The 288358-nt window shown below is 37.9% G+C and overlaps 1 protein-coding gene across 1 annotated transcript; it reads right to left on the bottom strand.

The window, feature by feature from the left end:
- Positions 1 to 102141: 102141 nt before the first annotated feature.
- On the bottom strand, positions 102142 to 282624 carry C3H8orf34 (chromosome 3 C8orf34 homolog). The gene is made up of 14 exons (XM_075024344.1): positions 282394 to 282624; positions 249682 to 249829; positions 248568 to 248699; positions 239714 to 239842; positions 226294 to 226322; positions 219136 to 219305; positions 214653 to 214819; positions 162681 to 162816; positions 141386 to 141471; positions 136265 to 136338; positions 125734 to 125848; positions 120582 to 121084; positions 115264 to 115357; positions 102142 to 102709 (listed from the first exon to the last, which is right to left on the bottom strand). The coding sequence occupies exons 1-14, from the start codon at positions 282460 to 282462 to the stop codon at positions 102705 to 102707; spliced, it is 1857 nt and encodes a 618-aa protein (XP_074880445.1). The 5' UTR covers positions 282463 to 282624; the 3' UTR covers positions 102142 to 102704.
- Positions 282625 to 288358: the final 5734 nt, after the last annotated feature.

Raw genomic sequence — 288358 nt, 5'->3', positions numbered from 1 at the left:
GTCTTATCACTCTATGGTTCCTTGTCTCAGACAAAATGAAGGACATTAGCGGTCCAATAAAACAAATATTCTTTCAGTTAACACTACATCTGCTCAGATCCTATCTGCACAAGAGAGAAGTTGGTCATGATGAATTTTGCCAGTGATTTTTCTCACTGTATATCTCCCCAAATATTCAACAGTGCTTTTCAACAGTTCTAGAAAATCCTGTGTAGCAGTGGAAGAAGTGAGAATAGTGTCTCCAAGCTGGCTTTCACTTTGGAAAAAAGAATAGGATTCTTTTTTCCAGGAGGGAAAACTGTACAGGTTCCTGAGGAAATTAAACAAGTTTTCCAGAAAATATGGATACTAATTTATCTCAGGATTTCCCATAACTCTCCAAAAGATGCCTAAATTACCTCAGAATTACCTAGACAAAATCTCTCAGAAGGCTTTGCTCTAGGAGGCTGTAGTTTGCACTGTAGAGGAGTTATCTAAAAGGCAGATCTCACAACACAGAAAAGCACAAAGGCAACAAAACAGCAGCACAGCTATACTGAACAAAGTGCATTAACTCCTGGTGCTTTCACTGAAGCAACTCCTGTGCCTTGGTTAAAGCAGACCTTTATTCTAGAAGAGACATAACTATAATATAAACAAATGACTGCAATCCCCTATTCAGCTGGCCTCATATGTTGTAAGATTTTTGTTGTTTCTGCTTTAAGCAGATTGAAATACAGCTTTGTCATGTCTATATGCCTAACGCACTACATTCTCTTATGGTCCCAGATATCCTAGCCTATACTACTCTATTAATTATGGAGCACTCATTTTACATGTAAGTCCTGCACTAGAGTGGCTGTAAAGAGAACTAGCAGAATGATCCTACTAGAGTCTCTTTTCTACAAAATTACATCATCTAACCTGACTGGTCTGGCTCCCACATAATTACAGTTTTCACAGCTCAAGCCAGGAGAGCAAGGCAATGGCATTTTTAATGCTTGCAGTCCTCTGGTTTATGAGTTAAGGTAGGTGGCCAGGTGCTATTTCGTAGGCTCATCTGTCAGTCTAGTGCTGTTATTTGCAATACTGTGAGACTAAAAGAAAATGTTGTGAGCACTTCTTCATGCTGGAAATATAAATGTTTTCTTTTCTGGAAAAGGCTGCTGCCTAGTGTAACAGGAAGTGATCCAATATTTCATGTAATTGCTAAGAAGTCTGAATTTAACTTAGGTAGTCAGCATCTCATGACATTGACTCCTTCATTGGCAGTATTTGACAGTGTGGTAGAAAAGAAGAGGAAGAGAATAATAACTCACTTCAATCACTTCTCATTATGTTAAAAGACAAGTTGGCAATGGAGCAGCAAAGCTCTTTGAATGAAGGGGTAAGGACTGAGGAGAAATTTGGCATGAAGATGATCTATTTTGAAGATCTAGGATCAAATGCCATTTTATTGCCACTGTCGTGGTTTAACCCCAGCCAGCAACTAAGCACCACACAGCCGCTCACTCACTCTCCCCCCACCCAGTGGGATGGGGGAGAAAATCTGGAAAAGAAGTAAAACTCGTGGGTTGAGAAAAGCAACGGTTTAATAGAACAGAAAAAGAAGAAACTAATAATGATAACACTAATAAAGTGACAACAGCAATAATAAAAGGATTGGAATGTACAAATGATGCACAGTGCAATTGCTCACCACCTGCCGATTGACACCCAGCTAGTTCCCAAACGGCGATTCCCTGCCCCCATTTCCCAGTTCCTAAACTAGATGGGACATCCCATGGTATGGAATACCCCGTTGGCCAGTTTGGGTCAGCTGCCTTGGCTCTGTCCTGTGCCAACTTCTTGTGCCCCTCCAGCTTTCTCGCTGGTTGGGCTTGAGAAGCTGAAAAATCCTTGACTTTAGTCTAAACACTACTTAGCAACAACTGAAAACATCAGTGTTATCAACATTCTTCGCATACTGAACTCAAAAGATAGCACTGTACCAGCTACTAGGAAGACAGTTAACTCTATCCCAGCTGAAACCAGGACAGCCACATAATCTCCGACTATATGATGACAGACACCAAGATGGAGAGCTAAATCACAAGCATCATGCAGTGGAGAAGTTAGAATCACATTCTTAACACTTGAAGATATAAAAGAATATACAAAACAGAAAAGAGAATCAATGATCTTTCCATTATATAAGTCGTACCTTCCACATGCATGCAAGGGCAAAGTGCTAGCCACAGAAGTCACGTGGTCACTTAGGTAGGGTGTAGGCTCCAGTTGCACAAAAATTATTTGGAAAAAGTAACCAAATAAGAAAAAAAATCAGTAAACACTTAGCTTTTGTCCTGAAAGTTCTCCTGTTTTAAGTCTTTGAATTCAGGCTCCCACAAAAACAGTGTGGGGTTTGTTGGTTTTTTTTTTTCATGTTGAACAAGAATGTGCCTCTTTCCCAGCTGATCTCCTCTGTAGTCCAAAGAGGCAGCTTCTTTCCTGGTGGAGTCTCATCCACATTCCCCAACTTCCAGGTGTTCAGCCAAGTGTCACTTTCAGGTTTCCCTTCTGAATGCTTTCACCGCTAGGCTATTAGACAAACTGTGTGTGGAAGACTGGTCTTTTCTCCTTCTCTCCTAACTGTGTGTTGAAGACTTAACTACATGCCAGCCTACCAAGAAGGGGGCCCTGTCCTAGACAGTGACTGGATGGAATCATATGATATGCAAGATTTAATGACATGGAAATTTAACCATGTTCTTATGTCCATAGAGGCACTTCCTGCAAGCTAGCTCTAAGTAGCTCCACAATGAGGAATCAAATCCTCTCCAGTGCTGTGAAGTGTCCTTTGAAGGTAATTCATTTTGCCTCGAGAAGATGCATGCTGCCTGGGCACCTAACACAAACTCTCTAAACCACCTCAATGGGACCTGTTGCACTTCTTTTGGTGTTAATATTCTTATGTTTGAGACCAGCACAATTTGTTCAGATCTTGCCCAAACAAATGCCAAGCCACATCCAGCAGAGGGCAATGAATAGTACATAAATGAACGAGCAAACGAGACATCCATCACTGATGGGCTTAAGTGTGCTCACCACTGTTTAGTCATGATTCCCTAGCCCATTGCAAGGAAAGTATGAAATGTATGTTTGAGGTCTATTATGAAATCAGGCAATATAACTGTCCACAGTAAGAATTCTTATGCACTATTTAGTTGGCTGTGATACAGAAAAGATTATGGGAACTTGGTAGAATTCTGGGATACATAACCAGCTTTTGGACAAATGCCTTTTTGTAGGGAGAAATTCTAATTATAGTATGCACATGCCTAAAGACAGAACAATGTTTCTCTTTAAAACACTTAAAGCATAGACAATCAATCTACGAAGTTTCTGATCAGATGCATGCAATTGGCCAAAATGTATATGGACATTTCTAAAAATGCATAACACAGCTCCAGCTGAAAATAACAGTGATATTTGTATGCAAAGGTGTCTTGAGAACCCAGTAAAATGAGATATTGACACAAGTGAAGAGCTCTTAAGAAAATCAGTAAGAGACAAATGGGACTTAATAGTCAGGACAGCGAGGAAACACTGAAATAAAGCAGAAACCTCATAAATTGCGACAGTGGCATTCCACAGAAAAGAAAGTGAAATTACCAGCCAATGCATGTCTTTAAAAGTCAAATATTACTTTCAAAGTAAAGGAAGAAAGAAATCTATCTCCCAAAATTACATCGTTTAATATTCTCTGCTTTTGAATGAAGAGGAGAGGCACTAAATTTTTAAGAAAACTGGTTGTCCAAAAAATAGTTTAGGTAGAAAGCAAGTAAGTTGAGACAGCTGTTCAGACAAAATACAAAGTTTCATTCTCTGTGAATCATAGCCCCTGGTTTCTTTATGGTTTTCATGAGTGTGAGCAAAATTAACTACAGTCATCACTAGGTAACAGTTGTGTCTACCTAAAGTAAGCAAAATAATTTTTTTTTCAACAGCTCTGATGTAAACAATGTTGATACAAGTGTGAACCCAGATCTTCCACCTCAGGAGTACCTCAAATTCTACTTTTCCACACAGGAGAACCTCCATCTTCTTACTTGCTATATAATATATGCTTTAGGGAAAAGTCTAGACTTATGGTATGCTGTAACTTTTCAAATCACAGCACTTTGGATATTGTGGAGAAATAGTCAGCTCAGAAGAAAATGCCACCTTTTGGCTTTGTTTTCAACCAATTGTACTTTCAGCTTTGACTGACAAAGCTTTACAATATAAGCAGTTCACAGAATGTCTAGGTATTTTAAAGAATTTCACAAGTTTTCTCCAAATTAGATGACCCCAAAAGTGATCACACACAGTTCAGTCAGCTTCCTAAACCAGCCTGAAATGAAGGTGTGGTCATCACATCTGAGAATCTGATTAACTTAAAACAGAAGAATTGCAAGATCCTTAATGGATTTTTTCCCTTTGTTTAAAAGAACATTTTGAATTTATTGTTTTACTCAATATATACATTCCTCTCTATCCTGAAAAGAGATCAGCCCAGGAAAGAGTATTAAGAAGGCAAGGCAATACAGTTCTAAATCTTTTCAGTGTTATTGCAGTACCTTCTCATAACCAAGCTGAAATTGCAGTATTTCTTGCATGCATATATGGGCACGGTTGATAAGTTCTACTTTTTATAATGACTAGGGCTTGGCAAACCAAGCTAGATAATCTTTAAATGTGAAATGCAAAAAAAAATAACTAAGTGGCCAGACTCAGTCAAAGACTTCTGAGCTGGTCTTACAGGTAACAAGCAAGTTATTTGGAGACGTAATTACTCTTGGCACATTGTATCAGTAGACACATCAGGATCTGCTAAGCTGCTTTAGACATCATAGGACTTCATTGCCATATTATTGCCATATTCTTACTGGTGAAGACCTGGTGACCTGGCAATCAACAACAGAAAGCTAGACAGAAAGCAGGTATCATTTTCTGGCAGACTCTAACCATGTAACCAGCAATAAATGGATCCCATATGGTCTTCATCAGCAGAAAATATGCCATTTGCTTTACTTGGCTGCATTTTGTTGCCTTATTTTAGGTAGAGAGATATGAGGGATCTTGACAGCTTCACAGGAACCTCATGATGTTCAAGAACAGTATAAGCATTATATAGATGATTTTTATATATAGATGATTTTTCCGCTCTGTTCAGGACTTGAGAGACTGCATTTGGAGTATTGTGTCCAGTTCTGAGCTCCTAATACAAGACTGGAGTGAGTCCAATGGAAGGCCACCAGATAGTTAGGCACCTGCAGAATACAGCATATAGGGAGAGTCTTGCAAAGAGAAGGCTAAGGTCTTGCAGGACTTCAGTGACCTCATGGGAAGCTGGAGAAAAAACAGAGCCAGACTCTGCTTCTAGGTACACCGTGATAGGATGAAAGGCCACAGGTACAAGACACAGCAATGAAAATCCCGATTCAGTATCAGGGAAAGAAAATTTAAACCATGAGAGTACCCCATGATTAGAATGGGGTTCCCAAGATGCCCAGAGAGATTGTGGAATCTCCAGCCTTGGAGATATTCAAGACTGAACAAGACATGACTGTCAGCAAACTGGAATAAGCTGGCCCTTCAGTCTGCCTGCTGTAATTATGTAATGACTAAACTATATGCTTACAAGATTGAGGGGTGGGAGTAATTTAATCAAACAGGAACACAAGGAAGCTGCAAAACACCAGAAATGGTTTAGTGAGCTGTGCTGGTGATGCTGGTGCTAGGAAAGACTAGCACTAATTGCCAGCTGCGGGAGCCACCAACTATTTCACAAACTTGTTCTAAAGTTCCATTTGAAATATATGTAAGGTAGCACTGAATAATAAGTGAATCAAAACCTAAACCCCTGTGTTTCATATCACCTGACTGATGCTCACTGAGTTTAGACATCAACCATCAAGCAGTTCATTGCCGCACTTTTGTTGTATCAAAGTAAGCTTACTAATGCACAGCAACTCTTTTCAGAGAATGCCCCTCCCCTTCATGTGCACCAATTGCCCATGAGCTGCTTACAATTTTGAGGATTTTTTCTTCATTATTCAAAATTATTCATTCCAAAATTTCAGCAAACAAGCAGTGGTCTGTAGTTTGTGAATGAGCTGTTTGTTGCCAGTATGCAGCATGGACTTCATCCAAAGACTATTGAAGTTGATGGAAAATCTCTCACTGACTTAAAATAGGCTTTGGATTGGCCCTGTTTGAGTCATAGTATTCGTTTTGATTGGAATTATAGGTCACATGGCATTTTTCTCCAATATTCAGTGTTTCTGCCAACTTGCTAGACAATAAGAGCATTTGTCCGAATTTTGACACAAAGAAAATACAGAACAGTCATTAATACAACCAGAATGAATTTGTTTAAAAACCTCAACTATTCATGGAAAAGAAAATGGTAGTATCTGCCCAGGTATAGTTCTTTTGGATTAAATGGAGGAGAGTTTCATGTTATTAGGAGATTAACATTTACAGAAAAGTGTATCCATGGTATTTTTGTGCTGAATAAGTCTGTGTGTGTGTGTGTGTGTGTGTTCCCTCCCTTACTGCTTTAAAAAATGTTTATGGACTAACATTGTGAATTAACATGGATAGTGCTTATTTTGATAAGGATCAAAAAAATTGGAGGATTTTTCCTTCCATTTTGGTCAATAAAAAGAAGTCTTTCAGACTCAGTAGGTAAAAAGATTTAGTATATCTCTTCAGATTACTAGACCTGAACATGTTATACAAATAAACTTGGTGGTTGGTAAACATAAGGCACCCCAAATATAGGCTGCAATTCCTTAAGTATGTAAATATTATATGCTTCTTTTCTCTTTTAGCTCCTCACATAAAAAACCTGCAGCTTACATACTCAGCTAAGTAAATCACACAATAGATCATGTCTTTTTCTCTGTTTTCTGATGACTGAACACACAGCTTAAGTCCAACTGCACAACATCAGGTATTTCTACAAAAAAAAAGAAAAAGAAATTAAGAATTCACACCAACTAAATATTGCATGTTTTGTTTATACTGAAAAGCAATGCTTAAATAACTTACTATAAAACATACTATATAATTGTCTGGGAAGACCTCACTTTCTTGAAGGGAGCTTCAGAAAAATTCAGGGATTCAGAATGCTTGGGAACTGGGCTTCCTTATGAAGAATTTAAGTCCAAATTCGCAAAAGGCAGACACCTGAAGTTGGTGGTAGGCAACAGTTATATGCCTGTTTCCTAAAGTATTATACTGAAATCCATCAATAATCTCCAGTGTGTTAAAAGGCTGCAGGCAGGAGTGGTTTTGACATAAAGTTTCTTAAGTGCCTCAGCTTTTGCTTCAGTGCATGCTTCAGCAATTTTCATACTGGAGGGCAGAGCACCTGCGTTTCTTACTCCCATGAAATCCTGATTTGGTGTTGTTCCTCCTGCCTACCTACTGCAAAAGTTCCATTTGAGCTTATGTCTGTATAATTAAGAGCTGCCTACAAGCGTTTATTCCTACCTCTTCTTTCACATGAACACTAGCAGCAAGCCAGTTCTGGGAAATGATCTGGCTGAAAACTTAAACAAAGACTTTAAGTTTGGGATGGATCAATTCCCAGAACCAACTCACATAGTCACTTTCCTGAGAACCAGTTCAGGCATGAAAGAAGAGACAGCATGCATCTCTCAGGGGGACTCACAGGGGGACACAGAGGATGGTGAGACCACAACATCACCAGATTAAACCAGTTTGTGCTGCTAAGGAAGTGCAGGTAAGAATAGAGAGCTGAGTTTTCATTGTATAATTATGAAGACAAGATTGATGCGTATTAAAAAAAACCATAAAAGTGAAAACAGTCAGTCAGAAGAGGAGACAGTGGCTGCAGTGGAAGAGTGGCTTCCTCAGCTCAGAGGGGTTCAGATCTACAGGTCTCATTCAAGAGAGTACGTTTGGCCAGAAACTGCCATGGTGGGTGTGTGGAGGGGGGAACCATTTTCTCTTTGTGTGCTGAAAAAAAAGAAAAGAAGGACCATAGCATTCTTGTCCCAGTGAAACCTACCTGTGAGAGAGAAGGTTTCAGCTCTGCCTATGCCAGTAAGCTAACCTGTACCAGGGACCATTCCCGAGCACCGGTGCTGGAGTGTCCACACTGTTGCACTGTCAGAGCATGCTCTGGGATGGTTTTGGCACCAGCCAATTTGCTCTCCCCAAACAGATCCTGGACATGGTTTGGGAGTTAATGTGTGCCAGGAACAATTCCCACAAGACAGTTTGGATGTGGCTACCCCATTTTGGAGGGTAAGAGTGTTTAGTAGTATGAATATGGGCCATTATTGTGCCATTTGTTCTCTGTGCCAGCAAATGGTTCCAGGCACATGTAATTTCCCAGAATAGACACTGCCTGTGGCTTTTATTTCTGTTCCATGAAATGTTTGTGCATTTTATTCAATTGTTGTTTATTGCAAAATAAACATTAAGAAATCCTTGAAGTGTGGATCAGAACTAAAGCCTTCTCGCTATCAGTCAAGTGCCAAATGAAAAATCCAAATTTTCTCTCTTTCCAGGCCCTATGAAACTTATGTTTCTTTCTGTATACAGATACAGAAAATAAGACCCAACTTAGGAGACAAAATATTTTATAGAGAAATCTGGGTTTGAATTTGAGGTATCTGTCTGTAACTGGTTCCCAGTGAAGTCTTGAGAACTGTAATCAGGTTAAAATCTGCTAGTTCAATAACTGACCTTTCTTCAAATAGACAGGCTTGGAAAAGATCTTGCGACTTGAGCAAGTGCCCTCCTTCAGCATGCCCGAGTGCTTCCACCTCCCAGGTGGAAACTAGAGCTGGCAAGACCAAAGAGTGGAGGCCAGAAACCAGGTGAAGCCAGGTGAGCAGGGAAGGTCCCACCACACTTTCAGGACAGCTCTTTGACTTCAACTACTTGTACACCCATCCTAAAACCATCCCGCAAGAGCAGATTCCCAGAGAAGGATTCCAGTTGTCAGTGTGGCTGCCACGTGCCTAAACTTTAGATGTGTGCCATACAGCTGCACTGCACCAGTATTCCTCTACAGAGCTGACCTTGAGTTTCTGGAGAGACTTCATCCCAGTTAGCTATTCTGTCAGCTCCATGAATCTCCCAGCACCATCAGACAAATACACAATATATTCTATCCTTCCTAAATTAATAAAATAATATAAATTTCTCAGTTTTTTTAAAGTACATTTTCATGCTTTACTGATATTTGTTAAAACCAAGGTCCTTTCAGGTATTTATTTACACAGCATCTCACCTACCAGATGTTCTCTGTTGAGTCACTAAGGACACATTCATCTTCATGTGCTTCTAAACTTCTCTTATGATTCATGCTGCATTTCAATCCAGCCCAATTTTTTTTTTCCCTGAAATATAAACATTCCCTTAGGTGCCCCAGTTCATGTAATTTCAATATAACCATATAAATTGCAATAAACCATATGCTGCACAATTATAGAATAAATAGCCCATTGTAAAAGTGAACTGCCAAAAAAAATTTAAATTCTATTTTAAAAAGTTTTTCTACAAATGTAAACATATTCCAGGTTCTATAATTGGTCAATTTTTCTTTAGTATTTTTCAAGCTAGGAAATTTTTAATCTGCAGATGTCTTTTTCAAAAGAGAGAAAGAGAGAGAAAGAGAGAAGAAGGAAGGAAGGAAGGAAGGAAGGAAGGAAGGAAGGAAGGAAGGAAGGAAGGAAGGAAGGACAGAAAAAATGAAGGAAGGAAGGAAGGAAGAAAGAAATGAAGGAAGGAAGGAAGAAAGAAATGAAGGAAGGAAGGAAGGAGGGAAGGAAGGAAGGAAGGAAGGAAGGAAGGAAGGAAGGAAGGAAGGAAGGAAGGAAGAAGGTTGGTTTAATAGCCTGCTGGGTCCCCAAGTTCCCCAAAACTAAGTTCTTTTAAAGACACTTTTTTTCATGAGTACAGCACAGTTTATCTTTGAACTAACTGCACTGTATTTTCTTTCCACACCAATAATAGATGTCGTACACCTCAAAAAACAAGCTTAAAGGTTTATCTGCTTCTAGCTATATAAAACCAATTTTCATATATGTCCTTTCACCTCAACTTGATCTCTAAATACACACAAAAATTATAATAAGCCTGGTTTTCATAGCAGAAGTGATACAGAATGATGGGATATTTTACAGTGGACAAAAGCCTAGTATTGGAGAAGGATCTCCGTCTTAAATAACTCATGGTTTCTTACGACAAGAGAGTATGTATCTTTATTGCTTGTTCTTTGCATCTGGGATTTTTGGTCAAACATGCTGATTTTCTGGCTCATGAATGTCAGAGCAGAATTTGAAAACACAGGGGAGCAGTTACACCCAGTATTTTTGCCTCTCTGTCTCTCCACTTTCTCCCTAGCTCTTCCACTTGAGTGGCCTAAGACAATGATGCACTTAGAGAGGCTACCTCTCCCTGTTCCAGGTAGGAGGCAGGTGCACTCTTCAGGAGAGTCCTGGCACAATTAAGTGCTAAACCCACAGTACCCCAGCCTTTTAGATGGATGGAGGCTATTCCTGTTGCTACCTGGCAAGATGAACTGCTTGTCCCTGGTCACACTCTGAGCAGGAGATGGCAGCAGAGGCAGCTTGAAGGAACTGGGGTGGAAGGAGAATATAGCAGTTGAAGAGGGCTACCCAGCTACCCAAATATTTCACAATGACTTGGTGAAGTGCTGTTACTTAGCTGTGTAATTTTCTGATTACTCAGGACTATCAAAAAGATGCGGCACATTCATTTGCCTTTTTGTGAATAGGCAACACATGAAAATCCATCCCAAGTAAATCCTAGAAAGTGAGAAAAGCAAGGTGTCTCCCTAGAGAAAGCAGTAAATCATGTCAATTAACGGTAAAGGGACCAAAACTGTAGGAGCTATATTGCTCATGTTGCTCGCACATCTGTATGCAGCCATTCTTATGTCCTTCAGAGATAACCTGCAAATAAAAGTTATACTTTTGAATTCAAAAAGTGGGATTTATCTGGCTGAGAGAAAGCAAAAGCAAGATTCAACCAACTGCAACAAGACAAGGGACTCCAAGGCTGAATAAAGCAGTGGGGAGTGATCAGTACATGGAATAGCATCTAATAGCACCTCTTCAATATTTCTACTGAGTCTTGTCTGAGGGAGAGACACATGCAGCATTCCAACTACATTTTTGATAGATATTGCAAAATAAATTAAGTGAGAAAACTTAGCACATGAATTCACATTCCATTTAGACCTCCTAATTAAACACTTTCTAAATTAATGCTAGGGTAAGACATTTGACTGTTGGAAAAGCCCTGATAACTGAACTGGCACTAAAGCTCTTCATTCAGGTGTCTGAAGTTAGGTTGTTCATTCCCTTAAAGCTTCATCAAGGTCATGTAGAAACTATGAATAATACCAAATTAAATGCCCTAAGTCTTAAGATCCATTTAATTTAAAATACTTCTCAGATGGGCATAACAATTTGTTATAGTCTCTGAGCAGGGGGTGATGTAGAATAAAAAAGTGAACCAGTGCCACAGCAACTGGTAAAGCTGTTGACAGAAGAAAGGTGCTGGTGAGCTCATCTGACAAGGTGACCTGACCACTCACGTAAACAATCTCTGGTGCAGATTTGTTTGTCAGCCACACTTATCTTTAATAACCTCTTATTGCCCATGTGGTCTACAGAAACAGTCTAATTGGTGTGAGCTATTAATTTAACAGCATGCCAGCCTCCAGCTCATTGGAACCATTGCTACCTGTCATCAAGAAGAAGTGCAACTCTGAAAACACCTTGCAGGTCGACAAACTTTTAACAACCCACACTTACTCCAGTTATTTGTTGCTTACATGTCATCACGTTAACTTGGTGCTTAACCTCTCACCTTCTTCAAGCAGATCTACACTGGGAGGACTTGTCACTTAGACAATACTCTAGTGGGAAGCTTTGCACCTTTGAAAAATGAAGAATACATGGGCAGTAGAGAAGAATTAAACTTCTTAGTTTGTAGGAATTAGATGAAGATGGAGGGATTGAGGAACTAGATATAGAAATGTCACACTGAAACTTTAGTACCGCTATCTAGGCCACTTCACAAAGGATGCCCTAGCACAACGTATAAGGCTGTTTCAGGGGGCCCAAGGAATTGCTGTATTAAAAAAACAAATGACACCACCACCCCCAAATTACTAAAGTTTGGAATGACTGTCTGAAATCATAATTTCTTTGGTAAAATAAGAAAGAATTGCTTTAACGATGGGTCTTTTTTACACGTGTTTTACTTAAAGTGTTGGTTTGGACTATGTGAAACTTAGCAAAATTTAAGGATAGTTTTATTTACTTTTAATGGTACTAATGGTTATCATAAACATGTACATTTTTTAATGGAGCACTAACTCCCGAATAGAAAGTTCACAAGTGAAAGGCAGAAATATTGACACTTTTACATCTATCTGTTAGTGTCTGAGTACCTCAGACATCAGTAACATCTGGTAACTGCAGCCTCAGGGGTTAATGCAATAAACAGGCAAGAAAAATGGACTATGTCATTCTTTGAAACTCTTACATCACACTTGACTCGCAGCCAAAGGATTTTAGTGCTTGCCATTATTATTTTATTGACACATCAAATCACTTCAATTTATAGTTGCACAACCCTGTATATTCACATTCATGTTTTTAATACACAGTGGAATTCTTCTGACTGACAATCTGTGAAGTGAATAAGAATGCTGCTTACGGCATACATACTGCCCCATACATATTGCTAGCAAGTAAAATGGGAAAAGGACTGATGCCTTCATTTTCTTAGGAAGACGCAGAAACCAGAAATATCTCCTTCTGACTTTTATATTTGAATACTGTCTCTTCTTTATTTAGCAGAACTGTGGCACAATATACACATTCAGTAGAAAATCAGTCCTTTCTAATGGTAGTTTTCCACTCCGAAGTATGCTAGTTTACAGTTGAGAGATTATTTGTCAGATAAGAAATAACAAAGGGATGAATATAGCCATAAGCTGAGTTGGAGGAGAGAAACGCAGAGTGATGATACAGTTTTGGTTTATTGCACTAGTTATAAGAAAGAGAAAACATCAGATGATGCCAACTTCTCCTCCCAGCTACCTGCCAATGGAAACCGGTACCTAAAAATTAAAATCCTGGAGCACTTTTTCCAGCAGTTTTATGAGTTATGATCTCAAAGATGATCAATAAATACAGTGTTTTTTCACAATCCTAATTAAAAAAAGAGTAATTCAGGATTTACTATTTCTACTAGATCAGATTTAACATTTTCATGAAATCAACTTGCATTGGATTCTAATGCTCTTCTCAGACTGGATTACTGCAATTTCCTAGGTGGGGTGGGTCAGTAACATTAGAGAGGATACAATATCCATAATTTTCACAAACTTCCTCTTAATTTAGGTAAGTGTTGCTGTTCAGATGACAGAAGAGGTGCTGTGTTACCTGACATTAAGTGCTGGACTCAGTGGGAAGTCTTGGAGTGTTGCAATAAGCATGTCACTTTAAGAGATTAGAGACATTTTTTCTGCCTTCATTATCCCTTTCCTTTCTTCTTTCTTTTCCTTTTTAAATAGGGCTTATAATTCAGATCTTTGAAAGTCATCATTAGCTTAAGAAAGTTACAACATGGTATTTGAAATGGCACGATCCTTCCTAAATTTTAAAGAAGAAAACACCTCTTCAGTGCAGCAATAGTTTCCTCTGTCCTGGAATCACTGCTTGTTAACATGAACTCTATTCTAAGAAGAGGGTTTCTGAAAAAGTGAATTACTGTTGAAGCGCCAGTCACATAACTGCAGAAGTGCTTCTTGTGCTTGGGCTAGGAAGGGGATGTAGTATTCCAAGGAGTCCAGCCTGTAAGAGAGAAAAGGTATTTGAAGTACCTCTAAGGAAACAAAGAGCTACAGTAAGAAAGTAAGAGGAAGCTGTATCAAAACTGAGTGTTCCAGGTCAAATCAACAAAGCACAATAATTTTCTCAAGAATGAACCAGTGTACAACCCTGCCCCAAAACATCTAATTTAAAAATTCCACAATAAAAATTCAACATGTGGGGCAAGCATAAAATACTTCTGTACTAATTTCCTAATAAAAAAATCTGTTTCTTGTCACCAGGAAGAAAAACAGGCAAGCTGCGGTCTCTTTTATGCATTTTCCACACAGTTTTTCTCAAACTCACCTACATGCTGGGAAGCTGCAGACACATGTGGAGATGTATGTTTCTCTCATAGCAGTCCCACAATAAATCAGTGTTATCCCAAAATGTTCTGATACAACTTTAGATGAAAGAGCTTAGGACAAAGCTCTGGATTGCAGTGAAGGGCGTCCAGGAGCAAACACAAAAAGAAGAGGTGAAAGTTCAGGATTTCTCATCATACAATAGGAACATAGGAGTGACCAGGTTGGAAGGGACCTCAAGAGGTCTTCAGTTCAACCTCCTGCTCAAAGCAGGGTCAACACTGAATTCAGACCAGGTTGCTCTAGCTGGGACTAGAAAACCTCCATGGACAGAAATACCACGACCTCCCCAGGCAGCATGTTTCAATGGCTGTTCATCCTCATAGTGAAAAATTATTTCTGTTTATCCATCTAGAATCTACCCCATTTCTATTTATGAGCATTGCCTCTCATTTTCCCACCTTGTGTCGCTGGTGAAGGGCCTGGCTTTATCTTTCTGATGACATCCTTGTAGGTCCCAAAGCTGTCTCTTCTCCAGGCTGAACAAGCCCAGGACTCTCAGCCTCTCATCATAGGGCACATGATCCAGCCTCCTGGGAGTCCTCTGCTGAACCTACTGTAGGTTTTTGGTATCTTTCCTGTAACCAGGGAACCCAAAACTGGACCCAGCATGCAACATGCAGTCTCACAAGTGCTGGATAAAGCAGAATAATCACTTCCCTTCAGGCTATGCTCCTGATTAATATAGCCCAATGTGCCTTCACCACCTGAACCCAAGCTTTCTCAGCATTCAAACACTGAAAATTAGTTAAAACCTTCTTTATTTCTATTGCACTGCAACCACAGGTCCTAGTCAGGATCAAGCATCATTTTGCTACCTGCTGTTACTACTGTTGCAGCAGAGATACTCCCTACTACTGATACCATACAACATTATTTCAACAAAGATGTGTCAAATAAATGTAATGAAAGTAGGGAAAGTGGGGAGAATAGAGAAGAGTAATGGTAACAAGACTGTGTTAACACACAAATCAATCTGCCAGTCTTTGTCATTCCAAAGGACCTGATAATAGTCAGCATTGCCCAAATGCCATATTACCTAGCCACAAACACTTGCTTTCTTTCTGGAAGGTATCACATCACAAGTTAGAGGAGTGATGATCTATATGGTGAAAGACAATTGGAAAATACATGGTGAAACTTGTGGGAAAAAAAAAAGAAAAAAAAGAAAAGAGAAAATAAATGTTGAAGGCTGCATTAAAAATGAAGGAGGAGATTCATTTAGGTGTATTAGGAAGAGGAAAGTTGTGAAAACAAGACAGTTACAATTTTCATTCTAGCTGTCTGTATGTGGGGACAACTGAAGACAAGGATTTGAGGAAGCTGAAATGGCTACAGAAATTGCGTAACATGAAAACAACTTACGTATGAGAAGATGAAAGAAGAGGGAGCTGCTATAATTGTGAAAAGACGCAGTAAGGTCCAGGCCAGGATAGTTAACAATGCAGACAACACAAAGGTCGACTTTGGAGCACTGTGGAATTCTGCTTAGAAACTTGCATGAAGGGATGGGTCCAATTAACTGCTTGGAGTGACAAAGCAAGATAGAAGAAACAGCAATGCCTACAGCATCAACAGAGACGTCAGCCTTGGCTGTTCCTAAGGTGAGATTAAGATGCAAGCTACAAGCTTGTAAATGAAGGCAACTTGGTTGTTTAAAAGCAATACAAAACAAGTGACTTGAGCCAGCTCAAGTTTTAGGCTTCAGGTTTCTCTCCCCTTGCATTTACTACCCTCTGTCAGCTTTGCTGAGGAAGATCAGCCATGATTAATATTTCCCAGTAGAAGAAATTTATAAGCCTCTAACTGTAAAAGTATAGGGTGAATTCAATACCTAAATTTTATAGCTTTCTGTATAATTGTTTTATTGTTGAAATATAACCAGCATTTTCAGTTAGCTAGCAGTTCACTTATCAATTAATTCTTAGTTTCCTTTCCTCCCAGAGAATGAAACCCTGCAGAAAATATGTACCCTGTTCTATAGTGGTGATAGGATTCCTTATTTTGTATCTGTCTACACAGGACACTGATAAGGATGGGTAGAAAGAAAAATTCTGCCTGTAAACTAACAGTGACCCAAAATATCACCAAAGGATATGTTTTGGTCAGGTCAGTTACTAATTTGCATTAGTAAATTGGGACAAACTGCATGACAGATTGCTATACACAGTCAACCTGCCTTTGAGTGCTTCTGCTATATATTCTTAAGCAGAGCAGCAGTACTTCTCCAGATGAGCACCAGCACTGCCTGCGCTCAGCAGATAGTAATTCCCCATTTGTCACTAGTTCGAACACTGCTTTAAATGTGTCATGGGCAGTTATCTGGTCATCTCTTTAAATTGGTTGAAACAAGTCTGTGCTCTAGCTTATTTTGAATGTTTATTATTACTGCAGGCGTAGCAGAGGATGTTTGTATTCTCAGCATCTGGTCTTGTGAGTTTGATAAGGAAATGTATACTTCTCTTCACATTCAGGTGAGAGGAGTAATCAATACCAACCAGCAGAAGGACCAGCAGCAAGATTACCCAGGCTTGTTTGTTGGCAGGAAGAGCGCCAGATGCAACCCTGATACAGACCGAAGCAGGGAGGGCAGGAAAGGTTATTTTTAAGGTCTATGGGTAATTCCACTGCCTCTGTGTTAAGAATTGCACCTAACACAGTGATATTAAGTTCTGATTTGTGCATTGTGCCTGATGTTGTGCATAAATAACAAGAAAAGTTGACTTATTAGAAAGAAATTTGGCAATGGGAACATTCTCACATGGTCTGTTAGACTTTCCAATAGATCTGTGCCTGGTCTAGGGGGCTTTGACAGGTTTGAAAATTCAGAGGCGTCTGAGACAAATATTAAGTTAGCAAGAAATTGGCCTTCATACCATAAGAAAGCATTCTCACATAGCCTCTTTTCCATCTAAAGGTATCAGAGTGCTTAACAGGGCTTCAGAGAAGCATAGTGAGTATTGTTCCATTGTGATGGCAGGGTACTGAGGCAAAGTCTAAATAGCTCAGGACAGGGCACACAGCCAGATGGGGACACAGGCTATACAGGACACCAGAGGCTCAGATCTCAACTTTTCTGCTTTGGTTCTTAAGTGAACTGGTCTAAACAGTTGTTTGTTAGCTGCAAAATAAATCCTCTGGACTTTAAGCATCCTCACTTCCCCCTAGAAAGTCTGCGTATTTAGTCAGTGTAAACTGCCTGTGCTAAATTTGGAGGTGTTCAACATCCCACGCGGCTGTGAATCTTTCCACTGACTGAAGCTAGAAATGGAAAAAAAAGACATATATCTCTGCACATGACCAGTCTGAATGAAGTTGTTCGTAGCAGAAGAAAAGCTGTTTCAGCTGCTACCACTCTATCATTCTAGCAGATATATCAGTCATTTCAGGTACATTTCCTGCTCCATTTTCCAAGTAAAAAGAGAAAACACAACCAGTCATTTCCACAGCTTTTGCCCATGATCAGGCTAACAGTGATGAACAGGATTTGGCCACGCCGAATGGATAAAGTCATGAAGTAATTCCTCAAGGCGCTTTTTAACTTGAGTTAATTTTTAAGTGCTATCAAAAAGGGTCCTAGAAATTTGGGGTCAAATTTAATGAAAGGAAGACATATCTCCCTGCCCCCAACAATTTGGTAGTATTTTTTTAAAGGTGCCAACTTTTGCACTTGAGTTAACATCTCCTAATGGCCTGTTGGGTAACTTGTCTGTGAACGGCTGTTTGATTTGTGGTACTGTTCTGCAGAAGATCACTCCCTCAGTTGCTTTGCTGATCCCCTGCTCTTCTTCATCTTACTTCTTTCTGGTCTGGTGAATGTTAATTTGTAACTTTTTGAGGGCCCTGCCTAACCAAGCAGGGCTTGTGAGTGCCACTCAGTCCTTGGTGTCCCCACCGGCATGAAACATGATGTGAAGAGCTGCAAAGGGACTTTTCACTTACCCTCTGCCTTCTTCCCAAAAGCTTTCAAAATTTGTGTTATATACAAAAAATTATTTAAACAACTTCAGTGATGTATTTCAGAGTCTGAATACAGATTACTCTCTTTTGACATATATCAAAGTAAAAGTGATATACTTGGGCTGTTATAAAAACTTTAATCAGTACGCTATAACAGTAACGCAGGTGGCTGTATACCATCCATGACACAGTATTATTTAAGAAAATAAACAGTCTTCATCCTGTAGCATTCGCTACATATCAAGGTGCCACGCTTAGATCACTGGTCGGCCCGGACCAGGGAAAGAGACAGATAACACACACAGTGTGAGCACCAACTTCCGCCTTTTATTGCGCAGTTAATTCCTTTTATATTAACAAGGGGAGGCGGGATTACAGGTACATCACAAGGCTGCGACTAACCCTCTAACTTTCCGTGACATCGCGAGATCTTCCGAATGCCGAACACTACATCATCCCTTACAACCTTTCAAAATATTCGTATCTTGCTTTTGTACTACATTTTAAATTCAAACTGTGTTCCTTTCATTTGTATTTCTTCCATTTTGGCCTTCAGATTAAGAACACCATTAGAAAAAAATCAAATGTATGGGGTAGTGTTTTAATTTTGTTATGGTCAAGAGTAATTCCGTCTGATTATATCTGATTCATCCCCCACTGAAAGATGTAAATCCTTCACTGGCACAGCATTGGCCTCTGTGATAAAATAGGTCACTGTATTTTGAGTCCTGAGATCACCTACCAGCCTGATAGGAACAACTTAAAAAAGGTTAAAAAGGTCATGTGCTTGCATTCAGTAACATCAAACTTGATAAAGTGCTGCACTGTGACTGTATAAACAATAAAGATACATATTTTCCTCAATATACAATGGACCCACATGTGAATAATGGAGGCACTTATGCTGTCCAGAGTGTGAATAATGAGGGCACTTATCCCATCCGCAGAGCACCGCTTCACTGCTGCGCTCCCATCTGGGAACCCTGCGCCTTGAATCGGTGCATACATCACAGGTCTGCCCTCGGCACCCGGCCAGCCCCTAATCATACAGGCACTTCGCATTGTTATCCGACAACATCACACCCTGTCAGCCAGGCCAGGGATATGATGTACAGGTGCTTGAACAGCAGTGGGATGGATCAGTGCTGAGCAAGCCAAGACAGTCGTGGGGAGGTGGTGTTTGAAATATGCAAACATATTTTCTGCATTTGATTTCCCACAGTTTAGTTCTCTCATGAGTTTTTGGCTCTGGAGACATAAAATATGAAAGACAATGGCTTGAAACCCCTGTTTCTTATACCCGGACTGAATAAAACAGTCAGGTTTACTTGATTGCTTTGCTCACTAGTTGTTTCATACATCCAGTCCTGCAAAAATTTCGTGACTCTAGCAGAGTATGTGTGTGATAAATGGTCACATATTTTGCTCTGCCCTAAGCAGAGCACCATGGCGGCTGCATAGCCATTTTAAAGCTTTCCAGGGCCTTCCAGCTACAGTAAAAGTGAGCTGGAGTTCTCCAGTGCTTAAAGGAGTTTGCATTTATTGTTTGTGGTACAGAATCAAGCACCCTGCTTATCATTTTTAACTTCTCTTTTTCTGATCCATCAACACTTACCACAGTTGCACTATGAGAACAAAAGTAGCCATTGAAACAAAGTACAAACCTACGACCTGCTGAGTTCCCAGGATTTTTAGGGTTTTGGTTCTCTATGAAGTCCACTTTCATCTGATGACTAAGAGGTAGGACTGATATGGGAGTTCTGCAGCCTGTGTTTCTGAGCTCACCTTAAAAATAAAAGTTTAAAAAATTCACCAAATTACTATTATTATTATTATTATTATTGTTATTATTATTGTTATTGTTATTATTATTGTTAAGAAGTCCTAGCAGAATTAATTTTTTAAAGTTCTGATGATTCTAGGGAGAAAGTTCTGGGCCTGATTGCTGGTTGTACTTGCCTTGGATCTCCACTATCAAGAGTTACTATGAACTTACACAAGAAAAAGGGAGTAGCACAAGGAATTTCCAACTCCACAGCAAAGCATTTAGTATAATAAAACAACTGTGTGAACAATTTCAAATACAGAAGGAGGTCAGAAAATATTTGGCTTTTTACCAGTTCCATTTGTAAGTGCAAGCAAAACTGATGATATTTCGACTTCTTACAGTCAAACTTTTTGCCGTTGTTAACAGTTTTGTGTGCCCAACATTAATCCTTTCTACTAGGCGGTAAAGCAACCTCATCAGATTCAGAATAAGATCAGATCCAAGGAAAATTCTAACACACACAGCCCCATCCCCTATTCTAGTAGCTCTTGTCCTGATCTTTGTGATAGACTGAAACTGAACAATGAGATTAAGCAGTGAAACAGAGTAGATGCAGACCTTCACTTGCCTCCCTATTGAACAACTATGATTTCATTGTAGCTTGAAAAATCACATTTCATATCTGTTAAAAAAGTTACCCTATATAAGAAAGGTAGTACCTTACTCTTGCATATATATTTTAAGATTAAAGTCCACAAAATTATGTTAAGTGTTAAGCACTTTTAGAAGTCTATATGTAGCTATAGAATTTGCCTTCAAAATGGAAAACTGAAACAAGCAGAGTAGGTATCCAAGATAGGTATCTAACCTGCTGGAATACCCTGTGCATTAGGTACCTCTGTTCTCACCACTGAGAACAGAAGAGTCCAGATGGCTATCTTGGAAAAGACAAGTCAGTTTTAAACTGCTTAAGTTAAAGTCAAAGTGTTGATTCCATCCTTGGAGTGAAAATGCACAGTGAAAATGCCTACTGATTTTAATACTGCTAAGAGTTCATCCTACCTACTGTCTTAAATGCAAGAAAAGGTAAAAGCTAACCCCGAATAAGAAGAGCAAATGATTTGTAATAGGATTTATGTGCTACAGCCTTTTGGCCCCTTACAGTGCACAGGAGAGGTGGCAGGAAAGCCATCACAACCATTTTTATTTTTCCTTCAGTTGGCTGCAAGTCATCAATCAGGTTTGTAGGGACACATTCTCAAAGGCTGGTTTGTTGGATCCACCTGCCAAACCTCACCCAGGTTTGTTCAGATTGTGATTTTATGCGGATGGAGTTGCACAATTCCCCATCTGTGCATCCTCATAACAAAATGCTTCGTCCTGTTTCTTTGAATGCTGAGTCCGCAAAGGGATCTAAGCAGAGAAGCTGCTGACCATGTCTTGGAAGCCTTCACTAAGATCCAGTGCCTGAATATGTGGCAGGAATTTTAGTGGTGCTTACTTAGGCAAACAAGGTATTTTGTATATCATCCAGTCACCACTAAGTATATAGCTGTCCAAATACATGCACAGTAACATTTGCAATAAATGTGGAGTGCATTTAATATTTATAGCTTTTGGGTGCTAAAATGAAAACCCCACTGAAAAAACATTATCCTAAGGGATACATTTTTCATCCTACATGCAAAACATTCACTTCAGAAAACTAAATTATTATCTCTAGAGCCTGTTTTTGTTGTTTTTCCCTGCCATATGTTGTGGCTGAAATCAGTCACAGCCATAAGAACTTAGAGACTGCAGTAGTATTTGGATTGTATTACTCAAATAATATGTCAATGACTACAAACTGGGTTTTAAAGCATGATGGAGAAGAATGCACTTATGCATGCACCATTTCCCAAATCAAGGACACATGCAAAGTCCTGCATCTGGGATGGAATAACAGCATGCAACTGTAAAGACTTGGCATTGATGCAAGAGAAAGCTTTGAAGACAAGGAACTAGGGGTCTTGGTGAACAAGACCCAGCAGTATACCTCTGCAGGGATGAGGACAGTCACTTCCCAGGCTGCATTAGCAAGAGTATACTCTTGCTAGCAGGTCAAGAGGACCATTTGTTCTTCTATATTCAGCACTTGTGAGACCCCATTTGGAGTAATGCCTCCAGTTTGGGGTTCCCTAGTACAAGAAAGACACTGACAAACTGGACCAAGTCCAGTGGAGGGTCACCAAGACGATAAGGGGGCTGGAGCATATGGTCTATGAAAAGGAACTGACAGAAGGGGGGCTGTTCAATCTGAAGAGGAGAAAGCTAGAGGTAGGAATATTGCTGTCACCTTCAACTACCTTCCAAGTGGTTACAGAGAAGATAGTGCCAGAGACACACAGTGATGTTACAAGAGCCAACAGACACAAGCTGCAGCAAGGGAAAACCAGCAGGTTGCCTAAGAAAGGCTGTCAAATCTCCATCCTTGGAGATTTTCAAAACTTTGCAGGCTAAGCCCTGAGCAACCTTGTCTAACTGTGAAGCTGTGACCTCCAGAGGTCTCAAAATGATTCTGCTTTCACCCATACCTTTGCCCCTCCACACCCTAAAGGAAAAAAAAAAACCAACCAGGAACTTTAGTTCATCAGCTCTATACCCTCTTCTTGTAGAGGAAAGTATGTCAATTCAGGCACATTATAGCACTGGAAAAACATTCTTGATCACAACCCTTCCATGGAGTATGGAGATGCTAATGTTTCCATGGCACAAAAGAAAAGATAAAAGAGAAGCTAGGTGACATGGCGACACTGCCACTTACTGCAGTTGATGGGAAACTTACAATGAAAGGGATTTATTCCGAAAAACATAGTCATCAAAATACTTTGTGATACTAGGCCAGTCAGGCAAACTTTTGATGAAAAATGAGTTCTATTAGAAACTTTGTCTAAATTCTTGCCAGCTCACCTCCTGGGCTCCCAGCGTTTCCCTGTCTGCAACAGGAGCACTCCTTATGCTACAGGTGTCCCAGTGGATGGGCAGATCTGGGAACCCTGCTCCAAGCCCCACAGCTGAGCATGGCTGAATGTCCTCCTAGGCCACCTTGCACCCAAGAATGCTGTGGGAAACAAGGCTAAGTCAACAGCCCAAACTCAGCATTGTTTCAGCTTCACAGAGCAAAATGTTCCCACTGGAAATAGGAAAAAAAATCCCTATGCATTCTGCCTAAATAATCATTACTACATAGTTCTTCATTAAAAGGACTTCCAACTTTGTATCAGCTGTCTTTGTCTTCAGACATGAGTTCATATGCATTTACTGTGTGTGTAGTTCCAGGCTTTGAGCATCTCAGCAGCCAGCTGTATGTGAGAAGGCTGTGAATTACATTGCACATTAATACAGACTGGTATGTCTCCATCCTTTTACTTGTGAAATTTTCCTTTTTTGTGGGAAACCTTTTAAGTGACACAATAAGCATCATGATTGGCTTACACAGTTCAGCAATTGCCAGGAAGGGCAAGGGAAAGAAAAGAAAATTAAGATTAACCTTAACATTTCCAGGATTCAAAGCTGCAATCATATTGGGCACAAAGACCAATGCCTTTACTTAGGATCTGAAGTGAAACTTGACAGTCCTTCAGTCTGTTTAACCTTACTTGTCAATAGCATTGCTTTCACATTAAATTTCTCTGTTATTGAAAGATTACCTTTCAGATTGAGGACATCCACAAGTAAATGAAAGATGTCTTCCTTTGCTTTGTGAAATCATTCCTTTGTCTTTATGGACTACAGCCAAGGACTGTTTGTGATAGAGATGATTAATGCAGAAATCAAGTCTGATGTGAAAAGCCCTGGGAACAATTACTTTATCTTTCAGCTTTTACTTTCAGTTGCATCAGGAAAGCCATACACGTATTTCCTTCCATGGGAAGCAAAGTCCATAAATTGTTATAGTCAATTCCTTACTGCTGGGAATCTTAGATGGACAACCTCTCATAGTATCATCTAGTTCATTACTCAGAGCTTTCAGCTGACTAGGATTATAATGCCTCAAAAAAGCCCAACTATGATCTTTTTCTTTCCTTGAGTATCATTCAGTTTAAAATGGATGACCACCATTGTGGTAAGAATTTCTGTTTCACTGTACTAGAACAGTGCTTTTACTCCTCATTGTATGCCTTTGGAGAATGCTCTATTACTTTGCTCTTGCAGCTCCTTACACTGAAAGCAATAACTGTTGTAGTCATTTATTATTAACGATGATAAAAGCTTTATTCTCCTCATGACAGGTAAAAAAAGGTTGCACTTGTTCATGACTTTGTCTGTGTTTCTTTAGCTTCATGGTTCCAAGGAGAATGGGTCTTTGGAATCTCAATCTTTAGGTCAAAGCACAGTTTGTAGGTCTGCTAAAACAAATAATAATTAGCAAATCATTCCTCTGCTATCACTCCTGGCTACAAAAAGCTTCTGGAAACAGACTGGAAGAACCATGTATCAGGATATTAAAGAGTCTGATTTCCTTTTTCTGATCCCACATTAAAATCCAAAACTTTAAGCCAAGCACAATATCTTTTTTTTGCAAAGGACATTCATTAACTCTGCTAGCAAATCAGCAGTTTCTTTCCAACTGCTATCTACCGACAGGACATTGCCTGCTATTTGAGTAGCCTTAGTCTTTTGAGAGTGGACTGGTAAATCTGAACTTCTAAAACCTAATTGCTGCTGGGGTAATTTAAGGTAACCCTTCAAACTTCTACTCTTCCTTCTTACCACAAAGATTCCACTTGAGGCTGTGTTAATCTCTGACCTCGCCTTTGGGAGGAAAGTAATACTTGTTTCTTATAATAGGTCATAATAGCAATATTAAAAGGAATGGTTCAATGTGCTTTATTAGGAAACTCAGAATAAGATTTAATGTATTATTTATGGATCTGACTAATTGAGTAGGTTTGTACAAAGAAATTAATCTGGTACTTAACAACTGCATTAAAAACTAAACCACACAAAATCAAACACAGGCGGCTCCATTTTCATTGCATATTTGCATACAAGCAATACATGTCATTAAGTAGAAAGGCTGAGGCTCGTCCACAGTTTTAAACTTACACTACTGTGGTGTTCCTGACTGCAGGTTTGCCAGCAATGCAGAAGACGTCTAAGAAATGGGATTTATGCCTGCCTGGCTCTTGAGCCTGTTATGCCACTCAGTTATAAGAGCTGCAGTGCTTATGCCTCTTCAGGAATTAATGGGTAAGAAAGCAATGGCAGTAGAGCTGAAAGAAAAAAGTAAACTGTGTCTTTCCTAAGGATACCACTAAATGTGAATAATTGCAGCTCTAATACTTAATTAGTCATAAAGAAGCCCATCTACCATTGACAAAATATTGGTGCACTGTCTTTCATGCCTTTGCCATTATAGAAGAGAAAGGACTTGTTAATATGAATTTTCTCAAAGCCTTGTAGAAGCAGTTTTAGACATACTTGCAGATTCCCTCTCATTGCTACCTTTTTGACAAATACTTTATTATACTAAAACTCCAGTACATATTGGATTTACATGATGCTGACTATCTAAGTTCTTTCACTCTGTTTCCTAAACATTAATTAATGCACTACTAGAAGCTAGTGAAGGGTCCGCCATTAGCTAACAGAAGATAGTTTACGTGGAACAACTTGCTTTGAATTCTTCCTGGATATTATCCTTCCAGAAATTACGATGTTGACAGAACATCCTGAACAAAAAAGGGAAAATAACTTACGAATAATACTTTTTTCAAATACACTTTAAAACCTCAGTTTCCACTTGACTCATGTTTGCAACATGCCTTTTCAGATGTTTAGTTCGCACAAATATTTTAACAAACCAGTTCATTGGGAGGAATACTTCTTTAAGATGGCTTTCAAGAAAGTTTTAAAAATTATAGAAAGAACCAAATGAAGTGGGAAGCACTACCTGTTTCATTCCAGTCTCAATTAAAAGCATTTAGTATTTACTCTTTTCAATGAAAAGGAAATATTCTATGCTGCAAGTCCAGTACAATCACTGAATCCTCAGATTTCGATTGAGTTTCTTGATAAGCAAGCTATACAGCAGATGAGATTCTATTTGCAAAAACTTGGAGCCACAAATGAAGAATGAGGAACACTTTGTTCTGTTCAAGAATAAAATGTGAACAAGAAGGGAACAAATTCTGAGTTTCAAGTGACCCTTTTCCCAGTGATAAACACACCACAGTTTTAAAAGTTATCATCAGAGAATGACAAACTTTCTGAAGACAATTATTTTCTCTGCATAATCATAGTTTTATTTTCTGATACAAGGTCAGGACTGTTCCATTAGAAATCTGTGCCAAACTAATGTGCTGATTTTGCATATTAAGCAGCATTAAAAACAGCTGATGTTTTAGTGCAGAAGTTAGCTCTGTGTGTAAAATCCACACTAAATTAATACGAAATTATTTTCAGTGAGTAGATGTCTGATATTCATTGTCTTTATTAACTTCTACTGTACCTGGGCACTATATAGTGCCAATAAAGTTACTGAAATTGAATTAACTTCATCTTTTCATGGTACATTATCCCTTTGATGACTTTAGATCATGGTTTGATTTAATGCTCCTGGTGATCAGAGACTAAAAGTTAAAGAACGCCATATGTGATCAGAGCTGAGGAAGACCTTAGGAGGGACTTTTGTTAACAAAACAAAAGCTTTGTCATTTCAATCCATCCTAAATAAATAAATAAATAAAAAGAAATTCTGGAGAAAGACATTTTTTCCATTGTACCTTGGGACGGCACCCAAGAACTAACATTTGCTTAGTGGATTATTAATTTTTCAGAAAAAATCTCACTTCTATTTCCCTGTGCTTCCATATTTCCAGTGGAGTTGCATTCAAGAAAAAAAAATGCAGATCACTGAGGCAAAATACAAGTGAAACATTTGCCATAGTTTTGCATCTCACCTATGAAAATCTCCTGTCACTACTGAGGAAAGGTGGAGTAGAGGAGGCTCTGAGCTCTTAGTCCTTTAGCTTCAGGAAAACTGTGGCTTTGGTTTTGGTTTTGGTTTTTTTTTAAACTGGTTTCGTTAAGTGAATATTTCTACTCCCATTCTACCCCCCAAAAAATTTATTTATGGCATTACAACCTAAGAGAGGGAATCAAAAGCCAGCAATTCTTCCTCTCTGTGGTCTAAAATGTTTCCTTCTGGCAAAAATTTTCTTTCTTAAAAAGGCTACAAAAATTAATTGTAATAACTTTTAATGTGATTTAGCATGTGGTACAGCCCTTTCTGCCTTCAGCATCTTATATGATTTCTTACTGTGGAAAAACATCAGTACTGTACAATACAGGACAAAGCCTTATTTTCAACTCTTTGGAGTCATATTTGAGGGAAGAAGATACACAACAGATGGTCAATAGGAGAAAATTCATATTGAAGACTTTTGAAAAACAGAAAATTCATTTAAATGCTTAATTACAGATTTAAGATAGGAGGATGAATTAAGCTTGCACTACAGGACAATTTAATTTGTAAAAATTATGTTAGACGAAGCATATGACCTAAGTTGCAGGGATCCAGTGGGAAGGTGATGTTTGTTGATTATACATGGGGTTTGACTCTCTAAAGCTTTAAAGAGTTACAGATTTTTACCTTTTCCTTTCTTGCATGACAGGAGACTATAAACTCATGTAGGTTACTTCTGTTTTTAAGAAGTTTTAGTTTAAATATTTAACTAAGTACTAGTTACTGAGCAGTAAGAAACACATAAAAAACCTGCAGATTTTAATGTGTGCCAAATGTGGCATATGGTATGCAATTAAATAAAATAGTTGCTTAACATTTACAGTTTTAAGGACACTTAAAATTTTATTACTCTACAGATTTTTTTCCTTAGGCAGGGAGGGGCGGAGGAATTCAGTCAAATCCAACTTTCTACTAACCAGCTACTTTGCTAGAAAGCCTCTTGTTCCCTTTGAACTGTACTGGGAAAAAATCATGCAATGCCTATATTTATGAACTAATCTTCCAGCTATTGAAATTCTGGGAGGCATAGAGAAACAGGGGACAAGTATACTTCAGTTAAAAGAGACTGGATGGAGAAGGTGAAATTCTAGCCTTGCTGGCCATGGCTATGCTAGTTTGCGCTGCTGATTGCCAGAAGAGTCCTTGTCATGACTTTGGCCTGGGCCAAGTAGTCCTCTCCCACACGACCTCTGTGCAGGGCTCAGGAGGTGGCATGGAGCTAGTCCCAGGAGGCAACGTGAATGCAGCAGTGCAGAAAAGAGACCCAAGCATTTTTTATTCACTGGTACAGTCAAAGCTACTGAAGTCAGTGATTAAATTCCCACTAAGTTCAGGGTAGCCAGCATTTTATCCAGAACTTTTTGTTTCTAAGGAGCAAATCTACATGATAAAGCTCATTAGTCTTCATAGATTAACACTTTCGGTCTGGTCTGCGTAAACTACGGTATTCACTGTATCTGTTTCCTTACAGGCCACAGAAAGACATTATAAACCGCTGCTTTATTTACTGTCTCAGAACTCCAGAAACTTCGGTAAAAAAATTCAGTTTTAAGCCCTAAAATAGCATAGTGAATTGTTGTTGTTTGGTTTTAATTTTTTTTTTTTTTTTTAAAGAAAGTGTTCTACCTTAGAATAGAATTATTTTTAATGACATGTCAGGAATCATATTTTGAAATGTTTGTCAGCTTTTTAAAATGTGCTATTGAATCTTATTAAGCTGTCAAAAGTATGACTAATATGTTAACAAGTAACATGATCTTGCTGTAAATCAGTATTTCAGAGTAACAGATCTCAGAGCCAGGAGAAGAGGGAAGAAAAACAATTGTTTGCAAACTTTTTGCTCTGACATATTGTCCTCTCTGCCTCCACAGTACACTGCATCTCACTGTTCTAAGAGGCATTTAAATGCTTTACAGGCGGTGTAATCTGACCTGGGAAGCTGGACACAGAAGCAAGTGGGGATGGGAAGAATGGAGAAAGTACTTCCAAGGTAGCACTTTTGGTTTTCCGGCAATTTCAACCAAGAGTCAACATATGCTGTAGGAAGCAGTGTGATTCACAAAAGAGTCATTCAATCAAAACCCAATGTGTTCTTAATAGATTTGACTGAAGACTTTCAGTAAACCCTGACATTAAGTTAAATTATATCAGGAAGGATGAACTTGTATCAAGATTAAAGCTTTCACCTTCAAACATCCAGAGGTACTCATTGCTGGAAGGGACACAGGAGTGTATTCTTTGACTACAGACAGAATCACAGTTGAATTTTTGTCTAAATTAGGAAAAGAACTCTTGGGTTTAGTTTCATTAGGAGTGAAATTGCTTGTCAGATATATTAAGATAGAATACGGAGTCATACTTACATATGTTATTTTCATCGATCAAGTGACCTATCTTCCATTTGCTCATGCATTCCCAATGGGAAAGAAAACTGACATCTGGAACAGTTTTCAAACTATTTGATGTAACCATTTTCAAAAGAAAACTGGCTGAATAAAATAATTATTGAATCAATTGAAATTGGAGTTTATTAGTAACAGCTGACTCTTGTATTTCTGGCTTAGCTGAAAGCAGTTCTGTGATCCCTGCTACCTAATGATTTTCAATGGATGCTGTAAACACAAAACATGAATTATTTGTAAACAGCACGGCCTTTGCTGTTTTGAATATGTAAATAGTTTTTCTACTAACAGGTCTGCTAAAGGTTAGCCTACTTGCTAAGTTGTTTTATTTCCCTGTACCCTGCCAGGATGTTTTATAGGGAGTAAGCGCAACTGGCAATTATGACAGCACCTAGACTGAGTGGGTCACAGCATGGACCACGGCTTGGCTGGGACAAGGGTGGCAGTCACTGCAGAGTCCTTCTAGCCAGAGCTCTGGATTTTGTTTCTTCAGAAACCCTGGCGTGGACTGGTGTACGGTAGTGTCTCACCAAGGACTCAGGAGCCTGGAAGGCCGCCTCATCCAGCCATTTAGACGCAGGCACCACTATTCCCTTAACTTACAGGGCTGCTGTTAAACAGAGGCATGAAAGACTTGAGTTGTTCAGAGGCTACAGGGAGAGGAGCCAGGTAAGAATCAAAAGGGAAGAAGTACATGTTAGGCAGGAAACACTGTACCGTTTTGAAGGAATTTTCATCATTTGCTACTCCTACTGTTCAAAGCACTTTATGCAATTTATTTAAAAAAACCAGAAAAATAATAATCCTGAACTACCTCATGTGAAGAGTCTGCAAATTATTGCTTGAGATTTCCTCAAATGGACCTCCCAGAGGTACATGGAAATTATAGACAGTACCAGTTCCTTCCTCTAGCCAACCTATTCATCACATACTCAGCCAAGCACATCAGGGTAATTTGGGGTCTTGGCTACATAAAGGAAAATGAAGCTGGATGCTTCATATAAATGAGTCAGTTTTTCCCCCTACTGACTATGTGACTGTCTCAGAAAGCCCTGATCGTGGTCAGTTAACTCTGCAAAGTATCTTGCGTGCTTGAATGCCTATTTACCTTTCAAACACTGGGCCAATATCATGAAACCAGATGGAAATTCTTTGAAAATTGAGTACAGGATGGAGTTACTCCAAAGCCAGTGCCTGATGAGATAGGAGTTCAGGAAAAAGAGAACCAATTGGATTACATTTTTCCAAATTTGGTATGCCTCACACAATTAGTTCAATATTTCATCTTATCACCATATACATAGTCTTTATATTTTCTAACTTTTATTAATTAGAAGCAAACAACTAACTTGTCAGCCCACTAGTATAAAAACCTAACATTTTACATTGCCTACTACTTCTTACATGAAGTTAATTCTTCACGCTTACGCCATTATCAAAATACAACAACATACAATGTTCTGCTTGGAAAAAATAAGTATCAATACATGATAATCATGGTATCTCCTTTCCTTAATTTATACTCTATAATGTTTTATATTTTCTGATCAACTTGTATTTCCCAAAACTTTTTAATGAGGGAATGTTTAACTAGTATAATTTACTATATTAGCATTTCACTAACATTATATAATTGTGGACACATATTTATTCTTTCTTTTGATATTCCTTACAGCATTTTTATGGTATTAAGATCTGTACAAAAGTATCAGCTGTGGCATTAGGTAAACCTCTCTTCTGGTTTTCGTTTAGGCTGTTGTGTTCATTTCTGTGTTTCTAACACAAACCAAAGATAGCTGAAATATGAGATATGTGTTTTTCAAGATATAAATCTAGTGTTATGTGAAATCACTAGATTAATAGCTATTCTAGTAGATGCACTATCAGGCAAAAGAAACTTGCCTATTGCTAACAGGCAATGGTCTTTCAGAACATATAAGCAAGTGCTTGGTTTTATGCACTGAAGACAACAAAACAAGGAGCAAGCCTAAAATAAAGCTCATGGCAGTACTATGATCCTTCTACCTGAAGAAGTTTGAAACATGAACTGCAGGTATGTGCAATAGGCATTAGGGACCGTATATGGAGATTACCTTCATGTATATTAGTATGATTCTCACATTACTGCTGTACATAGGAAAGGTAAAAGGCACAATGGCCAGCTGTGCTAAGAAAAGTGGATTGAATAGAAAAACCACATGTCACTAAGCAATATATTAAATCAGTGCTGCCATTCTGTAGCACAATTCAGAGCTGAGCTCTAGTTATAGGTATTCCAAACTGACTTTTACAGGACCTAATACAGGCCTTTAGCCTACCTAGTCCGCAGCTGGTCTTTGTGAATACGTTCCTCCTTATTCATTAAAGTAATACATTTCCCAGATCATCTTCCAACTTTATCAGCATTGTTGGTTCTAGGCACTGAAGTGCATTTGTGGCCATCTCCAATGGACTTCCCTTTGCTTCTGAAGTAGATATATAACATGTACTGATGATGTGTGTCTGAAGCCTGCAACTTTCTTGTGACTTTTGGCAACAGTACTAGTGTTCAAACATTATAAATCTGTGTGCTAGACTTTACGGAACAGAACACTCAAAAATGATCACAGTAACATGGGCCAATTTCAGCTATGGTTTTGATTAAAAGTTTGATAGAAACCTCAGAAAAATGACAACATGCTTCCATAGATAAGCTCTGCAACATTTATATTCCACTTCACTGCACTGGGTTGATTCAGAGTGTATTTGCTTTGCCTGGCCACCGTTTAAGTGCTCAATAAAGTTACATTCTATTATTAAGTCCTGACTCTTTTTCCCTAGATTAATGGGGTTTGGTTGTCCAGAGAGATGAAGTCTTTTGAAGAGGATGAAATATACCAAACTGAGTAACATTGCAGATACTGGGCTTTTGCCCTTTTATGGTATAAAGAATGCCAAAAAAGAAAGTGCTTTCCAGATCAGTGGTCTAAGATTTTTTCATTCTTTGTGCAATTTCTCATGAGCCTTCAGGAAAAATCAGAGCATTTTTCCTAATGAAGATTGTTAAATGTGCCTTTCATAAATGCCCATGAAGTAGACTTGACACTGTAACTTGACCCAGTAATGAAAATTAAAGGCTAGCTTAGAGTGTTCTGTGATGACAAAGAGCTGAACAAATTCAATTTTCCTTACCCTATCATTTAGCAAATTTTGTGATTTCTAAATGATTAAATAATTTTATGTATTCATTCTGTACTAGTTAACTGATCACATATTATTAACAAACTTTGAGTCAAACATGCAAGACCTAGCTATTTATCTATATCACCACTGTAGCAGGATTCTGAGCAGTACATTGCATATTAAATAGCTTGAGAGCAGACTACTTAAATGCCCAATTTTTACTTGCTACTATTACATGACTATCTCAGTGTCACCTGAACATATTAGAAATGGTAGAATAGCAACATTATACCCAAGGCTTCATCACCGCATGCTCCTTGCTTATATATTTATCATTTACCCATCTGAAATCATGATAGAGTCAATACTCCCATTGCACATTCAGCCAGACATTGGCCATTATGCTTTTCTTTCTTTCTTTAACAAGAGGAATTGCACATAAATATAAACCAGACACTACTGCAGAAGTACTGGCAGAACAGCAAATATGACTCCATATTTGGAGAAACTCTCAATAAGGAAAAATACATGTTGGCAATATTGTTTGATCTACATTTTAAGTGTGGGCTTGAGGATATACAGGCAGTGTAAACATAACTATCGTGCAGGAATGTTCTCAGAAATAAATCTGTAGGTCATGTCCTATTCCCTCTCTCAATATTCTGGTCAAATACTGGACATTTTCAGAAGACAGAGTACATGCACAATAAATACCTCCCCAAAGGCTAAAAGAACTAAGGTTAAATATTTCAGGTACACATATCTACAAAATGAAAGTACTAGGAAGAAAATATTTGTCACTCTTGCATGAGACACCATGAGGAAGCCTTCGGTGCCCACCTACTAGTCAGAGGACTGAACAGTCACAGGTTGATACTAAAGAGGATTATGAGGACATCCTACTCACAGAGCAACTAGCATACACTATATCCTGTATCATTGCCATAGCAGCTTGTTTTCAACAGAAGGAGCATTTGCAACCAGCTATAGATACTGTACAGTATGGCGGGTGCTTGGTAAGCATAGTGCACATCTCACAGTCCAAACTATTAAAGGAATGACCTCTCCTTCTTCCACCTTGACCTTCCACCTCATTCCTACATCTATCCTAGCCCTATCTGCAGTAAGAAAAATATACCTCTTCTAGTTTCATGTTGCAGTCTTCCTACATCCCAAGGAATTGGTACTTACAGCCTGTCTCACTGAATGAAATACCAAAATTTCCAATTACTTCAATGAAGCTGGGACTTTTCTCCTTGGAGTAGATCCTCAGTTGCAAGTAAGTCTCAATTCACTTCCACGTAACCAGTCTACCAACCAAGGATCTTTCCTGACATGTCTTTCCAGCAAAAGAAAACTGTCACTGTCCCATGTTAACTGTGCCTGCTGGGTCTTGAATTGCAGCAGTATGGCAAAGGGAAGGCTAACTGAAATCACCCACCCACTTTTCCTACCATTATAGAATTCAGCACTAAGTTCACCCATTTGCAGAACATGATCCTTTCCAGTCTCTTTTGGCTTTTCAACTGGAGGCACAGTTCTGCAGAGACGGAGAGTTTGGGCATGCTGAGGGAGTTTGCAGCTCAGAGCTGGCAGAGGGGCAAACACCTAGTTCATTTGCAGTAAAGTGGGGGGCTGTGCTACTGAGGTGAGATAGAAAAGGTGCTATCACCAGTAGCTAGCAGTTTTAAGATCAAGCCGTCATGTAAAAAAGTCCACAGAAGGGTAGGAGCAGCATTGCAAATTGAATTTTGAGGTCAGAAGGATCCTGCAGGCTGTGCAATGGGGTCGCTGTGAGAGGCTCCACGGGCCAGAGAGCGTACAGATTCCAGGCCAAACACCTTCACTTGTATACATCCATACATCTGTGCTGCTTCAATGCTGGGACATGCTATACAGCAATGAATTTCCTTCAGGGTGGGACGAGGATCTCATTGACAGAAATCTGTAGCAAAAGCCAGCAACATTTCTCTGTCTCCTTGCCTTGTTGTTGTGTCCTGAGAGCTAGGCTGAAAGCACGAAGAACTGAAAGCTGCTTTGTCTAGGGGGAAAGACACTGCACAAGAAGAGGCAGTGTTTCTCCACACTCTTTCGTCAATATGGTTACTTGTTTTAACTGTCCTTTCCTCTTTACCCTTGGCTTTAGCACTGCAGACTGTAGGAAGGAGATATTCACAGCTCAGCCCTTGGACCCTTGCCAGAGTGTTTCACTGGATAATTTATTCTAGTTCAGATCCTCCCACTACATGTGTTTATGCTGTTTGGGGGCCAGCAAATTTGATCCTCAGCAGTCATCGCTTTTGCCAGGTTACCTTTCCCCTGGGGGTTTGCCTCCAACAAATACAGGCCTGCTGAAGTGTACTCTATCCCTACAAAAGGGATCAGTGTTTCTTCTGCACATCAGAGTTAGAGCCGTTCACATCAGCTCTAGCTCCTGTTGGCATGGCCTCTCTCCCAGAAGCTGCAGGCAGCTATGTCCATGGTCCATCTTCATACAGACATTTCCACGTGGAGCAGATGACACAATGATATTTATATGGTCCCTGTTTTATCATTCTGCAGGGAAAAATATACCAGTCCAGAAAGAATACATTCATATGGATCCTGATCCAAAAAAATATACATATTTTGGGGGCCATCAGAAGAAGTTTGATATCCTGGGGTTTCTGAAAGCTCTCCTCTGAGCAGCATGGGGTGATCTTGGTGAGAGCTTTTCCAGAGCCCAGGCACAATGATGTGAGTCTCAGTGATGGTAAACACTTTGGTTCAAATTCCCCGTGGCCTAATATGTCATATTTCCTTCTGAATGACATGAGACTTGTGTGTTCATGTTTCTAATCCCCTAATCAAATCTCATTCTGTTTGTCTGGATCATATCATAACATTTTGGTCTACAACAAACACACTTCTCAGTAACAGTAAACTTCAGACACATTTGTGGGGCCCCAGACTAGCTGAAGAATTGCTCTACAGTTACAGCAAATGGCCTTGTACCTGTGTTTGTTTCTGTGGAAAGGTTTAACAAGGTGGATTGAAAATATTATTGGAGAATGTGGGCTGTAATGATTTTTACCTGGTGGGGAGTTATTCATCTGAATGTTGTTTTATCATTTCAAATGTTACTTGTGGGAAGGGAATGTGACAGCTCTCCAAAAGCTACATTATGTCAGCTGCCATGCTCTATAAACAGATTACACACACCTTATATAAACAAACTGTGGTTAGCTAATTATCCTGAACAAAAATACACACACAGAGAAGAAAATTCATTTCAAAATGATTAATTATATAAATTTTACTTTCACTTCAGCAACATATTTCCAATATCCCCATGTGTAGCTACAGCTTAATAAAAGTCCCTATAAGATTACCACCATTTAGTTGGTTTCACAAGTTCAGACTGTTGTATAGAATCATGCCATGTTGTGAATTCAGTACTAACCACATTGTAAACTATGACCTAACTTGGCAGAGAGGATGTATATAATGTAAATAGATATTATGACAGGTGTATCAGCTAGTGCCAACAATCAACTTTTTAAAAAATATATAGTATCAAATGGTCATGGCCATAAATAATCTGGAAAAATTGTAAATGGCTTATTAAAATATTCAGGAAAAATGTTTTATTCACAGGTTCATTTCTCATTGCCCATATCATCAGTTAACAAATTAGAAGTGAAATGCTAAGTCAGGCCAATGCATTTTTCTCCTTTTTTCCAGAAGTTATGTGTAGTGCATGCTAATAGATTCTTGGGGGGGGAAGCTTAAGAGCCTTTTGTCAAATAAGTGTTCAATGAAAAACAGCACATCTCTGCCTTGTATATGTCTTCTGTTTATGAAAAACTTAAGTTTTCAAAATCTTTTGATAGCATGAAGGTTGAAGTAAATATCACACTAAGAAAAAAAAAAAAAAAAAAAAAAGACATCCAAGTAAGATGGTAGAATTTTCTCCAAAAACAAGTTCAAAACGTGATTGACTGGACAGCAAAATATTTCCAAGTTAGGAAGGACAAGGATGCTCAAAGGAAGAGATTAACTAGCAAAGTTAATGATTTTAAATATATATACTTCCCAATGCTAACATACAGCACTAAATACAGCAAACAACTTAACTGATGTTGATATAGCCTATGAATGGTTCCCATATGTGGTTCCCTACTATGTGTATACTGGGTAGTATATTTATTCCAGTGGTAAATAAAATCTTAATTCAGCAACCCAGTGGTTTACCGATAGGGCATGTGTGGATATCCAGCTTTTAAGAAAAACATTCTTAGTGGTATTCATAGCCACATTACAAAACCCCGCAGACAGAAAGTCCCTCATGAATTTCCATTGGAATTCCAGCTTAATATGGAACTCATGGGATATAATAAGGATTTGATTTTGTGACGTCTAAGGCAAAGCACTGGTTATGAACTGCTAGAACTTTTGCAAATAAGTACAGAATTGACATCTCCAGCATATTCTCCAATATATTAGCAGCACATACTGGTCAGACACTCCACAAATTTAGTGTAGTATCATGTGTTAAAGCTAATTGTAGCAAGAAAAATGTCAACATAGCACACTAAGATCTTATTTTATTCCAGTTATAGTTACTAAACAATGTTCCATTCCTACCTCTACCTCAATTCTCACGAAAGCGTTACGCAGGAGAACTGAGGCACTAACTGTAATTATGAGGTAGTGGAGATATTATCAGTTCTAAGAGATTTTTCATATTGTTATACAAGAAAGTTTTTACAAATACGTAAGAAAACATAGGGCAATTAAACTAGAACATTTCCTTTGACTTCCAAAGTCATACTTAATTTAGCAAACCTCTTGAAAAAGAAGAGAAACTCATAAAAGAAAATATGTTACAAAAAAAATCTAAGGTTGCAACAATTAAGAGAAGCCAATGATGAGATTGCCCATGTAGCTGTAAGCTAGTATCCTTCTGCAAGTACATTCAAGAGGCTGTGAAATTAAATGCTGTAATATACTATTTTTTCTTCAGGGCTTCTGTCCAACTGACTGAGCAGAGTAGACCATTACCCAGGACTAATTTGAATATAGGTACCTATTGCTCGCAAGAACTCTGCTTGCTGCAGAAATAGAAAGAAACACAAGGCATGGTATAATACAATGTTGTGAAAGAAAGATTGTGCTCATGGTAAGTTACATCTGTGCCCTCTGAACAACTAGATTCAACCTGTCTTGAAGGTCCCAGCTGTTGCTCAGCAAGGTGTGTTATTCACATTTATCACAGCTGTTCACTTGGTGGAAGCTGCTTATTGCTTTGTGTTCAAGTTATGAGCCTTGAACTGGGTATCCAAAATAAATGGACTACTTTTAAAAAAAAAATCCACCTTAAAATTTTAATAAAATTAATCTTTTATCTCACAGGAATGGGAAAAAAAGAGTTTGTTTTTTTTTAAAGTGCTTTAAAAAGAAAACCCTAAGTAAGTGATGAGTCTTACAGAAAACTCCATGAAATTACTAGTGTGGTTCATATAGCAAGGTAGTACACAGCAAGGCTAGGAGAAACACAGAGAAGAAAAGATTAAGTAGTTGCTCATTAAGTAAGTACTGTCTGCACTGAATGAGGCAGGGATCTTGCAGGAAAGAAGTACGTGATCTCAGAAGTTACAGATAATCTAAAAGCAAATCACTGGAGGATTAAATTAATTTTGGAAAATAAACAAACAAACACACACACTTAGTTCTGGTATTTTCTAGCTTACAACTGCATGAGTTTGCTCCCAAAGGCAATCTCCTGTATGTGATTTACCCACTGCAGGCAGGGATGGCTGTTAAATCTGCAAAAGAAAAAAAAATCTTTCCTGTGAATTCTTAAAAGGCATATTGTCAGGGTAAGAATTCCTCAGTCCACAGCATGAACTGTCTGAGCTGCAGCTGGTAATAGTAGTGGGTTGTCAGTTGTTATGTACACCAGACAGAGGGGACAAAACCTGAAGTTTGGTCAAGAAGTGGCTGAGAGATCTGCTGTCAGAAGAGGGACAGGGAGAATGGGGAACCCCAGGTACTTCCCAGCAAGTGGGCAAGTACCCTGGATGTGACAGGCCTTTTTTGCCTACTGTTCCCAAACCTGCACCAGCTTTCACTCCTTGTTCCACACTTGTCTCCATATGGATTTCTCTTTTATTCCTACTTTAGCTGACTAGATACTCATTCTCCCACCTCATCCAAGACTTTCAATGGCTGCTCAAGTGGTTTCCCAACAAAGAAGACTTCCAGAGGGTGCGAACACACAATAAAATGGAGGGTTCAGATCTTATCATTTTGTCCACAGCAGTTGATACAATAAAGTGAGTTTTGGGTCTAACCCCAGATGTACCGGAGATCCCTGTTTCTCCTTTCCTTTGCCCCTAGTTGTGGACCCCACAATAATTCCAGGCAGCAGTCACAAGGCTCCCATACTCCAGTTACCCCCACCAGCTGCTCCCCAGCCCCTTGCTGCCTGAGGGCAAGGTTAACATGACGTGTGTAGGGCTGAAAGGTACCTGAAGCAATCTGCTGTCTTGCTGAAGAGGATCAAAAGAGAGGACTATGAGAAGTGAGGAAAAAATACATGTGTGATATGAGCTTGGGAGGCAGATGAAAAAGGGCTGATATGCAGCTGAAATTACATAGAGAATGGGTTTGGGGCTTCAGTAGAAGAATAGGAGAGGTAGGTGGTGGGTGTGTGGTTCAGGATGTGTGACAGAAGGGCAGGGGACATAAGGATGATGATAGAGCAGTGGGCTGATGGTACAGCAAGTTACCCGTAAACTTTACTTGGAGTCTTGCCCCTATTTGGGTGAATAAATGCCTTCATGTTAATACATACTTCAACACAAAGACAAACACTAACCAATAACTTGCCAGTAGAGATACTAAATAATACACTGATTGTCATCAGTTACTCCAGCAAGGCAGGCAGAGAAGAGAATATTGTGCCCTGCTTCTCTGTGGAGAGAGGAAGGCAGAGAGGCGAAGCTCTGCTGTGGGACAATTTCAACTCAGGCATGCCTGAACTCCCAACATACTCCACTGTGCTTCTGCTTTTCATTTAGCATATGGTATGTACAGGGGGTTTCCAACCAAACCATTTCATTAGGCTCTGATCATGCATTATCAAGCCAAGCCAATCTACCAGCTGCACCATGTAGCATGCCAGTCCTTTCCAGAAGAAAGGAAAGAAAAGGGTTGAAATGGCTTTCTGTGAAAGATAGATACTACTTTGTGTTGTCTCAGCATGCTGTATGTTGGTCTTGTCCTGCAACCATTTCTCACCTTGCTACTACGTATACACACAGCAATAATATTTAAGTCTATTTAAGTTTATTCATCCTTGGTTTTTAAGTACAGAGAAGACCAATTTAATCAACGAATATGACCTCCTGCCTAACAGGCCATATTAAATCCTACATCTAGTCATGTGTTCACATTTCTAAATGTTTTGCCTTACTAAAGCACACTTCCCTTCTCCAGCTGTTAAATTTCTACTGTAGACCTATAGTGTGACTTGCAATGTTATCCAGGAGTTGTTTAAGGGTTAAACTACAACCTTTTCTTCTCCATAAAACCAAGGAAATCTCTAAGCAACTGACAAAAATCTTCTTAGGAATTGTTATGTTCAGCAGCAACAGCTGAAAGCATTTAGTTTATGAGCCAGTATTCATCTTCAAAGACTTCATTCTGCCCAGAAAAGAAAGAACAAGAGATCAATTAAGATCTCATCCAGCGTGCTAGTAACAGTGGGAAACATACCTCACACAAGTCATATAATCTTGGAATACATCCTAAGCAAACCAAAGTCTGATTTTCACTTTCTTACCTTTCATAGTCTGTACAGATGCTGCTTCAGCCTGAGATGACCAATTTTGGGAAATGTGAACAAAAAGAACTTTTGGAAGCTCAGCTCTGAGAAAGAAAATTATACGCAAGGTACCAGGTTCGTCGTTATTTAGCACACATTATCCAGGTGATAGATGACCAGTCTTTTTATTTAGTGTGATGTCATTCCCATGTAAAATCTGTAGTGTATGGAGCAGGAAAACTGCATGTGGTACAGTTCCCTATTTAATCCTCAAAGCAACTCCATCAAGCTGTCATTTTTATATTAAACATGGAATTAATTATAAGATTATGAGATTTCATAGCAAGGGTTATAAAACTACTGTTTATTCATCTGAAAATGTTTAATTAGGTTTATTTATAACAGCTTTTCATATTTTGTTTAGAATATTCCATTATGTTCCATGAAGAAATACAGCTCCCTTAGACATGGGCCTAAGCATAAGTCTGAGAGCCGCGCTTGAATTTTCCTGAAGATGAAAGTTTCTCAGATCTCAAGCCAGCTTGGCTCTCTACAAAGGTACAGATGAAGACTCTTACAGTGGTGAGAATTTCCTCTAACTTCTAAAAAGAGAGTTGGTGTAAGCTCCTCGATAATTTTAATGGTAGTCGGGAGCTGGTTTTCTGCATGGAGAGTAATGGGAGCAGCCTTTCATCCCACTGGTTTTCTATGTCAAATGGAGAACATTTGCAAAGGTGGATCGTATTTTTGGGGGGTCCATTTTATGGCCACTGTAAATTCTCTGTTCCAAGGTCTTGAGACCAAAAGGACTGATGTAAGAAAACGTATAGCTTGTAACAAGGATCCTTATAAATCTTAGCTGCACACAAAAGAGCAAAGAAAATAGACAGTGAACAGACTTTAAGACCAGGGGAATAAAAGAAAGTTTATTTAGAGGAGACTCACTAGCAGACTGGTTTGACCTGAATGACGTTTGCAATCTGTAAAGAGGCTGTGTTATGTGAGGTGAATACAGAATAATATTCCTCAAGGGGGAGAGAATGCTTTGTAGGACTGTCTTGTGACTCTAAAAGTACCACTTACTGTGGACTAAGAATTACAGCACTGAATTACAATTTCAGAAGTGCCTACAATGAGTGAAAGTAAACTGCCCAATCGAGCAGAATTCACTAACATGCATATCGGGTAAATTATGCTTGTTTGCAGATTATTTTATTATTTTAAAGTAGTAAATAAGAGAACCTTTGCCCTGTCTGGTTCCCTGTGAGAGCATTCACATGCTTTTGTTCGAACACAGCTAGGGAAAAAGAGGCAAAAGTGGCTGGACGAGACTCTTTTTCAACCCTAGTATACTCAGTGGGTCCCATCAGCTCAAAATATAGCTCCGGCTACCGCAATAATCTCATTTTGAATCCAGCCTTTGATTTTTCTTTTATAGCAATGATTCAGACACAACATAGTTAATAAGCAGCACAAATGTCTCCGTACCATTTTCAGGTATATTCTTCCACAGATTTTAGGAGAGACATACCTACGGATCTATACTTGAAAGGGTTTTTAGAATATTCTTCACAGTTCTCACATTGCAAGCCAGATCCTTTGCAGTAATTCAGTTCAGACAAACTGGAAAGCGGCATCTCACAATGTCCTCTTGTGGAATAAAGTTATGAGCTCATTTTGAAGGAAAAAAAAAAAAATTAAGCAAAGGGATGGTTTGAACTACATTAGTTAACAGAAAGTTAACTCCAGAGCCACTGATTCTGCAAGTGCAGTTAGAGCTAAGTTTGGTCATAGAGTCAGAAAAGTGGTTAACTGTTTCCAGCTGGACTTAGAAAACAAGGTCACCTTCAAAAGAAACTTTTACTATGAAACTTTTGAAAGAAGTGACACCTGTACTTCTCATTTTAGCAATTCTTCTGTAAGAGTCCACCATTGCATCTTATTTCTGAATGTAAGTGCATACAAAATTGTATTTCTGCTTTGTTACAACATGTTTACCCAAAGCCATGAAGGTTTCGGGGAATTACGGATGTGAAAGACCCACTCAGTGCAGGTGTGTTACAGTCATGCCATTTCTTTATAGTAGTGTAATTCATCTCATTTAAGACACAGAAATGAAGACAAAAACCACAGGCACTGGTGTGCTACATTTCAGTATCCTGTGTATAATCACTACAGGAAGAACATCTGCGTAGTTTACAAAATCTTCATCTTTTTTATCCATTCTAAACTTCCTGAGTGTAATTTTATTAAATATCAACAACTCCCAAAGAATTTTTTCCCTGACCCTATACAACCCTTTTTCTTCCCCAGAAAGCAGATTGATATGAAACCCTACTTGCATATACAGCTTCAAAAGCCACCAGGCATTTCAGCATGTGGGATGGGTTGATGCTGTTGGCAGGAAACACTTCATTCTTACTGTAAATTGTAGACAAAGGCAACAGCACCTTGAAATGGACCAGCTGTTAATATTTGTGACAGCTATTTGTATGGTATTTCACTACTACATGGTGGGGACAGACTCAAATTACTCACTTGAACAATTTGGTATGTAGATAATGAGAAACGGTGGTTGGATAAAGTAATACGGTAGTGCCAAGAATAAGCATTATAATATGTCAGCAGCTTTTTATTGAATTAAAACATGATTTTCTAGGTACCAAGCACAGTGCAGTTTCAGTGCTACTACTTTACACGTTCTCTGAGAGCTTTTCATCTCAAAAGTTCTAAAAAAACAAAATGTAAGTGAGATACAGAATATTCTTACCTCTGGGGTGAAACTGAGCAGCTGTTTAACATCACATACAACAGCACAGTTTAGGATAGCAGTTGCTAATGTGGGAAAACATACCCAGATGTTGACTCCTTGTCATTTTAGGATCACATCTTGCTTAGATATTCATGCTCAGAAGACTGAACTCTTTCATGCCTTTGAAAATTCTCTTTTCCCCTCAAATTCAAATATGAGAGGAAACCATTATTTTTTTCCACATATAAAAGCAAGATGTATATATGGCTTTACTGACATTTCTCAAAGACCCTGGCCTCAAGGCTTTGCTTTCTTGGACTTCAGTACTGTGGTGACATATGCATGAACACTTGCATCTCAAAAGGCATTGGAAAAGGGGAGGAGAAAGGACTTACTGCCTTTACTTCCAGACAAGACTCATGGAAAATCAGAAAAGGTCCTCACAAGGGTCACATAGACAATCTTAAGGACCGGCAGCTAATTTTGACAGCCACATTAAAGGTTGTCTCAAGACCAGAAGCTGATTTTCCAGGTTAAAGCAATCCCAAATCCCCAGACTGTTATCTGACTTAAGTCCTTTGCAATTTTATTTTTATGTTCTTTTATGCACAAAGCTATATATAGAAGGAAGTCCAACACACCTGCCCAAGACTAATGTGTTCCAATGGGTGCCATAAGTGAAGGATTCAGAGCAACAAAATGCTCCCAAGCGCTCTGCCTAACTCAGAAGTTCAAAACCTACTGGTTTATATATATATAAAAATGTATATATATATATGCACGTAAAATATATTTTATATGTTGACCCAGTCACCATGCACACAGCTAGCAACAAGGTCACGAGAGCGCTGTGCTTAAGTGCTACTCTAGACTAGGCAGTAGCTGGCTTGGTCCTTACCAAAAACCAGTTCATTCAGACTGCCCAAAGATGATCTTCAGCTCACGCTGAAGCACTATGCTTGATTTGAGATTTTCCACAGGGGACCAAATCAGAGCTCAGTGCATGCCTCTAATATAGTTAGGCAGTGACTGGTTTGTTGAATGTAAGTCTGTCCATGGGCACACAGTGAAGCTGGTCCCTGACTGACTAGGTAAATACAGCTTGGATATGCCCTCAGTTTTCAGCTGGAACCACACAGAATAAATATGACCACAAGGTAACCTTAAAAGAAAGAATTTTTCTCTCTGTTACAAAGTTGTGCAAGTACTGTTATTTAACTTTACTGGGGAAGGGGTGGTGGAGAATTTATTTCAATGTCTAATTTAGACATCCATTTTTGACACATACCACATACTTTTGATATTGTTCCACACTTCTCCAAAGCCCAAACACTAAAAGTTCAGTTTTAGCCAGTTCCAGCTAATCTCCTGTCCACAGGTTACATTAGCAAGGCAACAATGCGTCAATTGATAATGACTTACCAGCACAGTCCCAGAACAGATGTTACAAGGAGATCACCCGTCAGGCATGGCTTTGGGAGTTTCCAGTCAGGGAACATAACAGAAGACTGATCCCATGAGCCTGAGAAACAGATGATTATTAATGGGACTTATAATGACAAAGTTTTTGGCTCAGTCCTGTAAAGTTCAAGGGCTGAAACAAACCTGGAAGAAGTTCACTACAAGGACTGCCAGGAGGACAGCTGCTTAGGGAAAAAGAAAAAAGCAGCATCCCACACTTCATAGTGGAAATGGGTGGAGTGCAGTCAATAGACAAAGTGCAGACACAAAATGAACCGAAAACCCTGCTGCTAAGTAACTGTGAAGTTTCGATACAAAGGTGATTCCGAAGCTCTAAACAAGACAAAATGTCTTAGAAAAAAGTGGCTGCAGGAACCAAACGGATATGGTGTCCCTAACAAAGTCCCCCCAAAATAATGCTTTTGTTTATGGTAATGGTTTAAATCAGAGCCTTCATGACGATATTTTAACCAAAGTTAACTAATACAGTTAACTACAGATGCAGACCATATGGAAAGCAAAGTAACCAAAGCTTTCAATGCAAAGGGGCGTGTCTAACCTGTCCTATTCAGGCAGATGGAAATGTGTTCAGCAAGACAAGAAGTGACAAAACTTTTCTGAAGAATAATTTTTTGAGTGACACATCAATGATTTTATATTCAACACAGAAACATCTAAAAAACAACAGCAAAAGCAAAGAGCTGACTAAACAGAATTAAAAATAGTTAACAATACCAGAGCAAATCCTTCAGGTAACCTGGGAGAGAACACTATGATCCAAAGAATCTTATCTCTGTTCTTCCTAAACTAGCAGGAAGATTGAAAGGAGGATAACAGGGTTAGAAGGAGGATATCAAATCTTTTTGCTTCATCACCTCTCCAGGAAAGAGCAAAGAAAATGGTTAGAGATTAGAAAACACAAAGACAGAAAAATAGTTTGCTGGCAAAGAGGGGAAAGATCATAGCATTCTTCAATTACATGAAAAGCTCTTGTCAAGAAGAAGAAAATCATCTGTTCTACTTGCTCGCGGTGGAAAGAACAAGTAGTGACAGCATCAAAGGTTAAATATTAAGAGCGAGCTTTGGAATAGATTTTCTGGGAAGGTCATGGAATTTCTATCACTGGAAAAGGTTAGACAAACATCTCTCAGGAAAAAAGATAGGTATAGTTGATCTTAGTGTAGGGACTTCATGACCTCTTGAGGTCTTTTCCAGGACTATTTTCTGTGATTTGACAACTTAAGCAGTGATGACAAACTTTACAGACTTTGCTTTGAACTCTTCAGATGTCATTAAGATTATCCAGACTGTTTATTCTAACAATTACTCATTATACAGCTAAGGAAGGCAAAGTCTGCAGGAAGAGATGACATCCTTTATTTTTCCAACTACATCAGTTTAAAAAGATAGTATTTGGGGCACATGTGCCTTTATGAGAATAGCAGGCAGGAAAGCAACACATTCCCATTGTTTAAAAGGACTGAGATGCTAGTTGGAGAAGAACAGGTGTACTTTGCATTAGTTTTTAATACGAGGTCATGATACTACATCATTCTCACAGAAACAGTAAAAGTTAACATGCTGAAGCATCGTATTTAACACCAGAAACAAATTCTAGTCTAGTTAGCATCTTCACTATTCCAGTTAAAACTGTACATTTACCTCTACAGTTGCTGTATTTCATGCTGAGAGGGACGGTGTAAGGCTTCAAAGGATAAAGTTTGCTGACGTAAGCTAAATTATGATTTTTTTTGCTAACGTTAAAAGGCAAATAAGATAATGGTCAAGTGGGGGTAATGGAGTAGGCAAGTATCATCCTTACTATGTGGTCAAGGACTCTAAAGACATGAAGAGATAAGCACCAGCCTAGCCTGATCACATGGTTGCTGATCATCCTTCTCATATGTGCGCTTGGTTGTGACAAATACTCATTGCCTGTGCATCCATCAAGAAGAGAACAGCAAGGTCTCACCTGCAAGAACAGTTCTTCCTTCCTATCTAAGCCCCCACCTGAGGCTGTCAATGGAAGGGAGAAAACAAAGACTGGGAGGGTTTGTTCATTAAACTATCTTTAGCCTTTCTTCTGGAAAAAGAAGGTCATTACAGGAATGTGCAATGCAGAAAAATTAATTCTAGGCAATTTTTACAGGTGATTACAAATAACCTTTCTTCTTACCAGAAGTGTAACCACTTCAGTTATAAGACAGACAACAGTGCTATTACATGGCACCATACCTCCCACTTCACTCAAAATAAAACTAGATGCCAACAACATAAGCTGATGCATGTAGCCTTCTTTACAAGTCTTGTGTTTCCTTCACATTATTCCCTATGAAATAATCAGACCTGCTCTTCAGCCTAGTCCTGTACTTTCTGTTTACTTCTATAATGTCCAATGAAAAAAATTCAGGAGACCTTGTTAGAAACTGTATTCTACAAACTTTACATATCTATTGAGGCTGAATTTCCTAGAATAAGCCGATATCCTCCTAGAATAAGCTTTCAAGAGATTTTCTTCCTTTCAGGAAAACTTCTATTCTATTCTATTCTATTCTATTCTATTCTATCCCATTCCATTCCATTCCATTCCATTCCATTCCATTTCCATGCCTTTAACCTAATTTTGGAAAAGTTTCTATCCCTCAGTTTTGTATGGCCTTTATCGCCTTGGTATGTACATACCACGTAACTTTAGAAATATGACATCAGGCAATATCTATACTAGTAGACACTAATTACATTACATCATTGCAGGCCAGTCTATTAGATCAAAATTTAACTAGCCTTTTTCCTCCATTGCAAATCCCATGAAAGAGCTGATATTGCTGTTGAAATCCCTTTTATATGCAAATCAACAAGGCTGTCTAAGACACAAACAAATATAATTTGAGTTGTTAGCTATAGCCTAGAGACTCTGCTTGCAACATTTGGACAAACAGAAGCAGAGGCTTCTCCCTGGTGATCTTCTCTTTTACACAGATCAAAGACTTTCTAGCCTTTTATGGGAGCCAGTTTAGGAATTAAAAGATGACTTGGCCTTATTCAAACATCAGACTTCCATAATAATTAGAATGGAATTAGAAAGCCTTAACAAAGCCTGTGGTTTAGAATTTGCACTTCTCCTTTAAGCTTAGTATCAAATAATATTTTCAATGTTAACTATGTTAAATAAAACAGCCTCTCTGCTAGCTTATAAAAAATTGCAGACATCTTAGCTGTACAAAGTCTCTAGGGTGTTTATCTGTTTGAAGGAACTAGGCCCTTACTTCCAGATGGATCGAGTTCAGCACTTACTAAAATCAAGCCAGTTTATAGAACAGAAATGACATCCTTAATTATTATCCAAGTATTTTTATCTATTGCTTGTAAATATGTGAGGTCAGCTGTACCTTTTTAAGAAAATAAACACATGAAAAAAATTCAAAGTGACTGCGCATGTGAAAAAACTTCCAACTAAGCAGGCAAAGTCATTTTTGGAAGGAAAGCTGCAAAAGTTCTCAAAAGGTGTTCCTGTGTAAAATGGCTGTGTATTAACATGCTACAGCAGCAACTGGCTCTTTATGAATGTCTCAAAGACAGCAGTGGACTTTGACACCCCCTTAACCCTTTTGTAGTAAACTACAACTTCAACTCATCATCCTGAGCACTTGTACTGCAACAGACAGAAGCAGAAAGTGCAGAACAAGCCCTTCAACACCAGCACGAAGCATGATATGCCAGGAAAAGAATAACACCGCAGAGCCCAACTCGTCTGCAACTCTGAACTCAGATTGACTCTGCATGCTCCCAAATCAGAAATGGGCTTTCCAGCTTCTGAAAGCAGAACAGTCTTCTGAGCCTCTAGCACCCAATTCATTTTTGGTTATACTATTTAAAACAACATCTGCTTACCAGGCATGATTGACTGAAGGAAAATAACCACACGTTTGTTAAACAAAATAAGAACTAATTATTGAGATAAGGTGCCACTACATGGCAGTATGTCACTACTGGAAAAAAATGCTCAAGTTATTCTGTCCAGAAGCTATATAATAGGAGGTTTTTTCCTTTTCTTTTTCCTCTTTAGCATCATATTAAAAACATCCTATTAATTTAAACTTTTTCAGGGAAAAATGAAAAGACTGAAGGTTTTCTTTGGCTAATTTGTTTATTGGTCATGCACAGTAAATAAGGTTCACATTTCTGTAGTTTCTACTTAATAGGGAGAAAGGCTTAATAAAATTTGAACAGATAGGAAATATATTAATATTGCAACAGCATCTATCTTAATGATTTCTGATAATTTCCAATCATTTCCTGATTTTGAGAAGCAATTTCAACAAATAATGTCTATTAATGTCTATACCTAGCCAAATATTACCGTACATTTATCACTTTATTTCTTTCATATTTCATCAAGTATCAGTAAGTCCAGTATATTTTTTGCCAGAAGCTTGTTATAAAATATCCTTATTTATTACACACCATATCTCTGCCTACTAAATAAACTTATAAAAGCTCTGAGAGAAGAGAGGAAGATAGAAGAAGATCAGAAGAAAGAACAATATTCTTTTAATCTCTGTGGACTCTTTGTAATGTCAGTTACCAATAGATGTCCTATTGCAACTGGCATGTGACTCGTTCCAAATATAGATCAGCAAAGCACCATGCACAGTAGAGGGAAAAAAAAAAACCCAAACCTGGCATCAATCCTCTAAGAAGGTATTCCCAACCAAGCCAAAAGCCTGGTTTATAAAGCCCACAGGGACGATCATCCATTTAGCCATCTGCAGACCAAACCACAGAATGTCCTTTCTTCCTAAAAAGCAAAATTCATGTAAAGTCAGATGTGCAGGGAAAACAAAATCTTCTGTTCCCAAAAGCTTATGCAAACAGAAAGAATTTGTGGGTTCCACATCCCATGAATTTTTTGTTCTGCTGCATTTTTATCTGCTGGAAAAAATGAACACAGGACTATGTTACCAACTGGTAGTTCACAGAATTTCTTCAGAGAGCAATGCAGTAAGGTACCATTGTAGTGTTTGCTGTGTTTCAAATGAGCATTTCAGGAAGGAAAACGAATAGTGTAAATGATAGATAAAGAGCTTTGCCTTCACCCAGTCAAAAGTCTATGGTTGATATATACACACAGTGTAAAACTTCATAAATCCAAGACTGTCTGAGACAAAACAGGCGGGTGAATTACCACAAAGAAAGCAGAGTGAGAGCCACAGGCTTGGCTGCTTTTTTGTGCTCTAAAAAGCTCTTCTGGAGGCCGAGCACCCCAAACCTTGGGGTCCTGGACAGCAACTCGCTCAACAGACTTCTTCTCTTGGGAAATACAAAAGGGCAAGCTCATCCCTAAGTTCAGCTGGGACTATGAAATAGAAAGCCTATGCATAGAAAAACAGAGCTAGAAGGGATCTCAGAAAGTTGTGTAGGGAATTCCTCATTCCTGTGCAGGACCCATTATGTCATGCCAATCGAGGCAAAATCCAGAGTGTGTCTTTTCCTGTGGGGAACAGTACTCTAGGAAGCACAGGGGACAGCTGCAATATGCACCATCGATGGTATTTTTTATCAATGACTCTGGTGCTTCGTGGGTGGAAATGTGCTGCCATGGCAGCAAGGGCTGAACACAACAACAGGCAGGAATTAAGCTGAATTAAAGAAAAATACCCAGTTGTTAGGTCCATTTTTATAATGTAGAATAATATCATTTAGTCTGCTGGAAGCAAAGGAGGCCAAATCACTTTCCAGCACTCCCTCTCCCACAAAAACTTATCACTTATTTTGCTGCTGATGACTACCAGTCCCTTCCCTCTTCTCTCTAATGCTCTTTTGCAGTGTTCCTTCCTGTGATTTAGATACATTAGACGTGCAAGCATGAATAAGTACCTCACTTTTCTATCATGCTGTGTAAGTACAACACATTTAAACTAATAAATGTTCATTCTTCAATTTTTTTAATAGTTTTATTACTGATAATGGGGGTTTCTGTACTTATTCATTATATTTGCCAAGGCCTTTCTTTAGGAATTGATTTTGAGTTTATATTCCAGTGTGCTCTGATTTAATATTAACGTGTAATTCTAAGCCACTTTTGTCTTGCTTTACTGGATTAATTTAATATCTTTTTAAAGACACAGCTCTATATGACATCATTACACTGCCAGATTTATAACAGCCAATGAAGTCACTATTATAGCCTGTCATAATTTTCCTCTTTCACCAATGGTCTAATATGCCATTAGCCTTGTTTCTCAATTATGAATCTAGCTTCTGGACAGGTAACCTTTACCTAGAATACAATATTTAACTCACAATAATGGTAAGAATTACTTTACAGTGACATTTTGATTAATAAACCATATATCAGTATTACCAAATTTCAGTAAATTTCAGATGCAGTGAATATGAGAAACAGTATTAAAATTTAAGGGTTAATATGGAAAATGTTGCAATGTTTCTGAAAGAACTATAGTTCTTTCTAATTTTTTAATCCTAGTTACAAATCTTGTTATTTGTCCTGCTTGTACCTATTTGTATCAAGGAAAGAAATTTCCTTGTATAAGGACATGCATATGAAATTACATTCAGTATTACATGAAAAATACCTATTGCATTTTGTGTTTTCTGTTCCTTCTACCCCTGTTAATGAATGATTCTATATGTTTGTGCTCCTTGTACTAAGTCTAACATCACTAGTACAGAGAGCAGGTGTGAAATTCATAACTTTCTGTAAAAACACTAATTTTGGCAGTTCAAACATTTTCAGCTGTAAGCTGTACCTTGGGCAGGCTGTACCTTTATGTCTGCATGCTTGCTCTCTACTCAGTCATGTTTTCTCCTTTGGTTTCTCTCAGTTTCAGGGTCCCTTGGATGACAAGGAGGGCCATATGCCTCTTCTTTCTGTCCCAATGTAGTGTTTGAGGCTCAAAGTATTTATTCTCATTTTTTAACATTTAGACGTGTGTGTGTGTGTGTGTGTGTGTGTGTGTGTTGAATGGTGCCATGGCTTTGATTTATCACAAAAAGGTACTTAGTAGATCAGTAGCTGGCCATGGCCATCAGATAGGACTAGGTTTTCTCTAAGAAGAAGATTCTTTATTGCAACAAAACCTAACAACCCATGTATCTCTTTACACAGTTAATTTGCATAGATATACCTCAATTGGTTCTAAAATTAACTTCAGATCAACAGTCATAACTTTGGTGCCCTGGGCTAGTACGGCTGCAAGAGATAGATTTATGTTATCATAGTTGTAAAACATTTTTGTAAATGAGGGAAAATAGCTTATTGACAACCTAATCATATGAACAGTACTGCTGTTCCAAACTTCAGATGTGTTTAAGAAATAAATACTTGTGTGTGGTCTTCCTTCCCCTTCCCTCCCCTTCCCTCCTCAGCAATGATTCTATTTCTCTGGAGACAGAAAAAGGAAAATCCTGGAAACATGGTGACCTGGAGAAATAGCAAGTCAGAGAAAGAGCAGAAAGAAGGAGGAAAAACACAACAGACAAATCAAACTGAGTACTAATCTTCAGACAAGTTTCCCTGGATTTTACGACATCTGTTATACTATTATGCACATTTTTCATTTACCAAACCTCCATTCTGATGATTCAACTATCATATCTATGCATTTAACTCCTCAAAATTCATTGCAGAGGAATGAGAAATAATGATGTAGAAGCTGCTCTTTTCATAGCATCCAAAGTATTTATGAGCATAATTTTGCTCCAGAATCATCACTGAACTCTTCTGTTTCCCACGGGGCAAACAGTTCCCCCCATACATTTTTAACCGTCAATGTGAAGAAGAAATAATAGTTTTGATTTTTGCATTTAAACTTTTCTATCCGGGATTCAATTTACAAAATGCCACCATATATAAATTTGTCTTCTTACTTACCTTTCAAAAAAAAAAAAAATAGAAGGGGGATGAAAAATAATTTAAAACCCCCTAACCATTCCTAAAACAAAAGTTGAGTATCAGTCATTTGTTTAACTATATTTTGCATTAAAGGATCAAATGTCCCTACCCATAACAACTAAAGACAATGAAAAAATACAAACATGAGCTTTGTCCTTTGTTGCAGGGTCAGGAGATACAATCACTCACTTAAACTATTAAATGTAATGCATACAGGCATAGGGAGATGAAAAGTGCCAGTTTAAATTAGCTTGACCTGTAGTGTTGACTCCTGGACAGATGGCATAATATACCCTGACTTCATTGCTGAGGCATTAGAAGTACACAGCAAGAGCCCATTGTGATATTAAGAAAAAGCTCAGAAGCAAACTCAGACGGAGAACCAAAAACCTGCTGGCCCCCTGTGAGGCTCTTGGCTTCCTTTTGCCAGACCTATTAGAATATAGAATGAAGTCGTCTCAGTTTTAGCTAAAGCAATGCAGTGCTCAGGCAATGAACACTCATTTTCCACTTTGCTGTCTACAGAGCAGAATTTAGGAAGAGATTCAGAGTCCTAAAGACCAGGCTGAGAAAGGGCAAACCAGTCAAAGTCAATGTATTCTTTCCAGGAGAAGGAAAAGCTAACTATACCCGAACCTCACTCTTTGACAAATCTGGCAATCCTTTTAAGGAGGAGTGTACAGGCATAAAAATTAGGTAGATCTGTAAATCCGCATATAGTATTTCTCATGAGACGGCAAGAGTCATCTAAAGAATTCTTTCTCCCCATAAATCTTTCTCCTGTTAGCAGAAACTGGAGGATCTTCCACACACACACACACTCCAACCCACACATAATTTTTTAGTAGATTTTAAATTAAAAGAGAAACAAAGTGCTTATCCAACTTCCCTTTTGCATTCATTCTTGAAATTGGGAGGGATGTCTCTGAAGTGAATAGATAATTCACTGTCTAGCATCCTGAGAAACAGAAGCAGGGATATAGAGTGCAGAGCGCTAACAAAATAGCTGGGTATATAAAAACAAAGAGCTAAAGGCTAATGGCATCTCAGCGAGTGAAAGGCAGTTAGGAAAGGAAAGCAATTAGCCATTTTTACAATGCATGAAAGTTGGCATCAGGAAAATGGTTGGCTCCAAATATCAATGATTTACATCCATCTGTTTCTTCACCAGCACAGGTTTGCAGCTATGCACTTTGGGAATTTAGATTTTATGGGCTGTAAGTGGAAAGGACACATCACAATACGAGTGCCCAGCATTCATCAAAAAGGGTCACCCACAGCTCTAAAGGTCATCTGGGTTCTGTTTTGTTATCTGGTCCCTTTATAAAACTAGAGAAAATAATATCCCTGAAATCTCCTCATGCTTCCCTCTCCTGCAAAAGCAGAAAGCATAACAAAGGGCAAAGAAATTTAAGAAAAGAGATGATGACATTGGATGAGCCTTGCACAGGAAGGAGTTGTGGGATGCTCTGTATGCCATGTTTGCATCACTTTGAATAGTCCTGCCCAAGTTTCTTATTCTCTTCAGTCATTTTTATGTACTGAGATAATCCTACAGAAAGCCAGATAGTGATTTATTCCATAAAATGTATCCGATTCAAATTGTTCCTGCCAGTGACCACACTTTCCATTTTGTTTTGGGGCCATAGGATAATCTTGTTCTTTTCTCTCACCCTCCAAAGTCTTTATTATTTTACAGACCATAAACTTGGGGAAGCTCTCATTTTAAAGGAAGAAAAGAATCCAAAAACAGGAAAACAATTTCTTACCTACGGATCAGCTTAACATGAAATTACAATGATTCAGCCTCAAAGCCTGGCAGCAATCTGTAGCTTTCAATACGGGCTTCACTACATTTTGCAGCTTCTCCAGGCTTTTGCCACTTAAAATTGTGTCCCACCTTTGTTACATGGCTTGCAGAAAGTCTGCATAGCAAGAAATCAAGTATAAAGTGTGGTTTATTTTCAGCACAGAGCATCTCTTAAATTGTGAATTATTTCTTCGAAATTTTCAGTGCATAACAAGAGAATGATTTGTGTTCCCATGTCGGTTTTTTCTAAACAGTTAGTCTAATAAAAGACATTTAATCCTATAGATACTGCCTTGCCTAAAATTAGGCATCTGAGTAAGAAATTTGAATTTAGCCTTTGCCTAGCTAAGGCATTCTGGCACCTGCTTTATTAACTTAAAACACCCTCTTAAATTTAAACATATTTAAGCACCAGCACCAAAAGTGTTGGGCAGTTTCCATCAATCTCTGAAGAAAAGGAAAAAACAACACACATTTATCTCCCTGACTAAATTTAATTATGCATATTAAAAATGTTGGCTTTTATGACTAATGGAAAGTCAAAATACTTTCTCGGTGTATTATTTTAAAGGGTTTGCAACGCAGTGGAGCTTTCTGAGGAATAACAACACTGTGCATATATACCCTGCTTCTTATTTATACCCTGATAGCACCGAGGCGGTGGATAATGGCTCCACTGTTGCCATTGCTGTACAGAGAAAACTTTTGCAGCAACCTTTGCCAAATGTACAGTTTGGTCTAATATCAAGCTGGAGCTGAAGGTCTAATCAGAGAGCACTCAGAGCAAGTGAGGGAATATTAAAAGCTCCCTGGCAGTTCAGAGCAAAGAGAGGCCTCTAACTAGGGCAGATCTCCATTCCTGGCTGTCAGAAGGCTGAGTTGTAACATGAGCTGGGCTCCATTTGCTTTTCCATTTATATAAAAACCTTTTTGTTTCTTTTGTTATAAACTTAGACCTCCAGAATAAAGCCTGGAGGAAGGGGGGAGGGGGAGGAACACTTGCTGCCTGAAAGATGTAGTTTGTTGTTCGACCACCTTATGCAGCATACAGCTCCCAGCTATCTGCCGAGCTTGCAGCAGCCCCACTATGCCAGCTATAATCTTTAAAAAAATAAAGTACTTGTCCACATCCAGAGAATCCAACCCAATCCCCAGTCCCCCAAGGACTCTACACTGCAGAGGGAAGACTAAAGCACACCAGGAACGAAGAGCAAGCAAAATTGTTTCCTTTCACAATACTTACAGAGTAAGTTAGTCTTTAGGAGACATTTTAAGATGGGAAGACCTTGGCAAATCAAGACTTTGAAAGCAGCTCATGGCAGAGAGGAAGAAATCGATACAATGGGAATAGGGGAAGCATATTAAGAAAGCTCTGCATTTGGCATTACTGACAGCAAAGGGAGCAAACCTTGGACAGAAGAAGATAAAGCTGGGAGAGACTACAGGAAGCTGTCTCCAGAGGTATCTGCCAAGCACACTAAGGGGAAGCGGCTTGGTAATAAACAGGAACAATGTATTGATCATGCAAGGACAGCATATATTGCCACCTTGGTACCCTTCAAAGAGGTTAGAACAAGAATAATAATAAGTAGTAGTACATTACAAGAGTTATTGTGGAAGATGATGAGTGAAAGCACAAATATAAGCGTTCTAGTTTTCCGCAAGAGGAGACGTATTTACCTCTTAGTCATGCAGGGAGGAAGCAACACAAGCTGTGTGGACGTACTGGTGAAGGGAACTATAAAGAAATTGAAAGACTTTACTCAGCTGAAACTTGTGAGTAGTAACAAACTACAGCAACTATGCTCTTCATAAAACCAGTTTTCATCATTGCTTTTATGAAGAACCTTATCACTGCTCCCATTCACAGAATAAGGAAAAATGATGTATAGCTAAGTGATACAAATCACCCAAAGCTGCCGAGGGTGGCAGTACAGGGGCGAGAACTGAAGCACGGTGCTTGGCAAACCCCAGAGCATTTCACCCATGAAGCTGCATTCCCGCTGAAGCCAAACACAGCGCTGGCTAAAGGTAATGCAGAGAGGAAACTCTTTTGCAATGAGCAATGTGGGATGCATGAGGAGAGAAAATGAACCTCCAGGTGAGACCTTCCTCTACTCCGCTGCATTGAGCAAGTCGAGTGCTATATACAGTGACTAAAAAAAATTAATTCTCCCACCAAATGTAAATTAAAGTATTCGTTAGCTATTCAGTTACTCTTGTTGGTTTTTCTCAGGCCTGTAAAGACAACAAAACCTGAAAAGAGAGGGAGTTGCAGTAAATAACCAATTACTAAATCACTATTTAGGGCTGTACTTGGTTTACTATGCTAAATTTATATTGAAAGAATGACAGATGGATCTCAAAAAAGAGCAACCCCAATTTGGAAAGCAGTGATATGATTACTTCTCTGTGTTTTGTATGAATTCTGTAACTTAAGCCGCTAAAATGAAAAACCTGCTCAGAAAGACATGAAAAGTAGTGTAAACACATATATGTACATTGAGAAAGCTAGTGAAAATACGAAGGTGAACACAAAGGAAGAGCCCTGCTGCTCGGAACCTGAAAACTGCGTGGCATCTCCTACCACAGTCTGCAAGCCCCCAGTGCCTATGGAAAATATAAGGGCTGAATGCTCATAAGGTTGGGAAGAACTTGATATGGTCTATAAATTGGATGATACATCTGCCATGCCTTGCTCCACATGAACCTCTCCGCTTCCCCCACCATTGGAGCAGAAAGATCTGGGGCTGCGGGGCTGCAATGTTCTGAGGTGAAAGGAAAACAATGGGAGAAACTGATTTCTTTTTCTTCCCCCCTATGAATCCCACAGGGGCCCAGAAACCACATTTTATATCAGATTTTGAGGGCTGAGTTCTCAGCCAGTGTTCTGTAAAGCATGCTTTTTCATGTTATAAAACCAGAAAAAGCCAACAGCTTTACCATTTTAAATTCTATTCTGATAAAACAGGCATATTTCAATTTTCCCCTCAGTTCCCTAGTTTTTAGTTTGGTGGTTGGTTTTTTTTTTTTTTAGTTGTTTCAAAGCCTATAGTGGCAAGTTTGACATTTGGCCAAGTTTCGGTATGAAATTTTATAGCTGAGATAATATAAACTTCTGTAAAATGAAGTAGCAAAATGCTGCCAATTAGTTTTAACAATAACTGGAAAGGGGAATATTGCTTCTGAAATAAGCCCCTTTCCTCTACTTGTTATTAAGAAGTGCTGAAAGAGATTACTTTTTTATAGGTGTTATTTATTTTCTGCTTCTCATTGCTATTGATTTATAAACATATAAATAACATATAAAATGTATCTAAGTATGTAATAGCACAGATATATGCACAGTACAGTCTCAGAGTCCACTGCCATACTGCTTTTCAGTAGCACAATTCGATTCATTTAATTGACTTATTCCTGATTTATAAGCCACAGAAGTAGAGCAGAATCTGATCCACAGAGCAATAGGATCTTTCTCTGTAAAATTTGGTTTTAAATGTTAAATAGTCAGTGCCGCAATGATCAAAAGATGCCACAACAGTAGCAGCATCTCTGTTATTCTGAAATTTTCTTGCTTGTAAACTTCAGACAAAACCTCTTTTTGTTTGTTGATGTGAGCATTTTAACAGGAAACAGGAGTTCAGCCACTAAAAAGCACTTTTTTTCCGACACAAATTTCACCATTGTGCTGTGATTGACAGCCATCCCAATGTCTATAAACAACCTACAAGCCTCCCAAATTGACCATTCAGTTCCTGCATCCAACATTTAAACACTGAGCAGTTTTTGCGCTCAATAAAATTCCTTTTCATTTCACCCTGGGTTGCCATGTCTCTTCAAACAGAGACAGAAAAGCAGTGCTCTGTGTCAGACAGATTTTAATTTTCAGTCCTCATCCATTCGTACAATGTAGACACAAGCAAACAAACCCTACCCAAAGCCTAGCAACCCACAGTTTAAACAGTCAATGCGTATGAGCTACGGGATGAAGGCCTGGACCTGTTCACACATGAATAAAGAAGATTAAGATTTTCTTTCAAAGACATGAAGCCTTTTTGACAGCCTGTGTCAACAGCGCTGTCTGCCTCTCAATGTGAAACAGTCTTCTATCACAGGTTCCCACAGGGAGGTCTTGCTTATTAGCATGCTTTACACTTCCATTCCTTGTCAGTATTTAATTTAAGAATAAGGGTGCAAAGTTTTGCAAACTCTTACTTACCCACAATGAAAGGATAACTTACTGGAGAAGCTGAAAGGAAATACCAGCTAACATGAACACCTACAGGGTACACTTTTAAAAGAGGATAACCTAGAAGGAAAAAAAAGCAGTGGATACAGTCGTGTTCTCTATTCGCCACTGTGGGAATATACCAGTAAATTTGTAATCACAGAATATCTTTCTTAGCAGGTTACTTTTGTAGAATAGCCTACAGCTATTCTAAGTGTCGGCCTACATTCTAAGTGTAACACACGTGCTGCTGTACAGGGTAATATTTCAGCTAAAATTTTGGACATATAAACAAAAAAATCCCCATCTGAGCAGCAACAATAATACTGACTGGGTTCATATAGAAGTACAAGACTGGAAGGGATCTCCAAAGTCATCAGACTGAGTCCACTGCTATCACAGACAATATGACATATAATCCTTCTCAAAAAGTGACCAAGCGCTCTTCTAAAACAACACTGTGCACAACAAAAGGCCAAAACCATGGTTTTCATTGAAGAGAAAGATTATTCCTGGCTGAAACAATTCAGATTCCATTTTTCTGAATGAATGACAGCACCAAGTCACCATTACATACTGATGGAATTGTATTGTTTAAAATCAAAATATTCCAAGACTCCAATCTTGCAAACACATTTAGGGAGCTATTTAGATAAAGAAGTGAGTGGTGCCAGTGAAGGTAATTGCATCATGCAGATGTAAAGCACATGCAGCTTTCAGGATTACAGTTTGAATTTCTGGAGCTAAAAGTAATAGGAAAAAAACATACCTCCTTCAATATTGGTATAACTTTTGTTTTCAGGAACAAACAAAAATGTTGAGTGCTGTATTAGCTCACAGCTTGGGTAAGACTACAGATTAGTTATCAATTGATTACCTAGTTTAACATTAAGAATTTATTTTGAAATTATCACATGAGAAAGTTACAATGTTCAGGGCAAAAAACTATTTCAACAGGGAACTGATTATGTCTCAGTGAAGTAAGTGGGAAAAGCTCCAAATTTATCACAATATTGGAGTTAAAATGACACGATTAAATGAGAACAGTCCTGAAAGCCAAGTCATAATCCGTATCATGGGAAGTAAGATCTCAGGCAGGAAACTTATAATGATTTTTTTCCAAAATTGCTAAGATTTTTCTTGAGGTTCAAAATACTTTGCATCTGTATTTTTAGGGAATTGTTTTTTAAATTGTGCAGCTGAAATAAAAGGAAATGAATGTTTCATGGCTCTAATGTAAAATTCAACGTAAGATACAGAAAAGAGCCGAATGACCTTGTAACTAGAAATAAACAGCTGAGACAAGGAAGGATAACTAGGATTACATGGATCAACATTTAATGCATCAAAAATCTTCCTTTAAAGCTACGTACTGTACACAGTAATGATTCACAGTCTTTCACAAGTATCTGCTTAGCAGATGCTTTTTAACAGTATTCCTGATTTCTTCCCTGCTGTCTGAAAATCATAACTGAGTGTGTGAAAGCTAATACAATTACACCAAAGACAGATACACTTCCTTTTATCCTGGTTTAGTACATCCCAAAGAAATATTCTAGGCTTTAATTAGTTATTTTTAAAGCAGTACACTTTGAGTTTTACAATTTGATTCTAGCCAACATTTATTTCTGTCAAGCAAGTATGTGACTTAGTGCACTACAGTTAGAATTCATAACATATTTAGTTACATTCTCAAAGCTACATATTTGTTTAACAGAAATAAATGTCATTTCAAATTTTAATTTGCTCAAGTTAAATTTGTCTAGACATCTAGAGAAAAATTACATAGGTCAAAGCACAAAGATAAATAAGTAAAGAAGATGTACAAATACAGTATGTGTGCAAGAGTCTGGATTTTATTCTCTCCAATGTCAGTTATTTATAGGTATTAATTTTGAGAAGGAACACTAGGTTCTAGCAACAGTTAGTGGCAGGCCTATAAATAAAGCATCATTTCCACTATAAAAGCAGAAAAACCCCAACAAATAAAATTCTTGATTTTTATTTTCTGATCAGTTCTTTAAAGTTATAACATAAAAAATGAAAGCATACTTCCATGCCTTTGCATCTTTTTCTTTTTTTTTTTCCCCACAAATTAATTTATTCACTGTCTCTCAGGGTCTCAGGACACAGTCTTTTGTTTTGCTTTGTTTTATTTGAGACAGATGCATTACTTGGAATCAAACACACATTTTAGGTTTAGATGTACAGTGCGTATTATTTGCAAGAAACACTCTCAAAGCAGTTTGGGGACCCCTGCGTAATTTCACTCACAGGCAGGCACTCATCAGAGCAACTACATTTGTTAAAAAAAAGAAAAAAAGTACTAAAAAAACCCTTGAATTATTGTCAGTTTTTGAAAAAAGGAAAATTTAGTGATATCTTTGTGTTAATTTTCATCACCAAACAAGCTGCATAACAAAGTTCATCAGCAGAGAAATTTCACAAAGCCTTGTGAAGTCTCCTTTCAACATGGCTGCCATCTCCCCTCATTCTTTCCCCGTTGACCTCAGTGGGCCGTGATTTTGCAAATGGTATTTCTGACCCTTTGTTCTTAATGTGATTCTCTTGTCTCCATCTCCTAACCAGTTAGGAGGTCATCCTTCTCCCTGGGGGTATTTGGCTTTACTGTCATGGAGCACAATGGGAAATAGCCACCCTTCAGGCAATTCTCAACATGTTTCTCTGAAGCATGAGATTTCAGGGAACAGTAGTGGTGTTACTTCACAACTTTCAGTTACAGCCTGCAGGAGTAGGCAGGAAAGAGGAAGAAACTTGTTTTAAGTGTGTGCCTGAGTGACAGAAGGGAAAATTAAGGAATATGTGTCAGGGGATGGGGAGTTGAGAGAGATGGGGCAAAGGCTGACAGCTGGGAGGGGAAGGAAGTAGGGGTGTTGCTTAACCATGAGCAGCTACTCCCACTCATTTTATCCGGGGTATCTTTGGAAGATACTAGTATAACATGTAGGCAGAACTGGTGGGTGCCAAAGGCAAGAGTTAGCAAAATTTGTGTGTCACTGAAACATTCTGGGAGTTTCAGAGGTTTATCAGAGAGAAATCCAAGCCCTGGTCATGTGGCAGGGGTGTGCAGCCATGCTCCAGCTCTCAAACTCAGAGGCAGCGCCCTTGCACAGATATGCCCTTACCAGCAGTTTACACAGACATGCCAGGCTGTCCCACAGACACTGAAATTCCACAATCATAATCCACCTGTTACTGTATGGCACGTATGGGATGAAATTAGGGTGAATTAGATGTTCTAATTTTGTCCTCCTGTAACTTAGGATTTGTAAAGCGAATGGCTCACATGGCTTACAGGGTTTCTTCCTTTTCCTTTATTCCACATGTGGTACAACCATGCATGGTCGGGGGGGGGGGGGGGGGGGAAGACACATTCTGATTAAGGCTTTGGTTTTTCTTAATGATTTATCAAAATAGTGAAGTGTTTAAACTGAAAACCAAAATCACTTATTTTGAGATGCTATTGCAGTACCTCACATCTTTTTTTCATTCACTGAGTCACCTGCTCAGGCCACCACTTCCACTGGAGTTCCGTAAGTTCCTCCCTTGGTACATAGTCTCTGAGATTGTAACACCCCTTCACAGCTTCTAAGGAAATTTTGGGTTGGGCACTGAAATATTTCTGTTCTCCCAAATGGCATCTTATAGGCAATCACCAGGTTTCAGAGCTGGGAAGTCATCAAGGTGATCAGGATTCATGCCCCTCAGAGCTAGTGCTCCTGACACCCACAGTTCATAAACAATATTTCACTGTTCATTCTCAGTCAATATTTTCAAAGGTAGTTTCAGAAGCAATCATATTCCAAACATAATTGAAACTACCCTATGGTTCTAGGATGTGTCCCAGCATCAGTGATGAATTGCATGGCACCTCCAGAATGCCCAGCTACAGGAACACGATACATAATATGAGGCTGCTCTGTTCAATTTATTATCACATCACAATCCTCAAACCTTACTTGGTGGCATTGGGAGCATGCCCCTTCTTATCTTACTCAGGCCTGCTCAGAATGTGACCGTGGTCCAAAGGGTTAGATGATCTAGCTGGTATGTCAGGTAAGCAAGTGGACAAGGATCAGTCAGGTTGAAATTAAGAAAGAGAAGCTCTCCGCCCTCACTACTCTAAGGCTGGTTGACCATACTTGTGAGGGACAGTAAATTCCTTCTGAAGATTTCGGTACAGTAATGAACAGCCTTTCCTTTGCCATGCAGCAAAATTGGAAGAAGGCAAGGGACCTGGGAGGGCAGTACAGGGTGAGAACCATCGGTTGAAGAAAGGGAGAGCAAGGACTTTTTATGCCAGCTTTGTCCATGGAGCCACGGCCAGAGGACACTAGGTAGTGGTTCACTTTTCAAGCCTCCCATCCTAGGTCCTGAATCTCACTCAAGAAAGGGAAGAAGTAGGTGCAGGGACTGGGGCTCTGGGCATGCAAACATTGAAGAACCTCTATCACCCAAGAAGAAATGCTGATGATACCTAACAAATGGTGGTACCTGCAGAAGAACAATTTTGTAGAACGAATTTGTATGTTAGACCCAATTCAGTGTTGGGCCTTAATCCATAATATTTCAAAATTCTATGGCAGGTTATGTTCTGTGATCAAGCAGATTCCCAGTTGTCCCAGTACATATTACCCTCACCACAAAGGCAAACAAGGCAAAAAGCAGTTACCTAATAGTGTGTTTGACATTCATTCAGTTTACTCATCTTGCTCCTAATCCTAAAATACTCAGCTTTAAAACAGGGTATTTTGCAGATTTTTACAACTTTATAACATCTGCACCAAATATTGCGGGAATGCTTTAACCCAAGTTCCAAAATTATACATGATTTAATAAGAGAGTTGTTTATATTGGTTAAACAACAGTCAGCTATTGAAAACAGATTCATGGAGGATGAACAGCTCTAGTATGTGAATTGTTTAGGTTTATTGCATTGTCCTTAAGTACATTTAAATATAAGTTATTAAATTAGTTTACTAAGCTAGCTTAGCCTTACAAACCTATGTTTGGGGAGTCTATATAGCATCTGATGGCACAATGCTAAGCCACCTATTATCAAATTCAGATTAACCTGTTTGAAGAGTAACTGATAAACAGGAACAACATTAACTGGAAATGTTAAACAGTTATTAATGTGTTTATCTGAGAAGTTTTCCTGTCTGTAAATACAATTATTTTTGCATTGCCAGTGATGATGATTGACTGGGTTGGGTTTAAAACTTTCGTAACTATGGCTCCACTTAACACAAGTGATGATATGTTTATGCTAAATTTTGCAGTGCAGCCAAGACTTGGTCGGTTTAGTACCAGAAAAGTTACTTAAGGTCCCAAAAGAAGTGCAGTGTGATGTGTCTTTGTGAAATAATTTATTTTCATGGGTCCTGCTCCATGTAAACTGTTTTCTTTGCAATTTCAATGTAGTTTTAAAAAGCCATAGTAAAATGCACTTCCTGCTCCAGCGTGCCAACAATCTAAAATATCAGAAATACATTGGATAAAACATGCAAACAGAAGATGGGACTAGCTAATATCAAGGTATCAACAATTAGTGACTTTTCTACATACTGTTCTTTTGCATGCAGTTTTCTGCAAGTAGATGACCTATAGACTAGTGAGCACGTAGACCGTCTTTACAAAGCATTGCCAGCAGATGAAAAATAAGGGGGGGGGGAAGAGGAAAGAAAATTATGTACAGCCATTAGCAAGGCATCTCTCACTTAGAGAATATGTAAGAAGGCAGATGTCATGCATTTGCTAAAGTATATTTCCACCTGTTCTCTATTCCCTATCCTCACATCCTCACACACTGCTCTGCATTCCTTCACCAGGGCAAAGGAGAGCTTAGCTGTGTTAACATCAGGGTTGGGAATTTCCCTCCAGTGTTCATTTTTCTGTGAGACAACATATTCTTTTCTCTTTCGGCAACACTTGGCTCACTAATGGGAGAATGTGACAAAATTTGGGTAAGAAGGCATCCAAGGTTTATAGCCCATAGAGCCAAGTCTTCCCTCTGCTCTCTGCCAGCCTCCTAGCAGATGTTATTCTGCAGGTAGTGCCAGGGTCCAACTGCTGCTCCTGTTAGAAAAAGCCATTCAACTCACCTGCTGGAGACAGGAGCTTTGCTGTAACGACTTCTGCAGCCAGCTCATTTACTCTAACTAGAACAATCCAATCTCTCTCCCTGGGTTAAAGGACCCAGGACCGTAGCAGGCACAGATGCCTTACTGGATAATTGAAACCTGAACATGGCTAGACAGAAATTGCAGCCACCTGGTTTGCACACAGACGCAGCTTTTCTCCTGCCAGGGAGGCAGGCTTAATGCAGGCTTCTGAGAAAACATCATTTCATGAAGTGCCAAATAGCCAGCGGTGGCACACTTCCTTCTTTGTTCTCTGCAATACAAAGCCAATGGTCGGATTTCTGCCTTTCCAGAGGCAAGGTTAATTGTCTCTCAGTGAATCCATAGAGCAGCAACAAAACAATGTGTTAAGAAGAGATACCAGACAAGGTAAGAGGAAAGGGAAGCACACTGGTGCTTCTTCCCCTGCAGCCATCAGCAGGCATGGAGATTTGAGCAGTTCTCTCCCAGAACAACACTGAAGCATATGTGGCATGGCCGCAACAAGCCACATAAGTGGTGAACCAAGGCTGACCCATGCCCATTAACATCATAAAAATAGACTAATTACAAGTAATCAGGTCCCAGATTAGTATCACTAAAATCTTTGGCACTACCACTTACCACAGCTCCTTCAACACCATGCACAAGTTCTTGTTTAATACTGACTCACGCAAAAGTGTATCTTAGATTCAAGCGATAACACAAACCCTTCTCCACAGTTGTGAGGTGCATTCTCTCCCGGTTCCAACAAGACCTTATCATAAATTATCAGATAGGACGGGATCACAGCACAACTGAGGACAGTCATGAGAAACCTGAAGTTGTTTGGTAGGTTTAGTAGAATAGCAACGGAACACAGATGAAGAATACAGTAACACAAATCATAAAGCCTTATTGTCAGTACTGGAAAAATCAACTTTTATGTGACTAGCCGCACCTTTAACAAAACATTAACTTTTTCCACAAGTGAAATATTGGGTGATTTGGTTGTTGGGAGTGGGCTGAGGTCTGATATGCCTGGTTAGTCTTTGGTGGGTAATTCATTTGGATCCTGAACACCTAAACCAGATGTTTGTATTTAATAGGTCAGTGAGTCTCATAAGCAAGTCATTATTTAATAGTAGAATTGGGTATTTCAACATCTTTCCTTTTCCACTACCAAGCAGACATAGTGTCACACATACATACTTTTATCACTTGTGTGCAGCATACTGTAGGCATTTAATAGCTTTAAGAGTTGTATGTAGAAGACTGATGTAATTTTTTGCAGTTTATGGGAGCTCTAACTTCAGGTTTATAGGATACAAAGGTTTAAGTATTCTATATCTGGGGCAGATTCGGAGGTGAAGCAAAAAAAGAAAGTCATGTTTGGAATATAATACAAGTGTGACACAGTCAGTACCACAACAGTCATCTGTTAAGTCCTCCTCCTGACTAATTTGAATCATGGTTGTATTCATTAAATTGCATTCACCAGCTAGATACTCTACTGAGCTGTCAGCCTTTCCTTAATGTGAATCTGGAGTGAGTTTATTGGGGTAAGTCTGAGTTCCAGGTCTTTTTCTTCGAATGTTCATTTTCTTCACTGAATTATTTTGGATTTAGTCCAGTGTAACAGGGTAGGGTTTGGCCTGTCGTCATTTCAAAGTTTCCAGCATTTTCAGACATTGGATTTTAAGTGAACCTGTGATATCCATAATTTATGAAGAAATATATTTACCAACTGAATTCAAATCTGTATACAAACACGTAGAAAACAGTCAAGAAGTGTAAATTTGAAGCTTATCAAATATATCTTGCCTCTCTTTCTCCATTCTAGAAGCTGCCAACTCATGTTAAATAAAGCAGAGTTTCCAAAAGTGGCAGGGCAGAATTTGGCTCCAAAACTGCCACAAAGAAAAAATAATCGCTTTCTTAATACCAGATTTCTTTATGTCTAAATGTTATATGTTAAAATGAAATTTTGAATAGTGTCTTTATTCAGAAAGATATCTCTGTATACTCCAGAATTTTAGACTAGGATAACCTCCTGAAATGACATTTAAAAATGGGTTTTAAAATAAAGGAATCATCCATTAATATGAAAGAACAGACCCTTTTAGATACATAATTTAATTAAAATAGATATTTAAATCTAGTAATATAACTGCAGTAGATAAACATTGTCACATAGTATCAATACATAGTTAAATGTTGAAACAAACACAAAAGTAAGTATGGAATAAATCCACTGGAATCCCCAAGTTCACCGCATGTTAAACACTAGTGGTAACAATGCCTAATTGCCTGATTTTTTTCCCCAGTAAAATTCTATTTTGAATTGCTCAGAACTGTGCCATATTTCAGTTGTTCATGCTGAAGTATGTCCTGCTGTTTGCTTACTTCAGGCTGAGTTCTTCTAGAGAGTGTCATCTTAAATGGCTCACCCATTTCCAGGAATAGCGATAAGATTAAAATTTGCTGTCCATGTAAAAATTCTTCCAGCTGCCTCATGAGGGAAGTCTAGTATCCTTGCCACTTGGAGCAGGGGCATGAATCTGCTCAGTAGGTTTCTCCCTACAAAAATCTGTGGCAATTAAAAAGTTGATGGAGACAGCTCTGGAAAGCACATTGCTACGTGCTCAGCACAGTCAGCTAGAGCCTGGCAGCTAAATTCTCCAAATATCCTCTGGGCCTTGAGCGTGCCTCATCCCCACACAGCTCCTGTGTGCTGGCTGAGGGGCAGAGCTGACAATCCTCCTGGTTCTAGCCCATCTCTTGCACCATATTATGTTTTTCTTAAAATGTCAACTTCTGAAGTCCTGCTGAGCTTCAGAGAATCTCAGCTGCCAATATTTTTCTAAAGAAGGTTTCCAGCGCTCACTATTACAATGAAAAGCCTGAAAACACGGTGTGAGCACATGCTGAAGTCTCAAAAAAAGATTTGAAAATAAACTCAACAATGAAAAACTCTAATAAAAAAAACAACAAAAGTTTTTTGGTTTGTTTTTTTTTTACACAGTCTTATGACTGTGAAGGCAGTTCCATGATTTGTTGTGGTCTGCCTCCTGATTTTTTAAATGCTTGCGGCTGAGAATACTGGAAATATGCATGTCTTTCCATGGGAGAAGAGCTGCAAGGGCTGGGGTAGTCTTGTCGTGCAGTTAGCGCAGAACTGAAGACAGAAAACCAGTTCCTATCCAGCAGGCATGCCATTCACATTGGCGTCCTGGTAATAAAGGAAGAAACAACCTGATCCAAGGGGAAATAGAGACAAGGAACCAAAAGGCATGTTTTGAGAGAGGTCAGAACCAGAAGCAGGGAGTCTGGACTGAAGCAGAAGGGAGCAGAAGAGGGCTGGGAAGCAGAAATGAACATGTCTATAGCCAGTGGTGAAATTGCTCCCTTCAGAAACTTGGGAAGAAAAGCAGCAGTCCTGAGTCCCTCTGTAGTGCAATGAAACCCACTGCTGTGTAAACCATGACTAAAATTTGTGGCTGCACGCTAGGTAATAGCCTACTGCTGCAACCATGGACAACTTGGATGCCTGAGATCTTTGCTGAGTTCTGAAGTTTCCCATCTTCTTGCTGGCCCTGCCGTAGTGGACAGACGTTCCTTCCCCTGCTCCTTCCCTTAGTTTGCTGTGTTGTCCTGGTTTTGGCTGGGATAGAGTTAATTTTGTTCTTACAGTACAGTGTTTTTTGGATTTAGTGTGAGAATAATGTTGATAACACATTGATGTTTTAGTTGTTGCTAAGTAGTGCTTATCTGAAGTTAAGGATTTTTCAGTTTCCCATGCTCTGCTAGCAAGCAGGTGTACAAGAAGCTGGGAGGGACCGTGGCCAGGACAGCTGACCCGAACTAGCCAAAGGGATATTCCATACCATAGAATGTCATGCTCAGTATATAAACTGGGGGGAATTGGCCAGGAGGGGCAGATTGCTGCTCAGGCATCGGTTAGCGGGTGGTGGGTGAGCAATTGCATTGTGCATCACTTGGTTTTTTCTTGGGTTTTCTTTTTATTTTTTTAATTTTTAAATTTTATTATATTCTTTTTTATTGCTACTATTATTATATTTTATTATTATTATGGGTAGTATTAAATTTTATTTTACTTTAGTTATTAAATCATTCTTATCTCAACCCACAAGTTTTACTTTTTTTTTCCGATTTTCCTCCCCATCCCACTGGTGGGGAGGGAGTGAGTGAGTGGCTGCGTGGTGCCTAGTTACTGGCTGGGCTTAAACCATGACGTGTTTAAAATACAGACAAAATAGAACCCAGAAAAACAAAGAATACCCTCCAAAAGTGAAAAACATCAGAATTAAGGTTATTACAAATCAACTCTTTGTACATGTTCATTACTGCAGTCTCTAATGACCCTATTGCCCATTTCTTCCATAGCCTCCTTCATGTGATTATGGAACAGACAACAGCCGCTACATGGCTGGCTATTCTATACTTTTTCTCACATTAATGTATTAAATACAGGATAAGTATTTATTCCTGGTCTTCGAGTTCAGTCCTAATGTTAGTACTATTATAATGCTTCACAAATAAGTATGATTTTCCTGAAGCAGTTCTCTTTCCATTTCTTACAGCTGGTGCTGGGATTGGCAGTAGGCAGCTGTGAGAAAGTTAATTAAAAGCATTTGATCACCATCGTATGAGGAACTTTGTGGCAGAAAGAGAGATAAGGGCCAGTTCAATACTGGAGTGCTTTTCAACTTCTTGTAGTACTAATATTGTCCTTTCTCTTCTTGAAAGCCTCTGTTTTATTCACTGACACCTTTCAGCTTCTGTAAAAATATATCAAGTGTTCCCACAAGCAGACTCATGCAATAAATCAGGTGACCAAGGCTCTGTAGATGCAGGGCTAGCTCCTGCTCTTGGGATTTCTTTTTGCAGGTTATGTTGGCACCGTGACTTCTGGCTCTGAGCCCAGCCGCGCAGAGAGACGTGTGCCTCCCACCTCCCCTTCCCAGAAGGATGTCATCGAGGCGACCCCGCGAGGTCCAAGCATCTGGCCATATGGAAGAACAGGGATTGACTGGGTGGAAATAGTCCAGCCAGAGCTGGAGTAACAGTTGGACTTGCCCTCATGTATGCTACGTTCTCGGCACTTAATAGGTACTGCAATTATCATGTAATTAAAGAACACCATAACACGTACAAGTAGGTTGAATTAATATTACTTAGGCAGCTTTAACCCCAGCAATTTTTAACTTCTGAGTGCTTGACTTGCAATCTTAGCATTCCTGTAGTGTAGTTTGCTGGATGTAACAGTCTCTACATATCTGACAATATGTTTCATGCCTCATTTGCCAGAAATGTTATGAGCTTTGAGTCAACACATTAAGAGCATGTCTCTGTTTTCAGTGGCAAAAGGCCAACTTTTAACTTCACTTATTTGCCACTGGCTAAACTGTGTCATTTCCTAAACATTTCTTAATTTTTAAAATAAACGTCTAACCAGTATTGCAATATACTAAAGCATACTGTTCAAATGACTGTAAAGGAGAATAGAAATATGTAGGTAAAGCATTATATATGGGATAACTAGACGTTTCTACTTCATTTTCACTTTGACAGCATAGGGTGAAAATTTTTGTATATATTCCTCTGTGTTTCAATTTAAACGTTCTTTTGGGTTTGGCCCTATTTTGCTTTGAGCAGGATTCTGTTTAATTGGCTTTACAGTTTTGTATTTATGATATACAGTGTTACAGACTAAAACAGTAGTGCAAACTACAAGGTAGCTTGGGTGTTCCTAGAAATATAGATAATATGGATTAACAAGATTTGGCTGTGCTTAATAAAACATTTGGCTAAGGACAGATCATAATGTTAAGAAATCAGATGATTTTACTTTTTCTCCAGAATAGTGGATTAAAAAGACTCCGGCACTGTTCTTCAGCAGTGGCTATTGTCTACATTCCCTATGTATGATACAGCTGTTCACTTGTAGAAAATCTCCTTATTTTTAGGAGAAAAGCTCCTCTAATGTATTACAAATTTTGTGAATTCTCTGCAATATTGAGGGTTTGTTGACACCAGTGTGCATTTGCTCACAACAGTACGGTCTCTGGTTGATAGATCCAGTTACGGTAAAGTTAACCTCTCTAGAGGAACTGGGGACAGAATAATAATTAAATGTAATCTGTCATCAGACTGTAAACGTAAATCAGATTGTAAATCTAATCTGTAAACAAAATTTGTTTGGAATAGTGAGGAAAATGTTATTGTTAAACATGAACCAGATTTACACTGAGGGTTTTAGTATTCACCTTAGTGTTACACGTTCAAGAAATGGACTTTTTCTTCTTCATGACTGAAGGACTTTGATTACTCAGGTATTGCCATCATCACCTGAGCAGTCTTCATACCCTGAAGTCAGCCCCAATAAAAAAACAGGTCTGTTTGACCTTCTCCAAGCTGACCTTTTAATTAATTTTAATACTTTTAGATTAATTCTTAATTAAGTATTCAATTAATTTAATAATCTTAAGTCATCACAAATATGAATAGCTTTAAGGGAGGTCCATTTCTGCTGTAAAAAAAAAAAAAAAAAAAAGCCCCACCACTCTACAGCTAAGGAATATACAGCTATTCAGTCATCTTTTGTTTTCAGCATAGTAGGTAGCTACTGAATATTAAGGCATCAATAAAAGTGTCCAAGACAGCAAATAATCATAATAAGTGATGTCAGCAATTCTTCATGACCTTCCAATTTTATAGCCTTTTATTTGAAATACATTAATAAAAGAACCCATAAATCAAGTCCTGGATTGTAATTAACATGTTCCTATATTGAAAAGTCCATTCTGTGTTTCCATTGAAATTTCCATTTCATCTGTTTAAATATCCATTGCATTAATTCAGACATAAACCTAATGTTTCCATGCTATGAAAGAGAGACAATTCACTTTAAATATCCATTACAAGTATTTTTAGATTCTATTTAAAGCCCCAAGGAAATGTATATGATATGCACTTGAACACCAAATTAACTCATTAAGATAAGCACAATTTTGTTAGTGTTAAATCAATTTCTAGTAAAAGGCTGCTTTTTTGTGCTGATAATTTATGGAAAGATTTGACTGTTATAGCTCCCAGCAAATCCTTACTAGCATGCCTATAATCTTACTATGCTGAAAGTATTACAGATAGTAAAAAAAGATGCTTAGGCATCATTTTTAGAGAATGTACTGTACCCTAAGGCATTGTGGAATCTTCATCCTCCAGAATATCATTTTTCACTTTAGGGAACTTCCAAAACAGTACACGAAGTGGGCTCTCTCTTGACTTTTGCTAGTGCTCTCTTGTCACAGTGTAATGTGAACTTTTCACTCAGAGGAAAAAAGGGGTAACAGAGAGATTAACCAGGGAAAAGACTCCATTAAAAGGGGGGGAGGGGGTTTAGGAACTGTATCACAATTCATTCCATTAACTTGGACAATCCCAATTCTGTAGTGGTTCACACCAAATACAGAGTGAATGCTTTCTGAAATAGGTACCAGATAAGATTTTTTACTTAAATTTTACAGGCCATGTTCTCAATGGCTATAAATCAGTGTCACTCCATTTGCACAAACCTGCAGTTCCACTGCGGTATAAAACTATTTAAGTCCGAATTATCGTGGTCCAGGCTTCGTCCCCACTCCTGTCCCTGTCCAGTCATCCTCGCCACAGCAGTTTGGCTGAGAAATGGCAGAGCGAGCTGCCATAGGTAGCTGACTTGCTGAAAACCACCCCAAACCTTTGATGGGGAAACTCCCTGAACTAGTCCTTTGTGCAGGCATTTGGGCAGCTCAGTGTGGCCTAAGACGGAGGAAATACCGGCTTAGCAGGGGCAGCCTGGACTTCAATCAGCTCAAGCCACTGCAGGACTGCACCTTTGACATATGTATGTCACTGAAACTTACTTGCTGGCAAGCCTAAATTGTGTTGGTTTTAGTGAAATGAATCTTGCCACCATAAGAATGGGGCAGTTTTCCAGGTAAGAGATTGTCAAAGAACATACGATTTGTCTGTAAAACACTGAGATCATGGTAGCTTGAGACACGGACTGATCAGGGCAGATAGATGCAACAGATCCTTTCAATGAAATTACATTTGATAACAGAAAACCATAACTCCAGCTTCAAGATTCCCTGATAGAAGTTAAAAAAAACCCAACCCAAACACCCCCCCCCCCCCCAAACCGTATCACAGACTTGTTCGCTGCACAGATGTGCAGCAGACATGTGGGCTAGTTGCTGAGGCTGCAGTTACAGCCTGCTTTGTAGTAGGAGCATGAGGAACACGATGTGTGGCTGCATCTGCCCTGGGGAGTCATGCTGCCCACCGGCAGCGGATCTGGAGAGCGAAACGCCCGGTGCTGAGGACCGGACTCCCAAACTGTCTGCATTCGGGGGGACGGGGATTGGTTCAGAGGAGCTGTAGTCTGGCCATGTGGAACAAATGCCAGTGGGTGGTGGGAGTGCGTTAGTTCAGCTCCTGGAGTGCATTTTCTGGCTTGGCTTAGCTCAGGAGGCAGCCTGTCTGTGGGCTGGGAGAGCACTCCGCGACGCGGGCTGAGGGCGAGCGGGGATGAGTCTCCTCGGGAGTGCTCGCTCGCCTGGTCCGAGCTAAAATGCTCGTAAAGATACACCCGTATATGTGTACGGATGCCCGCTGTGATGGAGTAGATGACCCTTGCTGGAAAGAGAGAGTCCATCAAGGAAACTGGTGGAAGTTGTATGTGTGGAATAAGTTATAGTGTATCTTAATTATTATGCCTTCACTTTTAGATAGGAGGCAAAGTTCACCTTTGATACCTGTAATTGCTTTTGTTAATGGTGTTTTTTCTTCATGGCCAAATGTTATATGAAGCCTTATATATCCTCTGGTTTATTTCAGGCATTTTGCCTGAGTAAAGACTTTAGGATCAGGCTTATAGATTCTAAATTCTTAAGGCCCTTTGGGAGACATAAATCATGACTGCATATAACTTGGCTGATTTAAGTGAAAGAAAATACATGTAAGAATGTGTACTTGTTAGAAAAATATGTTTAAAGATATATTGAAAAATCAAGTCCTGTTGCACTGATGTCATCTACAAAGGTGGGACACTGCCTGTGAGGTACTTCAATGTTTTGTGGGTTCCTATAAAACTTGGCCAAGGAGCAAAGGCATTTCAGTTTAACAAGCTAATAAATAGTTTTGAATAACCCACCTTGTGTCTCATAACATTTGGAATTAAAACATAAAGTAAAGCCAAGGAGGATAGAAAATAAAGAAACGCAAGGCTGCCCTCTGCCTCTTACACTGGAAGGGATAGTGACGGAAACGGTTGCTTTTTGATGGATGTGTTCCATTGGCTTTTCTGTTTTCCACCCCCTGCCTCAGTAAATGGGGCAGTATATTGTATTACATAAAATTAAAAGATATTCTGACTCAAAGTGAAGATTTAGGAAACAAGAAAGTGCTGTGCAGAACATTTTTCAGGGAGTTACAAGATATCCACAGGTATGCCAAGACATTCAAACATCGCAAGAGGAAATCATACTCTGTCTTGAGATCTAGCCTAGAATTGATAGAGTTGATTTGCATTTAACATTCTGTCCAGGGCTGGCCCTTTTCTAGGATTTTTTTAATGTTCTTTTGGGATTGCAAGAAAGTCACTTTGGTGTCAGCATTACAGCATCCCCAACTGACAGATAACCTGTCAACACTGTTGTGATCCAACCAGAGATTTCTAAAGTAGGAGAGGAAGTGAAAGAGGAGGAGAAAGGCCACTTTCATGTAGGATGAAGACATTTTAGTGGACAGATACTGCATTTTACTGCTGACAGTTGGTATGAAATTCAATAAAGTGATTTAGCCATAGAACAAAGATAAGTGAAAGGAGCATTATCTCCAAAATTTTTATTGTTGGTAAAAGTTACACCTTTATGATTGATAAACCAGTGTCTAAGCTGACAAGTTTTGGCTTTTAGCCTGTACTTGAGAGACAATGTTTATTTGTAGCAGGTGTCTAGAGTAGGAGGAATAAGAGAAGTAGGTGATGAGGATAATTCAATGGTAGCCCTAATTATACTGCAATTGCTTTGATCTTTAATGACTTGTTTTAGCTACTTTGGATGGGAATCCTTAGGCTTCTGCACGTGGAATACCAGAAATAAATTAAAAAGAGTAAATTTTAAATATTAATTTTATACATGAAGTATCATGCCATGGATAACATCTGCTTTTTAGCTTCAAAAGGCACAAGACTGAATCCACACATAGAATTTCAACCAGTTTTTGTAGTTCATATAAGAGCACATGAGCACTATGTGACCACTGTGGGGCCATTATACAGATTGAACCTACAAATCTTTAGGTGTCTGCCATCTTTAGTAATACCTGAGTGCCCCAATTTAAGGTAGGGAGTTAAACATCTAGCAAATGAGAATCACATGGGTAACATTTGGAAAATAATTACAATAAGTACGCTGATGGAAATCATCCAAGAAAAGCTTTGGCGAAATGAGCTCTGAAGTACATTTCATCTATGTTTACATTTTTAACACTAAAATACAAAGTTTATATTGTTTCCCTTTAGTCCACCTGGGAAACAAGGGATATTTCTCTTCTATGTTTCCAAAAAAACAAAAATAAGATTGGAAATAAATGTTTAACCACTAGCTTAAGGGCATATTTTCATCTTGTTTGGAGCAATAATTTTTAATAGCATTAATAAGAGGCATACATACTGGGAGAATAAATCCACCTGGGCTTGTGTGTCAGAGGTAGGTGAGCTGAACTGTGCATGTGTCTTTGTCTATGTGGAATTGATCCAAGCTCGCTTTGTATCTGATATGCACAAGGACCTCAGTCACAGTCTTTGCTTTCACTTTGCCAGTTAGTCCCTGCACAAATAATTAAGGATTTCTGTTACTTGACTATATAGTACTTCAGGAATATGTAATATCCATTTATTAACCTTTGCAGATTAATTTTCACAGTGGAAAACACAGAAAAACCGTGCCAAAGCCTGTCTATGTTAATATATTAAAAACACAAAGCTCAGAAGAGTATGAGGGCTAAGATGAAGGTGCTATTATTTGTATTTATTTCTCTATTAGAGAAGCACACACAACTTTCAAACAAGGATAAGGGCCTTATTGTAGTAAGGTCTGCACATAGTCCCAGACTTTCCCCTGGAGAGACCTCTAGGCCTTCCTTGTGCCCCAGCCACTCACTAGTACCTTCCAGTGACTCAGGCTGTGCAAGCACCACCCAGTCAGCTTCCCTTCTGCTGTCCAAATAAATATCAATAAAGTTAGGGGTACAACGGGCAACTTCAGCAAGTGAAATAAGGTAAGGCAGCTCCTTAGCCAGAATAAACCGAGATGGACCATAAACATGACTTGAAAGCCTGTTTAGCTGATGAGTTTAGAAGAACAGTCAATTTTTTGACTGATATCTTGCTTAGTAAAGAGCACTGCAGCAGAGCAGCAGCAATTTAAACAGAATAGATGGATGCCTGACTGGAGTTTTCCTGTGAATGCATCAATGCACATAAGAGGCAGCAGATGATGGCTACTGAGGCTGGCAAGGCTGGTTTAGCCAAGACAGAGGTCAGATACGGGATAACCCAGCGGAGGGTGACACAACTGCAGGTAGGCAGTTGTGTCCACCCCAGGAGTCATTTGATGTATCGACACAAAGTGGAAGGAGAGGAGATTGACAGACTGGAAAGAGGATCCTAGAGGTGGTATTTTGAGATTAACCACCTGAAACAGATTAAACAGACTTTATTTTGTGACCTACGCAGGTATAATTTACACCTACAAGAGGTAAAACAACTAAGATACATCCAGACATGGTTTTTAATTGCATGTACTACTAAAGTCACTGTGATTTAAAACATCAGAAGGAGCTGTGCTGAGGTTAGCAAGCACAGACCAAGAGGTAACGGCACAGATTACATCATTCAAATAAATTAAAAGGAAAATAAACAGAAGTAACTTCATGTTGTGAATCAATAGTCCACCCTTGAGCATTTCACCACAAACATTAAGTCAAAATTAGCAAAACAATTACAGTAGAGTCTTCACAAAAGGGACACAATTTTATTCCACAAGAGTAATCATCTTGTAACAAACACTTGACTTCCGAATACAATTAAAAAACTTCTCAAAGGTGTCCTCCCCTTTAATTCCATAGATCTTGCCATGGCAGATCACACAAACACACTGAAGTGCAAAACATTCAGAAAAGGGTCTGGAAAGTTCACTCATAAAACCTAGAATCAAATATAATCGCAATGGCTTAAGGCTGTCAGAGCAGGCAAACTTTCTCCAGTGTCAGCAGTGGGAAAACCGTATTACATGTAAATTAAACATATGATTTGCAAACTGATAGCAGCTGATTAGACTCTTAGCCCTCAAGCTTAGATTGGTTTCAGCTCTGCATGTATTCAAAGTACCGAATTGTCAATTAAAGAATCTGTTCCTAACCTTCATGGCTCAATGTTCTGGAGAGAAACATCAGTCTATGTGCTTCCCTACTTCCAAAGTCTCCCAGTACAAACCTGAGGCTTCACCCTTTCATTTTACAGGGTCTCTGGGACATGAAGTGGCAGGACTGGCTGTTTGCACAGGAAAGGGGAAAAGGGTCTCATGACTCCTCCAGAAAATAGGACTTTTACTAAGATAAAGGAAATTTTATATTTCTTGTTTTCAGATAGAAAAATTCACTGGCAAAGGCTTGTTCATAGCAGGGGTTCCTGTAAAAGTGGGTCCACACCACTGGTAGAAACCAGCATGCAGATTCCCGTCTTTAATCTAGCTTTCTGGATGCTCTGTGAAAAGTTTTGGCAAAGCTTAATAATAATAGCAAGCTGAGGATCCTGGGCTACCCACATGGACTATAACCACATTTCTAGTTGGCTTGTGAGTGTGTCCTGAAAACATCTGGAATTTATGGGACTTCACTGTACCAACAGCCTCACTAAACAGCAAATCCAGCCACACCAAGAGCTGTGCTGAACCCTTCTCACTGGTTTGCCTACTCACAGGACCACTCTAAAGAGACATCCAAAAGACCATTTTAAAAAAATTTGTTCTACGTTGTGCTCCAGCGTGCCTTATATTTTCCTCTGTCATGTTGCGTGCTTACCTTGCGAAGCAGCTAGCATCTTCCCTCAAGGCTGTCATGTATGTTCTTTCTCAAACTTTTTAAAGCTTTCCCTTTTGTTGCAACTGATCTGGAATGTTTGGCCAACGCTAGAAGCTCATCTTGGAGGATGTGGTGTACTGTAAGGGTTTTTAAAAGAAATTTAAGATTATGTCAGTGCTGATGATAAATATCAGCATGAGGGACATACATGAAATTAACTCTCTCTACTGTCGTCATCCTCTGGGACAATAAGGGGACACCAAGGTCATACCTCTCAAATAATTCACAGCTTTTTGGCACTTTTTGAAGTGATCTATTACTCAGTAAATTGCTTTTCTTCCACTATCGATTTTGAGCAACAGACATTTTGTGGAATCTTTCCCGTATTTCAGGAAAGGAGCTTCATTTCATCTTCACACTGTGAGTGTGTCATAAGAATCTCTGTGACAGCAAAACCAGATAGACTCACACTCTGTGAGATAAACTCTATGTTTAAAAGCCCTTTGAAACAGATTTCTATCATAAACAAACTGCTCCCAATGGGCTGAATTTCACATGTACATACATAATGTTACAAAAAGGAAAAGAAAAACCCCACAAGCTCTCTTATTGACTGATGGCTACACTTTTTATTTACTCCATGCACAGTTTATAGGAAAGTCAACAGGAATGAAAATATGGTTTTAAGTTGCCAATTGCTAATTTGATTCCGTGCTTAAAAGCAAGTCACAATCTCCTTTATAAATTAAAAGCATCACAGATAATTCATCTAACACACTTGCCAAGCTTTTTCTTTCTGTCAGTTTAGATACAGTATTAAAAATCAACTTGAAATAATAGAATAGTTTATGAAATGCAGCTACTGTCTGTTCTACATTTTTATTTTTAAGTAAACTTGTGCCAAAAGGAAAGCTCACATAGAGCCAGAAAGTCTGTATTGAATCCTTTACTACCCCCCAAAAATGCACCGAAGAGAAATTAAGTTCTGAACTTTCACTAATCTCTAATAGGGCTCCCTATAAGAAGAAGTTTATTGTTCATGGGCCAACACTAGAAATGTGATTAATTTCAATTTGTGAAATATGCTTTGATCGTAATTATTACATATTTGAATGAATCATTAAAAAAACCCCACCCTCATTTGAGATGGGATTTCAAGTAGACTGTTCTACAGTAAGGTGTAAGTGGGGTGCAGTGGTTGGAGAGAAGAGGGAGGCAATAGGTAACTGGCAAAACAGGATGGCGTGACTTTGCATGCACTAACATTGATTGCAATAAATCTTTTCTACTTCAAATCAGACATTCCAGTGCTCTATCACTGATCAAATTCAGATCTCAAAAGGCTGTAGCCAGAAAGCCTGGTTTCAATCCACCATTGGAATGGGGGCATGGGTGAAGGGAGGGAAAAATGAGCTAAACTGAAGATGATGAGATCAGCTTTTAAAGTGCAACACAGTGTATTTTAATTGTGGTTTAAAATATATAAATGCATAAATTCAGGATGTCAACTGTCACGTTCAGAGAGACAATATGAGGTTATTCCAATCCTGGTTAGTGAAAGTGAAACTCTAGCTGAGTAACATAAGAGAAAAATAGGGGTTTGGAATCAAATTATATTAAAAAAAGAAAGAGGTGATTGATTCAAATTATACTCTGAGAAAACTCAGAAAATACCAAACAAATCCAGTCTTCAGACTGTTCCTCTCAGAGTCCAAAACAAGCAGAGGCTACAAAACCAGCGAAGCTGCAGCAAATTGCGATTGATTCAGCGCTGGCATGTTGGCAGTGTACAGATGCTGAGTGCGGGTGGGCATGACTTTGTCCGTAGGGCATTCAGAGGGCATGCTGAATTATAGTGCTGTCTTGGGACTGGTGGTATAGTAGTGATTGTCCAAGATACATAATCAATTTTAACAAGATGTTTACTATGTAAACATTATTAGATTAACCATTACATATCTGAGTTTAACGGTCAGGTGCTTCAAGGAGATCATGAGGGCTAGATTACAAAACTAATGTAAATTAAGGTGGTCCAAAATAATACACCTTTGATGATTTCAGTGTTAATGAGTTCGGGCTAGCATTCAGATCCTAAATTAGGTTGGAACTGAAAGTGCTGACAAAGATTTAACCTATATCTCCTATCGTCTGTTAGCCTCCATTAACCACTTCAAAGGACTGAGACTTGGAAAAAGAAAAAAGATCTCCAAAAGCCTCTACCAGCCCGAGAAACCATCGTTCTGAGACCAACGTTATCACGACCAGCAGACTCCAACAAGTATACAATAACTACCCTCTTAAAACTAAAATTGTAAAACCATTAAAAAGTGATGAGATGTTGTTTAACTCATTTTGTTTGGAGATCTTTAAGTACTTGTGATTGTAATTAATGACAGTTTCATACAGTGGCAGATTAAGGCCAAGTCCCATTTAGTAGCTGCAAATGCTCCATAGTAACAGCAACTTAAATAACCGTTGTCAGAGCACCGGGTTTACTGTTATTTACTCTCCTCCTTAGAGTGCATGCTTCCCAGTTCAGGCATTGTTGTGAGGCACAAGCAAACTTCACAACTGCTTTCTGCTCTCCCTCCTGTCCCAGCTCCTGAGTCTGGAAGAGGGATGCTCTCCTAGCCAGCACATTGCAGAATAATGGCAGCAACAAGGCTAAGGAGAGCGAGACTTGGAGCCTTCAGTTTTTTAGAAAAAGAGAGGTTGTTTCCGTAATATAATGTAGTAAGAAGTGAGGAGGAAGGAGGGGAAAGATAGGAAATTAGTAGGAAAAAAGGAACTTCTGAGGTTTGAGCATTGCAGCCAAAAGGCTGTTTGCCTTGATGGCCAGGGCAGGTATTTTGCAAGACCCTGACATTTTGCTCAACCCAGGTCTCATTTGGTTTTTAGTTTGTGTGTGAGCCTTTATCACTCACAGAAGTCTTCCTGTTGCTAACCACAGACTAAGTCAGGAGAGATTTTCAAGACCGTACAGAGAATCTGTATGAAAACATTTAGAAATCGTGGCAAAGAAGGCAGGGTATAGGATAGAGAGGGAAAACCAAAACTCAGAATAAACCAAGCAGAAGTGTACTGCTCACTACTTGGAAAATTATATAAAAAGAACAGTTTACAAAGGCATAGATCTAAGTCACTGCCATAAATGCAATGTTTGAAGGGGGTTGTACCACTGTGATGGGTACAGCTTCAAGTCTCAAGCAGAAAAGACCCTGGTTCTAGCATTACTTAGGAAAAATACAGTGTCCAGCACACATTAAGTCTTGCAAATAATACAGCAGTCCATCATAACTGGCACATATTTCTGAGGATGTTGAGTGGAAAGAAGTTTAAAATACGATAGCTGAATGCCATTTCTACCTGAACACAGCTCAGCTTTTTAGGAAAATTGCTTTTAAATGTATATGTTGTCAATATCTGTCTTGGTTTCAGCTGGGATGGAGTTAATTGTCTTCCTAGTAGCTGGTATAGTGCTATGTTTTTGAGTTTGGTGTGAGAAGAATGTTGATAACACTGGTGTTTTCAGTTGTTGCTAAGTAGTGTTTAGACTTTAGTCAAGGATTTTTCAGCTTCTCATGCCCAGCCAACAAGAAGGCTGGAGGGGCACAAGAGGTTGGGAGGGGACACAGCCAGGGCAGCTGACCCAAACTGGGCAAAAGGGTATTCCATACCATGTGACGTCACTTCCAGTATATAAACTGGGGGGACTTGGCCAGGGTGGGGATTGCTGCTTGGGAACTAACTGGGCGTCAGTTGGCGGGTGGTGAGCAATTGCATTGTGCATCACTTGTATATTCCAATCCTTTTATTATTACTATTGTCATTTTATTAGTGTTATCATTATCATTATTAGTTTCTTCTTTTCTGTTCTATTAAACCGTTCTTATCTCAGCCCATGAATTTTACTTCTTTTCCTGATTCCCTCCCCCATCCCACTGGGTGGGGGGGAAATGAGTGAGCGGCTGCGTGGTGCTTAGTTGCTGGCGGGGGTTAAACCATGACAATATCAAATTAAACAGAGCTACAACAACTACAGCCCTTTCCAGCACATTACTAAATCAAAGGACATTGCTCTAAAAGTGGCAAATGAGATTTGAGGTGTCTAATTGTTACAAAAGTATAATTTTATTAGCTCAGTTATACCCAATATGTAATACAGTTACATCAAAGCAATTAGCTCCATTTACATGCCCTTTCTGACTGATGTGATTTGTGATAGGCTTCCCATACATACAGTGCTATATACAATAAGTAATTAATAAAAGTAATTTAAATTGATACGTAGAGTGGAACCCCCCTGAAACTGAACAGATGTCTTAGATATACATAACAAATAAGGGAATCAACCATCATACAAATGGAGATTACTTCTATCCCAGAAATCATAAAACAGTTCTGAGGAACAACTATTTTGGGGTTTGGAACAGACCCGCCTGTGCCCCATAATGAAGCAAATGACACAAGACCACTTTCCTCCCAGCTACGTAGGCTGAATATCTGTACTATCACAAATCCAAGGAGTAGAGCATAAATATTTCCAGAAAATGCACTTAGTCCAAATATGCTTCCTAATGATGCTTATTTCTTCCTGTTTATGAAAGCACTGTATTTTTTACGTAGGAGGATAAATTAAAATAGCTCCACTGCTTTCCCCTTTTTGGACTACCCAGTCTTAGCAATGAATTTTAAACAGAAGACTTGGTAGGATATTTCTTTGTCAGGGAGCGAGTGGAAAGAAGGAAAATTTCTTCTGCAGCTATATCGGAGCTACAATACCAGGCTTGAAGCAGCCATGTGTTCACATGTAGGTGACCTGGTTATATAAAGAAATTGGTCATTATTCAACAATCCAACGCAACATTTTTTATTCCTTTTGTGATAGCAGTCACATTTTACAGCAAAATAAAGGCCTCCCCCTGAAACTAATTTAATGGGAAGATCTGGGCATTGAACCCAGGCAAAGCTCCATCCAGGCAACTGGACCCCTGACCTACCCATGTACAATAACCAGAAGGATGTTTTCAGCATAGTTCAACCTTCACAGCACAACTGGCAACTACTGAGCCTGCTCACCAACAAAACTCTGCATGCTATAGGGCCAGTAGCCTGTAATTAAATTGTAATATGAAAAGAGACATTTAACTTTTGCTGTGTCTGAAGCTCTGCCATAGGTTTTGTGGCTGACTTATGAGACAATTATGTAACTTACTGATTACATAATACACACTATATCATATGGGGTAAATACAAGCAGGACCACCAGGCACAAAATGGGTCATTTAATTAAAAAAAAAAAAAAAAAGAAAGAAAAGAGGCCCATTCAGCTCTTCGAGAGAGCATTAGTGAGTCCCTCCAGAAGTTTTACTTTCAAGCTGAATATCCTGATGGCTGGAGACAGCTCCTTGCAATGCCAATCAGTGTGTGCAGAGCCAGGCTTAAAACCCATCCCTGCATTGCATTTTTCCCACCTGTCTAACCACTTTGGTAGCTTTCTGCATCATTTTCTAGATAGTTGTTCCTAAGTAAGATTGTGCACGCACAGGTACAGAGCAATGTTACGTGATGCATGGCACAGGAGGTGCAATGTTGCACTGGACTGAATAATAGCTCTGTAGTCTTTACTGGAAGAGCTAAAATGTTTTCCAAAGAACACCTCACAAATATTTATATCCTTATTATAGTGATTGGTTTTTGCAGTGGATTAAATGAGTCAGTATGGCACTTCCCTGAATTAATGTAAGGACTAGAAACCTAAATGGTTGAATATGTCACCAGATAACTATCAGTAGTCTCGACTGATCAGGACAACAGTGTGATCTAGAAATGTCTACACTAATAATTTCTGAAGTTTGCATTGTCTTGCCATTATCATCAGAACTTCTTTTCTTGCTCAGTGAGAACACATGGCAGGAGGCTAGTGGTACAGAATAAAACAGAAAGATGACCATTCACACATCTATTTTTTCTCCCAGGGCTAGTTACTGATTTTTAAAGTCTTCAAAACAAATTTTATAGACTTTATCAACTCCTTCATGGAGGCAGTCAGAAGTAGAGAAGGGCCAAGAACTTCCGGTGAAATAATTCATCATTGGAAAATAATAATTACAGAACCTTCCTGTAGGAACATGCACAGCCTTTTCAAAAAGGTTGGATGCCAGAGTGGCCATGAACCCATTCAAGCATGTGTCCTCACAACTAGAGCACTAACTAGTCTGATATAGCTCTTTTGCCTGGCAGGGCAGTTCCGCATTTTATAAAATTTCAGTACTCACAAGGCTACAGCAAAACCAATTTTAAGAAATGGTTCTGTATCCCGCTGCCTAAAGCACTCAAGACGTTGGAAAATCATATTCAAAACCTTATTCTGAATCAAGAAAGGCAAAACCATGCAGCTGTCTTTCTGTGGGAAGTATCTTAAACACCAGAGTGAAAATAACCATTTCTCTCCTTTTTGAAAGACCCTGATTTGAGCTCAGTGAGGACTAGGACACTTTCTGAATTTGCAGCCTTTCAAAAGACAGGTTGGTTGTTTTTCTGCTGAGGACCTTGCTGGATTTAGCATCTATCTGTGCTGAAATCTATCCATTGGTTTTCTGCCTGAAAAGATTCAGGATATGTAGTGTTAGTTGTTAACTTAGAGCTGTTAAAATTTGAGATTTATGTGCAGTCTCAGTAAAGTGGTGTCTGTGTGATTAACTCAGTATGTTTTGGATATGAAAATGAGATTCTATTAGTGCTGAGATAATCTACATATGCATTTAGTGACATTCCATTAAAGGAATTGTGCATTCTGTGCATTACATTGCTTCAGCGTTCATGTGTAGTCAGAAACTCACCTAGCACTTTTTATTCCGTTTTGCCTGAAAAGACAGGAATGGAAAAACAAACAAACAAACAAACAAAACAGAAGAAAAGAATGAGTGGTTTTCCCTAAACTGTGGGGCTGTGGGAAAAAGTACATGAAAAAATCTTCTTGCAAAAGGTTTGAACCCACATCCAGATCTATCCTTGCTCTCAGTGGAAGTAGGAATACTTACTGTAGAGATTTAAAAGATAAAAGACAAAGCTTGATTTTAGCATAGCTGAAATAAGCTGAAATAATTTTGCTGTGATCACTACAATTTCGCTTGGCGAATGCTAGTATTCATGTCAAAATTGAGAAATAGCAGTTTCAATGCTGGTTTGTGTTTCTAATGTTCTAGTTTTGATAAAATGCCTGTGTTCTGTACAGGAAAAGTGTCTGAACTATTAAACTTTGTTATTTCATAATACAGTGTAAGTATGAATGAAGGTGCTTGAAGAGGTTATTTAACCAATGCCCACATCAGACTTGAGACAAACCTTTTTTAATTAGCTGTCAACTTAGGATAGATATAGTTTTGATGTTTTTATAAGCAAAGGTCATTAAAAGTCTAGCATGATCTCTGTGGGGTTTTATTGATAATGGGTAGGAAAAGAAGTAGTGCTGTAATCCAGCCAGGTTTCATGGGGAATTCAATAACATGGTATTCAAAAATATTTCATACAGTGATTCATAATATAGCTATTTTCCATAGCTGCTAGATGAACAATAACAGAGCGGCCACAAACTCTAACAACTATGTTGGCTTAGCTTAAGAACAACCTTTTAAACTACTCTATTATTCACTATTCAGATATTGTTAACTAATAAAAGGTTAAATCAGTAAATAGTTTAACATGAACCACGTGAAGCATGGTATAGTCTATATAGTCTCTTCTTTAAAATCAAACAGGAAAGCACAAATGCCTTGCTGTGAAGCTGGTTGCCACTGTCAGTATATTTTATGTTTAGACTGTGAATAGGAAAGTATATTTTAAAATAGATCTCATTTAGGTCACAAATACTTTCAAGTTTTAACATTTGAAAGGACTGGTTTATCACTGCTACAATACTGATTTAATGTAATCAGAAGTATATAGCAAACTGATTGCAAGGCTCATCCTTTGGTTAGGTTACAAAAATACAGTTTAGTTTAGTTTGGGGTTATCTTGTTTTATGCCCTAAGGCCCTTGGTAATCAAATGGAGGTAGCCCTTAAAATGAGGCAGGCTAAAACCAGGAACTATTCTGCATTCTTTAAATTTCATGGCATTCATCTAGTGGTTATCCTCTTGGAATACGATAGCATCAGCTGAGCCGATAGTACCTATGGTATCAGCTGATTTGACCTGTCAAAAATTTCAAAATATATATACAAAAAAAGATTAAAATCTAATCATTAGCCCTAACAGAATTTAATGCCACATTTTAACATTCATATTTAACTGGATTAAGATACTAAGATAAAGCTATTTGAAGATTATTACTCTTAGCATGGAAATGTTTTTAAATGTTAATTTAAATTTAAATGTTTTAAATGTTTATAAAAATTTGCATTCAACCATTTAGTTGTATATGCTTTTTAGCAATGCACAAATCCAATAGAGATTTTTTCAATTGCTAGAGAAAGATGCCAATGCATGAAGCTACTATGAATTGCAACAGTACACCCAGCTGGGCTTCAACCTTAATTATTATTGAAGCCATACCACATTCCCTATTTAATTTGATTCTGCTTTTATTATCAGCCATCCAAAGCCAAAGATTTTCCAATATAAATATAAATAGGTGGGAGGTACTATGAATGATACCTATCAGATCTACTAAACCCAGAGTCGAACAGGACCTGACTTTCTATTGTTGTACACTAGTTAAAATCAGAGCAGATTAGTTGGGTGCTTTACTCATGACGAACAAAAAGGCCATGTTATTAAAAGCGGTTACATTCTCAGTTACTGAGAAAAAGCATAAGTGAAATTAAATCAAGAGCCATTCTTCAAACATGCCTATGACAAGAAAGTACTATTGCTATGGTGTATCTAAGATAGATAACCTTAATTTGTGTTGAGTTCTACTCATCTACAGTGTTTAAAATCAATCAGCATATACACATGAAAACAAAGGAACACATTCATCAGAGGTAAATAAGGTTAATACTGTATCCCTGATAAAAAGTAATCTTATCAGATCATGACCTATTTTCTCTGGATGTTCTTGATTAATATCCAGCTTTATACAACATAACTCATTACAGTATCATGTTGTGCCTGTTTAACAGCATGTTTGTGTACAAATGCTACTGGTAACCAAAGTCAAACTAGCCTGGGGAGGTTCCCAAGATGAGTAATTATTCTTCTCTTCATGTCACAATTTGTTATCCCTTCAGTTCGCTCCTTTGCTGTGGAAGAAGCATTACTATCAAGCCCAGCATCTGAGCAGTCTGGTGTGGAGCTTGGATGTGTATCCTTCAATACTCAAATGCACTAGCATGGCTATTTCTGGAACTGCACCATGAATCAGATCAATGTGAAAATACACACCTTTTTTTTTTTCTGCTTTTCCTTAATTTTGGAAAAAATTTTCTTTGGTTCCAATCCAGCTCACATTGCAACTGCCACAAACATCTTTGCTAACAAAATTGGGAGGAGAGCACACATCAGCAATGGCAAACCTAACATGAGGGGACGAGGGGCAGCAATACTTGAACCTGTATTGCTGTAAGAACTTTTTAATCTCAGACCAAAGCAACTGTCAACAAAAGTCACATTTGAGTCTCGTAATAGCAGAAGGCTATAGAAAGCTTGTGGCTGAAACTGTGTCCAGCCCACATTTTATTTGTATGACAGGGGTCCTTGTTCCATGCACAGGGAAGCTACACTAACTGCAGTCAGTTCCAGGAACAGACTAACCAGAATGTAATCTTTTCCCTAATTTCCAGCTCCGTTCTTTCCAAGCACACAGTCAACAGTGCCACTTAGACATAAGGTCCTTGGACCTTGGGTTGAGCTCCCACAGGCACCAGTGGAAGTCCTGTAAACCAGAAGTGCTCAGCACGTTCATCTGGCAGAGTTGTGAAGCAGCACATTTGAAAGGCAGGAATGTCAATGTGAGTGGAGAATAAGCAAAAGAGTTAATCCATGGATTTTATGTAAGGCAAGACACCTCTTAGACATGCAATTATCTGACTGTTTTTAAGGCTCATTCTGGGAAATGAGTTTTCAACTCCTGAAGGACTACTTCAAAACATTTCCCATAAAGGGGACAGGGCACTTAGTGACTTAGTGCTTTTACATACAGGAAAAGTATGATCTGGGTGTATCTGTTGAGAGTAGGGCAGAGCCTGTTTATCACACCAACTACTGAATTCTCTTTGACTTCATTCTGACTACAGGCATGAGCAAGGAAAGTATCTCCTTGGACAGGAACATTAACTGGCACTTGGCAAACTAATGAGGAATAGTAGATGAAAAAAACAAAAGCTTGCATGTAGAATAACGGACCACAGGAATGGAAGAAGACCCTCACCCAACGGCATGACAATGGATATAATCATAATGCATGCTTTAGGGAGAAAAGAAATTACTCAGACAAGTGACTTCTTTTTCTCTCATGGTGTATTTTTTGCATCCTTTCCACCACAGACAGTCAGTATGTTAGGAATTAATTTTGTCAACAGTTATTTCCTATTATGCCATCACAACTGATAAAACATGGACAAGCCCATTTCATTTAACACAAGCCATCCCTCTATCAAGTTGCTCGGAAAAGTTCTTATTTACAACCTCCTCTGGTAATAGCAAACTGGTGGCTGAAGGGGATCAGGAACTCTGTCACATCAGGGAAGCACAAACAGAAACAGCTGCTTTTCCTGCTTGTTAATTGTAAAGACAGTGCCATGCCAAAATTTATTAAAAATAGATGGCATTAGTTTAAAAAACAGCCTGGAGATTTTCCAGGGACCCTTTTAGCTAATCTTTCAACCCACTGAGTGGTTTTACAGCTAAGTGAGCTAAGTTATTCAGCTAATTGGCAACTAGGTACAGTAACTTCTCTCTTCCTTCCTGGATAAAGAGTCAAACAATTTTGCAAAGTCTAAATGTTCAGTGAAACACACATTATATCTGACTTTGGTTGTTCAACTTAAAGCTTTTTTGAAGTAAAGAAGATCCAGACTTCCTAACCTGCTAAAAAGAGACACCAGCTTGCTGTTGGTATCATTTAAATTGCCACAACACAATTATTAAATGTAAGGGATTCTACGCACTAAACAAATTGGCGATAATGGTATTAGTGATTTTTTCTCCCTTCTATTAGGTGGTATTGTGATCAACTCTCTTGGCATCTAAGAGAAGCCTCTCCCTTTTTATTTAGTCCCAGACCACTAATGAAATCTGAAAGCAAAAGGTGTGAAATCCCACTGCTGGAAAATCTGTATCAAAGCTCTTAAAGTTTTAGTGGTATTGGTCTACAGCCTGTAGTTTGAAGTTCCTCATCACTTCAGTCTAAGAACTGTGTTTCTCTAATCAGTCAAGTTCCCTTTTTACTCTACTTTCATCAAAGGCAGTAAAAAGTGGCCCTACCTGATTGTAAAGGATAGATGATTGCAAAGAGCTAGACATAAAAAAACAAGTTCCTTTATTTGTTTATGTTCATGACAGTATTGTCTGTTTCTGCAGGCAGTAAACACTGGTGTTCAACATAGAAGTCAGTATGTGTTACATTTATATAGGCATATTTGGCATACTTGGGTAGAACTTAAGACTCTTTTTGCAAGAATAAATTATTGCTTGTCTGAAAAAGTACGTCTCAGGCAAGGACGATGAATTCCCATCAGAATTCTGCTAAGGAAACATTATATTCAGTATTATCATCATTAGCAGCAGCAGCATTTTTTACCTTCATGGCAAACCAGACTGGGAAACCTATACAAATTAAGGGCTTGCCAATGACAAAACTGTTGTAGCCACACTGACTTCTACCAAATGTGTCTCTTTTCTTTTTATGTAAAGACACAAGAAATGTACCTCAAATCCGACCTCCCAGATTGTGGGCAGAACTCCTTAAAAATCTGTATCACATACATTAATATGAAACAAAACATGACTAACACTTTAAACACTACACATTTACAAGTCATATATTTAGGAGTCTAAGGATACTGACAAGACCATGAGAGGACTAAGGTACTTTTAATGAAAGCATTCCATCCTTATAAATTTACTAAATTTTCACAATTACAGACAGTATTAGAGCCAATCATTGTGATTTGATGTGGCTGAAATGAATACAAAAACACTGGGCTGTCGCTAAAGAAAGTACTTCACTGTGTAAAAAAAAAAAATAAAGAAGAAGAAGAAGAAGAAGAAACACCATCAAACAGATTAACTCATGGAAGTTAGACACATAAATGTTCTGGAGGCATGAGGAGCAGGAGTCCAGGGAGATGCTCCTCACATGACCTACTGTGAAGCAGTCACAAGTGTATTCTCTCTGTGACAGTTGGTAGGGACATTCAGTAAGTTTTGGTAAGACCCATCATAAAGGATACTCGCTCAAATCCAAATGCCAGTGCCTTGTGCATACAGTAATAGGTACTTGGTGTGCAGCACCTGCAAGCAACTGAATATCTGAAAAGGCTAGCATGAGTCTCACTGAGACCTAAGTGGTATCCAGCCAATCTTTATTAGCATTCTTGAGGCAGAAGGAGTTGGACATAATAATTTTCTTCTATCAGGTTAGTTTATTTTCCTTCTCCTTGACTACAAAAATTATCACTCTTGTCCTTCCCAGAACTTATTTTTCTCCAACTCTATCATCACAGCAATTCATTCTCACCACAGATACAGTAAATGTGTTTTGAGTGCTCTCTCTCTCTTATCACTTAATTCCATTTTCCATTATAGAAGCAATTATGGGATCAGAAAGCACCTGAGAGAACACCTAGTAAAGTCAATAGTTCATAATTGATTGCAATCAGTCGGGACCAGATGAGAGGTTGCAATCTTATGGAATGCATACTGGCCATTTTGTCCACATGTGGTTTTACTCTTTATTTATATGCACTGCCTGTTTATACTGGATCAGCATTTCTCCCTGCCACCCCTCACCCCCCACCGCACCTCCATATGCCTATAGTGCAATCATGAAAGCTGTATCTTAGATCCAAGATGGGACTGAGGTTTATAGAAACCTGTAGCTAGTTCAAATTCAAATAGCAGTAGATCCAGGAAACAATCTGGCTGAAGGCGATTGATGAAAGCCAGTGGTTCATTTTCAGGTCATCACACAGCCAGTGATACATTAGCCCTGCCACAAGGGAAGGGGCAGTTTCACAGTGGTAGCTGGTGTAGACCCAGTATCAACAGAACAGGCCCTGATGACCTGAGGATGCACGTACTGGCCATTGGGTAGTTAAACTGCAAAGCCAGATGCTATCCAGCCTCAGTGAATCTGTCATGTCTAGCTCACAAAGCTTTAGGTATTCCATAAATCACCCCGAGTCAGTCAACCGAAGGGTAGAGCTCTACACACACACCTTTGGAAAAAAAGTTGCGAAGTGGGGACAAATATGTTGAGTGGCATGCCCCTACGTAAAGATGTCTGGCATGTCTGGTGGCACTGTCACCAGACGGAACGAAGAACTTCCCTTTTCAACTAGCCACACAGAACCGGTGTATAAATAACGTGGGTACAGTGAGGTACCAAACTGAGCTCTTTTCACTTGTGCCACAACACCCTCCTACAGTCCTGCATGTCAGCAAAGTCACTGACCTCGGTGAATTCCAGTAATGGGTATTTCCACAAATAATGAAAAAAAAATGTTTCCTCTCCGAATTCTAGGTTAAGTGTTCCTACCTTCAGTTTTGTTCCAATATGTGGCGCAGCAATTAGAACTGTAAAAATAAAGAGAAATTGCTAGGAGGAAAATTTTCATTGTAAAAGATCTGGGATGTTCTCACCTGAAAATGTGAGCTATAGTGTCAAGGATTCCCAGTAATAACATCCCCCCCTCGCATTACTTGCATAAATTAAAACTATCTATTAATGTAAATTAAAATAAGTCTGTGGGTTATATTACATAAACTTGTTCCATGACACCTTTTTGTCATCACGTATTTCAAACACACAGTTTGAAAACAAGCTGGCACATTTGATAATTCAATACTGTCAAACTAATGCAATAAGGTTCAAAAGCCCACAGCCTGCTTATAAAGGATTCTGAGAGATCTAATTATCACTGCTTTGTGCTATCAATCAATATGCCACAGTGCAGCATCCTCTGTCTTGGTTGAATTGCCTGGGAATAAGGTTCACCACTTTGTGTAGTACTGACATAGGTCACGAACAATGTAGGTGGTGAAAATTGCCATATGGTCAATATTAAATGAAAGTTGCTCTGCTATAAATCAAAGAATGGTGCTGGCTGTCATCACTGGAAATACGCAATCACTTTCCAAAAGGGCCAAAGGCTGCTACTTGTTTTGGTTTTGCACTGGGCTAACGCTCAAAAACTATTTTCCTAACCCTCACACAAAAAGTATATTAAATTGTACAGTGGTAGATTAAACATTGTATCTATCTGTTTATTCTACCTGTTTCCAAAGTCCTGTATGTTAGCTCTAACTAAATCTCATTAGTCTAAAATATGCCAGTATGCCAGTCACTAAAAGTTATTCTATGGAGAAGAAAACTTCATAATGACATGTAAAGAAAGGGAATATTTTATTAAATGAATAATTTCAACTTCAAGGCAATACAAGCAATAAGAAAAGTCTCCATTTCCAAATATTTCACCATAGGAACCTTAAATCTTATCAAAAAGGAATTTTTAGAATGCAAAAATTGAAAATGTGTAATAAATTTAGAATCCCGTATAATATATTGGAGAGTGTTCCTCCTCTCTGTGACATAAATATTGCTTTCCACTGCCATCGATGAAATGATTTCCTCATTCTATAAAGTTACAGGATCTCTCACCATGTGAATAACTGTTCCCTCCCTCACAAAAGAGAAAATTGGTACCTCTTTGTACAGAATGCACAAAGCAAAGGGCAGTTTTGAAAGCTCTGCAGGTCAAAACTGGATTACAGCAAATATTGTCTGTAAGTCAAGTTGTGGGACTGGGGGAAGCACTTTCTGGAGTGTTTCAGTACATCAGCATTAAATAGATGGTTTTCAGAAAGCATTTTTTAAATGCCCCCTTGCAGCCCTGTCCAGAGCTATAAAGTTGCTTAGCAGCAGCATAAGCAACACTAAATTGTGTCCTTTTAAGGATAAGAATGACACTCTTCACTTGTGGATTTAAGCCTGCTCTCAAACCTCAGACAGGACCAGTTATCTTGGGACAGTAGCAGGGCACCCTCCTGGGACATCAGTGTCGGATGACCACAGAAGACTCAAAGTGCTGTCAGCAGGGCAAGGGAACTACGAGAAGACAGAGGATTTGGGGTGCATTAAAGGATGTCAACAAGCATCTCTGTTTCCCAAACTGATTTAGCAATCCGCTTACTCAGGGGGCTTCTGTTCACAGCGATGAAGTAGCCTAGCAGTAGTGGCATGGGCACTTCACAAATGTATGACCAAGCACTTGAGAAAGTCTGGATGTTCGCTGTGAGCAACACGGAGACCTCCCATCATGGTGCACAGAGATGCCCACCCAGTTCCACTTGTTCAAAAAGAAAGCAATAGAGAGATGTACAGAAATATCCATATACGCACACAGCCCATTCAGCAGCACAGAAACACCCATGTACAAACTCCCTTCGCTTCCCAATGCACACAAACTTTTCTCTACCTGTGAAGACACCGCTGAAGCCATTCCCGTACTCCACCAAGGAGAATGTAATGGCAACAGAGCAGCCTAGCCTAAATGCAAAAGGAAGAGCTTCACGTGGCAAGTCACATACTGAAGACAGACCAGGAAGAAGACAAAAAGGTGCAGCATAAATGCCATTAAAGCAGCTTTAAAGGAGAGGAACTTGAAGAGCTCAGAGCACTGGAAGGAAGGAAAGCACACAACCTTGTGCAGCTCAAGACAGATTTCACTGCCCTTCAGCCTTGCACACTTGGCAAATGCCCATGGTACCTTTTAGGCACTCTGGGCCTGTGAAAAACTATTAAACACTTACAAGTTGTCATAATGCTAGCTGACACTCAGCTACATATTCAGTGTGGCTAAATGCCATGCCATTCACCCCACTAATTAAAAAAAGCAAACAAATGATACAAACAAGAAAAGCCCAGAAAATTCCTCTTCTCTGGTAGCATGTGGTTTCCTACTGAGAAATATGAACTAGTACAAACTAAAATATAAACAAAGACTACTCATTTTTTATTGAAGAATGGAGAACAGTCTCTAAAAATTCACACCAGCCTGTGAGATTGTTAAATGCTAGTTTGCTATGGAGAAAACTAAATTTGACAGTTAAGTGAACTATGATCAAAATTCTCCAATAGTGAAAAAGCATATTCATATGACATGATAGGATACAAAATTAAAATGTATACCAATTGTTGGCACACTAAATGGAGAAATGAGAGATTTTTTATTGGCAGATCTTATGAATGTGTTTCATATAGAAAAACTCAGCTTTTTACAAACAATACAACATCAACAAACTACTAAAATTCAAAGCTTCTATGGAATCTAACACGTTAAGAGAAGAAGTTTGTTTCTCATGTGGCTTATTCCTTCAATGCTAAGGTAAAGACATAGATAGATAGGCAGACAGACAGACAGGTTGAGATAAAAACAGTTACAAGCATAAGGTGAATGCTACCAAGCAGGCAATTTTTTCCTACCCACCCCCCCATATTCCCTTGAATGCTTTTGGTAAAACTGAAGCAATACAAAACTATAAAGAAAATTCAGCAAATTCATAAGTTTATCATATTGTGTCAAACAAAGAAATCTGAAAAGGTCATGCCAGTTATATTTAAATAGTACTTTGTTCATAAAACCCCCACGATTTTATTCTTGAAATCCCCAAATATTTTTATGGAAACCAGTTTTCTCTGACACGAAAGCAAAGCTGTGTTTTGCTTCACCAACATTTATTAAGAAATAAAAACAAACTAGAGTGTGACATTATACACATGATTCATCACACGGCTCCGTTCCAGTATCTACACATCAGAACATAAAGTAGTGTTGCCTGGCATCCCCTTTTTGTTCAAAAGAGAAGTAACTCCATCTTTTGGCAATGCACATACTAAAATCAGCAACTAGACTCTCCAGGACAGGAAAGGTATGGAAGGAGAAATATTAGGACTCTACTATGTTAATTTTGTTTAGGCAATCACTGAGCCATGACAAGATCAGTCTCCTGCCTGTGGCACTCTCAAGGGTAGAAGGTACAGCAATCAATCGAGCTTAAGCAACAACCTGAACTCACAGCACCATATCAGTGCTGTCTGATGCAGACAATTATTTTGTCATCTGGTGGGTTTGATCAGTATTTTCCTCAAAATCCTTCAGTATGAACAAATAAGGAAAATAATAACATATTCCTCTTCTTTGGACTGCACTAGTGGTATGATAGTTCAAATCTTAAAACAAATGAAATACCTTAAACATTCTTATAAACAGTCTGCCATAGCTGCATTCATAACAAAAAGTATAATTAGAAAGAAGGATCTCAGTTTCCTCTTGGAAAGAAATACCCTGAGGGGTGGAGGGGGAGTATTTCCTCCCTTGCCAAGGTACCAATGAAACATAAACCCATGCAGGCTCATTCCTTGTGCTGAAAGAAACAAACAGCTGTGTTCCACTTCAGTAAGCAATATATTAAAAGAGTTGAGGGGGGGTGGGGAGGGCAGAGGGACAACTTAAAGATCTCCCTTGCCCTTAAGCACCTTTTGTAAATTGATCCAACTTAAGTTTCAAGTCTATCTCAGTTATCACCCTAACTCTCCCCAAAATCCCATGGTAGTGGTAAATTACAATTACTAGGAGGAAAAACTAGCATTGCTCCCCAGAAACACTCAAAAATTCTATATTTGGATTAGAGTAGCCACCTCAATTAAGTACTTCAAACAGTATTTAGTATGGAGGCAGCAGGAAGGAGGAGAACAGATAAACCTAATGGAAAAATTGTAGCCCTGTAATTAATCTATGTTAAAGTTCTCCTACCCCCAAAAGAAATAGTTTAGAAAGAATGATTAAAATTTTCAGATGATATTTAATAAATGTCCAAGAATAAAACTGGATGACTTCCAAGCTCATAAAACATAAGGACTGCAAAAGCTGGAACTTCACTGTACAGTGCAGAATCTGCTGGAAAAGCAGCAAGGATGAGAATGGTCCTTCAGTGTGCCAAGAGGATAGAGCTGCTTGTCCTGCTCTCTGCTAGGACAAGTTTGCCCACCAAAGAAGAGAATACCCCAGTTTAAAAAGACAACAGAGCAATTTGGATATCATGCTTTTCACAGTTTAGGAAGCAGCTGGCTTTTTGAACACAGAATTTATTAATGCTATAAATAATGGAAGACCATGCTGGATGTAGCAAAAACTGTGTCATGGAAGTAAATACCATATACACAAAGGTTGCTAGTAATATTTCCTCTGTATCAGTAAGTAGAGGATAAAACTTTATCTCAGTGTCTCTATCATAATAGACCAATGTATAGCATTTTATAACCAGACTAAGCGAAGAGCTGAAAAGTATCATGGGTCAGATAAGCATTTTAGCCAAAAGCATGACACCACATAACCATCAGAGGTTGAATTAAGTCAAGCAAAAATCCATGTCAATATCCCACACTCACTCTAGAGCTTATTCCTTAGTATTGGTAATGTCTCACTGTATCTCTCTGAAGAGATAAGGACCACTTTGCATGATAGTTGTCAAGGTGTTCAGATTTCTGAATCACTAGTGAAGACAGAATTAATATTAAAAGTATTATGAAGGGTTGTTGAAGTGTATCCTGTCTACTTGAATGTGGTTCCGGTGGAATGGAGCAGAGAAGGAGATATTGTATAGTTTTTACACTGAGTTAGATCATGCCCCAAATAAAACATTCTGACCAGAGATACTTCATCTAGATCCAAGACTAAAAATTTCCACATTCCTGAGTTCATTCTCTTATACTTTTAAAATCTACATGGTACAACATTTACCTTCCTTAAATGAGTTAACCTTCTTCTGACATGTCTGAAAGCTGAAAAAATCAGTGTTCCAGCATTTGAACATGGTATTATTCTCTACAAACATTTAGCATACAGAACAAGTGACAGAAGATAATGTTTAATTTGTCATACTGTGAATTAATTGCTTTTAAAGGGAAATAGTGAGTGTACATCTCTATCTGGAGTTTTGGGTATGTTTCTACCTGAAGACCTTTAGTTCTGTCTTTTAAATAGCTTACTGTCTTTGCATGGAGCAGACACAGAATTATGGATGAGGTTGATGCTACAAGTCTCTCCCAGAAGGCCTATGCATCACAGTTCCCCAGGCAAGCCCATCAGATGTTTTCAACACGTCTTCATAGGAAAATATTTTAAGTTCTGTAAGATCTGTGTCCAGATGAAAAGTCAATAACAGATAATATGTTCTGGATGCAGAAATGTAGCATCACCTGGGGGGATAGGAAGTGTAAGTTGCTTTGGAATCTCAACTAAAGGGCCCCACACTTTATTAAACCTGGAGTTGTGAGTGTGTAGGTGTTGGATTACACACATCAATATGAAGAGAATGATTTCTGGAGGCACTTATGGAGAGATTTTGAATTACGGTACTTATCAGGCCCCAGGGAGCATTTTGGCAAATTTTTGAAATGCATTCATGAATTCCTCATGCGCTTTTTGGAGACAGCTACAATGACTGAAGCATGGAGGCTCAAATGACCCTCTGCTGTTTCATCATATGTGATTTCTAGTGCAGAAGCAGGGCTTCTCAGAGCAGCAACATCTGCACCCTGTAGAGCACAGGTCCTTGCTGTCAGTGGCTGACACATCTCATGGCCTGTAACAATGCTTCTTCAGTAACTGTCTGTAATGCTGGGTGAAATCCCGGCCACAATTACATCATTGCAAAAATTCAAAAGATTTTGCAGGACCAGTATTTCATTCTGTTGCTTTGGGTGGCATCTGAATTCAATATTATCTGAGCTGAAACGATGCAAACGATTTAAGATGTGAAGAATGTATTCAAGGGGAAAAGATCTTGTTCTGAGAAACCACTGTCAAGCAAAAGTACAAGCATTTGGGTACATGATTTTCTGAAGATAAGGAGAGGGATTCTCCATCTCCAGTCATTCTCAGAAGAGATTTGACAAACACCTGTCAGAAATTGTTTACCTGCAGTTTTGCTGCCTCAGGGTTAGCAACTAAATGATATCTGGAGGCCCTTCCCAGCCCCATTTCCTATTGCACTCCCTCTGTAGGCAAACACGGGTACATCTCTGGGAGAGGAGGACCCTGGTGAGAATCAGCAGCTCAGCATTCAAGTCAGTCACAAGAGGAACTATTTATGTTTGATCTCCTGTGGTGTCTCTTTAGAGCTGTGCTGTAACTGGTTTTGTTGGGCAAAAAGAAGGTTCCTTCTGTCTCTCTCACAATTCAGAACAGTATTCCATCACTAAGCTCTCAGAAGGTGGTCCATGAATCTACAGAAGACATTGGTTCAGTGATTCTACTTAGTTGTTTCAGAATCAGAAGCATTCTCCAGGACTGGCTGATAATTAGTTACAGAAAAATAATGTGAACCTCAAATATAATACAGAGACTATTCATACAATAAAGATGCACTAGTGGAGAGTGTGTCAAATTCTACAGTAGAACTTCTTCTGGAATGGCAGCTGGCATAATATTAATCACTAAAGCACTGCCACCTTCCAACAACAGAGATATGCATGGAACTTTGTAGATTAAATTCCAGTTCCCAATAAAGTGAGATTTATACATTTGTACTGTGTTTGTGTAAGTGAAAACACCACTAGACTGCTTTGCTGATTGAACTAAACTTAAGGTCCAGTACAGTGCTTTCACTTCATGATGCACCTGGATAGATTTAAAGCTGTCGTAGAGGAAACTTCTTGGACAGTACATACTAAATTTGCTGCATGTTCTCTTAAGCAGACAAGCCATAGAAAAGAGTATCTGACTGTACTATACAAAGGAAAAAAAAAAGCCATCAAACTAGGTTCTATTTGGCTATGCTTTAGTCTTATGTAACATGTCAGGAAACAAAACAGAAACCAAAGTCATAAGGAACAGTTGTGTCAGAATTCTAACTTGTAAAGATGTGTCTTCTTTTAATCAGCAACTTGGTAATTAAAGTAATTCAAACTAATTTGACTAGTATTTCAGCAACATACCATTAAGTAAGCTAATGCTGTCAAGCCAATGGTCTTTTTAAACTTTACTGTATTAACCTCAAGCTTTTGCACTTTCAGCTGAAACTGTAAAGGGCAAAAATGTCTACAAAACCAGGTACTTGCACTGCCTAACTAGCTGCTGCCTAATCCAAAGCAGAAACCAGGGCCAAGAGTGAATGGGCACCAAACTTCTATAAGCATAGGAAGAGCTAGTTGCCTCTGAATACAGATTTTTGCACTTTTTTTTTGTTGGGAAGCTGCCTGGAACCAGTCATATAAAGCTACTAAAAGCATGGTAACTTCATGGTTGGCGTACTTGCTGCAGAGAAGTCCAGGCTGCTGTAATCTATCCCAGGGGAGCTTTTCTGTATTTTACGTTAATAGTTCATTGGATTAAATGTAAAGCATGTCCACATATAGCCAGAGCAATGAAACAATAGTGTCACATGCATGCGTGTGAGCTGGCTTTCATTTAGTTCATATATCGCTACGAGTTTAGTTGTTGCAATATAGAATTTCCCCTGCACTCAGCTAGTTACTTCTGTAAGTGAAATGTAGACATACCTGAAGCAATACTCCCAAGAGCAGGAAACAAGTCTCCCTCCCTCTTTTGTAATTACTGACTCAGGAGAAAGAGACTTAAACTGCGAATAAAGCCATATTTTTAGGAAGCATATTCCCCCAGGGCCAGAAGCTTTTGTTAATACTGTATGTGCACAGCACAGCTGGTTGTTATGTAAGTGTTTTTAAATTATTAAGTTTTCAAGATAAGGATTTGCTCAGAGAAATCTTCCGCTGGATATTTCAAAATAAATTGTTTCATTTTAGTAACTTCTGCAAATAAAATTTCTGCCCCATTTCTCCCTAAGACACACCTCCAAATCCTAGAACTAGACACTGGGGCAGCAAGAAGTCACTCTTTCAAATCCACCAAATGATGAAGTTACTTGAAATGAGCAGTACAGAAGGGAACCTATTAATACTATTGTGTTATTGAAATGAATAGAGATGCAGTAAGGTTGCTTCTAAGATTATTCAGATAAAGTATCAAGGGAGTGCAGGTCTTAAAAGGAAGCAGCAGAAACTCATATGACAATAAAAGGCATTTTATTCTAAATTGGCATTTGAAAGAAAGACAGCTGCTTATTAGACAAGCTACACGCAGTTTTATATACTGAGATATGTATTTTTTTCATTAACAAGTACTGTTGAGAATACTATGTCCCTACAGCATTGCATTAGTAAATGCTTCTAAAAACTAAGATGTAAACATATGGCTAGGAAAAATTTATCTGTTTATCGTGGCTCTTTTTCCATCAAAAAGCAGTAACTGAATAGCATTGGCAATGACTGATGAAGAACCTTTCTGAAAAGCACTGAATCTACTCTGCTCCATGCAGCTAGAGAATAGCACATTTATATGTAGCTTACACTGAACTTTTTGTGATGACTTTGAAATGCCTAGTGCAGAGTCAAAAACAAAACAAAAAACCCCACCTTGATACACTTGCCAAACTAACTACAGCAGCCTCAACAAGAACTTCCACAGCTGACTCTCAATTCAATTAGGCATCACACAGGCAGAGTTTATTCCATAAGCAATTGACAAATGGAAACTGCTTCCTGAAGCCAAAAAGGTCACACAGAAAATGAGTAAGGCTTCCCACAGCTCAAAGGTGAAAACAAGTTTATCACACATGCCTTCTGCATGGCCTTCCCAGCTGCTGTTTATACTCCCCAGCCCCCTAAGCCCAGCTGCTTGTTGCCTATTAAGTGCATCTCAGCTCCTCCTTGGAGTTCTCCTGACTTGTTACACTTCATTGCAGCCTGTTCACAGTCAGGGTACCGGCTGGCTGTTTCTCTTCTACAATACCAGCAGTAGTTGCCGGGCTGAGTGAGAGCATCAGCCAAGACTTCTTGCCATACGCTTTAGAGGGAGTAGTGCCAACCACAAGTGTTAAAAAATCATGAGATCATGTCAAAATCACGAGAGCTAAACCAAAAGAATGACATGGGGGTTTCTGCATGTTTTAGTGTGAAAATAAAGTAATATTTTCCATGGTTTTATCCTCTACCCTTCATCTTAGAAAGTGTCCCAGAAAAATACCATTGTTCTGGCCAGTCCAAGAACAGCCAGATCTCAGGAGCCCAAGACTTCACAGCTTTTACAACTGGGACCACTCAAGAGCCAAGCCATCCTATCACACTTCGAGACATTTGCATACAATTCACACTTGCTAAATTATTAATCATTCTAATGAGTGTTGATGGTACCCGCTATATCTGTATATCTAAGAAGTCTTTTGCTCTCTGAAGCACTATTAATATTCTGCCTTCCTGTATAAAGCTTGTCTTGTGTTTCTTCACACGTAATCAAAATATAAAACCAGGCACATCCCTGACCAAATCTCTTTGCACTACCACGCCAAAACTGTCTTCAAGTTCTTATATATGCAAAAACTTTTAGAATTAAGATGCTGCCAAATTCTAATTTCTTTCTCAACTTGTTGCGGGCAGTCTTAGTTCCACTGAAGCCAGTGAGATTTTTCCCAGGGAATAAATATGGTCATAATTTCACTCAGTCATGGCATGAAGCAGAAAGAATGGAGCTTAACAGATGTTCAGTGAAGCAACTGGGAGAAGCAAAAAAGGCAAACCTACTTTACATTTTTCAGTAGTGTCAAGGTAAAATATGAAATGCAGGCCACTAAGGAAGAATAAAACCCATGAAAAGGAGATACTAGTTTCACAAGAATGCTTTACTGAGCACAACTGACTAAATAGAGCATACCAGTGATCATATGCTCTCCTATATGCAAATGAGCCTTCAAGTATATTGCAAATACACACAGCATAACAGATTTTCTTTATTGATGACATTAATGAAGCCCCTTCCTGAAATGAACTTCAAGGGACTATCCCCATGGGGTTCCAGTATGCTAAACATTTTACATATAGGAAGTCTACACTACGATGATACACATAGCAAGTACTTGTTCATCCCAATGTGACTTTCTATTTTACTTCCTCACGACTAAGACCATACACTTACTGGGTCTTTAGCACTGTATGTTTGTGAGACAGCAAAAAAAGTTCACACTATGAAACATTCATGACAGACAACTCATTTTTATTTCTTAAACAAATAGATGGTTTGTTATACTGTATTTTTTAACAGTTGCAAGCAATTTCATTATATCATTATGCCTAAGATACAGGAACCAAGCATACAGAATTGAAGACAAAGGAAACTGAGAACACACTTGACAGAATTAACAGGTAAATGAAATCAGTAAATGCAACTGCCACATCCCTTCATTTGATGTCTGTGCAAAAGCATCTTCTAAAGTTCCAAGCACACAGCACACACCAGTTAGCTTATTGTAAACAGCAAGTTTGTTTCAGTAATCCATATGGGTAACTAACGCTTTATCATATATATGCAATTCCTTTAGGTGCTTTATTTTTGCATGCATGCTCCATTCCTTATTGATATGTTCCCTTTTTAAAAGGGTCTTTATTTGTTTTAAAGATCAAAGTAGATAAACTGAATACAAAGCTATGCAGCACGGGCAACACCTGTTTCTGCTACCCACACACATACTCTTTCTTTCCCTCCCCCTTCTGACCTCTCTCTGCAGGTGACTGTGAGTGAACAGCTAGTCTCTGTGAGACTTGAATGGGACATACACACTGGCAGACGTGGGCGAATACTTTAATGTTTATTAATCTAAAAAAGAGTAAAGATTACAAAAATATAAGGAGTAGAAAACCTTAGACAAGTTAAAATACATAAAATCTCTAGGTAGAGTTTGTTTTGGTCAGGCAGAGTTTAGTTTATCAAATGTTAACCCAAAATAACAAGGGGTATAAACTGAACAAAACCATTATAATAACTTTATACTAAAAGGTGACAGTTACCCTTCTTTCCTAAGGCCACTGTACCACAGTAAATACTCTGATTCAGCGCATTAGAGCATCCACATATCAGAGCGGTTCCACTTACGTACTGCTGATACTAGAAAAATAACTTCATTTAAAATTATTATGTATAAACTAAAGCAAATTTTCAGCTGCAGTTTTGATAACCATAATTTTGTTTTAATTAAATTGTTCTTCAACAATCCCACTGATTTCACAAACCTGTGAAATCAAACAGAAAAACACAGAAATGAGGGCTAAAATTTAATGTACACAAAAATAGGATAAAAGGGAAAATTAATCCTTCATTGTGTTTGCATTTTGTAAAAGTTTTCCATAATGCTGAACTCACAGTTAAATAAGCAACATTGATCAGTGTTTTGATGAATCCCAATTTGGTTTTATTTCTAAAATATGCAGAAGCAAATCACAGCTTCTTTAGTTATATTATTTGTTCCAATTATTCAGTGTTTTGGAGGGGTTTTCTGCTGCTGCTTTTTCAACAGTAGTAATAGATTGCAAAAAATGACCAGTGTTGCAAAAAGCATCAAACATACTAGGCAACTGTGATGGATCAGACAAGCCGAGATAAAAATGCTTCATTTGTGATTGTACTCAGGTTGAAAACCTTCTCCAAAGCAAAATGGAATTTTACCTTTTACAAATATTTACACATGCATATTGAAACAGATTGTTTTGCAAATGTTGCTGACTGTAACACAACCACGCCCCGCCCCGCCCCCCCCAACGGCTGTAAAAGATGGAATGCTGCAACTGGACATATTACATGGATCCAGTTAGAGGATCAGGGTTATAAACCAGAAGTAAACACAACCACATTTAAGTACACAGCTGAATGCATAAAGGTCTGTGTGCTACCTTAGAAGCCTTTACCTTGCCATTTTTAAACACTGAAGGAAATCAGGCACAGCAGCTTTATATTTATTCACTCCTTTTGAACACACAAATATGCAAGCCCTTTTTGGGAGATTAAAGAAACTGGGCAGGAACAAGCTATTCCTATTATCTCCAGCTAATCAATCATATACAACTGGAACAAGACCTTTAAGTTTCACTTTGCCAGGTGATAAGCCTGGACTTTATATCTGATACTGTACTGATATTCAACAGAGCAAAGTACATACCATGAAAAACTCTGCATCAAAAAAAAAAAGAAATAAAGCCTAGGAAATCTTAGCAACAGTTCTTATCCTTTATTAACCTAATATGTATTTTTTTGTCATTTATACCTAATGTTTAACAACTGTTTTCCTTGGAGGCACTTCATTTAGCAGACATTCAAGCATTGTCACAGTTTGATCTTTAAGTAACAAATTTGTCTTAAGGGGGGAAAAAGAAAAGCAAATATATGTAAGCCTGTTTCACTTGCAGATTCTTCTTGTGACTGTTATCCACAAAAACTCCAGGGACTGTGGTGGTCTTAGCTGCAAAAGGAAATGGGATGCCAGCCAGAAAATATATTCCATGCTACCCCATGTCCATTATGGAATTCTTGACTGATGAGAAATGGTATTGGCAAGATCAAATCAACTTTCAGCTGACATGAGACAGAGAAGCGTTGAGGTGGAGATGCAAGAGATGAAGGACACCCTGAAAGGGCGATGGGATTCAGTGTACCTGCCTCAGTCCCCCAGTAAGCCAGATCTCTAGCTGTCCTTCGAGGACCCTTTGTTTCTCTTCTTCCTTCAGAGATCAAATAGTTTGGACTAGACTCTCTCACTTTCATATAGCTGAAGGTAGGCAAGACAAGTCATACCCTGACAGGCTGATTTCTCCAATATAAAAGGGAATGACAATAATTTAAAAGTAGTTAATACAAGCAGGAAGCCACCACTGACTGACTTGGGGAAAATAACTGAAAAACCACAGCCATTTTAAATTTAGTTAAATCATACCAGAAAGAAATACAGATAGACGTTAGATTTGGGGCCCAGACTCATGACACATTTTAGAAACATTAACTGGTGATTTCTCATAGCTTTGCTGTCAGTTATCACATTTTATCATCCCACTTCGCAGATCAGGGAAATAAGACATAGAGAAAATAAGCGTTGCCCAGATCCTGCTGTAACACTCACACTGGCACTACACATTGCCAAACAAGATTTAACCAAAATGAACAGAAGTCAAGGATCAACCTTCCTCTCTCCTCCCTCTCCGCCAGCCTCCACATTCATGGATTTTTCTCCTTGACAGGGTTAAGAACAGTCACTGTAATTATGTCACAAGATCTTAACCTTCCCCATTACAGGGCTTTTCCTACTTGAATTTTAAATCCTTCCTGTAGGATACAAGAGGAATTTCTACAGTTTTGGCTTAGAATAAATCTTGGCCTTGTAAAACACTTTCACAGCAACAGGATAATAAGGAGTGTTAATTTTTTTTTAGAGCTTGGAGAATACCGGGCCAAAGAAAGAAAACAGATTTCTTTCATAGATCTTTCACCTCCTGGTCATTTTTGCACCCCGGGATTACAGTCAAGCATTCTACATTTTTTCTGGTTTCTGCAGCAATCTGGCCCCTCTGGTGAATCAATCAGTCAGCTGTGGAGCCAAAAGTCGTTCAAGGCCTTATTTACTGCAAAAGGATGTACTCCCTGCTTGCTGCTCCCTGGGTCTTGCACTTCATGGGGTCATTTGCATTCAAACAAATTGAATGAAAAGTAGGTGTAGAACATGACCAATGTGCTTTGGTAGTACTTCACGGCTACTTCATGCTCTTTCTTCACTGCTGTAAATGACTACAGAAGGCGCTGGTGAAAGATGACTGGGTTTGATAGCTCTTGAAAAAAGCTGGGACAATGAAGTGGAATAAAAAGCACACATAGGTTTGCAGAAAGATCTTCTTGGCCTGTAGTGAAAGCACTCAGCCAGCATGGCAAAGAAAGGAATCAAGAAAGGCATAAGAAACCGATCACATCAGTATAATTTGGTCCTTACCTCTTTCCAATGCTCTGTACTATGAAGGACACATGAAATGGCCAGTTCCCTCCAACTGGAAAGTCTGGACAGCAGTCCCCCAGTTGAACAGCTCATTGATGTGCTCTTTAAGGCTAGATGCCATTCCATAGGATGACTTTGCACCTCACAATTTTCATAGGGTTATAGTCACTTGTCTTTACTAAAACCCTAGGGGTATTTTTTCATGAGGATTTTTTGGTTGAAAGGCCAGCTGAAGCAGTTTCAGCTCACCACTGTCAGACTCACATATTTTCCACAGCTCCTCCTGATTCACGCAGCACAAATGTCGGGCAGCCAGACGGCTGAGCAACAACACAGAACTGAATTATCTGAGTATAAATATTCTTTTTACTCAGAGATTTTCCAGTAAGATCAGTTCTCAGTTCAGTGCATGCCTTCGCAAAGAGCTACATTTAAGTTACCTTTACTCAACAAGTGTTTTGGAAAAGCGAAGTCTAAAAGGGGATGCATCAATCTGATATAATCAAAACTGAATCAAGTGATTTAATTAAAGTTCCTTCATGCACATGCAGCAAATTAGCCTGCATTCCCATTAAAAAGTTACATTTTTTTGCTATAATGGCTAGCCTTGTTAACTAGTTGTCAGTGATTTGTCAGTAAAAGCTTTAGTTCATTTTACTCTGAAATTCTTTCACGTTAGAGAAGAGCTTTACTTTCCTAGAAGTTTATTATTTTTTATTATGTCCTATTAGACTGATCTTTTAACAGCACAATATGAAACAACCCGTGTTTCAACACATACACTATACTTTGTAATTCAAATCAAAGTTATTCTATCAATATATATAGCCTGCTATATCAATATACAGCTAGTGGAGTATTTTTATTGTGATGTATGTAAATCAATGTATGTTTATATTCATATTTTGGAATAAAATTCCAATAAAGGTTAGCAGAGTTTTTTTAGTGCTGAGCATAGATGATTATCTGTTGAACTTACCTGTGTATCTATCCAGAGTGGTTTATAGAAGGCATAGAACTCTGTAGAATTCAAATATTAAAGACAGCCAAAATTTTTTTCCTGAAAGCTTAGAACTCCACTTGCAAATGTTTTTGAATTAAAAAAATTAAAATCTTTTAAAAGCAAAATATTTATAACACTGCTATTATATACACTGCCATTTAATACCGGATATTCACATAGATAAAATTAGCATAAATATATTTTGTGCTTTGAAATCTACAGACTTCTATGACTATCTAGAGCACAGTAAAGTTTAAAAGTGTTTTATTAATATCTTTGTTATGGTCACTATTAATCCAGACTGTCATATCTTGTATTTCCCAGGTGTGTATTTTTAGATCACTATGGACAGCCATTACTCTATCCAGAGGCATCCTGCCTTCTCAAGTAAATTATTTTTATATTTCAAGGACTAAATTATGATACTAGGGGGGAGCTTTACAGTTTAAAATCACTAGAATAAACCTTAGAATAAAAATCACAAAAATGTGTTTATATGTACACACAGTTATGCACATTTTCAAGGGTTTGTAAGAAAACAGGTAGCATAAATGTAGAATCATGATTATTACATCATGTGCACCTTTATCAATGCCTAACACATCATGTCCAGGAAAGCAACTGAAATTGCACATCCAGACTACTCTTTATGAGAATGAGTAAGTATATTCATAGATATCAAGACAAAAAATCCTGCTGTGATCATCTAGTTTGACCTCCCGGACGCTGTATAGAGCCCACGTATACCTGTACAGTGCTCACAGAATCTCCCACTGGATTATCTATCATCTGTCACTTCGAAAGCCCTATCACATCATGCTAATGACTCCAAGTTCATTGCCTCACTTAACTTTTGGTTACAATGCTTAAGGCTCCTGTTGCTAGGACACAGCATTTAATTTCCTTCATCACAGTTTGATGAGCTGAATCTTTTTTATTTAAATGTCTACCTACAGATACCAAGTCATCTCCGAGGTTCCTAGCTAAATGCCTTTAGGTGAGGCAAACTCCTAAAAGGGTTTCCCAAACCCTGGACTGTTTTTAATCATCTTCTGAAATCTCCCAAGTAATTCCAATCTTTCTAAATGGCAAGACACCAAAACCACAGTTTTTTACTAATATGCGGAATAATTACTTTGCTACTTAACTTTTTAGGCATTCAAGGAATGGTCTACCCTTCTTTGTGACAGCTTTATGCTGAGAGCTCACACTGAGATGATCTTCTATGATCATCCTAAATCCATTAGGTCACTGCTTTCCAGGACAAAGCCTCATTATTCTGCAGCAGAGACAGATATGTTTCTCTGGTGCCAGATATATTTCATTTGGTTCAAATATATTTCATCTGGTTATAATAAAGTGCATTTTACTGGAATGTGGCCATTATACCAGGGGATTCACATCATTTAATAACTTCAACTTGTCCTTCCCACCAATTATTCAAACCTATCAGACCCTAATGAGCACCATTCATCTACATCTTCCCATTAGAAACTCTAGGTTTTGATTCCTCAGTGAGCCAGCTTTTAATTTACCTAATGTGTGCCCTGATAATTTTTTATGCCATTTTTTAAGTTACAGTGTCATTTTTTATTACATTAAATGTCTTTGGGAATCCAAGTTTACCACAATAATGCAAGTTGCAGAAAAAGATAGCCTTAGATTTGGAAACTACTGAAAACACCTTTCTGCACTGCAACAAATTTTGAGAATTTTTTTCCTCACTGCAATGGAAAATTCCCTCCTCCTCTTAAATATTTAGTTCAATGTGAACTTTTCTAACACAAAAGCAAATATTAGTCAGTAGAAATAAAGTGACATGAGCTAAAGCCTTAATAGTATAAGGAGATAACGGCAGCTTTAGATTTAAGCACATCCATTCAAAGAATAGGAATCTTGAGTCTAGTTCCAACTTTCCCTAGCTGTATTTGAACTCTCCCCTCACTATCCAACAGTCATCTAACTTCTAGTAGAAATAATGTCAATCTCTACTTTTATTCATTATCTATAAATAATTAAATCCAAGTGGGCAAGTTTCCATGCTAGAAAATTGTTTTCTCTCTTTTTCAGACTCAAAAAGCAGTTATATGAAATGGTGCAGCTTCAGCTATGGGCGTTACAAGACATCCAGCCAAGACCATCCAATAGGCCTAAGAGAAATTCTGTTTACAGGAACACAATCCTTACTGATATCCCATTTCTGAAGTGAACTTAGAACTGTCTCAAGCTAAATACCTAGCTAAGACACTGGTAAGGAGAATGAGAGACAATGTATCTTCTTTAACACAGGTTAAATGCACAGTGGAGAAATTTGGAAAATTACTCATACCCCAAGCAGACAAAAGCTTTATGACACTCCTTAGAAAGGTTACATGGGATGGAGTGATACAAGTTTTTTACTCCAGTTTATATTATCACTCTTGAAATACTAAATGAAAGAAAGATACCAGTAAGTTTCTCCAGAAGATTCTTGAAGCTGGCATTAAAGTCTCCCAGAAGTTCAACTGAGATTCACTTTTGGGGCAAAAAAGCACATATTAATAGTAAATTTACTATTCACTGGGAAAAAATTTCCAACTACAAATATCATGTTCTTATTAACCAGACGTATAATTGATTAATGTGTTTGAGCAATGCCTCATAACTACCTTACTCCCTAGAGAAACTAAATCTAGCCTTGCTCTAAACTCATACCCACTCAAAGAGATGTTTACAGCACTGCTATACTCCACCAGAGCAGAACAAAAATACAAATAGCTGAATTTGACTGACAGAAATTGAATGTGTTTGTGCTAATGTCATAAAGGTTGCAGTCAACAGTTGCTGCTCTAAGCCGATTCTGCCACTCTCACTCATACTGAGCAGTACCTGGCTCTAGCAAAAGCAAACTTTCACAGCAAAAAATTATTCCAGCAGTGAACTCCTCCTTATTATCAACTCTGATCAAGCGATTTTCCAAACCTTAGGAACATTTATTTTCATAATTAAGAAAAACTAACTGTTTAGCCATGTGAATTTGCTCAGTGTAAGGAATTTTACCCATGGACAAGTATTGTACCGTTTGGAATTTTACTGAACACAGTCTGAATTTCTTGATTCTACAAAATACTGTCTTTCATTCTTTGGGTCTTTTTGCTAGGTGGATGTTTGTGCAGAGTGTGAAAGTGAAGGTTTTCTTCAATACCTGTTGAAGTCATCAGCAGAGTGTCTTTGCCTGCAGAGTTTCAAGACCAGTGCAAGAATGAATGGAGTGGAAATCCCACTTTTTCCCAACAATCAGCCTTGATTTCTCAGCAGTAGACCTTCCACTGCAAACCTTAGAGAAGAGTTTGCAGATGTATAGTGACAAAACATTTAAGTATCTTGCCACAGGTCAGTAGGTGAGAGTTCAGGCCTTGTCCCAGATCAGCCGAGCTAAAAATGAGCATCTAGTACTCCTGTTGGCAAGTTGAAGTTAGAGTGAAGTGATAGTAGCCACACCATTTAGTGTGCCATTGACTACAGAAACTGAGATGCCTGAAGCGGATAAGGGCAAATAAATGTATAAACAGATATCTATTTAAGATGGATTAACTGAGTAGCAAGTTTGCTAAGAGTCTACGTTATTGACCTATCGTGTATATCTGCCAAATGGACTGACTGCAGGTAGGGATCCTCCATGTCCAAGGCTGAGAGACCTGCGGAAATCTGCTGTGTGGGTCACTTCTTGAGTTAGGCACCCAAGAAAGCAGGCTTGGGCTTTTGGGCAGTAAATCCATGCCAGGACTAGACACAGTAGGTCAAATTATACCAAAAGATGGTCTTTGTCTTTTCAAGGTTCTTGGAAGCTAGTGATGCGTTAGAAATTTCCAACCAGCAGTCCCTGTAGGACCTGTTCTCAAGGGAAAATTCAAGCTGACTCTTGCCAGTCCCCTGAAAGGCCAAATTTCTTCTCATGAAAGCTGGCTAAGAAATGCTCTGGTGGTTGTAAATGCAGCTCTTCTGTATCCCTGCATCAGTACCCCATAAAGAAGAATATTATTTTTGCCAGCTCAAAGAACTCCCACCAAACTGAAGAACTGTGGAAGTGGTATTTTCTCCAGATGCTTCATCTTTCCAAGAATAATCTCTATGTATCCTCTGAAAACTCTTTGCAGAGAATCAGCACAGAAGGAAACTATTACAGGTAATAATGGAGAACTGTCTTCAGAATGACAGCTGAGGAGAAAGACACATGAGGCCTTGTCTACAGGCTTTTTAGTGACACTAAAATGAAAAAAGAACCAGAAACCCTTGATTTTGGATCATACTGCCTGGGCCATTTTCACTTCTGCTTAGTGTGTACAGAGTGTCAAAGGAGAACACATCTAGCAAACAGAAGAGATTTAGTTACTGACTTAAAGTAGTTCTTAAAAAAGCATGTGTTGGTTCCTACTTTTTAATAACAAAATTTACATAACAAGAGCAAATAATTATACCCCTATCTTCCTCTCTGACATGGCCACAAACTTAATTAAGCACATAAAGAGCAAGGAGAAGGTATGCTAAAAAAATTCAACAATGCTTCTTAAAAATGTTTTTCTTTCCTTCTTTAACATAACAAATCTTTTAAGCTGTAATCATTTATACTCTTATACGAGTACCTCTTTCATTTCAAATTTTGTCATAATTGGTATGAAGCTTTAAAAATTATTGACTTCCAGTTATCTTTGGATCTTGCTGATAAGGACAAGTTTTTAAAATGCTGTCAGAGAGACTGAAGGATTTAGAAAGTAAAGTCTGATTTACAAAAACTGAGAACCTAGATCTCATTTCCATAAGACAAGATGTGCACTGTCATATCTGTTTTGCAAATGATGTTTGCTGGGAGATGTTGAGATGCCAAAGTGACCCAATTCTGTTCAGTTATCATTGGCTTTGAAAATAGCCTCTTTAAACTCTTATGTCTGACTACATTTGAAACTGTTACCCCCAAGTTTTTTCATTCTTTTTCTTGTAGAACACTAATCAGAAGTTATTAATTTAAAAGAACTCAAGGTGACTCACATAGCTTCTCTTTTTGCATTGTTAGTTTTCCCGCTACCAAAAATTAGCTTTACACCTGGCTGCTATTATCTCAAAGTAGTCAAAGAATGTGGTAAATATTATCCACATATAATTTATTAAAAGCTGAGTCAAAGAACAGGTGTTGCTATTGTAAAGATTAATTTTGCAGCTCTTCTGCTCAAACTCATAAATTATGAACTCCTGGGCCCCCTCAACACTAAATCACACACACAACATCCACACAGATTTACTAACTTTAGGATGAAAAATGATGTGTAATCTTGCCAGCTGCTCTACCTACAAGCACTGGCATCAGCAAGTATGCCAAGCTCCTCACTGACTCCACTTTACAACCGTGAATTGGCAGCTTCTCTTTGTCAGCAGTGGCAGTTCTGCACTTTCTGCTTGCCAATGACAGTAACATATAACCTCAGATGGGGATGATAACATTATTGTTGTTATTTTAATAACATTTATCATTATTAGATTTCAGATACAGAAAGTATTGCTTTGATGAAACATTTTTCTTCTACTCCTGTAGTTATATTAGTAGAGACACTGACCTACTATAAAGGGTGCAGCAGTTAACTACACTGCAGTTAACTGCACAGTCAACATGGTTTCACAAAGGGGAAGTCCTGTCTAACTAATTTGATATCCTTCTGTGATAAGGTTACCTGTCTAGTGGATGAAGGGAAGGTGGTGGATGTAGTTTTTCTGGATTTTGGTAAGACTTTTGATACTGTCCCTCACAGCATCCTTCTGGACAAGTTGTCCACCTATGGGATGAGCAGGTTCATGGTGCACTGGGTGCAGAACTGGCTGAAGGGCAGAGCTCGAAGGGTTGTAAGTGAATGGGGCTACATCTGGCTGGTGACTGGTCACCAGCGGTGTTCCTCAGGGTTCAATTCTAGGCCCAGTTCTGTTCAATATATTTATCAACAATCTGGATGCAGGAGTTGAATGCACTGTTAGCAAGTTTGCTGATGATATCAAAGTGGGAGGTGCTGTTGAGTCTCTTGAGGGACAAGAGGCCTTGCAGAGGGATCTAGATAGATTGGAGCATTGGACAATGATTAATGGGATGAAACTTAACAAGTTCACATGCCAGATCCTGCACCTAGGACAGAGTAACTCTGAGCACAAACATAAATTGGGAGAGGAGTGGCTGGAGAGCAGCGCTGCAGAAAGGGATCTGGGGGTGCCGGTCAACAGCAGGCTCAGTATGAGCCAGCAGTGTGTCCTGGCAACCAAGAGGGCAAACCGCGTCCTGGGGTGCATCAAACACAGCATGACCAGCCGGTCAAAAGAGGTGGTTATCCCACTGTATTCAGCACTGGTGCGGCCTCACCTTGAGTACTGTGTGTAGCTCTGGGCCCCACAATTTAAGAAGGATGCAAAGGTCCTTGAATGCGTCCAGAGGAGGGCAACAAAGCTGGTGAAAGGGATGGAAGGCATGTCCTGTGAGGAGCGGCTGAGGACTCTGTGTTTGTCTAGTTTGGAGAAAAGGAGGCTGAGGGTCGACCTCATTGCTCTCTACAGCTTCCTGAGGAGGGGAAGGGGAGAGGGAGGTACTGATCTCTTCTCCCTTCTATCCAATGATAGGATGCATGGGAATGGTTCAAAGCTGCACCAGGGAAGGTTTAGATTGGACAGACATTAGGAAGCCTTTCTTTACCGAGAGGGCGGTCAAACACTGGAACAGGCTTCCTAGAGAGGTGGTTGATGCCCCAAACCAGTGTTTAAGAGCCATTTGGACAATGCCCTTAACAACATGCTTTAACTTTTGGTCTTCTTTCACTTCTCTGTTCTAAGTGCCATTAGATTCAGGAAAAACAATTGTTATTAGTTAGGCAACTATCATCTCTACTGATCTGGTGGTAGGACAGAAACTTTTATCTATAATTTGTCACTCTGTCACACCGGGCAGTGACAATGATCTACCAGGATTCTTGGAATCTGATAGCACAGGATCTTGGATGCTCAGAAGTCCTCACACCCATGCAATTCTGGTACAGCAGCTATAAAAGAACCATGCTGTGCATCTGATGTGTCCTGAAGCATCAGTCTCCCTGATTACATAATTAGCACCAGTCTATGTGTGCACAGCCAGTCCTACTGATGTTTGTGGGATTGTAAATTCATTACTGAAAACACACAGGAAAATTCATGTGCACAGAAAAGGCAGGTACCAGGCTCTCCCTTTGGCCACCTAAGGAGAGCTTCAGCCCAAAGATAAGTGAAAGGTTCAGGTGCAAGTCAAACTGGACTTACTGGTTTGGCCTAAAATCAGGTGGACACACAGAACTTCATTTTAACACTGTACTAGTGTGAAAAAAACTCCCACATGCTCTTCAGTATCTCACTATGCAAACTGAAATGTCATAGTCAAACCCCGGGCTATGTATGGGTCTGTGAAACTGGTATATGAATAGAAAACTCTTAGTTTTTTTAAGTGGCATAATTTAAAAATATATTCTGTTTATCTGCCATAATTATTATTAATCATTAATCCCTTACACAGCTGTTCCATTCCGTGAAGAAATTGGCTTTTTCTTATTTTAACTCTGCATGTTTAAAGTAGTTTTAGTAGAATGTATTAAGTTTTCTAAACATGCTGATTAAATCATCTGTTCTTTTCAAGTATATTGCCTAAAATATGTTAGGAAATATTTTGCATATTCACCCTTGCAGATCACAAAACTACTGTGAATTTAAAAAGAAAATGCAAAAGATTTAATATTTTCAGCAATATTACTTACAGGTACTTTGTAGGCAGATAGAATTTGTTAGTTATAGCATGTTACTTGTTGTTACTTGTACTGTCATTTAGGTTATGATCCTGCTGACCTTTGCTTTCATGATTAGACAACTGCTTCAAAGAGTGTAGTATATGAAGGGTTACTTGTACGGTTAAGAGCTTTTTTTTTTCATACAGAGGAATTCAAAAGAATGCAGGCAAAATAGAGATAATGGAGTCGCAGGCCTGAGGAGGAAGGCTTTACCTTTCAGAGCTACTGGGGGTTTTTGTGGGTTTTTTTGCTGGTCAATACAGATTTACTAAATGGAGTACCTATTTCACCTTCAAGCTACTTCTCTGCAACAGCTACTTCAACACATCAGGACAAATTGTTTCACTTCGCTAAGTAAACTGTGGTCTGTGATCATTTTGTCATTGTCCAGTGACTATAGGAAGACTTATGTAAACCAATCCTATAAAGTTCAGCCCTCAAACAAATGAGTAATTGGTACTTATGAGAAAAGTTCCAGTCCGCAGGCATGACATCTTCACAGGATTTGAAGATATGAAAAAGAGAAGTTAAAAGTTTGAGGATTTTTGACATATTATCTGGTCCTAACAAATATACTTACATTTGTCTTGGTCAGCTTCCACTCCTTCACTTTCTGTGTCACTCGGCAATATCCAAGGTTGATGAGCAAGCTGAAGCTGTTGTAAGAATTCATCCTGCCACAAACAGATCTATTTTAGATAAAATGGTAAAGAATGGTTCTATATCAATGCAGACTGTAGTGAACACTCTAGCCTCAATTAACTAGGGAGGAGAAAACCTTTAATAAAAACAAATATCTTGCTGTGAAATAAAACCAGAATGTAGAAGACATGCAGGCTCCCCAGATTTTTTTTTTTATTTAATTCTTATTTATTTATCTATTCTGGAAAGAAAAGAAGAAAAAAAAAAGGTGCCTCTAGCTATCTATCTGCTATAGCCACAGATATATACATATTCATCTTAAAAATGCAGATATTCCATCTGTCCCTGCAGTTTTTGGACTATGCCTAGACATGTCATGCACAATTTGCTTAAGTAAGGCTTTGATTTGTCAGATCTTTCATTGTCTCCAATCTCCTAAGAACAAGAACCTGAAACTTCATTTAGAACCTATGGTTTTATTGGAGAAGGAGAAAGTCTAAGAAGGAAAAATGGTATGGAAACTTTTGTCTCCAAGATACCACAAAACTCTAAGCATCAAAATATAAATATTTTACACAGTTAAAAATCCATACACAGCTGAATATATGCTTTTAAAAGTGTTTTACAATTGCCTCCTTTTTTATATAATGTATATATGTATGTATACAAAAATAGTTTTCCATACACATACACACACATATATATGTGAGCATGTACACACACAGACATATAAAATACTTTGACAGGTTCCTTTGCAATATTCAAGGTGAGAGATGAGACTGGAATGCATAGTTTTATTTTCAAAAGCAGTTCAAACATGCAAGTCTAGTCTCTTAAAGCAAACTTAAACACTGGCCAGGTATCATAAATTCTTATAAGTACCTGAAAAAAAGGGGGGGTAATAGCCCTGTCTTCTTTTACACCAGCTGAAAAACAGAATCTACATATGCAAAGTTAAATTGTATTGCACAATGCTACAGCATAATTTTTATTAGGCTATCTGGTTTAAAAACAGAAACCAGGCTTGTTTAAATCACTTCTTGGAGACCAAAGGCTGTTCAATCAAGATCTAACTCACTGGGAATAAATTATTAATTCTGTTAATAATCTGTTAAAAAATCCACAAAGACTGCTGCAATGGCTCAACACTAAGCTCAGGCAGGAGCTCCAGGCGTTGTGCAGGTATTGCTGTTTCAAATGTGCTCCATGTTTGAGAAGGTTGCTGACTACAGCACTGAACTGGGCAAAGTGTTTTGGTTCATGGAACAGGATTCTTGCAGTAGAAGCGAGTGGCTGTCACACTGATCAACACACTTTTTAATCTCCCAAAACACAGAGCAAAGAACTGAGTCAGGCAGCAGAACAGAATGGAAGTATCTGACCAGAAAGAGAGTCCTTATTACATAAAGTTATGCTCCATATTCCAGTAAGTAGGAGGAAAACTTGTGTGAATCAATGCTATATTCAAATAATCTGAAATTTCCTGCTGTTAACAATGACAGACCAATAAAGATTACTGAATACCACTTTATCTGGATAAATAAAGTGCTTGTAAAATTCCAAGTGTTCAGAAAATGAAATGGCAAACAAGGGAGTCAGTAGTATTTTCATCTCAACAGCTATTGATAACTATCACAGAATTGTGTCACTTTAATGGAATCCATCCTAAAGAGATAAGCAGGATTCAACATTCCTTTGTTAATTTATACAAAACACTAAAGGATAAAGTAAATGCATAAAAGTATCTCTGCCGAAGGATCTGGAACTCTGATTTATTAGTTTTATAGATATAATAAAACTATTTCTCTAGGTAGCATTTCTTTGCTATAATTCAATTCGGCCCTGAACAGAGCTGATAATAAAACACACCTGTTAGAACTTTGTAATATTATGTGTGCCAAGAGGCAGAAACTTGTCCACAAAATCTCAGATCATTTTAAGTCTTGAGCATTAAAAAAACCCAAAACATTCTTAACAGCTGATATGTTAAGTACTTGCCAAATTATTTAAGATTTGTGCTATAACAAGATTAAACTACCCTGAGCAACAGCATGAACTTTACTAAAACTTAAGAAGAACTCTGAATTGTATTTATCAGTAATATTTTTGTATTTTAGACTTGTTATGTTACTCTGAAACAGATTACAAACTAGGAAGCATACATGAGGCATTGAGATATATGTTAAAATTCCTGATAAATAAACAAGTGACAGCACACAGTGTAAACCCATGCAGATTCTGAATTCTTTAATTCAAGCTCCTTATGGTAAAACATGCTCCTGGCAGCCAGTAATCACATCCTTTTCAACTGACTTATTCTCATCAAATATGTATCAACTAAGAGTAAGGAAGCAGAATTATTTGCAAAATCTTATCATAGTATCTTCTATAGGATTGGCAATATAACCACAGTGTATTCACATCTAGTGAAAATTCCCAGTTCACACCATAAGGCTAAAAAGAATAAAGGCAATTTCCCTTCTTTTATTTTACTGTTTTTATACAGGAAGAGGATACAGAACCCACAATGAAAGTTGCAAAATAATTTACAGTATCATACTTGAGTTTTATATGCTTGTGATCTGTAAAAGTGCAAAGAAAGACAGAACTTTGTTGTTCTTCTACCCCAGACCACCTTTGACTTTTAAAAATTTGTCATCATGGTCAGAGAGAAGCTGTGCCACAAGAGAATGAAATCACATGGCCACAAATAGAGGGACACTTCTAACATGGCAAAAAATGTTAGAACAGAGATATGTCCTGGATATGTTCTGTCTAAGCCCACTTCCCTAAGTGACCAGGAACTTCACTGGGCAAAAACAGCTTAAAAGAGCTCCCAAAGCTTATAGTAGAACACTCCAAAGATGGGGCTAGGAGCGGGCAGATGAGCCAGACCTCCACCAGCTATTTTATGACATCCAAGGGCCTTTACAGCTTGGTAGAGGAAGGTCTTCAGTATGAACATGTCATATTAGCAGTTTTCCCCTTGCAAGCAGAGCTAGTCCCAAGACAAGTTTCCATTACGTCAAAGGTCACCTGTGCATGTCAGGAAAGGATAAATACGGTTTGAGCTGGGTCACTAGCAGCCAATGTACTATTGTACCCAGTAAGCAAAGAGAAAGAAAAGAATTTGCCACTTCTAGAAGGGATTATAACAGAGGATAAGTTACTGCATAGAAATGCTGAGATTTAACACCAGCTTTACAGTGAGCTTGCTGGATGAAACTGGACATGCTATTCTAACGGTAAAACAGAGTAATAATATTGCTCATTTCTTAAAGTTCTTGAGACATATATATACATATATTAAAAGCATAAGAGAACACTTCTTGTAAGAGCTATTAGCAAAGCTTGGGATTTGGCAAACAGAAGTAAAAAGTCACAGCAAATTAAATGGGACTCATGGTTATTACTACTATAACTACAGAAAGGCTGTGGAAGAAAGCATTTTTAATTGCCTGCCTTGTTACAGGAAAGATCAGAAGTGATGGACAGACTGGATGTCCCTTGGCAGAGATGCACTGCTCATTACATGGCACTTTCAGGAGTCTACACAATAATTCTAGCTGGCATCACGTGACTATGTATCAGTTAAGAACAGGACTGCTTAAAAAGAAAGAAAGAAAAAAGAGGAGTGAAGTGTTCAGTAAGAAACAATGAACGCCTTCATTTCTTCTGAACATTTTTAGTTAAAAATGAATGTCAATTCTCCTTTTCTGGTATGTGAGAAAATTCCAACGCACAAACACACCCACCCCTCAAAACAGGAGACAAAGGGGGTTTGTTTGCCAAAACAGATATTTCTTAAAATTACGTATTTTTTCTCATGGAAAACTTCTAATTTGAAAATATATTAACTGTCCGTGAAAATACTTTCAACAGAACTGTAGTCACCTTTAGTCCTCATGTCTTTAGGTTGGATATCCAATTCTAGGTGAAGAAGTAGCTCGAGTGATGGGATTAGTGCACTGCCATTCAAACACCAAAATGAGGATTTTTTTCACCACCAAATTTAAGTAAGATTTTCTCCCCAAATTCTTTAGTTTTAGAGTTATCTGTGCCTCATTTCCTTTCCTTCATAATAAATAATGGAGGCCATATACTTAATTGCAAGACTATACTAAGTATCAAATCTCTAATTTTCCTACAGGCATCTCTAAGCAATATCATTATGAACAACATTTTTTAATTTTTTTAAGAAGTCATTAGACTGATAATACATTGTGTCAAGTGTCATACCCAACAGATTTTTAAAACAAATGATACTTCTCAGAAATAATTATCTAAAGGTATGGTATTTTTTTCAGTCTTGGAAAAAAGCTCTCCAGGCTTTGACAAATGGATTACAAAGAGATTCATAATAAATGGTGGGAACCGACTTACTCCACCATTAAAAAATTAGCAATCTAGATATATAGGTCCTTTTTGAGTCAGTATAGAAGGACTGGCATTTCCTGAGAAAAAACCTCACCTTTGTAAGGCATGTATCTGAGATAGACAGCAGGGCTATTCTTTCGCAGGTGCTTTCATTTCCACTGCCTACACGCTGAAGTTATCTTTAAGGCAGCTAAGGTTAGCAGAGGAGAATCCCACTCAAAATTTACAAGGTACTTTAACATTTTGGTTTTTTTTAAACAAAGACTAATCCTGTAAAAGCCATTAATATGGGACAGGAAGTTTTTATGCTCTGAATCAGCATAGTTAACATGCATATAGTACTAGACAGTGATTCAACAATGTTGGACATTTTCTTATTGCAGTTCAGTTTTGTGTTTCGGAAAATTCGTCCATTCAGCGATGCCTAACTAATCATTCCAATGTGTCCAAAAAATGAAAGAAGCAGACCAAGGAAATATTATCCACTGCCAGTGCAGCAGGAAAAAAATACCTTGGAATCATAAAGATAAGATAAAGTTGTGTTTAATATTCCAGAGGTATGCACCTCTTAGAAAAAACTGTGAGGCTAATAAAACTGCTATGCATCATGCAGGCAAAACCCTACAGAGCTCATGGAAAAATTGGGGGACATGAGCATTTCAGTATGATTTCTGTTAATAATCCTGACATTCTCTAATCAGTACCTCTCAAAGCTGAGCAGTATTTCCTTGCTAATTTTCTCATCATTATATCTCAAGTTCTTTTCAGAGTAGTAAGTTACATTAGGTATACTGAAGGTACTTCAACATAAAACACAATCTAGTCTTCACATTATAGCCACTCTTAAATATAGCAAAAACATTAAATTGAAAATCTTACTTCTGATAAACTGCTTCTCTGAGTAGTGACAGTTCCAACAATGTCTCCACTCATTTGCACAGAGAGCCCTGAAGCAGCACTGAGGGTCCTCCCCATTTGGCTCTTAGATGTCAAAGATCTGCTTCTTTGCATACTAATGATGCCTTCCCTATTTCCTTGGTTGCTAGGGGTAAGAGGCCGTGACAGCAAGCTATTTGGGGTCACAGGTCTGCTCCCCGGAGTTGATGGAGTTGGTGGCCTGTTGGTTTGTGTACTGGGCGTTGAAGGCCTACTGTTCGCAACACTGGAGATCTGTGTTCTGCTGTTAGTGGGCAGCGGTGGTGATTTGTTTCCTTGGAGCTGAATGTTCTTCCCTGTCTGAGTTGGCACCTGAGGCCTCGGATTTTGGCCCTGTGTGGCTTGAAGATGGCCTTGATGGTCAGATGTAACTAAACTATGATGTTGGACACTAGGGCTTCTTGAGAGCCTTGCTTCTTCCCATAGCGCTAGGTCTTTCTCAATATCTGTGCACACACAAACAAAAACGAAAAGAAAGAAAGAAACTAACTTTCTGTTTCTTTCTGTTTTAAAACTCAGTGATTTTCTCCAATTTAAGTGACAACCTGAAGCTGTGCAGAGAAAATCTATTCACCCTTAAGATATAAGGCATCAGAATTAACAGTTCAAATGTTTGACAAGCATCTCCTCAAAGTTTATTTACATTTGATTTACTACAAACAGCTATCCCACAGAAACAAAATACTACCTCTTCATTGAACATTAGTACAACCTATAAAAATCCCTCTCATTTCTTCAGAGTTATCTCTCTGTGGCTTTTGCACAGTTTCTCATTAGTATCAAACCAAGATGGTGCAGTGAGCTAAACTTGACATCTTCAGCTGCAGTGAAAGGCAATCCAAAACTGGTTCAAAGCGAGACTTTTGCTTCTGGTCTCGTTGTCTATTGCCCAACCAAATCTCTGGGGAAAATAACCCTTGAACTCTGGCACATCTGGATCTGTGATCCTGTTTGAATCTGAATTTTGTGCTCTGGGCTGCCAGCAGTGCCACAGCAGGTGACGAGGTCACCAACATCTATAATCCAAGGAGAGGAGGTGTCCACCATTTGGTGGTCCAGTCCCTACCCCTTACACAGGCATAAGGAATAAGATCCTATTTAAAAACAGAACAGATCAGGGGTAGTGATGAAAAGTGTCTTCTGAATTAATTTAAATCATATCAATGCTTCTAACAAATTAAATCAGATACATCCAACAAAGTTAGGTGAGGGTAGCTGGAATTTAGGTTAGTATTGCTAACATACTGAAAGTCCTCCCAAAAAAATGTCAAGCTTAAGGAACAGTTTACTAGTTTATTTTGTCTTACACAATTGTTACAAATTTTCACTCTCACTGGCATGTACTCTACTGTAACTTGGTTTTGATATGGACAGTTGGTTATCTTTAGAAAAGCAATGCCATGAGTCACAGTCCCAGAGCTGTAAATCACCAAGGCTCTACTGATTTAAACACCTATTAACTGAAATTATACAAAATAAGCATTTCATTTTTATTTTGATAGCAATAATTTCAGGTTCTAAAAGTCCAAAAAGAAACAGATTCTAAACTGCATATTGGAAAATCAGACTTTCTTTCACTTGTGTTTACCAGTAGATATAAAAGGAATGCTGTATGTAAAATAATTAAAGATGTGTTGCCTTTAACATTAACTTATTTTACAATAACACCTTGAAAAAGGGAAAATAAGCTATGTTAATTTCATGTTAATAGTCTAATATAAGATATTCCACACATTTCAAATGCTATTACTAGAAAAGCTGGTAAAACTGAAATAGTTGTGAAAGCCTCAGATAAAAGTGTCTCTCAACTCTTAAAGGATTAAATGTTTTGCTGTTAGCAAATTTCAAAACAGAGTTATTGTTTCTAGCACACAGTTAAGAATATTTCTAATTTCCACCTTGCTGACCTATTAATTATTTCCATTTTGAAATAATTATGTCTCAAAGTACTTTTCCATTATGCTTTAAAAAAATCAATACACATCACTTTGGAACTTGTAAGATGCCTGGCAAAAATTCAGGGGCCAGTAAATGACAATATGGGCTACCTGATTTAAACCAAATGAGGAATATGTTCTTTTAAAGGTTCAGCTTAGCCTATGTCTTTGCAAAATTACTGACCTCTAACTTCCCCGTGATGATTCAGTATGCTAAGAAATTATCTGAATATTGAATGATTTAATAAGAGTTAAATAAACATTTTATTCTGGCTCATGTTTCCTTAATTCCATGATCAAGCCTGCAGATAAACAAATTATTCTAATCATTTCCCCACATATAATTAACATGTTTCTATAGTGTAATTTTTCAGTTTTATTTAGCACACATCTTCTTTCTGATTTTGCTTCAATATCAGCTTTTCAACCGGAAAGAAAAGAAAAAAAAAATAATCACACATCTCCAGCTTTGCAGTATTATCTGATCCATAGTAAATACCAGAATTGAATCATGACTTTGGATTTTTTAAATCTCTTGTCAATGTCATTTAAAGGAAAATAAAATGCAGGCAACAGAGCAACACAAAGGCATTTTACTTTCATATCAGAAATACCAGAATAAGGATATGATTCATAATGCACTTACAAACTGTTTATGCATCTAACAGTTCTTTATGTGACAAAATATATTCCAAAAGTATCCAATGACCACAGAATCAGTGTAACAAACCAAATTGGCAAGATACTGAAATTAACTACCAAAAAAAAAAATATTCTCCACTTGCGTGTGATATAAAGCAGCCACAGTAACATAAGAGACTGGATCTTAGACAAAAGTATTACTGAGCCATATGTAGAGAAGGAAAAAAAACCCTGATTGCTTCAATATCTGATTTTGTAAAAATGCTGCTTTCAAATATCAAGGTACTGACGCAGTTGCTGGCAGTTGATGCTAGTCCCTAATTTAGGCACAGGCACCAAATTGTGCTTTATGTTAGGATTGAGTTCTATCCAGCACGTAGTCCATAAGAGAAAGACAGGCTCCTTAAGAAAGTGTATCTGAGACAGGGGACCACATTTCATCATTACACAGGTAATCCAAGTCATAGTTCAGGCATCTAAATCACTGCCTAGTACTGGGTAGAATTAATAGTTTCCAGTGTGCTTCGTAAGAGAACTGAAACAAAGAGACTTGCTGATATCAGAGACTCTTGAACTTTGCAAATGTATGAGACAAATAAGGCTAAGCAAAACCACAGCATTATTATCTGAGGTCCTCTGAGATAATTCATCATGGAAATTATGTTACGCTTGTCTGTGAGGGGAGTAGTTGTCTCAAGCAGCACTGGTGTTATAATAGGACATGAATTATTTGGAATATAAGAGTCCAATGTCTAATAACTGGGCTGTTTTCTTGTCAATTTCTCAGGCAGACAAAAATTACTGAATGGTAGAACAACTGAACCCCATGTTACAGTATTACTGAAATAACGGGCCCAAAGCCAAATGACAACAGCAGCATTGATGTGAGAGAGAAGACCTTGCAGGTCACGCAACAGCAGACCAAATCTCAGAGACTAAGTGAATGTAGCTAGTTAGCTTACGGTCAATTAAGTATTTAAAATTCCATATTCTATTGAATATGGTAGTTATTACTGTCAGCTTTGTCAAGGGAGGTCTAAAGGAACTGCGTGTTTCCAAACATACTCCATACAAGAACAGCTTGTACAACCATGGAAATGCAACCAGTTAGGACATCAGTCAAAGTAGGGTGATATTCACCAGAATCCTCCTGAGTGACAACTGCAGCAACACAAGGGAAGGCAAATGCCACCTCAGTGGCAGAGGCCCCTGGGGTACTCAGGTCCCTGCTATGTCACAGAAACCTGGAGACCACAGCTCGGCCTGCTGGTCTCCTGGTTCCCACTAGATGTTCCTCGGAGAGAGGGCTCATGGATTTTCAGTCTACTTTGGCAGTGGCTACATCTCTAATAGCTACACTGACTTGAACTTGTCAAGAAAGACTGAATGACAGTATCTCTGTCTTCAGAAACAAAAAACATCTAAAATTTAATTTGTAGATATCATAATTTTTAGTTCTTGTTCCATTCCAAGCAAAACCTTTTTCTAAAGTGCTTCCCTCATTGTGCTCATAGCTTTGTCTTCTGCCTTAACTTCAGCTGTAACAGCCCCTGGACAAAAGTACAACAGCTGCACCTCTCTCTAGAGGATACAGCTCCTAAGCCTTTCACACCAGTATTATTGGTAGGATAAATGTCCGAAGTCTTTTAGAAAATCACACTGAAAGTGGTAAGCTCTCTGCTTTACTCTCTGAATTAACTGAAAGAATGGTCAGATAAATTTCATTTCTCCCTCCACCTCATATACACAGTCTTTATGTTCCACTTCTGCATTGCATTTCATAGAGTTGGCCCATGAAGCGCAGCTTTCACCGTATGACAAATAGTATGCATAACATAGGACTAACATGTGACAGGTCTACGTCATACCTTATAACTAAAGCTGACGATAAGAAAATATTGATTACAAAGAACAACAAATTGGAAACTATATCCTAGGATATCCCTCACTAATTTTTATAGAGCTCTGAAACATATTTTCACTGGGAAAAAAAAGGGGGGGTTTGTTTGACCTTTCAGAAATGGTTACTCCATCAAAGATGTTGCAGATGTTCCACTGCATGCAAGTTAACAGAATTCACTTAGCCAGAAGTCTCATGAACAAGGTGGGCTTTTCCTGCAAAGCAAGCTATTCTCAAGCTAAAGGTCCATTGCAGCCTTTTCTAAAGACTACTTAAATGTAGGTGAATCATCAGTACCTCCTTATTGCATAAGACTTGGTGAAATGTGAAAACAAAAAAAAGGTGTGTTATTAAGCTGTCAGACTGCAGCATATTTAACATGGTTTAATTAGTGTTTAATTACTATATTTACTGTAATTACAGCAAAGTTCATTACATCTACAAACACAACAATAATTGTGCTGTTTCTCTTCAACGAAGAAAGAGGGAAGTTTAAAGTTTTTATCTTTTTCATCAGCACGTGAGATAGATCATTTTTTCCTTTGACTAAAATATTTGCAGAGCTAGCTGGGTAAGTACTGCTAGGTGTTTTATGATCCCTTGCTACCATACATACCAGCTAAGTGTTTCTCCATGGTCTGAAGTTCTTTTGCTGCTAAGGAGTCCTGTAAGAGTTTCTGCCTCGGGGAACCTCCAGGTCTGACACCCATGGCATCCAGGGTCCAAACCGTCTGAGAATAAGACAGGTAAAAAGAAAATGGAATATTTTTTAATGTAGTTTCACATTTACACATGAAACAATAAAAAAAGTGGTATCCTCATTTAGAACAGTGAATCTGGTGCTTTTTATGTAGAATATATAATATTTTATGCAAAATATTACAAAGTATCATTTCTTACCATAAATAACATAAATAGTAGGCATTATTTAAAAACAACAGTTCTGAAATAATTCAAATATATACCTTCACACAAGCTCTTGTTCCACCCTGAGACATCGTAACAGGACAAATTCTTCAATGATTTACATTCTGTGCAGTTCCAGTTACTTAGTGGGGGTTGTACTTATTTTAAATTACCGTAACATTTGGCACTGTATCTCTGAGAAGCAGCACTTCTGGGAATATCACAGCATTTCCTAATCAAAATTGCCAGTGCTCTTTTATCACTGCAAGGAGTATTCCTTTCAGGAACAGCAACTAAATCATCAGGGCAACAGAGCAGTTTGGAAAGGATGCTGGCAAACAGGCCACCTCCCCAGTCACCTCTACTATTGGAACACTGTGGTATTCAAAATTACCTGCATTTTCTGGAACCCACTCAATACAGCTACAAGAAATGATTTTAAAATATACTATGAGGTAAACTTGATTAATTTTTTTAATGCTTATTTGAAATACACAAAAAATATATGACCATGTGTGCAAGACTTGGTCATAAAAACAACAAACAAAAACATTAATTAAAGCATTCTTAACAGCCTATCTGAAATATATTTTACATTATTACCTCACCAAAACATTTCATCTATAGTCTAGGGGGTTTTGGTGTTTTCCTGGGTTTCCTAAAGAAACAAGGTTTATGCCTTGGTCTCATTGTCATTCACCTCCAATTTTTTAATTTTTCGGTAAATGTCAAACAAATTTAGATAGGGGCCATGATTTTAAAGACATTACTCTGATGTAATTTCAGGGAGAAGAATGATTGAGCAGAGGAGGGAGACCCAAACTGGTGACGCTGTTCACGGAAGGTATACAGGGCCCCGCTGCTACAATCTGCCAGTCTGGAACTGTATCACCAGCGGACATGTGGGTTGCTGCACACAGCTGCAGCACGTGATGGTACTTTTCTGGGTGGACTCTCATGTCATAAGGAAACGTATACCACAGTTCAAAGGATGAACATGAAAATACAGGTTTGATGTCATCTCTGGTCACAAAAAATTTGCTTAACCATAAACACTAAATAAAACACTGTAGCTGCCCCTGTTAGAAAAGTAAGCATAATTCTGCAGAAGTGAAATGTTAAATGGGAAATATTTTACATCATTTTTAATCTGTTCCAAATAAACACTGCCTCGTATGCAACTGATCATTGTGAACCACATATCTTTAAAATATGTTAACACAGATTCATATTTATAAAGGAACAGCTATACTGTAATGCTGCACATGCGTACATAAAAAAGCCTAGTCATGTTTATCAGCATACGAAATAGTTGGAAGCTGCAGATAATTCTGTTGTTATTAACTCACAACATTTTTAGAACACTAATGATATTTTTTGATTTGCCAATTGTTTTGTATACTAGTTCTGCTCTGATTAAAGTTACCTGTATTTAATCTCAGGTAAATACACAAGAACAGCTGAATAAAACAGTAAGTTATTCAGAAGTGGAACTGATCCTGCAAACACATTTGTTTCAGACAGATCACTAGACCTGAGTCACCTGTTCCCCCAAGAGATTTTAAGCATTTGTCACTTCAGTCCTCATTGTGAATTCTCCATCCAAATCATAATCTGGCTTGTTGAGGTCACTAGAGGATATTAATCTGTATTAGTTACCCAATATCTATCTCTAGATGGAACAACATTTTATTCTGTGAACAATTCCTCTGAAATAAACAAAACTAAATAAGAGATAGGAAGGGACAATACAGCCTGTAACAAAACTCTAATATTTTAATTTTCAATCTGTTTTTAGTTATACTCTTGTCCCAAAATTTTTATGGTGGAAAAAGGCCATTTTTATATACATTTTATAGTGTATATTTTCATAAGGGGGAAAAAGCAGCAGAACTTCAATAACGACTATAGGGGGAAAAATCCCCAAGGTTATAAGGATGAATCCTTTCTGAATATACAATTTCATGCACAAACACAACTCTGATGAAATACGGAATAAAAACTAGTTAGTGCTCTATGGTAATACTTGAAAACCAAATTGCTCTTCTAATATTCTTAACTCAGACTATTCAAGTTTATCATAAGCAAATTATTATGGGTTTTCAATAACTCTCTAACCTCCTAAAAACACAGATTTCCAAATGTTAGCCTGGTGAGAGGGTTTCACTCTCCATGTCCTATTTTCTGGAAATGAAATGGAATTATCTTTCCCTTCTACAAACCTCTACTGTTTCTTCTTACATTCTGCCTTTTCCTCTACTGTACTCCTTTCCTTTATGCACAGCAATCATGTAAGACACATACAACTAAGGTGACTGCCTGAGTAAAGGCAGCTCTCTACTGCCTGTAGTAGAATCTAAGATAAATGGTGAAAAATGATTCTTTAATGGTAGTCATCATCATAGTGCTTTAGATGTTTATAAAGACATGAGCAATGTTTAAATTAAATCACTTGCAATTAGGAGACTCCAAATCACAAAGATCATCAAACACCAACAATACATTTGTATGTTTAAATACAGGTTTTAAAATCCTATATAAGTTCATCAACACCTATAGATAAGCCTGTGTATAAGCACATACAGGCATACAAAGACAGGTACACACATGCATTTAATAAATATTTGTGTCTGCCTTCATCCTGTTAACACACAGCTACAAAGACATACAGAGTTTGTGGTCAGTTCTGGATGTAGCACAGATGTATACATTCTTTCCAAGAATAAATATTCATTCTGTATATGATTTAAAACAAATACATGTACATATATTCAGTCTCTACTATTACATATTGTTCTATGTTCAAACTCCCTTTCAGATACATAGTTCCAACACCCTGTGAAATTAACAAGGTAACTTTGGATGAATTTTCTGCCCATTTTTCGTAACTCTTCCTGTGTATTCTTCTGTTCTAAGTAATATCACAAGCTTATAACATTTTGTCAGACGATAGCTTCACAAAAGACTAGAACAGTACTGCGATGCTAGTTATGAAAGATGTGATATTTAATATTAGCAATTTAATTAATGATAAATTACGTGCTTATAATAGTGCCTTCCAATTAAACACTCACTTAACAGAAAACAATAATGACATGGAAAAAAAAGGTAAAAGAGTTTATTAAGACATTAAAACTGTAGTGTAACCATTTTTTATTCCTTCTCTGAAGCTAGATATTTCAAGGCTATAACCAACAACATTTCTGGAGGCAGGTTCAGGTAATGTTTTTTTAATATATGTAGATAATACTGAACATAAAAAATATTTTTTAACATTTTGAGACTATGAGTTCATCTAAGTGAATAATGCATAAACATAGACAGAGGTCCTCAGTGTCTCCAGCACACAATTTATGCAACAGCCTTATTCCTAATAGATAAACACAAGATGAAAGTATCTTCCAAAGTACAATTGCCCTTGATTATTCATTAAGCTTTATAAATATTAGCACAAAATTTATAAATGGCCTATTTACTTTAACAAGATTAACAAGATCTAAATATGAGGATGTTCCTGAAAGACAGCCTTGTCTTTCTAACTTGTAGAAACAGCTCTGGGCCCTGTTCATCACCTTCAAACTTTGAAGGTGAGGCAGTGTCTCTTTGCACCAGAAATATGTTCAAACAAAGCCCTCAAGATACATTTGTCAACTTTTAAGATCAACTGTGTGTCCATTTCTTAAGTGGCGTTCTTTACATATCATCATAACTTCTTCACATGCAATACATTCATTAATTTTTTTTTACTTAGACCACTTAGCCAAATTACTGCTAAAATAAAAAATTACAAACAATAAAGCCAAAGGTAGTCTCTCTCATCACTGATTCTCTGAACTTCTGGGAAAAACCATAACTTACTGGGAATGCCACAGTGGAACAGAAATACAATTAAGGAGGTCATGAATAAGAAAGTTTTTCCGAGATCACTGTATGTGCTTCAATCTGCAGCAATGTTAATTTGACAGCATACATCACTAAAGCTTTTATCCCTAAAAAAACCCAGTGCAGATGTGAATGGCTTGATCTCAGCATCGAGCTAACTTGACATGGGCTGTATAATACCCACTGACACCTGGGGAGCTTCTACAGAGGTGCAACATTTCAGAATAGCTAAGGCCAAGAGGAAGGCCTCCAATCACCTACAACATCATCTGGAAATCAAGTGCTTGTTAGAAAATAAATTACTCTTTCTTGCAGACCACAAAAAGTGTTAATAAACAATGCAGCATTATGTTTCTATGTCATTTTGGCCTCCCTCAGAGTAAAACACCCAGGTACTCACATGCACATTCAAGCACACATACACATCTCTTTTCAGGTGTGGGAACAGTCCCCGCTTCACAAGGGAAAGTGCTTCTTCATTTTTAAAGACTATCTGAATTGCATGATCACAATGAAACAAGGTAAAGGACGTGAAACCAAATTAATTAGCTAGTCCCTGGCAAGCTGTAAATATATGCAATGGATTTTGATTGAACTTTTTCTTCTACATAGTTTTCTAATCAAGTGCAAATTTTATTGGTAACTTCAGGAGGTAATACTGTAAGAGACAACCATACTTAGCTTTCTATGTATAACCTACCATTTCTTTGCTGAATAGTTTAAATATCTTAAATAGACACATTTGACAGAGATCCCTCAAAATAAAAAAAAAAAATCCGCTTTACTGAACAATTTGTTTGCAAGTGTCCCTTACATTCTGACCAAGCAGCTGGCAAGGACAGTTGTTATTCATGCAGCAGAACTTTTTGCACAATATTTTGTTTGAAGATTCTTCACACAGTATGTATTTTCTGTAAGTGTTCACCAAATGTTTAATCTTTCAGCTTCCATAGTCTGTTCTAGTACATAAGGTGAGCTAGTCGACATGGTTTTTTGGTACTGTAAAAATAATAAATCTTCTCACAGCTCTGTTGCAATATTGGCAGCCACCTCTAATCCCCACCTTCCACATCAGGGCCTGTTCTACTTGAAATGCCATGTAATTGAAATTACAAGCTTTTTGCTTCCCATGGCAGTCAGCCAGTACATTTTACACTAAACCTTACACTAAAAAAAATGGTGGCTTAAGTAAACTTACACATAGGTTTTCTGTTTACAGGCAAGAGGGAAGGAAGATATATGTGGGCACCTGGGAATCACATTTGTTTCAGTTTCTGAAGTGTAACCAGAACAATTTTTTTCTAAACTTCAGTCCTGTTTTACTTACTGTTATTTAGACTAATATTTTTTAATTTGTCATGCCCAAGAAACCAAAATTTTAGACACATAAAAACAAGGTACTCATTGATTTTTTTTTTTTACATATTTTTTTTTAAAGGTCATAAAATTCTTTCAACTTAAAATTACATTGTAGAGGATTAAATCTTTTCAAATAAGAGTATTTTCACTCCAGAAGACATCTGCCCTTCTGTCTGCCCCATGAAAGGTCTGTTTGGAAGTACTAACCACATGCTGCATGCAATGCCTGCCAGCAGGGCTGATGAACTGAACTTGTAAGGAGCCAGGGCCTTTCTGGAAGCAGCCCTTAACCCTGGGGATCTGAGCAGGGAGGTGGGGCAGCCTCGTCACACATCACAGGGGTCAGGCAGACACCTAGGGAGCTCAAGTTTTGCAATATGCAACATGATACCAGCAAAAAGAATATGAGCAAGTAAGAAGTGAAAAAATTTTTTAAGTACTTCAGGTGTTCTCCAAAGTGAAAGAGAATTTTAAAAGTAAGAAATAATTATTTTGCAGCTGTATATACAAAATGCTGTCTGTTTTATGGGATTTGTTTTACATAGGGAATGTCTCAACCAAAGAGGTTCAAGGTATGTAATTCAAACTACTTGCTTAACTACTTGCAGGAAATATCACTTATTTCCCAAGAACCTTGATGTTACATTAATTTAGTTAATAGTAATCAAACTTACATGTTTGCAGGTTTTTTTGGACTAGCTGTGGAGGAGTTGCACTAATCTAATGTTATCTGTTATCATTATTTTTTTTTTTTTTTACAGAAAATGTAAAAATTTAAAGTTAAAATTTAAAATTTTAAGTTTACGTGCCTGAATTTCCACATACTTACAAAAGTCAACTTGGATTTGAAAACTTTTGTATCAGAACACTCTAATTTTGTGTGTATAATATATCAATATGACCTTTAGAATTCATACTACCTCACAGGCACACTGCTGTTGTTCCTGATGTGGCAGTGGAACCTTAAAATACTTATTTTAATGACTAACTTGATAAATGTTAAACAGTGACCCCAATCCAGCAAATAATGTATAGATTTAAATACTGAACTTTGGGTGATTTATAGCTGTCAATTACACCCCAACTTGTACAAGTAATTAAGTTACTTCTCAGCATTGTTCCCAGGGAAAACAGTGGGAAAAGCTAAGAAAATTTCTAACAATTACAATTTAAACCATGTATCACCAGAATATAGCTGAATTCAACATCATTGATAGGAAGAATTAAAAGCTTAATTTTTCCTTGTGCATGAAGCCTCAAGGCATTTCACAAATTGAATTATCATTAAGGAATTTCTGTATTTATCACAGAAAATCCATGTGTGTGTTCCTTCTAGGAAAGCAACTGAAAAGTTCCAAAGCAGTAGGGAAAACAGGGGAAAACTTATTTAAAACAAAACACCTTTATAAAAGAATTCATTAGAGTATTTTTCTCACAGTAATAAAGAGCAAAAACCCAAGGCAAATTCATGCAGAAATGCCTTTTGCAGTTGGACAATGTTTTTTTCCACAGTTTCTGTTACACTTGGATTGGTTTGCCTTACATGGATAATTTGCAAAGAAAAATATACCTTTTTATGTGCACATGCAAAGAAAGATGAGTGAATGCAAAGATTCACATAAAAAACCAGTAAGTATCAGTCCTGTTAGATCCAGGTGGTAAAAGAAGCAACTCGGAAGGCAAAGGCTACTCAGTGTGAATTGCCCAGTGCATGTGCTCTCTTTCTTTATGTTAGTCACTGTAAATTTAGTAACTTCCCCTGATACCTTACTTTTCCATTTCGGTCAGCGTTCCAGCTCACCTAATTTTTTCCTAGTATCACTTCAGTGTTTTCTTAAAGCTTGCTAGCCAAATATTTATAAAACTCATTTACAAAATCATAAAGTAAAATAGGACTCTGAGTTCACCACACTGCAAAAATCTCAAGAAAAAGTTTTGCATTTTGCCTAGCATTTTTTGTTACATTAAAATATTTGTCAGAAAATGAGCCCTGCAGTAAATTAGGATCTCTAAGGATATTTTGAATGCTGCTTCCACTTTGAATTCTTGCAAAACACTTGGGGAGAGTGCCGATTCCTGTAAATACTTCAAATTGCTTTTTGCTAGCTTTACTCGTTTATTCATTCAGTATGCCTTGTTTGGGACTGTGCAGCACTGAAAATGTAAGTTCTTGATTTTTCAAATATCAACTCTCTTCATGAAAAATTAAGCATAGCAAAAGATTCTATTAAAAAAGGTTTAAAGGAAAAAGGTCTAATTACAAAAACTTCCAGAATCTTCAGAAACTGAACAGTAAACATATACAATATTACAAGAAAATCATGTAACCATAGTATAAATTACATGAAGCATGTTATAGACATAGGTGTTGCCTATCTCTTCTAAGTACTGGTATCCAGATTGCTTTAGTCTCCACATCAAAGATCTTACATGTGGACTTATATACGGGACATGAAAAAAGAACACACAGAGCTCTTTTCTAAAGATCCTTATGCATAATTCTTGCTGCTTTATCCTACAATTTTTCTCAAAACACTTCTCCTCTGAAGGCCAAGGCACTTTTAAAGAAAATTTGTCAAATATACATGAGTAGAGAGAAATTTATGATAATGATCCATTTAACTAGCAACAGACTCAAATTACCCTATTGGAATGCAGTACCAGTATTAAACATGGCACACCTTGAACCAGATCAGGAATTTTTCCACGTAATATGCACATTTGAGTAAATGTCAGGAACCAATTTGTCCAATTTATGAGAAATGTCTGATCAACATTGTATTTATTCTATTTTTCCCTCATCTTGTATCTCATATAATATCTGAAAATCATTTCAAGTCACAAGAATGTATTTTGGTATCAATTCTGAAGTAATTTTACAGGCCTATTTCTTACTGTTTTGAAGGATTTGTGGGAATCCATTGCAAGAATGCATTTATCTTCACAGCCTTCCTATGAGGAACCTCAGTTTTACCTCTATATTTTCTATGTCAACACTCAAAGAGTAAGTCTCACTGGAAGTTATTAGGGGACCATGGAACAGATCTCTATTCCTTCAGAGCCCTAAAAGGCAACAACAATAGTTGGATCATTTTTTTCTTTTTGAGGAGATACAGTTGCAGACAAACATACAGTGTTGGGTAGCTGAATCTTATTTTAAATAATAAGACATTTAAAGAGAGAAAAGTACCCAATCAGCTAGCTACACACTGTTTAAGAGCTTTAAGATACAAGCCACAAAAAAACCCCAAAGCAGGTGAGCTAACATTTACTGGTTTATGGCTTCTTAGTAACTTAGGCTAAGGAATTTTCTAAGAGCTCAGGAAAAGTGAAGCTAGCTGCCTTTGCCCTAGGGGAGGCTGGGTGGGCAGAGCAATAGCTTCAACTGCTCTTCTCGCCTTCTCTTTGCAGCACTGGCAATAACAGCAATAGCCAGTGTGGCTTTCAGGGATTCAGCCCAGGCACCTTAGCTGCCTCTGGCAGTCTACTGCTCCAGGCAACCTTACCTATGCCTAGAACTAGCAGACCATTAAACAATACATGTACATATTGTTTGTCCGTTCACGAGCATGCACACACAGAGCATATATCTAAAAATACTCAGTTGAAGGCTCTGTATTTCTATAGCAAGCTTTTGCTAATAAACATAAAGATGTTTTGTTTTCCTTGTATCTTTATTTTTCTGTGCAATTCAATTTATTTGTTGCTCTTTCCCTATGCTACATGTCTGCAGAACTGGTAAATCAAAGCTGGCAGCTGCAGGTCCAAATCAGTAAGAAAAATGTGGGTTCAGAAACTGCTGCAAAATTTATTATACCTCTCTGTTCGCTGGTGTGAAGCAGAAAGGAGGCTTGAGAAAGAAGCTCAAAACAATGACAACTAAAGTTCTGCTCCTTACTACTCCTTTTGACCAATATCTGCAAAAGCTCTGTAAGGTTCTTGCACTCCAAGTTCTCAAAGAGCTTTAGGAATTGATCTGGAATTCTGTATCTGCCAACTGCTTTGATAACTCTGGTTGGAAATACTGTATGTTCAGTATTATTTAGCTTTATTCGTAGTACTTAATCAGCTTCCTGAAAGATTGCAGGATCAGTCTGCATTGTCATTTTTCTTTTTTAGTTAATACTGCCCTTTTTTCCTTAGCTGACAAATACTGAGCCCTTCTTTTCACTTACTTTATCAACACTAAAGTGTGCTATAAACCAGTATTGCTATGGTTGAACAGGAATTAATGTGTCCTCTTACAGCTGTCTAAAATTTTGCAAAACCAAACAACTATCATCAAGTTATTTGCCTTAGAAAAAAGCAATCCCTTCTTTAACCTATATTCAAATTTCTAATGCAATACAACTAGTGCCAAAATTGTGATTATATAATTTTTTAAAAAAATATTTTATTGCTGGTTATATTTTCTGCAAACTTCAAATCTGAAAAGATTTTCTTAAATTTCACAATAAAAGAACTGATGAAAATATTACCAAGCATAATATTGCATTATTTAAAAAAATATAAATTACCCATACATTTTAAATAGACACCTCTTGTTTATTAGTTTCCAAGCAAATGTTACCATAAAGCTAAATTATAGTTGAGATATTATAATGTCATATTTCACAATGAAATTTAAGAGTTTTAATTACTTTGTTCTCTTAATTTTGTAAAATTGAATATTATCTGGTAAAATGGATATTTGACTAACATTTAAGAACATATAGACATAGTATAAAATGGCTGTACTTTCAATGGGAGCTATACAAGTAAGTCCAACAACATACGGTTTTGTATGACTTTATAATAATTTATTTCAAAATATTACCCTTCCTAGAATGAAAAAATTAAAACAGCCAGAGAACTGAAAATTCAGAAGGGTTAGGTAAATTAAGTTTTCTTCTCTCTAGGATAACAATGCTGCAAGCACAACTTTTATCTCTATGCAAAATCCAGTATTTGTCAAACTATTTTTCAAAATTACAGGATTATCCAAAAGGGAAGATACTTACAGATCCTGCCACTTGAGAGGCACTCTGAAATTCATCAATATCTTCTGTAAGTGTTTCAACCCCAGGTACCTGAGCTGTTCCAAAGAGGTAGAAGAGAAGTAAATCACTCTAATTAAGAAAGCATTAGTCACTTTGAAAATAAAATGCCTACAAATTAACTGCTGGGAAGGTAAATGTGGCTACTGTAAGCACACTGCTTTTCAGTTACACTTCCATGGATTTTAATTTATGTCTGATTTTAATTTATAAGCTTAATGCAATGTGGAGCAGCGTCTCTAACAAGATTAGAGTGATAAGCAAGCTTCCTTCAGCTGCCAAGGTGTCTCATAGGTTATTTATTACTTTTACTAGTAAAAATAAATACTGTTTGTCCTTTACACAAGTGAGTAGTAGATCTTCAGCTTTAATAAAATCAATAAAATTAAATTTAATTAATTCTGTTAAACTAATTAGAATATAGTTAAAAACCTTGAAGTAAAAGTTCTGGTCACTTTAGGCAATGTTTAAAAGCCATGCAAGCTATAATTTTTCCCCATACTGCCACATTTGTAAAACAACATGATTTGGTGAGAAGTCTAGAATGCCTCTTTGACACATACGTAATGACTTAAAACAGAATTTATGTACCTATGTCAGAGAACGCAATTTCCAAGTAACATGCTATGCATTTTCACTCTGCCTGACAGTCTGCTAGGCACTTAGATGCTGTTCATAAGCAGTCTAAGAAAACAAGATGCCATGATCTTCCCTAGGTTCTGCTGTTATTCAGAGATGTAGCAGGGAGGTCCTTATGTTTCCAGAGTGCCCTGATTTGTTAAACATCTCAGCCTGTATTTACTATAAAGACAGAACTATACCAAAGTACAGCAACTGTGGTTACCACATTCATTGCAAACACAAATGAAAGTGGAGGAAGAAGAGGTGATGATAATGCAAAGTTGTGGTCAGAGAACTGTGCAGGAGTTGTGGGATGATGCCACATTTTTGCCACTGCCATATCTAGTTTGCAACCCTAATTCCCACATATTTGCATCCTTACTAATTTTTTACCCTGGTCATGCAGTTCCATCTGGAATAGCACTATATGTGTTTCATACACTGCTATTTCTATTGAACATCCCCAATGTCAAACTTTTGGTCTACATCCAAATGCCTGTTTTGAACTTTCTACTATATTTGAAGTATATACTATACTTTCCTACTTTAAAGGAACATAGGAGCTACACATCCTAGTCTATTCAAGTTTCTTCAAGTAGAAACCTTCTGGTTTCTACTGGATAGAAACAGGAGCTGGCTAACTGCAAATAATAAAAACCAGTGACTCCTGTTTGATAGGAAATGAACTACTGATGTGAAATTTGCTTAGTAAAATTTATTTAGCAAACTGAATATTATGTATCACAGCATAATCTGTAGATCTAATAACACAATAGAATAGCAAATACCACATGTACACATTGTGGTATAGTACCATATAATCTATCGTTTTCAGTCGAATCATATCATTCCAGGTAGAGTCACAGAAGAAACAAATCTTTGCCCACACCTCAGAAATATGTGAAGTTGCATACTACACTGTAAAGTAACTCACAAACAGCTTTTCTCAGACAAATTGAAGAGTGGTTTAGAAGTTTAGAAGTGCTACGCTTTTCATTTATCCAGTATTGAGTTTACTCCCTAATAACTTATTGTATTTCAAGCTTTCTTCTACAAGAATGCACTGACTGCAAAAATCTTATTTGCAATAATGTCTTCTTTTTCTGACTTATATCATGGCTTTCACTCAAAGAGTAAGGTACTTTTTGGCAAAAAAGACCAAAACAAGTGAAACAAGGTCCCATGGTACTTATAGACAACTGGGATTAAATGAACAATTATCTTTTTATGATACTACTTCTTAATATCCAAATTAAAAAAAAAATACACAGCAGTAGACAACCTTTACAATCCCCCCAACCTGAAAAACAGACTGGGGGTTGACAAATGCAGATTTTTACTGGATCAATCATGTTGCGGTGTCTATCTTTTGAAGCCTCAGCCATTCTGCCCATCTATCTGTACAGAACAAGAGCAAGGCTTAATGGAGGACTGATGCAGGAGACAAACCTGACAGGCTTGGCATCTACAGGGGAAGTTTCCTGTGTGGTCACTGAAGCTGCCTCTTCTAATCAAAATCAAGAACCTAGCTATTAAATTCTTCCCTTAGTTCTTTCCAATGAAGTGGTCCAATGGGAAAGAGAAACAGTTTTGAGCAGTATAGTTTAGGACAGTAAACAGAAACTGCAACATGTGTTCTCCAATCTTGAGACCTGATTCCCATCTCTCATTTTCACTACTTAGATCAAACACAACTCTGTCCAATTCAGCAGAATTATACTAGAGGGAAATCAGTATAGTGGTTCATTAGAACCAGATCCAGATTGCCAGTGGAGTCAGTATAGTGCCTGATGCTTGCCTGATGCTGCAGATGATCTTTTTACATAAGCTATTACATTGACTTTATTAGGTGGAATTGCTTTAGTAAGGCTTATTTATAAGGGCTGTTAGATCAGATGTGCTGCCAATTACTTCTGAACCTTGTTCATCTGAAATCCATGAGAGATGCTCCAGCTCTAACAACTTAACAATTTCCCACTAACAAAGAAACAGATCATTATCTAAAGAAAGCTACCCTCAACTTTGCTGTGCATCAGCACCTTGCTTGCATATTCTTGAACAAATGGTTTACATCAGCACTTCCCAACACATAGTTTTCTCTCAGTAAGGTCATTGGTACTGGTAAGTAAAAGCAGAAAATAAATTCAAATAAACCTGGTAAGTGAAGCCTGTTAGTCACTTTTTCATGATATAATACACTCTTAAGAGGACATAACTAAAAATTCAGTGCAACATGATGCCTTGGTTACTTAGGGTCTTCTAACAATATCTTTAGGAGTCTCTTTTATTATCTTCTTCTCATACATAGTATTTATTGGAAATAAATATCAGATGCACTGAAAACAAGGATTGCGCTGCATTTATAGGAAAGATTGATAGAATGGGCAGTTGCCCGAGTTCTGTGCCTGTTTCTAGCCTGTGCCTACTTGTAAAATCCAGCTGTGCTTTTTTTTCAAATCAAATGTATTACTAGCCAACATTTCAGGAAAAGAAAAAATATTTTGAAACGCTGAACATTTCTGAGAATGCTTCTTGACAGAAATTTGGCAGTACCTCACTGTTGACCTCAGTCCTTTTACCCTAGGGGCTCTGCTATTTTCTAGCTATATGACTAACAGATGCATGTATATTCACAGACATGAGGTAGATGTGTTTATAACAACATGAATGTCATTGCCCCACCTACCTATCTAACTTTTACTCCCTATATTTTTATTGGAGGTGTTTTTTTAGGGCAAGTGTTCTCCATCTTCTCTATATCCATACTGACTACAGAGTATCCAGAAGTGGATGAAAGTAGTCCAAGTTTCAATGGCTATAGCACTCTTGTGCTCCAAACTCTGTGACCATGAAAGATCCAGCTTCATTATTACACAGCATCTAGCACCTTCTGACAGTTTCGCCTTTAATCCTGGTGCCTCTGCCATTTAGCAACAGCTTACTATTTTACCGAAGCCTACAGTTTCAGAAGATGGCATGGCAAAGTGGGCGTATTTCCACTTCAAGAACAAGGGTACGCAGGAAGAAAAAAAGAAGGCAGAGATCTGTACAAAACAAATTGTTTCAGGAACTGTAGAACTTTTTCCTACATGTATGTCTTACCCCTGTACTTGTTTCTGCTGCAATAATCTCATGCTTGCATATCCCCTTACCTATCCCAAACAAGCCACCGCCATCTCCCTTCCTGGGGATTACTCTCATAATGGAAGAATTTTGCCTTCCTTTCACAGGGCTTGAGTGCAGTCACCAGTCTGGGTCTCTCTTGCTGATAATCTTCATCAAGCTTGTAAGTCCCCTATTAATTTTTTTTATACAGTGATCAAAGGCAGATGAAAGGAAAAACAAATGGCATGACTGCATGGAGCCATGCATTTTCACAAAACTAGTTTGAAAAATTTATCTTTAAAGCCATACTAGGTACTAATGCTGACATACATTGGTTTACAAATGAGGCAAGAGAAATGAGCAAAACCTCAGGTTGCCGTCATACCTAATAGCAAACCTAGTAGCACTAAATAGCAGAGAGTTAGTAGGATAATTAAAAACAACAAAAGTTAGTTCCGATTTGTTTTGCATTAATTAATCAACATAGCTAACTTGTCTGTGGCTGCTGAAGACTAAACTGCAAATCAAAACCTCCTATTAACAGATGCGGCTGGTTCTACCCAACAGTAAGGAAATGGACTGAAAGATTTATCTTTGCAGATTCTCTGTTCAAACCTCTATTTGCTTCTGTCTCCATTCCAGTGACAGCTAAGATAAAGTTAACCTTCATCAACTTAATCTTTCATAGGAAAGCAGGGCATTCTCTGGCAAGATATCCCTTAGGAAGTACCTTCTCCATTAGATTTCAGGTGTTATTCTGTCCAAAAACCTGAGCAGAAATTGAAATAAAGCTGAATGTCCTGACTGCAGATTAGCACAGCATATGATTATGTTTGTATGAGGAGAGAAACTGTTCTTCAGAGCTACTGTAGAAACTCCTTTTTATTGTATTTTAATTCTAGTCAGTGGTGCTTGGAGAGATCAGAGGAGCATTTCTGATACTTAGTTTAAAAACAGGGGAGAAATTCTGTAACTCTTTTTATTTTTACTGTATATTATTTGAATCCTGTGGATGCATTTGTAGTATTAAATTAAATATTTCAAAGACCATTCTTAGGCATAGAGGCCAACTGGAAATGAACAGCCCACATCTACGCTATTAAGCTATTTTACACCCAAAATAGTGTGCTAACATACAAAGTGTCTACTAAGAATGAATCCTGACCCAAGGTGGCTCCCAAAATATGCCTAGGAATTATTCTGGAGTGCTAATTGGCCATGACAAATGAGTTCAAATGCCCAGGAACATCTCTGGCAGTGTTTAATCTTTTACAGACATAACCTCTACTCTTAAATTCAAGAAGTTGGTTTTGGTTTTGTTTTTTTTTTTTATGAGCAGCAAATATTTATGTAACTTACCATCAGAGTCTGACACTGCTGGCTCAGATGTTTGAGATACCATGGAGACATCTTCTGGCCTTTCTGCCAAATTATCTCCTTGCAATCTAAATTGTGGAAAAATGGAACATTTGTAATCATATTCCACAGATAAGACACAGAAGAGTGTTATCTCTGACTACATACCCTACTCGCAACATTGTCCTAATTAAAAGGGTAGCTTTGCTGAAAAGCCAATATCCATGTTTCAACCATACCATCCCAGATCATCTAGTAACCAAAAGTAGCCTCTACGAAACAGTCAATTGAATCCTAGCTTATGTATTTTTGTAAGACTTATTTTAACAACAGTGGGGGTTTGGCTCATGCGCATATGAAACTGCAAGCTTCCTCACTACATTCAAAAATATTTTAATTGAACAGGACTGTACTGGGTGTCCATGTCAAGGTGTTGGCAGTGGCAGGGCTGCAGGGGTGGCCTTGGTGAGCAGAGGCCGGGGCTTCCCTGTGCCAGACACAGGCAGTTCTGTCTGGCTCCAGAAGACCCACGGCAGGACACAGCTGAGGCCCTCAGCCAAAATGGTGGCACCTCGGAAAAAACATAGTTAAGGAAGAGCAAACAATGCCACACAGGCAGAAGAGCAGGCAACAGAAAGAGTAGGAAACAGCAGAGGGAACACCAAGGTCGGAGGAGGAGGTGTTCCACACTCCGGAGCAGATACTCCCTTGCAGCCCATGGCCAGAGCATGCCAGAGCCAACATCCTCTGCAGCCCGTGGAGGACTCATACCAAAGCACGTGGATATGTCCTGGAGGGACTGTGGCCTGCAGAGAACCCACAATGGAGCAGATTTTTCTCCTGAAGGACTGCAGCCTGTGGGGAGAGCCCACGCTGGAGCAGGTGATATGTGTGAGGAGGAAGGAGGGGCAAAGAGGAGATGTTATGGATTGACCACAACCCCCCATTCCATGTCCTTCCTGCGCCGCTCAGGGGTGGGAGAGAAGTCTGGAAGGAAGGAGTGAAGCTGGGCCTGGGAAAGTGGGTTTAATGTTTGTCTTTTTGTTTCTCATTACCTAAATCTATTTTAATTGGCAGTAAATTAAATTAATTTTCCCCAAGTCAAGTCTGTTTTGCCCATGACAGTAACTGGCAAGCAATTTCCCTGTCTTTACCTCTACCCACAAGCTTTTTCTTCCTATTTTCTCCCCTCATCCTGCTGAGGGCAGTGAGTAAGCGAGCGGCTGGGTGGGAGGTGGGCCCTTAGCCAAGGTTAACCCACCACAGGGAAATACATGCAAGAATATTTCCTTCTCCTTTGTTACTTTTAAAAATAAAAATACAGTAATTACGGCAGGGTTTGTCTTCCAGCTTTCCCCCTGCATCAGCTGACTGCAATGCCTTGACAGCAATTTACAAAAATAGTCCTTGTATCTCTTCTTTTAAATGAGCATCCCAAGAGTCGCACCATCCTTCTTCAGGCTCTTATGAATCCTGAGTACAGATTCTGCTCTGAAGAAATAGTTTATAACTCTTAATACAATATAACTGCCATTTACATAAAGGTTATCTTACCTTGAATTTATTCAGACATGAAAAGAATAAGGAAAATGCAATTCAATTTTGCAAAGCCCAGGAATCATAAAAATGCACTGAAGTAAAACCTTGGGGAAAGAAATAACTTATCTCTTAAAAAAAAGTTCCTTTCACTCTGTATTCTCACCCTCTGCAGCTGCTTTACACTAAACTTTGAATTAACCTTTGAAACCAAGCAGAAATCCCATATCTGCCCTATCTGAATTTCACATTTTATGACTTTCACAGTTATCTAATATATTTGGATCTTAAGTCATCTATTTGTTGTCATGTACCTTCTCAAAACCACCCCCCACCCCAAATTACTTTATCTCTTTTTATTGTCCCTGGAACAGTTTATTTATGGCAGAAAGCTCAATGTAAATTCATAATGACTGTTACCTGAGGAGGCAGTTCCACAGAACACAGGACTCCTCAAGGCAACAAAAGTAAGTGTAAAACTTAAAAGCTGTAAACCTAATCTTGAAAATTACTTCTATGAATCCTTTATAGCTCTGTACCTATATACTCTGTACCTATAGCTCTTGTAATGTTCTAGTTACCAATTCTTTAAAAGCCTAGCTTGTCAAACAGGCTCTTCTAAAGGTGACAGTCAAACAGAAGCAAATAACTTTGTACCATTATCATAAAGATATTCAAACAGGGAGAAAACAAATTGCAAATGAAATAACCACGTGAAAAAGGAAGATCTCAAAAATCACATCATTTTCCTTTGTATTGAAATTGACCTGTCCTCCTTTATTACATACATACACATTTACTGCAAGCACATATTCAAGCTTATAAGTATATGCATGGAAACGCAGGAACCAGAAGTGACGTACTCTTCTCTGCAGCCATGTTGATAGTTTATTTGTGTTTAATTAAAAGGAAAATTACTCCAACTTTCTCTGCTTATATTGCAGTCATAAAAACCCCTTATCTCTAGAAGCAGGAGCTGCTGCTTTTATCCCATCAGTATTTTCATGATTTTATAATACGTTCCCATTCTGATCTTTCATAAATCCAAACCAGACATGAAAAACTGAAATTATTCTCAACTTCTAGAAATTACATAAATTTAAGTGGCCCATTGCATCATGAAAAACATGCAAAACCAAAAAAATCTTTTCAATATATCTAGTCAGAAAAGCCATTTCATATGATTTCCCTTTATAGGAAGAAATGGCTGGGTGAACTGGGTGGGTGGATGGGTGGGTGGATGGGTGAATAAAATGTTTGACATATCTAGACCTCATTTTCACATCCAATTCTCAACTTATTTATGTATTTCTTACATGTGGATTTGTATTGGAATAGATTCTCATGTGACTCAAGCAACAAAAAATGTCACAAACACTATTGCTCACCAAAAGATTTTTGTTACTTGGATAATTCTGACTTCTTCAGTAGTAATTCTATTCATAAGACACCTCCATAGTAAAATGAAGACACTTAAAAATTCTTAAGCAATCGATGAGAAAGAAGCATACGTCTAGAAGAGCTTCTGAATGCTTCAGAAGGTCATTATACAATCAGAGATGTAATTTTCTGATCTGTCCTTGTTTATGCTACTTTCTTTCCCAGTTCTTTCTTGCCAAATGTCTTCCAAGAAAAGAGCGTTGCATCATGTTGCGAGCATCATTAAAGTTAGAAGGCCTAAACTATGAGATCGACTTATCTTGTCCCTGGTACTACAAAAGCATTTTTATCTCCAACTCTTTTTCTTGCAGACTAGCTGTATACGGAAGTGTGAACTCCAAGGTAGACTCGATTCTTTGGAAAAGGTGATTATAAAAAGAACAACATATATGAGAGTCACATCCTTGTTTGCAGAGCAATCCGAAAAGATTCAAGCTTTTCCAAACTGGTGGCTAGCTTTGAAAATCTTGGCTGTTATTTTCAATGTGTACTCTTAAAAAAACCCACAACACGAAAAAACAAGTTACCTAAAAATTACTATCTTACTAATACTTTATGGACTCTTACACTTAGTAAACGAAACATTATTTCAGCTATTAATTATTTTAATGGGAGTCTAAACTTGATACCTGATAGCCAACATTTTTTTTCTATATACATTCTGTTTATAGTGTGATCTCTTGCTTAAAGACCATTGTTTCAGTTACATTCAATCAGCTGCATGTTGGAGCTTCAAGAGCTACAAAGGCAAATAGCCTCCAGGCAAATACTTCAATTTCCTTTGACCCAAAAATGCATTCTGTAAGACTTGTTCCATGAAAACTGCCAAGGACTTCAGGACCAAAGACATTATGAATAAGTTCTACAGGATGGGTGCAGCAGCATTATACCAGGCCTATCACTATAAACAAGCTTGTGGGTGTGTGAAACACGATCATACTGCCAGTATGATTTAGAAAATATGATACTATAAGAGTATGCAAAAAGAGGACAAAACGATTTCAACTATATTCCTTGAATGAGTCACAGCATAATAAAATCCTGTATTGCCTCATCAGAGGAAGGAAACAGCAAATAGGAAAAACAGTCAAGATTGAAATCATAGATACTTTTTTTTCATCCACTACATTGAAAAGGTGTTTTCACACTCCTGAACAATCTATAAGCACACACATTATTATCTAAGAAATAGCAGTGACTAAAGTCAGCGAAAAGAAAACATGTTGATTCCTTTAGGATTCAGATTAGGGAAATATTTCCTCTTGACTTGATATCTGAAAAAGCAATGTTTTCTACAACTGTTTAAGATTTATCACTTTATCAAAGATTTTATATTATTTCCATGTGAGTTGCCTTTATCTATTATGTTAATTATTCTATTAGTGATGGTGCAGTATTTGGAAGTAGGAGTAACCTACTTAAAAAAACAACCAACCTTTCTTTTTTTTGTCTAAAAGTTCAGCCATCTTAAGTTTTCACTAGAGAAATGAAAAATTACTTCAGCATGCACAAAGGTGATACAAAACAATAAATGTTTTGATTCAGTAACATATTTATCTATATAGATTACTCTTTAGTTTAAACTCATGCCCAAGTGCATTGCTGAACTCAAGCACTTAGGATGTTTTTCTTTCTTAAAACATAGATTGTTGGAGAACAGGGCACGTCATCAAGATGAGGATATTACAATCTGATATTTCAGTCGAAGTCACCTGTTTTACCAGATGAAAAAATACTAAGATAAAACTATTATTTGAATCCCAGTTGCTAAACTAAAATGAAGTTAACTCTGTTATTTACGTTGTGTAACTTCTCACCAATGAGGCTGTGTGAAATAATCTACATAAAACCCCATTCTGACTAATATGACAACCTCTTTTTGAACATCTTCAATATTTCCCTGGCAATTTTTAGTGCCTGACAACACCTCAGAACACATTGTTCTGTGGTATCGCAATTACCAACAGTCTTAATGAAACACTTGTAAATCCCTATGATTACAACTCACTGACTTACTGATTTCATCCTGCGGGCAGTGCAAGAAGCAATACCCTAGAGAAGTATCAGATACTAGTTCCTGCTCTAGTTCCATTTGTTGCAAAAAAAAGTGAAATAAAGCAGACTAATGGCCATAAATGTTTCAACTTACTTTAATTTTCAAGATGACAGAATATTCCAGGGGAATTTTACCAGGATTAAATATGCAGCACGTAAGTATCTGTAACTTGAATTTAGTGACAGGGACACTGTACACCATGCAGGTGGGCTGAAGATTAGGTGCAGATCTGCATTTCCTGCCTGGTAGATGAGCTTTGTTGAGTGGCTGTTTGGTGGACTCCAGCTGGAAGAGACTGATCAAGTGCTACAAAGTCTCAAGCTTCTCTTGTGCCTGACCTTTCAGAAAGACCCATTCTAGCACTCAAAGAAAGACTCCTGAGCTTTTCTGATGGCACAACTTAATGAGGAAATGCCTCGTGGACTAACTTTATCTTCCTTCATAGCAACCTCCTCATCCTCCCACCCCGTTTTCAAAGCCACAATAACATCCCTGTGGCAATCCAGTCATTACTATCAGGAGAAAACACAGTGCATTTTGATCTTACTTCTAGCATTACTTAGCAGCCAGAAATAAATTGCCACAGTAAGAGCAGTCATTCTGCAAGATTAGCTTTGCTTTGAGTTTGAACAGTCATCCAGCATATCGTTTGTTTGTAGATTGTACCGTCTGTTTGAATGAGATTATAGAGTCAGATTCCTCCATGTATTTGCATAAAGCAAAGAGTATTCTGCTAGTACTAAAGAAGGAATGAATAAGTAGTATGAATGAATACTTGCTGTAAGACTTTTTAACAGTCAACAACGAGATTTCCACAGCAGCAACATACTCCCCATTAGATGACCTGGAAAAACTAAGAGAGTTTCCCTTTTAGTTTCTGAAATTTACCAGTAAGTAGTTTTGATACTGTCACACATGCTACTTAATTATGGCAAAAATATTACAGTTGTAGCTATCTACAGAATTTTATCTAATTACAGCTACATAGAAGTAGACACAAGAAAGGACCCTTACATAAGGAAGGTCTGTTCTCTGCAATATGCAAATCTTTGAAATGACATCTACTTTTTCTAACACAGTTCACTAGGACATATTTCTTCATGATCGTTTCTTCTATCAAACTGGTATTACTTAAGCAGACTGTGTGGTGAAACTTGTCACTACTATCTGAAAGTTAGTCCCTCCCAAAACTTGACATATATGACAAGAAAATAAATGTTGAAAATATCCAAAGTCCAGTTCAGTTTATTGCTCTTCTGTATTGTAATCAGCTACATAGCATGTCATTACACTTCTCCATTCTTTTCCTGTGACAGAACTAATGGTCTTGTTTTCATATCTCTCTGATACCCATCAATATCCAATTTACATGAGATGTTAAGAAGACAGCTTCTTGACATGTTAATTGCTGCTTTAGAAACATGTTAGATTGATGACCTAACTTAGAAGCTGAAAAGAAAGAGACAAGATGATCCTACAAAACAATTCCCTGTATGAATCTAAAATCCATCTAACACCATACTAAAATGACTAATTATAATGGGTACCTAATAAATTGTGGGTATAGTGGGGATGGAAGGAGAGAGTAATGCTAGAGGAGCAGTGATTTCTCCATTTGTACCACCCCTAAAACAATGCAGTAGCCCTAATAGAGCCGCAAAGTTTCTAGACAATACGACACTGGAATTAAACTATATCTTGGAGAAAAAAATAACAGGCAACAGTTGCGGAAGCTGAATTAATTTTTTTTTTTTCTCCATGATTTAAAATTGGCATGCATTTTCAGATGTGAAATTTGTGGAAACATTTACACTTGAGCAAAACATATTCTTAAGAGGTAAAACAAGTCCTACTTTGAGGGCAATTATGGGTATGTCTATATTTCAGTGTACACAAGACTGCAAGTACAAATGCAGGACAAATTCCAACCTAAGAACTCCTCCAGTGCATTAAATGTAGACATACACTATGATTGTCCTCTATGTCAACACTGTTGTCCTATGATACTCTTAAAATTAGCAGTAAATGAGATTAAACTCCATGTTATAGCATAATACTACAATAAAAAAAAAAGTTCACTGGTGAACAGCATTCTCACAATATTAATGGATTAGAAGAAAAAAAATTACTTCAAAGGACTACATCAGATTCATAAAAATAATTAAAAACACTTAACCACAAGCATAGGTACTTTCTAAAATCAGGGCCTAATGAGAAGGAATTAAGGATCCTGAAAACAAAGAAATGGAAATGTTTCTGATAGCTAAAATTGAGATATATGCTCTTTAGTATTTGTTCTTTGTGTAGACTACTAATGCAAAGTATGTGCATCATAAATTGCCTTGTGCTACTGTATAGTAGAGGTTGTGCTTTAGGAAATTTTTGTGTCAAATCAAATACTAAACAGGAGTGGAGATTCACCTTCAGAGGAGGGTGACTGTTCACTCACAGACAGAGGAATTGGGATTATACTTAGATTAATACTATTCTGACATAGTCTTCCAGAAATATGTCACTGAACTCAGATAACCAAATTCCCATTCTATTCCTTCCAGAAATGAAGCAAAAAAACCCAAACAGAATAAGGGTTATCATTTTTGGACAAACGCTCCTTTAATTCCCAAATAAAAAACTACAGGCAATGAGTTACAGAATTACTGTGTATGTGGCTGGCCTTCAAATTCTGGTACATGACTATGGGACTTCTTTTTAAACATAGCGAACTAGAGCTGGATAAATTTGCTCAAATTCTGATGTTCCCCAGAGGTGAACAACAGAAACTTTGAAATTCCACATGAGAAGAAATCCTGAAAACCTCTTATTTCAAGACAATACAAATGCTTCTGCTGGCTTTTTATTAATAAAGAAAAATTCCTCCAGGGGCTCCAAGACAGTAAAGGGCACTCCCTGAGAAAGAAGTGGGAAATTACATGTCTGAGAATTGCAGCTCCAGCCTTTATCTCTGCTCTGCCCTGTGTCAGCTAAATTTTGTTGAATCTGGACAATTTCTGTAAAACGTTTTGGTTTCTGTGAATCATTATTTCCTAAAGAAGACACATTTCATTGGAAAATTCCTGATCTGCTTTGCTAGACTCAGCTGACTTCTTTTAGATAAATATGGTGAGAAGTAGGGGAAAGTTCAGCAAAGAATCCTTAAATCTTTCAGCAAAAAGAGCAGTAAAGCTGTTTTCATATTCACTCAAGACCATGTACATTTTTAAGGCTACAGCCGCAAAGAAAAGTTCTCAACTCTGAAAAACAGAAATAGTGTCATGTTTGTTTTAGAATATTAATTAAGGAGATTTTGGCATGTTGAATCACTGATTTTGCTTAAATTATTTCAAAGTAGGTTAACGATGCTCTTGAAAACAACCCAACAGATACTTCAGTGATTTATAGTTAGTTTCTTTATGAAGTAGTTATTAATTTGGATCCAAAACTGTAACATATATTTTGTAAGATTAATGAATATCATGAACTTATTAACAAAAGAAACTTATTAAAAATATAACATGATGATGTTTCTTTGGCAACCAAAGGGAATTTCAATCACAGATAAAGAGAAGGATAAATTGGACTTATTTGGACTTCCTTTTTTTTTTTTTCTCTTTCAAATCATTTGCTTCCTTTCTGTAATTTAAAACATTACATCTACATCTAACATCTCTCTCTGATATCACTGTACTACTGAATTATAATTTCCCTAGAACAAATACATAACTCCGGGGAAGTTATAGCAACAGAGATCAGACAACAAAAGTCTTGAAAGCCCCCACATGCTTTAGGTTGCATTGAATGTTTTCTTGCACCTTTCCCTAGCAACCTCAACACCACACCAGTAACAGTACTCCAAGCTTTATAATCATTTGTCCTGACTTGCCTATAATATGGTGAGTTTATTTCATTCTTTGTTTTCAAACATACTGATCCAAATTCTGATCTCATGTACCTTGACTTACTGTCTCCACAAGTTCTGCACTCTTTTATACTGGTGTAAAATCCAAAGCTTCTCCAGCACCTAAATACAAAGCCAGGAATTTCTGACCTATTCCATTCGTTCTACTAATGTCTTTTACAAAAATAAAAATGTTAAAACTGTGCCAGCAAAATTCTTAGTGTATTCACAGGTACGGAGACAAAAAGATGGCAGTTTTCCAGTATAGACTATGCTAGTTAATATTATGGTAAAATTAAATTAAATAAATATTACTAAACAATGTACAGGCAAAGTACTCTTGCTGGTAAAACTCTCCATCTGCTTTAGCTACATACTCTAGCTTCCTAACAAAGATTATATTTTAAAAGAAGTTTATACAAATTTCAGATCAATAAACTACAGAAGAAAAATGTCTTAGATCTATGAGGGCAAACAACAGAGGACTGTGCATTCAGTGAGTAATGAGAGTGGCTGGCACCTCTCAAGTCTGAAGTAATAATGGGAAAGCTCTGCAGCATGTCACCTTGTTATATTAAAAAAATCAGTGTCATAGCTTCTGTTTTTACCATAGACCAAAATACAGGAAGCTTCTGCATTGAAGAGAAATGAAGCACGAGGACTATTGGATTATCCTGCAGAACACTATCCAGGATGGCAGATGTTTCCAAAATTAAACTATAAGACTACATGAATAAATAGGGATATTTAACAAAATTTCTGAATAAAATGTAGGAATATAAACTTAGTGACATATTCAGCATGTTCCCCAACAGAGATTTATAATTCACTTAAATCCATTTCAAAGAAGTGCTGCAAGGCTCTCAGGCAGGAGTTTACTACCATCAATTCTATTTATGTGAGATATACAGCATTCATATTCTTTGAGTTTCACCCTGATCTAAGATACAGTTAATCTAAAATAACTCCATTTTCACTGATACTATTCAGATCACAGTCTGTTTCTTACTTTTGCACTCACTTTCTTAAGGACACCAAGTGCATGCACACTGAAACACACCAAATTATTTGAAAATTCAGAAAAACTACAGTTAAAAATGGATTTTGGTTGAAGTCCATTCTCTTTCTGCAAATTAAAAGCATTATTTTCCAGTTAGTCTTGAAGATTTTTGTGGAAAGTTTCCATATCACCAATACATAATTCACAACCAGAATGTTTTCAGCTGGTAAAACTAGAATATCCACTTGCTGAGCAAAACTTACACATTGACACAGCCTGCAACATAATCTTTTCTGTGTGCTGTTTGCCTTTCAAAATGTCTGAATGCAGGCCTTTGTGCATTTAAATAAGTACACTCTGCAGCTATTTCTGAGGAGAAGCAAAAGTGGAAATATGTTTCCCAGAGTAAGGAATCCATAAAGAGACTGAATTATCTAATCCTTTTACAAGATGGGGAATTAAGCTATTCTTATGGCAATCTTTTATCTGCTGCTGGCTTCAAACCATTATCTCACAGGAGAAAAATTACAGTCTTTGTCAGTCTTTTCAGGCTTAACACTCTTTCTTCCTCTGTGAACCATTTTTTCTAGGACTTGTGAAAGAGTTTTGTGTGTGTGTGTGCATGTGTGTCTTTAAGAGCTATATTAAACTGTTATCCAGAGCCTCAAATTATGACCAGCAAGTTTCCCCAAGCTCATGATCTCCTGACTTCCTCCCTGTATCGTTTGCATCCAGAAGCAACTGCTATTGCTGATATACATCACAGTGTAGCACCAAACAGAAAGAATCTATAAACACTGCAGTAAAGAATTAGCTTGCAAAGCACACATCAAAGAGAGCAGGAGAAAGGAAGGGGAAAGGCTTGGGAAAGCACTTGTCTTTTTAAATTATTGAGGGGGTTAAATGTGTTTTGTAGGGGAAAAGACAGACATGTCTTGACAAGATCTAGAAATGAAGAACAGGATGAAATGGATGTTACCCTCTATTAAATTGAAAGACAGTACAATATTTTTCAAGACTATACAAAATAATATTAATTTCATTTTCAGATATGCGCCTACTGCTTTCGTTATTACAAATCAAGACTGGTACATGCAAAAGAATGAAAAAATCCTTTAAGTCTACTTTTCTTAGAATTTCTCAACAGCATTTTTAAATGTTTACAAGTGTACCAACCTCCTCATACCAATTCCATCTTTTTACAACCAGCCTGAGTTAAAAAAAAAATATAGCTACTGTTGAACAATAGTTCTTAGAAAAGATGTTCTAGTGACAAATCATTAATTCACAGCATCTTTTACTGTATTCTTCCTTCATAACCAAAACCAGATACTAATTCCCTGTCAGTAAAGTTATAGTAGGGCTATCTGCAGATGAACGTGGCACACTAGGTGCCACATTTCCCAAACCAGTCCTATCATGAGAACAATACGTTAGTATATATGTGTAAGATGCAATTCACATGCAAATTTTATGTACCTAGTGCACACATTTCAAGTATAAGTCTATTTTCACTAACACGCAAGCACTTATCTTTCTTCAAACAGAGTTCTTCCATTTCTCTTATGCTGACTGACAGTTATTTATGTCAGAAACAACAAGTCTACCCCACACGTGCAGCCTTTAAGGAAATACAATAGCTGTTATATCAAATTCAGAGGAAAATGTTTCATCTGAAAATACTGTGTAATGCAAGGACACAGACACACACTGTTCCTTTTAAAGAGATATATGCTTCATCTGAAAATACTGGTTTCTTCACACCTTACATAATTTCTGATAACAGATGATGTTTTTATTATCATAGTATTTTGTGAAACTTCTGATAGGTCTGAAATTATTGCTTTATGGATTTATCAGTAGGAAATTGTGGTAAAAAAGAGGGAGGAAAGAAGTCTGATCCTCCTGGGATTTCTGTCTGAGCAATTGATATAAATCTCCTGTCTTATATTGTTCCCTTCCCAAGACACAGTTAAGATTTTGAAAATAGAGAGACCTTGGCCATTCTTGTGAAAGACACATTCATTGGGAGTTTGCCATAAAACTAATTAAGGTTTGGGATTAAAAATTATAATATCTTGAGCATTTTAGAGGTCAAACTTAGATCCATGAACTCAAAAAATCATTTGAAATCACACAGATATTCTCTATTTTGCATATAGTAAGATGTTCAACAGAAATGTAAGTCAGTGAAAGAAAAGGCAAGCCAGTGTGTTACTCTGACAACTTAGCAAATCAGCCTATTAACTCTTAAAAATTATGTTCTCTGTCTCTGATAACCACTAGGACCAGTAAAAACATTTTCTGAATTATTTTTTTCTATAGTGTTTTCCTATTTTTTTGATAGAACAAGACACCAAATTGGTATACCGCTCCAGAAAAGGAAAGATAAAGTGCTTTATTTTAGCTGTATTTAACACTTACAAAATCAAGAGAAGACAATGAAGATACTATTGTGGTCTTGCTGGTAAAACTCTTGCATCAAAGCTGGGCAAATTAATCACTGTCCAGATTCAACTCAGCCAAAAAGCCAAATGAAAATTTTTTTACTAGTTTTTTTTGCCACAACTTTTTCTTTCTTTGTAATTCTTTTCATTTTTCTATCTTATAAGAAGTTCTAAGTAGCAAAAGGAAAAAATGGGTTTTCTCCACAATTTTCCAAAGTGAAAGGATATTTTTAAAAGCTATAAAGCACTACTATACGGAGTTTCATTTGCTTGTTTGCCACTCTTAAAAGGAAAAAGATGCAAATAAAACACTTTGTTTAGGACAAGGTCTGTGAAGATAGCACAAACAAACATGAGGAAAATTCAGCTCTTTGAAACAAGAGGTCCAATAAAACTAAGGTTTCAAAAAAAGAAAATAAAGGAAAAAAAGAATGAAAAATAGTGACACGAGTCATGTGGAACGTTTAGTGCTTTCTCCTCTGTAAGAATAGCAGTACACAGACAGAAAGCTAATATGAAATGCAAGAGGGGAAAGAAAAAAATATGTATACATAATCAAAAAGTTTGGTAACATTTGAAGACATAAACTTCCTAACATTCTGTGCATGAACTCCAATCAGAGAATTCTTCCTCCAAAATGATTTCTGTACCAACCACTTTAGTCTGGAAACATTTTTTTTCCCTTGGTACTTTGAAGTAATTTGTTCCCAGATTTCAGGGATATTAATAAACCAGAAGTTTCTGCCAGAAACTGAGTCACTAAGCTGGCCTTACCACTACTGGGCAGACATACAAAAACTATTCTTTATGCAAATACATGTACCAAACCACATGTACACCTGTATTCATTCCCCAGTATTACATCACAGTGTACTGAGCCAAACCAGGGATTATATGGAGGATTTGAGAGGTTATTCTTTCTGACACATCCATGTATTATTGATTAATTAGAAATATAAATTGTATGACATATCATCCTGTTTCCTACCTTTCTGCTGCATGATTAGACAGAAATTAGCTGTTTCCTTTAAAAGATTACATCTTTCAAAGGTATTTGCACACTGAAAAAGACTAAAAACTTTTATAAAACCCACAAATAAGAAAAATACAAATCCTAGGGGGTTCTTTGTTACACTTCTGTGTAAAAGGCTGCACTCTAGACAAATCAAAAGCCATTTAAATGTACAAAAGGACAAATTTACCTAAAATTCACCATAGAGAATAAAGCTACCAGGGAAAAGGGGGTCATAATGACTCAAAATCAAGTGGTCAATAAAAAACAGAAAAAATGGAACTTAGTGGGGAACATAATAAAAGATTCAGGTGCAGGTGATCTGGATGCTCTGTACCTTCTGCTCTGATGGAATACTCACTATACATTTAATCTACACAGATTTTGGGGGAATAGCAAAGAAAGCTAGGAGAAAGACGAATCAAAACTATCAGTCAGGTCTAAAGAAGAAATTTAATGTTAGGTTTTCCAAACAGATATATCATGGTATATCACAATTTTTATATCAGAATTTATCATTTATTCTCCTCAATTCCCAATTTCTAGTCATATGCATTCCAGGATCCACTATTTGTAGGTTATTCCCCACAAAACATTTAATTAGGAAGGAAGATAAAGTCTATAAAGAAAAAAAGGAATTTAAAGACATCCTTTGAAGTCACATACACAGTGCTCTACTCCTAACTCCTCTGTTAGGAACAGATAAATTTATACTCCCAGTGAACAGGTTCTCTTCTATCTAATTCCATCACCTCTTGGTTTATATTAACACTGCAGTTAAAGGGATGATTATAGTTCATGTAAACATACCTGAACCACCTCTAAATTAGCATCTGCAGATGCTATCACTGAATAGTTTTGACAATACATGTAGCAGCTAAGGAATTTCTGCACAAGCAGAAATCTCCCTGCCAGATTTCAATGTAGGCATAGCCTTTTATCATTTCACCCAGACACCACGTATTGTTACATATGCCCAGGATAAGGGGAAAACAGTCCATGGAGTTTTAACACCTTTTAGTCCTGCATGCATTTTCAAGGTACTACTCCCTTTAGTGAGTCACACCAAAATGGCTCAGCCTGGGAAAGACTTCACACTCAGACTTTAACAGCAGTCTGCTGAAAACAGAGCAGAAGCATCTACAGCGATGGCTTGGTCTAATTTGGCAGAACATAAACCTAGACCACCTGTTAAAAACCACACCAGCAGCAAACTCTGCATCCTCCCTTCTTTCAGGATCTATGGCATCTATATGGGATGTCAGAGGTTGCACCTCTTCTGCACCCTACCTGATCAGACTCTATCCCAATGTTGCATGATACAGCACCCATTCTCTGACACCTTCCCATCCCCAGCTGTGGAGTTAGTCTGGGATTACGTGCCTGGACAAGATAGGAGAACCCATCCTGTTTCAAGAGACAAGTCAGCCATCCCAATGGTTTCTGTGCAGGGAACACAATGACAATGAGATCAGACTAGCCATAAACAATAAAGAAGGGATCTAGTGCACAGCTGAAGTTGAGGAAGCTCACTAGGCTTCCTTCCTTCACTTGAAAAAATCTTCCAGCAGCCCATCATCTTTAACTGCTTTTTAAATGTGGTCTTTTGTCAGTATTTATGATCTTCCTCACAGGGGTAATTAATTTCATTAATTTTTCTCTTTGTTGTCTGAAGTTTCAGTAGTGTTGTCTGCGGACAGTACATACAGTAACATGGCTTGTTTAACAGCAGTTTTTTCTCTATTTACAGTCTTCAGCTTTTCTGCTTTTGATAGTTAAATGAGATCCACTTGTCAAGCTTCAGACACTATTTTCTGCACAGCTCATTATCAATTTTTCCACCAAATGCTTCTTAATGACCTCAAGTCTCATTAGTATTGTTATAGCTTTGTGATACTCAGATAAAGCATCTCCATACAAACTCTTACTCTGTAAGAATCCAAAATGGTCAAAGCTAGATTAACACCAGAGAATTCCCCAACCAAACAATTAGTTCCTGTTCTCTTCTACAGAGATACATCATGGCCAATTCAGACAACAGTTCCATTATTTCCTCCATTATTCTGCAATTTATGACAAATTACATCCTTCAATTCTCTTGTCTCCTCCCACACACATTCATGGTCCTCATGGCTCTATGTCATGAAGATCTGCTTGAAGTCCAGTGGTCTATGTCAGAGAACCTACATGTGTTTCTTAAATTTCACATAATACCATATAGTTTATATGATTATGTCCCAAGTACACATGGAAATGGTGGAGACCACACTGTAGAAAACCAGACTTACTAAAATATTGTAAAAAAACCCAGATACTTAAAGAAAAGTTAATTGGTCTTGGTAAATAAGCAAGCTAACTTGAAGACTGTTTGGAGGACAAGACATCTTAAAGGAGTCAGATACAGATGATGAGCAGGGCAACAAGGAAAATTACACAGGCAAGGCAAACTGACATGAGAATTTTTGAGTATTTTTTCCAAACCAAGTTTTGGAGGATCTATAAATGGTAGTATGCAAAGAGCATCTTATTTATTTTACATTGGCATCTCAAGCACACAAGTTACTACACTTGAACTATAATCCACATCCCAATGGTGATGGTTAGAAAACCCACATTTACTTTTTTAATGTACAGATGTACTTTGTTCACATCTATATATTTGATTCCTCTAATATGTTAAAAGGCCTTAGGACATTGTGCTTTTGCTCTAGCTAATCTTAAAATAGTAACTAAAATATTGCATCTCAAACCTACATTTGTATGCGACTAGTGCTCCTTCCCAACATTCTTGTTCAGAAGCCTTCAAGCTTGTGGCACAGTATGTTTTCTATAATCCCATTTCTTTTTTAATCACATGCAACCCCTTTTTTGTATTCTATTGATGTTAAGAAGAATGAATGCAGCCCTTGCGCTATTAAAAACAAAAAGCTTCTTACTTCTAGGAATGCATTGGCAAGACTCCACAAGAACAAGATTTAACTTTTGAGCATGGCAGTGGGCATACAAGGCTAATGGGTGGTCCCTACAAAAAAACAAAAAAACAACAACAAAAAAGAAAACCATCTAAAATTCATTCAATAGTACATTAATATTATCTTATACCTTATGCATGATTAAATTCTTGCAAAATGCTCAGTGTGCAAGTCACAATACATGAGAAAATATTGAACTGTTGTTTGGCTTTTACAAATTGTCATTTACATCTTTATTTAACCCATATGAGTTTTGCTTATGTGCAAGGGTGTCTTATGATTCATCAGCCAAACCTGAAATTCATTTGTTTTGCCTGTATGTGAGAAAGGATTCATGAAATCGTGTTATAGAATGAGTCAGTCTATTCTCTAAGTCAGTCACACTTGTTGTGCCCTTAGATGAAGAAGGAATTTTTATTATAATAATTTTGCTCAAATGATCTAAATCCAGATCAGTTGTACTAAAAGTGTCTTTGCTAATTTTCTGGACTAAATAGCAAAAAGCAAACCTTCCAAATACAGGGGGTTTTGTAGTCTTTTTTTCTGTATCTATAAACCTTGTTTTGTTCCACCTTGTGAATGATGTCACCCCTTTATTTAGATGTCTTAATATGCTGCTTAACTTGCACTGTACTCCAAGAGCAACTATGGGAATAACATTGTTCTGTAGCTACTTTCCCATTTGAAAACCCTCTTAAAGCTGTTATCCATCTGCATTTCGCTCATCGTGTGTGAAACATCTATACAGAAAACAGTAAGCTCTCTGTTTCTTACAGCTATATCCCAGTCTACTAACCAATTTATCCTCCAGGAGAATTAACCCCCTCCTTTTATTTCTCTTTTTCTCTCTCTGTGTTTTACTTTTTTTTTTTGGGGGGTGGTGGTGTTGATTGGTTTGGGGGAGATTTTTTTTGTTTTTTTAATCATAAGCTGTAAAAACTAACTTGGTGTGACAGCTTGAAAGAATCCCCCATCCCCCATCTTTACCTCCTAGAAGTCTGGGTGAGGAACTTTACCTTTTATTAAAATTACTGACCTGGGCTGTGATAACTCTATCTATCTATTATTTGAAGATGATTGGTGAAATTATCAGCATCGAAGGTTACATACCAGTTTCTAAAAAAAAAAACCCAAAACCTTAAAAGGTTGGGGGTTTTATTCTAGTTTAAATTCTGTCCATTCTCAGTCTCATTTCTTATGATTCATGAAAAAGCTCTTACTTTTGTCTAAGAGACCTAAGGCAATGGAGAATGTTTTGCCAAATGCAGTGCCTCAACAGCATTGCAGGTTTTCCCCACAATGTAAACTGGATTTAATTTGCCTTGTAACAAAGTAGATTTTTATGTCTAACTATAGTCACTCCCATTTGGCATTTTTTTTTTAAGATCTTCCTCTGACACTGTGTTAAGTACTGCATCAGAAATAGAATAGGGGAGTTCAAAGGGAAGAACTATTACTGTGCAGAGTAACAGCCTAGTGAATGTCCCAGAAAACCAGCTACATGGGACATTTGATACTAGCTTGAACTAAATGCCAGTTACTAGCAAAGGAATAAGGCTGTACTGACAGAGAAAGAGGGAACCAGAAGCTGCTAGTATTGTCCTCCTATTACTACATTCTAGAATTTGGGTCCTGGTTTTCTCATATATTTGAGTGGTACAAAGGGAAGGAGCTAAACCGGAGTTAAATGAAGTCCAATGACAAATATGTCAGCATGGGGGAAACGGTTTAGTCCATTCATCTCACAGGTCGCTGTACTCCCATGCTTAGCCCATTTGTAGGAAGCTATAGAAGCCACAGAAGAGATAAGACATATCGCTGCACTGTACCCTACTGCAGGTGCTCTCAATTGGCATACAGAATTAAACCAGCACTCCTCTCAGGCTAAAGTAACCCACACATAGCCATAGACCTGTTCTCTCTAATTCTCAAATAACGAGGGAGTTCTAATGATGTAGGGCAAGAAAATGTAATCCTAGCAGCAGAAGGGTCTAAAAAATTACACACAATTTTAATGAAGAAGGAGGGTGGAACTTTGATAAGACTATTTGTCCTTTCCAAGTGAGACCCAAAAATTTAAGCCAAATTACATTAAAGCTAGTACTGAGGAACTCTAATTGTTTAAATAAATCCCTCTCAGAAAAGCCCCAACATCTCCGCAGAAGTGAGAAACCTTCTGGAGGAGGCATCATAGAAGGTAAATTGACTGGAGAGTAATCAGAGCAGAGCATTTAAAAAAAAAACCCAGCAAGGTGAAAGAACTAGATTATGCAAATGCAAGAGTAAAATTAAACTTTTCGTCTGAGCCAAGAAGCATGTTTCCCAACGTCTGGAACTCCGCCAATCAAATTTCAAGTAAAAAGCCATATTCCTCCTACAGAGAGCTAAAATACCTTCAGCACACCTGATTTGGTAATCTGATTTGACAAGCCCTACTATCTGCAGAACACCTACTGCCATTAATAGCTCCATTCATTTGAAATCACTTTATACAATCAAAAAAAAAATGGATAAAATTAAGAGGAAAGACACCTGTTTAATTGTAAACAAAAGTATGCATAACAACAACTTACACTGACTTGTTTTTCAACTGTATTCAAATGTGCCTACAACCAAATCCCATAGTATTTCTATGTAAACTGTACAGCACACAAGACTACTTAGAGAAGAAAATATGAAAAAAAAATCATTTCTAAAATAAATAAATATACTAATAGGTTCTGTATTATGACCTTACAATAAATACTAGGCTTTGTCATACCAATGGAGATAAATGCCAACACTGAGAATCTTTCATAGAGATGACTCAGGCTGTGATTTTATAGCACGGTATTTTCAATGGCTGTATCACCAAGTAACAGAAAATTGAATTGCTCTTGGAATCAAACAGGAAAAACACCTAACTTTGTGTCCTTGAAGCCACTTGCTTCACGCAACTCTCTCTACCCACTACTTCAGCTGCTACAAGAAGGCACTGGACAAATCTGCTGTGGAGGTATCGAAAGAGAGAGCTAACTGCACTAATAACTCTCTCTTGAAGTAAAAGTGGAAAATTGTCCTCAGACTCAGTAAGAAGGAAGGAACGCTTCAAAAGAATAGATAGACTGCATCATCTTGAAGAATAAACGCTAGTTTCATCACTACTGAATACACCAGCAATACCCATTTCTCTCTTTTGACTTCCCTTGCTACTGATGAGATGCTATATTTTTTTGATTCCTCCAAAGTGTAAAGAAACTCCTAAACTGCAACAAAAGTGAAAAGAACCACAGTCAAGTATGTATCATGCAGTTGCTCGCTGACTTCATTAAACAGGGTAGGGTATGAAATTAAGGTGTATAGGCGAAATAAAGCACTGCTTTGCATTCTCTGATAAGTGAAGTGACAAAAGGGCATTTTATGAGATCTTTGTCTCACAAATCATATTTTAGACTGCAGAGTCATATACTACAGCTAGTTAAAGGACAATAGCAATAGCCAAGGTTGCTAGGTTTGGCTCAAGATCTAAGCCCTTTGTTCCCTGGTGTGCAGGATTGAGAGAATATATAGTATCTTGGCACCTGCTGTTAGCGGCTACTTTAGGGAATTTAAAATTTAATTAACCTTCATAGTAATCCATACAAGATTTTATGTAAATTCAAAAAGACCATGTAGAAAACTTAACATTTCTATTTTTCCTTACCTTTCTACCTATTAATTCATGGACAACCGATGCCAGTTGAAAAAAGGTGCCACATTTTCATGTAGCTAGTTGTTTGGAAACATTTTACAACATAAACAATTTGTTCCCAGTGAATTGGGAAGAATCCCATGAGTAGTGTGTTTGCTCTTTTCTTAAAGCATAAGGCCACACTGCTGACAGCAAAATTCTCTAGAATTACAAGGCTGTCCAGTCACTTCTGCTCTGACAGTACTGTGAGCTGAAGTTCCCTGAGGCTCCACAACCCTGCTAAGGAGATGCTATTGCACGAGTGATTTGGTATGCCTGTAGATACAGTCCCAGAGCATCACTGTTTTGAAGCCTCTCTTCCTACATAAGTGCCTTTTAAAACTAGTAATTTACAAGCAAAATGGGAAAAAAGTAGAAACGTAGGGTGGCATATGGCCAAACTTTTGACTTAATTTCACCACAGGTTGCTTTTTATTTACAAGCGGCTAATCCCCTCTCAAACTACACAATAGAGCAGCCATTGGCAGAGGCAGGCAGATAAAATTGGCATGCCTCTGTATTGTTCTTGCTAATCTGAACCATTAACAGAAGGGTGAGAAGGCTAGTTTTGTCATTTAAACAGGCTTAAATCCTTTCTCCAAATGAGCTTTTGTCTACATAGAAGAATGCATCTAGGAAATTTAAGGGGTTTCTGTTAGTGTTGCATTCTCAAGTTGACTTGGCTACAGGAATAGCAACCTGTTTATTTGGCCCTCATACTGTAAATGCAAGAATTATTTCCAGCTGTCAAAATAAAAAGGGGTTCAACTTGATTAAATTGTTTCTCAGAGGTGAAACAGGATGAGATTATAAAGTGCTAAGAAGCAACTATTTGAAATCCTGAACTGCACCTGTGCAACTAAATCTCCATTTATACAGGTGCTTTTCAAATTGGATTTGAACCTTTAAATTCCCTGATTCATCCCCTGAAAAACCACAGAAGCTCAAATAACTAATGAAATTCAGAGACAGAAAGGCTTAAAATAGTTTCAAGCTGTGAAGTAAGGCCTAAGACTATGTTCTTTGATTCATTGTTGATGCGATATATCAAGCATAAACATAAGTTGCACAACCCAAATGCCAGAGGTCATAGGGTAGCCAGTAGCTCAGTAATTATTTTTTCTTTAGCACAGGAGAGGTCATCACCTGGCCCATAAGCACAACACGTAGCTGAAAACCTGGGGAAAAGAATGTATTGGTTAGCATGATCTGGTTTTGTTTTGCTTTTTACCTGGCACATCTTGCACAGATATTCAGTGTGACCTTTGCTTGAGGCTCAGACGTATGAGCACTTCGAGTTTGATTGAATTTGCTCCCAGAAGACATCACACTTGTTACTCCTTCCATTCTTAGATCATCAAGATCCTCTGCAACAAGACAGAATGACTGGATGAACACACGATTAAATTTTGTAGCAATAAAGGTGCTTCACCTGTAGAATCAATAAAGAATAGAACAACTCAAAAAATCAGGATGAAAACACACACAGTTACTTGTATAATAATAGGAAAAAACATTTGAGAAGATTTTTATTTATATATATTAACACTCTATTACAAGGGGTTCCTTGAAAAGTATTCAGTATCATTTCCACTTCAAACAGTGCTGCATATTTTTTCAATCTTTATTTCTCTGATTCATTTATAAAAAGCTTGTCATCAAGAGATGCTGTCCAATAGCTCCATTTGACATAGGGCATATCAAACAGAAAATTCATTTTTTGAGTGTATGCTCCTCCTCTGATTTCTTTCATCATCTATTCACTTAGCGATGAAAAAATATTCTTAAAATAAAAGTGCTCTGTTAGACCCAGAAAATGTGAAATAGATACAATATATCACATTGAAAGAGACCATGATGTGCACTTACACCCACTATATTGCTGTAATATTTGGGCAACTTCTAATAATAACAACTAGATTTTCTACTACTGTAAAATCATTCCCATTTTGCAGGAAGACAGCTGGGGGTCTCAGAGAATTTTTTTCCCAAGACCACACTGGAATAGGGTAGTTCAGTTAGACTGTAAATGAATTCTCTTGTTTACAGTCAGGACATTCTTTGGGAATAATCTGTGTATTTTTTGCTAACATAAAATAGACAAGTTCTGTATACCTAATGTATCCATAAAGCCCAATTTCCAGTTGTTTATAATTTGGTTAGGTTCTAGCTGAAAGGTAAACAAGCAAAACACTACCTAGCTGCTATTAAATGAGTACCAACCATTCTATGTACCAATTGATGCATGTGGCTTATGGTATACATTATGTGATCATCTAATTAAAATGTCTTTCAGATAATGTATACACATGTATTCTCATATATTTATGTTTACGAAAGAAACCTGATGTTAAAGGATCTGAGTGGAGCAGAAAGTGCATAAAGGCAGACTTTAAATCCCAACATCAGATGGGGAAAAGTCACAGAGAACTTTAAAATCAGAAGAGGCCATGTTCAGCTAGAATTTAAAATACACAAGTAGTCATTATAGACACACAGTGGAGTACTAGGCTCCTCTTCATACATGAAAGAGTGAGAACCCCCTGAATCATTACCTGAAATATTTCTGGTTGTCCTCCATAGTTCATACACAGTACTCTTACCACTGTGCTTCAAATTTTGGGCAGTATGGTCAGATTGTCAGGATTATGCCATGCTAACAACAGTCTTTTGGGGAGACACCCAATTTAATAAGAAACATCCAAGAACAGCAAGGCTAAACTTATATGAAACTTTTGTGACTGAAGTCCTTGAACTAGATTTTCTTATCTGTAAGGTTTTGTTTTACTGCTTGAGAAAACTCTCCTCCCTCGCAAAATTTGTTGGCTTGGTGGTATAAATTGACAGTTCCACTGAAGCTTCTGGCATCTATTTACACCATTTCCACACCTTTTCCTTTAAATTTCATCTATGATTAATATACAAATTAATTCAAAGGACTTGGAAGGCTGTATGATAAAGAATCATGAAATCAATCATCTGTGAGTCATTTCAGAAAAGGTATTACATATTCGGAACACATTATGTATTAAATACAGTTTAATTGTGCTTTAAAGAGGTGTGAAAAGTTCCATATTTTTTTAACCGATGTAAACCACTGGATGGATTACAGTTTAAATGAAATTGAAGCATATGCCTCAGGTTTTTTTTCCCCTAAACAGATGTGATTTCTTTAAATGAGGTTTTCAACTGTTCTCTGCTTGATTAACTTTTGGCTCTCTGACAACTAAGACTGTTCAAATACAGTGATGACACAGGCTGCCCTTTATCATACTTTTTATATTTGAATCTGTGTATCAAACCCATGTCTTTTTTCATTTTTAGTCAACTACCAACATTTTTCTCTCAAGAGAAAACTAAGCGAAACTTTGTGCACAAAATGTGGATTTCAGAGGTGCCTATAGTTGTAGCTAACAGACAAGCAGGCAGAATATTATGCAGTATTGATTTATTGTCACATGCTGTTAGACCAATAGCAGTAATGTGCTTGCTACAGTGCAGATATAAAAAAAACCAAACACAACTACATCATATACAATTGTTAATTTTTCTCAAGGAATTTTCATTGATCTAATTCAGCATTGGACGGAATTTGTCCATGGTAAGCTACAAAAAGCTGTTAATATTCCAGCTAGACAGAGAAGTATAACCCCATCTACCAAATCTGAAGAATAACTGCAGCTTTTGATTTAACTTGGATTACTGCTATTCTGCCTCAGTATTGAATGATTTCAGTTTCTCCTGGATGCCTCAAATTTACAGTGCAGATATTGCACTTTCTTCTCACTAAAGCAACTGGGCTTTGAGAAGCTGCCTGGCTCCCAATACCCATAACTTTGGATGGGAATTTTTGAGTTGTGAGCAAGTTTACATGCCATCTGGCAATCTTCCTGATTGACCACATTCATTATTCAAGGCCCTTAATTAAAAAGAAAAAAAACCCAAACCAACAATAAATCACACAATAATTTTAATACTAAATTCTTTGTGTGTGTGTGTATATATATTGCTCAATAATTGATGCATGTTTTGCAGAAGAATATCTGTTCATAAATAAAGATGTTATTAAAATAAATACAAACAATGAGTGCAATAATGCATTTTAAGAATAAAAAAAAGGTTTCCAAAGGTTCAGATGTTTCTATGTAACATCGGAAAGAATCAGTCTTAGCAAAAAAGGATTTCATTGAGAAGTCAATTCTGCTACAGGGTCTGGACCACTGAATCTTTTCTCTTTCTTTGTTTTCTTTGCTAGACCGACTAGTGATGATACAGCTGAGCGGTTCAGTGATTTTATTGAGCAGCAATGAGGTAATTCACTGAGAAAAGAGAGAAAGAAAAGCCAAGTTGATGACTGCTTATGTGATGGAAGACAAGAATACTGTGAAACGTCTCAAATCCCTAGAAAATTGTTACCTGTCTTTGTACAGTGATAAGCTGGAAGTTCACGTAAATGAAACAATCTCACTTGTGCTAATAAAATTTGTTATTTTAATGCATGACTGTGCACTGTATTTCTCTGATTTAATGTTAATGCTCTGCTATTCTCTACATGAATAGGGTATGTCTAGACCCCACCTTGATCCTATCGCAATTTCCATTAAGTATGTTCTGTGTAGTAAAAAAACCCTACCTACAAACCAAACAAAAAACCCTTACATTTTTCTCAAATCAGCATTTCACCAAAATAAATTCACACAGCTGCAATCTTCATGCATTGCCATAACAACAATACACGAAAATACTTAGAAGTGAGATAAAGATCACAGATGTAATATAGCATAGCACAGAACCAGATGTTTTCTATATTAATAATAATGCCACACTAAGCTAAATTCTTTGTGATTTTTTTATAGCCAAGTTTGATCAAAAGGGAAGGGGGAAAAGGGTATCTGTTTCAGCTAAACAAGAACATAGCCCAGTAACAAGGTAGTATTTTTAAATAGGATGTTGTTTGTAATTATTTACTTCCTTTTGGGGGGGGAGGAAGGGCTGGGGAGAGGGAAAGGGGCACTAATGCCAAGTATTCTAGAAACCGCAAGATTGCTTAATGTCTTGGGATGACAGGGTGTGGAATCATCTTACAAACATCTACAAGACTTGCACACCATTCACTTTAAGGACAGAGCTCTTTTTACGCAAAACTCCTATTAAATGCAGTGAAAGTTCAGTTGCACAAAAGGCTCACATAATCAGGTTATGTGCTACATTGTTTGATATGATCCAGTCACTTTTGTCTCCTTCCTCCATTACAAAACATGTAGTAATTTCCCAGGACTAATTCAAGAAGTATAGGGTGCAAAGCTGGAAAAAGTCCTGGTTCATCTTTAGGGAGGTTATGACACCTCAATGTCTGTTCAGTCTAATACTAAGAAAAGCACTAAATGTCTTCATGTGAGCGTAAAAAATTCAGGTAATGAATTCTGATTTATATTCTTGCAGGCCACCAGTCAATTCTGATGCACCACCAGTAAAATAATGCATCTTTCTCTGAAGCAATGAATTTCTCAGGGCAGTGTTCTTACATGGTGATAGACATTGATGTATTCCACATATATAGCACTGACTTGTCAAGGATTGCTGACTGAAGCACAGACTCTTAATACGCTCTACTACTCTCATTAAAAAAAAACACAACCAACCAACCAACTCCCCACCCCAAACCCAAAAAATCAACCCAAAAAAACAAACCAAGAAAACCCTACTTGCTGATAGCAGTTCTGCTTGTGTTCCAGGATTTTATGCTGCTTTTTATGTCATACTTATATGTTTCTTATTACATTAACCAATCCTCTCTAGTTTAGATAAATTTTCTTACCAAGAGAGCCCAATAAAAATCCCACCTTAGTTCTGAAAGAACTGTTGGGACAAGCAGGAATTAAGCTTCCAGACAAAGACAACCATTGATCTAGAACACTTGATGCTCCACTCCTGAAAATGATGTTTAATCATTTAGTTCAACAGAAGCAAAACTAGAGTTACCTTCTGCAATACACTAGCTACAGGACATCTCAATTTGTTCCCTCTTATTCATCTATGACTTTGATGTCATGGAGTAGACAATCCTGTTAGTCTGGTGCATATGTTCTAATATTTCTTCCTATTAACATCTTCAAATATCGAAATTCGGCCCAGTTCAGACCCATGCCATAGACTGTTGATGCAAATATCCTAAGTAAATCCATCAAGAGACTTGCACTCCTTAGAGACATTTTAGATTCCTGAACCCAATGTTCTGAAGACATCTTACTTTATAAGCGTCTCAAGTTGACAATGAATTCCCTAATGTTTGTGCTTCCACTGATGGATCCACCAAAAACCAGTTGAAACATAATGCTGCTAAGTCCTTGAGTTTGCTTGTCCACCTCTACCTGTATGATTTGTCAGAGCCAATCTAGCAGAAACCCATCCCACAATCAAAACCACAAAACCAACATGGAAGTACAGAAAGCAGCATTGTCCACAGGTACTGAAACATACAATGAATCATTGATTAGAGTTCTCACTTTTAATCAGCAAGAGTGAGAGGAATCTGTCTTCAGTTTCTCCATCTTCCTATTTTAAGCTGGGACCGGAATTAACATAGGAGGTAGCCTTTTCTGATGAAGATGTTCTAGTTTCATTAGAGCACACTTCAGTATCTTAGGCAACTACACTAAGCACTGGCCCACAGGGCTCCTGCTTATTCTCCCTTTTTCCACTAGGTGCGATATTTGTTTACTACAGAAAACAAATTACTTGCAGGGAAGACTGATGGAGCACTGACTTAGGGGATAAGAGCGTCTCTAAGATGCAGTGCCTGGGCTTCAGATCCTTGCTTCAAATCAGGTAGATGAAGTTTATAAAACAAGTCTTGGATATCCCAACTGCCCAAACTACTGACTGAATGGAACATTATAGTCTCATTTTATTTAACTGAGAAAGTCCATAACCACAGTTGAAAATAACTGGCACCATGCCTTCTTATCATTCCCTACTGGTAATCCTACGACAAATGATCTAATATCACCAAATAACCACTGCTCACCCACTGGTTCAGCAACAATAACTGATTATATAACCACTGTTGCTGCACACCAATAGTAATTTCAAACATATTGGTTTAAACTATCAACTAGGTAGTTTCATTCAGTACTAAAGAATTATTTCAAACACTTTATTTTTATAATAGCAGGAATCTACTATTGATTTGAGCACATTAATTACTTCTACATTTCAAAAAAAAATTTAGAATCTTTCACTTGTTACATCACATTCTATAATGCATTACTGCAACTGCCATAATTATACAAAAGTACTTGCACTATAATAATAATATAGAAGCATAAAAAGGTCATGAGAAAATCCACAAAACAACCAGAAATTCTGGACTTCAGAAGGCATCTAAAGGAATGTATTTTAATGTTTTTCCTTGGCAAACTTTTCTTCTTTGCACTTTACCTTTAAGTAAAAAAACTTTTAAAATTAAAAGCAAATTTTGATCAATATTTCTAATCAGCTCCAATTCTGATGTCATTTATTTAAGCAACCACTATATTTATTTGAATATGCAATTCAGACCTCAGTCCAACTCTGCATTCTTAAAGCAAACCACCAAAACAGCTTTGTCATAATAATAGAATAAGCCGTGTTTAAATCAGTAAGCTTTTTTTCAACCATATCAAAAATATCAAAGCATTAGAAAGGAATAAAAGGTTTCATTTTGTTTTTAATTTCAGTATGGTTTTTTATTTTCTAACAGAGAGGAGCCAGCCATAATATTTTTCAAGTGTATTTGGTTAATGTAGTACAGATGTTCCTTACAATATATATCCAAAATACTGAATTTCACATTACATTGTCACTTACGTTTTTCTTTATTAAATCTATTTTGACTTAAACCAATAATTTGCATGCTGTTTATCTGAAGTTTTGCAAAAATGATCTAAGATGAATAATAATTCATTAATTCAGTAGTACACCTCACTAAACATAAAGCAACTACAGTGAATTTTCAGCCAGTCAGAGAAGATATTAAACTGTTTAGCTTTGTATGAATCAATTTTTGCACTGAGGGCCACATTCATATTTCTTTTCATCCACCTAATTTACTCTACCAGCCCCTTGGCAGGATTAAGCTTGGCTGGCTTGTCAAGAGGCCAGTGGAAATTCATACACCTTTTATGAAATGAAAGTTGATGCAAAGCATAAAAACTACAAACATTTCCAGTAACACTGAACCTTCCAACAGCTTGCTTTTGAAAATTAGTACAAGCATTTCTGGAGTGCCACTTACTAGAGCATCTGTATGTTCTCTTCCATAAACCTATCTAGATCAAGTATTCCTACAGTGGAAATATCTCTTTCCCCAATTTCATTCTTTTTTTTTTTTTTTTTTAATTAAAATGATCAAATTCCAAATGTAGTCAAACACCTTACTTGTTCTTCAGAGAATCTTCTCCATGAAGAGAGAAATGCACTAAGTAAGAAACAAGATGCTTGTACAGCTTAAATTTTCTACCAAGAAATTAGCACATCTCCCATTTTTAAAAAGTGCTTTTCAGTCAAGCACTATAACCAAATGAACCCGGCTGCAGACCAAGCTCTTGTGTTAGCAAAGTTCGATTTAATTCAGGGACTTATATATGAGTGATCTCAGACTGGACGGTTTGGGCAGGCAGACAGAAAGCAAAGAAATCTCTAAACTCTCTGCATGCATAGGCACATTTAGCAAAAGATACTTAGTATGTTGTATGTGAAAGTTCATAGTAAGCTCTAGGTGCATTAAAGTCTTGACTGAGACAGTAACATATCAGTAATTCCATGATAATCACCAAAACTCTTAGCTAATAAACTAGAAGAAGCAAACTGTGGATCTTTGTTACTGGTCTTCTGCCTAACTGCAAAGGGACAACTGCCCTCTTTGTTACCTCTTGTCCTGGTTTCAGCTGGGATAGGGTTAATTGTCTTCCTAGTAGCTGGTACAGTGCTATGTTTTTAAGCTAGGTATGAGAAGAATGTTGATAACACTGATGTTTTCAGTTGGTGCTAAGTAATGTTTAGTCTAAAGTCAAGGATTTCTCAGCTTCTCAAGCCCAGCCAACAGGAGGGCTGGAGGGGCACAAGAAGTTGGCACAGGACACAGCCAGGGCAGCTGACCCAAAGTGGCCAACAGCGTATTCCATACCATGTAATGTCACATCTAGTACATAAACGGGGGGAAGTGGAGGCGGGGGGATAGCTGCTCAGGGACTGAGTGTCGATTGGCAGGTGGTGAGCAACTGCATTGTGCACCACTTGTATATTCCAATCCTTTTATTAGTACTATTGTCATTTCATTAGTGTTATCATTATTAGTTTCTTCTTTTCTGTTCTATTAAACCGTTCTTATCTCAACCCATGAGTTTTACTTCTTTTCCCGATTTTCTCCCCCATCCCACTGGGGGCAGGGGACAAGTGAGTGAGCAGCTGCATGGTGCTTAGTTGTTGGCTGGGGTTAAACCACAACACCTCTGCTAACTGTGAATCAAAGATAAGGAGGAGTGTGTAAGATGGCATCCAACAACTGAAGCTCTGCTGTTTCTTCCAGTTCCATCCCTCTATCAGCTTGCGTCAACTCTGCTTTGTCCTGAGACGAGACCATCTGTTTTGTATCACTACCCCTATTTTGGCCAGACACTGGGACATCTGGAAGACTGCACTGTCTACACTCAGAGAAGCAGACACTGAGCTGGATACCATCAGCATACCAATGGCATCACAGCTGACAGTACATGCTCTTCCTCACTCATTGATTAAATTCATACCACCGATGTCTTTTGAGAGAGGGTAGAACAAAATTTTTAAATATAATTTTATCTCTCCAGCTGGGTCAAGCAGATAAACTAGCAGGTATGTTAAAACCATCCCACACACCCAATAGATTAGCCAGGTAATAAAGTTCGAAATAAACCTGAGTTCTCCAATAATTTTTTTACTGAAGAGAACTAAATGCTTTTTAAAGAAACTTTTGGTTACTGAAAAACCTGTGTAGTTGCAGGTGTTGTATAGGTGCCGCTTATTCTGTTAGATTGTTTTGTGTAACCTACCAGTTCAGTGCACTATCGGGTTATGTTTGCTCATGCTTTTGGTTTGGATAAGAGAAAATTAGGTTTTTGGTTTTGCAACAATGCTTGCACAAGCGTACTGCAGTACAAGACAGAGCTGGCTGAAATGGAAAATAATCCAGTGGTACATACAATACATGTGGTTGCTACACTTTCACTGAATATTGCAGGACAAGATTATTGCCTAAACAATAAATCAGGCATTGCAGCATGTTAGTTCGTGTAATGTTAGCTCATGCCTACTCTCTTATGCATCATAGAGATACATTTCCTTTTACTCAACACTACCTTATCTTCTGGATATGAATTAGAACCACACATTTCTCCAGAAGATCTCATTTCAGAACTATAAAACTATCTTGTAAACAAATCAGAGATTACCTGATAATTCTGCTTCTCAAGACATACTAAGGTTAATCATGACTCCAGTGAACTCAAGTGGCATTTGCCATTGACTCCACAGACTGAAAATTTATTTAAAATATTGCAAGTTTCCCTCTTTTGGGTTTCAGCTCTTTAATATGAGAGCTGTGAAAATCCTGTGGACGTGTTTAACTTTGGAGCCCACAGCAGTGGAACAGAATGTGAACCACATGCCCTGGTGGCCACTGTATGTCATCCTTTGTGGAGTATAAAAACTGCGCGCTAACCATTTAAAGCAATTCTATCCATTGAGAGGGAGGCAGAGATCCTAGAATGGAAAGCCAATTCAACATCAGATAGAAAATGTTCCTCAAAGAGTTGTGAAAAAACAAGCATGAAAGAAACACAAAACCTTAGGAAGCACAATGGTCATATCCTGCAAGGAGGTGGCAGAAAAGAGTACATAGTATCACAGAAGACAAATTACTAATTCAGTATATTTTCCTTCTCAAAATGAACCATCTGTACTAAATTCCTAGCAGTTTGATAATCTAAAAATGAAATGAGGTCAAACTTGCAGTACAAACCATAATAACAGGAGGAACAGAGAAAATAAAAAAATTAACAAGTCTAAACTGAAAGCATCTTCAACAATATACATCAGAAGAGATCTACTTCAAGCAAAAAGAAAACAGGTAGCACAAGTCTAAACTGAAAGCATCTTCAACAATATACATCAGAAGAGATCTATTTCAAGCAAAAAGAAAACAGGTAGCATTGCACTAAGAGGAAAGTTAGGTAAACACAAAAAGACCAAGTGATTCATGATTTTCAGTCTTCAGGTGCACTAACAAAGCTCACTCGCCTTCAAATACTATTAGCTCAGGTGGTAGATGAATGAGGTCAAACTCCAAGGTGCTAACCAGCAGTCATTAAGGGTGCAGTTCTGTAATCCAGTAGCTTGTTCCCAGTGATAAAGTCCCACTTATTTCCATGCTTTTACCCCTTTCTACCCTTCCCAGTTATACCAGTACTTGATTCTTATCTGACCTTGGTGTGAGCTCATTCAGGGGAAAAATACTATGTTATTGCTGGAATCTTCTACATCTGGCTCAGTGAGCTGCATTGGCACACTGACGGGTCAAACAAGCATTAAAATAAGTTTAAAGGAAACAACAGGAGCCTATAGCCCTGCATGAAGGAACAGAGGAGGAACTAGGACCAGCTTCCTTAATGAAAGAAATCTATCATATTCGGTTAGGCTCAGCCCATCTCCCACAGCCGTACCCTAAGGGGTAAAAACATTAGGTATTTCAGCAACACTAGCAATTTGGAATATGAACATGTTTCTACAGGACTAAAGCACCAGAAGAAAAAAAACAGAAGTTTATCAAAGTATCAGAAACAAAAGTAAGCAAGACATCATTTTTACACTGATGGAAGGATACCCCATCTGCAACTCACCACTGCTGCTTTTAAGGACCTTAAAACTTAGTGTAATTTTGCTACTCTCAAGAATCAAAGTTTTTCAAAACTGGTACTAAAGTATGTATTCAAAAAAGCATTCCTAATATATTACCAAAATACGATTCTTAATAGTATGTGGTAGTACACTAAAAATATGATTTTGGATTTTTTTTAAAAAAATTACTACATTTGCCAAGCAATCACTGCCTTTCTGTTTTTTTCTTATTTAACTGAGTAATGCCAAGGTGATATAATCTAATACGACTGAACTTATAAATAAGCTTGAACATGAGAAGCAGGTTAAGATTTCTTGCTATCAACACAATGTCTTACCTTCTCATCACCTTTTTTTCATCTCTTTTAGAATTCCTGAAATATGGTAATGTACATGTATTAAATGAATTCTGATATTATCACTGTATAAAGATTTTTAAAAGTTAATGCAGATTTAATGGATGAGTCTTGCTCTACCAATAGTTGAAAGAGAAACTGAAGTTGCAGCTACTTTGAAAGTTACTGTAAATGAGAGACATCATCAATGTGCTCAAAGAAATTTTCAAAACTTAGTAATTTATCAGTTTCTTTATCATGGATACAAATATTATTCTGAAACTAATGTACAGACACATTTGCTCATCCATAAAAAGACGTCACATCAATTCAACTGCATTCCTCCAAATGCAACACCCCTTCAGTTTCCCAAAACACAAGAAAAAGTTTGTAACATCTGATAATGCTTCAGCAGATCCACAGAAATACTTTTTTCAGCTTCCAAGTGACATTTTCAATTACCTATGTACACTCTAAGTTCCCTTTCAGATGAGCACCCCAAAACAGTCCTGAGCAAGAAGCTCTCCCAACTGTCAAAAACTCTTACTACTCCCTATCACTTGAGCAGCTTAGTTTATAAACCTTCTCATAACCCTTTCAATAAGCACCCTGAGTAAATACCTATAGCAGCTAACATAACTTGCCATCACACCAGTGAAAGTCTCCCATCTGTTTAATGTTCTGTTTCAGGTATCACCTACTTATGAAATATTTATCTATGTGAAGACTCAATATAATGTGAAATATTGCCAAATTATTGCTCATTTACAAGTTAGAAATTATGTCCGATATAAACAAACCAAACCAATATAATACAAATTCTAAAGAACAGGTTATCAGAAACAGAATTCCCAAGGCACTGGTATTATATGATGTTTACAGAAGTGGGAAGTGTTAACAGAAGAGTTCTAATTCCTTAAGCAAATACATTATTCAAGACTTTTCAACAATGCTTTTGAACACATCAATAGACAATCAATATTCAAAGATGAAAAAATAACTACTGCTCAGCAGCTAGACCTTAACAATATTCTGTCTCGGATAACTAGACATACTTTTAGAGCAAAGTTCATGAAACAAGTATTATTTTTATCAGATCATGATGTGAGTATTCATAAAAAAACACAATGATAAATTCAGCCTAATTATTTGTGACTGACATAACCCAGTTGCTATCCATTTCCTGAAAAATGGCAGGAAAATGAGTTCCTCTCAGAAATACTCAAATATGTCAAAAGATTTTTCTCTCCCTCTAAGGGCATCCAAGTAAGCACGAAAAACATTTGATAAAATCCCCTGCAAAGATACATTTCCCCATACAACCAAATGGAGAAACAGGCCTGCAAACTATTGTCAGACACCTTGCCAAGTCTCCTCTATCCCAAACATTACTTAGAGTAGTTCTGCATTTAGGTGATAGTGATTGAATAATTAAATCTGTGACATTCTGAGGAATTGTCTCTCCACAGTCATTAATTCACATTTGCCTATGGTCATATATACACTAATTAACTAACTGAGAGTCAGAAATAGAAATGAAATGATACATGAAGTTCCTTTGTATATGTAAAAATGACAATCATTCAATCAGCTTCTGAGTGTCCTAAATAAAATGCAGAGTAATCCATGTACAAAAAAAGAGCATTTGACTTTGATGTGTTGGAGTAATCTTGTAGAGATGTGGCAGATGAGCAAGAGGAAACAATTTCACAGGCATTAATTAGGAATGACAGTTCAATGTTTGAAGAAGGAAATATATATTCAGTTACAGTTACTTTTTTAATACTGTAATAGCAAACTACCACAGTGAATGGTAACTTCTCTGTAAGACATATGCAGGACATACACCCATCTCTATAGTGTTTTGCAGATGAAACCAGCTGATTTGCCTTCAGGTGCTCAGAAATCTACAAGCAACAAGAGGAATGTTTCTACATAAAAACTGTAAAAAGTACACATGGCACGTATGGCTTATCTTCCAAATCTTGAAGCTCTATGTTTTCAGTTGAGTTGAGTTAGGCAAAGGATTATGCGTAAGAACAAAATTAGTCATCCTTCATTTGCATTTCACATAAACAATAAATAATGATTTATAATAATGATCTATAAACAATAACAATAAATGCAAATTTTATATAATACAAATGTTACTTTTTCCAGCCTACTGGACAATACTTTATTTCTCTGAACAAACCTGAAGCTGAAATTTCACATCAGAAGAGACTTGAGGGAAGACTAAGAAAGGATTATATGGAATACTACTTTGGTACTTCAATGTCAGCATTTACAGTTTCAAAAATAGGAAAATTTAAAAGTCAGTAACATTTAAATATTCTGCAATAATGTAGGAATGTTTTAGAGAAAAAAGGAAGTATGCTCTTTACCTTTGTTAGAAAGGACAAATATTTGACTATCACTTTTTTATTATGAACTATGCCTTTAAGAATAATTTTGTATTCTTATTGTTTCATTTACAACATCTTTTCAAGTTTTTATTCTCATCCTATTGAAAAGAAAACAATCTCTCTATAACTTCTGGTTTTAATAAAATAAGGAGAGAAAGCTTTTTGAAGCTACAATTGGATTTGTCTCTCTGCATCTGGTTAAAAATCAAAACTGAAAAATCCTATTATTTGCATATTTATTTATATTTAATTATTTCCAGGACTGTAAACTTTCTCTGAAGAGAATTAAAAACAATGGAATGACTATAATTCTTTTAATTTCTATTTTATTCCTTCATTATTGTATACTTCAAAGATACCCCATTTCTCTACAGAGAAGAAACTTGGGCTACATCAATGTTACCCGGAAAACAGCAAGCCAATAAATGTAACATTTTTGTGTTCAAAACTCCTACTTCTGTCACAAAGGCCCATTGCAACCCCAGCTTCTCAGTCCAGGAATGTATAAACTTTATGCATCTAACATCACATCCATACATACATATCCTATTAAATTTTAATTTCTTTTTCAGCTGCTCAATATCTCAATATTTTGCTAACCATTTCCATCCTCCTTTTTATATATTCTTCCAAAGGTGACTCACCATCTCTCTTCCCACGATCATTCTCCCTCCCAGCAAAACCGTGGCTTATATGCATCAGTGGCCAAACCCGTATTTCATTGCAGTGAGGCCAGGACTTAACTCTTTTAAGTGCGCTTCCTGTGCAGCTTATTGTTCCAAAAGAGTGATGATTTAAGGAGCAGTTTCACAATCAGTTTAAGCTAAACTAAGTCTGCACTGCCACTGAAAGAGTTGGACCTGTCCGTCTCCCACTTCAGCCGACTAGCACTTCCCATCCTTACGCTAGCTAGCAGTAGTGCTTCTGTGGCCCACAATGAGTTGGGCCAAGGAGATCAGCTGTCTGAAGATTACCTCTTTTTTGCTGGGTTGATTTTTGGCCCAGATCAGACTCACTCTTTGATATCTTCTTTGAGGTTTCTTGCTCAGAGATGGACTGTTTTAAACAGGCAATCAGAAGAGATGATATAAAATACAGCTTAATATTTTTTCAATTCAGTGTCTGGTGATATAAAACCAGTTAAATTAAACCAGGGTCATGGATGGTTATTGAAGTTAAAATAGAGGATACCACTTCTAGGAAAGATCTTCAGAGAAAATAACAATAATATGTCCCCTTGATGCAAGTCCCCTTGAAATATAAGTTTTATTTTCCTTGGAATGTGAAGCTGAAATCCTGCAGGCTACAATTTGAGGAAATATTCAGTAGACGTTAGAAGTGAGTTCTAGGAGTTATTTTAACACCTCTTGTTTTGGATTTATTTTCTGCAAAAAATATTGTATGTATTATCTTGAGATCACTGCAGTAGTAGGTAAGTACAGAGACAACACACAGAAATTGCCAAAACTTTCACAGCTCCAAAGCAAATGGTTAGAAGATAAATTTGCTCCAATACCAGATATTAAGCTTAAACCAATGCTCCTTCTGAGTACAGAAAAAACCCACAATGATAAGTGTAATAATAAGAAAGGACTCAGAATACAGAATTACATATAACAGCTTCCATTGTCAACCCATACTTACTGTAACTCCATAGACTTCAAATGATTTAATATCAAAGATAACTCAGATGCTTATATTTAAATCTAGCATCTTTCCTCTTTCTTGCCTCATCTTTGCCCATGGGCACACTTTTTTTTTTTTGAGATTTGGTATTTGGATGTATTCTTACTGTACTTGCCTCTCCCTCACCCTTCCAGTCCTCACTAATTATGCAAAGGATCTAGTAGCTATTTATGACAACAGACAGACATCCTTCAACTGAAATGCTCCTTTAGCGTTTTTTTTATTTATTTTCCAGCATTCTTATTGTGTGATGGTATAAACTGATGATTACCCCTGATTTCTCTTTTCACTAATTCTCCTGGTTTTGAATTTCTCATATCCTGAATTCTTTTCAGTCTCCGCAGACTGCCACTCCACCACTTCTCTTGCAGTATAGCTTTTGCTATATTTTGTCTCTTTCTCATCTTTGCTACATTAATAGTCAGAATGTCCTACATATAATAATACTTACTGCCAGTATATTCTCATACAAAAAACTATGTCTTCATGAATGCCAGGTCATTAAAGAAAAGGCAAGAAAAGAAGCTGGTAGCACTACTTGTGATGTCAGCAGGTGCACTTCAGTTACTACAGTGATGTGTCTAAGCTAGCAGTGAACTTGCAAACTCAAGGTATTGTGTGCCACAGTAACCCTATGAAGCACAGCAATGGCTAATGAGCTTCTTGGTCTCCTCAAAATTACTACATGCACATTACAAAAGCTGGCATTGCTAGCGGTATCTGACTCGGACTGCTTGAAGCTATCCTTTGTTTGCAGGGCAGTCACAGCATTTACTGTAGTATTCATAATTTTTACCTGATGAAAGTTCTGTCATGTAATTTGTTAAGACAGCAATCAAAGTAGACAAATGGAATACTTGAAATTGTAGGTGGGCTGAACAGCTGTTTAGAGGTGCTTTTATTTATTTTTGTTTTCAATCTCTCTCTCTCCTCTCATTTTTATCAAGGCTTTCCAAATCTAATTTTGAGTATTGCAAGTATCAGAAAAGTTACCTTTCTGAAAAAGCATTTGTTCCCTTCCTACTTTGCTATAAATGATCTTTTACTTCACTCTGTTCTTTCTTCTCCATCTTTATTCTTCCTCCATCCTCTTTTTTGCTTTCAGCAATTACAACCATTAGAAAAAATTTATTCCACTCCAATTTAATTTTACAAAACAGAACACTCTCAGTATCTCTTCACATGCAAAACACTATTGGAAAGAATGGCTGGCCAAGCAGCAGCGTTTTCAAGTAAGAACAGGTAACAAAGTTTGGATTTTGTCATGTTATTTATTGTTTGTCATATTTACTGCTTGCAGCATTTGAAATTACTTTTATCTTACTTTTTTTTAAATTCAATGTTGCACTTGATATCATGTTCAATGGTAAAAGCACATACCTTGCAACAAACAATAAAAAATTAAAATTCTGCCTGGTTAGGGAAAGAAACACAAACAAAAAAAAGTAGAGGTAGTTATTCAGTAAGCAGCAAACTTAATGACTCTTGAATTCTTATGGATTTACGTTACATCCCAATAATTCCTTCATGTTAATCTCAGCTGTTTCCCTCCATATTTCTTATAGTATCGTCTCCCTAGTAATTCTGCCCATCTTCCTTCTTTTCCTCTCCTTCATTAACTCAAACAGCTTGTCCCAAATTGCTTGAGCAAGTCAGCAGATGCTCTGTTTGATTCAGAGCCATAATACTGATCAATCTGCAATAGTACCTCTATAGTTTGTACTGAAGCTTCAGGGGCGGTACTAATGAGATTGTCCTCTATCCAGATACCAATTTTCAAGTAATTGGAAGAAATTTCATATATTAGAGACCTGTCAAATTCTGTTGCCAGAAATTTGTCAGTAGATTTAAAAGTTACTAGGAGTAGAACTCAAAGACAGATGAGCACACCTTATAAAATCATATAAGTGCATAGAAAACTAGCCTCATGGGAAACCAGGGACTGAAAACCTAAGAGGGGGAAAAATGGTATACAGGGGGTATCCCTACTGGTTTACAACACACTAAGCTGGTGGCTTTGCAACTACGTTACTGTGAACATTTCCACCAGTTAAATACACACTGGATAAAACAAGCATTTCCCTTTTTATCAGATTTCAGTAGTCACAGTTATATAAGCTTTTGTCTTTGAAATATCGAATGTATGAGGTCTCTGGCAGACTCACCCTGCCTGACGTTGCTACCAGCCGAAACCACCTTCCTCTCCTCTGACAGACATTGCTACTCTCCTAGGCAGAAACAAGCTTCCTTAATGCACTGGGCTGAAAACAACAGTGATTCACAAGCTGATTTACAAGCAGATCAGATGTCTCTGCCCTGAGGGCTTCCATATCTATTAAAGGTGCAGGGCAAGGCAGATGGCTGAGGGTGGCAGTAACTTCAGCCAACAATCTCCTGCTGCAAATCTGTCAGAAGTCGAACAAGAACCAATTTATACTCACTTATGATTTTGCATGCCCTTTTTCATTCCTTCTCCAGACTGATATATATAAAACTCTTCAACTTCTGTCTGTCTCCAGTCATTTCCCTCTCACATTTTCCAATCTCCTTTCCTTCTGCTGTGTCCACTCTGAGATCAGGGTGACTAGAATGGAAAGCCTTTATACCAAACCAAGATAGCTCACTGGATACACATGGGGACAACTGAAAGAGACTTGAAAGAAGTCAAGCAGGATATGCAGTGCAGACAACGTTATATTTTGACCTAATAGCATGGGCCAAACATACCTGGCTCCTTTTATGTCCACAACAGTTATGGGCCTGCAAACACCTCATCACAATCTTTCGCGTTAATTTAGCAGCCTGAAAATTGTAGCTGTAGTTCAAATCATTCTTTCTCATATGTTCCCTGACATTTCCCAACCACAAAATTCACCTACGGTCATGTTGTTAATTTTTAGAAAAGTCTTCACTTGTTTCTGGTCTTGATCAACTTGGATATTTTTGTGTAATGTTGTAAATATCACCTTACTTATCACCCACCTCCCAGTGGAGAATAATAATATATTAAACTATAATATTCTAATAGAGGTAGTCCACTGCTACTGGATTGCTTAAATAATTAAGTACCATGTATTTATTCATTATTATTACTTTGCCACGTGGGAAGCTTCTAATCCATGACAGCACTTTATTTCTCACCTTGTGAATACTTTATTTCCTTAGTATCCATTTGTGACAGGCATTGACAAATGTTTTTTTATGAAAGTCCAAGTAAGTCATACATACTGGCACTCCTTAGCCAATATTTTGCTGACACCTTCATAGAATCATAATTACATACACAAAAAAGGAAAAGACAGCTGCACTCAAGCCTAGTCACTAGAACAGTTCCCTTTTTATAGCTTTCTATGGAGAAAAATAAATTCAACATCACTATGCACATCCACCTTTAGAAAGGGGGTAACCCCCCCCCCCCCAATGGTTGGTTTACTAAATATTGAGAGAAAAGAGAAAGCAATGATTAAGTATTTAGTGTTTGAGCCCAATATTAACCTCAGCAAAAATGTTACACCTCACATCCTAACCATCCATTTCTTATCAGAAGCTGTGAAATATTTATACAGAAACCTCTTTGATGTATTCTTTCTCAAAACTGGACCTAATAACTAACTAACTAAAAATTAATCAAACTGCATAGGTAAACTCATAGAAAAATTTAAATAGTCATTTTTTAAAGTGAGTCATACCACTGGAAACAAATTTTCTAATAAATTCAAATTTTTTTAGTTTTAATTTAAAATAAGCATTTACTTTGAAAAACGGTATTTTCTATTTTTATTACACAAGATGTTGGTTAATAAATAAGCACTGGGCTCTGTAATATTTCAAGTAAAGATATTTGTAGAAAGATATTCAGTGGGAGTTAATGACACTGGGACATTACTTACCAGCTGATAAACAAACCTGTAATTTTCCATGTCGCAAAACTGATGCTAGTAACATACAACAAAATACTTACAGATTTATAATTCTTGACAATTCTTGGAATGGCAGGGTGCAATAGAAGTTTCTGATGTATGCTGATAAAATGTGTGCGTCAGGGGAGGTTAACAAGCAAACAAAACACAACTTAATGGACTATTTATTCCCAATGAGACATCGAACATGCTTATAAGCTCCTGAATACTGCTGTATCACAATCATAACTAATCTTCACATAAAGGTGACTTGAAATACCGCATAAATGTGATGTTACACCAGTAAGAGTCAAAGTCTTAACTTATAAACTTTCTGAAACTTAATTATGTGGCAAAGATACAAGTAAAGAAATGTGGGTTTGCCTTGCATTCACAATTCTGTCAGCAGAACCCTTCCTTGTATTAAATGGTTTTGTAAATCCTGGCAGCTTCCCCTTTGATGCAGCCTGATTACACCAAGAAAACATCATTTATTTCACAGCCAAGATCCATTTATTTTGTATTGAGCAGACTGCCTTTAAGGGACAATGCAAAGCCTAGGGGGTACATGGACTATTTATTCTTTATCTAAATTTCAGCTCATTTTGTTAACTGAACATGCAAAGGGGCAATATCCAAGAGCCTGTTAAAATATGTAAAACCATAGACAGAAGTATTTGCTATACTGTAAGTTAAGGAATGCCTCTCTAGAGGTGAAAAGAGCACAAGCTTTCAGAATTGAGCAACTGCTCTGGACCACTGAAAACAGAAATGTAGTTTGATGATCACGAACAATATTCCAGATTCTCACCACCTCTTTTAGGAAAAGCAGTTCTGAGCTGATAATGAAAAGGTAACTTTCATATAACCTGTTCTGTATGTCACACGTTTCATGCTAGTTTCTAGTTGAATGTCACCAAAAGTATTTCAGTGATAAATAGCTTCACACTAACTAACAGCAGATGACTGATGTTCAGATCTCCACGTTAATTCTTTCAGCTATATTCAAAAGAATTGTGTCATTAAGCTTAAACATATTTCATTCAAAAAATACCAGGTTTCCTATACTTTACCCAATCCAGAACAGATTTACTCCAGCTTTCCTCGCCAGCAGCAATCATTTTGGTAGGTCTGTCTCAGAGACAGTGATGTTGGAACCTGCTTGTTGCTATCACACTGTCCTGAGAAAGCCTACCTGGCACCAGCCAGCATCTGCCTCTCAAAGCACAGGGCCCTGGAGTTTCCAAGGAGCCAGAAGCCTGCAGTTTAAAGAAGCTCTAGCTCTGACCAAAGATCAGGTTTCCATGCTACACACTTAAGTCAAAATGCCATTATAACTGTCTCCTAACTGCAGAGTTTGGGCACACACCATGCTTGTCAGTTGTGGGATAGGTGGCTGAGGTCTGTAATTGCACAATCCACACGGGGGCTGCCCCTGAGCCACAGATCTTGCCAGTCTCATCTGGCTCCTCCATGAAATCAACATTCTTGTCAATTTCACAGCTACTATTAGCAGGGAAACTGACAAGAATGTCAGTTTCACCAGCCTGCAGCAGGGATATGGGGCAGTTTCAGACAGAGAGCAAATTTTAAAATTCCTGTTTTGATCCTATTTGGAACAAAACATTTTAAAAAAATAATTAAAATGCCTGATATTCAGTCCAATCTAATATTCACACTTTTCTTTAAGGCATGTCTAAATAGCCATGTGAATTATAAATGTTACAATTTCAAAACTAAAGTGCATTGAAAAAATAATCTGCCACGTTCAGTGATCCCCACGGTACAGGGAAACACAGCAGAAAGACATAACTAATTGTCACAGCTAATGTCCTATCCTTTTATTAGCAACAAACTACAAGAATGCTGCAACATTCATTCTCAAACTGTAATTCCTGACTTCAAATTTAAAATCTTAAATCAATCCTCCCCTTCATGGCAATGTCTCAGGAATACTACTCTATAGTCAGTAATACAGAACAGCAAAATCCTGTAGTCACAGAAAAGATCATATATGTATGTATACATATATACACAAACATATACATATATATGTGCATTACAGACTAATCTGATGGAGATTATTTGAGGTCATTCATCTAAATATACTGAACTTCAGGTGGAAAAAGTGACGTATATTTTCTCACCGATAGCGACTATGATTCTGCAGATTACTTCAAAAAATTAATGATCTCCAGATTACCACTCCAGTCATCTCCTTGAAAAGTTATTCAAAATAGAGACATTTGTGATGAGTAGAGCTTTAAACATTGAACAATTTCCAGTGTACGATTATTTTTCAATTTCTTATAATATTAATTAAAAAAATGCAATTTCAGCTCTTTTTTTTCCTTACTTCTTATACCTCTCAAAAGGATTTTTTTTAACTTGTTGAATTAAATCATTTGAACCATTTCTAAGAGTTAGGAACATAAAAGCATGTTTGCCCATGTTAAGAAAATTAAGAATCTGTATCACTAAGGAGTTCTTAGACTTCAGACATTGAAGCAAGAATCCAAAATTTTATGGCAAGTCATGAGAACTTTATTGCTATCAGGCATCTTATTGACACTTCTATGGAAAACCCAGGCAATGTGGCCTCCTCGTAAGTGTCTCTAAAGTTCAAACTCATCCACAGTTAGTAAAAGCTCTTAAGATTAACATCTTATTCTGTCTACAATATGGGAATATGGACAGATAAATCCTATCTGGTGAATATTCCGTCTCTACATAATACATTCTTACCAAAGGCTCCAATATTGGACAATAAACCAATTTTTCTGCTGGATGCTTGTCAGCATTGTTTACCAGGCACCAGAACTTGAGACCATGCCTCGCAGTCAGCACAGAAAAAAGAAAAGATGAAGTGCAACTAAGATGGAGAGAAAAGTGAAGGATGGGCTTGGCTGGAAACACACATGGAGAACAAGAAAACGTAATCATATACCTAAAAATTATCTTGTAACATATATGCACGAGAAGTTCAAATGACATATGCAGCAGAACCCTAAGCCTAGTATTTCTGAGTTTCTGATTAAGTGTCCCGCTGTTTTACTTATATACATACTTTTCTACTATTTTTGGTTATATGTTTGATAAGCCACTTACTAATAGTAGAGCTCACAAAGTTACTGCACCTTGACGTACTCTTGCAGGTATAGTTTTATCACAAATGAAATTCCCTATAAATGTACTTTACTTTATACCTGTTAAGCTATAATTATGCCTTTCTTTTCTCTTGCATTCTTGCTTGCTCATTTCAACTCACTTCTGTTAATATACGGCATGCCCTGACAAAATTATTCACACTATTCTCCATTCTGCACTCTTTTCTCTGAGGAATTACAGTTGAATTGCAGCAACAGATTCAGGTAAATACTTTATTCTCTATAGCGAAGCTTAAGTCAAGCTACTGATGGTTTTCAGTAGTATTTTCTGTGCAAGCTTGCACTTGTTTATAATGAACACCTTAGCTTATTACATATAATCTCACTGAAAGGAAGATAGGCAATGGCTGTGCTCTAGAAACAGATATTATTTAAAAGCATCTTTTGAATAGTATTAGCTTGTTCTTTCCTCTAATATTCCATGAGAAAGTGATCACTCACAAATAAAAAAAAAATAATCTATCAGCAGTGGCTTTTACATCATAGACTGTTGAGCCTTTCATATTCATAAATCAAAACCTTTTACTAATATTTTGTAGAAAGATCTTCTTAAAAAATAGGTGATTATATCTCAATGCTACATTTCCTTTTACAAAATGATTTGCAAAACAAACTATTTTTTCGCTTACACAATAAAGGGAAGCATTAGATTTTTTTTTCATTTAAACCACCAGTTCTCTGAACACTACCTTCTTTAAGCAGACTTAACTAACTCAGACAATTATTTAAGATAGGCTTTTGTATAAACAAATCAAACAATAAAAAAATCCAGAAGCTAAAATAGTCACACCTTAAACAACTCACCACAAAAATAGTGGCAGGATTAGAACCGTTTAAAATTCAATTTTTCCACATGATTCTAACAAAGGACCAGGTGTGCTACAAACTAAAAGTCTGAAGTAAAGTCTGAAAAGAGAAAGCAATACATATACAGCGAAAAATTTGCTTTGCCAAAGAGATGGAAGCTCTTTAAACTCATTCAACCTACAACATCTTAGAAGAAAACAAATTACATAATCAGTTCAGTGGGAGAGATTTGACAGCAGCTGTATACAGTGGTCAACATACACTTCAGAAGTTAATCACAAAAGTTGCATATACGTCACTACTTTTAATCAAAATTAAAAAAAAAATAAAAAAAATCTAACTGTCCCATTACTCCAATGCGGTATGTCTTTTGAACACATCAATTGAGCAGAAATTCTGTTACCAACAAAACCCATTTTATTTTCAGGAGAAAGTATCAAATTGGTTAAAATTCTAAACAGCTGAAGTTGGAGATATTGAACCAGTTTTTTAATTTCTATACATTTACCTTTTCTTTCAAAGAGATTATTTTTCTGGTCTCTACACAGAAACTATTTTTAAACCTTATTCTGTGATAAACATTTTATAGAAATAGTATCAATTTATACCCAGGAAAAGAATACCATAATCACCGTAGCTAAACAGGGTTGAATTTAAGAAATTTTGTGGTAGAAGGATGAATCAAAGATGACCATTTTGATGACCACTTTGTGTTTCACTTCTCCTTTGGCCCACACAAATTAGTTCTTTTATTCTGATACAATTAACTGTGGTTTTGTACTACATACCAATATATATTCAATTAAGCACATGTTACATTACATACTATTTCAGGATTTTGGTCTGTAAATCATTTCCCAGCAGTATCTAAATGTCACTATTGACAAGTCTAGCATTAACTTCATGCTATTAATTACAAATGCTATAAAATTAAATTAAGTTCAAGTGCATCACAACAACAACAAAGTTCATTGTTGCAAAAATTTAAACTCATCATCCTTAGCTGAATATCAGCACTTCTTCTCTTCCCTACACATTTATTCCCTTCCCTATGCTTAAGGAACTGCTTTGGTTTACAAAATTTGGGATAAATTACAAATATAAGTGGGAAGAAGCAGTCTTCATGAGCAACAATTTTTGATATGATTCTGCCACATTTTGACAAGTGTTGCTTTCTCAGTTCACTTGCTTCTACATTAATCAAGATGCCATAAGCCAGATATTCACAATTTGTACAATTAGATGAGTCATGCGACAGGCTTACAGTATCACTGACCTAGACTTGGAAAATTTGGCAAAAAGAAACACATTTTGTTAATATGGAAAAATGTGGGTAGTTTCAAAGCTGGCCACTGTAACAGACTACAATGGAGGTTTGTAAAGCCTAATTTTTTGCCACACAATACAGCATTTCTTGACTATACAGAAGAAAAAGATGTTTGCTTCCTCATATGAAAATGTTACTTTTTAATTTCAAGGAAAAAAAAAATAATCTGTTTCTCATTTCTTCTGCATGTTTCTTTTAAATGATGTACACTTATCTACAATTACAGGTTTAAAATTCATGTTCATTGCAAAAAGTAGCAAAAAAGATTTTGTCAGAGCTTACAACAATGAGCTACAGAACATTAGTTAAAAATTGCTTATCAGTTCTTGCAGTAACATGCAGTCTTCAGTGTGAATTTGCATTCACCTCTTACTAGAATAAAGCACCCATTTTATTTTTATAACGTTTGAAAAGAAAAATACCGCAGGTTTACAGTATACTGATTTTTTCCCTTTTCTTGTACCTATGGGATTTTTTTCCAGCAACGTTAAGCACTGTTTGCCTTTTAAATAGATTAAATCTAATCTACAGTCAGATTAATCAACCCCTCGAGCAAACCGCCAGCGCCCCCTGGTGGGCACAGCGCCCTTTCGCCAACACGGGCTTCACGATCCAGGGGGTTTTCCTCTAGCCGTAAAAAAAATTTCAGTTTATCAATAATCATATTGAATTCCCTTACTAGACATTCCAATTTTCTAATCACCCAGTAGACTGTGGAACTAGATCTGTAAACTGGAGAAGCAAATATCTGTAACTAACTTAGCTCTTTATTTTAGCCATGTGTTTAAAAGATGACCTCTTCGTAAATGAATTAGAATTAGTCAATTGCATTTATTATGTTGGCTAGTTATTCTAAAATATGCTGAAAACTGTTGCAAACTCAAACAGAGAACACAAGAATGACAGGCTGAACCTGTAGGGTCCAATCCATTGCAAATGGACATAATAGTTCATACAATGTATAGGAGCATTAATGCACTAAGAAACAAGTGTCTTTGTTCTAGCAAGGCTGTTTGCAGGGTCAAAGCCTAAGTTTGTTCAAAGCGCTATTCACAGTAAATAGTTTTGTATGGCTTTTAACATTTCAGATTTGTAGAAAATGTACGGTTATCAGATAGAAGTCTCACCTGAACATAATTCCCACTGGTATCATTGGAATTTCAGGGTCAACAGCAATCACAGTATCTCAATTGGAATGTCTTCAGAGTATAAAAGGTTTGATGTAGGATAAAGATATCATTGCAACACCAATGAGATACAGAGCAAGTTGCAAATGTACAGCAGCACCTTGAACCAGCATGCCAAAAGCAGTTACCCCTATCAATCCACTCTGGAATTGTGTTCATCTCTGTGTGCAGAAAGTATCTCAGGTCACATCCCATGGCTCTCAGTGATCCATAAGCCAAGTCATTCTACCTATTCCTTCCAGTGTATTACAGGAAACTCCTTTCTGGAACTGGAAATAAACGCTTCTGGGTTGTCACAGATGGCAATGGCATTAGCCTGAGTTAGTACTGAAGAGTACTGCAGAACATTAAGTCTATACCAATCATTTTCAGAGAAAACCATAACTTTTTGAGCAATAAGTTTTGTGTATATCCAAATACTTGTGCTAGGGTGATACTCAAGTTATGAGATAACTTTGCATCCAAAGACAAACCTTTAAACAAGCTTCCATTGAATTCACTGTACTGTATGAAATTAATGGGAACCTGTTTTTGTAAGAGATCAATACAAAACAAGCAAAAATCCTTAGGTTTGGTCAATACAGAAATAGAAGATTTCATTATTGTCCCCTGTTCACATAGCTTGTTCATCATTGATTTAAAGGAAAATATTACTTATCCATCAGAAGTTTCTTTTGCCTTTAGATTATTTCTTTTGTTAAACAATATTAATCTCATCAAATCTGAACAAAAATTTCCATGTTTGCAAAACCCTGTTTCCATTTCTTTTTAATCTAAATAAATAATCATAAGCCCCAGCAATATTACAATGTTAATGGATTTTGAAGAATATGAAACAGAAAATTTAAACAGAGGCGGAGGCTCCAACATATCCTGACTAGGCTGTGTAGCAGTCGAAAGGGACAAGGTGTTTCTGGCTCTCAGGCTCCCACTCGCCTTTCCTAGCACTAGTCTTTTCTAGTTCTGTATTTTCCTTTCCTCACTTCCTGAGATGTCAATGCTGTGTTTGTTTCTTCTAGCTAAATATGTGTTTCTATCACAAAGTCTGGGATGCCTTCAACTTTGTGCTCAGAGGACTGACTTTTCCATCTATCTTGTCATTCTCGTATTCCCCCCAAAACCTGTCAGTTAGGTGTGTTTTCAGAGCTAAATGGTTCAAACTTATTAGCTCTACTAACTTTTATTCACAGCACTTCACCTCCGCATTTTAACTTCCTGTTATTGCCCTTGCAGATACTAAGCTACGTATTAACCTTTAAAACCTGCTACCATTTTTTTAGAAGTTACTTGCTCTGAAGAGAAAGCAAAAATTGGAAGCCATTCACTAACACTTATTTAGATAACTTCAGGCATTTCAGTTCACATTAAGGGCTCAGAAGAGGGCAACAACTGTAATGGGCTGTAATTACTTGTCTGGGTAGTTTTATATTAACTTTCTATCTGTATATTTTTAATACTAATTATTTTGGCATATCAACTTCTAAAATGTGGCACAAAAATATATTTTCTTCTGAGCGTTTATCTTGACACTACTCTTCGACTTTTTTTCTCCTCTTTCATCTATTTTTCTTTCTAAATTTCTGTTGATTTCTTTCAAATCAACATTTTGGTTTTGAATCAGCTTGCAGCTTTTTTTCCTGCACATTCTGGAGATAACCATGAGGTCTGACAGCATTTTGGCAGTACTAGAGAGCTAATACAATTCTCATCAGTAAATTAATCTCCCTTCTGGATGACTGAACTTCCAATCAACTACTACTTAGTTAAAAGCTCAACTTGCACCTATAAAACTTGTTACCACATTTGAAACTGGGTTTTTATATTAAGTAATATAGATACATTATGAGAGGAATAAGGGAATACAGTAATCATTCATGCATGTTTGCATGACAGATATACTTCTTATACAGGTTATCCAAACTATCTACTATTATAAATTCCTCTGCATGTCTTCTAATCACACAGAAAGTTTCCTGTTTCACTGCCTATTTCACTTTTCCATCCTTCTAAAGTCCACATCTTATCTCTTTGTCTTAATCTGCATGTTCTGTTTGGTAAAACATCTATTTGCACAGTAGTATTCAGATAAAGACTAACATTTACTTTCTAATAGTTTCATTTTCAGTATTTTGCAAGTAGAGTACAACAAAATTACATCTCAGGGGCTCATGGCCCTCCCTACACTAACAATTCATTGAATCATTCAAGCTCAGAGGGACCTCAAGAACTCTCTGTCTCACTTCCCTGCTCAAAGCAGGGTCAGCCAAGTTGCTTAGAGTTTTATGTAATTGAGTCTTGAAAACATCCAAGGTCCAAAGAGTCCGTGAACAACCTGTTCCAGGAGTTAAATATCTACATACTGATTCCGCCCCCCCCCCTTTATATATAATCAGAACCCTGCCTGTTTCAACTTATGCCAGGTGTCGCTCACCCTCCTGCTGTGCACCTCAGTAAAGACTGTGGCTCCTTCTTCTCAGGGGCCTCCACTTAGGCACTGGGAGGCTGCTCTTAGGTATCCCTGACACCTTTTCTTTACCATGCTAAACAAACCGAGTTCCCTCAGCTTCACCCCATAGGTAGGACCCCTACGTTATTGTCCTAGGTTTGGCTGGGATAGAGTTAATTGTCTTCCTAGTAGCTGGTATAGTGCTGTGTTTTTGAGTTCAGTATGAGAAGAATGTTGATAACACTGATGTTTCCAGTTGTTGCTAAGTAATGTTTAGTCTAAAGTCAAGGATTTTTCAGCTTCTCATGCCCAGCCAGCAAGAAGGCTGGAGGGGCACAAGAAGTTGGGAGGGGACACAGCCAGGGCAGCTGACCCAAACTGGCCAAAGGGGTATTCCATACCATATGACTTCACATCCAGTATATAAACTGTGGGGAGTTGGCCTGGGAGGGATCGTTGCTTGGGAACTAACTGGGCATCGGTTGGCAGGTGGTGAGCAATTGCATTCTGCATCACTTGTTTTGTATATTCCAATTCTTTTATTATTCTTATTATCATTTTATTGTTGTTATTATTATTGTTTTCTTCCTTTCTGTCCTATTAAACTGTTCTTATCTCAACCCATGAGTTTTACTTTTTTTTCCCAATTCTCTTCCCCATCCCACTGGGTGTGGGGGGGTGAGTGAGCGGCTGCATGGTGCTTAGTTGCTGGCTGGGGTTAAACCACAACAGTTATGAATGCTGGACAGTCTTAAAAGAGATGTCATCTGCTCTTAGCTGCTAGACTTCTTGCAGCGTAACTCCCACAGTCTCTTTACTACACAACTTATATCCCGTACAGTACTCCACACATTTAACACTTTTTTTTTTTCAGAAGGGCTACAAGAAAACACAAGCTGTAATAACAGGGTGAATCTCCACATGAAAAAGGCAACATCTCTGCTTCTTTACTATCATCTTATCTCAAAACTGCTATATCCCATCACATCAAAGTAGATCTGCTGCAGCAGTTGGAGCTTCAGGAAAGCTGAACTTCCCATTTGATCCACATTTCTGTTCATGAGGTTTTGCCATGGTTTTGTTTGGGTTTTTTTTATAGCCTAGCAGAAAAAGCAAGGTAAGGCTCTATTTTTTTGTTCATTCTCCTAACTATACCATCACCACTTCCCTAAGTCATGAATACTTCCTCTAATTTCATTATTTTAGCTATAGTAGACAATATTATGCTTCCAGGAGATATGAAATATTTTAAGTACTAGTTCATTGTAGTTTCTACTGGAAATACTAGTTATTCTGAAATATCCACGCATCTCCAGAAAAATGTGTTACTGAAGCTCTTAATATTATTCCCTCATGCTGTTACAGTACTTGTCACCTCCAATTTCATTGTGCTAGGATTCATACTAAAAAATGGCAGTTTTACAGTCTGAGCAAAGACCTTACAATCCAGTTACTTCCTTGCAATAAAATTATCCACATAATTCTCCGTCTTTTTCTCATACCTACATTGCAAATCTGTGAATCTAAACCCAAATAATTAACTACATATTAACAACTAAGTGATCAGTCTTCTGGAGTTAACAACATCAGTAGTGTCCAGTGTGATATACAGATTTCAACCTGATTTCCAAAGTAATGAACTGACATTCAGCATTCCCTACTCATCTTTTGCCTTTCAGAAACTTGTCAGGGTTTATCTATATGTTTTGAATGTTCCTTTCTATTAGTTCTGCATCAATAAACTGTAGTGACAATTGTGAATTAAATTATACCAATTGCTAAACCAGATGGCAAGTCTTAGCACCATGCTAATCTTACAAGCCAAAATTAAGAGTTGGCTTTTAGTAACTGGTAGTATAGATGCTGTTTGGGTTTGGGTTTTTTTTCCCTGGCAATCCACTAATATTTCTTGTGCACTGATTTTTATTACTGGTTTTGATGGTAGCTATATTACCAAGTCATATGATTTGCTGCCTATAAATCTTAGAAGATACAACATCAGTTGCTGTGTTGTTGTGCCACATGACAAACAACTACCCTGCAAACAGAGGCCAAGTTAATTTGAGTGACACAAAGCACTATCTTGTAACAATGGAAAAACCCATCAAAAGGATAATGGAGTAGTAATGGAGTAATATCCACACAACTTTTAGATCACCTTACCTTTAACTAAAAGCAGTTGGGGTAGATGAGGTGGAAAATCCTGGAATCAAAATGTACAGACTGTTGGAATGAGCAAGAAGCAATCCCTTTCCTGCCCAGAGAAAAGCCAAAAATATCCAGTCCATTTTCTTAAGGAAGAGAGAAAGGGAACCAGTCCTCAGGGAATAAATTTTAATTTAACTCTGTCATTCTCCCATACTATTGGCAGAGCAGGAATAATTAACGCAAGAATGAATTCATGAGTAATTATGGGGCAAAGAGATATCTTAAGAGTATCACCTAAACAGTAAATATAGAAAAGGCATTACCTAACTTCAAACAATAAGAGAAATAGTTAACATTTCAAGGCAAACTACCTGTGACTACTCCGTATGAAGTCCCCAAATTGTACCTAGTACTTAGTTATCAAACGCTACATTCCACATCAAAAGACAGTTGGTTGTGTGAAGGAGAGTGAGAGGACAGTGATGTATTAGATACCTGGTTTCTCATGACTGTGATGGCATGTATAAAATCCTAGCCCATGGCCCCATTCTAGTACTATCAGACTTGGGATCAACTCCATTAAATACTCCACCTGAAATAGAAACAAATTTAACTGATCTACTGAGACACAAAGAGAGAAAGGTGCAGAAAACAGTTAATGCAAAGTATGAAAAAGTGACTCTTTCTGCTGCCACTGAGTCTTCTGACCTGCTTATGCCTTACACTATTTTGAGTACAGCTATATATTTCAACCACACACATTTAGCTTTCACAAGACCTTTTAAGTATGAGATTCAAGCAGATTGAGCCTTTTCATGGCTCGTCACCTAAAAGCTGACTCTGTCCTTGAGACTAGGACACAGTTCTGTGATTCTCAAGTTCTGTGACAACTTGAGGATATGATTTATCACAATATGCTTTGTTCCCTTCCAGAATCTATTCATATGTGGCAGCTTAAGTGAAGTTCTCATATAAGTGATATTTATCTACACTAATATATAACATTAATATACCTTCTCCTCCCTACTTTTCTTTAATGGTAGAGGAAGGAGTAACTTCAGCACTCAAGTCTAATACATAAGAATTACTAGTTTCTCCCAAAACCCTGCTGAAAGAGGCATAGTGGTCCACATGAGAAAGATGTAAGCTCATGTCTTGACAAGTGCCAATACAATTTCACTAAGTCATGTAAAATTAAGTTTATAAGATTATGAATGTAACAAAAGGTATATATTTTGATTATGAATGTGTTCTGGTGATCATTTTATGTGGCATACACCATCAGTCTTGGGGGGGGGAAACAGGCTAAATAGAAGTTTCAAATCTAACTCTTAATAGAAGCCACTAATACACTGAACAACATCAAAAAAACAGTAATTAAAACCTACTTTAATATGTTAGTTAGGAAAAAAACACAAATAACCTACATCTCAAACACATTTATAGTACCAAACTCAACTATCAAACCCAAATAAAAAAGAAAAATGAAGCAAATACAGTATAAACTACTGGGAAAAAATACCTAGCAAGTTTTTAATCATAATACTTACATAAGAAGGTAAGATATTAATAATATTCTGTATTTAAAATACTGCTTCCTTAGTTTTGGGTGCATCAGATTCAACAAATATTTTACCTTAGAAATTTTGTATACTTTCCACTAACTGTACCAGAACCTAAAACATCTGTATGCATTATGAAATGTAACTAAATAACTATTTTCTGTAAGTAGCATTAAATTACAGTTCCAGGACTTGGAAAGGCTTCACCAAGTAATGAATATATCCAAAAAACATAGTATGAATTTTTGGGAAAGGTGCTGTGGTGTTGTGCAGCGCATAGCAATGGAATCAGTTTTTTCTACAAGGATTTCCAACACCCTCCTCTCAACAAATTCCAGTTTAGAAAGACAGACAGAAAACCGCATTTTGAAGCATTTCATTCATAGTTTTGTCTTGGTTCATTTGTTTCAATTCTTACTTCAAGTTGTTATATACACCATATTCTGTCAGATATTATAAACAGTGCCATAAGCTGGTGCTGGTTTTGGCTGGGATAGAGTTAATTTTCTTTATAGTAGGTAGTATGGGGCTATGTTTCGGATTTGTGCTGGAAACAGCATTGATAATACAGGGATGTTTTTGTTATTGCTGAGCAGTGCTTACCCAGCCTCAAGGCCTTTTCTGCTTCTCACACCACCCCACCAGCGAGGAGGCTGGGGGTACAAAAGAAGCTGGGAGTGGACACAGCTGGGACAGCTGATGCCAACTGGCCAAAGGCATTTCCCAGACTGTGGACACATATTTAGCTAACGGTCGCAAGAGCATTCCAGACGCCTTTAGAAGACCTTGAACAGAATAAACAAGAAGACAAAAAAAGAAAGATGCCAATTAGAACAACACAGGTGCGCATTCCACGATAAAGGGAACTTGGCACAAAGAACCTCAATTCGGCAGTTTATCTTGACCAATTAGACTGAGACAAGTTTTGCATGTTTTAGTTGGTATAACCAATTATGTCCTATGTTTATGCGCGTGTACAGAGTTGGTATAACCAATTATGTCTTAAGTTTATGTGCGTGTACAGAGTTGATATAACCAATCATATTTTATGCTTGTGCGCATGTACAGTGACTTTGCAGACTATGTGATTATAAATGTGTGTGTGTTTTAGCAATAAATGTCATCTGCTTTCAACTTTACAGGCGTCCATTTATTTCTGCCTCCTGCAAATGGTGACCCCAATGTGGCCCTGAGAGCACAGAAGACAGGGCAGGAGAAGCCCTGGTTGGAGGTACTGCTGTCAGTGGGACCGAAGCAGGGAAGCTGAGCCTAGACTAAGAAGACACCTGAAAGGAAGGTGAGCAACCAGGGGCAGTATGGGGCAGAGCATGTCCTTAAAGGAAAGGGCAATAGTCAGACTCCTACTGCATATTGTCTCTGAGAGAGGAATTAAATGTACTGCATCTTCCCTGAGAACGTTATTGAAATGGTGCCGAATTCAGGGCTATTCTGCTGAAACGGCTACCACATTTGAGCCTGATATTTGGGCAGAAATTGGAACAAAATTACAGGATGCTATCTCTAAAGGGGATCAACACGCTGAAGAACTGGTTACTACCTGGCGGTTGCTTTTTGACAATATACGATCCTTACGGGCAGAAAGAAAGGTGGCAGAGGAGGCAAATTCAGTTTTGAATCCAACAGTATCGGTGTCGGTAAATGGCAATGAGGACAGACACGATACCAATGAGTCATCTTGTTCGCATTGTCCCTCTGACTGTACTTGTCATAAAATGACATTACCGGATGGTTCAGTAAAAGATGCACCGGAGCCAAAAAAGGCATCACCACCTATTCTACCACAAAACCCTGAGAAAGAAATACGCCCGATTAAGCTGTCTACGGGTTTATATCCACCTTTACCTGACGATGATGATAATTGGTCAGAACCTCCCCGAGACGATATTTCTTTAGAAGAAGAAAAACCACTGCCAAGTTACAATGTAGCTGAAGACTTGGGCTGTGACCCAAGAAGTTACTGGAGAGAAATACATAAGAAAGCAGCAAGCGAGGGAGTGGTCGTTCCGCATGCTTATCCTGTTACAGTGAGGGCAAATAATCCAAATGAATGGAATCCCTTTTCATGGGATTTGATAAAAGAACTGCGCAAGTCAGTCCATAATTATGGGCTGATGGCTCCTTTCACTGAAGCGCTGCTCGACAATATTTTTGGAGCTCAACTTTTGACTCCGTATGATTGCGATCAATTAGCCAGCCTGCTATTAAAGCCAACTCAGAAAATGTTGTGGAGAGACAGACGGAGGGGTCTGTGTGAAGAAGTTGCTATAAAAAATTTGGATAGACCCGATGATGACCCCATGAAGGTAATAGGGATGGATCACCTTATTGGGACTGGCAAATTTACTGATCCAAGATTACAGGCAAGGTTTCCCATAGAGGCCTTGAGAACTGCTTCAGTAATGGCATTTAAAGCAATGATGACTCTGCTAGAAGAGGGTAGAAATGTCATGTCGCTCACGCAGATTAAGCAGTGTCCCCAGGAATCGTACATGTCCTTCACTGACAGACTAAGAGATGCACTAACTAAACAAGTATCGAGTGTGGAGGCTCAGAATGCCTTGGCACTAAAATTAGCAGTAGAGAATGCAAATACTGACTTTAAAAAGCTTTTGATGGCGTTACCCAGAGATGCCAGCCTTGTTGAAATGGTTGAGGCATGTAACAAGATTGGAACTACATCATTCCAAATGACTGCATTAGCAGAAATGTTTGCAGTTGCACTTAGAGGGGATTTGTGAGTTGTGTTCGAAGTCACATAATCTGCCAGGAGAAACAGCACAAGGAAATGCAACAGTAGATCGGTTGGTGGCTCACGCATGGATGGGACCTTCACCAGATAAGCTAGGACAAGCTAGAATCTCACATGGGTTTTTTCATCAATCAGCAAAGGTACTCGCAAAACAATCTGGAATAACCATTGGAGATGCAAAAGCCATTACACAGACATGTTCTGAGTGTCAAGTTGTGGGAACAAATTCACCTGGAGCCGTAAATCCACGAGGTTTGCATTCTTTACAATTGTGGCAAATGGATGTAACACACATACCTGAGTCTGGTAAATTGGAATATGTCCATGTGTCTGTGAATTGTTTTTCTGCAGCTGTATGGGCAACAGCACAAAGACAAGAAAAACAAGTCGACAAGTCCAGCGACACCTGCGTTCGGCTTTTGCAGCACATGGCATTCCATTTCAGATAAAAACTGACAATGGGCTGTGCTACATCGCACAGACAACTCAAAAGTTTTTTAGTCAGTGGGGTATTGTACTGTACATACCACAGGTATACCACATTCCCCTACAGGCCGGGCAATTGTAGAACGCACGAATCAGACTTTGAAATGCCAACTGCAAAAACAAAAAGGGGGAGAGCAGATGGCTGCTCCTCATGAACGATTGAACAAAGTTGTATATGTGTTGAATTACTTGAGATTGACAGATGGTGAAAGCATACCACCAATTGTAAAACATGAACAAGGCATGGTAGGAGATTTGTTTGACATTAATAGCAATGTTCAAGTTAGGGTTAAAAATGTTGAGAAAAATGTATGGGAAGGACCATTTCAATTAATAACCTGGGGAAGAGGTTATGCTTGTGTTGTTACAGATCACGGAACAAGATGGGTACCAGCAAAGTGGGTAAAACCCTGGACAGTTGTTACATCCTTGGAAAAACGCTGAACCTAAAAGGACTCCTCACTGCATTCGGCCTGTTACGGGTGACACACATAAGTGAAGAATGGATGATCCAACAACCAAAACAGAATGTATGGGTAACTTTGGCGAACATAACGCATCAAGAAGCTATATGCCTTTCTGTCGCTACCCCTGAAAACCCTTTTTCTACCTGTTTGGTGGGGTTACCTCTAGACACCTGGCCAGATTCAATGCCTGAATTTTCCCTTTGTAATAACCCACAATCCTGTGTCAATAACTGGGATGGTGTGTATGCACACCTGCCTCGAGTAATGCAAGAACCTCAAGAGTTAGAGTTGTTAGGATCAGTCATCATGAATGCCTGTGTGATTTTTAATTACACCTGTAACACCACTCGAAAGGGTCAGAATGTAAATGCTATTTTGTCTGTATATAGAAATGCTACAGCTTGGTGTAACTATATCTATTCCAGAATATCATACTCTTTTTTCTATTCCAGCTGCTTTACCTGCAGGAATGTTTTTAATTTGTGGGGATAGAGCGTGGGGGGGGGAATTCCATCGAAATTTAACGGGAGGCCATGTAGCCTTGGATGACTTATGTTACTAACAACCGATATCAATATGATTCACAGTAAAAGCCTCACAATAACTGACACAGGGTTAAGTGGATGGCTAGCAAGTTTGGGAATTATGGGATGGTTGAAAGATTTGCTTATGCATGGCTTAGTTATTTTAATTGTAATATTAGCAGTTGTAATGATTGTACCATGTATCATAAAAATAGTTGAACGTATGATTGCAAAAGTATTTCATGTAACTTGGCTTGCACCAAAAACAAAAAGGGGGAATTGTGGGAGATTTCATGGAAAATGGGGGACATTTCTTTGAGCCTGATTATTTAGAGTTAGAATAAGTAGGCCGCAGTTAGCATGAGTGGGCCAGAGTATGTGACAGCTGCAGTATGAACAGACTTTGAACCACCAGAAAAACAAAGGACATGAGGAACTTGGACAGTGGAGCAATTAATAAACAAGATAACAGAACTGCAGAGGCAAGAAGGAGCTGCAAGAGCTTTAACGCAATTAAGAAAGCTGTCATTTCGGCTTAGAGCATTTAGCTGTGGGATGGGGACTTAGGAGTTGGTTTTTATCTTTGTTAAAAATCGGGGTTTCTTTTATTCTTATGTATTTTATTAGGTATAATGTTGCTTTTACCGTGTTTAATTAATTGTATTCATAGATCTTTGCAAAGGGCAATACAGCAGGTGTTAATTGACGAAAAACAAAAAAGGGGAATTGTGGACACATATTTAGCTAACGGTCGCAAGAGCATTCCAGACGCCTTTAGAAGACCTTGAACAGAATAAACAAGAAGACAAAAAAAGAAAGATGCCAATTAGAACAACACAGGTGCGCATTCCACGATAAAGGGAACTTGGCACAAAGAACCTCAATTCGGCAGTTTATCTTGACCAATTAGACTGAGACAAGTTTTGCATGTTTTAGTTGGTATAACCAATTATGTCCTATGTTTATGCGTGTGTACAGAGTTGGTATAACCAATTATGTCTTAAGTTTATGTGCATGTACAGAGTTGATGTAACCAATCATATTTTATGCTTGTGCGCATGTACAGTGACTTTGCAGACTATGTGATTATAAATGTGTGTGTGTTTTAGCAATAAACGTCGTCTGCTTTCAACTTTACAGGCGTCCGTTTATTTCTGCCTCCTGCACCAGACTGTATGACATCATGCTCAGCATATAAAGTTGGCAGAAGAAGACAGAAGGGGAGACGTTTGGAGTGATAGTGTTTGTCTTCCCAAGTAACCATTTGTCGTGGTTTAACCCCAGCCAGCAACTAAGCACCACGCAGTCGCTCACTCACTCCCCCCCACCCAGTGGGATGGGGGAGAAAATTGCGAAAAGAAGTAAAATTCCTGGGTTGAGATAAGAACGGTTTAATAGAACAGAAAAGACTAAACTAATAATGATAATGATAACACTAATAAAATTACAATAGTAATAATAAAAGGATTGGAATGTACAAATTACGTGCAGTGCAATTGCTCACCACCCACCGATCAACACCCAGTTATTCCCGAGCGGCGATTCCCCCCGCCCCCACTCCCCCTGGTTTATATACTAGATGTGACGTCACATGGTATGGAATACCCCTGTTGGCCAGTTTGGGTCAGCTGCCTTGGCTCTGTCCTGTGCCAACTTCTTGTGCCCCTCCAGCTTTCCTGCTGGCTGGGCTTGAGAAGCTGAAAAATCCTTGACTTTAGACTAAACACTACTTAGCAACAACTGAAAACATCAGTATTATCAACATTCTTCTCATACTGAACTCAAAACATAGCACTGTACCAGCTACTAGGAAGACAATTAACTCTACCCCAGCTGAAACCAGGACACCATTACACATGACGGAGCCCTGCTTTCCTGGAGATGGATGAACACCTGCCTGCTGATGGGAAGTGGTAAATGAATTCCTTATTTTGCTTTGCTTTTGTGCGTGGCTTTTGTTTTACTTGTTAAACTGTCTTTATCTCAACCCACAAGTTTTCTCAGTTTTACTCTTCCGATTCTCTCCCCCATCCCACCACAGGGGTAGTGAGCGAGCGGCTATGTGGTGCTTAGTTGCCGTCTGGGGTTAAACGACAATGGGGTGTAATACCTAGGACTCTTGCAATAAAGATATCTTATTTATTATATTTTTTTATAATCCATGTTTCATTTTATATATAAATAAATGTACAAATAAACCTCTTTTGCCACCCACCAAAACCCTGCTAAATTTATACTTCTCTGAGTGCACTTACTGGCAGTAATTATCTATTTGTGAGCATCTTATCTGTATATAAAACAAAGGACAATTTATTCAGAGAAAACGACTCTCTAGCAATTCAGAAAAACATGACACTAATAAGCTAATAAGCCATATATTAACATGAAAAATAACTTTAAGCTCTGCTGTGTTTAGATACAATTTTTTGCACTTGCATCCTTGCCTCCCAATATGAATTAAATTCACAAATGTCTCTTTGAATAAGCCCTCTCCCTATCTACTGCTCTGATGAACAATCTCTCCTCAGTAGCTGAAAAGAGGCCCAAAGCAGAGGAATTCACTGAAGCAGGTCAAACACTAGCTGTAAGGGGTTATGAAACCTGAAACCAGGTAATCATACTACCTCTCGCTCTGCTCCCACTTCCCTAAATTGGACTGATAACTCTGCATCAATCCTATTCTCCCACCACAGAGACAGTGATTTCAGATGTGTTGAACTGAGTAGCAAGGAAGCCTCACCAGAGCTCATGCAGTTCCACCACTGCCTTCTGAATTTCCAAGTGAAGAAATCCTGTCATTTCTTACCAAAGTACAAGCTTGACAGTTGTAACTGACTTTCTCTTGTGATTCCTTTCCCTGCACGCTCCAAAAAGAGAAGGAGATTGCTCAGGAACAGGCAGCAGTTTAGCACACAGACTAGTCAATCAAGTGGGCCAGATCTCCCCAACCAGCTTCTGAACTCCAACATTCATATTTTCAGCTTCAGTGTAAACTAAAGAATGAGTATATGCAGAGGTTATTGCAGATTACTAATACTGGAGAGTCAGCGGCCTCACTAAAACAGATCCAGGCATGAAAAAAATTATATTTGTTGCTGGATTTCCTTATATGTTGCTGCTGAAGGATTTCCCAGCAGTAAGTCTAAACTAACTTAAGTGTCCTTAAGGAGTACAAAGGAGTCTGGACATCCATTTATCCAGCATCCTAGGGATATCTCATTCCTTGGGATGAGCAAGAACAGGGCAAGTACATAACGATACTTTATCATTAAGTGAATGTGAGAGGTTACTTAATGTGAGAGGTTAGCAAATGTGATGCCCATCTACAAGAAGGGCTCAAAAGAGAACCCGGGGAACTACAGGCCTGTCAGCCTGATCTTGGTGCCAGGGAAGGTTACGGAGCAGATCAGCTTGAGTGCCATCACACGGCACATACAGGACAACCAGGTGATCAGGCCCAGTCAACATGGGTTCATGAAAGGCAGGTTCTGCTTGACTAACCTGATCTCATTCCATGACAAGGTGACCCACTTAGTGGATGAGGGAAAGATAGTAGATGTTGTCTACCTAGACTTTAGTAAAGCCTTTGGCACCATTTCCTACAGCATTCTCCTGGAGAAACTGGCTGCTCATGGCTTCGACAGGCATACTCTTCGCTGGATAAAAAACTAGCTGGATGGCCCAAAGAGCTGTGGTGAATGGAGTTAAAACCAGTTGGTGGCTGGTCACAAGTGGTGTTCTCCAGGGCTCAGTACTGGGGCAGGTTCTGTCTAATATCTTTTTTAATGATCTGGACGAGGGGATCGAGCACACCCTCAGCAAGTTTGCAGATGACACCAAGTTGGGTAGGAGTGTTGATCTGCTTGTGGATAGCAAGGATCTGCAGAGGGATCTGGACAGGCTGGATCGATGGCCGAGGCCACTTGTATGAGGTTCAACAAGGCCAAGTGCCGGTTCCTGCACTTGGGTCACAACAACCCCATGTAACACTACAGACTTGGAGAAGAGTGTCTGGAAAGCTACCCGGCAGAAAAGGACCTGGGGGTATTGGTTCACAACTGGCTGAATATGAGCCAGCAGTGTGTCCAGGTGGCCAAGAAGGCCAACAGCATCCTGGCTTGTATCAGAAATAGTGTGGCTGGTGGGACTAGGGAAGTGATTGTCCCCCTGTACTCGGCACTGGTGAGGCCGCACCTCGAATACTGTGTTCAGTTTTGGCCCCCTCATGACAAGAAAGACATTGAGGTGCTAGAGCGTATCTGAAGAAGAGCAACAAAGCTGGTGAAGGGTCTAGAGAACAAGTCCTGTGAGGAGCAGCTGAGGGAACTGGGGTTATTTAGCCTGGAGAAAAGGAGGCTGAGGGGAGACCTTATCACCCTCTACAACTACCTGAAAGGAGGTTGTAGCGAGGTGGGCGTCAGTCTCTTTTCTCAAGTAACAAGTGATAGGACAAGAGGAAATGGCCTCAAGTTGCAGCAGGGGAGGTTTAGATTGGCTATGAGGAAAACATTCTTCACTGAAAGGGTTATCAGGCATTGGAACAGGCTGCCCAAGGAAGTGGTTGAGTCACCATCCCCAGAAGTATTTAAAAGACAAGTAGATGTGGCACTTAGGGACATGGTTTAGTGGTGGACTTGGCAGTCTTAGGTTAATGGTTGGACTCGATGATCTTAAAGGTCTTTTCCAACCTAAACAGTTCTATGATTCTATTTACTAGCATAATCCCTCAGCCTCCACTGATTCACGGCCAGGGACTTTCTGAAGCAGCGGTAGTATGTATATCTTGCGCCCTTGATATATTTTTCTTCCATTAACCTGTCCGGCTTATTGTCAGCATATGTAAATTTTTGGCATCCACAACACCATTACCAAATAAATTCATAGATTAACCATGCAGTACATGAAAATGTATGTCTTCTTTGTTTTAAACTTGTCTACAGACAGTTTCAACTGAAGCCCCATGATTCTTATAAAGGAAAAATCAGTAATCAGTTGTACCTTGTTCACCCTGTGTGATGGATGGACTCAACCTCCCTTAGCCAAACCAGCAGCAGTTTGGTACAGGCTCCAAAGGAGGTAAAGGCCTGAGCTGCAGTCAGGCCAAGAACTCCTCTAGGAAACCCACAAAGGAGCAGAGTGACACAGTGAAAGTTGTGGGCACAAGGAGTCTCATGCATACCTCTCTCATTGTATGTAATTTCACTACGAGCCAACCACTTTATCCCATAAGTATGACAGCCTAACTGAGCCTTCTTTGAGCTCTCCCTGCTAGGCAGCAGGGCTGCATGGTGGCAATCTCCAGCGACAAGGTCTTTTACCAACAACAGATTGTTGGATGAGCCCAATTTGAGCTCTCCCTGGACAGCAACTGGACTGCATGCCAGGCAACTCTCCCCTTGAGCACGGACGCCTCTCAGTGTTAAGAGATATTAGTCATTTATCATAATTAAGTTTTAAATAGTATGAATCACTTAAAGTTATAATGTTGTGCAATTTAGTATGCTGTTTGCTTAGCTTTACTTACTTAGCACGAGTAGCTAGATTTGCTAAAGCCTTAGGCCACAAGCTGCAATTTTTCACTTAGATTTAGTGAACATGTACCTACTTAGAACAGGGGCCTCCAGAGCCAGCATAAATCAGAAGATAAGGAGGCTTCAAGGCTACAACTGCCAAAAGCACCTGCAACTCGACAAGATAACGAACCGCGTGTCTGGAGACAGTGGAGGAATCCAATAAGGAGTCAGAAGGTGTCACAAGATCTCAGACCAGAATCACTATTGGACCAAAGGGCACATTTTTCCTATCCCAGATCTTCTACTCTGTAAAAATAATGAATATTTATTGAAAATCCTCGGCCATTTTCAGCCACTAAAATTTCGAGAAAGGATCAGAATTACATAGCATGCAGTCCTCAAATATACAGCTTCAGATTATACCTCTTCAAATGATGGGAGACACCAAGGTACATGAAGTATTCATGTTGGATCAGACCTGAGGAGCAGCTAGCATAGTGTCCTGACTCAAAACAGCCAGCAGCATATAGATGGCAAGAAAAAAAATCCCCTCAGTTACCCGCAATTTCCAATTTGGGACTGAGATAATGTACCAGTAAAGTGGTATTGATCTATCTTCCATGAATTTATCTGATTTTGTATATTTACACTTGTAGTCCCCACAATCTTATGTGGCAATGCATTCCACAAAACAACTATGCTCAACTCATGAAAAGATACTTCTTTAAACTTCATAGCTTAAAATATTATCTATAATATGCCACCTGACTCAACTACAGCTCTCTACTATTTGCCCAACACCTGATGTGCTTGGCACCTCTGGAGGTGGGCAGAGAAATAAGATTGGGGAACAGAGTGGACTGTGAGAATCACCTTCTTGTCTTTCTTATAAATGGTGTTGGGGTGGGAGGAAGCTTCTTCCTATAGCTTCTCTAAAGAGAGAAGCTGTGCCCCAACAGCCATTAAACATCAGAACTACAAGTCTAGAAGAGTATCAGTCTGATCCCATGTTATTGGGACCAATATCACATCATAATGAGTGATCTATACCATGTTGTTGTGTCCCCTTACCTTCCTTTAGAAGAAATCACAGGCATACAGGCCATAAAAAGGCTATGGTAATACAGACATTTAGGTCTCTGATCTGGACAGTCGGGGACTAGGATTACACAGTGTCTCAACTCTGTTCTTTAGGTATAGGCTTAAAGTAAGCTTTGGTTCCTTGTGTAAGTTGTAAGCAAATGACATTTTAGGCTCCTGCACATTGTGATATTCAGTACCCATCTATTTCTTGAAAATGAATCATTCTTTAAAGCTTTTTATTAGCTCATGTAACTCATTTCAACTCAAGAGAATCTAGTATCTCTAACTATAATTGGTTTTCTCTCTTCATTTTCCCTTTAGCAATATGAAGCACAATCAACTTCTGTTTCAACCCATTTTCTGCTTATCAAACCAGAAATAACTACACAACTGTTGCAATAAGTGACTAATTGAATTCATAATTTATTCTAACCTTACAAACACTCTCTTAACCAAACTATAGAACTTACTAAGCTTACTAGAAGTTATTGTCAGTCTAAAAATTCTGTGTAAACATCAAACACCTGTGGTATTACTGGCAGTAAAATTCAAGAGCGGGATTCCATTATTTTAAGACTCTAAACACCAAATCCCTGTTCTTTGAATAACCAGTTAAAGCTTTGCTTAAACTCAGATCAACTAAAAGATTCTCCTTGATGTTGTTGTCTTTTAGCAAAGGACCACAAGATGAACTGAAATCAATGAACTCCATGAATGCATTAAACAGACTTGTGCATCTCTCTTGCTTCAGTGATGTTATATTGGCAGAAAGAAAAAAATCCTGAATATGGCATTTGTTAAACTTTTACACAGGTGTTCAGTGACAAGTATAATGCATGAAAACATTGCTTTAAAATTAGTAGTAGATTTCAAGTTTATGGCTTCTCTCTAGACAATAGTCCTGCAGATCAAGGAAACCGGTAAATAATACTGTTGACAGTATCTGCAATAATGTTGTAGTTAAAATTTCAGTAAAATGCCATAAAAAATTAAAAAAAAATACTTTTTGAGGTTATATCTCACCTTAGCTGTTTTGTAAAAATAATTACTCCAACTGATTTACTAAACCTGCCATTTGTATACTCATTTGCATAAAAGTGATCAGCACTTACTGTATTGTTTGAAGCATAGAATAACAATTCATATATTGCACTAAAAGCAAAAAAGATAATGATTAATGTATTAATGAGACTGATTAGAGCAAGAGCAAGCTAATCCCTGTAGCCTGAATATAAAAATAGAAGTTATCCATAATTGCCAATTTTTAAAAGTGAAATTCCTTTTCACAACCTTGGTGGTTTCTTTGCTGCTCTTTCTCCCCTACCCTTTCCTAGACTTCAATATTTATCACACATTCTCAAGATTAGATACTGCACATGGATCCCTCCAGGTAAATTCCACATAACTAACTACAGTAAAGAAATAGCAGAATATATATGTGAGAGAAAGAAGCTACTGCAAATACGACCTTCTGAAGGAAAGAATGCGTCTTTATTTAAGTCCACAGAAGACCAATAGTTGTCTGAATAGTAACCATAATGCTTTCTGTTGAGGTCTACAGGTTTTACAGTCTTTACCACTTACGGTACATTTATGCAATAGCCTAAGAATCCCAGCCAGATACCATCACTTACAAGCTGTACCCTCTGTCCTATGCTAAGGCCTTTGTGCACAACAAAGGCTAATTAAGAAGCAAAGAACACAAAAGACAGGGGGCAAGTGTGAAAGACATTCTGAAGTCCACAGTTGTGGTCTAAAACACCCATGGGAGAACAGAATCAGCTATAAGTGAAAGGCAACACATAATGGGAGAACAGTTGCAAGAGATCTAACTGTACACTGATAGACCTATCTCAGGAGAATAAAAGCCTTTATCTAAAAGAAATGAGAACTATGTACCTGGAGATGCCAGAGAGAGTAGAAGAAACCTTCCATCATGTCAATACAACCTCTCAGTCTTCAAAAAGACGGTAGTTACTTGGAAAAAAATATCTTTAAGGGATGTCCTGGGTCTGGCTAGGATGGAGTTAATTTTCTTCACCGCAGCCCACACAGCGCTGTGTTTTAGATTTGTGAATAAAACAGTCTTGATAACACACCAATCTTTTAGCTATTGCCGAATGGCTCTTGCACAGAGTCAAGGCTTTCTCTGCTTCTTGCTCTGCCCCACAGTGAATGAGCAAGAGGCTGGGAGGGGAGAGAGCTGAGACAGCCGACCTCAATTGACCAAAGGGATGTTCCAGGCCATATAATGTCATGGTCAGCAATAAAAACTGGGGCGTGGTTTTTGCCAAAGTAGCTGTTGCTTGGGGACTGGCTAGGCATCAGTCTGCTTGTGGGAGGTGATGAGTGATTGGTTTGGCATCCCTTGTTTTAGGTTTTCAGGTCTGTCTTTCTTTCTTCTTCCTTTCAGTTACTAAACTATCTTTAACTCAACCCATGAGTTTTCTTGCTTTTGCTCTTCCTATTCTCTCCCCCTTTCCACTGTGGGGCAGTGAGGGCCTGTGTGGTCCTTAGCTGCTTGCTGGGGTCAACCCACAGAGAGGGAAAAAGCATCTTTTGGAACTTTTGCCTTCAACTGTTCATTGTCTATCCAAATTCTAAATCTTTCAGGAGTTTCAAAGTACCTGGCAATCAAGATTATCAGAAATTGTCTACCACACAGATAGAAGAAGATTGAAGATATGGAAGATAAACAGAAGACTGAAGATCAGACCTTTTAGAAATTGTGGTAACAGTAAATTGCATTTCCTAGAATCAAATAGTTGTATTCAACTTGGGATGAACTATATCTTCCACATCAGACTCTGAAGAAAAAGCCACTGAATGTCAAATACCTATCACTTAGAAAGTCAATTACATCCCACAAAAGTAAAGCTTAAGATATTTCATTCATACGTCACAGAGCAGTAACATCATGACTGTTCATATGCTAAGCCTGGTCCATATAATACAATCCTTCTTTTGCTCCAGTAATAACCATCAAGGAGCACAAAAGTATGTAAATGCTTTACACACTTTGGGAGGTAATGCAAGTAAAAAAAAAAAAAAAAAAAAAAAAAGGCAATAAACCAGTGCTTTTTTTCTTTCTCTTTTAGACACAAAGCATGCCTCCTTTTTCCAGCTGTTGAAATTTGAAGGAAACAGAAAACTTCATATTAATAGCTTCATAAAAGCTATGAACACCACTCTGTAAGACATTAGAAATGGAAGCATGTAGATATATGGCAATTTCCAAAAAAGCTGCATCTAAGTATTTATCTACACAGTAACTTTTTTTCAGAAGTTTCACCAGGAGGGCAGTACTGATGCAGATAATCAAGTCATGCATACAAAGACATTTCATTTGACTTTTGAAGGCATACTACAAGATGAACAACTTTGCATTTTTTTTTTAAGAGAAAAATAATGCTGGATCATACCTTGCTAAATATTTTCTTGGACTCTGAGAACATCAATGTTTATTATTGCATTGAGTGTAAAGAATCAGAATTCAGTGGTAAGAACATGAGACAAACAACACTGCCATTATCACTTTCCCGTAACTTGGGCTAAAGCAGTGATCACCATCTCTGACTAGACAGAAAACTTATCTTCTTCCAGTGGCATAAAAATACTGTACTACACTGACTTTCCTGCTTGCTGGTGATTCAAACCTGAGGACCATTGTACAATGAGGAGTTCGTGATCCACACAACAACTGAGCTGAGCAGCAGCAGGTCTGTTGTGCTTTGTTGTGCTGCATGTATCATTTGATTGAAGGATAAAGTTAGCCTGGTCATTGTAAGGGAGAAGACTGTAGGCAGCTCCCACTTGGCATTTGGCAATTACACCACCTGCATGGTCTTATCTTAAAAGTGAACCACCATGTTGTCATGTGAATATCTTTTTACTTGATAGTAGAAATGCTAAATGAAATTCTTTACTTATAAGAAAAATGAAGTCATTTACTTCTAAGAGCTCTAAGGTCTGTAACGCCGGTGAACCTTAGCATGGCAGGATCTGTGCAGCATATCATGCTATGACTGGATGTCTGTCCAATGTTGCGCAACTTAAGAGTTCCCAGCATCTGAAAGGATGTAAGATTATCTACACTATCTCCTTTTACCACCTCAAAAAGGTATTTAAATCCACACCTCATGGAGTCCGAGTGCCCTTCTAATGGAGATCTGTAACACACACTTGCACCAGTGCATTACATCTGCCACTGAAAATTTTGCAATGTATAGTACAGCCAATCTCTGCATACAGAAGAGGCATATTGTCTCCCAGTGGTGTCAGCTTCTGTGCATGGACTACACAGGAGATACTTGCTGGTAATGTTGCCACTTTCCCAATAGCTTCCAAAAAAGAACAATCAGCAAAAGGGAACATGAGGAGCATTTTGCACAGCTTTCTCCCACACAATCACTCTACTTAAACCCCAACAAAACAGGCTGAGGGCCAGAAAACTGTTCTGAAGATGTAGTGCAAGTCACATACCATCTTTCCCAGGACCCTGTGGCCTCTCTTCTAAGCAAATGATGTGTTCTAATCACATAATGCAGGAGAAGTTTTTGTCTAGCTGGGAGAGACAACAAAGAAAACCAACCTGCTGCTAATATTAGAATAATTTATCAGGTCTAGAGTCTGTTTCTTGCATGTTGACAAAGACCTCTAGGAAACAAGGAGATCAGGAATGTCTGCTGAATGAGAGGAAATGTACTGAAAGCACTGCAGATTGGACACCCTTTCATTAAAGCACTCAGAGACTTATTAGAAAAGCAGTATGGACTACATAAGGGGTAGCCTACCAGAGTTATTGGCTCATCCTACAGGCAAAGGCAATCTCCACTAAATTCTGTTTATCTGCTCTTGTTATAAAATGTAAATATAGCACCAATCAACCTTTCAGGGGTGTTACAATGATCAAGTAATTAACATTTGGAAAGCTCTTGAGGAAAAAAGAAATTTTAAAGATTAGAAGAAGAGTTGTTAAAGCAAACAGAACATACCGGATATCACCCAAAGCAATAATTTTAAAAAGTGTATTATTACTTAAAGTGCATTTCTATCTTTAAAGATTCTGGTTTGTTACTGCATAGCAAGAATTACACATGAACATGAGGCAGACAATCACTGAACTTTCACTTAATATTTCTACACTGAGCAAAAAACCACTATTACTATGAAACCAGCTCCGAAGAAAAGAAGATGTGGTTTTACAAGTCCTGATGCTGCAAACACTTAAATTTAGCTCAGATATATGATTATTTGCATTGAAATCATGGAGGCTTTTCAGAATCATACAGACTGGTGTATGCATCAATTGAAGGAAACAGACTTCAGTTAATCACCACCTTTCACTTCAACCACACCAGGGCATCCTGGATACACTTATCTTTGGAGTGGTGCTTCGTAGTTAACTATTGCATAGCATGTATTAACATATGGTAACATTTTTAATATCATGAGCATGCATAAAGATTGGACAACAAGAAAAGAGGTGATTGAGCATTGTGACTAAGTATCATAGAATCATAGAATCATTTAGGTTGGAAAAGACCTTTAAGATCATTGAGTCCAACCATTAACCTAACCCTGCCATGTCCACCACTAAACCATGTCCCTGAGCACCACATCTACATGTCTTTTAAATACTTCTGGGGATGGTGACTCAACCACTTCCTTGGGCAGCCTGTTCCAGTGCTTGACAACCCTTTCGGTGAAGAAATTTATCCTCATAACCAATATAAACCTCTCCTGCTGCAACTTGAGGCCATTTCCTCTTGTCCTATCACTTGTTACCTGAGAAAAGAGACTGACGCCCACCTCGCTACAACCTCCTTTCAGGTAGTTGTAGAGAGTGATAAGGTCTCCCCTCAGCCTCCTTTTCTCCAGGCTAAACAACGCCAGTTCCCTCAGCCACTCCTCATAGGACTTGTTCTCAATATTGTGTAAAACAAGAATTTCTTTTTCATCTTCCTTATTTGTAAAAAGCTCAAGAATGTATATGTAAGTCCCAAGTGTGCTATAAAAAACTTTATGCTTTTACTACATGTATGTTTATGCATAGCAATACATTTAAACAATTATATTCTTATACTTAATCAAACAATTGATTTTTTAAAACCAAATGAGTCATGATTTGGTGACTATTCAATCAATATTCCTGACAATTTCAGGGAAAATACATGTCAGTCCTCTCCAGTGGACATTAGTGAGATACTGAGGGAATAATGTGATTTCAAAGTCTCAGTGGATTTCAGCCAAATGCGAAAGCTTAAGCCCAAATGTCATGGAATTTCAAAAGACCTGCAGAGTTTCACAAAGAACTACTTCAGCTCCCGATTAGATTTACAAAACACGATACTTGGCATTACAATGTATACAAAACAAGCCCCTTGATATCATTTTCAGTCACAAACCTCAATTACATTACCTTTTACATTTATAAATACCTGTAATTTTAAAAAGCTGAGAACTGTAACAGTAAAGTCAGGAAGATCCTTTCCACTATGATGTTATCTGCCAGTAATCTATTTCAGCCCCCTGCATAACTGAACACAGTCAGAAAGTTAGCAGTGTGTTAACAGCCTTCCTATGCATCTTACGTTACACATAAAGAGTGGTAACTGAAATCAGAATGTAGCCCCATAATAATCTTTTTCATCTTTGCATATATATTTCTTTTGAAATGGATTCTTCAGAAGTATAACAGCTTAATTGCTTCTTCTATCCAGAATGTTTCATTCTAACTAAACCTTCATTGACAATTCTGAGATGAGTACTAGGAGGGGTTTTTTAAAAAGAAAATATACCAACAGTCAGTTTCATGCTTTTAATACCTAAATAAATCAAGCAAACTCTGAAAAAGATTCCCTTGAACACACATAAAGATGGAAGTTTTTGTTCTGCAAAAACCTGCATTATAAGTAGGGTACGCATTAAAATCATCTGCTATAAACAGTAAAATTTGTTTTCGCAGAATCCAGACTTAGGAGCGTGAGGTTTTGTAATTTTTGAAGAAAGGCCTGAATAAGCAACAAATACTGAACTCTAAAGGGAACAAGTCAAGTAGCTATATACAACAATGCCCTGCAATTCAGTGATGGCAGAAAGCCATGATTTCAAATTAGTTATACTGCATATAAGCAGTGTAAAAAGCATCAAAGCAGTTAATGGATTAATGCAGTACATAATAAAAAAATTCAATCCCAGTATCATAGAGTTACTGATCTGGAAAACATAGCAATGACAAATACCTATGTTTGCTGATAGAAACTTAAGTTCTTTATGCTACCTTAAAAAGAAAATAAAACACCCTTCTTGTGTAACACTTTGTCATACCCTCAAGTTTTGAGCAGTTCTGCAGGATGTAACCTAACCGCTACATCAAATATAAAATACATACTGTCAGCAAATTGCAAAATGACATTTAAAATAAAAGCCAGTCTTTCAGAAGCACAACACTTTCAACAGCAAGATGTGCATATTGAACTTTCTATCAGTGGTAGTTACTACAATATGGTTATATTATAATCACTATAACCGTGGCTACTCATCAAATATGCCACAATTTTGCTTCAGAATCTCAGAATCACTTATATAACACCCCATGCAAACCAGAGGTCCCATTTGTGACCATTCCTAGTTCCAAGTTGATTTTGTATAAACTTTGCCAGTTTCGATGAAATGCATGATAGAAAAACGTTCCAGGTTTTGCATGGCACAAAACCAGAAGGGATTCTTACAATTGAGCCCTTATTAAAAAAAAACCACAAAACTCTTGTTTGTACAAAGGTAATATTCTGCCCAAACGTCAAGACACTAGAAAATAAAATTTCCCTTATACTGCCTTTCTGGTTCCAGATACCTTCAGGGATTCAAGTGTCTGGAAGGGAAGACCGACACATCTGTCAGATACCTTTTTCTCACCATCCCCACAAAAGTTAACAAAAGATTCTATTCTGTATGTGATACATAATGAGGCCAATTACATCACACACACACACTTACTGTACCTTCCAGATGCCACAGAATCCTAGAGGAGTCCTGTGGTTTATGCCAGAACAAGACACCCATTCAGCTTTCTTTTTATGTCACACTGATAAAGTTGGAAAGATCTGTAAATTGCAGGTGGAAATAAGGAGGCAACACAGCTACAGACTAATTATGGCCTTCACTGGAATCCATGGATTAGTTCTGGAAATACCAACTGATTCCATGAAGACTGCAAGCCCACAGTCACAAACACTGTGACTGCCTTCAAGCACAAAGAACTAATTGACCCATTGTGACACCTGAGTGGTCCAGCCCATTATCTCTTCTTTCTTGTAAAAACAAATGCATGCATCAAACTTAAAACTACTGAAAAAAAGAAAGTATGTATTAATTTACAATTATTTAAGCATAACAAAAACACTTTTTTACCATGAGCATGATCAAGTACTGGAACAGGTTGCCAAGAGACACTGTAGTCTCCATCTTTGGAAAGAGAACTTTGGAGAGAACCCAACTGAACAATGTTCAGAGCAATCTGCTCTAGCTGATTGTTTTGAGCAAGGGGTTGGACTAGATATTTCCAGCAGTCCCCTCCAACCTCAACTATTCTGTGATTCTATGAAGACTGTAGTAAGGAAGCAACAGAAACATAACAGAAACAGAGTAAAGCACCATGTGTTTTTCTGATTTTTAGATTACAGTCCAACACAAAACAAGTCATTTGTGATAGAATTTGTAAATGTAAGAATGCTGAGCTATCCTGAGATTGCATATTTCCCATGCTTTGATCCCACAAAGTTCTATATAGCAAAAACTTTGGGGGGGTGGGGGGGAATTGAAATCCATGACTACCTTTTAAGCATCTTACATGGAAGCTTTTAAAAATGGCAGAGACTATTAATTAACTTTCTTCAACAATTTGCCTCCTTTCACAAATAGTAATTCTAGGAAAGGGAGGAAGCACTGAGCATAGAGCCTTCTAGAGTGCAACTTAACATACAATACAGTCTACTGGAAAATTACAATCAAATCCTCTGGAGAGGTTACAAATTCACATTGTGTAAGCTATTTGTAGCTAGGAAGTCTCAATTAAAACCCACCGAAGCTAGAACTGTGATACAGCTAAGAAAAAGAAGAACCAGACGAAAGCCAGTGAAGCTGATTTTGCTCCTTGTACATAAATACATTCTCTAAGTAGAACCTGCAAGTGATTTACATAGGAAATCAAATCAATTACTTTTAGCACCTGAAGAGTTTGATATTTCATGGGATTTTGATGCAGCTGGCAGTTTATTCACACACATATACGGTCTTCATTACATTCACTCCTGAAAGTTTCAAGTTCAACCCTATGAACCTTCACACAGCTGCTGGATACTTTAGTTTCAAACATAGGGAGCAGTTTCAAACTAATCTATGTTTGATCGGATATTACCCTTTTTAGATTAATCTATAATTTAAGAAGTATCAGAAAATACACATAATTTTTTGCAGTTACCCAGCAGTTCCATTGCATCATCTTCATTGTCAATATCTTCTTCGGTTACAGATGGAGCTGTGCTTTGAGCAGAATCAAAGGAGTCCTGAGAAAGCATGGCAGCCAGCAGTTTCTTATGTTGTTGCTGTTGTTGTTTTAGTCCTTTGGTCTTTGGCTCCATTTTTAAGCTGTGAGGGAGGAAAGCACAACTTTCTCTTACTGCTGCTCTCTACAAAATATGTCACACATTTGTCAAATTACTGTAGCCCATGATGTCCTCCAGATCTGAAGGTTAATGCTGGTTATCTCTCATTCCCTGGTCACTGGATGCTATAAGTCAGTTTGTGTTTTCAGTTCCTATCTGAAGTTTTGATTGAATGATGATCGGAAATTTCCCATTGACTTATGGGCATTAATCAAGTCTAAATAAGCTACATATACAGAACAACAGGATGTCAATTACTGATCAGTATTGCCAAGGCATTGATCGCACGGCAACAAAGCTGACAACAAAGAACTGCTCCCTTGAGTGGTTATGTTACCATGACCCCACAGGATTAAGAACTATAGTTATAACAGTTCTCATGGTTTGTTGACTTTTGTCCCTAAGCTAAGTAACAGAGAACTGGAACTGCACAGAAGTTAGAAGAAGGGTTGAAAGCAGGACTTGCTACAGTTGGCAATTTCTGATTCCTTACAATATCAAGATAAAGACAATGGGACAGAAGTTTGGGGCCCCACATGAGGGCATCAGCAACACCTCAGACTGTCTTACAGTCTGCTGCAGGAAGGCAGATCTGTTGCAAATATACGAAATTTAGTATAATCAATGATAGTTCATTTCCCACTTCAAAGATAAATGCTAGTAAGACAAAGTGGATCTTGGAGATGAAGAACAGGCTTTGAGTTCAGGACATCAGGTTATGGATGGGGCCTCTGCAAGCTCTAGTTCATTTTGGGCTCTAAGAAACAAGAGCATCATATTAAAAATAACTCAAATTCCCCACTGTGTACATACATTATCCCTTGAGGAAGTTTCCCAAAGGCCTTGCTTCTCAGAATTTCTCTAGGAAATTTTTCATGTAGAAAACTAATAACAATGACTTGGAAATGAGTTTAATCCTATTTTCATGGTGTTCAAATTTCTGAAAGATGAGCTCAGTACCAGCAGGATTGCCATCAGCACTTTTATATGGTCCCTTATCACATATTAATCTTGCCGTGCTCCCTTACAGCAGCAACAGAGCAGTACAAAACCAGTGACAAATACAATCTTTCCTCTGTAGCAATCGAGAACATTAAGGGCAAAAAGATGACCCTTCATCAGTTTGACAAGACACCACTAATACAGCTACCTCAGACTGGCTATACTATCTTTCCCAGTCAAAGTAGTAGTGAAACCTGTCCTTTCAGTTGCTCAAAATTAATTGCCTTTCTTTTTTTAAGTAACTGGGCCTGGCTTTCAGATATACAACATGTGTGCTTCCGTTGCTCATCATCACAGAAATGTATGTTTATAAGAAGGAAGTAGTGGTTCTTTCCCACTGTCCACTACTGAATGGAGCAAAAAGTGACGTTCATGGTTGCAAAGACCGAAAAAGCAGACAACTCACAGATACCCCAATATCACATACTGTGTGTACTCACTATGATCTGCTTTATGCTGAAAAGACCAATACTGAAAATGCGCATGTTATCAACAGACCCGTGGTCCATAGGAATATGCCATTCTCTGCAGCATATTCAGTGCCCATAGCATGCTATGAACGTGTAAGGACCCAGGGCTTCCCCTTCCACAAAACAGAAAAAAACTTGTACACTATGGTCTGTGAAACCAACACAGAGAGAGGGAGTCATATAACACTGATGGCAATTAGTCTACCAGTGATCTGTCAATGCCTAATCCTCCGGCTATTTATATAGTATTTCACTTATGTAGTATTTCCTTATGCCTAGTGATAGGTAAAAGAAAACAAAAGAAAACATATTATCTGGAAATAATGGGACAATTACAGTTTTCACTTTCCTGTTCTTATGCTGTAACTGAAGAATGGGATTAGTTTTGAGAGTTTGCTGGCTTATCACATAAATCCTGATAATTAGTGATCAATAATATATCACTTTTTATTAAATTGTTGCTAAATCAAATTTAATAAGATATAATTGAAAACATTTAATATGAATGTCAAATTGCTCCCTCTTTCAGTTGTCAGGTAAAAATGTAATTGAATTACTTTAGGCTACATTAACTATGAAGTAGATGAATGAAATACAGACGAAGTAGCCAAATTCTTTACAACTGATAACAACTTCACTCTTTTGAGAGTTTCATTTGTTCTCATAAAACCCATACTATTTCCGCTACTTTGTATGTACTAGGTATATGCTACATTAAAACTAAATTGTTATTACCTACTACTTGTCTCATGCATTTGGTGTATAGTCAATTCCAAATTCTGCTAATAGTACTTTAATTCCCAGTAAAACAGAATGAGACCTTGAAGGAACTGCCTGTTATTAGTGAACTACTATTAAACATTCAGATTAACCTTGATCAGTATGGGTCTTTTAAATGTCCACATATAGGTGGCATCAATTTTAGCATCACCACTATCTTCAAGTTCTGCAATTTTATGATTATTTTGCAAGACTGCAAACATGCTTTTTATAAATGCCTTACAAAAGCTGATGAAATGCTAATGAAGCAAAGAATTATCCCAGACATAAAATCAGTCATCCAAATGTAAATCCATATGCTGTATGTAATTTAGTAGTTATTCATTTCCACTGAAAATCAGTATTCCCACTTAACGATACATATTTTTCAACAGGTCTTCAGCACTTACTGCACCTAAAAACTAGAGATATCAGTGTCCCATGAGTCCTTCCGGGCATCAGGTAACCCATATTCTCCTTATTTCATACACCAGGCAATGTGATTTTGTCATGATACTCAACAAGACTTCTCAAGTACTATTCTCAAAGCCATTAATCACATTTTTTAATTATAGCATTAGCTGTGAGGTTTCTCACAGTTTGTACCACCCTCTACAAAGAGAAAAACACGCTGCTTTGAATCATCTTTGTTACTCAGAACTAAACCTCTTTGCTCCCTTCAAGAGATTAGGCAGAGATGCTTATTTCTGCTCCTTCCTATTGAGAGAAGGGATACAATATCCTCAATTTGCTCTGCAACGTGGAACAGATCTTTATTCAGTGTCTTTATTGGACTGCTGAATAAGGAAAAAGAAACCCAGGCCCTCACAACCAAGCTGCAGTGCCAGTTGCTGACTCCATTACTTTCCCAGGAACTGCACTGGAGAGACCCAGTGTCTGAGTTCTGTTGGTTCCAGTCCAATGTCTGGCTGAGGGATCATTACTACATGCTGCTACTTCTTTGAAACAGTAGTACTTGCAGCTTCCCCCACAATAATCTAATTAAAAGAAGAAAGAAGTACTCATGGATAACAAACATTCCCAACATATGAGGAAAGTTAATGAATGCAGCCTGTATAAGTACAGCAAGTGACAGGCTAGTTTCTTTGGGACAGGGAGGTGAATTCCAATGTAGAAAGCACATGGAGCATATAGTGAAAGAATCCCTTAGACCTTTAAGAAGGGAAAGCAGAGAGTTTCTGTCTTCTTAAGAGGAAGAAAAAGGTAGGTGTTGCAGTCAGAGTACTAGTTATAACTAAGGAGAAAGGTTACAGGGCTAAGGGAGAGCCATAGGTGTTTAAGCCAACTGACAGAGGCAGTGCACAAGCTTTACACTTGGGGGAAAAAAAAGGCATGAACTCCTTTTAAGGGATTTAAGGAAGTGAATACTTCACTTTCTGTGATAAAAAGGTATGTTTAAATCACAGAAAATGGACTCCTTGTAAAAATGATAATCTCTTCCATGTAGCTGAAGCACATTAACAAACTCCCCCCCACCCTCAGTCAAGCTCAATAAATCATCAGAAATTATTTACTGCTGAGTACAATTTTCTCTTTGAGAAAGAATTGTTATTAACACTCAGATGCTAAGTATAAGAACTGAAAATTAATTTCAGAAGTCCTGTTAAAAATAACATAGATACTGTTTTCCTTGTCTATCTTGCCTTTAAATGAGAAAATCAGATTTATCACTATAGTGTCAAGAAGATCAACAAACAGCTACTACCAACCGCTGAAAGACAGAAGGGTTTGAAGTATCTGAATGAAGCTATACATCAGAAAATTATTATATAATGGACCCCAATCATGTCAACATACATTTAGCTTTATACATGGGAATAAACCCATGGGAATAAACCCATGGGATTGCAAATGAGTATAAAGTTAATCATACATAAAAGCATGAGAAGAAACCAGCCACACATTAATGTCTTCCATTTATTCTGCATGCTGCCACACTATGGCATGGGAATTTAAAAGCCCTGCACTCTGCAGTCAGAAACAGGGTGTTACAAAGACAGCTCTGCTTCACAAATTATAAAATTTCTAGGCTGAACAAAAATCCCACCTTCCTCCAGGACTGCTGCTATCCTCGCTGTCCCACTGCTCATTTTTATTTCTTGGTATTGGTGGCTGCAGCATCTCAGCAGCCAGCGGGTCTGCATCATTCTCTTCACGGCCAATCCATTCTCCAATCACACGAGGTCTAAGAAGGGGGGTGTTAAAACCTGTTGTGTCCTGAAGAGAAATAAAAAGCCACAGAAACACTGCACTGCTTGCTCTCAACCACACATGTAAATAGGAAAAGAAAAGAAGAAATAGAAAATAGCACCATTCATTAAAAAAAGTACAAAAGGAGTACAGTACGTTACCATTTCAGAGGGCTACAAAATAATCAGAAACAATTGTGGACTAATGAAAAGACTCCCGTTAACAAAAATCCAAGAGAGATTTGCCCACCCCAATGCCTCAAATCTCTCATATTTCTTACTTTTCAGTAGCAACTGTAGAAATCTGGGATATCGTCTTGAAAAACTGTGATTTTTTTTAATAAATGCACAACTCTTAAAACTGGCACTGTGTCAGTTCTGCTAAGCAACAGATGAGGTCAGTTGTATAATGAACACCCCAACCAAAAGACTGTTGTAGATTAATAGCATCACTCTTATTTGCATTATGAATCAATGTAAAACTAATAAATACATCTGCATTTGGCATTTTAAAAATAACCCTGCTGGGATTTACATAACATATCTTTCAGTTCTGAAAATGGTATTCACATTTTAATAAAATGCATTTCTGAAACTAGTATTCATATTTTTAACCACTTACTGGAAGAAGATAGTTGGAGAGGATTACAAGACGCAAGCAAAATGCATCTGGAATATTCAAAACAATGGCAATAATTTGCATTATTTTATTAGGAAATTAGATTAAGGAAACTAATTGTCCTTAAAAATTTTATGGAAAAGCTGTTCTGAAGTGGTGAGTAACTCTGTTCTCAATGTTACTAGAACGGTTGTAGATAAAGGGTCACATACAACAGTACAGTCAAACTAAAGCACACACATGTATGCAAAAAAATAGACATGAAATGATGGGATAGGAATATTTCTTTTGCTTTAATTAAACTCTTTTCTAGGTTAGCAAAGACATTTCCTAATTAGGAGAGATATTTTCTATTCCTATCCTTTAATGAGAGAAAATTTTAGGAAAACAAATCCTTGGCTGTTACCTAGCTCAGTGTCTCAAATAAATATTCCCTCCATAAAACAATGCTTTCCAAAGAGAGAGCATCTGGAAAAAGTACAGCACAGTGACTCCTAAAAACAAACCATTTTTAAAGCCTCTTCCTAATTGACACAGGTATGGTAAAACCATAGTTTGAAGTCAAGGCCTCTACTAAAATGAAACAAAGAAAAAAAAAGGCTGCAAACTGCTTTCATATTAATGTATTTACCCTGTTCTGGCTAGATGCTGTAATTTTGATCAGCAGAACTCCAAGAGCTTCCATTTTGACAGAGCCAAATGTGACCCGGGCCCTGGATTAGACTCATTCACCCTTGTTCTTTTGTTCTGCTTTCTGCAATGTGCCTGTGAGTGCATTACCGCACTCCACTCTCCATATGTCTCTCCAGAGTTCTCCATCACTTAACTAAATCACTTTTTACACAATGTCTGTTTTCTGCAAGGCTGATGTGACACAGTAGGACCACTGAAAATGGAAGGCAGCCAATACAGAAGAGAAATCTGAGGAAAACACCACAGCTTCAGAGGTTTTAGAATACCTAACCACTGGTGTCTTGTACTTACAAATATAGATATTGTGCATCTGTCTGGCGTTGTGTCAGTCAGATAATGTAGACCAGATGACAGTGGTCTCTGGTCACTTGACAGGCATAACCTGTCACAGGTGTGGCTACCATCATATGCTTACGAGCTAGGAAAAAAGATTATTCCACTGCCCACAATGCCTTCATTATACAAGGTGCTTACATTAGTTTCTTTAAGTAAGAACCATTTGGCCCCTTCTAAGGTTTATTCCTGCTACTCTAGCCATTTTCTCCCATCCCTTTCACTCTAGGATCATTTCTAATAATTAATAAAAATGGTTCCTGGAGCTAGTTAAACTTTCAATGACTTGCAGTGTTAATCTTGCTAAAAGCTTTCAGTCCCTTAAGTGAAAATGAAAAGCACCTAAAATTTTGCCCTTTTTTCAGTACCATAAGATTTTCCTGACACTGTACACTGCACCATCAGCATATGAATAAGCAAACCACGAATGCAGAGTCTATCCTTGTTATGCTGATTTCTTTTCTAGACATTTGAGGGATTAAAGTAGCACTTTCATACTCTACTTAATAGAAATGTAATTTGCATTACATAGTCATGCTTTGCCTCACTTTATCACCTTGCTTTCCTTTTCGAATCTTATTAGACTAGTACACCACAGTTTAAGTGACCTAATTTATTTTCCTCCTTTCAACTATACAAGCAGCCACAGTGAAAACCATAAATGGAGAATCAGAGACTGTCTATTCAGAATACCAGGGTGTTTATTTGGCACCTTATTTCAAAAGCTTCAATAAATTCAGATGAAGAATTCTGTTCTCAAACAAGTTTTTATAGTTTGGGGTTTTTTTTATATAAACCTTAAAATCTTAACTGATTTCCAATTTATATTCCCCCATAAATAACAGAAGAGATTAACAGTGACATTAGTGCACACAGAAATATTTTCAGGACAGGTACATATTTAAATCTCCACTAAATGAATCTAGAGGATTATTTTATGGTGCAGTCCAGGTGTCGTCCACTTATCATCCACATCAGTGGCTACCAACTTGACACACTCCAGCTTCATTTATGTGAAGACCAGTAGAAGAACAGAAAGACTGGAGAACAGCTGCATCTTCTCTTCACATTGGGCTGAGATGTGGTTGCAGTATGCAACCCCTACCAGGGAGCACAACAACATTTGTGTATCCATTTATTTAAGCATAGTTTAAAAAGCTCAGTATTCCTAATTTCTGATATGGATTTTGAGGGAATTTCCATAGTGAGAAATACTTTTGGGTGAGACAAAATTTGTTTATTTTTGCGACTCAGAGTAGTTGTCTCCTCTATTTTATTAATTATAACCTGTGTTCATTGTAGTAATACTACATTTAAGAAGAAAGTATACCCTACACACAGCATAGAAAAAATGTTTTTGTATTAACATTGAGGGTCAAAATCTGTTATGAATTATTAGATCATCTTCACTTGAGTTTAATTCTGGATCTCTAACACTTACGTGTCTCCCATTATTAATGTTTAAAGTGACTGAAAGACTTTGTTGAGAATTCCAGACAAATCTCACAATGTTACAACAGGTCTCACATTATCTGTGAGAGCTCCACTACATGAATCTTAAGTAAAGCACCAATCCATTGAATATTGGGTTTATGTGAAAATCTCATCTATTTAAAAAGAAAATATTTCTAGTCTCTGTATTTGCAGTAAAAAAAAAAGCTTGGAAAACCTTCACTAAGTGTTCTTTAAAGAATCAAAAGCCAGAAGATGAATAAACCTTCCCCTACCTCCTTTTAAATTCCTTTAAAATGGCAATATTTTAGTCAGTCTCCAACTGTGGCAAGAGTCTGATTAAGAAACATTGCTGAAATGAGTACAACCATATAAAGCCATTTTAAACCTATTTCTGCACTGTAGCATCCTAGCTACATTTTGCCTCAATGTATCTTACAATGCAGACATTCTACAGTGCAACATATATTAGTTTATTATATCAGTTTATTTCGTGACATATAGACAAATGTCTTCCAGCAGCAGCAAATTCTAGAGGAGGCACATCATCAGTAGCCCCATGGTCAGAGCATTCACCTAGGACACCAGAGTTTCAGTAGTATGTCTGTTCTATACTTCTGTGTGTATTTGAACTTCCACTTCCCAGGGAAGTGTCCAAATAGACTTAGGAAAAAAACTGAAATTCACAATGAATTCAGTGTTTTTCTTTAGAATTTTTAAATCAGCCTAGAATTCCATGAATTTTGCAGAAAGGTTAACATCCTAGCTCAAATTCTTTGTTTACATGAAATTCTTCATATGATTGAGGAGCTTTAGGAAACTACACACTTTCATGCATGGTTTCTGTTCAGTAGTAAGGAGGGTGAGTCAATTCAGAAATCCGTATTATATTAATACTGCACTTTATCCTTAAAATCTGTGAGCCACAAGGCATCCCTTCTCATTTTCTTTCTTTACACACCATACTTGCTGTGCCAGTTGCTGATTTTACATAGCTTCCACAGCCTAGAGATGCAGACTGAATCAAGAGAGACAGAACACGAAACTATGCAAGTCTGAAGTAAATCAGATGAAAAAGAAGGGAATCTATGCAATAAATCTGTTTTAATTGCAGGAATCTTAGGTTTTTTTTTTTTTTTGCAAAGATACCAGTGGACTTAGAAATTTTATTAGAGTGGCAAACCGAAAGCTTCCATTTTGACTGAAGACCTTGTCTGCCTGTATTTTCTCTACCTCTGTCTTGGACTGAAGCCCCAAGTACTGGCAAAAAGCTAATAATAGCAGATATTTGACAAGAATCCATTTAAATGAAACACCCATCCAAAATCACAAAAGTGATTGTAATTCAGAGCAAATCGGTTTTCCAAATCTAAATGCTCGAGTAACTAAGCAACTAACTAATTAACTGGATTACCTGGAGGAGGAGTTACATCAACCAACAATACTGATCAAGTACTCTCCTGACAAAGGCAGCTAGAGGTTATTGCAGGCAGAAGGAAATAATTTTTTAAAAAATACTTAGATAATGAGAAACAAAAATAAAGAAACATACATACACATTCTCTGTTTTCTCCAGGTTCATAGTTTAAACCACAGAAAAACCAGCAGGATTATGGGCTCTGTCATAACCCCCAGGAATGTTTCTCATCATCAGGAAAATAAAGCAAGGAAGACTGTATAGAAGAATTTATTATTGTGTTTAGTTTTATGTCTCTCATGACAACTATCTAATGCCAATGTTCTAACAGAATCCAATGCCAAGTTTGGGCATGCTGTTCTAGACCCATGACATGCACCTGAAGTGTTAAATGGTTAATCCAAACCACAGATGAATGTCTTCTGAAAAATGATTCAGTGCTGCCACAGCTTAGATAAGGAAGCTGTAGTATCAGCATATATTTCTGGGAAAGGAATTACAATGAACTTGACTACCTTTATACCTGAAAAATAAACATCGCCTGGGAACATGCTCAGGTGAAATGGAACCAAATTCTGTCTAATGTTAAACCATTATCAGGTTGTCTTTGGTTGGTTTTGGCCCAACCCAAATAATACACTTAGAAACAAGTCACACGAACATTTCAAGAAATAGCTCATGTAAGGGATCATTCCTAGGAGGCACGATTCCACAGAATGGTCCTGGCTATCCTTAATTTCTTGACAAAGAACAAGCCTTTATGTCCATTAAAAATCCTTAAGGGGCCAAACAAGAAATAGAAATGAAGTTCACTAATGCCCATGGAGATGATAAATTGCACTGCTTCTGTAAATCTATCCTGGAAGCCTGTTGAGCAACGCTGCACAAAGGAAGCATGTTAAGAGCTTTATTGCTTGGGTTTTCATTTATTTTACAAATAACTTTTGATTTCAAGAACATTCAATTTACCTGTCTTCATCAGAAACAGATGTTAAAGCAGATGCAGTACTGTAACAGTGTCAGATAATGTAAGCTATCGAATGTACATAACATAATGGCAAGTTTTATTTAAAAAACCCCCACCACCTTTCAATTTTAAATCACAAACAATGAAGTATATGGTAACAAAAAGAAAATTAACTTTTCACTCAGACTGGATCCTGAGGAAATTCACAAAGTTCCCCATCTCAATTTTCATACTGAATAATTAAATCTAAAAAAAATGAATGCTTTTGAACAATAATCTATCATCATTTAAAAAAAATTAACACAGAAGTATCTAAAATATATGTAAAAAGCATGTAATAACAAGCTCTAGCCCAAAACGTCTTTTTCCTTCCACAAACAGTAATTCATAGTTTTTTTCAGCAAACAAAACTAAATGAAGAGGAGTTCTTCGTAAATATTCTTAAGGGTAAGTGTTCTAATGGAAGGACTTTCTAATTCTATTTCTCATCACTTTTGAGCACAGTTAAGGAAATAGTAGGAAGGAAGACTTAGATACTGTTATACTCTCAATATGAACAATGAGATAAAGCAAGATCAAGGGCAAAATGATAGGTAACGGCCATGGTTTTGAAATGGCAGCCCCATATGCACATGACTGCATGGTAACAGTGATCAGTCTTGTCTAATTGGCCTTTCCTGGAGAACCCAATGGAGGTATTTTATACGCACTTGTGTCCAAAAGTTTCGTGTCCTCATTTTACCAGGAGAAAGGAAAGATATTTTTAAAATTGTCTCCTGTATTAGGCATTATTCCTGTGTCTTATATACCTTTTGATCTTATTTTCCTGAGAGTAATGGTTTCTAACACCAAGCACACAACCCAAGATTCTTGGCACTAGAAGCACAATGCTGTTCACTGGTGAGAACGGGGAAGATAAAGGTGTTCTGCTTCCTTTGAAACTTTGAAAAATTAGCTTGATTACTCTTTCAGCATAGAGTTCTTCACAGCTAAAACTAAAATTCATGTTAACTGAGTAATGTATCAAAAAGGCCAAACCAGAAGAGATCAGTCTTTGTTCCTTTCAGCAAGGAAGTAAAGACTGATCTTTATGCCCTGTGCATCCCTGATCAAATGTAGGGAGCAAAAATTATTCCTAAATATTCTTACAAAATACATCTGAGAATGCAGAATTCATGACTTCATGAATAAAAGGTATTTAAAGCTAAATGTTTCCAAAAGTACACAAAGTAACCCAACAGACTATATTAAGCAAAGCTGGTATCAAGATCAAAAGCACTTCCATGGCCTCAATGAGTGTCTCTTAAACGCAGTGAGATTTTTTTTTCCGTAGTTGACAGCCCATCCTGGATCAAGCTCTTAATGTATCAACATATATGGTACTTACCCATAGAGCTTTCCATATGCAAACTTCCTCTGAACCCAATAGAACTGAAGTGTTTATGCCAGGACAGGGAGAAGCAGCTCTCATCACCTAAAATTATTGCAATCATCTGTCTTTTTGTAGTGTTCATTAGGTATACAATAAATCTTACCTTATCAAGTTCATCAGAAATAGCAATGCCTGCAAATAAAACAGATTAAAAAAAAGAAAAAGATTTAGAAACATTCTTTCTATAAATATCTTTTACTACAGTAAGTAAAAGTAAGGTTTAATCTGAAAAGTTTACATATTGTTCTGTACACACTGCTGTACCATACAGTGTATCATACTTTGTTCCATTAGTGAAATTGCCTAGAAACAATATACTCTTAACTCTCCTCAGCTGCAATATTATCAAAATGAGTTTTCAAAAAACTATGGAAATGAAAACAGTAGATGTACCAGTAAAGTGATAACGAGCTTAAGTATACTTCTACCTGCTTTCTAAAAATAAACCAGCAACATAATATTTACATATGGACACATTATTATGCAAATCTCACCCTGACCAGCATGCATAACGTCATGCTGCAATTACAGGGCAACACGGACATGACTCTTCTCTCTTTTTCCATGGTTCAATGTAGAATCAATTCTATGAAAACAGATGGAATTTAAAGAGAGGAAAATTTCAAAGTAAAATTTCACAATAGAACGCAAACCTGGTTTTCTAAATCTCCTGAACAAGAACATATTTGCTCTTGTCCTTTCTGCTGATGCCTGCCTGACGCTTTCCTATGCTTGCTTCTATTATGTCATCTAACTCTTTTAATTATGACTATCCTGTAGTACATTAAATATGCACAGGAGGTCTCAAGAATTTTTTACAAATCTACATGCCTCAGTCATGTCACATGGAGAGATCAAGTAATCATACATTTAATGCTACCACATTGAAAATTCTGATATATTGAAAGCAAAGCATTTCCCAGGTTCCTATGAGGTTTGATAGGAAACATTTCCAGGTTAGAACTTCATTTCAAAAACCAAAGACAAGCATCTCCTGGTGGTGAAAACAAAATGGAGAAGTACCCAGGCATAGGAAGAACACGCACTTGAAAGTTGTTTTCTAATTCATATCATGTTATCAGGAAAACTTCTACCAAGGAATGCAAGAGATGATACTGCAAAATATGTAGTATCAGCTGAGGGGAGAGTTACTCCTTCTAAAATCATACTAAAGATTGCAGCAGCGTAAGCTTATTTCCATGACTTTTTATTTACAATTTGGTATATCATAACTATATGACTTGTTTTTTTACTGTACTTTTAATCATTAACTCTATATGGCTAATCCTCAGTTTAGATGACTTCCTTATATCAATTTTTGTTTTAAAAACAGTGAAGTCCTAGGATAACTGCAATTATAATTTTAAGACCTCATCAAAACATAACAAATATGCCAGGAGTTAACAGAATATTTTCAGTTATTTAATAGTTCTAAACTAGACTATATTGAAAAAGATCCATTTTGCCTAACCCTTCCACCCCTCACAGCAATTAACCCATTTTAATAACTTCAGACTGTTTTATTTAGCCCAGACACTACACTAATGTCCAGAAGTATAATCAGCATGTTGCACCAACCTGAATCATTCAAAAGGACTTTAGTGTGTTTTGAATTTCTTCAACCCCCAATGGGCATTTACTAGAGAGAAGATAACTGCACTCTTGAAGATAGTAAAAAACTAATTCAAGGTTCTCTTTATCTCAACTTTGAAAACCTGATTTCCATCAATCAGCTCTCCATCACATTGGATATATTTTGCATAACCAAGGTCAATCCATTTTATGACTACAAATGCTCTCTCTAAACAGACAAACTACCTTTTCTCAGCAATCTCCCATAATGTTAAGACAGTTCATTTTGGTTTGATATGGGTTTATTTCCTCAGATTGGAGGTTGGTTCCGTTTTCTTCTGCTTTCACAGATGCTCTGTGAATGGGTCTTTGAAACCTGGGATCAGATACAAGACCAATTGTACACTGTGCTGGCTTACTCATTAAAAATATTTATTTTCAAGTATGGCAAAAGAAACTACAAAAAAGGTAACCCTGCCATTTCCAAGACTCCATTCCAAAAAATGCCAAATGCTTTTACTATTCAACTGCCTATGTTGCTAATCGAAGATCAGTATTGAAAGTACTGTACACACAACTATATGCCTCACATAAAAAGCTCTACTAACTTCTCTGATTAAGTTACATATAAGCACATAAAATTGAAAAACATCCATAATCTAAAGGAGTGCTTTTAGTAAAATGCTTTTTTGTATAAGTCCCATTGGTTCCCCAGAATTTTCGCCGAATTTAGAGAACACTGAGTAATTTAATTGATCAGAATGCCCCAAATTTCTTCTTTACTAAATTGCAAACAGCAGCAAGACACCAAAACTAACTGTGTTTCTTAGATGAGCAAGTAGAGAGATAGCAGTTTCTGAGGACATCTTCCCCAAATAAAATTTTAGAAGTTTAGAAAATTTTTATCTTTGCAATCACAGAATTAAACCTGCAAACTCTTTTTATCTCTCTCTCTCTCTGATGTGGTATCAAGAGAAGAGAAAAAGGATTCTAGGGAAGAAATTTCTTAAGGAGCTTGTTACAGTAATCTTGGCATAGTGATTCTTCTGGAGGTGGGATTTACCATACTGTCAGTCATAAAGTTCTTTATGTTATGGCTTGAGCCCCATTAACATTAACAAAACTCCATTAGTTCCTGATAATACAACTCCATTAGCAGAGACAGGGATAAATTAATCCATTAAAAGGTGGGTGTAAAAAAGCTTCTCATTTTCTTCTAAGACACTACTGCACCACACACTTAGTGTGTCTCCACTCTCACCAATTTTCTTTCACAGTTGCCAAACTGACAAAATATCACAGCTGAAACTGAGAGGCGGGGGCCTTGCACCCTGTGTGCAGTAGACAGAAAATCACAACAGTAAGGTCATTTTTGGGGTGCAGTTCTCAAGTAGAATAATATGGACTCCAGTTTTCACAAAGTAGTTCCTCAAAAAATCAAACTCATTGTATATTTACCATAACATCAAAAAAAAAACCCAAAAAAACAAAAACCAGAATCCTGAGAACACAACTAGAGATAGTCATAATTATCATACAGGATTATTTAGGATTTCTGGTATTCTTTTAACCCTTACCACACTCCTGACTTTTTGGTAGTCAAACAGGTTACTGTCAGTTACTTGAAAATAAAGTAATACATTGACAATTTAAAATAGCTGAATTTCTACAAAGTAATGGTAACAGTGGTCGCCCTCTCCAGTTCATATAATTGCTAATATCCAGAGATCAGCATTTTTCAAAAAGAAAACCCTCTTTTCACCTGTTTTGTATCTTTGACAGCAAATAGTTGGTTGTGCTCTCTCTACCTTATACAGTTATTTTCATTTTTTTCTGTGTGGCTTTCATACAACGTAAAAGAGGAAATATAAAATTTTATTTTTTATATATTCTAAATAGAAAAATGTCATTGTAAAATCACAGAATGCTAGAGACAAAGTGACAGCCCATTCCATGAAACTACTCTAAATGGAAAGAGCTATGTTTCAGGTTTAGGCAAATCGCCCATAGATGTAGCCAAAATGTCCACACACTAAAAGCTTTTTACCTAACAATTTAGTCACTTCCTCAAACTCTAGCCTTTTTCCATCACAACTTAATCCTAATCACCAAAAAGCCCTAATACCAGAAAAATTGACACATCGAGTTTCTTCAACCTTGAAACTAATGGCTTTGTTAGAACATAGAATCATAGAATCATTTAGGTTGGAAAAGACCTTCAAGATCATCGAGTCCAACCATCAACCACGCCCACTAAACCATGTTATGGAGTACCCCGTCTACCCGTTTTTTGAATACCTCCAGGGATGGTGACTCAACCACTTCCCTGGGCAGCCTATTCCAATGTCTGACAACCCTCTCAGTAAAGAAATTTTTCCTAATATCCAACCTAAATCTCCCTTGCTGAAACTTGAGGCCATTTCCTCTCATCCTATCACCAGCCACCTGACAGAAGAGACCAGCACCCACCTCACTACAACCCCCCTTCAGGTAGTTGTAGAGAGCGATAAGGTCTCCCCTCAGCCTCCTCTTCTTGTTATTAGGAAAACTATTTCTGACTTCCCTCAGCTTAAAGCATTTAAAGCCTGACTCTGCCTGATGGTGACCATAGAGAATGGAAGTTTTAGGGCTGCTTCATTATTTCTCTGCCCCAAGTCACTGAGCAGTTGGATAAGAAGGGGGCTGTTGAAAAAGTTCTGCCTTTGTTGGGGAAGGTCTTCTGATGTCAAAGGCATAAAGGAGCGTGCTTTACCCTTTCTCTCATAGCAGCTGTTTCTCACAGACAACATTTGCTATAGTTTTATATCATACTATGATTGACAACTATACAATAGTCCTGCCATTCTTATTTTTTGCAATGAAAAAGTGCAGTGTTCTGACTAACAGTGTGAGAGTTTGCTTGCCACCATCAGCTAAGGCTCACAGACAAGGTTTACAGTGGGAATTAGTTACATACCTAACTGCCAACTTTATGTCTTTAAAAATCTTCCTTTTTACAAGTAATTAAGGATGCTGAATTTTGATCAGGTGTCACAAGTACCCAGCCCACTCACCTGTCTGGTGAATTACACAGACATATTCAGGGCACTTGTTTCTACTTTTCAGTGTAATGACCCTCTGTGCTATAAGGGTGTTGGAACAATAAAGTAATTGCTCTGAACATGCTTTCACAGCCCTTCAGAAATGCTCCACAGCCACAATTACTGCCATCTCTGATCAGCAACAAAACCGGAGCAGGGCTGTTCATGGTAGCACAGCCTTGCTCAACCAGAAGACTTTCATCCTGTCAATAGCTTGTTTTTTTAAGAGAACTGGATGAACAAGATACTCTCTGATTGCAAGAAAGGTCTTGCACACTAGGATCAAATGAAACATGACTACCAGGCAGTGTAATAACAATGCAATTTATTAATACTTATTATACTTTAATTACTATTATCATGCCTACATCAAGCAGATAGCCCAAAAGCATATCTTACTGTATTAGCCATGTACCTTACGGCTTTTTTATACCTAAAATATTAAACCAGTTGTTTGTCATGCCTTTTTTTTAAATTAGCATGGATTATTAAAACCATTCTTTACACAGTTATCTTAGATTTCTGTTCCCAATCTTCTATCCCTATGGCAATCTGCAGCAGCACAATGGTAAGAATGGAGAAATAAAGATGATGATCATTACAGCATTATAGCATCTTCTTTGATGAAAAAGCCACCTCCCAAAATGTATCTGCACCATGTTTTAATGGTTTTAATGATTTTATTTATCCCTTTTGAGTCTAGAATGATTATCTTCCACAGTAAAGACAAGACTTTCTGCTTAGGTCACTCTGCTTAATTTCTAGTTTACTAGGAAATTAACTTTCTTTCAAAAGAAAAATTAACATTGTTAGTAACAATTCCATGACTCGTAAAAATGCCTAGCTGTTTCGTATGCAGTTCTTAGCAGAAGAGTTGTATTTGTTGCTGCTCTCCTGCAACAAATACAATTAATCCAGTACTTAATGCCTCTCCATTCAGTGGTATTATTCCTCTTTGAAGAAATTATTTTTAGACACTTCAATGCTCTCAATTCAACACCATAAAATTAATTTTCAAAACAGTAGGCATCACACAAGTTCAGGTCTTTTTGAAATGGCAAGTCATAAAATCCCTGCCTGCTGCATTATTCCCGATCAGCTTTACAGTAGCTTAAAAACTTGCAATATATGCTATACACACCTGAAATTATAAAGTATGTATAAGAATAGAATGAAAGTTGTGAAACTTCAGAGATAGCTACCATTTTTGCTCTTATTTGTGGTCTTTGAATAATTATAGGAAAACATAACACAAAAATTAGTTGAGATTTTTTTAAGACTTACGTTTTTCTAAATGCACAACGTACATCTGACAAGTCTAATGTGTACCCAGTCATACGAAAATAAAATGCTACTACTTTAATGTGTGCCAGACTACCATTATTCAGCTCAATGGGAGTAAACACCTTATGCATTTTCCTAAACATCCAGAAGATGGCCACAGAGGTCCCAATAGCCAGTTTTACTACTTGCCAAAGAAAGCCTTCTGGATTTGACATACAGAATTTAGACATACAGAATTTAGACATACTAAGACAACCCCAATGCAACTCTGACTAACTTGACAAAATTCATTCTCAGGATCGGTCTAGGGTAGGCAACTTGCGGATGGCTGGACTGTCAACCTCATAGTGCATCACAGGTTCTGTAACAAACTCCAGGACAATAATTATTATTCTACCATTATTAATACTGCAGCTTGAGCATGAACACAGGAATACCATATCATGTATCAACTGCCCAGCAGTTAACTGTCCCAATGCGTTGTCCTATCCATTGTAAATTAGGGGAAGCATATGTTCCCTCACTGGTGGGACAGGCCATCTCAGATGTACTTGCATTTCCCATGGCAAAATCTTGTGCCATACTGCAGCTGGCAGCATAGTAAATTCTAGTCCCTGTGCCCATTTGCAACATGTGTTAAACACAAGGTAAACTGAAGAAATTAATTGTTTCACACCATCCTCTGGTTGCACCAAACAAAGCGCTTCCCCCAGAAAATACGTACACAAGAACAAAACCAGCTCAGTCATTTCTGTATAGGAACTTTATAATAGATTTGTCATTGACTGTCATAATAGACGTTCTTCTATTATTTCCTTTACTTACACAGAGTCATTTTACAACTTTCAAAATTAGATGTATTTCCTCCAGTAGTAACTCAGAGATTTTCTGTGAAGGCATATTGAATCGAAACCTCAGAGTTCTTGCCAATGAGGGGCATATGTCCTTATGTTATTAAACAACTATGTATCAAGTTTCTGTAGTGGTACCCACTTTGAATTAGGATAATATTCCTCCCAATATCTAGCCATATAAGAACAGAGGAAACAGTGTATCTACAAGGCACTACGCATTAACATACCAGCATACTATACATCAGTATAGTCACTATCTAGGAAACACAGATTTAATCTCTCCTCCCCATAGTGGCTCTAAAAAAATAAAAATAATTAATTCCCAGCAAAAGAATCAGTGCTTTAGACTTGCAGCATTTCTATATCCAAATATCTGAGTGGCTCCAATGGAGAATACAGGTTTCAGGATTAGGTTTGATGAGTAATGAATCACAGAGAGAAATAAAGTACCCACCAAATACTATGTCCCAGAAACTCTCCTAGGCCAAGGTCATCTCAAAACAGAAAAATCAACACTGCAGAATCTTCATTTTAGGCAAAAGTGTACACTGCAGTAGGCTGGTTAAGGTGGGTAGCCCACAATGGCCAGTAGCCAAGGACAGAGTCATAGCTCACCCTTCTACTACCCCCTGAATGCCAACCCCCTTCTTCTAAGAACTAGAAAGTACCATACCTGAGATGACAGTCACACAAACCCCAGTTCTGCAATAGCATTAGGGAAACTTTTAGCAAGCCAAATACTGTTCCAGAGAAGGACACTGTAACTCAAAAAGAGACTCTAGTCCTGAAGCTTAGAGCAGGCTAGATCAGAATGGCAAATACCTCCACGAAGGTAATTAAAAATTTAACATCTGTAGGGAAAAGATACTTATAACTGAAGTAACAGTGATCTCCTGGCCATATAAGCCCCACTTCATAATTGAATAGCAATAATTAGGTTCACATTCTTCCTGTTTCAATCTCAGAAAATATCATTATTTTGTATTATTACTCATACATCACACTAAAAGCAAATGGATTTTATGAGCAAAGGCAGTATCGGATAACAGCTGCAGTACTGAGATAAAATTATCTTCCTTAAAGGTTTGATTGAGCTTATCTAAAAATGTCGATCTCAAAATAAATCACAAACATTGATCTCACACAAGAATAACATGGTTTTAAAGTTCAGCCTGAACACAAGAAAGGAAAAAGCCTCTATAGAATACTGATGACTAGTTTTTTGGTTCAATTATAAGAGCACATTTAGGGCTAGTTGCTCAACCGATCATGGATATGTCATTTTTACAGACTAAAGTCCATTTCAGATCAACATCTGTGTATGACTGAAAAAAAACCCTGAAGTATTATGTCTTAAAACAATGCCCCTCATGAGGTGATTGATAAAAGTCTAGTTACATGTCATGCAGGTGTGCATTTGCAGTTATATCATCATCAGTTATATCATCAGGAGGGAAAATTCAGAGGTGTCTGAAAAATGTTAGTGGCATTCCATTCAAGTACATCTTCCATAACCGCAATATAAATCATTAATAGTTTCCTATAGTGTAGAAGCATCTAAATGAAGCCCCATTCTAATGTGTTTCAGAGACTGCTAAATGCACTGAAGTAGTTCATGATATATATATTAAACTTCTCACATCCCACATACTCGCAGGTTCATCCACAAAACCGAGGACATTATTTTAGTGGTTTGTTAACATATTCTGATCTTTTTTTGAACTAGTTCTACCCTTATTGTTATGAGAGTTTTACTCCTGTTGCTTATCATCTTCCTCATAAAAGATAAACAGAACATAGGCTTTTACATTTCACTATTTTATCTTTTTCTTAAAAGGGTAAGATTATGCTTGTCTGTCTTAAGCTATGCATAAACAACATCATCTGATTCTAACATTATGAGAAATTCCTGGACAACTGGCTCTAGGTGGCCCTGCTTGAGCAGGGGTGGGGACCAGATGACCTCCAGAGGTCCCTTCCATCTTCAGACATTCTGTGATTCTACAATTCTTTATGGTTTCCAGCAATATTTTCTACTAGACTGCAGATGGCTTTCTTATTTACTATTTATTGATTGATTACTCCCCTTCCAAATTAAGAAATAAAACAGTACTTTTTTTCCTATTGGTTATAGCTAGAAAGCATTATTTCTGGGATTCCCTCCAACTAACTGACTTGGATTCATTACCAAATAGCTTTGGTTAATGTTAACTTACTACCATTTTCTGACCTTAGAATGTTCACTGAATTCAAAGCATGATAAATTTGTTTCTTCCTCTCTGATTTGTAGTATACACATGGCCTTAACAAGGATTCAAACATTACGAACAAAATGTTGGTTATCTCTGTTGAAAGGCTATGTGTATTTATGAAAAAGTACTTATGTCACAGTAGAACATATTAATGCTGTTACCATGTGTAATTTGAAACATCCAATATGCACACATTTTCAATATGCACTCTAATACTTAACTGTTCATATAAAAGATGTAAAGTTGTTCACAAAGCAGGCAGACTTCATACCTACTTTGCAGCAAGCTCTTGCTGACTTAGTCCTCATTTTTCCCACTCAAAACACTCATAATTCACTGGTTTCCATCTCTTGTTATATATTTTTACCATCCTCAGAAGATGGGGGGGTGAGGAAAGGTATATTCATGAGCAAGATCCTTAGCTATCCAGGAGATTTTAACTCTCTTTAAAAGGTAAACAGGCCAGAAGGGGAAATACAAGAGCATACATTTGAAACAGCATGGAACTTTTCTTACTTATGATCAGCTGATGGAGAAGGATGACAGTAATAAAGATGAGAGACCTTGCAATCAAAGAAAACAAAACATGCATGAGGCAAACACAGTATATTCCTGTATGTTGCTTCATAAACCAAAGCCCCCCCTAAATAGTTGACTTGATAGTTCAAAATCCACTTCAATAACACACAGCTGATTCAAGAAGCAAACAAAACCCAGGTTTCCCACATGGGTAGGCCTCTGGAAAACGGTATACTTAAATCACTAATCTCCAACACACTTAGATCGTAATTATGGCAATACTCTTCCCCCGTCTCTCAAAACTTGTAAGATACTTTTAACATTGAGTGTGAAGTCACTTTTGATTTCTCAGATCTACTGCAGCACAGAATTAGTCACATATTGTCTTGATGGGGCTTGGGAGGAGGGCTCCAAATATAAGGAAGTTCAGTTTTAATCACTAGGAGGACTGAACATAGGAGAAACCAGACATCCAAGTGCCTGAATCTCACCTTCCAAAGCTTTCAGGCAGTTCTAATTTTGTGTGAAGTGCACAGGTTTGTCTCACAGCAGGTATCTAGACTGCATAGTGAATGAAGCAATAGAAACTAGAGTTTAATTCACGGGCTGTGTCAGCTGCATAGCAGGCAATGAAGTCCTGGAAACTCACTACAAGATCCAAAGCTCATCTTTAAAAATGAAAATGAATTCCAGGACTTGATGGAAAATTCATTTAACTTCAAACATCTGGTTTTATGTGGCACTCTTCCCTGTTAAAATACTGAAGAATGAAATGAAAGGGTGCTGTAAAAAGCCATCAATAGTACATAGTGATCATTTGCATACTCAACTATTTGTTGAGCCCCAGTGCCTGTCCCATACTGCTTCGAAACAAGATTAGTATCAAATGTAGCATTAGACTCATACAATTTACGGACTTGCTTGTAGAATTAAAAGCACTGACTAGCCTGCCCAAACCAAGCATTAACACTGGAGAAGGTAGCTATGGGACCTTGTCATAGCTTTTGTAAAATTCACCACATGGGATGCTTGTTCGGGTACAGCACAGAATGAGTTTCATGTGTCTTATAATTTCAAAGTTCTAGACGTGTCTATTCATTGAAACCCTCTAAGATACTTCCTATGTGCAATCTGTATTCTACCTTCAGAAGAACAATAAAACCACATTTATTTTTAATATTTTTCTTTTTTTTTCCAAACTTTTCACATTTTTCATTTGTAATTTTTATATCATCCTAACATGGAAGAAATCACAGCACAGAACAGATTTATTTCCTGAAGTGATCTGAAAATCAGGAGTACAAAAACTGGGAACAAGGACATACAGCTTAGAATTAATCTGATGCGTGTTTAAATGATACAACCAAAAAGGCTAAAGTGCAAAATGAGTAACAACTATCAAAGAACAAAAAAAGCCACAAGAAAAGATACTATAAATACACTAGGAAATGAGGACAAAGTAAAATACAGAACTATTACATCGAAGAGAGGGAAAGCAAATAACAGAAGATTCAAAGAAATCCCAGTATTCAATACTTTCACTGCTTCAGTCTTTACAAAAAAATTAATTGTGGCCAGATGCTTAATGCTAGTGATTTTAAGAGGAAAAACTGCAAACCAGATGATGGAAAGCTGAAAGATATTCTGATGACTTAGATACATTCAAGTTGGCAGAATCTTGTGAAATTCACTCTAGAGCACTTAACTAACTAGATGAAGAAACCTCTAATCCATTAGCAACTGTCTTTCAGGAACAGAGAGGACAGAAAAGAGCAAATAACATATCTTTCTTTGGAACAGAATAAGGTAATATGTGGGGAACTACTAACCAGCAAGCCTAAATCTGACAGCAGCAAGAATATTTGACAAAATATGTTAAATAAATAATTTATCAACATCTAATGGATAGGAAAGGTGATAAGAACCAGTCGACATGAATTTATCAAGAATGAATGGCATCAAATCAGTTTACTTGCTTTATCAACTGGGAAACTTGCCTAGTGGATAAGAGGAGGAAGTAGATGTAAAACACTTCCAGCTATAATAAGACTTTGTTTACTGTCCTAGATGATACTGCAGTAAACAAATTAGAGAATTACATTCTAGGTGAAATCACTGCAAGGTGGGAAAAAACACACTTACTGAGTAGCTTTCAAGGGCTGGTTGTGAGATCTGAAATGGAATCATAAAGAGGTCTGACAACATTTCCATTAATGATCTGGATGAAGAAACAGAGAGCACATTCATGAAAGTGAACTTACTATCAGGCTGCAAGTGATTTAAAGCACTCTGGGGGGTAGGATTAAAATTCAATATTATCTTGATAAATCATCAGAAACATCAAGTTCTAGCAAGAAATACTGAAGAATGTTTCATTTGTGAAATAACTCTATGAAAACCTGGCTCCAGGAACACTGACCAGGTACATTCACCTCCAGTCCAAGTGTAGGGCCCAGAAGAGCTGCAGTGTTTTGCACTTCAGTTAGAAAACTTTGTGGCAAAGAGCGATACAGAATGCTGCAAACTGTATTTTAGATATAAGGAAGCCAGAGCTCAGTGGAACCTACACAATATGCACAAGGAAAGACAAAGATGTAGGATTGAAGGATGGATTTAGTCCTTTATTATTGAACTCTCACATCTTGTTGGTTTGCATCTCCAGACAGTGAATAAATAACCCTTTCTGAAATTGAAAAAAAAATAAAATCTGTATCTGTTTCTGTATCTGTGTTAAGCTTGGTTACAAGTCTCTAAAAGAGAAAGGCTTGAAAACAACACTTGCACCCATCACAGTAACATGGTCAGGCAATAGCGAGGCTGCAAATCAGAGACCCTGATTGGAGGTGGTTTAGCTCCTTAGAGGCAGATAGACCGATGTACTAGAAATGTATTTGAAAAGAGCCCTGTAACTATACTACTATAATTAATATAAATATGAAAATTGCTCAGAATATAATCGTTGAGATCAACCTAAAACATTTGGGAGAGAGGGAATTTGGGCAAACTAGTTTTGGGTACTTGACACATTTTGGAAAAATGTTGAATCTCAAAACTCTCCACAAAACAGATCTTCCATTCTTCATTCAGCTCTGTTTCTGACCTCACCATCTGCAATTTCTCCAGTGAATCAGGAAGTGCCATGGATAAAATTTAATGAGAGGGGAAAGAAAGTATTTCTCATTCAAATGTCTCCCAGACCACACCGTACTAAGTTTTCATGTACCATGGCAGAGAGTACTTTTCATACTTTGATAATTGTTAGTCATGTTTGCTCCCACCAATGTACTTCAGAATTCTCTTCTACAGGAAAGGGGGGGGGGGGGGGGGGGGGAGCTATTCCAAATCATATCCAGTAATTCTCAGAGCTACTCCTTATATTAGCATGTTATTTTTGAAACGGCTCCTGTTTGACTATGTCTTTTACAGGATAATACTTGGGTTTTGTTATGAAATAATTGGGTACCATGTTTTTGAGTATTTACTTGAGATGCTTTAAAATATTTATTTGAATTGCTTTTGGAAACTTGAAGGAATTAATTGAGGGTACAAAATACCTAATTGTTTTTCAATGACAGGTCTGATCTCCATCAACGAGGTTAAGGTTTCACAAAGGTTAATCCAATCTAACTGCTACCACCCAAAGGAGCAGTCTCACTGCTGCATGTTCTCACCATTTTCCTTTAACCAGCCTCTTGTGTTGATCTTTGTATGAGCTAATTCAGCTCACTAAACTGGCAGAAAACTAATGTAACAAAAAAGGAGATACAGGGCAAGTAGTTTCAGTCAGCAGGAGAGCTGCTGAATTATCTCGGACATTCTGTAAACCTCATCAACAGGAACGTAACTACTGATGTCAATGAACTTGGTCTTCATTGAATAGAAGACCACCTTCTTGATACATATTTCCAAATTACAATTCAGGCTGCATGGTTACATTAAAAAACTAAAATCAATCAACTTACTGCGAGACAGATTCTCAAGGGCTTTTCCAAGTTTTTTGCTCTCTTGAAGAATATGATTTAGTTCATCAAAATCATGGTTCTCCGGTTTTGTCCTCCAATCCCATTTAGGATGCTCTATTGACCTTGGCACTAAATATACACAGATATATAGATGAAGTTTAGATTTGGTAGTTCAGACTCCTACAGTAGAAAAAAAGCTGCAAAATGACAAGTACCCTGAGTGGAAATTACTTAACTATCCTCCTATTTTAACAGCTGGAAATATTTTCTTTGGTCAACGTGAAGTAAAAATGAAAACATCTATGAACAAATCCATACTTGGGATGATTCTTGCAACTGATTTAATTGGTAAACAGGAATAATTAATATTAACAATTAAAAATTAATAAAAATAATGCAATAACATAAAAATGTAATAAAAACATTGCATATGAGGGTACTTCATTTACGTAAAATAGAATTGTGTGTCCTAGGGCCAACAAGGAAAAATGTCAAAATGAAAATGAGTAACTGGTACTTTTAGCTTTGCTAGTCATTTTATCAAAAAGAAAGAGAAATATTTTAGATAAAGCTTTTAAAACAAGTATATACAATCTTTTTTTAAAAAAGTCATAAAATGTAGGTAACAGTTAATAAAAACAGAGAAACAAAATATGTCCCTATTGCTCATGCTGTACAGCTTGTAATCTTTATTCTGATACTGAAAGTAAACAAACTCGATCCTTGGGAAGCACAGTCCTGAGCTTACAGTCTCCTACTCATTATCTATTACCCAAAGCTTTATTTCAATTTTAAAATAACAGTTTCTCAACTGCTGAGCTAACTTCACCTACAGTGGCAGGGAAAAAGAGAAGGAACTTCTGAGATATGCAAGACCCACAATGAACAGAGCTGCATTGACCAATGTGAACCTTTTGAACAACTTGTAGAAATGAAAACAAAAATTATGCTGTCTCTAGAACCACTGTTTAACATGTTCTTTTTGCCAGTGTTCTGAACGAAGCGATCTGCTGCCTTTGCCACCAAATGCAATTGTTGGGTCATCTCCAAACACAGCATTACCATGCTGAGAACCGCACATGCTGGTGTGAAGATGATGATGCCTAGTCCACATTCCCAACAGAAAGGGCCAGTTGCGTTTCTCAATGGTTGCTGACTACTCACTTAAAAACAACTTCAGAAACAAAGACTACAATGTCCAATATATCCTGGACAGCTCTGAAATTTTTATTTACTATTTTGACAGTTGTCAACTAATTTATGCTTACAAACTTCATTTTCATTTACATGGTAAGAAGGAAATTTGCAGGCACCTACAGACTGTGCAAAAAAAGCAGTATCTTATGATCATTTGGAATTCCAGAATGCTTTTATGATGGTATGGGGAAATTATGCTCAGACTTCGAGTTCTGGTAGCTACTGCAAAATGTATTAAATAACTGTTGCTATTGAAATTTGCCTTATTGCTGACTGCCCTCTGTGTGAATATAGAATCTGCTCCACTTTGGATCAAGTCCACGAGGGAAAGTTGAAGTTAAGTCAATAGCCATCCTTTCCAGGTAAAGAAATGGGACAATGGTATGTTTCAGTCCTTCCACCACAAAGAATGTGATTCCATCTCTGTAGACATAAACCAAGCCATCTTCAAACTGGACATCTATACTGGGTCTAACAACTCAGAGTATATTCTGATCTGTTAACATCCACTCAGGAACCTGTGTAAGTATTAGGGAAGCTAATACATTAGACTGCAATTACAGACATTCTCAAAGACAGAAGACAAAGGAGACATTAAAAAGGACCTACAGAGATAAGAGTAGGAAGAAAGAGACACAGGAAGCCTCAATAAGGAGAAGAGAAGAGAGGGGCAAGTTGGACTGTCAGAGTCTGGTTCTGCCTTGTGTTCAAAAAAGCCAAGTCATGTATTTCCTTCTGAGGACAATGGAAATAATGAGCTATGGTGGTTCCTAGTGAGTATATACAGGCCTTAAGGTATTAGGGTACGACTAGCCTTTACTTAGATGGACAGCTTGTAATTTTCATTGATACTTTTAAATGCCAATCCTTTAATTTATAATTCCCTGGTTTAGGAACCACTATGTTCATTAAAAGTTATCTAAATTTTTGTGTGACCAGAAATTGCCTCTGTTCATAGATCCTAGCATAATTAACTTAAATTTAATAGCTCAACTTCAGTATTTCTCATCCTTTTTCATATTTACAGAAAACAAAATGTTCCATCTAGTATTTTTTCTAAACCTTTACTAACTGCAAATATAAATATTTAGTAAACTAGGAAAGACATTCTATAATAAGGTCTCTCTATTTTTGCTCACCTGTGGTTTATATTGAGATCACATGCTCCTTTACTGCCTGCTTTTTGAGCCATCTCATCTTCTCCCTTAGGTGTACCAACAGTATATTCCACAGCATCACTCACTCTATCCTACTAGCAGTTTGACAGACTTTTCTTTCCATGTTCATACTGAACTCACCACACCACAGAAATCTCACAGTACCACCAAAATACAAACAGGCAGTAATTTAATATTGTAAAACCATGTACAAAGATGACCAAACCATAGAGCTTCCAGGTTGCAGAAAATTTCAACAAGCTGGGATTTGAAACAAACCACATTTTTCAAAATACCAAAAGACAGTATTTTTGAGAAACCATATGATTTTGAAATAAAATTTGTCATGGGACAGAAGCTGAGTGAAACAAATATAAGTTCTGCTCCACAGCTGTGGAGCTTCCAGGATCAGCAGCTGCCGAGTATATGGACCAACCTGCATCAGGAAAATGAGAGTATCAAGGCTCTATCCTTGGAAAGTAGGGAAACTTGCTCAGGAGACAGTGGTCTGGTCCCTAGTTTCAGAAAAATGTCCCACGAACACAGGAAGCTTGGACTGCATCTCACTAGATGGATGGTAGGAAGCCAGTCAAAAACATGGTGGAAATTTGCTCTGCATGCTGGTGTACTACAGTCTGTGTTTCAGTGAACCATTTCATACTTCAGTGAAAATGTATCAAAACAGATATGCTGTCATGGAACATTTCTGAGTTTCAATAGAATTTGTTTCAACAATGAGTCTGGCTCATTCTATTGAGCCAAAACTGAGGGGAAAGTTAAGCAGAATTAGAACTGACTGAAATTTTTATTACTTCTAGAGAAGACATAGTTCATCTTACTTACCTACTCTTCCAACTACTGAACTGATACTAAAACTAAAATCTACTTCATTACATCATATGGCATGTGTCTGTTCTTCCAAGGTTCATTTTCTGCTTGCTTACAAACATTTTTAAAATATAAACTTGTATCTTCCCAACTACAGGATAAACAAGCACTGGTCATTTTCAAATGGATGGCTTTGTGTGAAGCATGCAGAACTGTATAAAGACCATATGACCCTTCCTTGAGATCTTTTGAAATATATGATTCTCTTCTGTATGTATGAAGTCCATTATATATCATTTCCATGCATATGTCACCACACATTTAGGAAAATCCTTTCATAATATGCTGACCTTCCTCTTTATTATACTCACTCATTCCTCAAAATCATCATATCAGTAATTTTAAATCCCTCATCACATTACCTGCCTCAACCTCATCTCTGTTACTTGAGAGATTTATATAACACTTTATCTTGATATTATTTGCCTACAATTCAAAAGATTTTTTTACATCTACATCATAGCATTTGTATAGAAATATTTAGGTTTCACCTTTATGGAGCTGAGATTTCCCCATCTCATCTTAGAAGACTGCAAAGACATGCTTTCCAGTATTTCTGATTTTCTGGTGGCGCCCCCCCAACAAATGCACATCAGATTCATTCACAGATGTGTTATGAATTCTGTCATAAATCAGCAGATTTATTTTCTACTGGATGATGGTACAAGATCAGTACTGTTTTTAGCTACATATATGTGCCTTTTCAAGACATGATTTGCAGACAGAATCAGACCAGTTGCTCATTAAATCCTATGTTTCATTAATACATTGTATGACCATCTTGCATCTCAAAGAACAAAAAAAAACTGTGTTATTATTGAGCATAAAATTACTCATGTATTTAAATCTTGCAATAGCATTCAGATGAGAGTTCTTTGATAATACAGCCAAACTGGTTTACACAGTCCCTGGATATTAAAAGGCTAAGAGAATGATAGCCTACAGTCCTAGACTGATCAAGGGCAATCAGAAGTACCCAACAATGCAATTGTAAATGGGATATGGTGAGAATGGTGAACTGAAGCAGAATGAAAGGATGATGTGTGGTCTGATTTAATTTGGAGGTGGTGAAGAGATCACCCTACTTTTAGGTAAAGTAGCTAGCTAGGAAGCAGGAAGTCTGTTTCACAAACTATTTAGAAACTTCCAAATTTGTTCTTCTTCAAATACAGAATGTGATCATCTAAACATTTCATTAAATATATTTATATACACACAAAAACACACGTACACACACACGCTAGGAGCCCTAGCTTCAAGCCTCTTCCTTGCCAGACAACAACAGTAGTTTCTGCTTAATTCTGATTTTGCACACACCAAACAAGTGGTCAGATCCCTTAGATACCAGGGTTTCTTGTTTGTGTGTTTGTTTCAGGTGTGACTGAGATTGTACCAGGCAGGAGGAGGGACAAGAGGAATCTTTCCAGTAAAAAAGTTGAATGCATAAGAAAGAGATATCTGTGCAGGAATAACATGCACACTGCAGTCAACATCAGCTTTGCTGAAGGAAAAAATATTTCCGAATTAAGTAAATCAATTCTCCTGAAGTTTCCAAAGATTCCTATGAAATGACAATTCTCAGTTCTGAATGAACTTACAAGTTCAGGATCATTTGAACAAGACAGCCATAAGAAAAAAGCTCTGCAACAGAACATATTACAGCTGACGGACTCCATTAAATGTTGGGTTTGTTTTGGCAGTTTTGGGGGGCTTTTTAGGTTGTTGGGTGTGGGGGGTGGTCTGTTTTAAACACAAATCTGAGAGTAAATCTTTAGGTCTCAGCAGGCCCAAAACATTCTGTTTCTCAGAGGAGTCCTTACTACCTCTTTGGAGAGGCTTTGGAAAAAAACGTACACCATCATCCAAAAATGTTTTGAAGTACAAGCTGAAGGCACAAAACAAATGGAATATGCTCTGCATGTCTGGACAGAGCAATAAATGGCTTCTGAACATGCTTCCTTTCTGCTGATCTGAGTGGTTGAAGGGGTACACGGTACCCACTGATTCTGGCATAAACCCAGCAAAAAAAAAAAAAAAAAGTCAAAAAATGTCAGTATTAATTTGGCTGTTGGCAGAAAATAAGAGAAGCAAGATATGGCAAAAAAGGACATGGCTGAAACCAGCTTCTGTGATAGCAATTAAAAAACCTGTAGTTCAAATACACAAGGTATTTTCAAAAAGCTGCAGAGACAAATACTTGCAGGGATGAGTAAGTCATGAAAATAATAAGAGGAATCAAGGTTTAAAACCAAAAAAAATATGAAAGGGTGTAAACAGAAAAGCATGGAATCAGAGGATAATTAGGCTGGAAAGGACCTCTAAAAGTCTTCTAGTCCAACCTGCTGCTCAAAACTTGTCCATTCAGGGCAGGTTGCTCAGACTATCCAGTTGAGTTTTGAGTATCTCCCAGGATGTAAATTCCACCGCCTCTCTGGACAACCTGTTCCAGTATTTGACCACCCCTCAGAGTACAATTTTTGTTGCCCCTTGTCCTTTCACTATATACTTTCAAAAAGAATCTGGCTATGTCTTCTCTACCACCCTCCAGTGTAATAGTTGATGTTGACAATGAAATCTCCCCTTAGCTTTCGTTTCTTCAGGATGAACAAACCAATTTCCTTCCGTTCTTCTTTGTCCATCACGTGCTCTAGCCCTCTCATCACCTTGGTGGACCTCCACTGGAATTGCTCCAGTATACCATTGTCTACCATGACATTCTCCAGATGCCATCTCAAAGTGCAAAATAAACACTGCTGGCTATACTCTTGCTAATGCAGCCTAGTATGCAGCTCACCCTCAGCACTGCAAGAGCACACAGCCGCAGCTGGTTCATATTCAAGTTCTTGTCCATCAGCACCCCAGGTCTTTTTATGCAAAGCTACTTTCTAGCCATTCAGAACCCAGTTTATAATACTGCTCAGGGTTATTCCATCCAAGATGCAAGATTTTTCATTTGCCTGTGTTGAACTTCATGAGGTTCCTCTCAGCCCATTCCTCAAACCTGTTGAGGTCCCTCTGAATAGCATCCCTGCTACTCAGAATACCAACCACTTCCCACAGTTTGGTCTCACCTGCAAACCTAAGAGAACATTTTAAGAAAGACTTTTGAATGGTATTGGTATCAGTACCAGTCCCTTAAGCATGCCACTAGTGATAGAGTTTCCAACTGGACTTTGCATTGCCAGTCACAATCCCTTGAATCCAACAGTTGAGCCAATCTTCCACACATCTTGTTGTCCACTTACCCAGTCCATATTTCACCAATTGAGTTATAAGGATACTATAGGAGATTGAAAAAGGTTTTGCTAAAGTCAAAGTATTAAACATCTTCTGCTCTTTCTTTGATTACAGAGCCAGTTATTTCATCTAAGGGGGTAATCAAGTTGATCTGATCAGGCATGTATGATCTCATAAATCAATGCTTGCTGTTCCCAATCACATTTTCCTTCTTCTTGTGGCTGGGAACACCTTCCAGGAAAATTTGCTCAATAACCTTCCCAGAGAGTGAGGTTAGGCTTATCATCTTGTAGTCCCCAAAGTCTCCTTCTTGCCCTTCCTCAAAATCGATGCAATGTTTGCCTTTTTCTAGTCATCAGGAACCTCTCACAATCATCATGACCTTTCAGTGATGATAGAATGGCCTTGCAATAATATTAGTCTCCTCTCACCATGCTTAGAATGAATCCCATATAGTGCCATGTATTTATGTACATTCAATTGCCCTAAACACACCCTAATTCTATCTTCCTCTGTTGTGGGTAAAGCTGCACTCCAACAAACTCTGCTGCTAGACTTAGGGACTTGGGTAGCTTGAGAGCAAGCCTTACCAACTGAAGAGCATTATTAGCTGCCCTTCAGTCCACAAGGACAGATCATTGAGACCAGTCTTATTATGGATGTATAAATTATTTCCTTGCTTGACATGTGACCTGGTAGTTTAGAGTGCCCAGCCTCCTCTTTGTCCCTCTCCTGGGACAACCTAAGGACCAACAAGCATGAAACTTGTAGAAGGCACACAAATGGAGTGACACGATGTCACGCCTCTACATGGCATAAAGACTGAGAACCTGAATCTTTAGGAAATGGCATGGAAGTTACTTGATGAGTATCACTGAGTCTGAAGTGCAAGCGCAGGGAGGGAGGAGAAGAACACAGTATGACAGGAACAGCTCACAACACCCTTGGCCACTGTTTCTAACAGAGTATCTCCATAAATTTCTGTTATCCAGCAAAGACTGTTAGATTAGCCTCAGATTATGAATGACTATGACCACTTCTCTGGATATCCCTACTTTCTCCTGAAAGTGAATTAAAATCCACACACTTCTTTTGGACTGACTTAAAAATTAATGTGCCCAGAGAGGTACAGTGGAACCGATGATCAAATTTGACTCTTTTTGAAGCAAGGAATGTGCTTTGTGAAGAAGAAACAGACACACATGCTCCATTTCCAGAAAAAATAATCCACAAATCTTGCTAGGATGACACAGTCCTGAGAAAAGCTACTTGTACACCTATTTTTTACTTGTTACAGTTATTTATTCTCAATCAAAAAGGTTTCATAACCATGTAAGACTGTTAATTACCCAAAAGCACAGTGTATCTATTGCATAAATCTTATCATGATTTACTTTACCCATTGTTGTGCTATATTTTGACCTACTGAGGCCACTGGGAGATTTTTCTTTGACTCCACTGCAGTCTAGACTTTCCCATCTTGCTTTTAGAGGAAAGACAGCAAGCCTTATATTGCAGTATAGTATATATCTGTTCTCATCTGGCCCACCTAATCACACTCTGAGTTATTAAAAAGATTTAGCTATTATAAAAATTTCAAAAAGCTACAATAGTCAACAGAAAAAAATATAATTTTGCAATTTATTTTCAAGAACAAATCTTGTACACACACTTGCGTGTGTGTGTACCTATACATATATATGTAGATGTATGATATATTTATGTAAAAAATCCATTAAAAACCAAGATTAAAAATTAAATTTCTTCAATAGCCAGTACATAGGAAGCACTACATTTCATTAAGGCTTGCTGCCTCTATTTTTACTACTTCTATTTTACAGGTCATTGACAATATTCTCTTCAGTCACTCTATTTCTATTCTGCCTTTTCTTTCAGTGTACATTTAGATTCCTTCAGCAACTCTCAGAGCAGTACACCTGTTCTGCTAACACTGCCCACATGTCTTGAACAGTATCTGTTCATAATTCATAGTTTTGTATTGCCTGACCCACTGAAAAAAATATTATTAGGACAAATATCAACAGAACAGATTTTACACGTGCAAAATGGCAATCCAAACTAAAACATAAAATCATAATTGGTATCTGAACATACAATTGTGTGTGACACCCAGCTATTCTTTTGGTTTTTATCTATCTATCTAGAATTCTATTTTATCTGTAGATGACAACATAGGATATTATTAAATATTCATAACTCAAGTGAAAGTAAAGCATGAATCAAACTCTTCTAACATTTATCTAGCCATTTCAACTGCTCATAGTTTGCTTTCCATTTTAATCCTAATTCAACAGAAAAACATACTATGGGTTTGGAAGTATGCATGAATTAATAAAGCAGTGAAGCCTTCTTACATGACTTGGACTCCGGTGATGGTGGAGAAATGTTGGACACGGCAAGGTCGCTCTTTGACTTTTTAGGCTTTTTTGCATTTACCTGCCAAGGTTTATCATAACTTCTAAAATCTCTCCTTGTTCCTTTATTTTCTGTTAAAAGAATTGAATCAGGCAATTATAACATTTGTAGGGTCATTTTTCAAAGACAATAAACAATTAATCCAGAAAAAACAAGACCTATCAGTCCAAACCAAAGTCAGCTCTTTCTGTTCTCCTATCTCTGATTTATGCTAAATTTCATATTTCTTCCATTTCCTAAACAAAGTTTAGAAATTCATTAATGTGATTTTCATTAAAAACATGACATCTTATTTTTTGTTATTAAAAAGTCCTTAACCTCCATTTATTCTCTTACATGCCTGACTGCCTATGCTTAAAACTTTACATTTGATAGAAATAAAAAGTTGATTTGTCAGGCAACTAACATTTTGACTATCAGCAACTATTTGAGATCTACTACAGTCTGAAACAGATCACAGTCAATTTTTAAATACAAACCCAACATTCTAATAGCTTGTACCAGAATATCAAAGCTAAAATTTCTACTTTAGAATCAGAGCAGGTATTATTTCAGATTTTTTTTTTATGCTTCTGAAGATCTACAGTCATAAATTATTCACACTGGAGTTCATAAAGTAGTAATAGCATCTTCTCAGTAAGTGTTGGAATGATGGGTTGTTACAAATGTGTATTATTAAAGAAAATACCTCAACAGAGGCTAATCTCGGGCACAAATACACCATGGGAGGGGAAAAGAAAACAAGGTAAAGAGAAAGAGAAAGCAAAGAGGAGAGCAGGGGAATCAAGGGACCTTTATATGCACCTTCTTTCTCATTGAGACTGGGATTGTTTCCACCCTGTACCTCTGATCCATACTCACATGATATGTGCAGAGGCTGAGCTGACAGCCAACAATATATATTAAATTCAGTATCTACTGGACATTTATTGTGCATGCTCAAAACTAGAGAGTAGTACCTGTTCAGCAGGTACATGTACATCCAGGAATTCATGGACAAAATTTTGGGAAGATTATACTGGAGACTAGCCCTTTCCAGCATACAGAACATACCTGATGTTTCACTCTCTGCCCAAAGGGCAGCAGAGCCAGACAACGTTCTCTGAAGCTGACTGCGGTTCCCCTGTTTGGACTGAAGATGATCAATTAGAAATGGGATTGGCTGGTCAGGTGTCTCTGTTATCAGCTTGGTCATCAACTCCTTTAGAAAATTAAAACAAAACAAAAAATTAGTGGGATATTGCACCTAAACTAATCTTGTATTTACCAAAAGTAAAGGAGCATTTATAAATGAAAAGCCTGTTTTCAACTTCAAAGAAAACAACTGGAAATACCCATCTCCTCAAACTACTGCTAGCTTTGCCCTATGAAGTGTTCATGTCTGAAGTGCTCTTACCCTATACAGTCACTTATCCACTGGAATTTACATTAAACAACCCAACCCCTGCTACCTGCTCAAATTTACCCCAAACAATCTAAATACTGTTCATTCAACCATTCTGAACAAGCACCTTTTCAGAGCAGCAAGCAGCTCTTCTCTGACCCATACATCCAAATTTCTTCTCATTGGAAACTGGCGTATCAGGAAGGTTGGCGCATCTTTGATCTCACCCAGACATAGAACAATGATCTAGTTAGAATATGTACTCGTATCTGAGAACTCCAAGGTCTGATCAAACAGGCAGACATTTTTTAAAGCAAGTCCTCCAAAATATTATTGTATAGACGTGAGCAAATACTTTATTACACTGTTGCAGATACGGATACAAAACCATTGTCAACACGAAACCATCTCCTATGTCATGCATTAATACTATCTAATCGCTGTTACATGCCCTGGCCTTGCAGGGCTGCAGAAAGCAACTCTCTGTATTGCTGCCGAGGTTATTCCTGGCTCCCTACACAGATTAGGAATCCAGAAAGAAGCTGTGGCTCTGTGATGGACATGTGCCCTGAGAGGAAATCAATGACTAATGTGGGATGTGAGCCTGAAATCCACATAGTTTCACAGGACATCTGTGGCTGCTGCTGCAAAACAAAAAAGCTCCACAGATGTAAAAAATTACAAGAATCTACAACAAAATCAGGACAAAAAACTGACTAAATTATTAAGAGCATTTATTCTTTCTTCATCTATTCCCAAGCATAAATCTTACCATAACTTCCACACACTTAAGTCGTATCTCCGCTTCAACTTTTCTGTACACCTTCATTTAATAAATGATTTTTCAAATACCGGTAGTTACTTGGTATTACCATCAGTTAATTGTGTTGGGAAAAGATACTTAAGAGCGAGTATACCAAATAGCAGTGAACATGAGTAACAGCATGCAGGATTATTAAGACACAGCAAGTTATCTTTGTCCACTCCAAGACCTTACATTTTTTTTATTCAGGTAGTGGTATAAACAACTAGCTATAAGTGAAAATGAGACAGAAACAAGCTTTCCATTTCAGAAAGAGAAATTTAAACTTCAGAAAACAAAAAGGAGAAAACATGCCCTATCTCATGTGTTGTGAAGACATGTTTATCTGTGATATGATTTTTGATAACTATCTATCTACAGGGAATGGAAAAAAAAAAAAGAGTAACTTTGGTTTTGAATGGAACTCAACAGGGAGAAATTAAGCTACTTATTAATCTTGGAAATGGTAAAGCTATGGAGTGTAACTTCATCTAGACTGTCTCTCACCAACGTAGGAGAAATCCTCTGATATACATCATACAAGAAAAATCCAGAAATTGGAGTAACTCTTATTTTGGTTGCTTGGCAACACGGTAACAGCAAACCTTTCTTTTTTTCCCTGCCAAAATGCAGAATTAGTGACAAGTGGAAAGATGGAATCTGGTGCTTATAATGGACCACAATAGCTGTAGGAATTCCACTGCAGAGCATTCTATTACCACGAGAAAAGTGTCAGTTGTAATAGCTTACTTGTAATTTAAATAATTTCTCTGAATCATGGTTTGAAAATGATTTTTATGTCTTAGATTAATAAAAGCAAGATGATGAGAACTGAGATACATGCATTAATACTATTAATTTTTTAAAGACATGCATGGGTGACAATCTATTAATAATACATTGCAAAATTAATGTAGCATTAAAAAAGATAATACAGAGATGAACATTTTTAGAATGTCTACATGTCAATGTAAGACAAATGCTACTGAGTTGTTGCCATCACTGATTTGCTTGTTACCGGAAGAAATGGTCTTTCATCAACAGAAACAGACCTAATAAAATAAAACCGATTATAGGATTCTTTACATTATTCTGAGATACAGCAATAAAACTAAAGAATGTAATTGCACACAGTTAAAAAAAAAAAATAAATAAAAGAAGTGCTATTCTGAGGTGATGTGAAATTAGCTCCTATTCAAAAGGACCACTTTTTCACCTACTGTTAACATATTGATAGTAAGGCCTGAGTGATATAGAGGTCTGTGCTGTCCCAGAGCATAATCAGTTCTATTCTGTGACAGCAATAAGAAAATCTAAAAGTAGCCTATATCTATAGTACTTTTACCTATCCGAAGTAACAAATAAGTTTTACCAATCCTGTACACCTAAAGCAAAAAACAAATAACATTGCTGGAATCTTCATAAACTGAAAATAGTATGCAGTTCAAAAAAAACACTACTTATTTGCGTAAAAAGCCTCAAACTGCTCTGCCTTAAGCACTTTCAGAGATGTCATTAAAAGTAAATAGAACTTCAAGTCAACACAAAGGTGACCCAGATTACGAAGCCTGCCATTTAAAGAAGACATAGTTCTTTACTATGAGTATTCTGTTGCAAAAGGGAAGTAAAGAAGCTCTTTGAGATTTGCTTCTCAAGCTGCTCCAAGCAAGGTATGAAAGTGGTCTCCAACTTATCACAGCTGGGTTCCCAAACTGCAGAATTTGCAAACACCTCCGCCCCAACCAGCAATAACAATAGCAGTGATAATAGCTTCAGACATATGCTCTGTGTAAATTCACATTCACATGCAGGAGGTGTTATCTCCTTCCGTATCCTCCTGTCACACTGTCAGAGATCCCAGAAGTAGGATCACAACTCCGTGATCCTCACTGCCTTTGCCCTCCTACCAAATTCTGCCACCCAGTCCATCAAGGGACCTAACTCCATCTGCTCAGCCCCCAACCCATGCTCTTCAAGCTCATGCTTCCTTTGAGACTCTTGTCATCCCCAGCAAATTGGCAATTACAAGGAAATATGTTATCTGCCTGTGTTTGGTTGCTTAGCTATGGCATGGGGTAGAGGGGTGGGAGGGGCAAGACAAACAAACAAACAAAAACCACCACCCAACAAAAAAAGCAAAAAACTTCACACAAGCAGTTACTGTACTTAGTGAGCACTCAGCTCATTTTTTAAATAAAAACATATACTTCACTGAAGGTGAAAAGACATTACAGATGAGGAATGCCTATTAGGGGTATTCTCATCTTAGCCTCATTCCCTAGTAAAACTATCTTAAACTTCTGATGAAATTATCCAAAGTTTATTTGATGCTCTCATCTGTTGCTTGGGTGACATCTTCATAGACAGCAGAAATAACATACTACGTGGTACTCCAAATATACTCTTACAAGTTTGAAATGTTTCAAAAAAAGATGACAAAAGTGAATGTATTAAATAAGAAAAACTAAATTGTACAACAAGTTACAAAAATAAAATTCCTTTTTGGTTAGCAGCAGTCTGACTCACAATGTGCTAAGTAGGCAAGGTTCCACAAGAAAAAGAAAAAGACCAACTAGTCTCAATGAAGCCGCCTCTGCATTAACAGCAGAGTAAAAATGGCACAAGATCATTGAAACTGAGATTCATTTCTTGATGAAAAATTCAACAGTTTCAACTATGCATGAAAACAGAAATGCAAGACACTTACATGTCTCTTAAAATATTAACTATACTTTTTGCCTTTCTAGCTCAAATTTCTCAGTTTTTTGTTTGTTCTCATTTTCACCTAATTCAAGTAAGAAAAATAGAATGTCTTCTCTACCTTTATAATATGTTCTTCCATGCACAGTATGCTTTATAACAACAAATAAAAAGTCATGGCAGATTGAGTCTCCATGCTGCCAGATCAGCTGCTCACTACTCAAAATCTCTCTCCTCCTATCTTGTTTCTGCTGCTATGTCTTCCTTTCAGTCTATGTCCTTTTGTCTTTTCTATCAGTGGGACTGCCCTCAGACTCTCCCTTCCAGCTGTGTAACAAGTGAAGAAGCCTGTTCAGATGTCGGTAGCTATTAATTCCCTGTGCACCCACAAGAAACACTGCAGCACAGAAAAGGGGTGAAAGTGAACTTCCATGATTACTACAGACTGGAGCACTAAGGTGAAGACATTGTTTCTGCTGCTTCTCCACTGTATTGCCCGAAATTAGGTTCTGCCCTGACCAGAATGAGAAAGAACGGGCAGAAAGGTGATATAAGCTCCAGAAAAACTGGCAGTTAACTTCTCCAAGGATTTTACCTTGCACTGTGCAAACCAGAAATGAAACCAGTTATTTCTACTTTCTTCTGCAATGGTAACTTCACATGCTTTTACATTCACTAGTTTTATTAAACTATGCAAGACAGACTGTTTTAAAAGAAGCTTGCAAAAGTTGATCTGTGGATGCTTCCAAAAGAGATTCATGCACATATTGGTAAGGCTGCAAAAGATCTTGAAAAAAACAGGTCTAACCAGAAACTTAATATATTAATTCTTTATAAACAGAATAATCTTTCACTATTGTGCTATCCTGAGGTCCTGTATTAGTTATTCAATGCAAGCTCAAATTTTAATTTCCTTGTGACTGTCTATGCATTTAATACAAATGAAACAGTCTTCACAGTCTATTAATCATTGGCCCAATTACAAGAAAACTCTAATTAGCTATGTCTAAATGTACCTATCAGGTTAAGTTAATTAAGAGACATTCTATCTTGCTCTGTAATTGATAACAGTAACTACACAACAATCACAGGTTTTGTTTTTAACTATATAGACTTCTACGGACTATTGTACTACTTGCACAGATTTTGACTGTATTATGCTCTCATTTCATGGTTTAAATTAGATGTTTAAAGTAGGTAGAGTGAATTGCTCTCAGAAGATGTCTGTCTCCGTCTCTCCTAACCAAACAAAGAGACTAGGTGGCTCAGCTTAAACTACAAGGTTTTGATGGGATGCAGTTCCAAATTAAGACAATTAAATACAGCAGTCTTCACTCCGACATGAATGGTGATCTTGTCAATGAAGAAGTCAAGGGAGCCTAGAGAGGTCCCAGTTGACTAGCCAGTGTATGTCCACTTAAGATAAGAAGAATTGTTCTCCAGGCTCTACTGGCTGAATTAGCTATATATCCGTTCACTGCAATGGAGCTTAGAAACTTAGAAGACAGGCAAACTTCTAAATTTAGGTTTGCTAATCACTTCATACAGGCTGTAAGTGAACAAAGAAGATATAAAATTGAATGAAAACCTGTGGAAGGGAAGTAAGCTTAATAAACTTTTTAGTGATTGGCACATTTTTTTGTTTAGAATTCCTTTCCGATTTCTGCAGTAATAAAGCAAGGAAATAAAAAAAAATATTTAAAAATGCATGTTTCAACATTATTCTTACTGGTTAAAATAAAAGTCTGCAATTCCTAAATGAGAGAATAAAAGTAAACATCACTGCTTCTACCACAAAAGATTATTTTCCATGGAAATAAGGAAAAATACCAGCATCCTTCTTTCAGAAGATAGCTAGGCTTTAAATCTTCTCGAGCAATTCAGAATTAAAAGAAGAAAATCACATTATAGACTATAATCGAAATGGACTTCAACATATTTTAAATGTTCATGAAGTTATCACCACATCTCCCTATGGAATAAAATTCAACACAAAGCAAATCTCCACATAAACACAATTCACATGCCTGCACCACACTAGTTGTTTCAAATTAACCAAGGTAGAAAAACACTTGAGAGCAAACCTCTATAAGATTAGTAGTCCTACTCAGCTTGTGAAAATATTCACTTTTACCTGGAATTGACTAAAAAATTTTCAACCAACTTTCTTTGTTCAAAGCCTCAACACTACTCATTCCCGCCGTTTCAGCTAGCTGTGCAGCTAAATTTAATATCTCAGAACTGCAGTACACAGCATGGAACACACCCCACAAAGAAGTTACTTTGGACATACAACTAAAGAGAAAATACAAAGCTTATTCGGTGGCCCTGATACTATGGTGCAAACGAAATTCCCCTGAAGGTGGCACTGGTAGGGAAATCTACAATATGGGACTAGTGACCCAGGAAACATTTTCAGACTCAGACTACTAACATTCAAAGTCTCAAACTGCTTTTTTCACATCTCAAATCAGGGTTTTAACTCTGATATACAAAAGAGGTAAACTTTTGGTTCATACAATGAGAATAATAAGAGGGAGTCTGAAAACAAACATCATTGAATAGCTAACAGTCCTCCTTCAATGTTCATCTATTAAATATCTCTACCAGTTCAACAATAGAAGAACAATTTGTGGGCCTATGTTACTAACCATATATTTAGGGAGACTCTGGAGAGCAGAATGGAAACAACAAATTCTTTACACTACAAATCCTTTGCAAATCATATACTCAGTTCCCTGAGTTGGATGAACTAGCCCTATCTGGTATTAATCAACTCATGTATGTAACAGTTGATAAAATATGCATCATTGACCTTACTTAGTGATTTTTGCATAGATGAGGTCTGGTGGACAGTTCCAAAATTCCACTGAGTGAGCTCATGAACTCCACCATGCACATCATAACATGCAATATCTACCCAAACCTCTTGCTGTATTTTTTCACTTATGTATCCTTTGAGGGATTTTTTCCTCCTATCTTATTCTTGATATTTCAAAAATCATTGTCCCAAATGTATTATACCACTTCAGGGGTCACAAAATAGCATCAAACGCCTTTGTTCTTTGGCTTTTTTATTGAAAGATTTCCTTTCTCCCATTCAATCATTTCAGACAAGAATGCTGTCAAAAGGGAGGTCACTGGTACTAGGTTACTCTAAAACATTAACTACTTCTCAGTAAAAGAACAAAATACTAAAGACATGCTCTCAGATATGCCAAGCATGTCAACAGTTACCACATTTTCTCCCCCAGTTTTCAAATCAGAGATTTTCTACAACAGCTTACACTTCTTTCAGCAGTCCTATTTCTCTGTGTAACAATCTCACGCTTGTGGAATTACGCCTACCATATCATTATCTGAACTAAGCAAGGATTTATCAAACAAGCGTAGTTCGTGTTATGGCAGAAACACTGTAAGGTTTCCCTAAAGTGTAATTCAGAAATCTTCCTCAGTTTCCACCCACTCTATCAACCAGTGGAAATTCTACCCTGAAGGTGAGGCATTTCACAGTTCAACCAAAAGAAAATGAAAACTACTGGTTTTCTGAGAGGTCTGTCAAAAGGAATACTCATAGATAAAGGGTAGGAAAGGCTATTACAACCTGGAATGATTTCCTGAAATTACAGCCATAAAACAACACTGACTGCACATCACTGCCTTTCGTAAAAGCTAACTCAACAGGCTAGAGCTCATCTTCCTCTGATCAGCTGAAGTAATCTTATTCCAATTTCAATGTCTAAGGTGAAGCCACTTGTTCATGTGTTCAGTGATTCATTACTGCAAATGTTAAAAAAATTGCATCATATTTCCAGTTTAAACTTCACTGACTTATCTTCTACCTACCTGGCACAAAATTTTTTCTGAGGGAGGGTGATACTAGGAACTAAAGCAGTAGGTATTTTTGTGGCTACCTCTCGTGGGTTGACCCCAGCCAGCAGCTAAGTACCCACCAGCCACTCACTCACTCCCACCCCCAGAGGGATGGGAGAGAGAATGGAAAGAGCAAAACAAGAAAAACTCATGGGTCAAGATAAAAACACTTTAATGACCAAAGGCAAGAGAAAAAAAACAACCAAATGAGTGATGCCAAGGCAATCACTCACCACCTCCCGCTGCCCAGCCAGTCCCAAAGCAGTGGCTACTTCAGAAAATATAGCCCCCAGCTTTGATTACTGAGCATGACGTTATCTGGTATGGAATATCTCTTTGCTCGGGTTGAGTCAGCTGTCCCAGCTGTGTCCCCTCCCAACCTCTTGCCCACTCCCAGCCTGCTCTCTGGTGGGCTGAATGAGGAACAGAGAAGGCCTTGACCCTGTGAAAGCACTGCTCAGCAATAAAAGACGGGTGTATTAACACTGTTTTAGTCACAAATCTGAAACACAGCACCATATGGGCTGCTATGAAGAAAATCAACTCCATCCCAGCCAGACCCAGTACAGTGCCAGTATAGTAATGGTTATTAAGGGTTTATGAGTGGCAATCAGGAGAAGGCTGCACATGAAAAAAAAAATTGGTTTATTGAGGGATTGACTCAGCAAAGCACTTAAGATTAGGTATTTTTTATGCATGAGAAGTAAATGATTATAAAGCCAGGTGCATGCTTAAAATGCCTTGATGAATTAGATCACAGCTCTGTGACTGCAGAATTGCAAGCATTTCCTTCCTTCCAGGAGCCTACCCAAAAAAACATCAGATCTTTTTTAGAATCTAACTATGGAAATGTTTTGAAGATTGATGGAAATCCTTTCCATTGCATCCCATGGAAAACTTGGACAATACACATTTTCAAAATGTGTGCAGCAACGAACCACACCTGTCAGGTGCTTTTCTGTCTTCCCCCCCACCCCTTCCTCAGATCACTTATCCCAATAAAGTTAAAAAAAATGTAAATACATGTTTCTGAATTAGATCACACGTTAGATATACTACCAGAAAAAAAACTTATCAGAAATACATGTTGCACATGTATCACTTCTCATGCTTTTTCTACTTCCTGTTCTCACAGTTTAGGGGAATTAAACTGATTGATTTGTCAGTGCTTAAAGAAAATTACTATGCAAGGCATGATTTTATACTTTCATTTTTTTTTCAATTGCAGTCACATTATAATATCTAAAAGCACAATACTAGAAGTATGACTGATAAATTTGGTCTAGGAATTAAGAGTCCCAATTTCTTACTACTTAAAATCCCAGATTTCAACACTGTTACTCTTAGTTTTTCCAGTAGAAGACAGGAGGACCTAAATCTGCAGTTGGGCAACAAGTGATGATATAGTGTAAAGCTGGTGGAAGTCCTAGTCCTACCTAAACTCATGAGCAAGGTGCACACCCATCCCACCCATTGCCTGAAACCATATTACAATCAGCAAAGAACAGTCCCAGCTGTAGTGCAGAAACAACATCCCCTAATCCCCCCTGCTTGCTTTACTGCACTGGTAGCTACAAGTGTGCACTGGGGTTCATTCCACCAACGGTGGCATGGCCTCAAAGAAAGCACTGTCAAATCATTTTTTATAGCAAACTCTTCAGAGCCACAAGTTTGACGGCCTGGTGTTGTGCTCCTCTCTCTCCCATTTCACATGGCTCACTACTATTCTTCTGTCTATTGTACATACAAAGCACATACAAGCGAATAATGACTACATTTTTGTAGATAACCACAAAGTACTTAGTGGCAGCATGAATCTAATATGCTTGTGCTAGAGAGCCACTGCCTTCAATCGCTCCCATGAACTTCTAGTTTAGGTCAGCTGCCAAAACGCTGCTAAGAGCACAAGCAATTGGAAGACAAAAAGTCAACTTCAAAGAAGCTTAGGGCTCAGCCGCACCCCAAATAAATTCACAGTGTAAGTAAAGAATATTTTCTAACACCAGGAGTTTCAGCACTGCTGAATTTCGCAGTATTGAATTGTACTAATACTGAAAGTATCAGGCTAACTCAGAAAATGGTCAGTGAAACATTTTAAAGCAATCTGTAAATAGGTAACTTAAAAACAGGGCTTAAATACAGTAACTTAAATTCCTTATAGGAATAGGATTTATGGTCTCATGCAGAAAAAATATATACATATGGGGACAAAACATGCATAGCTGGAAATACTGAATATATTCAATAGGTTTTTTTATTATTATGGGTACATATGCAAAAAAAAGTGAAAAAGATTTTCCAGTGTTTTGCATATATTCTAGAGAATACATTCATTGTCATTGTAATGACTGGACAACTGAGGTAAACGGTAATGCATATACTCATGAATGTATTCATAATAGACAATGCAAACTCTACCTAAAATGTAGAAGCATTAATTCCTTCTGTTTGTAGAAGACATATATTTGCTGTAAAATTACGTTAACGTAGATCTGATATTACAGGCTGTGATGTGATGCAGGATGTCTTTCTGAGTACAATGGCCTTGCTGTTTCTTTGCCCGATTGTTTGCTGATCAGTGGTGGATGGGGGTTCTGTATGTTGCAAAATGTGTGAGAAATTGCTTTTGGATGGCCTTGCAGTTTCTGAAGAAGATAAGGACTTTAGCCCTCTTAGGTAACTTAGCTTAGAAGTATCCATATGGATTACGTCAAAATGTAAGCATAGATAATAGAAGCACTAACGACCATCCTTTAGGATAAGATGTATCAAACATGCAGAAGATCACATCGTGCAGAATCATCCGAGAAGGGTCAAGTAGCAGACAAGTGAGGAAGACTATGGAAGACCACCAGAGGACTCCTGAAGACCACCAGAGACCTTCAATACACCTGTATAAAGGACCTTTGCATATGCTAATAGTTTCCCAGAAAACTAATGAGTATGTATAACGTTTCTCAGAAATCTAGTGCATATGTCTGTAGAACATGTACTTAATCCACACAATTAGGCCTGACGGTGTGCACGACAGGTGAAGCGATCCCCCATGCACCCAGCACTGCAATAAAGAATGCTTGCTTTCTAAAACTCCAAAATCAAGCCTTAGAGAGTTTCTTCAACCGGCTTTTTTGGTATCAGATGCATCTTAGAAGTTCAAAAGGCACATAGTCCATGAATTGTCCGTGTGAGCCAGTCAAATTTATATCTCTTGTATGTAATAAAATGGCTCTTCATATACATGAAATATTGACATGCAAAATGAAAAATCTAAGTTTTCCTCACTTCATATTTCATCCTTTTAAAAGCCTGTCAAAACTTTGCTAGCTATATAATAAAAACTGGTGGTGAGCAGTCACATTAGAAGGCCTGATATTGTACTCTGACAACATCCCCTGTGGATAGCAGTATTGGAGCAAAGAAAAAAATGACACTATGACTTTTACACTTCAACAGTTAATGTTAAAAATTTTGTTTAAAATCATTTTTTCTACAAGCTTTTTTTTACACTTCTATTTTAAAAGCTACTAACTGCACGCAAAACCATGGCACCTGAGGCAGAATGCCAGCAAGGAGCAGAGCCCTTCCAAACAGCAACTTCCAGAAGAAGTCACTGCGACTTGTTTAATAGCGACTACTGCTAGAGGAATTTCCCGCTGGGAACTGTTTAGCAGTCACCCACACAGCAGGAGAGAAGGAAAGAAAAGCACGCTTAGGACTCTCTGGTGAGCTGTGGATATACGTTTCCAAATCCTAGATCCTTCACTCACGTCAGTCACGCAGCTTTGCCTACTCATTGGTTTCAGCACAGCAGGTCCACTATCAGCCACCACAGAGTAATTTACTAGCAGGCATGAGGAAGACTTCTGAGGTTGATCTCACACATGAACGAAGGAGACAACAACAGAACAGAAAACCAAACAAGCAATAATGTATTTAGCATAAGCATATTAATATCCAAGGTCACAGACCTAAGGCTTTAAAACATTGAATCTGGCCAGGAATCTCTCACAGGTGTATGTATGTATGTACTTGCAGAGATTTCCAGTATTTAAGTAATTAGCAGTTCTAGAAATTCTAGTTTTATTGGAATGTCCACAGTACAGATTTCAGCATACCACATCAGACCTTCTGGGCCATTTTGAGGCTGTTACCCAGTTCAGGCCTTGGACTGAAGTTCAAATCCTATCACTTGCATAGTGCTACTTAGGTGGTGGCTTTACTATACAAACAGTTTTGAAATTACCCATTGAACGAAGATACTAGAATCATACACTGGCCATAAATTTAGAATTAGAAATAATGTTTCTGTCCACTTAAATATCCACTTTCTTTAATGAGATCCCTTATAATAAATTTACTTCTGAAGTATGAGCACAATCTAATGGAGGGTTTTAATCTACTAGATTTTTTTCTTTTTTTAAAGTATGCCTTATTACAAAAGAGAGTGAGTGAATCTGTTTAATTTTTGGTTCAATCATTTAAAATTAAATTTAAATTTTTTATTACCAGAGTTCAAATAATAAATTCAAGGATTGTGGGGTTATGCATGATTGTACTAGGAGCACTATGGGACAGTAAAAGATTTCAGTATCTAAACTGAGAGTTACAAAAGTTACCCCAAAATAAAATTGCATCTTGACAATCTCTGTAGTATTGATACCATCAGTTTGACTTGAAAATATTCCAGGTACATAAACAGTAAGTGAACCTTTGTGATCTGATGTACCTAAGGGATGTGCCTATTTTATCCAAAAACTTCAGGATCAAACAAAGCCGATCATGGGGAAGTGACCACAATCCAAGATTACTTTTGCAAGGTAGCTGCCTGAATAGCTATGCTATAGCCTGCTGACACTCGCCTGCAAGGAGGTGGGAGGTACGAGTCTAATCCCTGCATGCTGAACAGGGGACTGAACACAGGATGTCACAGTCCCCGAGCAAGTGAATAGAAGAGAGATTCTGTGACCACCTCTTCTGACCACATTTTAAATTCAAGATGCAAGCCTTGATCAGTGCTCTTTATAAAGAAGACAGACCCCAATATTCTAGAGTGGACTAAGTGCTCTAAAAAAAAAAAAAACAAACAAAAAAAAAAAAACAAAAAAAAAAAACCCACAACCACCAAACAGTCTGAGTAAATAGGGTTTTGCCATCTTAATTAAGGCTTTGGGTAGTGCTTTCACATGCAAATATAACGTGATACCTGGGGCAAAATTGTATTAAGTATAATGAAAATAACAACTGTGAACAGGCAATGTTGGACTGCATGAGATTACAGGTGGGAAGTACCTATGAACATTAGGTTAACATGAAGAAAGTCCATACTTCTGTTGCATACAAAATTGTGGCAAGCAGCCTCAGTTATAGGAAGAGAGATGATACTGACATGAGACTTCAGGTTTCTAAATAGGACTGGATTCAAATAGATTAGTTAGAGATCTGTTGAGCATAAAGGATTATAATTTTTAAAGATTTACAAAACACATTTACCACATTTAAATTTCACGCTTAAAGATGTAATGACACAAAAAAGAATTTAGAATATTGATTTTATAAGGCCACTATGGGATCATCTGTCCATGTAATACAGTCTTTGGATGTAAACAGTTGTGGAGATTAGTAACTCAGGTGCTAGAGAAGATAACAGGTTCTACATGAGATTCCCAAGAAAATCAAGATTCCTGAGAGGTTTGATGGAGTTGCTGTTCTCTGACCATGCCTAACCCATGACCAATGTTAGATGCCTCACTAATAGTAAAGCCAATACCTGCCAGTTGCATACGAGCTCTGGTTCTCATTCAGGATACTGGAACCTAGATACAATATAAGGCTACCATCAGCCTGAGGAAATTCAAACCCATATCCCTCACCACATAGGATACTGTCTTAAACTCAAGGCTATGCTGTATCAGAGGAAAGAAAGTTTCTAAGCTGGCTGCTAAACCTATGCTACTGCACAGTAAGACAGATAGACAGCCAGGCAGATAGATAATTCAGGCAGTGACATAAGAGGGAGCACGATTAGACAACCCAGTGGCTAGTATTAAATAGCGTTTAGATAAAATATAGACATAGTCCTTTGACACTATGGAGAGCTGCTTCACTTCTAGCCACACTTGAAGAGAAAACAGGGAACTGTTACCTCTGAAACATTGCACAGCAACACCTGCTTTCAACTCCAGCTTGACACTCTAGACTTCGCTAATATTTCAGACATTGCTTTGTGCTTTGGCATTTAGTACTATGGGTGAGTTCTTGTTTATTACGTGGGGTTTCTGGATCACCATTTTGAGACTTACTACCACCCATGCAGTGTTTGGACCTAAAAATGCGACTAACAAACCTTGGACTTCACTAAAAGTTCAGCAGTTTGGCTTGTAATTAAATGCACATCATTCCTTTGATCACACCCTCAATGATTTTTGTTTTGTGGGCCACCTTTAAAAAAGGAGGTCCTGACAAATCCCATAACTGCCATCACATAAGTACAAACATTAGGGAACCTCTGTAAGTTAGAATCACTTTTACACAAAAAAATCCCATTCGTACATCAAAGCCTTATTTTCAATGGACCCTTGGCCTGATGCTCATTCCACAATTTGAAATTTGCCTCTGGAAACCAACACTCAGATGACCAGCACATGCAACTAACATGTAATATACAAACCACAGGATAATAGACATGATGAAGCTGCAGACAGTTCAAGTCCATGTTAGCAGAAAAATTAAAACTCAGAGCTATCAAGTGTTCATTAGCAGGCACTCTGCTGTGACAGCTTTTGGAACAAGGCACTGTAGCTCTTGCATTACCTGTAAAAGGCGAATCAATATTATTTCTCCTGTGGAAAAAGGATACAACTAATGTTGCATTACTACAGCATTACATTTACTCAAGTTATATAGAAAGATAAATATGAGATGAAGTTTTAAAAAGTTCTGCTGTCCAGTGTGTGTAGCCAAAGTTATTAAATATTCTGTATAAGTTCTATGCATTAAAATAATTATAAAAAATGTTTTCATCTTGTCTTAATCTTGACCAAGAATTTTTAAACTATTCACATGGAAGTTTAAATAATAACCAGCAATTACAGTGACACAAAATGGAAAATGTGAGTTACCAGAGTCCAGGGTAGGGCAGCTCTAACACAGATTTAATTATCCAGACTTTAGCTGCCTACATAAATTAACCCTAAATTTGCTCAAGTAATGATCACTAAACAAATTCCAATGAAGTTAACAGATGCTCCCTGACTGTTAGAATTTACTTAAATCATGTCATTTGGAGGTGTTCCTTTACTACAGCAGCTAAACAATTGTTGGTAATACTCAGTCTAATTACAACTTTTATTCATACACTTCGAATAGATGAATATCTATTCAGATATGCATCTTAATTTCCTTTTATTTACCTTTGAGAGACTGACTTGGTCTCATAAGACTTGATATCAATGTTGTAATCAGCTTTTTAAATGTTTAATATGCACCAATACAACAGAGATTTCTGAACTGAAAAGGTCAGAATTTGTTCCCATAGAAAAATTGGGAAATTAATTTTTATCACAACAAAATACAAAGGGTTCTTTTATATCTGCAGAATTTATATACTGCAAATGTGGCTGGAACTCCTTAAATAACACTAACAAGTAGTTTTTATACAGCATTTTAAGAAGACAAAAGGTTATTTCACATATAAGCAGTTGCCTGATTGACTTAAAGTTACTTGTATCCTTTTCCGCCTCTCCACAGGAAATGTCACACTGATTTGCCTTTCACAGGTAACACAAGATGCACAGTATCTTGTCAGAATAATCACCACAGCCACTGCAGACCATCTGCAAGCAGACACCCGATAGCTCTCAAACGCCTTTGAGAACACACAGTCACATCCAGTTTGGTTCAACACAGCTCGTACTCCGTGCTTTTCTAACTGCAACTGGAAATTATAAAAAATCTCTTTGTTTACTATTACGAGTAACACTGTCATATTAGCAGTTATTTTAACTTGTGTTCATTTAGGGGTAGATGAAGGTTTTGCTTAATTATACATACACTTGAACTTTGCCATTTAAAAAAAATGCAAAACCCACAATGAAATCAGAATAAAAAGAATTGGTCTCTTTAAATGCAAGAATATGGTAATCTTTCACCATGCAGAAGCCATCAGCCCATGGATATAACAATAAAATTTTATTATAAATGCAAGAAATAATAATATTATAAAAGTAGCTATATAACTGTTAACTGATAAAAAAACAATGTTAACCATTTTTTTTCTACACTCTAGGGGATCTTCCAGCATTTTGTGTACTACCATTTATTACATGCTACCACACGATACCCGCAACTATTTTATTCCTGTTGAATATCAGTGCACCCTAATTTATCTTCAGCCCCAACTAGGAAGACACATTAATAATTCCAGTTCAGTTGGAAGTAAAAATCCATCTGCAATTGCTTCCATATGCATTTTTATCATCCAACAGTTAAGCCAAAATTACTTGTATGATTTTCCCCATCAGCGAGCAAGACGACAGAAAAACTGCTTTAATGATACTTTTTTTTTTCTTAATATTATTTTCAAAGTTCTGACAGATTTCTAACATGCTCTGCGTTCATGGATAATCTCTTTATTTCAAGTCAAATTAAAATAGATACTTCTGCTAATCAAAGCAGAGAAACTTCTGAGAAAGACTATCCCATCATAGTCAAACTAAAAAACAAACTGAAAATTAGGCACACATAGGGAAAAAGACATGCAGGTGTCCATTTTGACCAAAACAGTGCAGGCTTGAAGTATTCAGTTTTAGAGTGCAACATGAACCACAAAGAATCATGTATGACAGACCCAGTAGCAAAATTGCTAGGGGAAGGAAATGTTAACCCTGAGCGCAAAGCTACCCATGGTCTACATGTCTCCAGCCACCTTCCAGGGTTCCCAAACTGCTTCCCACTGGCACTACCAGGTTCATTGCTCTGCCTGATCCCTGAGAAAGTACAGTCACTGCCTCTGTCTCCGCCTAAAAATGGCCCAGGCTTGTGGAACACCCAAGGCTGCCATTCAGGATTCTCATGAAAAGCAGGCCCTTCAGTGTCAAGGTTTGAATACACACAGACCTGGCAAGGCTGAGGTCTGAACCTAGGAGAAATCAGAGCCTACTGAAGATGAACAAGCTGCCTAACTGACTGCTGCTACAAAGCAAAACCTATGCTTGCAAAGCAGGCACTGAGCTTACCTTCCAAAAATGTATGCTCATACTACAATTCCTCCAAGATCCCCTCCACACATTTACCTGCTTACCTCATCTACTGGCTTTGTGCTGCCTTGAAGTAAGACTCAAAACTCGTTGGGCAGATGTTCTCATTTGCAACGTCTGGACAATTTCTATCACAACAGGGTACCTCTTTCTTGCTGCAGCCAGCAGATGAAAATACAATATAAACACAGCGAGTTTTTCAGCAGATAATTGATTTAACTACAATGCCCAGAAAAGGGTGCCCCAGAAAATGACTCTTCAGCAAAAGACAACTGATTAGCAGAAGTGAAAGAACAGTGTGTCTGTTGTATTCTACAAAGGAAAATATCAAACTTTGTTGACAATATACGACAGATATTAGATATAATGGATTACAGCCAGGCACGTGTTTAACAGAAGAGATGGTCCAACACCAAATGTGTATTTCTAAACACTCAGCACTACACAGCTGCTCCAATGCTGCAGACTCTGCTTCAAGCTGGGGCTGTAAATGTCCCTGGACTATAACAGCACATAATTCAGTTTTGTCTTCTTCATTTTCGATTTGGATAAATTTCATGTTTGTTTTCAAATCTCATTTCCTATGTTAAAATAAAAGTATGCTTCAAAGTAAAAAAAAAAAACAACCAACACTACAAACACTTGAAAGTTAGGTTTATAATTGCTCATACAAACTTACTGTGGTTCACTTTTATATAAATCGCAATAATCACACAGACCTTTAAAAACATATTCTGTAACACTCATTCAGCTTGACTTTCAACTTGAATGTCATTATTTGAACAGTTTTTGTATAAAATATAAAAATAATGCTCAAGTACTGGGTCAAATGCAAAAATCATCCAGCTGGTGGGAGGCATAGAAAGTATTCCCCTTTCCCACAAATACATATACACATATATATTATCTTATTGATATACATCAGGCTCACAAAATCTTTTGATATCATAGAAAACTAGAAGAAATAAACTAAATGTTCCACTGAATGTAGGGCAAAAAGATGCTATGAGAAAGGCTTCTTGATTATTATAATGGTACCTATTATTATAAGGACTTACAAGAATGGCAAGATCCCATTTTGTGTATACTATGATAAATTTTCATATGGTCAAATATTAGACAAAAACACTGGAAAAAAACATGGAAAAAAACATTCAAGCACTTTTGCAGTATAACGCCTATTATTTGCAACATCTTAAATTCAAATGCTTCCAATTATATCAGTTTTTTGAAAATCACAAAAAGCCTCTACATATCTAGGGTTTAATTACAGCTGAACACAAATAGTAATGTGACATAAATAAGATACAGCAATATTTTTCCAATGAATAAATGTCCACCTATTCCCAGTCCAAAAATCTGGCCAAACACTCTTCTGAAGGTTCTTAGAATAGCCATTCGACTTAATAGTCCATCTCCAGAAAGAAACACCATCACAGGCATAACAGTCTATTCTCATGGGCTTCTTTTTGAAATCTAAAGCGATAATCTAGCTTTACCCAAATACTAATGCTCACTTTTTTAAACATCAGCAATGGACTTTTTTGACATTACTTCTGGAAAACAAAAAAAGCCCAAAACTATAAATCCTACTTTTGCATTCCTGTGTAATGATTCAATTTTATATGGATGGCCTACATTTGTGATCACTACAGCTCAGTGTGGAAGAGAACCATGAACAGGGAGGACAGAATTAATGTCATTGATATTTAAGGCCTATGTTTTCCACACACAATTTATCAGTTTGTCCTCAGCATAGTCAAGCCATGGAGAGAGCTGGTAGGAGCTTAAGAGACATCCAAACTGTAATTTCCATCAAGCAGTTCAGCCAAATGAGGGAGGCCAGCTGAAAGTCAACTCATCACAAAAACACTACGGGTTGCTTTAACAAGACATCTCAATTTATCAAACTTAACAAGGTTTAAAGGAGCTGTGTTTTTCAACAAGAATAAAAAAAGAATAAAATATTTCTACCCAGTTCCAAGTTGTACATTGCTGTCAATCCCTATATTCCAAAAATGAAGACTATAAAATTTTACATTCTCAGACCTACTCACATCTGCTCATCAATGTGTCATTATGAAGGAATTTAAGGTAGCATACCTTGCATCCTGAAGACAAACACAAAACAGGATATATGAAGACTTAAACTAAAGTATTAAGTGACCCAACTACTGCTAATCATATTTTTGGATCTCTTTCTTTTGCACCTCTCAGTATAATACCAGCACTTATGGCTGAAAACAAGGTTCATTCAAATGCAGATTCATATGTAATGCTACTGGAAAAAAAGCTGAAGCATGTATATAGTTTACCTTCATGATTTGCTGCATGGATTACTCATCATTTGTTCCATTAAAAAGTTATTTACATGCCCAAGTCCTTACAGAATCCTCACCTAAGTAACGTGAACTCCCCCCCCGCCAGCTTTAAAGAGCAGTTGAAAACTGAGAACTATGTCAATACCGAGCTGAAAAAGTCTCTGAAATTAGAGGATGATGGACACTTCTGTTTGACTCTGGGAGGACAAGAGCATTGGTTGCACAGGCTTAAGGCTGACACTTATCATATCATGCCCACAAATAAAGTAGGTCTGAGATAATGGGGACAGCTAAATAAATATCAGCTTACATAAGCAGGATACACTTTCCACTCTATACGTTATAGATTAGCTAAGTTACACACATGATAGCAATATTAAAGCCATTTTTACATTATGGAAAGCATAAGTATGAAATAAGAGAAAATATTAATATTGGTCTCTGTGTAACAAAAATATGAGCTAATGAATAAATATTTTTTCCAAGTGAAAAAATAGCAGCAAAAAATGGCTTTAAAAGAAGTCATAAAAAAACACAAGTTCAAATAATTACATCATACAGATCAACTTACTAAAATCACTTTCTAGCCCAAACAAGGTAACTTCAACACATACACAAAACTGGTATATTTCTAAAAACTGTCATTTGCATTTTGACTATCTCTTCCACGTAAACTGGCACCACAGATATAGTCAGCATACCCTTGCTAACCTACCCAGGACACAACCTTTAACATCCACGAGCTGTCCTCTGGCTTAGGTTTTCAAACAAAGGACTAAAGGAGTATATTTTACTAGAGCCTTAAGTGGATATTTAAATAAGTATTACTGTACTAATGATTGTAAACTTTAAATGGGTAGCAATGGTAATTTTTAAGGACACACAATTGAATTGTACCTAGACCTATAGTTAGGTCCATCATTTCTCATCAGACACTTCTACCATCAAGACTGCAATAGCTTAGGCAACTAAGAAACGCTTCATTTCTAGAAGCTGAGATCTGGGTAATTTTAGAAGATGTGATAAGTTTTTGGGTTGTAGAGCCATTTTTAATAACAGCCAAAGCATTATTAATCTTATTCTCTTATGCTTTCTATTTAGAAAACAATGCCTCCAAATCACTGGTGTATGTTTGTGTTTGTTTCTGACACAGCAAAGTAAATTCCCAACCCTGACAGTGATTGCCCAATTAAAGCCTCCTGATGATTTGATTGCTATTAATTCAATGTTAGACTAAATCTGCCTGGTTACAAGTGAAGGCCTTCCTCTTGTAAATCAGGGCCTCACCAACTGCAGCAGGGCTCCCTGTGGGAACACAACGTGCTCACATGGACTGCACTGCAGCCTTGAGACTTGTCAATGCTCTGAACTGTCACACTAAGCAGGGGAGAAGGGAGGAGAAATCAATTTTTTTGAATGTGTGGCACCAATTAATGGGATTAATAGCACTACCAGGCACTGAGGCAGCACAAAGAAAGAAGAGGAAGCAGAAGGGCCATAATGAGCTCAGGGCCTTGCTGTGAAAACTCCTAAACCATGTGAAGACTGTAAAAGCCAGAGAGGTTTGCAGTTTCTGTTCAGATAAACAAGACAAAGGAAAGGGAAACACAAGCACAGAATAATACGTGATAATGCAGGAGGACAGCAGTAGCAGAGGTAGGAACAGCAGCCAGATAACTGACTACCATTTCAGTACCGTAGCTACTGTATATTTTATTTCCTCTCCTGACTTCCTAAATTTTTCTTCGGCATTTAAGTAAATGTTAAGTGGATCTTAATTTCGGCCAACTTCATTCCTCTAATCTTTTTTCTATTACCATAGGGAAACACAGAATAAAATAAATTCTCCTGAGTTTCTCATTTACCTTTGTCCCTTTTTCTGCCCTGCCATCTTTTTCTTTCAGGTATTTCTCCTTCACAGGATAACAAATCGAGATTAAACCTGTTACTCTAGCAATTTAGTCTTCTCTTTGTGTATCCTTTCTTTGTTCCATATTGGTAAGTCTCCATTCAGCCTTTGTCTCCAGATAGCTTCATTATCTTACACTTTGTATTAGACTACAGGCATTATTATCTACTGGCATTATTCTGAACCAGGGCACACTTACAAGGAGCTCTGAAACACCTTTTTTTTTTTTTCAGGGGGGCTCTACATCATGCAAAAGGATGTGTCTAACTCAGTGAGTGAGTTGCAGCCTGCCATTTCTCTAAGGTTAATCCTGTGCAGTTCATCCTCAGCACAATTAGGAGTGGTGTTTCATGATGGTACGCCCAGAGGAATTTCTGCATCTGCAAACCTTGGTTTTGTCCTCAGCTTGTGTTTCCCTGGCCATCTCTGCTTTGTCCTGATTAGGCAGGAAGGACAAGATTCTTCAGAATGGTTAGGAAGATATACCCACATCACATTGGATGCATTGAGCATGTCATGCCAAATGGGCCTGGACATGTGCAGTTAATACAATATGTCTGAACAAGAACATACAGCACCTACCACATCTATGTGGAATCTTTGTCCAGCACACGTGGGATTCTCGGCGTGTCCGAATGCTTCAGAGCGCCTACGTGCATGCATAGGGCATGCACATGCACACGGCATGCACATGCACACACACACACACATTTCAGTTTGAGAAATCCCAGCAAATCCAGTCACAGAAATACAGTAATCTTAACCTGCCTCTCTCTTTTCTTCTCCTTCAAATGAAACTATAGTCTTACATCCATGCCCCCCGATTTCATCTCTACAAAACTATCACAGAATTTGCCTCATAAAATTTTTTTTCTTCCTAACTGCCCTATCCATAATTGCTTCCACAGGTTCTCTCCTAAGGTCATCTACAGATGAAACTAGCCTTCCTTTTCAGTTCTATGAACCATCTCCCAAGTGTCCAGAGGAGACAGCTTCCACTTATTTAGGCTTCTACGACAAATTCTGCTATCAACAACACAGAGCAGCTTTTCTGCGTTAGTGCGCCAAAAGAAACACAGAACTTATCATTCAGAATTCCTTTCCTTGAGATAGATACCTGACCAGAGGAGTCCTTCACAATCATCAGTTTACCTCTCCACTCATACAAATGTCAGCAGAGACACAATGCCTATCAAATTGGAGTGTAATGCAATCTTGATGAAGGAGTTTGTGGCACAGCAGCCAGTACTAACAGTAGTGCTAAGGACACCTTTAACTCCCTGGCAAATCTATACGCAAGCAGTATTGCCAAGATGAAGTACTAGAAGTATGAGTCAGACACTGCAAAACATGCACATTTCTTTAGATGATAAGAAGTTATATTTTCTTGTATTTGCCCTGTGTTTCTCACCCTTCAGTCATACTCTCAGCAACCACAAGCACTAGAACCTTTCTTTAAAAAAGAAAGTGCTGATCCCAGGTAACCATTTGACTGTAGGGACTGAGATTACAAGAAAGAAGAGAGAAAGAGAGAAAGAGAGAAAGAGAGAAAGAGAGAAAGAGAGAAAGAGAGAAAGAGAGAAAGAGAGAAAGAGAGAAAGAGAGAAAGAGAGAAAGAGAGAAAGAGAGAAAGAGAGAAAGAGAGAAAGAGAGAAAGAGAGAAAGAGAGAGAGAAAGAGAGAGAGAGAAAGAGAGAGAGAAAGAGAGAGAGCGAGAAAGAGAGCGAGAAAGAGAGCGAGAAAGAGAGCGAGAAAGAGAGAGAAAGAAAGAGAGAGAAAGAGAGAAAGAGAGAGAAAGAGAGAGAAAGAGAGAGAAAGAGAGAGAAAGAGGGAGAAAGAGGGAGAAAGAGAGAGAAAGAGGGAGAAAGAGGGAGAAAGAGAGAGGGAGAAAGAGAGAGAGGGAGAAAGAGAGAGAGAGAAAGAGAGAGAAAGAGAGAGGGAGAGCGAAGGAGAGAGAAGGAGAGAGAAGGAGAGAGAAGGAGAGAGAGAAAGAGAAAGAGAAAGAGAAAGAGAAAGAGAAAGAGAAAGAGAAAGAGAAAGAGAAAGAGAAAGAGAAAGAGAAAGAGAAAGAGAAAGAGAAAGAGAAAGAGAAAGAGAAAGAGAAAGAGAAAGAGAAAGAGAAAGAGAAAGAGAAAAAGAAAGAGAAAAAGAAAGAGAAAGGGAAAGAGAAAGGGAAAGAGAAAGGGAAAGAGAAAGGGAAAGAGAAAGGGAAAGAGAAAGGGAAAGAGAAAGGGAAAGAGAAAGGGAAAGAGAAAGGGAAAGAGAAAGGGAAAGAGAAAGGGAAAGAGAAAGGGAAAGAGAAAGGGAAAGAGAAAGGGAAAGAGAAAAAGAAAGAGAAAGGGAAAGAGAAAAAGAAAGAGAAAGGGAAAGGGAAAGGGAAAGAGAAAGGGAAAGAGAAAAAGAAAGAGAAAGGGAAAGGGAAAAAGAGAAAAAGAATGCATTGGCAATGTAGCATTAATCTTTGTTATCCCCTTCCATTTCCTATCCATTCTCACTTTCACGCTCAGTGTATTCATATGGTCCATTTCCTCCTAATTCTTTAGGCCATCCTCCCTAATTATTCAACTCCCTCTTCTGCTCCTTCACAGAAGGGACTGGGCCAGGCTCCATGACATTTTCCTGACCTATGGGGAACCGTACCTTTAAAAGGCAAGTTCTATATGAAGCTAACTTAAGCATACAAGCTCCTGGTGTACAGGGCTGAGCAGTTAGTTCAAACTCATGGAGTGATCTGGAGATCACTTATGCTCATCTAGCAGCTTGCTACTGCAGAAAAAGGCAGCTGTACTCCTTCTCCTCACCCTCTGGCCACCTACATTTTCTCTCCTGAGTCAATGCCGTGCTCCTCATCAGACCACATGGTGACCCACCAAGCTAAACCAACTGAACACTTTTCACTTCTTTGTAGACTTACTTTTCTTCTATTTCATCTTCCCAAACTGGGTTACTGTAGTATGAGACTACCACCAGTTCTGGAACAAGGACAGCAGGAACGGGCAGCCAGCAATTAAGATGAACAGGATCTGCAGCAACTGGCTATAAGAACAGCAGTAAAACCTGCATTTCTGAGTACTAAACCACCAGTGTCTGGAGTAAAACAAGCAATGAAAGGAGGAATGATTGGATTAAAAAGGCTCCAACACAGCTGAAAGACCCAAACTCTCATGATTCCTGCCCCAGAAAACAGCTCCTCCAGAAGCCAACAAAAGAGCTTGATAAGCATATTGTTCCAGCCACTATAGAGAAATCTGGTGCATGAATAGAGTGATTTTACTCATTGAACATTGCAGGGAGCTGGCAAAATGAGTAGAGAGAAAGAATGCTTCATGTAAATACACAAGAAGGTAACAGTTTCCAATCTCTGTATGGAAAGAAATTTTTTAAGAGGTGGCTCATGTAAAATAGCCTTCTACTTATCATGGGTAAGCAGGTTCACATGCATTCTTCATTTTGTATGGACATTTCTTCACAGTGCTATGTAAAGTTATGTTCAAAACTGAGGTGTTTCACTGGAAACTCTTACGTTTAATGCAAAGATAATACTTGAATTTTATGTGAATAGGGAAAGAAAAACTGCCCAAACCAACAGAAGAGGAAACCAGAGGGGCATCATAACTTCCACTTAACAACTCTGCCTGAACACTTTTGGATGGAACTAAAAATAGATATTCAGTGAAACTGAGTAGCCAACAGAGACATTAACACAGCATCGCATATGGTACCTCACATAAAAGTTAAGGCCATCAAAAATGTCTCTGTTACAAGCTTTTTAAAAGGATATTACTCTCTATACTGAGAGCAGATACGATGTTGGGTTGTCTTGGCAAAGGCATAGGTGTGCTCTTCAAGTGATCAAGCTCTTTTCCTACATCCTAGAATTAAAGTCAAGAATCCTTGTTCCTTCTATCAAATGAGTGCTGGTTTTCACCACCTTCAGTAATGTCTGCAACAGCACACTGCCTTAGTCAGGAGGCCAACAGTTTCCTAACAATTCTATTTGAAAATTATTTTGCTTTCAGCTGGGTTTTAACTGTTTCTCATGGTTTCAGGTGGAGAAGCATCTTCTCTTAACACACAAGATATCCCTCTCTCATACTTCACAGCTAGGAGAATAAGAAAGTGTGCATCTGTGCAAGTGGGATAATAGAGAAGACAGTCAATAACACCTCATTTTTATCTGGATATTACAGACATTAAGGGGTTTGGGTAGTCTTTGTTCCAAAAGTTGGTGAACATAAAAATGCCTGAAGCCACCTCTCAAAGTCCAGAGGTAACAAAGTATCTCCATTACCTCTCACTCGTACAAAAGCACAGATGCTTTCCCCAAAAAATAAAATACCACAAGACAAAAAACATTTAAAATCTCAATTAAAAAAAAAAACAACACAAAACCACAAGCACTAGACAAATGAAAATGAGAAATTATCAGTCCCCACCTCTTCATTTACATAAACAAGACAGAAAATTGAAAGTACCAAGAGGGAAAAAAAGACATTGAAAAAAGGGAAAGAATATTGATTAGATCTTCAAAATTACTGGCAATCTGTAAAAGAACATGGTGTTAAAATGCTCCTAAATATTATGTTTCTAACTCTATTTTTATCACTTCCATTTACAAAATAACACTTTTAAAAGAAGCAAGCACTAATAACAGGTGTCTTTCTAGGGGTGTCTTTTCAGTCAGTGCCAAGATAAAGAAGCTGAGTAAGAAACCCACTTGCTCCAGAACAGTAAAGAAGCGCATCACACATCGCAGAAATGGCAGTTAAGGTACTAGCTTCCCCCTTCCCTCTCAGAAGCTCCAAAACAACCAGAGGGCTGAGACTGTGCTGACTCTGGGGTACGGATAGCATCTAGCCCACTTGGAAAAGCATAGATCAGTAACAGCAAAGAACACATTAGAAAAAAAATCAAAGACTGAGTTAAAGCCATTAAAGTTTTTTATTTAATATTTGACATTTACATTTGTCCTTTGTACCAAAAGACTGGATTAATCAAAAGAAACAAAACAGTTGAAGAGCTTACTTCAGGCTTAATTAACACCATGCATTAAATATCATCCAAAACTTGGAAGAGACTTCATAATGTGATAAAACACAAAGAAAAAAAGAGCAGTAGTAATGGGCTTATTTTGATCCAGGCTGATTCATTGCGACAAGGGTTGCCAGACAAAAATTCAAAATCATCATTGTCCCACTGCATGTCCTAGAGCAAAGATGTTAGACTCATTTTATTTTATTTTATTCTATTTTATTTTAAATGGGAACATCTGCTAGCTCTAGACCTTAACATTGAGCAGCCAGGCTCTGCTGGTACATTATAGTGGGAGCAACTCAATTGAGAACTACCTCTCATCTTCCCAGCTATTTTTTTATGGCAAGCCAGTAATACCTTCTCCTCCCCCTCTCAAGAAATAAAGTAATTGTTATTTTGAGAGTTTAAAAACATGAAAAGTTAATGTAAAAAAAAAGAAGTTATTCTGATTCTTTCATTTTCTCATTTCATATTTTAGATACAATTCCTCAAATGTATTTATTACTATTAGACAAAGAATATAACTTTGATTTTTATTTCTTTCTGTCTTGTGCCCAGAAGGAATTTTTTTTTAAAAGCAATTAAGAAAGCTCACATTTCCCATTCAGGAAAGTAATGTTTTTGCCACTGTGGAAACAAGGTTTATGTGATTATCATCTATGTTTGTGACCCCATAAATGCATACCTGTATCAGTGATCTCTTTCACTGTCTCTTTCTAGTATTTTTTTAAACCTTCGACTAATTTCAGACAAATTCCCAGAGGAGTAGACACCACAAAAATGCAAGTTCTTTCAAATGTTGAGAGATTAACTAGTCAGGTAGTAAGACCAAAACATGTGATTCTCCTCATTCAGAACCAACCTCCTTTCTTAAACCCAGATTCCATAGGAGAGAAGAATTATGAATGCCCCATCCATAGCAAAATTTCTGATAACTTTTGCATCTTGTTGGTCACCACAAAATCCAAGCAAAAAGCATAAAGCCGTTGCTCATGGAACTGTTTGTTATTGGGAAAGGGTCTATCTATAGTTTTAATCCGGGTTTTTCACTTGTTTTGCCTTAAAGACAACTTTAGCAAGGCAACTATTAGAATGCACAGTGAATTCTCCAAAAAGCAAAGGACATCTCTGCACCATTTTTTTCCATTTGACTTTCATTCCCCTTAAGTAGGTCTTTTACTTCAGTGCACATCAAGGCTACCACAAAGTCCTACTGTAGCAGGCAACAAAAAAAATTAGAACTTATAAATGATTCCCTAGCCCCCACTGTGTAACACTGCGGCATTTCTACATCACTGCTGGTTTCCACACATCCGTTGAAAAACAGCTAATATTGGCTTCTCTGAAAGAGGGACTGCCAGGCTGAAACAATGTCACTGAGTAACCAGTTAGTACCTAAAATGATGCTTGTGATGTCTAAGTACTGAAAACTTGGTCTTCCAAAGGCTCCATCTAGCTGCCTGAAATTAAATGCTTCTCAAAGTGAATTCACATCATCCAGAATACAGACCCCTTCATGCTAGCAACAGAATCTAACCAGTTAAGCATAATACCAAAATAAAATAAAAGAAGATTTGAGCAAGCTCAAAAGAAAACAATTCTTTGATAGCATCCCTATCGCTCACATTGCAGATTTTGCAGCTTAAAACATAATTTGATACTGTGAGGAATCTTAAACTGGTAAATGAGATGCTCAAGTTGACTGTGTCTACATTTGTGTATTTAAGAATTGAGGGCAAATGTTGCTTCAAAAGATGGTCCAAACTCCAGAATTCATTCCCGAACTTTGGCTAACTCAGTCACAAGGTGCACTACAAATACTGTTAGTCACCAAACAGGTGCATTAGGATGTGTTAAGGTTTAAGTCAGAAGCCTAGTTATTTTATTTAAATTAAATAATGGAAGCCAGTGCATAATATACACCAATAATGCAGTCTCATTTAGGAAAAAAAACACCATAAATTAAAAAAAAATTAGTTTCCTATTATATTTGCTTCAGAAATTTTGTCTGCTAAAAAAAAAACAACCAAGGTAAGTGTGGTAAAATGAACACAGCCTTTGTGTGGTTCAAAACGAAAATTGTAGTTCTAAATCCACATTACTTTGAGAAAAATTCTTAGGTAGCCAGGGGTTTGGTATGTTTATTTTGAGAAGAGTTATTTCGGCTTTTTATAACTCAAAGAAATTACAGTCTTCTGGTTTGTGTAACAACAATGTACCTGCCGGATGCTTTTTAGCTACAGTTCTATAAATAAGAAAACTCCAAAACACTAAATTTATCTTGGAGCTCTTGAAGATTTATTGCAATCTGTTCTTAAGAGTGCTGATGCAGCTTTCAAATTCACAGAAACTAACTGTCAGGTTGCCCAAATGAGAACACAACTGAAGAGTCATACAGAAGTCTAGATGTATGGATACTCACAGGCAGCAGGATTATTCATTGAGATTATTAGCACACGAAAAGAATTGGTTGGATTGGGTGCTTGAAATGCAAAGTGGGTCAACACTTCACTCAGACAGAAATGAGTGGGTGCTGATTCTGAATACTCTGTCCCAGCCAATTTTAGGCACACACCTCCTGTTCACATTTTAGAAAGATGGAAAAAAACAACAGAGAAGCTTCATCACAGAAATAATTCATATTTAGAATTCTTGTTACATTCCAAGTTAAATCTAAAAAAAAAAACCTAAAAAAAATATATATAAATCAGGTAGTGCTACGCTACATATTATCACAAAAATCCCAGAAGAGAGGTGTTTCTAAAGAGCATTCCTCAACCTAAACTAGGTGTCTAACCACAGTATTCTCAGATGCCAATAATCTATTACAGAAAGATGTCTAAGCTTTCAAAAGCGAAAGAAAAAAAAAGTAAAAACATAACACACAAAACCTACACAACCTACACAGTACAGGATAAGCCAACTCATGAAACCTGACAGAATTTAAGGGGTTAACTTAAGACCTTACTGTCAGCACTAACAACATCTGCATGGCCTGGGGCATTTAGAAGTTGACCTATAGGTTCACAGGAATTTTACCTGCAAAAACCTTAGGCACCTGTAAAATGAAATGGCAGAGAAGTAACAGTTTTGAAAAACCATGATTTGAGGACCCACATTCAACAGGGGGAAATGAGGCTGAAGTATTGAAGTTGTTTTGCAATCTGTTTTAAATCTCAAAATTGACACAGTCTTAGATGTACACACTAATTCCCACCCACCTTCCTTCCCACCTCTAAGCCATAAATAAGAATTTAACTAGTAAAAATGTTTGGAATCAAGCGAATCTGTGTGTTACTATTCATAGCTGAGTGGATAGGACTTCCTACTATCCGTTAACAGGTACTGGTAGTCAGTACAAGACTGATGCCTGCTGAGTCAGCCTAGGCTCATTAATTCTTTCACCATAAGGTTACTCCTACCTTTCTTTATAGAGATGGAAACAACTTTTTAACCAAGGGAGGGCCTACAGTCTTCCTGCATCTCACATGTCAGCACTTCTTTTGAACAGTTCTCTTTTACACAAATTAGAAAGATAATTCAAATGCCAAACCATACAAAACTTCAGCGAAGAAATAAAACTGACAGAGGTTGTTAAGTAGATACTGCTAGTTAATGAAGTACCAAAAGCCCTAACCATGGTAACAGAAGGCCACAAATACAGGACAGAATGGAGAAAAGAGACACTACCAGGATAACTGCAAGCAACTGGAACAGAATGACCAGCTAGCAACTAACAGCATCTACTGATCAACTTTAATGCAGGGGAATTGTACTTCATCATCAGGAAACCACTGTTCCAGTCATCAGCTAACTGTGCCTTCATAAGTGTCCAAGATCAATGGCGTTAAGTCCTCCTGATCACTGATCATTCACTATGCAAGTATGCAATATGACTTGTTTATGCATCACCATCCCTGCCTTCATCTCAGAAAGCATGCATGTCCTCTCTCCACTTTCTTCTCTCCTGTGACTGCCCTCAATTACCCAGTATTATTTTATGCACTTCCTAAAATGTTGGCTTGAAGCATATATTGAGCTATTTTAGTCATAACCTGCTCAGCAAATAACACTGCAGAAAACTGAATCCAAGTCCATTCTGTTCTGACTTGCTATTAGAAAATTAGTACTCACTGCAAAAAAAAGATGGCTGTCATCCATGACAAGTGGTGATTAATTAGCATCAAAACCAGAAGTGGTGTAAGAAAATGCGAGCTGTTCCCAAATGAACGAGGAAGCACAGGTCTCTCTTCTCAATGTGTCAGAACTTTTGGAGACATGAAAAACTGATGCTTTAATGAATATATCTGACTGTGAACACATGGTATTCTTGATATACCACAATGCATATATAATAGGAATACTAGTATAGAGCGTAAGCTTCACCCTATGCATAATCTTTGAGCAATTCCCGTCAACTTCAAATACATGTCTTCCCCTTACTAAGTACTACAAGATCAAGCACAGGTTACAGATCTTAAAAAAGACTGTTGAGAACAAAAAATACATCACCAAAATTAAATATGTAAGTAGATTTTAAACGGCTAATCAGGAAGTGAAGGAGATATGAATTACGATCCCCTTCCCCCCAGTGTTATGGATTAAAATAACTTTAAACAGCTACACGAATGCTAGAGCCCTATATCTTAAATCCACTCCCTAGTATTCAGGTCTAATGGGTTTCACACAAAAATCTCTTCCCGGTATACAGGAGTGCACTAACAACCTGTAGACAGCCTGCAAGGTTATGCAAAAAGCCTTCCACAGAGTCTTTCTACTACGATGAAATTCCTACATTATGGTGATGAGTGAAATATTTAGTGATATATGAAATGCTATAACAAATACAACTTCTTCATTTTTTTCCCCACTATTGATAACTAAAACATGCTCCTATTTAAACAATAGACATGAGCATGTTACACTACAGAAAAACTAGGTTAAAACACAGTGACTCAGAACAGTGATGTCAAGTAGTTTCTTTGAATTTTAATGTGTAAGACAATGGGTTAAGAAATTTTAGAAGAAAATGACAGCTGTCAGGGGCCTAACTCCTCAACAACCCCAAGGCACTTAATTCCCATTGAAAAATATAGGAGTCAGTTACGTATATAGCCCCAGCAACTGTGTCGATTGAACAGTCTTTTATTTGGAAATTGGACCACACAAATGTTTCCGTTTATAAGAATTCTAGAACTAGAAAAATCACCTGCTGTTCCCTAGTACCCAGTTACCATTCCATCAAACGGGGGTTTATTTATTGCAAAATATCTAACACCTCTGACACTGAGCCTATATAATCCTTCACAACAGCCTCAGCCCATGCAAAATACAAAAACTGACCCTTAGCAAACAGTTTTCTACAAAATTTGAACCTTTCTTATGAGGGTTGGCAAATGCTACCCAAAACATACACTGAAGACAAGGCATCCACCGTACCGGAATAAAAAAGATTTCATACATAGCAAGCTTGATTGAGAACAAGTTAAATACTGAAAAAGGAAGACTTGTGTCTTGGGATAATACTGCCAGAGTATAATATATGTGCATTTAGATGTAAAAACTGTATGAGAAACAGGATGATAAAATGGTAATAATCACAATTGCTCCAGTACCCTTTCAAATTCTAAGTATTCATAGCTTATGCACCAAAATAGTAAAATATTCACATCTGTGCATCTACAAATCCAAGCAAGTGCATCTTTGTAAGACCAAGGAAAATCTATAACAAAAATACGGTTCCCAAGTGTATGACTGCAGATAAAAATTTCTGAAAACACCATCGACACGGACTTTTCGCAGGACAGATTTCCTCCCGAGTGTCCGGTCCAGAGGGCGGGTTCCCCGGCGGGCAGGCATCCACCCTCTCTCTCCTCGCTAGCCGGTCGCGGAAGGACAGCGTCTCGGGTCTCGCCCGCGGGCCGTGCGGCGCCCCCCCACGCCCCCCCGAGACTCGCTGCTCAGCGCCGCCGCCCTAGAGACGAGGAGGGGGGCTTGGGAGCGCCCCCTCCCCGTCACGGCGGACGGGAGGTGAGCCGGTGCGCCGCTCCCCGCGGCCGGACGGCCGGCGCCGGGCCGCCGTCCCACCACGGCGAGGCGAGGCGGGCAGCGCCGCGTGGGCGCCTGCAGGGACTGGGGCCGCGGGTGGGAGGGCGAAGGGGCACCTCTTTCACGACCCGCCCGGGCGCCTGTGAAGCAGAGGGCGGCGCGCCCGCGGCGGGGCGAAGCAGCGGGGCACATCGGCGGGCTAGCGGGGCAGGGAGGGCTGCGCGGAGCTCCGACAGACCCTCGGAGGGGCGCGGAGGAGGGACACGAGGGCACACAGCTGGTGCGGGGCGGCAGGGCAGGGGGTGCCGGCGCTGCCCTCCCCCTCCCCGGCCGGGCAGACGCCGAAGCGGCGCCTCAAACTCGTCCTCGCCCCTGCGCTCACCTGTGCTGCGCGGGGAGCCGCGGCCATCGGGGGGGTCGGCCGGCAAGAGCGCACCTTACCTCGAAGAGGGGACCGATCTTATTCTTCTCCAGGTAGGCTTGGATCCTGGTCTGCTGGTGAGACGCCATGAAGAGCTCCGGAGGCGGGGGCTGGAGCTCCTCTTCCCCGGCGGCGGCTGCAGTCCCTCCGCTGCTCGCGGCTCGCTCCCCCGCCGCCCAAGGGCTACCACAGCGGGAGCGGGGTGAGGCGCTGCGAAGGGGCGGCAGCCCGAAGTCCCCGGGACGGAGCTAACTCAGGTAACCGCGGGAGGGGGGGGGGGTGGTTAGCCGGGTGCCAGTCGCCCGCTGTAACGGGGCGCGGGGCGGCGGCGGGCTGTCTCCCCTCAGGGAGCAGCGGGCGGGCGCTGCCTGGAGCGGATCATGGTGCAGGGCAGAGAAGAGCTGCAAAGGCGGCCCCCGAGCCCGCGCCACTCCGCGCTCTGTGTGTGTGTGGTGTGTGTGTGCGCGCGCGCCGGTGCCTGGCAGCGCCTTGGTTACGGGAACAGCCGCGGCTCGAGCTGCCGCCCTCGCGACAGCGCCGCTCCCGAAGCCGATGGCCGGGGGCTCCTGTCAGCGCCGCGGCCGTTGGCGCCCGTTGACGCCCGGGCTCCGGCGCACAAAAGGCGGGAGCGAGCGAAGGGGGAGGAGAGCGGGCGGGCGGAAGGGAGGGAGGTGGGGGCTGCTCTGCCTCCTTCCCGCCGCCGCTCCCCTGCCCTCCCGGGGACGGGCTTCTCCACCCCCCTTCCGGGGACGCTGTTCTGCGCGCCGGCGTTTTACCGGGGTCCCCAACCTGCTCTGCGCCCCCAGGCTGGGAGCCGCCCGGTCGGGGGGTGAGCTCCGCGGGCCGCCCGGTGTGAGGGGCCTGACCGGCACTCGCAAACTTCACCTGGTGGAGGGTCGCGGGGAGTGAGTGAAACGAGTCTCTGGGAGAGAAGGGAATGGGGGTGCACGGACTACAGCCAGCTCTTTTCCTTAAATTTTGTTTAAATTACTTTTAAATCTTAAAATGTTACCTTTCTTACGATACCGACGAAATTCTCAATTAGCGACACCGAGCATCTGAATACAATAATGCAAGCAGCTATGTAGGTGCGCCCTGGTCGCAGGTTGTGTGAGTTCCCTCCAACAGCCAAGGGCTCTAGTCCAAAACCTGGTGGAGGAAATGAGAAATTTCCAGCTAGCTTCAGGGAGTAGTGAGTTAATGGCTACATCAAAGAAGCAGTACTTACTCTTTCTCCACTTCAAGTAATTAGTTCCCCACCTTTTCTGGAAGCAGGGTCATAACCAGCTTTTTTTTTCCTCCCTCAGAGAAGAACAAACAAAAACAAGCTTCTCAGGATTTGACACTTATGTTCTTCTGCAATAACTGATTCTGCTGTACCAGCATTCACCTGTTAAAAAAAACAAACAAACCACCACACAGTAAAGAACACATATCTTATTTTTTTATAAGATTTTTTTTGAAGCACAAAACAGCTTTGAAGAATATTGGGAACATTCAGCACATCTGCTGAATCAGGCTGCCTGCTCCCAATCAAGTAGTGTTCTGCAAATGCAAGAGTACAAGCCTCTCCTGATTCAGAAACTGTTAAAGGATGAATTTTGTCAGGAGTCAAAAGATTGGGAGTTCTGCTCCCACAGCCATTGATTGTTGTTTGACTTCAAAGTCCTCCTTACTGACCTAAAACTCATGCCTCTACCTAGAAGGAGGTCAGGTGTAAGTGTATTATAAAGAGTTTGCAGTGCACTGTGTAACATAAGCAATAGCTTGTAGAATTCTTTAATGGTTTTGCTGGATCATACTCAGTTTCACTGCTCATCACAGTCTTAGTGAGGCAGAGTGTTTATTTTCCATAGTAGTCACTAAAAAATGGCCTTTTTTTATTTGGTTTTTTAGTGTGTTGGTAGTCTTCAAAGATTCATACCAGCTTAGAGTTTTAGCATATCATCTCCAGCAAAGTACAGCTGCCTTGCCTGGTGCCACTTAAAGAATATGGTGCTAACCTAGTTTAATCAGCCTAATGAGGATCATACAATCATAACAGTAATTGCCAGTGATGCAGGTCCTCTATAGTGGCTCTAATGATTCCCATCAGATGAGGATGTTTGTAAAATTTCACAAATCTCACCAGAACCCAGACTGCTCCAATAGATAAAAGTCTCCCACTTTGCAAAATGATGCTTCCCTCCCATGATCCAAAAATGAGAACATATGTTTCTATGGCCCTACACAGCCTGACTTTTCAAAGCAGTGGTACTTCCAGACCTGCTGGGACCTGACCGCACCAGGACCTGCAAACTGTCACTGCTCTATGTAAACCAATATGAGGACTGAAGAAAAGAAACAAGACTATTGGCAATACAAATAGAAAAGAGAACTTATTAAATGAGGTTTTAAAGATAGCGTAACTGTCTGTGGTTGCATATTGTGCAATTAGCTAGATCCTAAGTTCTCAGTGTTAAAACCTCAGGGTTTTGGTTGTAGTTTTTATTTTTCTCCCACAGAATCACAGAATGGTTGAGATTGGAAGGGACCAGTCCAGCCCCCGTGCTACAGCAGGGTCACCTAGAGCTGGTTGCCCAGCACTATTTCCAGATGGCTTTTGAGTATCTCCAAGGATGATGGATCTTTCTGGTATCTGTTCTCATTTTTGCTTCCTATGTGCTTAGACCTTCTTTTCCCTCTCTTAATCCTCACCCAGATTTATAATCTAGACTTCCCAGTTGGCTTGAGAGACACACTAGCAATCCCACTGTGGCTGGGAAAGCTTCCAAGGCCAAATGCAGAATTAGCTTTCTAAACATCTCGTAATCCCACAGCTCCTATAACACTTAACTGACAGGTTATCCTTTGATATGGGTAAGGCACTGTAGGGGAGATATGAATACAGACAGTTCCTTACCAAGAGCTTCATGCTACTGTTTCCTAGTTGAAGGTCTCCAGCAGCTCCCTGACAGAAAGCTCTCCGAGTGCTGAAGTATGGGAGTGCAGGTGTCTCCTGCAGAGAGCATAGGCTCAGTGACATGATAGAGTAGGAAAAGGAACTTCACTGTTAGCGTTTTTTCCTCTTTTTTCCAAGAAAGCACAAAAACTGTTGCTAGATTTAAGAAAAGCCACACTAAGATAGCTATCAATAAATACCTGTAATTTGCAAAAAAGCACAGTGAGCTGGGTATGTCTCTTCTGTCCTCTCAGTTGTTAGAAGAAAAACATTTTTTTTTATTTAATTAAGATATTTTAAGTTAGTTTTTAAAATTGGTATTAATACAGGTCTTTTAAAATGAACTTTCATTTTAATACCAAAGCATCACAGATTTTTAAAAAAATCTCTTGGATTAAAATTACTGATTGGGACATGCATAAGCTTATATTACTCTCAGCAATCTTTTTGTATAAGCAACTGAAACTAAATTACTTTACAACCCAAGTAATAAAATAGAGTCTCTCTATTGTGCTTTGCTATGATCCTTGCTTCATTTTCTAGATACTTTTCTTTAAAGAACAGTATACAGAATGCACATCTACCTAACACTCAGGACTGAACTGCAATAACAGAAATGACTGCAAGAATTTGCACACAGACATCAAAAAATGAAAGGTGTCCCAATTTCAAATTATATGCACCACACAAAGTAAAAACCGTAAGATTAAAAAAAACAAACAGGGAGACAAAAGAACAGAGCTAATTTTAAGATGCTTGGGAACACACTCTATTCAGTTTTTATCCTGTGTCCACACCTGTGATGTCTGAGCTGCATGCTTCTTATGTTCTTGGTTTTCTCATCCTTCGCTCTTCTCACCAAGAGAAGAGCGTGCATGTTTTGGTAGGTAGTAAGGTTTGACTTACTTAGTTCAAGGACTTCACTAGAGTAGGGACCCATTAAGTAATTCCATAGTACTCGACATAATTTCAGTCCTGTCATCCATTTTTCAGGAATAAGATTGCTGCAGTTCCAACAATGAGCACTGAATTTTCAAAGTTATGGGTACTTGCAGTACCCATTCATCATTGCTGGAGTTAAAATACCCAGGCTTTACATGCAAAGAAGGTGTTCTTCAGGAGACAGACCTGCCACTGCCTAGCAGAAAAGGAAACTGATGACTTGGTTGTCTGTAAAGGTACTCTGTGGGTTACAAATACCTGGCGCCAAGTCAACAATTTTCTCCCTGCTGGCTAAAATTTGATCCATATGCTCTGTAGGAAGTTCATTTTTTGAGATGGCATCTGGACTGCAAAAGAGACATTAAGATCTAAGAGAAATCTATAGTGGCACTATATTAATTTATTAAGCTTTACATGGCTTTTTAGCTCCCATGCATAAAGTGCTTTATGTTATATAGCTTTTGATATCTTATGTATCAACTATCAAAAATCATCAGAAATTCCTTAATGAACCTTTCAAAAATAATTAGGGAAAAAAAAAGAACAACTAGCAGGCACATTAAAAGAGGTAGTATTCATCAAGACCTGGTGATATTTTCTTTATAAATCTTTCAATTTTGTCAATGTTTCCTTTAATGTAATAAGTTTGTAACAAAGAATTCTTCTTCCATTACTGTGGTCTGTTTCTATTGAGTTTGATATGCTATGCAAAGTCGTTATCTACTTCATGAAGAGGTAAGAGAGCCATTAGTCAACAGCTGACTAAATGTAGTTCTTAAAGTATGCTTGTACTTTAAAAGAAAATGCAGCTAAAGTTATCGTCAGGAAAATAAAATCCCTGAGTTCCTGCGCTTTATACATGAGGCATTATTTTTTTATTGCTAAAGCATAGCCTTGGAACTTTACAAACCCCTGTTGTAAAATTTTCTAAAACAGCACGCAAACACACACACAGTGGCTGAATATTGCAGTGCTTCAAGCTGTTTAAAATAATGGAGGTCTAGCAGTTCCTGACCTAGAAAGCCGCCATCTAGCTTTTTATTTAGTATTCCCCTAAAAACAGATCTGCTCAGATAGCATGTTCTCAAAAGAAATTGAAGCATCTGACTACATTGTACTGAAATATCCAATTTACCTTTTATCCCATATCAAGTTAGCAGACAGAACTGTGAATAACATCACCGGAGGGCTCATGTTAATGATTTGGTATACTTAATTTTGTTTGGTGGGGTTTTTTAAACCTACTCAGTAAAGGATAATATCCCCACAAGCATCAGCTTGAGTTTAGACAGCCTTGAATATCCTTTCTATAGTTTTCTATTCACACCAAGATAAGAGCCATACAACTTCAAAATCTGGGCTAGACTCAGGCTTGTTGTAAAGAGCAAGGATTCCTTTGCATCATCATTCTAGAGAATTCAGCCTAAGTTTTGGATATTTTGTCCTTTATACAGTGTGATCTTGGCCACAGGCACTCAGCCTCTGTGGTAAAACATTTCCTATTCCCTGCAGGGCAGGAGCACTTCGGAACTTAAAAGCTTATGTTATCCTCAGGTTCTTAGTAAGGACAAGAACAAGTCACTAGAAAATCCAAGATTCATAAACCCACACTGTGCTTAAGGATGTGACTACCTCTTTGACTCCTCTTATTCTCAGATGTATTGTGTAATTTGTTTTCATTCATCGTGTTCACTTTCCTGCTTCCAATAGTTTGTTCAGGAACGCTCTTCTCTCATCCTATTCAGAGAAAAAGCCATCTAAACTTGAAAAATTTAGTTAATAACATATTACCAATCCAACTATTAATAGAAATCACTACTCTTTCAAGACTTATTGCAGCTTATATCCATTTTTAGCGCTTTTATAGTTGTTTTCTGTTTGGCTACACATAATACATAAGTAAAAGGAAAAGTAGCTGTACTTATGAGCACACTGATAATAGAGCAGGACCTGATTGTGTATATTAAATACATTTCAAGGACAAATCTGCTCTGAGATTTCACAGTTTAAGTGAAGTACAGGAGACTACAGACTGGCATTATTAGGAAGCCAGCTAAGACTACAGTGCAGCCTGCTAAGCAGAGCTCTTGGTACCCTCCTAA

The sequence above is a fragment of the Buteo buteo genome, chromosome 3 (assembly GCF_964188355.1).
Source record: "Buteo buteo chromosome 3, bButBut1.hap1.1, whole genome shotgun sequence".
Taxonomy (NCBI): Eukaryota; Metazoa; Chordata; class Aves; order Accipitriformes; family Accipitridae; genus Buteo; species Buteo buteo.
This window is presented reverse-complemented; position numbering and strand designations above follow the sequence as displayed.

Excerpts from the sequence above, each read along its gene's own strand:
- C3H8orf34 (XM_075024344.1), bottom strand. The coding sequence starts at position 282,462 with ATGGCGTCTCACCAGCAGACCAGGATCCAAGCCTACCTGGAGAAGAAT. Across the intron at positions 214,820-219,135 it reads AGCAGCAGTCCTGGAGGAAG|CTTAAAAATGGAGCCAAAGA; the intron begins GTGGGATTTTTG and ends CCTCCCTCACAG. Across the intron at positions 141,472-162,680 it reads ATCTGTGCAAGATGTGCCAG|ATTGCAAGGAGATAATTTGG; the intron begins GTAAAAAGCAAA and ends TCCACAATTTAG.